The 288,358-nt window shown below is 47.4% G+C and overlaps 8 protein-coding genes across 11 annotated transcripts in view; 5 read left to right on the top strand and 3 right to left on the bottom strand.

Moving 5' to 3' along the window:
• Nucleotides 1-8,371: 8,371 nt before the first annotated feature.
• On the top strand, nt 8,372-11,460 carry LOC142563088 (uncharacterized). The gene has a single exon (XM_075673607.1). It carries the CDS (start codon nt 8,396-8,398, stop codon nt 9,197-9,199), a length of 804 nt encoding a protein of 267 aa, XP_075529722.1. The 5' UTR covers nt 8,372-8,395; the 3' UTR covers nt 9,200-11,460.
• Nucleotides 11,461-43,176: 31,716 nt separating this feature from the next.
• Nucleotides 43,177-60,397, top strand: PpD3 (protein phosphatase D3). The gene is made up of 13 exons (XM_075674976.1): nt 43,177-43,351; nt 43,468-43,637; nt 44,375-44,446; nt 44,518-44,665; nt 47,562-47,683; nt 53,415-53,480; nt 53,545-53,643; nt 53,961-54,066; nt 54,147-54,207; nt 56,572-56,653; nt 57,737-58,044; nt 58,641-58,722; nt 60,075-60,397. Exons 1-13 carry the CDS (start codon nt 43,213-43,215, stop codon nt 60,126-60,128), a joined length of 1,509 nt encoding a protein of 502 aa, XP_075531091.1. The 5' UTR covers nt 43,177-43,212; the 3' UTR covers nt 60,129-60,397.
• On the bottom strand, nt 52,704-75,523 carry LOC142564122 (uncharacterized). Its single transcript, XM_075674978.1, has 4 exons — nt 75,234-75,523; nt 74,208-74,504; nt 70,313-70,366; nt 52,704-52,954 (listed from the first exon to the last, which is right to left on the bottom strand). Exons 2-4 carry the CDS (start codon nt 74,475-74,477, stop codon nt 52,949-52,951), a joined length of 330 nt encoding a protein of 109 aa, XP_075531093.1. The 5' UTR covers nt 74,478-74,504; nt 75,234-75,523; the 3' UTR covers nt 52,704-52,948.
• Nucleotides 75,524-76,317: 794 nt separating this feature from the next.
• On the top strand, nt 76,318-120,432 carry Prosalpha6 (Proteasome alpha6 subunit). Its single transcript, XM_075674085.1, has 7 exons — nt 76,318-76,470; nt 106,215-106,361; nt 106,900-107,239; nt 109,033-109,103; nt 110,694-110,823; nt 112,848-112,999; nt 120,214-120,432. Exons 1-7 carry the CDS (start codon nt 76,333-76,335, stop codon nt 120,358-120,360), a joined length of 1,125 nt encoding a protein of 374 aa, XP_075530200.1. The 5' UTR covers nt 76,318-76,332; the 3' UTR covers nt 120,361-120,432.
• On the bottom strand, nt 86,311-101,033 carry LOC142563535 (mitogen-activated protein kinase kinase kinase 9-like). Its single transcript, XM_075674083.1, has 5 exons — nt 99,786-101,033; nt 94,605-94,762; nt 92,008-92,272; nt 89,539-89,661; nt 86,311-88,013 (listed from the first exon to the last, which is right to left on the bottom strand). Exons 1-5 carry the CDS (start codon nt 100,729-100,731, stop codon nt 87,244-87,246), a joined length of 2,262 nt encoding a protein of 753 aa, XP_075530198.1. The 5' UTR covers nt 100,732-101,033; the 3' UTR covers nt 86,311-87,243.
• A 3,975-nt stretch (nt 120,433-124,407) lies between the features above and the next one.
• Nucleotides 124,408-227,340, top strand: LOC142564065 (protein kinase C-binding protein NELL2-like). Of its 4 annotated transcripts, none has more exons than XM_075674888.1 (9): nt 124,408-124,559; nt 198,063-198,335; nt 218,127-218,553; nt 221,147-221,435; nt 223,552-223,774; nt 223,840-223,916; nt 224,224-225,534; nt 226,185-226,228; nt 226,321-227,340. In XM_075674888.1, the coding sequence occupies exons 2-9, from the start codon at nt 198,236-198,238 to the stop codon at nt 226,388-226,390; spliced, it is 2,541 nt and encodes an 846-aa protein (XP_075531003.1). In that variant the 5' UTR covers nt 124,408-124,559; nt 198,063-198,235; the 3' UTR covers nt 226,391-227,340. The 4 variants fall into 4 exon arrangements, with proteins under 4 accessions (XP_075531003.1, XP_075531004.1, XP_075531005.1 ...); XM_075674889.1 differs by lacking the exon at nt 124,408-124,559 and adding an exon at nt 132,531-132,549; XM_075674887.1 differs by lacking the exon at nt 124,408-124,559 and adding an exon at nt 156,049-156,567.
• Nucleotides 227,341-240,987: 13,647 nt separating this feature from the next.
• On the top strand, nt 240,988-248,864 carry LOC142564847 (uncharacterized). Its single transcript, XM_075676028.1, has 3 exons — nt 240,988-241,359; nt 244,338-244,479; nt 248,401-248,864. The coding sequence occupies exons 1-3, from the start codon at nt 241,212-241,214 to the stop codon at nt 248,735-248,737; spliced, it is 627 nt and encodes a 208-aa protein (XP_075532143.1). The 5' UTR covers nt 240,988-241,211; the 3' UTR covers nt 248,738-248,864.
• Nucleotides 248,865-283,711: 34,847 nt separating this feature from the next.
• Nucleotides 283,712-288,358, bottom strand: part of LOC142564206 (uncharacterized) — a 6,760-nt gene continuing 2,113 nt past the window's right edge. The window contains exon 2 of the mRNA XM_075675114.1: nt 283,712-284,888. Coding sequence (XP_075531229.1) covers nt 284,785-284,888 — 104 coding nt within the window. The 3' untranslated portion in view covers nt 283,712-284,784. The remainder of the gene's footprint in view (nt 284,889-288,358) is intronic.

Genomic DNA, 288,358 nt, shown 5'->3' on the forward strand with positions numbered 1-288,358 from the left:
TGGCATTCTCACTGCTTGTTCGAAATGAAAGTTTCGCGATCCAGCAGAACCCGCACAGCACGACGCGATAACGAAACTACTGAAACTCCAAAGCGTGCGCGGCGCAGAGTCGAGCGCGCAGCTAGAGTCGAGCGAAAACGAAACCTTTCGACCACCCATACTACAGAAGGGTAACGCCAAATGTTATTTTTTCTTAGAATCGAATAGACGTAGACAAGTATCATTTTCTTCCGTCTTATAATCGAATGAAATGATATTTTCAATACGAGTAGTTGAGTATTAGTAACACAAATTATGAGGAGTGCTTTCGTCATCGGGCTAGTACCGGAATGTCGCTGGGGGGTCTCAAATCGTGTCATGCATTTACTTCAATTTCTCGCTTACTAAAGCTCTGTTCGCGATTATATTGACGCCTTAGACGTTCTAGAACATTGCTCTACCACTTTAACTTGACTTTCTGGTAACCTTTAGTGTCCCTTTAATGTACTAATTCATCATCAACCTAGCTATATTTTCTTTATCTAGTGTTCCTTTTAAAATATATGCAGCAAGTCAATTCTACATTAGCAAATGTAGTCTACACTGTAAAATTCGCCTTTAATGACTGATGGAGTGTTTGACTCGAAACCACACTTTGGCAGGGAGGTTACCGAGATTTCTTTGGTAAGTAACAGAGAGCCCTTTAGCAAGTATCCCAACTATCTAGGCGCATCTGGAGCCACAAGCGCGAATATTAGGCAATTAAATTGATGTACTACACCTTACTTATACAAGCGTATTAGCTGACTGACCTTTTCTTTCTTGTTACCGTTCTTTTGTTCTGCACCTGCTTGTTATATTTAGTGTATACAGGGTGTTTCAGCTAACTTTAGCCAGAGTTTTAAAATATTCCGATGCACTCTAAGATGACGCGACCAAAAGTCTGTTGCTTACTTTTGTATGTAGTGTGTCACTAAATTTTTTTGCTTAATTAGATAATTAGCCTTAATTAATCTACTTCTGAAGCAACGAAGCTAGGGAAGAAATTCCAATTGGAAAGTTGCAGAGCGGTTTGCAAAACGTCTGAATAAAGAGTTTGTATACGTGTTTTTCAGCTTACTGTGGATGCCCGCGAACTACAAAAAGCGCCACGTGACATGGCCGCTTGCGCGCCGCGATTGCACTGCTCCCAAGCGCCAGCTTGTCGCTATCGTGAACCGCCGCAAGGGAAGCACATCGCTGGCGTAAATCGCACAACAGACACCTTCGTCACTGCCCGGTCGCCTTTTAAGTGGCAGGTATTTATTTATATTTATGTCTCCCACTAAACATAATTCTTCCACTAAATTCCATGAGATCAACATTTTTCGAGTTCCAGAAGAAGACGCGTAACACTGTGCAAGGTGGCCGATAGAGAGCTAGCAACCTCAAACATCGAGTGCCGCAAGATACCATCAGCGCTACGCATTCCACATGAACAAAGTTCACGTCGATGGATGCAACGTCAAACGTATCTCTAATAACGATAGCGATCCCGCCCCATCGTCGGTGAGGCCGCGTCATAAAACGGCATTGATGGCCTGGCACTGAAAACGCATGCATGCAAGCAGGTGAAACATTGATTTCTGTCAGGACGAATACGTCAACAAATCCAATTCCCGATGTGGCAACTAGGTTAAATTATTCCCGGTGTTTTCGAAGGCTTATTGGTGTTTACGACAGTAAATTCATTCTCTGAGCTGTGACCAAAAGTGTCCTCTTAAAAGACTTCAAGTTTGGGATCTGGCGGCAGGTGTTGGCCATAATAGTTACATAATTTGATCCAAGTCTGCGGTCTCGTTATTCAAAGAAGGGTCGAGTTCTCGGTTTTTTTTTTTCACGTGAATCTTGCCGCGCCTAATCCAAGGACACCTGTACTCATTCTGTTTTGCCCTAGTCCTTGCACGCGAGAATAAGTCTCGATTCAATCTTGTCAAGTTGTCGTTGAAAGATATCGTTTGGCGCTTTCCAGGTTCGCAAAGATTTTGAAGCTTCCTGCGACTTTCAAACAATTTTTCTCTGGATGCAATGGAAGTGAACCCCACAAGAACAACAACAACAACAATCGACCAATCAATCAAAGGTGTTTATTAAAGTGCCCAGGAACAAGCTCGAGGGTCTTGGTGCTGGCGGAGTCGTCAAACAATGCAAGTGCATTATTATTATTATTATTATTATTATTATTATTATTATTATTATTATTATTATTATTATTATTATTATTATTATTATTATTATTATTATTATTATTATTATTATTATTATTATTATTATTATTATTATTATTATTATTATTATTATTATTATTATTATTAAACAATCATATTTGATCATTTTTGGGGGGAACTGCTGGGTTAATAGGCCGCGCACCTCCCAACGCCCTATCCAGCGGTCTCTACACGACTTCCCCGCACAGCCTAAACCTTCCCTCGAACCACACAGGCGAGCCCACGGCGAATTCCCTGTCGATACGCACCCGTCCATCGCGCGTCGACGAGGTATACCATCATCATCCGCGAGGCAGACCCACGGCTTTACTTTTTAGTTGTTGCTACGACCAACCACACACGCATGCCTTCCAGCTTTTGCACCTGTACAACTGGTTTACGCACACACGTCACGCCATGTGTTTCCGCCTGTTGCCCGCACAGCGTGCCCGCGGCCAGCATGCGCAGACAAATGCTTCCGGTGATCGTATTACACGGAAACTTACTGCTTACCTAGCTCTCTTAATGTTGGTAATGTATTTATTTCGCCTTTTCTTTTTGTTTTTTGCCCAACCCCCTTTTTCTTATTCTTCTTCCTGTTCTCTTTCTTCTTCATTTTTTAAGTGCGGGCCAGTTGGCGCAACCCGTTCTTGCAGTCTGTTCGTGCGTCTGCTTTGAACAAGGATTTCGTTTATTTCAAAACCGCTTCCTTGTCAGCTCCTTTCCAAGCCTTTCTTCTGGCTTCGGGAACGAAGCCCGTCATACGTGGAAACGAACAAACAAGGATATAGCCCACCGCGGCGGCGTCAATTGGGGCCGGCTTAATGGTCATCACACTTCATCAGACCTATTTCTTCCTTTAATGAAGATATATGCTTACGTTGTGTGAATACGGTGGGAAGATGAACCTATAGTAACACGATTCTTCACTATCTCTAGTGCATTTATAACAGAAATTTGATTAGGGTTCCAAACTGCTGACGCGGATTCCAGTTTAGTGCGAAATGGAGACTTGTATGCAATGAGTTTAACATGGGGAGGGAAGTTTCGTAAATGACGTCTGAGGAAACTATATATAGGGCTTTGTTACTCAATGAGACGATGTTGGACACATGCGGAAGCCAATTAAGATCTTGTTAATTAGTGGCACCTAGATATTTAAGGGAATTAACTGTCTCAATGCGAGCGTTAGAAATGAAATTGTGTACGGAAAAAGGAGAGTGTTACTAGAACGAGTGAAAGACATTGCTTTACATTTAGTGGGATTTAGAACGATTAGTCAACGATCGCACCAGTTTAGGATATTATTTACGTTGCACTGCAGTGTGACGTTGTCGTTAGTGTTAGTTATTGATTGATAAATAACAATCGTCTGCAAACATGCAAATTATGCAAGGAACTTCCAATGGAAGATTGTTAATATATGTGAGAAACAATAGGGGTCTTAGTACGAAGCCCTGGGGGACGCCAGAGGATACGGGAACAGGGTTAGAGGCAGTGTTATTGATGCATACATACTGGGAACGGTTAGTAAGTAATTCTTTAATCCATCGTAGGACAGCTGGATACAAGCTCAAATTAGAAAGTTTTAATAGTAAGCGTTGGTGGGGTACTTTGTCGAACGCTTTAGCGAAGTCAAGGAAAATAGCGTCAGTTTGTATAGTATCTAAAGTCTATAGGTCATGAAATAAAAGAGCTAACTGAGTTTCACAAGATATTCCCTTGCGAAAACCATGCTGTGATGGATGAAGAGAGCTATTGGAATCAAGGAAGTTCATTATATGAGTGCAAATGATATGCTCCATGTTTTTACATGGTATACTTGCTATGGAGATACGCCGGGAGCTTAACGATGGAACTTATAATTACCTAACTTGTAGACCGGAACGACCTTGCCCACTATCTATTCGTTTGGTGGAGAGCCCGAAGACAAAGACTGTGAGAACAACGCAGTAAGGAATGCTGAATAAATATGCTTAGCATTTTTTCAATAGTTTAGATGTGATTTCATCAGCACCCGCGGACAAAGACACTTTCAGTTTTTCAATTAGTGATGCGACGCCGTTGGCCGAAACATTTACGGCCGGCATTGTAGACATGGTAGGTGAAGAAAACACGGGCAGGGGAACTTCAGGTTCAGTCGGGAAAACTGATGAAAAGGCGACATTGAAAGTATTAGCGCACTCAAAGTCTGAAAGAGTATCACTCTGATCATTATAAATATGGATAGTGCGAGTAGGCTGAAGGTTGACTTTTTGGCAGAATTTACGAGGATTATCAATTATCATTCGGGGGAGGTCTGAGTGAAAAAAAGAATGCTTACATTGGTGAACTGCTGCTGTTAGATATGCGTGCTCTTCTTGATAGTAACTGTCCCACGAGTCGGCATTTGGTTTTAACTTCGCAGAACGAAAGCGCCGTTTCTTTTTGTTCTCAAGTGTTCTCAAAGTTTTGGTGAACCATCGTTTGTGAGGGTTAGTATATAGGAATAGAGATAAGTGGAATATGCTTATCGGCTAATGAATTCATCTTGTTCTGAAATAATAACCAGTTGTCTTGCACAGACCGTTTTCCAAAAGCGGATATGTCTGTTTGCTAAAATTTCTGCATTTCGTCGTTTATAGCAGAGTAGTCACCTTTTTCGCAAAGGCGAATTATTTTTTCTTGTGCAACTGATGCAAAGACGGTTCGAAGGAAAATTTAGCCTTAATTACTTTGCGGTCACTCAGTTCGTGAAGGTAAGTAATGGATGATAACTATTCGGGAGACGTGGTTAGTATAAGATCAGTGGCATTTGCACTGTCTAGCATGACACGAGTTGGTTTATTTATCAGTTGTGTCAAATTATCGTTAAGATAGAAGTCAAGAAAGTCGGTAGTCTCCGAGTTACCTGTAGCTAACTGTGTAGTAGTCCACTGAATACTGGGGTAATTAAAGTCATCGAAAATCAAGATGCACGCATTAGGATACCTCTTGGTTAATTTACTCCGGATATTGTTAAATTTGCTAAGGAAATCACGACTATGGTTAGGGGGTCTGCATGCACCAAGAATAATGAGTTGGGGATGGAGACGGCATATTAGCCGTAGAATTTCGAGGTCACATGATATACTGACAGGGCAGCAGAACAGCTCGTTGTGAACGGCGATTAGAACGCCAGGCGCATTTTTTTAACCTGTGGAAAGTGGTATGAAAACAGACTCTGTACATCTTGTTTTCAGTCTTGAGAAAGTTCGGTCTCCGGTTGAAACGTCGACACAATAAACAGTTGTTTTTGAAGAAGTGCATCAACTTTTCAATTATAATCTTGCGGCAGCCATATATAAGTTTATACCTCTGCGAAAAGCAAGTATACCAGTAAACTGATTTGTGTTCCCTCTGTACGCTGACCAACAGAGTGGTGCCAGTATAAGCGCATCCATATCTGTTCCGCGTAATTAAAAAAAAATGCACGTTAAACCTGAACGTATACTGTCGACTGAAATATATGTTTCTCTAAAGCTTGACCTCTTAATGGAGTAGCATGTCAGACCAACAGCCAGGCTAACATCTCCAGCATATCATTAAAGCTTGTTTCTCTTTCTATCTCTATAAATGGAATAGCGCATTGTATTGAACCGATTGTGTGAGTTACATTACTCCCTTTGATTTAGCCATTCGATACGCCACCGGTTGTGTGCCCATTCTTGGCCAATTTTCCAGATTGGGCATACGTGTGTCACTGTAACACACGAGGTGTAGAATTCTTAAGCGTATACCATAAATGTCGCACTTCTCTGTGCGTAAACACGTACGCCTGTCATAGATATATATTATTCCACCGACAAGCACTGTACACGTCGCCTCACCCTCGGGACGTCGCCGCGTGGGCGTCTCACACGTGCATCCGCCTGATTTGGTGTTTTCATTTCAGCATACACGTATAGTGCATAAACATGAAAATTTGTGGACGTTAAAGTTGAGACCTTTGTGCTGGATAAACATCAACTTTGCATGATTACACAAACATTACATGACGCTGCATAGAGAGGGATCTTATTTACAGGAAAAGTCGACCTGTGCTGGTGCGCCCTATAGTCTGCTACTCTGCACTATAGGGAAGGGGGAAAGCGCCTGAATGTATTGGGAGGGACGAGGAGAAGAGAACGAGTGAATGCTTATGCACGAACATTAGACGGCGGCCCTACTAGAGCCGCTCGGCAGTCCCATGTCATGCGGGAACTTCAACGACGCTCCGAAAGTAAACACAATTGTACGCATCGACGTTATAGTTGTATACAGGATTTAATAACACGCTTCGCGTCACTTATATTCCAACATATGCGTTGGATCTGCATAATTTTTATGCACAGTATTAAGCCATCAGATTATGTGTTTTCCAGTGTCACTTTGTCCCGTTATATAGTGGTCCCGCAGCAATTGTGTCAATTTGACCTTGATTTAAAATTAAACGTTCTTTCATTTACATATTGATACAAGCTTACCGAACGAAACAGAAAAGGATGGTGTCGTTCTCTGCGCACCACTTTGTGGTGGAGAGCCTCGCATGTGCAGTGGCGAAGCCGGGGAGGGGAGGGGCACATCGGAAACGCGCCCAACCCCTTCCTCCCCCTCGTTAAAAAAAATATTCTGGCTAACGCCACTGTGCATCTCAGCATAAGTGCATCGCTGTGTACACCTTGTGTTTTCTTTTCATAAAAACATGTATATAGAAGCTGGGCGTTTTATAAAACACGCTTTACACTCTCTCAGACATTGAGCCACAGTTTTTGTCACGACACGGTTCGACTTTGTCCAAGTCGGCATGAATGTTTCGGTTCTTCATGAGTGCGGAGTCCAGGCAGTGCCGAAAATTAACGATTTATATGGTTGACGGCACAGTTGTGGCAGTTTTTAAGTTATAGCTCGATCAACTGAAGGCAATTTATCTGCTAAAGAAGTTAAACAAGATACTGTAGAATGTGTGTCAAATATAGATGGTTGTGATTATGCTAATTTTCTCATTGCAAGCAGCGTTAACCTTTCAGTGTTCCTTCCGGCATTTCGTGCGCTCTAGTTATATGTGGCAGCGACAGCACCACGACAAAAAAAAAAAAAAAAACGGAACGAACAACCAAACACAATGTGATCGCGCTTCAGGAGATATAGTAAGACGCTTCACGTCTCTCATGTTTGCAACGAACGATCAAAATTTCCCAGAACACGAAGGATAGTGCGTACTGCAGGGTGCTCACGTTTCTCTTGCTGCTGCAGTGGGCCGTGGCATCTCTGCCAGTGACATCGGACCGTACAGCGCAGTTGTGGACGTTTTCTTCCAGGAAAGCCTTGTTCCGTGCATTTCGACTATCCGTCTTCGCTGCTGAAAGCGCCGCCGGACGAAAGAAAGCAAAAAATTAGATCGTCATCCTGCTCACAATCTCAGCTCACAGCGCATACATGCTCGTTTTGTACAAAAGGCTGCAGCTCGGAACCCGTATTCGCAGAACGACGTTGTTACGGAAGGAACCAACTCATCCCTTCATTCTGAATTTTATTTACGGTCCTCGCGCTTCATCGAACACGCAGTTTCGTCGCACACCTCTCGAGACATATCCATCTCGGCCACCCTCTCCCGCCAACCCCTTTCTTTCTGGTAGAAAGAGAGGTGGGGGGGGGGGACGAAATGATATCTTCCGACGTGTCCGCTCTCGACCAGTAAGCGTACATATCTCACGCTTCGGGGCGCGCTGTCGGGAGGCGGTTCTGTATGTGTGTACGTCGCGTTGTTTCCCGAGACCGGTTGCCGCAGTGCGCCGAGAGAAGACGACGCCCTCCCCTCCCCTTCCTTAGTACCGGAAAGGGGGCAAGCAAGACTGGCCCACGTCGCCCAACGACGCTGAAACACAGGGGCCAAACGTGCGGCCGAGAAACGGGTAGAACCAAACACCCGAATCACAGCTTTGCCTCCCCCCCTTCCTCGCCATCCGCTACGCAACGGAAGCAACCGACACGATCGCCGAAAACAACATCGCGCCAAGCGGGAAGGCGTGCCGAGGGCGCTGCGATCGATGAAGGAGGAAGGGAAGGGGGCGTGGACATGGGAGGGGAGGTGCTTGCGTAGGATCCGCCCTCCGCGGTTATATAGGGCAGTCGCGTGTCGAGCGGACGCTTGTACGCCGCCGTTACGAAGCATGGCTGAAGATCACGGCGGCCCGTTCAGCATCCGGCGGCTCATTAGTGACGACTCGAAGCCCACGAGCGGGGCGGGAGCCCCTCCAACGACGGCAGCAAGCGCTTCGAGCCGCGAGAAGCCGCCGTTCAGCTACAACGCGCTCATCATGATGGCCATTCGCCAGAGCCCCGAGCGTCGGCTCACTCTCAACGGCATCTACGAGTTCATCATGGACCGGTTCCCTTACTACCGGGACAACAAGCAGGGCTGGCAGAACTCCATCCGCCACAACCTGAGCCTCAACAAGTGCTTCGTCAAGGTACCTCGCCACTACGATGATCCGGGCAAGGGCAACTACTGGATGCTGGACCCCAGCAGCGACGACGTCTTCATCGGCGGCAGCACGGGCAAGCTCCGCAGGCGGTCGGCTGCGCGGGGAAGCCGACTTCAGTTGCACGCCGCAGCGGCGGCCGCCCTGAAGCAGCACCAGCACAGGGCGTCCCTGCACGCCGCGGCCGCCGCCGCCGCTTCCATTCAGCCGCATCACCTGGCCGCAGCCTCGTGGCCTTCCTCTTGGCTTCTGCGCTGCCAGCTGGCCGCCGCGGCCGCCGGTCTTCTGCTGTGGCCACCGCCTCCAGCGGCGGCCGGATGCTGCGGATTGCCTGTAGCCGCCGCGGCTGCTGCTGCCCATCATCACCCACCGTCGCTCTCGGCGCCCATTCCCGTGTCTTCGTCGTCGCCGCCGCAGAACCCGCAGCCCTCGTCGGCAACAGCTCTGACACCGTTGTACAGGCCCGTGGCAGTGCTGAGCAGGCATAGCTAGTGCGTTTGGGACCCCCAGTGACAGTGAGAGAGAAACGACGTGTTTGTAGGTTGTGATAACAAGCGCGAAGCCTTAGACCCAGCCACCATCCCTGCTGCACTCAGGGCCGACGGAAAGGGAGTCCCCCTCCGCGTTGCTTGTGCAGCGAGATCAAAGGCACCGACCGACCCCGTCGGCTAGAGAAAAAAGGCGCCGCTTTCGCGGGGCGACAATGGCCGTCGCCCAGGTGACGACTCCATCGCGAACGCCTTTTCTTCGAGCGCGTGGACGCATGCGAACGCGCGGCGTGTCGAGAGGTGGCGGCGCCGGCAGGGAAGAAAGAAGGCGCGAAGAGGCGGAGACCGCCCTGTCACCGCAGCATCGGCCGCAAACAGTGTGTGTACACGGTGGGGACAACACACAACGGGGGAACAACGCACGGCCAACAAGCCGACATGAGCGCTCCCTTTTAACAGCCTGCCCCACGGGGAGAGCGAAGCTGATCGGCCCCCACCCGACGCTGCTGCCACAGATCCCCGATGCACGTGCGTCTGTTGCTGCTCGATGTGGCGCTTGACTGCTCCTGTTGCGTGTCAAAACACGTGTTACTCTTTTCATTTCTGTTTGTACGTGTGGCTGACTTGACTCCGCCGCGGTGTGGTTCTGTGTCGGCTTCCTTTTTGTTTCGTTTGTGGTTTGTACGTCGCGCAGCTCCGCGCTTTGTGAATGTAGATACCCACCTCCGTCCCCCCTCGCGATATCGCTCGTATGCGACAAAAGGTTTTACACGCCACTGACGCTTTCCGGAGAGGTGACGTCGAAAATCTTGCGCGTCTGTTACTACAGCCGACGCGAAGTCGGTGAACAAGAAGCTGCACTGTGCATATAATGGCTGTCGCCGTATGCGCGAATCGTTACATGTCTGCGGCTGGACCAGACGGAGACGCTAGTTCACTATAGCGGTACGGTTTTCAATAAGGTGCGCCGTGTTCGTAGTGAGGGATCGTTCCGTGAGTTGCGTGTGCACGGGCAAAAGAAAAGAAAGCCGTCGCTGTGGGTGTGCTTTTCGAGAGCTGTAAAGCCGCCATCGGGAGGAGCACCGTCTTTTCGTTATGTGAGGGCGATTAGTAGCAGCCTGCATGCTGTTCGTTTGTACAACGTCCCTGCGTTAGATTAGTCCCATTTCACGCGCACTTCACGCCAATCAACGTTTCACACGCCCTAAATTTTCGCAATTAAGTTCATGGAACCAAGTCGTTACTGTGCGCGGCGTGTGAGCAACGTCTATCTGCGAGGACCTACACGTGTGCCTGTCGCCAAACTATGGGTGATCGCCTTGCGCAGACAACACGTGGAGTTTCTGTTGGAATACTTGTGCAATACGCTCATTTGAAAGATGATGACCGTGGATAGGAAGATAAAATCCTCTTCCGGTGTAATCGGACTCCTCCCCATCTTCTTGCCCTTGGAAAACCTTAGTAATTCCTTCAGGTCGAGTCAACATACATGGAATGCGAATGCGCGTCGCCGTTTATCTCCCTGGAAATTGCAAAAACCTCACTTCCACTTCAAATCCAAATTTCTGTGATGCGTCGGGCACGACCTAGTCTTGCACAGCCCGGTTATGTTAACCACAGAGTTCGCCGCGAGAACTATGCTATGGAGAAGAATGGTGGCTCATTCAGCGAGCACGGGAATGGCGGATGCCGCATGAATTTGTCTATATACGCTTTGTGCTTCTGGCTTCTGACGGCTTTGCGAATTTTTGAATAGATCATGTTCGACAAAGTATAACGTTACCAATGCAACAGTTGATAATAACATATGCACGTACGCAGAAAATTATTACCTCCGTGTGTTTAGAAATATGGGGAATCAAATTCACAGAGCTTCTCGTTCTTAAGTGGTATTTGCCATTGGCCAGTCACCTTCGCGGACAACTTGTTCAACATTGTGATTGGTGTGAAGCTGCTCTTCCGAACAGTTCTAGCGCATTTTTTGAGGATACGGGCCGTAATGGAATGGCAGTGCAGGAACGTCTGAAGCCAATATTAGACAAATCCACGTACTATACACGATTCCCGTGTTTGCCGAACGCTATAGTAGCGCCAGAGTTCCCTGTGATGGTTTTTGTAGGAAGCTCTGTGATGTTATATAAGCACGCACTTCACTCCACCCACAAGTTCTACGAAGCACAAAAGAAGAGACAAAGTGCATCTTCTCGTGTATACGCAGACTAGATCTCTACACCGGCCATTAAAGACCAGTTTTGATCTACTTGACTCCCGTGTGCCCTCGATTTCTGCAGACGCTCCCGTTTGAGCTCTGCTCGTATATAACGTACCGTCAAGTGACACGAACTCGAGCGTTATGCCCTGCAGTCTGTAGCGTGTACGAAAGGTCCCTCTTGTAAAACGGGAACCTCAGATCGGACGTTGTTGCTATATACCCTCCCAAGGCGCCTTTTACGCACGCTGCTTTCAATCCTTTCCGGGGTTAACTCGGAGGCGGGTACGTAAAATGTTTATCCCCTATTTCAAGTCAGATACATGCGTAACTCTATGGAGGTTGTTTATCATGATCTTGACGTCAGATTTCGAGAGCAGCGACACTAAATTGTTGCTGCCACACGAAGTGCGCTTCGAATACCCTGAGATGGACATGACAATCCAGGGTGCAACGTCAACACGCCAACCTGTACACGGTATCACATTCTACAGCATCTCTGTGTTTAGGCAAAAACAAGCAGTTTTTGCCGTAACAAGCTTGAGACGGTTACTTTGAACGGAAGGGGTGCATGTTTTGGCACCTAGACTAAATTTTTTTTTTCTCATTCGCCATATATGTACCAGTCGAACATAAAAAACGAGAAGAAAGGGGGTTAACCGAGGGGCCCTATTTTTATTAGTCATATCATATGAAGCCAACAAACACTGACACCAAGGACAACGTAGGGGAAATTACTTGTGCTTAATAAATGAAATAAATAAATGATAACTTAATGGAAATCAAAGTGGATGAAAAAACAACTTGGCGCATGTGGGAACTTGCCGCAGGTTTCCACCCGAGGCAAGTTGTTTTTTCATCCACTTTGATTTCCATTAATTTATCGTTTCTTTATCTCATTTATTAAGCACAAGTAATTTCCTCTATGTTGTCCTTGGTGTCAGTGTTTGTTGGCTTCATATGATCGAACATAAGCGACTCAAAAAGCGATTATGCCATAATACTGTACCGTCTTCGGCTCTCATGTGAATACATTTTCACAGGAATCTTTTGTATATGACGTTATAGATATATATGCAGTAGAGCGGGCTTCGTGTGCTTTTGTAGGAGCGCGTTAAAAAGTTTGCATGTGTGCTGCGTCGCCGTGGACAGCAGTTCTGTTTTCGAGATGTCTATCAGAGTGAGCTTGTTTGTACGAAACCATCCATCGCTATACTGACCGTCGTGTGTAAGTACACTCGCTCTGGCCTCATCACTGACGAGAAGCCGCGCACGAGATGCAGTGAGCCGCCTTGGTGGAGGTTGCCACACCCGACTAATCTTCGGATCACGATCGGTTCTACAAGGCATGGAGCCGTCTGAGTTAACTGCGTCCGCCCAAAATAAAAATGAAGCATGATGCACAATAAATCTAATACGCGAATAAATCTAAAACAGCAAGAAAGAAGACGAAAAAAAAAGCACGGCATGATGGTGATTTGTAAAAAAGAAGAGGTGAGAGGCGAGGATGTTAACCAAGCGTACATACGTCCAGTTGGTCATATACTGTGTATACGTAGTACACGAGGTGACCAGATTTAAGCTTTCTCCAATTATTAAAAGTCGGCAGTCGCAGATAACATAAGTCTAGTCCTTGAGCTAGATCATTCAGAGAGGTGGACATTACTTGCGCGAGAAATCAAAACACACATTCAACTAATTAACGAAAATTACCTAATTTACTTCTTAACTATAATTACTTTACGGCACATATTGCAATTTACGAATAGTAGCCGGTGAGTTTGCAAAGCGTACCTATTTGAAATTAATTTCCAGAATGACATCAGTCTGGAGATATGCACCATAAAACTCACCTCAAATATGCACGGTTGTTCCACTTACCTATTTAACAAAACACTCTTTTATGCATAGAAGCACAAAAGTAATTGGAACGCCCATGTATTTCTTCTCAAACCTTGGGCATAACCTCGAAACTGGTCTAATCCTGGAAATTCATTTCAGGTGTATGCGCTTTGCAAGCTCACCGGCTACAATTCGTAAATTACAATATGTGCCGTGAAGTAATTAAGTTAACTAATTAGTTGAATATTTGTTTCGGTTTCTTGCGCTATGTCCGCCTCTTCGAATAATCCAATCAACGGCAAGAATGATGTTGTCTGCCACAGGTGATTTTTAAAAGTTCCGCAGAACTTGAAAAGGATCGCCCTTTATACGCGTACGCTGTACTGCCAGCCACCAGCATACTTTAACGTTGCTTGGCACCTTTGTCCACCCCCCCCCCTTTTTTTTTTTTGACGCAACCGATTTAGTCGTTCGCGAAAACGACACGCACAACGCCGAGCTTCCTGCTCTGCGTCGTTTGGGGCACACGCAGGGGGATCGAACAGGAGCGCGGTTCGAGAACGTTCCCAGCCGTGTTCGACACGCTTTCGAAGGGGACGTGTTCGAAGACGGCTCATTCAACTGGCACCCGCGGCGACGTGCCGGCGGGGCCCGAGTTTGGTGTCGTGCGTGTCACAGCCTTCTGTCCCCCGTCTGGCCCGTGTGCTCTTCGCGCGCTGAGTATGCGTGCACACACAGACGGGACAGCGGGTGGGCGTGTCCCCGGACGCCTCTGCCCGCGTTGTGCACAGCGCGCGAGAAGGAAGCGCGCCACAAAGGCTCGCCGCCCTTGCAAGGAGCCGCCGCCGCGGTTAAGCGCCGTATCGAACCGCGACCGCGAGGGGAGCGGGGGCTCCAGCTCCCTGTGTGTGCCTCCTCGGCGGCCTCACGAGTGCGGTGCCGCAACTCTCCCTATAGCGGCGTGGGCACCAGGTTTCTGCAGCAGGAACGTATATATGTGATGGCATGTTTAATTTTATAATCGAAAAAAAAGAAAGAAGACTGCCGTGCTACTTTTCTCTGTTTTCCTTTTCGTCATAAGGGAATAATAATATTAATACCGTCTCTTCTTTAATGTATTCGTTAAAACTGATAATTACATAGTTAAGAAAAAACTGAGCTTCTTCGCTATGATTATTCATTATTGCATACCACCCGTTTAATATACTCTTTAATATCTTCTTAAAGCTACAGTATGCCTTTCCTATGCGAATACGATCCACACGTACAGCTCCCAAGCTCTTATTGATGCTATCGTACGAGTCAACAGTCTGTCAGAACCTCGTATGGCGAGCATATGGGTGCTTTGCGATGAAATTAAAACAAACACCTACCGATTCCCCATAAGGGCGAAGCAATGAATGCGATAGCAACATGTTTGCGATAGCAACGTTGCGATAGGAACAGCGCGAAGTGCGAGACTCGTAGCAGTAGTGGCGGTATGATGTAAACGTAAGCTGACCAACCAAAAACGAGCTGTTGTGCTATAGGGGCCCTCTGTTTGAAACCTGCCATTGGAAAATTTCTCTTACGCTTAATTATTAAAACCAACGTCTTTCTTAGCGACTTTACCACCACATTACTGTATCGGATATGTTTCAAACCCCTTTCGTGGACCGTTCCCGGAGGGTAGTCCACAGGCACGAAAGTAAGATTACATCATTTTCAGGTTTCTGTTATTGTTCCGCACTTTTAATATTTAAGTCTAAGATTTCAGATGATAAAAGACGTGCGCTGTGTATGTTTCTTGCATGACATTGGTTTGTGGGCTGTCATTCTCAAAGTTCTGAGGAATAATTTTGTCGAGAACGTAGGACATGGTATGAGCAACTTTAGTGATAGAATGGTGTGGCAATATAACCCGCATATAGCGCATGCCACATAGCATGGCATGGCATATATCATACCCAAACACAGTGGCGTAGCTAGGTCGTCTGGCCCCCGGGGCCCTTAGCTCTTCTGTCACCCCCTCCCCCGCCCGCCCCCCCCCGGGTGTAGTCGATACCCTCGCCTTCCTCGCCAATTTTCAGGTGTCTTCAGACGTATATGACACCCCCCCCCCCTACTGGCCCCGTGCACCCGGGGCCCACGGCCCCCCGGCCCCCCTCGTTGCTACGCCACTGCCCAAACATGTACGGAACCTCACGGCAACGACGACAGCAAAAATTCGCTCGGAGTGTCGATATAATTGCTATCGCAAGGAAGAAAGAACCATAAAGAAGAACGGCAGAACGGTTTTTGTTTGTGAGCTGTATGAAGAGACGATGCCTTGTATCTGCTGCCTAAAAGAAAGCTCGTGCTTTGCGCCTGCTCTTGTGAACGAGGGACCCCCGTATGGGCCCCGAAACGTTGCTTTGTCTTTCTTTATTTTGTTTGCTTCTCCAAATGGATGCCAAGAAAGGAAAAAGAGAGGCAGGCATGCAACTATAGGGAAGTCGATGGACATATAGGATGAGATCGGGTGACAAAGCCTGGATGTAATTGCATACGTCTTTATACCGGGTGTGCTTTTTTTTTCTTTTTTAGAAGGACCAAAAAATTGAAAAATGACCTGTGGCAGATAGCACACTTTTAATCTTTGATCCAAATTACTCGATGAGGTGGCCATTAGTTCTACGAGAAATCAAAATGATTCAATAAATAATTACCATAACTACACTAATTAACAGTTCAATTAATTGCATTACGGCACATATTTAAATGTACGAATCATAGCTGGTGATTTCGCAAAGCGTATTCATGTGGAATGAATTCCTATGCATCAGTTTCGATATTAATTTTCAAAGTGTCCGACGAAATGCATTGGCGTTCCAGTTATTGAAATACAAAATTATTGAATTATTGAAACACAAAAGTAACCGGTACAACAATGCATTTCGTCGGACGCTCTGAAGATTAACATCTCGAAACTGGTGCAGTCCAGAGAATTCGTTCCAAGTGGACACGTCCCCGTGCGAACTCACCGGCTATAATCGGTATAGATTTAAATATGTACCGTGAAATAATTAAATCAAACGTTAATTAGGGTACCTAAGTTAATTATTTAATTAGGAATTTCGATTTCTCGTACTAGCAACGGCCGCCTCATCGAGTAATATAGATCAAGGGTTAGAATTGTGCTACCTGCCACAGGAATTTTCTTTTTTTAAATTTTGGACCTTCTAGAAATAAAGCACCCGTTATACGACGTGTCTTTATCCTCCGATGGTCTTAACGATTGGGATAATATTTTGTGGAGTGCTAGGCGGGGGGGGGGGGGTAATTTTCTCGCGATAACGCCGGCGTAAAGTCCGCTTGCTAGTCCGGTTTCCGAAAAGGGAAATCCACCTAGCAAAGAATAGTTGCTCCGCCGAAGTTTATGCGATAAATAAGCGCTATCGAAAACACAAACGGCATTTCCATTGCTCCGCAAGCAAGCATCGTCAGCATACGCCCGAAGCTTCGCACGCCACTGCACGGTTTGAATTCCACACACCGATCACTTTCTTCGTGTTCTTTCGCTGTCGCGGGACATGCCTGAGGAGCGCGCAAGCATACTCTGCCCCTCGTTGCCATGGCAGCCGCTCGCTTATTGGCCAGAACTTCGAAGCTGCGCGCGACGATGTCGCGACGGTGACCTCGGCCCCGCCTTGCGAAGCGGTGCATTCGTGCACGCACTGAGGCGGCTGGGGGCCGCATTCTTGCCAGTCGCTGATCTGGCGCCAACATCGACGATGTGGTTGCACGGGAGGAAGCGGTTAAAATGAAGGGCCCTCGTTTTCTCCTCTATGAAATGTCGTGGTCGAAAGTGAATACTCAGCTGTCTCGAGGTTTAAAACACGTCTCTCCTTTTCAGTTTCTGTCTTATATATACTTACTTTTTCCTAAGCTGCGTGCCTTATTATACCTCAGTACTGTGTATGCAGTTGTGTAATTCGCAAGTTTTGACACTCATTTCTTTTATGAAAACTGTATCGATGCCACCTTGTATGACTGGCAGACTTGCAGCCCTAACAAATGTTTCATAGCACGTTTACCTGCAATCACCGCCATATTTAACCCAAACACAAGCGCCTCATGGCTCCTGCGAAGGGTGCTGGGGTTGCTTGCGCGAACGTTTAATAACGAAAATAGTAAGGAATTTAAGAACGCGTTACCCATAGGAGTTGTGTACAGAACACTTAAAAACGCAGCTCTTAAATTCGTTATTATTTTCGTTATTAAATGTTCATGCGAGACGCCCCTGGAGATTTCTGGTTCGGGTGCCTCGATAACGCGCGGCGAAAGCACGTCCCCGTTTTATCTTCCTCTAAATCGCAAAAATGTCGCCTCCCTTTAACCTCCAAATTTAAGTTATGCGTCGGGCACAATCCATCCTTGCGCAGCCCGCTTATATGTTGCCCTAAGATGCTCTAAATGTGCTCTGTAAGTTATGACATAATAGAGCATCTTTCTTTCAGAGCGTTCGATGTTTGCTCTTTAATGTCCGTGCCGTGGTAAACATAAGCCGCTATGTGCGTGCGTCTATTCATCGTTCCGGTTAAGTCTGACGGCGGCTGCACATCTTCAGTAAACAGAAAACATGTAGAATGGCAGCATTCGCTTGCAAACCGTGCGTGTGCAGGGGGGGTATATATTTCGCTGCTATAAGAAGCTATCATGCTTGGCGCTCTATATATACGTACACTGCAAGCTGCAATTGCGGTATTCGAGGCGGGCAGTGGTGAAGTCATTTCAAGTAAGATATATTGTGCAAGGTTTGGGCTTCGTACCATGCCTATAAGAGAGTGTTATAAAATAGGCTATATTATTTCTATAAACAAATAGTTGCAAACAAGCTCGAGATGAATTTTCTAGGTTTATTGTTTAAAGGAAAAAATATAAAGTGTCGACTATAGTTATTTCACTTCGCCGAACTTGCTGCAACATATGCAATAAGGCCTGTATACTTGCATTCTAAAGATCCTTGTGCATGTGCATGAAAACTTTGGCTGAGACTGAGTCAGATTAAGTACAAGAATGTTTGTGCACGAATAGTAAAGAGAAAGACGAAGTTCAACGTTTCTGAACACGCTCATTACTAATTCAGATGGTCAATTTTCATGAAAGCTAGCTAGAATGCAGAGTAGTCTATATAGAAGAAATTTAAAGCTTTAAGATTTTCCTGCTTCGTAGGCGGTATACTCTCGGAACACTTTGAGCTTCCTCCTATAGCCGGGCTTTCTTTGCTATACGGTGCAATGACAGGCTTAGCTTCAGCTGTCTTTGTTCCAGAGATTCATTCGATTCTTCTCTGATCACTCCGGTTGCTTGAAGTTTGAAAAGCGTCCAGCTCCTGCATGCCTCTCTCCAAGGCCTTTGAGGCGCTTGTGGAGTTAAAGTATATACGGCTACAGAAGTGGCCTGCGGCTTGTTGCGGGGAATCTTATTTTCGAGCGCAGCCACTAAATGTTGCTTTTGAAAGACTCAGCTGCATTTTGAGGTTTGCCCTGATAACAGTGAAACAAGAACCTTTCAGTAGAGTAGTTTGCTGGGTCAGTTGGGGCATGGTAATGGTTTCCAGCAGGTACGGACAGGACAACGCTGGACTTACAACTGAAGTTTATTGTGAGAACATTCCACAAATCTCCGCCACGCATGCGTATACACCCAAGAACAATAACAAGGTTCGCAGTCAATTATAAACAAAGGTTATACACGTCCACAAAAGCGAAGTCACACCCCCTCCCCTTGTAAGTCCAGCATTGTCCTGTCCGTTTCTACTTGTGCTCGCGTCCGTATACCTGCTGGAAACCATTATACGTTCAAGAACCTTTCACTTGTTATCCTCCCACACGTAAGGAGCACTGCCTTCGCCCGACCGGTGGTGGAAAGTAGAGAATGAGCTGCGTTCCAAATCAGCCAGCACATGCTCGCTTGCTGTTGCACCAGAGAAGCTCATCATCTGGCCAAAAGTTGCCATTGTCAGCCTCATCAGCAGAGCATGAATGGAAAAATCATGCCTCGATTAGAATCATTTTTGCCAGTCATCTGGTTAAAGAAACGCCTTGATTTTCTTTACACATGAACATTGAATGTTGAAGGGTAATTTTGCAAGCAAAATGATTTTTTTTTAATTAATGCGATTTTTCGACCCGCATCGCCCATTAATCTGGAGTCCCCACTACGACGTGTCATATAATCGAATCGTGTTTTAGATATGATCCGATTATGCATTTCGTGGACTCAGTATGTCCCACGAAATTCATCGGAATTTTATTTAACATTCTCCGGAAAAGGGGGTGGGGGGACTTTAATTCCACCCCGTACGCTGCAAAAAAATAACAAGAAGAAGAAGAAGCAGAAGAAGAAAGAGAGCAACAGATAGACGGTGTAACCACCCTACTCTGTAATGTCTTTTTACTTCGGGGTATATTAAATCAATCTATATGACTATTGTGCGCGAAAAATCGGGTGCATCGCGAAATGCGTTGGAAATTCTTTAAAAATAAGAAATACGATGATTCCTCTCGATTGTTTTTACCACGGAGGCACATGCATCTGAAAATTAGTCCAGCTACTAATCAGGCAAATAATTATGAAAATTAGACGAACCTTTTAGCCAAAAGAGCCAGACGGTTGACCTCATTACGGAATAACTAAAGCCCGTCATCAGACATGCCCATATGCGTTTCCAGACGGGCAAAAAGTAGATGTTGCTCATTTTTACATCGTAATGGATTCTGGCCAATTTCACACAGGAAAGCGAAACAGAACAGATGAACTGAGCGCAGCTGTCATGACCTTAGTAGAAGTCCATGGGTGCTACTTCCCCATATTATCAAATTCTCTAACGGCGGCATTTCGATCGAATTAGATAAAGCGTAGTAGCGCTCTGGGGCAATGAGAGCTAGGTGGCAAGACGGCGAATTTGACAATATGGCGGAATGGCACCCCATCAGTGAAGCGACTGCTTGCGCATCCACCGTCGGGCTAGCATGCATGAAGCATGTGTCCTTATTAATCCACTATCTCACTCACTTCCCACTCATCCGACGGCGAGGCATAAAATGCCACGTCATATTCGTCGGCGGTACGGGCGTGACCGCTGAGGGCTTCAATAGATTCGGCAGTTTCGGTTTTTCGACAGGAACAAATAAGTCGGCAAAGCGGTCGGAAAAAAATAAACATGGCCCGACGACATGTGTGTTATGTGTAAGCACGGAGTTGACGTACGAGATCCACGCGTGACTTACGGCAAGTCTATGCTTTTGGACATGCCGGCCCTTGACCCCTACAGGCCGCAATCAATTCCGTTCACCTAAAATTTAGTTCCACTACGTTTTTTGCACCTTCGGAATCATGAAAAATGTTCGAGCGTATTCCAAACTTTTAATTCTTCATTACGTTTTGTCAAGTCCACCGAATGTGGACTCCGCGCGAGAGCTCTGTATACAGAAAATTCAAATGCGAGAACGTCAGATATTTTATGTCTATAGCACACTTGGGAAGCGCATATATCCAAGCAGCTGGAAAATATGCCTCATGTTTTAACACTGCGAAAAACAATGACAGAAATGAAGCCGCTACATGACGACATGCTGCACACCTCGAGCAAACATGGAGCTCTGTCAACTCATTTTACTAAAGCAGTTTGCCCATGCATGTTATTCAAACTTCCAGCATATGTAAAATCAGAATCGTTTCAAGATACACCATACGTTTTCAATACGATTATTTTCATCAGCGCTCTTGCTTTTGATGCACTATCTTGGCGTGTTGAACTGCGTATCCGGTACCCGAAGGGGTCAGTGAACGATCCATGGAACACGATGTAAACTTAAAGAAATATGGGATGCGTCACGGGCCTGTCTGCGGACTGCAAGTGTGAACCCCGTGATCTGAAGATCATTGGCGTGAGCGAGAATCTGAAGGCGCCTATATATACAGGGAAGCCTACATAGTTGTACTTAAAAAAAAAAAAAAAACATAGGCAGCGCCTCTGTAAGTGATACGTATACCCTCCGAGATTACGAATTCTCCCAATGCTGGTTATCCCATTAAGTGTGATTGATGATTTTCTGCGCGTGCGACCGTGTACAGATTCATTCTCGGGTCTGTATGCCCGAATTAAATCAGGTGGAAGCGCCATCAGGGCGTGTCGTGATTTCTTTCTTTCTTTCGTGTCTGTATCCCGTGTGCGTCGTTTCAGCTGTGAGTGTATCGCATCAAGTATACCAACCAGGCCAATGACAAGTTATTCGGCGGTTAAACCTCGCTTTCCTGTGTGCAACTGGGCGGAGTTCATGCTGCAAAAGTTATCAGCTCTAATTTTATGAAGTTTTGGAAACGATTATGAGCTTCTCGAATGGCACGCTTCAAGTCTTCAATTGGGATCAATCGCATTGCTCTTCTGACCAAAAAGTTAATTAGTCTGATTTGCACAATTACTTGTCTAAGTTCTGCATCGACTCATATTAAAATGTACGCCTTCGTGATAAAAGCAATTCCGAGAAAAATGACGTAATTATTGCATCTTCGCTATTTCCGAGGAAATTCGGACGCACCTAATGAAACACCCGGTATAACCGAATGCCTTTGGAAGTGGTCATGTTAAAAGATCATTTCAAAAATATGACCGCAGCCGCGAGAAACTTAGCCCGGAAGAAGTGACAAGAATAAGAAAAAAATAAATGACTCTATTTTTTATGAAGCAAATAGGCGTTGAAACGGCAGAAGTCACAAAAGTAATTAGTTTTTCATTTTAACTGAAACGCGGAAATGACCAGAACTGCACGAAATTGATACGGAAACCATCGTGTCACGGCTATACTGCAAGTGGAACGCGGTTCAGCTGCGGCATGTTCAGTATAGGGTATGTATGGATTTGCCTAAGCGTCGTCCTTTTGGCTTCCAACGACCTTGCTTATTTATTATTTATTTATTTAAGAATACTGTTGGGACCCGAGGGTCGTTACAGGGCGGGTAAAATAAACACAAATACATAATACAATACATCAATAAGAGTCAGTGCTTTAGCCGAACATAATGTGTTAGCAACCATAAGCAGATCTAAATGTGCAAATAGGAACATGGCGCCATAATATGCTACAGAGCAAATCACATGTGGCACCCACGAGGCAAAAGAGAGAAAAAGAAAACGAAGAAAATATAGCAACTCATTCACGTGCATAGTGATCAGGAAATAATCGAAAACAAGCGAAACAGTGCCGCAACTCGTTGTAAATCATCAGTACGAGGCATGCCAAAAAATTTTAATTGCCGCATCGGGTACAGCGAAACAATCGCGCACCTTCCTTGTGAGTGCCCTCGTTTCAACCCGCAAAGAACAGCCCTCTCAGACTCCCTAGACCAATTGGACAAGCGCCCAATAACGGAAAACAACATCCTTTGAAACTATGCGTATGCGAACATTAGCGCGAGCCGCTATGAAGGCACTGCTGCGTTATTTAAAAGACACTGTACTTTGTGCGTGTGTGTTCTTTTCTCTTCGTATTCCTTTTCGCTTACCTATCGCATTCCTCTGCCCCTCCCCCGAAACATGGCAGCCAACCGGAGATAATCTCTGGTTAACCTCCCTGTATTTCCTTTGCCTTTCTCTCTCTCTCTAGCTGCCGCAGCGGAAATGAGATGAAATCGACTCTTCAAGTTGTTCTAATGAGGCTGATCGAGGGACTGTGGAGAGTATGGAGCTCCATTCTCCTATTGTTTTAGGGAATAATTAATATTTAAAGCACTTTTTTTTCAGCTGTGACTGGTTCGAATTGTTCTTTATGGGAACTTTTTTGTGTGTGACTTTGCGAATTCGTCATAACAAAAATATGGGGTTGCAAAGTGGTGGCGTCTTCTCGATTAAAAATGCGTATCTTAACGGCTATGCGGCGGAAGGGATTGCGAGATCCGGAAACCCGCCACGATACATGGACGTCGAGTTTTGGACACCACCTATGCAACAATTCGCATTGTTTATGCATGTGCGCAGAAACTCATTACCTTCCGGCGTCTAGGGAAAAAAAGCCTGATTTATTGTCTAACTCCACCGAAACGTCTGAAGCAACAAACATGAAGATTACAGACAACTCCTTGATGTACTACACTCATCACTACAGAGCCAGAGTTCCCTGTGGTAATTTATTGCGGGAAACTCCGTGCGCGAAACGTGGCTCCGAACTGTGGAGCAATCTCGGAGGCCACGCTTTCCGCCGAACGGAGCTGTCGGACGGGAGCCGCTGCAACCGTCGGACGCAACGACATTGGGGCCTCGCCGCTTTTGCGGGTCCGCGGCTGACGCATATACTACGGGGCCCCGCTCGGGCTCGTGTAGCGTGCCTGGCTGATATAGCCTCAATTAGCGGCGACGCCGTCCGTGACGCGTCCCCTCGGTGGTCAATTGGCTGACCCGCTCCCAGCCGAAGCGCCGTGCACACATCGAGCGGGTGGCGGTGGGGCAGCCAATTGGTTGCGCCAGATAGGCTGGCAAAGTGGACTTCCGTTCGGTCGGTTTCGGTACACGATTCGTTTGTCGGCTCTAACGCGTTTGCACCGCCAGTGTTCCTACCGACGGACGTGCTCCCCTGAGCAAAAGTATACGGACCGGGAATTTCGCTATCTAGAACGCTATATAAAAATCGAAAGATAAAACGAAATCTATAAACAAGAAGGAACCTCAACAGTGGTGCATGGAGCTGATTGTCCACGCACTATTTATTTTTATTTATTTGGCATACCTTCGATGTCAAAAGACATTTAGAGGAGAGTCGTTGCACAAAGCAAGAACAAAAAAGAATTACAAATACGAAAAAAAATATATGTCAAGTTATGCACACTCCTGTGTTCGTAACACGCGGCTGTAGCGTCTCGTCTGCAAAAGTCCGTGGTGATAACTTGAGCTCGTTGACGTGTACCTTCGCTTATTTACGGAACTGCGTTTGCCTCGTTCTCTCAGTCTGCGAATTATCTGCGCACGAGTTGGTGCCCTTATAGACTCTATTCGTTGTTTTTTTTTCGGTGCCCTTATTTGTATGCCGTTTTCTCGGTGACGAGGAGTATCCGGCTGCCACTGGAAGTACCAACCTCTCCTTTGAATTCACTTCAATAAAAGAAAAGATTACAGCGGCGCGAATAGAACAAACGAAATTGAATAAACAAACCACCATTCTCGTTCAGCGCACGCGGACCGTATGTGGGTCACGTATCGCGCCTTTAATGCGCGGCCTTCCTTCCAACGGTAAATAAACAGGCGGCACGTCGAGCCATCTAAAAGGTTATGCGCTTCACACAGACAAATGAAAACAAAGTAAGCGAGTAAAGTAGCCCGTGCCAATAACTTTGCTGACACCGATGGCTCGGCGGCTAAGCTGCTTCGGAGGAATCACTCGGGCAAGGGTGTGCGAATATCCGAAACTTTCGAATAACGAATCCAATAGTCGCTTTTCGTAAACAGGAATATCTTTAGTACTCTTTGGATACTTCATACCGCCAACTCCGCGTTATTAAATTCCATCCAGGTGTCCATAGTAGATACTTAGGACACGGGTATACTTGTATACGTACACAGGGGTGGAGCACGCGACATGACGGCGCACAGCGAGCCAGGATGTATTCCGGCCAAACCACCATCATTCGCAGTCACCGTACAATGACTCCCGGGTATGCGAACAAACTGACAGAAACTTTCTAACGTTTGTTCATACGATGCGGAAATCGATGGGGAGAACGTTCACTACTCTAAAATTGTTCTAAAAGTATATTCGATTCGATTCTCGCACTATTCGATTCATATATTCGATTCTGTCTTCGAAAATTACTATGAACGCATATGCATGCAGCTGCAGCTGTCAGCGCGCCCTGCTTTCTCAGCCGAACGAAGTCATTTTCTTTAATCACACCGGCTGAGAAATTCCCCACAGGTTTGAACGCATCGCTTGTTTACGCCATGAAACGTGTATTTCAAATGAAATCCACTTTTACTAACAAACTTTGAGTCTGGTTAAGCACTTGTAACGATATCTAAAGCATTATACTTAATTTACCATATTACTGCATATTTGGCAACATGCACACGCTGACAGTTGACTACATATATGTTGAAAACAGAAATAACTACGTTTCTCGAAAAGAAGTACTATACTGTGGTCTCATCGCCATATTTTTTTTTATTTTTTCAGAGTGCCGCGCGTGACGACTCGTATTACTATAGTCACTACAGAGGTAATTAGCGTTATGCGGTCAGTGCGAATGCCGGCGGGGCGAGACCAAGATAGGGCTGTCGTCCTCGCCGACGTGTTCGTTCTGTCACGCTCCCGAAGGTGTAAAACGTTGCTCGTTAGAATGCCCAGAACTCGTGGAAAGAATGTCTGTTCACGTTTCGAACGGGATACCACATGGACATTTGCAGGAAAACTCGACTTCACTGGGCAGCCTAGTCTCACGGTCTCTTTCTGCCTGCGAAACTGAATAAAAAGCGAGAAAAAAAACACACACACGAAGTTCTAAAGCACAGCATAAGGCATCCGCATAAACAATTTTTTTTCGTTAGTAGGATAGCTCCCGCAAAATGAAGTGTATGTTTATTTCATCGCACTCTTCACGGTGAGATCCAAGAAAGATCAACACTGAAGGGATCAACAGTGGCTGAGCGAGGCACGTCTCAAGCCGGGGCCAATGTTTCTTCGATAAGGGAATTTTCGAAAACGAGTCGCCTGCTCCCATCGCTGCCACCTTCATTTTTCCAGATCATGAGATCACGTATTCACGTGCTCATTATCACGTACTCGTGACTCCTGCGGCAGAAAAAAAATGTTTCACATCCTCCACCAAGGTTTGTGAGTGGTGGCGCTGGCTAGCACTCTCAGGATTCTAGTATAGGAAACATATGTGTATACGCAAGAAAGTGGATGGGGGAAACGGTGCCGCGGTAGCTCAATTGGTAGAGCATCGCACGCGTAATGCGAAGACTTGGGATCGTTCCCCACCTGCAGCAAACAGTTCTTTCATCCATTTGACTTTCAATTATCATTTCGTTAATTCATTTATTAAGTGCAAGTAATTTCCCCTATGTTGCTCTTGGTGTCAGTGTTTGTTGGCCTCTTATGTATGTATGTATGTATGTATGTATGTATGTATGTATGTATGTATGTATGTATGTATGTATGTATGTATGTATGTATGTATGTATGTATGTATGTATGTATGTATGTATGTATGTATGTATGTATGTATGTATGTATGTATGTATGTATGTATGTATGTATGTATGTATGTATGTATGTATGTATGTATGTATGTATGTATGTATGTATGTATGTATGTATGTATGTATGTATGTATGTATGTATGTATGTATGTATGTATGTATGTATGTATGTATGTATGTATGTATGTATGTATGTATGTATGTATGTATGTATGTATGTATGTATGTATGTATGTATGTATGTATGTATGTATGTTCTTTTCCGTTCTGAAGCAGAACCGAAGCGTACCGTTTTACAGCTTAACGAAACTAAAACCAGAACGAAAACATTTTTGTTTCGACACCCTGGTTCCAACCTCACTACGCAGTTGGGCAGCCTCTTCTCGAAAGACAGACCTTGTCGAGCGAGGTAGTTCGGTACGTCTGCCGATCATGCGACTTCTCCATAATGAATAGAGTCCTAACAGCATAAGCAAATCTTATGGTGTATTACTGATTGTCTTTTTGAAAGGAAGGAACCTGATACCGTAACCTATGAAAGGAAGTTCGTTTTTGATAGTTCTTTGTAGAATGTCCCAAAAACGATATGCGTCACGAAAAAGAATAAAGTCATGTTCTATCGTCTGGGGTTGATTGCAAAGTCTGCAATTTGCATTCCAGGGTACATATAAGCTTAATCATTTTTCATGAAGCCATGTTTTAACTGGCAGGGTGGGATTGTGCAGTTTAAAAAAAATGTTTTCGCTGCTGGCGTTATACGCATTCTATACTGACACGACAAAGAACACCAAACAGAGACAGACACGCCTTTGATACGTATATGTAGGTAGGCTCAGGGAAAAGGATATGTGCAAGTTCTATATTTAGCGACGTTCGATCAACGCTAAACGCATATTGTAGAACGAATCTGGTTTTTAAAAGTGAAATAATGTCGACGAGTCCTTTTCGGAAATGCCATAACGGCAATTCTTGAGCAAAGTTTGTCGCGATCAAAAGAAAAGGGAGGTGTGAAACACGACGTGTTCGATTAACCGCAACAAGGAATGGATGACGGACGCTTTTAAAGTAAAATAATCGCATCACCAATTGTTGCACAAACAAATGCAGAAGACTGAGGCTTCCGTTTTCAAGTGCAAGAAAAATATTGTCCCTTCTCATGACTTCCCATGATGAACGTCAAATAAAACATGTAAATATTATATTAAATGACTGAACATCGATGCGAGAGCAGTGCAAGACCTGCAGAACATAAAGAAGGTTAGAAGCAAGACATATATTGTATGCCTTAGCTCTCGCATAAATGAAGAGATCACGCCCCTGCCTGCAGTATGTCACCTTTCGACGGATAGTGGTTATCCCGGACGTCCAATGAAGTCCACTATTACGGAATTTAACGAGACGCACGCCAAGATATCGCCGCGGAGACTGATTCTAATGAATATTCGAGAACACAGAGAGGGTTAGAGCCCATATGCCTAGCCAAAGCCCGCTACTTTTATCAAAATTTACGTTAGCTCCTGCAGTTTCACAGAAACGTTGGGTAGTGTTTGTTGCCTCAGTAATTGAGGGCGTATCGACGCAAAAGAAGGAAATGTCATCCGCATAAGCTAGAACTTTAATTTCCTCGTCTGCGTACCTGTAAACTTTAATGCTTGAGCTACAAAGCACGAAGCGGTTCCAAGCATATAGCGAAAATTAAAGGCGAGAACGGACTACCCTGACGGACGGATGACGTACCTGTACCTGCAGTAAGTCTGAAAGGGTACGGTTCACAATTAACTTTGCAGTGCACTGTGTATAACGAAGCGTTATAGCATTGTATAAACATCCACGCTTGCAGAAGGTGAATATATCTCAACCTATGAAGGTGTTGTACCGGCAGCACGAAACAAATGTCAAAGAAGAACGGTTTCTACCAAGGCTTTGTTGAAAGATTTGGTGATAGTGGAATAAAATCAATCTCTAGGACCACGTGTAGAGCCGACTTGGAGCAGTGTGGATATCAGGGAGATCCCTATTTTGCGAAAACGTATCCCCGATGCGTTTCGGTGATCGCGGGATGCCCTTTCCGCTGGGGCATTCCTTCACCGACCGAAATGCCACCGACCTCTAAAGGCTCATGCGCTTCACGTCGCGCAACACAGATAGGTACTCAACGAGTTGATAAGGATGATAAGGAGTGGTGAGAGGTTATTGGGTCTCATCGCGGTTGAAAATGATTAGACGCGGATAGATAAGGCGCTAAAGAGCGATGACGGCTTATAATAGTGGGATCAATTCTGATAAAGTTAATAAGCACCGATAAGGGTTGATAAGGGTTGGATCAAACCCGATAAGATTGATAAGGACCGATAAGAGTTTATAAGGGTCGGATCATGTCCAATAAGGTTTATAAGGACGTATAATGGTTGATAAGGATCAAATTGATTGCGACAATGTTGATTCCGATAGATAAGAGTTTATAAGGCTCGGATAGAGTCAGATAAGGTCGATAACGACCGATAAGGGTTGATAAGTGTTTATACTGGTTTATATCTCCAGAGGCGTTCCTGCGTGAATTTTCTTTTATCAATTTCAATTTCATTTTCAAGCATAATTACATTCATAGGGAAGCGGCCTCTTTGGCAAGAAAGGTGCCACTGGCAGACGACAGAGCACAAAGAATAACAAAATGCTGTGGTGACCAAATATCGTGATATAAAACACTATTGAGACAGCGAAATGGAATTTGTTTTCGGAATAGCATTTCTATGAAACAATGAGTGACAACCAAGTTGATGGAATACTTCTATTATATTCTACTTCTGCTTTTTTACAATCGCCTTGTTCTGTCTCGGTAGCCTGCAGACCTGCTGCCTGTGCGATCAACTTTGTGGCATATTTGTTCCCGCAACCTAATAGCAGACGCTCGAGCGGAGCGATTGCTACACGACCTTCGAAAGGCCCGTAGCTAACGTCGTCTTCCTACTCCCACGAGCCCGCGTAACAATGCTGATAACCCCGTAATGGGTGTCGCACAGGTTCTGTGAACATGGCGTGACCGGGTGCGGGTGTGTAGGCTGCGGGAGAGCGTCCCACGGCGGGAACCGCGTTCGCCGCCGCCCCATCGCGGGAAACGCGCGTCGTGCGCAGCGGCCGTGATTGACCGCGTCAAGTGAACTGGCAGAGCAGAGGACGGGGGAGACCGGGTGGCAGGACGAGCGAATTCGCTCCCACGATGCGCGAAAATAATAAGCGGAGAGCGCGCGCTGCACTCCGCTTCTGCGCTGACGGACGCTTCCGGAGGGGGGCGCTCTCGAGTATATAGAGCTTATGACGTCACACTAACAGCGCGACAGCCAACCATAAAATGTGCATTTCGCAGCTTTGGAAGGGCGGCTGCTGTCGAAACACGAACGACATCCTTCACCAATCATTACGCACCCGCTGAAGAAGAAAAACAAAAAAGCGATGTGCCCTATAACTACCGTCTCCATACCTGTTATGTTGTAGACAGTTTTCCCCCAGCGTCGTCTTCCGCACAAACTCTGAAAGTTTCAAAGACGCCGTTGAATGGTATATTTTTGGGTTTTTTAGTCTCCACACTATCTTGCCTTTCTTGCTGCTTGTTAATTATTACTGGTGCGATTATATTCTCAGTATAATATCTTTTTTTGCATCCCTGCAGGTTGGACCATATATACTCACGAATCCCTTGTTAGTCATCCTTGCCTTCGTGTTTGTGATGCATATGTCCGATTAACTTGTGTAATAATGGGCCCTATAACGTAAAACTATTCCAATATGTTTTTATTCCAATCTCCTGACGTCAAATTTGCGTAAGCGCCGACGCAAGCATCGGGCGGTCACCCGCAGTGTTGTCTCAGCAGACTAATCAAACGCTCTCCTCGTTCATAGGAGGTCACTTTTGTTTGCTTGAAAAACGAATAACATTGCCTACACTGAGCGGCTTGTCTTAAGTAATTGGCTCACAAGAGGCGAGGAGCACGCTCAAATGGAGAGGTATTCGATGGGGCCGAGCCACTGCACTGAAAATCGGTAACCGGATGAAGAGGGTGGTGCCGGCGTCTGCGAATGGTCCGCTTTGCGTTACATAGCTTGCGGTGGCTCGGCGACAATCGCGGCGGCATGCAACGGAAGCTTAAGAATGATGCTAAAACGGATCCTCAGCAATGAAGAGTTGACAGAAACAGGTCGTAAACGTGCCGAAAGTGCTCGAAAACGTTACATGGCCACGCAAAAAGTTCTATTACACGCAATAAACCCATGCTCTCCGGCAGGTGCGAGTAGCCAGTGCCTGAGCGATCGGCGGCCGCCATCTTTTATTCCTTCGGGTACGGGGCAACCTGCGACTATTAAGAAAAAAAAACTGTTTTGTTCGGCATTTTAGTGCATCTTTAAAGCGTACACGTCACTATGACGCGGTGAGTTATTGCAGTTTTGTGACATCGCGTGACAGGCAGGTGAAGTGGGTGCAGCCCGAAAACTCTTGAGCAATAGCCGAGGGCTAATGGCGAAAAGGCGTCGAATCAGAAATAAGTATTTTTCTTTCGTTTGGTCAAATCATGCATAATCATTGTGTGCACGTATATCAGATGTTGAGCTATCGCAGTTTTCGTGACGTCACGTGACAGACAGATGAGTGGGGGTGGTCCAAAAAAGTTTTTGACCAATCGCGGAGGGCTGATTGCAGAATTGGAACGGAAAAGTTTGGACTGGTAGCTTTACGTTACAGCGCCCCAGATGCACGAACTTGTTTGCCTAAAGCAAGAAATTATGTGTGTTACGACAGAAGCGAGACGAGACGATGCCGACGACGGCATGACGACATTTTTGTTTTCATTCCGGGGAAGAAACGTTACAACCTGTTTTATTACATGGGCCGATGCCGAAGGCAACACAGTCTGCACGCTCGTGACGAAAGGGAACGGTGGGAACTGCAGGCCCGCACGTTCTCTCGTTCGTGTCATATGAGGTGACGTTGCTTGACGTGCTGGGAACCAGAGGTACCTTTGTTCCCTCCGCCTCACTGATCTTTCTCTCACTACTTCATCCGAACTCTCTGCTGGCCGATGTCCAAGCATCAGACATCATCTACGCAGTTCCACTATACGGTTGGAATTTTTTTTTCTTTCCTTTCACTCGTCTCACAACTACAAATAATAAATTTTATTCTCACGTGAACATATTTGATCACTTGAGAGAAGGATGATATTAATGAGTTGAAAGGAGGGAAGGCCGACTGGAAAAGCGCTTCTCCGGCCTGCTATTCTTCACTGGGGGAAAATGAAGAGGAAGATAGCAAATGCCGACGCAATAATTCAGTGAGCTGTCCATTGTTCATTGATAAAGAAAAGTCGTAAAAAAATACGGGCAGGAGAGAGACGAGAAGTTTCCGTAAACTCTTCTCCGAGCAATATTAAGGGACTGCATGCCTGGCGAAAGAAAAAATATATCCGAACCGTCTGAACACGTGTGCCGCGGATGTTTTACTATTATTTAAGGTAATTAGCACTGGTTACATTTAAGTTGCGTACCTGTGCACATTTTTAAAGTTACCGTGTTATTGCGTTCTCGATGCAACCTGGTTCAATATACGAGCCCACCGTGAAGTATATAGAGCGTTAATTATATATAAGCTGCCTAACAGGAGCGTTCTTGTCTATCAAATGATTAATCACTACGGTAGAGTTGCAAGTTGTGCATGCAGTTGCCTCAACTGCATGATATATTCTACTCAGAGGAAATAAAAAGTAATAAAAAATAAACAACCAACATAAAAAAGGGAGAGCAGTTGATGACCGAGGGCAAAAATACGCAGTGCATCTTGTCTAGCGCTCTAATTTACTGTCCATCCTCTTTCCTTTTCTTTTCCGTTCGCAATTCGCGCTGTGTTAGCAGTGGGTGTACGTACACAGGGTGTCCCAATTGTCATGCACCAAGGTCTATAAATATGCAAATGCCACGTAGCTGGACAGAACCAAGGTAACGTTGCTTGCCGTCGCTTGGAGATATTGAGATTATCTTTTTTACATTTCACCTAATTACATAATTAGTCTTAATTAATCAATCAACTTCTCAAATATTATAATCACATGGAAAGTGTCAATGAGAAAATTGTAGAGCAACATGAAAAACTCCCGATACAGCTTTCTGTTGCTCAATACGTGCTACATAGGAGTGTTTTTCCGAGCGTGAAAGAAGTCCGCGAGTACACGCAATACGCGCAAAGTGCCTCGAGCGGCCACTCGCGCAGCAATTTTCCGTGTATTCTATCACTAGTTGTCAATAAAACAACTGCACGAATAGCCTATCATAGAGCCTGATGGCAAACAAGCTTTTCAAGAAGGAACGGCTGCTGTGTGACTAGCTTTCCAAAATAATGCAGAATTGATAGTTGTTGAAAGAAATATGAAATTATGGAAAAAGAGAATGAAAAGCTACTGAAGGATTGTGTGCCGTAAACAATTGTAAAATGGTTTGTTGGGGAAACGTTCGTTATAGCTTAAAAAACGAACTGCTACTTGATTACATGACAAAATACACCAAAATACAGACTAGAAGAAAAAATCAGTCATGTAGGCTGCCGCCTCAGAACCGAAAACAAAGCTTGAATTACCTGTTTTCTTTCTGCATTGCTCTGAAAGTTTCTGTCGTTGTTTTACTTCCGATAAGTTGCGATACTTTCTTTAATAGAAAGGAGAACAATAAGCCGACTTTAACAGTCAGGAGCAGCGAAACACTTGGTTAGTTTCGATTTTCGAAAAAATCTAATATATAATTTTCGAATACGTATAGTTAGTGTCTAGTATTCTAAACTTCGAATGTTCGCCCTACTCTATATTAACATTATTGTATTCACCAAGTTATGTTTTTTTCTGAGATCTAACCTACTCATCCGCAAGTGTAGAATTTGGACTTGTTGGCTATCCATGATTATGGATATATACAGCGCGAAGTCAGGAGAGACCGAAGCAGACATACACAGCGCTGACTCTCAACAACGTTTTCACACCCGCTTACTCTCCCTTCCATAATTACCCTATATACTTGTAACTATAAGACGTCCTTTGGTCTGCTTTTTTCTCTGGCTCTTCCTAACGTAACATGTTTCTTCCTGTGCTTTATCCTTAAAAACGTAAAACGAAGAGAAAAGAAAGAAAAAAGAACGTTTTGCGCTTACTGCTGCTCTGTTCGTGCTGAAATTTTGCAGAATTGCATTCTATGGTCCGGATCCTTCAATATAACACTAGGCAGTGTTACTTGCCTGGTTCGTCAAGGAAAAGCTACTACTAAAACTGTGAACAGATAAAAACAGCGGAACAGGATTCGCACTGCTATTTCGCCTTGTCGTGTTCTCAAGACCAGCGTCTTGCGCATTTACTGTGCTGTCAGTTCAAGGGCCTTGGAAACGCCAACCGGGACCCATCAAAAAATCTGCGGCGGCAAATCTAAGACATGTTCGTCACAAAGAGAACACACGCATAACGAAAGAGACATATTACGACGACGCTGCCGGATGTGTGTTAATTGACTTTTTTGTGTCTGACCGCTTTGCGACAAATATGTCTTACCGCAAATACCTTTTGGGCCAAGAAGCAGTTCTCTCGAGACAAACGTAACTTGCGGTAGCGAGAATTCCACCGTTTAAATCCCTGTCGCACTCGGCGTGATAGCCTGATCAAGCGATCATGCATGCACGCTAGAAGCCACTACATAACTATAGGCTTCAGGGTGAGATCACGAAAAAAAAATAATGCATGCGTCTGCTGAAGTGTATTAATCGCGCTTTGTGGTCTACTGATTGCCTGTACAGCGTTTTATCATAACGCTAACAAACACATTAAAATTAGCCTCGCCTTTAAGAGTGTAACGCAATAGCATTCAAATGTCTCTGGCTGCTTCTCGTATTTCCCGGCAGCCGCCGCGTATGTAACCGTAATATGTTTGCCGGGAAACGCTCGCGACGAACGCTATGCACGAAGGCGGGCTTTGTGGTAGAAACGAGGCCTCTTGCGTGGGCCGCGATGCGGCGAAGGCGAGCGCCATCTGGAAGTCTTTCAATGAAGCGGACACGCTGCTCCGCTGACTTTGAGTTATTTACGCGCCGGCGTGCGCAAATGGCAGACGCCGTCTTCGGTCGGTGCATTGTAGAAACGCTGGTTTGTTTGAGTTTTCGCCTCACATAATTATGTTTTGTCGTATACTCAAAGTACAGCCCGAGAGCTATCATGTCTGTAGGTGTGTGTAAGCCGTAGTTTACGATTTTCCCGCGTATTTTAGCTTGATGAATTCAATAATTTCAGTTAATTCCTTGCGTCACATGAACGGCCTGGGTATGTGTGGTTCGAAAAATATCATTGTCGATGGGACGTCTGACGCCGGACGCGGGTCGCCGCCGCGAGACTGCGACGCCGGATTTTCTGCGACACGGGCTCCTTAACGCTGTCGTGTTAATACACATATGATAACGGCAGTCTGATGGTGTATACGGTCGGCTACCGTTTATTGATCCTAAGAGGAGCCACGGCATGCCACTCTAGAAATGACTAGAGTGGCCTAGCATATTGCAGCATTTCTAGTGCACTCTGGTCATTACGGGTGTGCCATATGTCTGGGCTGATAACTCGTTCTCATTCGCTAATAATGCCTTCTCAACGTGCTCGTTCACTGCTCGCAAAGCATGCTCTCTCTCTCTCTCTCTCTCTCTCTCTCTTAGTTATTTCTTATTTCGGCGCTCCACACCATAGCGCCATCACAAATGCATTCTTACCGGTGTTGTATTTCTAAATGTGAAAAGCATGTAATCATTTACAAGAACAGGGAACCAGGATAATCTAGCTACTCAGACGTTCTGAATTACTATAAGGGGGTCCGAATCAAATACCCTCCACCCCAGAACAGCCTAAATCAGCATGAAGCAACCTCTAGGAGGAGGCTGCAAACAAGAACATACCCAAACCTAAACACACTAAGCAAGATGTTTCCCACCCAGTATAGAGACATTTGCCCCTGGTGCGGCGCCAAGCACACCTTATATCACATTACATGGGGATGCGCTCAGAATCAACAATTCCTTCAAATAAAAGACCCGAGTGCGGAGCAGTGGAAGAGGGTGCTCTCCAGCAGCGATCCGAAAGTCCAGCATGGACTAGTAAGGCACGCTCACCGAGTAGCCACCCTCAGTGGTGTCCTGGAATAGGGGCGTCGACCCTGCGCAGATGGGGAAGAAGACCGTGAAGATGGCCAACCACATCTGCCACAGCTAATTTCTAACCAGTTAGAGCAAATAAAGTTTTTCCTCCTCCTCCCCTACCAAAGATCTCTAATAGGTCGATTTGAATGTCCCGGGCGTTACGTTTCCATGACGACACGTTCCACGCTACTCTCAAAGCCTACCTGCAGTCTACAAACTGCACTGATTACTATGCTCACTCTCTGTAGCTCAGTGAGGTGAACGGAAGCAAAAGCCTGCTGCACCATTTATTTGTTGTGATTGCAACACTCAGCGCGGGAACGATGGCAAATGATGGGAATGCATGGTGAAGAGCATGGAGGAAGGAAAATATAGGAAGGAGCATGACGTCACGCAGCCAACCTTGGCAAGTGAACGCTCCGTGAAGCCACAGTGGTGTCCCAAAAAGTGACCTCTTGCGTCGAGATCACGGAGCAAGAATCGAGATTTGCTGAGACGTTTGGTTCCCAGTAGCATTGCCTCCTTTACTATGCCTGCGGAATGGCTCGAAGGCGGGCTGCCGCAGGCATGGCTTTACTTTGACATGCCTGCAGAACGGATCGAGCTCCCAGACCAACGGGCCTGCCCTCAGTTGTGAACAAGCGTCACGAGGTGGCGTTCGCGACCGACACTATCTTGAGAGATCTTGAGATTTTGTGGCCAATGGGCGTGCTTTTCGGAGCTCCGTGGCGGCGACGAAATCATAAGTTCTTGTGCATGCTTTGAGCTTGCTTCTGTTTTGATTTGCAGATTTTTTTGCCTTTAAATAGAATTGGGTGGTCTTTTTCTTTTTAGGTGTCTCGTATTTCGCATGCGCGGGTGTGTTGCGTGTACATTTGGTTTTGCAGGATGGTTAGAGCGTCCTTTCGCGACACGTGCTTCAACACGTGCAGCCAGGTGTTTGTAGCTTTTAAATGGTAGCTTGGAGCTGGCAAGACTAATAGCTATTAGTGGTTTTACTGTGAGTGTTGTGGTATGAAAGTGAGAGCGTGGCCGCGTGGTTGAGCGCGTTCGAGAGCGTATCATACCTTGGGTCTCCGCGGCATTGATTGCTTTTTAAATAGTGGTGAGAGTTGATTTGAGACATCTTGAGGATTTGGATCCTGTGCGTATCGGTTTTTGCTAAAATTCACATGTTCTGCATTATTATAGTATTATAGTATTTGCATAAGAAAAAAGCCGTGCAATACATGGCAAAAAAAAGCCGGGAAAGCAGGCAGTGCGCGGGGGGTCCCTCAAGGCAGAGAAGAGGACGGATGAGAATGGAGAGGGAACCGAGTCAATCGGCACACACTGTGATGTCGATGCTAGGCTCACGAAAACGGAGGATTTCCAGGAAGAGCTTGTCATGCAGGTGGAAGAGCTCAAAAATAAGCTAAATAGGGAGCATGATGCACGGAAGGTAGTTGAAAAAAGACTTGAAGCAGACGAGGAAAAGCTGAACAGGTCGCCATTGTGAACGAGAATGTGCGTGAGAGTGGAACGCAGTCCGACGTAACAGGAGAGGGATCGCTAGCAAAGTACGTAGAATGCATGCAACGTGGTGAAGGGTTAGCTGGAAAGAGCGGTACCTATATTGAGGCTACCACACGCGGAAAAAGCAGGAGCACGGGGGACAATGCCCATTGTCGAGTCCGAATCACGCGGAAAAGGACAAAGGGAAGTAGGGAGAGGTAGGAGAGAGTGAAAGGGTGATTATCGCCGGTGACTCAAACCTGGCTAGGTGCCCAGAAGCAATTGTGGAGAGGGTGAAAGGCAATAGAAGAGTGGCGTTAGGGACATTTCCAGGGCGGACACTGGGTTCTGTCATGGAGGGAGCAAAAGAAAAGCTCGCGGAAAATGTCCACGTGCGCAACCTTGTCATAGTAGCAGGGGGACTAAATGACGGCATAAACAAGAAAGGGACAGGACTAGCCCAGCGCTTGGCGAAGGGGGTAGACGACTTGCGCGAGCTATCCCCTCAGATGCAGATCGTGATGTACACGGTGCCGGAGGTGACTGTACGTGACAGTCACGTACAAAGAGTTGTAGTGGCTGCTAATGAGGCGATATGGAAAATGAGCCGCGAGAAACGTTTCGAGGTTGTCGAAGTAAACAGGGAAGTGAGAAGGTGTGGTGGTTTTAAACGAGACGGGATCCACTTCAATTACAGGCTGGCACGAGAAGTGGGCTGGCGACTTGGTGGTCGCGTTGTTGCTTTTTTAGGGGGCCCACGGGCGCTCAGGAGGCCAGAGTCGGTAGTAATGAAGAAGGTCCCCTAGGGGAACCTTAGAAGAGCATCGCTGTCGATAACGGAAAAAGGAGGAAAGCAAGAAAGGGAGCTCACCATGCAATAGGCTACATAAACATGCAGGGCGGCAGAAGAAAGGAAAAGTGGGCAGAGATTGAGGAGCAGTTAAATAGAGAACAAGTAGGGCTGTATGCGGTTGCAGAAACGCACCTTAGAGACTCGAAAGAGCCGCCAGTGATTCATAATTGTGTTTGGGAAAGGTGCAACAGAACTAAGTCGGAAAGAAAGGGAGGAGGAGTTGGAATGCTCATCCATCTGGGAGCCAAATGGAAAAGAGTAAATTCAAAATGTGAAGAGCATCTTTGGTTATCAGGTACAATGAGTAGGAAAAAGACTTGGCTGGGCAGTACGTGTCTGTGGACCGGAAATAATTGCACAGAAAAGAATAAAGAGTTAGTGGAATGCATTAGCGCTGATATTAAGAGTTTCGGGAATGGTGCTGAAATTATCATATTAGATGACATGAATGCCCACATACAGGATTTAGATGGCTATACCGACAACAACAGGAAGTCAATGCTAGACCTTTGTGAGCAACATAACCTCGTTATCGCGAATACAGGGCTTAAGTGTGAAGGGCAGATCACGTGGGAAGTGAGAAACCGGCAATCAACCATTGATTACTGTCTGATGACAGAAGGAATTCATGATAAGTTGAGAGAAATGGTCATTGATGAGGAAGGGTCTAAGCAGCATAGGGAGTGACCATAAACGCATCATTTTAAAAATGGGATATGTAGTTGGGAAAGAGAGCAAGGAGTGCAAAATGGCGAGTCCAAATTCGAACGTTGAACAAACAACAAATATATTCACTAGAGTCGTGGAAGAACTTGGCAAATGGCCAAAGAAAGAGTGGGAATATAGTGAGCTTCTCAGTGTAATAACGACGGGAATACGGAAAGAGAAACAACATATTCGTTGGAAAGGAAATAGAAACCGAAAAGGTGGTGGAACATGGGGACACGAGAAGCGATCGCCGAACGACAGAAAGCATCCCGAGAGCACAGGCAGGCAAAGAAGGCGCAGTTGCCGCAGGATGAAGTAAACAGTAAATGGGAAACATACCGGGAGAAAAAGTCTATGGTTCAAATACTGGTGCAAGCAAAATTAAAAGGTGAAAGTGAACGTTGGTTGTCAGAAATACGTGAGAAAGAGAAGGCCGCACGTAGAATATTTTGGAACCACATTAAATTATTAGGCAGGAAGTCAACAATACAACATATCCTAGACGAAGATGAAAACAGACTGGAAAGAGAAGCGGCAATAAATTACATCCGAAAAATAACAGCCGAATCTTTCCAAGGCAATGACGAGGTTGTATTTGAAGAAAAAAAAGAGCATGAAAGAGACCCAGGTGGATAAGGAGCTGGGGCTGACAAATTTCAACTGGAAGGAAGCCGAAGAGAAAATTCCTATGCGCACAGTCACAGCGCTAGACGAGGTTCCCGTTAGGCTGATTAATGAACTAGGACCAAAAAGTAAGGAAGCTCTGGTGAAAGCAGTGGAAGAAACTTTAAAAGATAGACAAATACCAAACAGTTGGCGACAAAGTAGAATGAATTTAATTTATAAAGGCAAAGGGGAAAAAGATAGAATTCACTCGTATAGACCATTGACCATTACATCGGTAATATACAGGCTAGCAATGCAGGCAATCAAATTAAAGCTGCAAGCGTGGGCAGACAATAAAGGCATTTTGGGAGAACTTCAGATTGGCTTCAGAATAGGTAGGCGTTTGGATGATAACTTATTTGTTCTTACTCAGTGTATTGAAATATTAAGAGTAGAAAGCAGACCGTTATATGTCGCCTTTTTAGACATTACAGGAGCGTATTACAACGTAGACCGCAACATTGTGTGGGATATTCTGGAAGGGGAAGGCTTAGGAGACGATTGTCTACAGCTTTAGAGAGATTTACCAAGAAAATACCGTTGGCGTTGAATGGGAAGGGATGAGGAGCGAGGAGAAAGTTTATATCAAAAAGGGACTGAGGCAGGGGTGCCCGTTATCCCCACTGCTGTTTGTGATGTACATGGTAAGGATGGAAAGGGCGATCGAAGCAAGTAATATCGGATTTAATCTCTCATACAGAGAGGCAGGTACAGTAGTAGGGCAGCAGCTTCCAGGTTTATTTTATGCGGACGAAATTGTGTTGCTAGCTAACAAGCAAAGTGATTTGCAACGTCTGGCTAATATCTGTGGACAGGAAGGCAAGAATTTAGGTTTTAAATTTAGTGTTAGAAAATCGGGGGTTATGGTATTCAAAGAAAACAGTGAACAGACAGTGGCAATACAGGGCCAGGAAATACCTCGGGTAAGAGAATATAACTACCTTGGCATATGGATAAACGAAGGCAATAGATATATGGAAACACAGGAAAAACCATAACAGTCAAGGGGAAGAGAAATGCAGCCATAATGAAGCACAGAGCGCTATGGGGATACAATAGGTACGAGGTGCTACGGGGTATGTGGAAAGGTGTAATGGTTCCAGGACTTACTTTTGGAAATACGGTTGTTTGCTTGGAATCAGGGGTACAATCAGAACTCGATGGAAACCAAAGGTCAGTGGAACGCCTCGCATTGGGCGCTCACGAGAAGACTATAAATGAAGCTGTGCAAGGGGATATGGGCTGGACTAGTTTTGAAGCGAGGGAAGCTCGCAGTAAAATTGAGTATGAAGAATGACTGAAGAATAAGGAAGAAAGTAAATGGGCTGGGAGAGTGCTGAGGTATCTGTACAGGAAAAACATTGATTCACAGTGGAGGAAAAGAACTAGGAAGCTTACCAACAAGTATGCGGCCTGTAGGGTGGGCAACACAGCAACAAAGAACGTCAAGCGGAAAGTCAGAGAGGCTGAAATTATATCATGGGTGGCGGCAATGGAAAAGAAACTTGCCATGAGTAACTACTTAAGAGGAAAAAACGAATCAGGAAGGAAATAATTTATGATAACTCAAAGGGAAGCTCATTATTTTTCGAAGCGAGATCGTGATGCCTTAGAACACGCACCTATAAAGCGAGATATAAGAAGGAAGAAGAAGCGTCTGCTTGGCTCCGGTAAAGCTAGGGCAACGATGGAGCATGCTTTATTAGAATGTGAAGACGTCTGCCCAGCGGTCGATTTAGGCACCACTGGCCTCCTTGAAGCCCTTGGGTTCAGCGAGAGCAGGGGAAAAGTAAACATGTCCGCAATAGAGATTAGTAAGAGGCGATTGGAAGGTGGAAGAAAAGTAGGGAGACGACAAAAAACGGAGACGTGCAAAAGCAAAGTTCGCTATAGTGGGTCAGAAAATTTGTTTGTGGGAATTCATAGTGTTTTTTTCTTTTTTAACCTAGGTAGGATATTAAGCAGTATAATAGCAAGAGCTTTGTGGCGCAACCCACCACCCCATTCTAAAGGGGACGCTTTTAACATTTATACATCCATCTAGTGTCCCTGTATGTGCTCGGGAGCATATGCAGGAACACTAACACTATTATAATGAAATGCGGCCATAGTGAAACAGAGCGCTATGAGGATACGATAGGTACGAGGTGCTCCGGAGTATGTGGAAATGTGTAATGGTTCCAAGACTGAAAGTGCGGTTGTTTGCTTGAAATCAGGGGTGCAATCAGGACTCGATGGCAAGCAAAGGTCAGTGGGACGCCTCGCATTGGGCACTCACGGGAAGACTACAAATGAAGCTGAGTAGGATGATATGGACTGGACAAGTTTTGAAGGCAGGGAAGCGCAGAGTAAGATTGATTAAGAAGAACGACTGAGGAGTATGGAAGAACGTAAACGGGCTGAAGTGAAACTTGCTTGGGCTAGTTGGTTTATGCTTGAATGCGCAAAGAGCAGGGCGCCCTGCTCTTTGCGCCCTGCTGATCTTTGCGTCCTGCTCTTTAATGGGCTGGAAGAGTGTTGAGGTATCTGTACAGAAAAGCATTGATTCACAGTGGAGGAAAAGAACTATGACGCTTACCATCAAATATACGACCTGTATGGTAAGCAACATGGCTACAAAAAACGTCAAGCGGAAAGGCAGAGAGGCTGAAATAACCTCATGACTGGCGGCAATGGAAGAAAGAAAACCTGCTATGTGTAACTACTTTAGAGGTAAAAACGAAATCAGGAAAGAAACGATTTATGATAACTCAAAGGGAAGCTCATTACTTTTCGGCGCGAGATCGGGATGCCTTAGAACAAGCACCTATAAAGCCAGATATAAGAAGGAAGAAGAAGCATGTGCCTGCTGCGACAAAGCTAGGGAAACGATGTAGCATGTTTTATTAGAATGTGGAGACGCCTGCCCAGTGGTCAATTTAGGCACCACTGGCCTCCTTGAAGCCCTTGAGTCGTCCGTAATAGAGATTAGTAAGAGGCGATTGGAAGATTGTTGGATGAAAAGTGGGAAAACAACAAAAAACGGAGACGTAAAAAAGCACAGTTCGCAATAGGGGGTCAGAAAATGTGATTGTAAGAGTTCATAGCTTTTTTTTGTCCTTTTTGTTCTTCTTTAACTTGGGTAGGACATTAGGCATTATAATAGCAAGAGCTTGGTGGCGCAACCCACCGCCCCCTTTCAAAGGGGACGCTCATAACATCCATCCACTTATCTATCCATCCATAATTCCCACTGGTCATAACATAGCCGCAGTTTCGTACTAAAACATTGATGCAAAACGATCTATGCAATTAGTGTTCCTATCAACGCATGCACGCACGTCATGGGCGTAGAATCATGCAAACGACTAGGTTATGGTACAGTGGTTATGGTTCTATGCTCTTAAATATCGAAATCGCTTGCCCCAAAATAAAGAACACAGAAACTGGGTTCTGTGTTTGAACACAGCGGCCATGACGTTTTGTAGACCTTCAAAGGTTTGTAAATGTTCACGATGAGGGCAGCTTATGGTGGAAGACTCTGTTCATAATTTTTGGTTCTTCCAAAGGCGCAATAGCCGCAAAGTGCAAATGGGTCATCCTGGGAAATTATTCCCGAGTGTGCCACAGCCAACGCTGCTAGATTCATTTTTGCAGAATCATGCAGTAACACAAAGCATGTACATTTTCTTTTCTTCTCTGATGTTTTCTCTCAAGCTTGTTCTTATAAATAAAACGTTCGCACAAACAAAAGTAAAAGGTCGCGGGCATGCATCAGCTTTATTGAGCACCTCGAGATAAATTATTGATCTGAGAATGCGAATGTGCGCCGCGGCCGATGTCAGATTGCGTCGAACATGGCGGCGATATTGGAGGGTTCAGGCGGCTCCGAAACAGAATGTTTACTCCGGAATGAATCGTACGCGCACAAATCTCCACCCGAGAAGGAAGAGCTCGCCGCTAAGTACAAGGAGCAAGCAAACGAGCACTTCAAAAGTAAGTGTTACTCCCGTCGAAGGCATCTCGGACGAGCACATGGACGTGCCGGCACCTGCGGCGTGCGCTGCCGGCGATCCTGCTCGTCCTCCAACACTTGTGGTTTGCATTCGCAGAGCAGGAGTTCAACGCCGCCATCGAGCTCTACTCCAAAGCGATCGAGGCGGACCCCTACAAGGCGGTCTACTATGGGAACCGCAGCTTCGCATACCTCAAGACGGAGTGCTTCGGATACGCGCTCAAGGATGCTTCCAAGGCGATCGAGCTCGACAGGACTTACGTGAAGGTGCGGCTGTGTTCCCGAACCTTGTGCAGCTAGCAACACCGTGCGAGAGTGAAATTATGTATCTGCTCACCGGTGGTACAACCGAGCCTAACCGGGGTGCAATCAGAGTGCTTGCGAAACTGTTGGTTCGCATGATTTGAATTTGCAATGCGCTTGCCACGATGCCTCCATGGTAGCTTTGCGTTTGCCAACCGCTTGTCGCATGGCTGTGCGCGGCGTCAGTGGTTTTTGTCGCCGGTGCACGCAGTGTTAACAAAACAGTAGCGCTCGTTGACAGTGGTCGGGCCAACATGCTTGCTGTATGCGCACTTTCGCGAGTTTTGTCTTATTCGTGCGGCAATCAAATTATTGCGTAGCTCGCAACCTCGTGGCTAGCTTGTACTGCCGGCAAGTAGATTCTGCCTTTGCTGAAAGCCCTAGTCACAAAGACAAATTTAAGACTCCTCAGTTTTGTTGCCTTCTGTCATTCAGCACTGTTTTGAATGCCGAATGCTGTCCATCCTCCGGCCCACTGTTTCTGGTAGAACAGTACAAACAGCAGTATGGTAGTTACCGTGAACATGATAGCGCAAAGTCAGTGCATGTTTCGTGTCTGCATGCTAGTGTGCCCCTGTGTGCCGCCTGAGCAGCGCAACTTGCACCATCAAGATAGTTCTGAAATAATGTGTGTAGGTTACATGGTAATCTATTGCTCATCAGCCGTACTAACAACGGTGACTACATCTTGGGGCCTGCAGGGTTACTACAGGCGAGCAGCTGCATACATGTCACTAGGGAAGTTCAAGCAAGCGCTCAAGGACTTCGAGGCGGTGAGTGGTGCCTGGAACGATCTGGCTGGCCAAATAAGTCCAACAGTGCACATAGAATCTGTTTGCTGCAGGTAACAAAAGCACGGCCGAGCGACCGCGATGCAAGTGCAAAGTACAGTGAGTGCCTCAAGGTGGTTCGGCGCATGGCTTTCGAGCGGGCCATCGCCGTGGACGACTCCAAGAAATCAGTCGCAGACAGCATTGACATTGAAGCTATGTGTAAGGCAAGAGTGATCAGTTGGGAGGTAGTGTGAGCTGCCGAGATTCGGTAGTTCTGTGCACTGGCTTTTTGATTGCACTAGACTCACCTGCATAATGGCGCTTTATACTGATATTCACTGAAGCTTCTTTTTTTTTTTTTCTCGCTTTCTAAGTTCTGGGGTACAGTAGTCTTGTTCTCACCAACTGCTCTACTTGAGAGTTTTCTGTTAAACTAGTTGGCACATGATTCTAAAAAACAAACAAAAGGAAACAGTGCAAGGAGTGAGACAAGTGCACAGGCAGCAGAGCTCATGAACATTATCCCATAGTCTTGTTCACATTTGTTTAAGCTAGGAAACAAAACATAAACATTTTGGTGAATTGTAGCGCAGATATACACAACAGCAGCAACGACGAGACACCAGACGAGCGCTAACTTCCAACAAAAGGCTTTATTTTTGGTGATCTATGTTTATAGCTGTCACTTATCCCATCACACATGCGCATTTCACACTATTAGGAAGGTTAATGCCTTATCTCACAAGTGCACAGATGGTGTGCTGACACGTCCATAGCCAAGTCGCGAAATCATTTCAGCCTCAATTATTTCACCTGTTAGTTGATCACCGCTTCTGCTGACAACAGTACGTTGAGCAAACAACAGTTCACAGCCACACAAACTGCAGTGACATGTAAGCCAACTGTCACATACTTGAGTGTTCCCTTAGCCAGTCATTGATGCAGCGTCCCGTTTGACCTATGTACTGTTTACCACATAAAACAGGAATACAATAAGCCACATTTCTAGCACAGGTGATTAACGAATTTTTGTGCTTTTTATTTTATTATGAGACAGCTTATGAATGTAGGTTATGACAGCCACTTTTTTATGTCTCTCAGATGAAGTGACCACTTGACAAACACACGGCGTGCTTACCTTTCTGAGCGGAGATAAGAATGTGACAAAAATGAAAAAGCCTTGCGAGCATGAGAGAAAGGTGTTAACAATGCTTGAAAATGCAGAACAAACTCCTAGTGATGTAAATAATCCTGGTGACAGCTTGTCAAGGGCAGTGGATGATTTATGATAAGATGCACTGTCATCTCGTCAGCAAAGAAAATGCAGTTTGCACTACTCTTGACATTGTTTGCAGCAGTGAAAGAAAAAATTTGTCATACATCTTGGGGAAGCCACAAACAAAACTCATACAAGTTTCTCAGAAATAAAGCTTTGAAATTGAAGAGCAATTAGTCCTGGTCCTATCAAACTCAAGGCCATCGCCTTCGTGGGAGCAGTCTCTCTGCTATCTAAGCCATCCAGGAGGCTAGCAGACCACAGAGTGAGGCCAAATTAATCAACTATGTGAAGCACATGGACGCTGAATCTAACAAATGAGTTTTGCATAACTCTGTAAGGTGGACGAAGTTTTCTATAAGGGAAAAATTGTCATCCACCTGAAGAGTAGCATGAAACCTCTTTCTGAGAAACTTGTATGGGTTTCCTTTGTATATTTGCAGGGTTATGATACCTCCTCTGTGCATTTCTTGCTGCACTGCATCTAAACATACTGTATACTGTTTGTGATGCTTGTATACTGCTTGTAATGCTGTTTTACTGGTGATATAGTTGCAGACATACAACCTTTGTGTAATGACTGAATGTCCTGCCCCCTTATATTTTTTATCCCTTTCGTCTTGCTTATGTTGTGCTGCCCATGTAAGCTATGTATATACCACTATTTCTTACTTCAAACAATTTTTCATACAATTCAATTTAGTCTGTTTGGCCAAATTATTCGAAAAGGCTAACATTATTGGTCTGACAAATTGCATTGTGCAGGTGGCTAACTGAATAGATCCACTGGTAGCCATTGAAGCAAAACTTCCTTCGCAAACCTTCGACTTCCCTGACCGTAGCTGCTGGGTGCTGCTGCAGTCTTGCCGAATAGGCCATACTTTAAAAAAAAATTTGAATTGCATACCCGATGTTGGGATCGAACCTTGGTCTCTCAGCACGGCATGCTGATGCTCTAACCATTAGGCCACAATCGCTCGTATTCTTGTATCGTGCCTGCGGCAACTCACTCTTTCAGATTATCACTTGTTCATCGTATTGTGTAGAACGGATGCACGAGAGAACCTGTACGCACACAGGTGCTCTTGCAGATTTTTTTTTTTTTTTTTCAGTGATGCAGGAATGAAATGGGCAAATTTATAGCACTTAATTTACTTTACATAAATTCCAAAATGTGTTTAGGATCTGCATAACTTTTTCCATTATTCAGCACGTTTCAATTGTGAAATTGAAGCTGAGCAGTAGTGAAGTAATGTTTGCTTAGCAGTACTCTGTATGCTAGCACCATTTTCCAGATATCCGTCCCCAACATCTACTAAATAAAGCATTGGCAATCCAGTTAACGTTATCCTGAACTGCTTTGCACATGCTTTTGGAACACCAATGTACTGTGTAGCACACTTTAAGGCAGAATAGCTCTAAAGCAGTGTTACTCTTAACACCATTCTTGCTATGCAAACTTCACTACAGCTTGACCTCAATTTCACAGTTGAATCTTATGATGTGACCTAAAGGGAATAAAGAGAAAAGCATTTATTGAATCATTTTAATTATCTACCTGAACATTGCATTTTCTTATACAGAAGTTCCCAACTATTCCAGAGTGCACCTTCAAAGATTGAACAGCACTTGTCTTGGCCAGCCTTCGAAAAAAATTTTTTCGAACTTTAAAAGAAGTATGTATATATATATATATACTTGGTTGTATTCTGATTGACTGGCACAGCACTGAGAAGGCTCTTTGTCCCAGGCTTAGTGTGTAGCTGCACTCTCCCACACTCTATGGTTTTGCATGATGCTTACTTGCCTACAGAGTGACTATAATTGACGTACATGCAGGCATTGAGGATGACTACAAGGGACCCCAGCTGCAGGATGGCCGGGTGACACTGGAGTTCATGAAAGAGCTCATGGAAACCTTCAAGGCGGGACGCAAGCTGCATCGGAAATATGCCTACAAGGCAAGTGTGTCTCACTTGTAATTGGATAGACTGGCCAGTCGATGCATATGGTGGGAGCACTACTGTGACAGCATGGCACAAAAGCACGAGCACAACAAAAACAGTCTCATTACAGAATGTGCTGTGTGTTGCATAAATAGGAGCACCAGTTGTACCTGACACTTCCAGCTAAACTGCTTGCTAAATTTTGCTCAAATTTGGGTTAGCCGTAGCATCTTGCTGTGGGTTAAGCTTAATACCATGTCTGTGACCATTACTTGTTGTTTCATTTACAGAAAGCCATGGGGCACAACATAGAAAAAAATTTATTTCGTCGTCAAATTTAAAATTTGCTACTGCTGCAGCGAAAAACGCATTCCACTGTAGCAGTGACAGGTGCACCTCATTTTGTTGCAACTAAATCAAATTTTGAGTGCCGTCACTGCAGAGTTGAGCTTGCTTGTGAATGAAATGCGCAAACAGTGCTTTGCTGCGCAAACAGTGTGGCAGAGTTTTCCCTGCCACATCTGGTGGGCATTGGAAATGCCACACATTCTTATTTACCCTCCACCGCTCTGGTTTATCATCCACTGCTCCAGGTTTTCTGCCAAGCGCTCCGTTTGATCAGTCAAAATGTTCAATTCTTTCTTTTTCACAATCCTTAGATGTTGACAAAAATCGGGTAGAAAATCAGGTAAAAAATTGGGCATTGAGAGGTGCCATCACACTGGAAAAGTGCATGACTAGCAAGACCTTCCGTTGGTGTATTGCCTCCATTTTGGTACCATCATAAAGAGGAGAGACTTGAGCTTCAGATAGCCATAGCAGTGTATTTGCTATGCAGAAATAACAGCAAAACAAGCAAAAAGAAAATAACAAATCTAAATTTGTTATGCTGCCTTGCAGACAAAGGAAGCACATAGATTTATATCGCCAGCAGGCGTTCTGCACACATTCTTGCAGTGGCGAGCTGTACAGTGGTGAGTGGTGAAGTTTGGCAATTGCTGTGAGATGTGTTGCTGGCTCATGTTAGTTTCATTATTGTGTCCAAATTGCCAGCATAGTCGTATCAGAAAAATACAGAGAGAAAGAGGCTCAGTTGCATGCCTAACCCCTACCCACCATCTATCGCAAGATGTACACCCCTCAAAAATTTCTGGGCAGAACCCTGCAGATATGGTATTAAAGTGCAACAGCCACAAAATGGCACCTCTGTATGAAATTTAAGTGGAAATCAGCAAGTTGCTTAGCTGGAAAAGTCAGTACACCTGGTGTTCCTATTTCTGCAAGGCTCACTGAGTAGAAGGATAGCATAATGAGGCTGTCTTAATAATGCAATTAACATTCATAAGATACATCAAACACTTTCTGGAGTCTGTCTGTCTGTCTGACTGTGAACCTAATCGTTTTCCTGCTAACTTGGGTCACTGGGTAGTCCATGGTCGGATGTGTAGAGCAACAGGCTGCTGTGCTGAGGGAAGTTGGTTTGAAACCAGTTGCCTGGGGGGGGGGACCAAATGTGCCACTCTTCGGTGATCCTCTTTGACGCCAACTTCGGTCACTGGGTGAGTGCCACTGATGTGCTGCTCTTCACTGACGAAATTCTCTAAATTTCTCCAGTGCTTCTGCAATTTTCTCCAATATGTTCGGACAATCTTATCGAGTATATGTTCACACATGCACCACAAGTGGACATTGCGGTGGCACTGCCAGATGGCAGAGCGTGTGCAGAGTAAAGCTGATTACACACCTTATACATGACGCGTTTTGGCAGTGGAAATATGGTGTGTCGCTTCAGTGCTAATTGCATTAACGGCGACGCTCATTGCGAGATGGGTTCTGGCAGCATTTTGTTCTACCGGTACTGTCCACATTGTTGGTCAGCTTATGCTGTCATTCACCTCTGCGTGACAAGGAGTATTGTGCTTCTTTTTTATTGTTCTCCCTTTTTTCCTGCCTTCACAAGTTCTTGTCAACACTCCTCTTGACTTGTAATGTGCATAAAGCTTGTGACATCTACCACTTCTCACCATATATAAAATACATTCTTGGCCACAGATAAAACAGTTGTAGTAAAGTCGACTCTTGTTACAATGGACCCTGATAATCCGACAAAAAATGTCCGTTTTATCCTAAGTCCATAATATCCGAAACGCCTAACTTACGAAACTTTCGTTGCAATGTCTAACAGCTTTATTGCAAAGAGTGATTGGCTAAACATAGCAAAAGAAGTCGCAGTTTCTCCCGGAAGGAGAAGCATCGAATGCGATAGAAAATTAAACAAGATAAGCCCAGCAGCAGCAGTGAGCGAACTGACCTTCGTGCTGTGTCTCGCTTCAACGCGAACTAAACGTCGAAAGCACGGCACATACGTAGCAACCGGCTCTGGGCGCACTTTTGTCCACATCGCAGATCAATTTCAAGATGCAGCGCCCGCGCGGGCGAGCACTTTATTCACATCGCAGATCGCATTCATTCAAGATACGGCGGCCGCGCTGAAAGCAGCACCTGCTGGAGAGCACCTGCCTCTCTCGCCCCCCCCCCCCCCCCCCCCTCCCGCCTTGTCCCTCGAAAGAAGACGGCACGTTTCCACCCCGCCTTGCTCCCTCGCGCGCGCGATATTGAGCCGCGATCGTCGGCCGACTCTCGCAAGTCAGATGCCAGCCCATGTAGATACAGCATAAGTACATTTTATTCGCTCGATTTTGAAAAAAATTGCCGCTAATTTCACCTGCTGTAACCTATAGTCCTTTGTAGCGTGGTCAGTTAAAAGTAAACTTGGTTGCATTAATAAGATAGGTAGAACAAACTAAGGCTGAAATATGGTCTGTTGTATCCGAAAGTCTGTTGTAACGAGCGTAGACTAGTGCAATTTCATACCTTCACTTGTGTCATCCCCTTTATTTTTCATGCAGTGCAACAAAAACAGCCATGAAATTACCCTTTTGTCATCCCTGGCAGTGATATGACTGCATTGTGACTGCAATGTGCAAGTTGTGACTGCACTGGCTAGAGTGATGTGGTGCCCAATATCATGTCTTGATGCTGCATTTACCCTCGTTTTAATATCTGCCATGCAACTTGGTGGCCTTGCTTCATTATCGTACTGCACTACTCTGCTGTCTGGGGTTTTTATGTTGTCTCTGTTACATTGCTGTTCATATGTTAGTCTATGTACTGTAGTGTTGCAAAAGCTCACAGCAGTGAAAGAAGGTTTGCACACATGTACAGTATACGTGCACACCCATGACCCTGCTCTCTGCTCCAAAGTGAAGTGAGCAGATGAACTGCTGAACGAGGCAAGTAATAATGCCTTGTGAATTTCCATCTTCTAACATTGTCTCCTAACTTTGTCAGCCCAATTGAGCTATTACAAGAGCGATGGCCAAACATAAGTAAATTACAGCTATCGACATTTGTGCACCACTAAAAGGACAGACATTGCTCATACGCAACTTGTGCAGTGCTTGGTTAAATTCAAGAGAACAAACAGAAACTCAGTTAAAGCCAAAAAAATACTAACAGGGACAAACAGTACGGGTGATTCCAAGTTTTGTTCATTGACTGCCACGAAGCTTGTAACATTTTCCATAGATACCATGATAACATTTGAATCTCCTAGAGTGTAGAATACTTCGAATTTCATTCACGTATAGGTCCTCTCATTTGAATTGACGACAGCTTATATTGCCTGTCACTGTATTTGCCACTAAACTGTTACTACCACCTCACTCAATAAATGGTTTTGGTTCCATCAAGTTCGCATTTTCTTGTTTGCTTTTGTGTTTTCAACGCCATGTGACTGTGGCAAACCAGGGAGACACAAGTAGAAAAATAATATTTTACTAAAATAATGTTTCATATTTTGCTTGCAAAATTACCCTTCAACATTTGATTTTTCATATGTAAAGAAAATTGGGCCGTTTCTTCATCTGGGAGACTGAAAAAGGGTTCTAATCAACACATGGTAGGGACATAATTTTTTCCGTGCGTGCTCAACTGATGAAGCTCACAATGACAAGTTTTGCCCAGATGGTGAGCTTTCCTGGTGCAACAGCAAGAGAGCATTGGCGCTGGCTGAGTCGGCACCAGCTCATTCTCCACTTTCCACCAGTGATAGGGCGAAGGCTGTGCTCCTTGTGCGTGAGACGATGACCATCGAAGCACTGTTGTTTCGCTATATTCAGAGCCAACCCCAAAACGCAGCCGAGTCTCTCAACAGCAACATGTAGCTGCTGCGTGCCAAAACAGGATTTGCACTGTTGTGGAAATGGCCACTTCTGTAGCCATACCATACATGGTTCAACAAAGGCCACAAAGGCTTTGGGGAGATCTTACAGGAACTGTGTATTTTTCCAACTTGGGAGTTACAGTCGCTTTGAGCAACGAGAGAATCTGTGAAACACAGACAACTAAAGCTAGAACGTGCCATTGCAGTGTAGCTAAGAAAGCCCGGCTGGAGGCGGAAGCTTGCAAGCGTTCTGAGGATACCACTTGTGCAGCAGGAGAATTTCGAACTTTTACGCTTCTTGAAAATCTAGTCTCAATTCTTGCAAAATGCATGCAAATTGATTATCTGCAATAACTAATAATCGTGTTTATAAATTTCAACTTCTTTCTCTTTTTTCCCTTTTATGCTGGTTTTATTACTAGTGCACAAAAAATCTTGTGCTTAATGTGACTTGATCTCAGCTGAATTTTGCATTTACAGGGACATCCAAAATAAAAGTATGTACATGTTACTGCATGTTGCAGCAATATTGGTCATGTGCATTTTAGGAAACCAATCATCAATGTTTTTGACAACTGTAGCAAAGATATAAAAATAAAAAAGAAACTTTTAGTACTACAATAATTTCTGAGCTTATTTGCAATCATTTGTGTATTAGGAGCAATACCTGCTATTTTATAACACATACTCCTAGGCGTGGTATCAAGCTTAAACCTTGCAATTAGTCCTTACTTTTCCAACTTCCAGAGGCACAGAAAAATAACCAGATAAGATATTCGGAAACTAAAAACATGTTCGAACATAGGAGAATAAGCTCTTTATTTTGCATAAGTTTGATCCGATAGCCTTTAATATAGTTGAAAATGGATCTCTGAGGCACATCTCCTTTGCATCCTTCTGACAGTCGTGAGTCGCACTTTGCTGGTGTGCACTGCACTGCCAGTATAGTATGTCATCACGTTGGCCTTGGCACACCTTGTAGCTTTCAAGCCATTGCACAGCTTCCCTGGTGTGCACTTGCTTCGTTCTTGCTTCCTCCCCTGCTCCTGGTGCAGTCAGAACTGAATGTAAGGAACACAAATATAATCAATTATCGGGTCTAATGGAGTAAGTCTAAAATGATTTTTTGCTGATATAAGCACTCAACGAGTTTAGTATTTTTGTAATGGATATCAGATATCAATATTAGATATAGTGGATGTATTTTTATGTCAAATACAGCTTCCTTAATTTGGATTGGCTGTACCTTTGGACTAATGTATTTAATGGCTAGGTATTTCTACTGATTTATGCCAACACATACATAAGTATAGATAGGATTGAAAAACAAAAAGCCACTGAAAAAGTAAGGTAGCAAATTCTAAGTTCCCTGCAGTGCATAGAGATGTAGTACTTGGATGAGCTGTACATGACAACATGATTTAGCAACTGGGAAGGTTTAATTACCACATTCAAAAACCACCACAAGGCCCTAAGGGTGTGCATAATGAGTGTGCTGTTCTTGACCTTTTGTCATTGCAGATCCTGGTAGATGCCAAGGCACTGTTCCAGCCCCTTCCCAGCCTCGTAGACATCAATGTGCCACCGGTAATGTGGCTTTATTTATTTGGATCTGTGCACCAGCTTATTGCAACAACTTTAATTGCTGCAGGAGTGCAAGTTTACAGTATGTGGGGACATTCACGGCCAGTTCTTTGACCTCATGAACATCTTTGAGCTGAATGGGCTGCCATCTGAGACTAACCCATATGTATCCTTTGGCTGGTGGTGTAATGAGAGTTTTCTCTACCTTTAGGCACACACACAGTGTGTGTGTGTGTGTGTGTGTGTGTGTGTGTGTGTGTGTGTGTGTGTGTGTGTGTGTGTGTGTGTGTGTGTGTGTGTGTGTGTGTGTGTGTGTGTGTGTGTGTGTGTTTGTGTGTGTGTGTGTGTGTTTGTGTGTGTGTCTTTTTTCTTTTGGATGTGGGATTTGCTTAATCGTTGACCTGTTCTTTGACCTGTTCTTTGACCTGTTCTTAATCCTTGACCTGTTCTTAATCCTTGACCTGTTCTTCTTGACCTGACCAGCTGTTCAATGGAGACTTTGTTGACCGGGGTTCATTCTCAGTCGAGTGCATCTTCACATTGCTTGGCTTCAAGTTGCTCTATCCAAATCACATGTACATGTCACGAGGTAAGGAGACTGTTAAATGCTTGCGGCTTTAACAACATTTGTATTGTTGTAAAGCCAGACTGAACTGTTTTCCTCGGCAGGAAACCATGAGAGCCAGACCATGAACCAAATGTATGGTTTTGAAGGGGAGGTCAAGGCCAAGTATCCTTTACAAATCAACACCGTAGTCAAACTGTGGTATATATTGAGATAATTATTGCATTGTCTTCCAGAGAAATTTGTCGAAGTCCATTAAATCAACATTCATCTGCATATGAAAATGTAACTTTATTATACAATTTCATGTTGATGTGAAATGGGAATGCTAGTGAGCATCACTGTCCTGCCATTTTGCATATGTCAGATATGTATAAATATGCACAAATTGCTGTTGGTTCTGCCATCTTGAAAGCTCTGTTACCATTGATTTTGACTCTACAGCTGTGCCATTGTGGTAACTCAGCTGTGCCGACTCATTTATGATGCAGTGATCACACACACTAGTCACGTTTATGCAACTTGTGAAAAGCAGACATCTTGTGCATGATCAAAGTTCGATGCCATAATGAACATGGATATAATGAAATATCTGATATAACAAAGTAAATTAGAAATGCTTTTTGCCGATATCAGCACATAACAAAAATACACTTGTAACAAATCCAGATATACTGAAGGTATTTTCGTGTCAGGTGCAACTTTGTTATAATGAGGTTTTACTGTGTAATTAATCTTATTAGTGTTTGTTTACAACTTTCAGTATAGTTTATTGAGAAGGCAAGATCACTTGTTTTGTATTTATGACACCTGGAATGTTAATTTGGCAGGTTCTCACTGTTTGTGATTATAGTCCTATAGCTACAACTTGGGCTACAAAAGGTGCTCTGAGTCACACTAGTTCACCTGTTGTTCTATAACTTGGGCTTTGCAACATTTACTGAAATTGGAATCTGGAAGCATCCCTGCATTGTTTTGTCTTTGAAATGTGTTGCAGCTGGATGTTGAACCTGTGATCTTGTGCAAAGTGACAGAATGCCGTGGCACTGGAGGCATTCTGCTGCAGAGCATTAAGTTATGCAGAGCATAAATGAATGCAGAGCATTCATTTGAAGTTGAAACTACAGTAGAATAAGAATGAAACAATTATGTTCATATGAATTTCAGTGTGCCAGGGTCAGTAGCAGAAGCCAATGTGTGTAAAAGGCAGTTGTAATTCTATGGCTGACCAGTGCTAGTTTCACTTTGTTTTTATCTAAATTAATCTGATAAATATGGCTTGAAACAGGCAGTTCGTGAGAGCAGATGATTGGGAAAATTTGTTCAGCTTTGCAAACTTTAACCTGCAGGTAGACAGACAGATGGAAGGAGCACAGATGAGACACACAGGTCATTTGTATGCATGCCAAATGTCTCACTCTTGCAACAGATGATGCTGTTCAAGGGCTCATTTTCATACTTTGTTTCACAATATGTTGGCAGTGAAAGCTGGCGTCATCCAATGAAAAGTGTGCGAACGCATTATGTCCCATCGTGGTGCAGCATCATCTGCTCTAAAAAAACATGTATAATAGCATGAAAATGAAGCTGCTCTGCCAACAGTAAACTTTACCTTCATCCCAGCCAAAAGTCATATATATTTGCATCCAAACAACACTTTCTAGCAAAATTCTGAGCCATCAGTTATGTCAGTGCTATGTAAATCTATGGGGCATCAGCTGGCTATGTAGGTGCATTTTTCTGCTTAAGCTAGCAAAAATTTAGGAAGTATCATCGTTGTTTTCTCCCCTTGTCTTGCAGCATGAGGCATGTGAGTAGGGAGCCTTGTGGAGAGCACAGCGGACTTATCGTGGTCATCTTCATGTTAAGCGGTGGTGTTCATGAAGCGCTGTGAATATCAATCAAAAGTGCTTCCTCGTTTTGTGTTGGGTGTTTACAGTACCCAATAAAGCTTTGAGTTGAACCAGCAAACGCTATCAGATGTCGAAACTGCATGTCTGCAAAGTGGGTAGCAGACAACAAAACTAGCACGACACGGAATTCCTCTGTTGCTATAAATGAGTGCATTCATTAAACTGTTGTGTAGTCAACTTCTAATAGTAGATAACCTTTTCTTTAATAGTATAAGGACATTTGTCTATACTGTAGCACAAGTTATGCTACTCATATTGCTGAAAATGGCACTGGACATAGAGTCTATATTCTTGCACTAGAAAATGAAAAGTCTGAATAGCTGGTACAAAAAAAAAGAGATTTCATAAAGAATTTGATTGTTTAAGATGACGTCGTAAGACTATATCTAGTGGATAAATAGCCACACAATGAAAATGTATAGTACCATGGAGGTTCAGTTGCAACTACATCCTAGTGCACATAGTATTCCCAAATGCCATGCAGAGTCTCGTAGCCTTGGCCACGCTACCAAGAAATTATGAGTCAGAGTATTGAGTATCCCTTGTGGACACTTCTTCTCAGGACTCTGGCCAGTTATAGAAGTATTGCTTTATGGTCCTTAGCCTTGCCTCTCAGATACACACCCAACATGGCTGAGCTATTCACAGAAGTGTTCAACTGGCTTCCCTTGGCTCATCTCATCAATGGACGTGTTCTGGTGTGTGCTGCTTTATGACGTAATAGCTTTGTCTCGCCATGTTTACTGCATACTTTGCCACATGGCTTGCTTCCTCTGCTGGCATGATTGAACTACATGTGGTGCTTAATGCATTGTAGGGAACTGCTTTGTAGTGTTAAAACATTTCTTTTGTGTGTGGTTCTTAGAGAAGTCTACATCCCTAGTAGGCAATGAAAGCTACACATCAAGTGCACAAAATTTATTAATTCATTAGTAATATGAAGCAGTTGATCTTTTCAGGAATAAATTAATTTTATTTTGTCACATGCTGTGCTGTATATAAAGTGCCACTTTTTGTAAACCCCGATGAAGACAGTTCCACAGGTCCAAACTGTTGAAATTAAATACTAGTTCTGTTTACCTTGTAGCGCTTCTCAAGATTTTTGCCTTTGAAGGTAGCCTGAAAAATTTCTCTCTATACTTATATAGATATATCATAAGATGCCAACTATATAGTATATTGTGATGCATGTAACAATATATATATATATATATATATATATATATATATATATATATTCGAATTCTCTGATAGTATATGTATTTTCCACCACATGACTTTTAAAATAATCTTGGGAAGATATTAAGGAGCTAGGCAGAGCACCTCAACAATATGCATATCATTCCTGGTTTCACTGTTCACCGTGGATGCATGCTTTCCAGTTGCAAGTGCCAAGTTCATGTTTTATTATTTTGTTCTTGTGCTACAGTCACCTAAAGTATCTTATATTGACACATTTTTGCCTAGCTAAGATGCTTATTCCTTGAACATTTTACATGATCTCCATCCTGAGTCTCAAGTAACAACTTAGTGAACCAATACGGGCCTAGCTTCTCCAAAGTGGTCTGTGGATAGCCCAGCACAGACAGGCTGGTGTTGTCTAAGATTAAAAAGCTTCTTATATGTAGGATTCATTATATTGCATTTCTGAACAAAAGAAGCCTACCTTGGCACACCCGGCAGTTCACTATGGCATCCGATTACAAGTGGCGACGCTCAACCACTCCTTTGTTGCGATTGCTCAGAGCTGCTCCAGTAGTAGTCGCTGTCATGCTATGCAGGTGATGCATGGAGGCCTGTTCTCCGATGACAATGTGACGCTAGACGATATCCGCAAGACATCCCGTAACAGGCAACCACCAGAGGAAGGCATCATGTGTGAACTTCTGTGGTCGGACCCCCAGCCCCAAGAGGGTCGCTCCCCCAGCAAGCGTGGTGTGGGCATTCACTTTGGACCCGATGTGACGCGGCACTTCCTGCAGCGCAACAACCTAGACTACATTGTGCGTAGCCATGAAGTCAAGGCCGACGGCTACGAGGTTGCCCACCAAGGCAAATGCATCACTGTCTTCTCTGCGCCAAACTACTGGTTAGTACTGAATCCTGAGTTCTCCAATTTGTTCAGATTTTGTTTGGCTATTAAACTTTACATTTAACAAGAAAAGTAGCTAATGTCAGATGCTGTCCATGTTCAACCCTTCTTAGTTTTCTGCTTGAATAGAAGCATGTGCAGTTGTTTGCTCTTATGTAGCTTGTGCATTTGACACTGTTTGCTGTTGCTGTGTAGACCTATCCTGTAAATGATGATTGTTTGTACACATGCCTTGTTTACTTACGAAATAGTCGTGGGCATTGTTGTTACGTTGTTATTAGCTGTGGCATATCATTTACAAAGTGTTATTTCATCCAAGCTATTTGTACATGACCACCATTTTGTTATATCCGTTGCCATCATGTCATGGGTGCAGCGACCTCATCAAGCTTTATATGTTGTAGTTTTTTGTAGCTCTTTCCTTTCATGTAAAGGAAAAATTGAAAATTAAAAAGGGGTCATGTGTTAGGATCAGTACATTTTAGCAAAATCGTGGCATGTGGAAGCAATACTCAGATTATTATGTCCATTTTCCTGCCATAACTGCAGTTGACTTCCACTGAAGTATTTTCTTTTTGTGTGTTTCTGTGCAGTGACACTATGGGGAACAAGGGAGCTTTCATCACCATGAACGGCCGCGACCTGAAGCCTAAGTTCACCACATATGAGGCTGTGGTAAGTTCATAGTATCAGTCTGGAGTTCAGAGACCCTTTATCTAAGTGAAAGCTGTTGTCATGGTGCCATTACAAGCACATTGTGACCCTTATAAGTGTGTTATTGCTAGCTGAGAGCTATTATGTTTTTAGTGCATATCTGATGGCAGTCAACAATTTTAGCAGGCTCTGCCTTACGTACGTTTAGCTGTGATTGCTGCATGTGGCAAGTTTCTTATGTTGAATTCCAATGGCGGAGTCGGAGCAGCCGACAAACTCCGCGAGCGAGCACTCGACTCTGGCATAGAGCAACACCTCCAAATCCGCGAGTGGAACACAACCTGCGCCGCCGGAGCAAGGCGGAAGCGTAACTTCTATCTCCGAGTTACCCAGGATGCATTGCATGTTGTCATTTCCTTCCGCTGTTTGCTCCCAGCACTGCCGTACCGGTCACTTGTCTCTTCAGCGCCATTCACCTGTTGTTTTTTTAAAAGTGTGGAATGGATATCTCGCCAAGCGTGCAGCGGCTTTTGCTTCCTCGCGAGTCGTGACTGGTGGCGCCTCCCAGCAGACAAACGTGGTAAAGGAAATATGTCACGCAGAGTTCCGGTCCACTCCGCCGATTTTGGCAAAGCATCTTTTTCTGCTCCACGGAATGACTCCCGCTCTGAATCCCCTCTGACTCTCTAATTGGAACACCTTACTCCCGCCCTCACTCTGTCATTGTAACAAACTTGCTCCGACTCCGCCATTGGAATTCAACATTAGTGCATCTTATCGCACCTTTGCACATGTTCAAAGGGTCATTTGCTTTCACTCATCACTGGCTACACCAGTAGCACAATATAACAAAATCAGATATCTTTTTAGTTAGTTTTGCCAATGCCAGCATGAAACTTGTAACATAAGTAAACTGGAGTTACGGGTTTGTTTACTTACACAGTTTAATCCTGTTACAACAAATTGCTTAGGACATGCTAGAAGATTTGTTGTACCAAATGTAATAGTATAGTACCTTATTTCCAGAAATAGGTTTATTTCAGCCATTCATTTATTCTGGACAGCAGCACTGAACGGCGCTTGTCTTTTCTTTCCTTGCAATTGAATGTTAGCAATGGAAAGGCATGGAATAGTTACATAATTGAGCTGTATGCTACTGCATTCTTACAGTGTCACAGTGTTGAATGAATCAACAAAATCTGGCATAGGTGGCAGAGTTGGTACATAGCATGCTTTCTCTTTGCTGTTGTCTTGTCATTGCTGCAGGCACACATTTTAATTGTTGGCAAGCCATGTCACTTCTGGCTTTTTTTTATTATATTTGCTACAAACATTGAATTTGGTGCATATTGCACTGATGCACTTACTTGCAGCCTCATCCAAACATCAAGCCCATGGCGTATGCAAGCAGCTTGCTCGCCCTCTGAGGCCTGCAGGCGGTTTACTGTCTTTCTGCTGCTGCCACGGCTGACCAAGATGGTGGCGAGGGTTGGGACCCACTGCACACAAATTCACCCTGCCGATGCTTGGCGCCAGCTGCCAGCAAGTGGCTCCACAGAGCTGGAGGCTGCTGGCAGGCCTTACAGCCACACAAATGGGATGGTCGTACCTGCTCCAAGTCATGTCGCAGACGGCCTCCAGCTATGAGTTTGTACTAAAGAACTGCTGTTGAGAATACAGTATGTGCAACAGTTGGGATGCCTGTGCTCATTTTGTGAGGAGTGATGTGGGGCTGCTGTTGTGGCTGCGTGCAGTCCTTTATTTTCCTTGGGCCTGCATTCTCGATTGATGCCGTTCACTAGTACACCTATTTTTGCCTGACTTGGCACCCAGTGTGATATCTCATTATAGTGACTAGCACTTGCTGATATCATGAGGCCTCTGTTGTCTGCAAGAGAGTTGAATCTCAATAACGAACGTGGGTATAACTAATTATTGCATCTAATGAGTTATCATATGTAATTAACACAGGTATAACAAATTATTGGGCTTAATGAACACAGATATAGCAGATGATCAGATGCAGCGAAGTAGATCTAGAATGTTTCTTGTCGATCGCAACATATAATGAGTACCGAGTATAACGCAAGTATTTTTGTGCCGATTGCAACTGTTACTAGTGTGGTTCGACAGAATCATTGCATTTGATCGTCACATGGCATGAATATGCAGCTCACAGGACATGCATCCATCCGTAAGTTTCATGTCCACTTGTGCATATCCCAGCAACACGCACTAAGTGTGATTGATCAAGACTACTGCCTTGTCTGCTATGCATAGGTAGCGCCATAGGGTGTGTTCCAGTTCTGGCCAGCATCAGAGACAGTCTACATAGACAGCTAAGACGGCTTCAAGCCCAAGTGAGGGAAAGCATCTGGAACTGCCTGGAAGACAATAGGAAGGCACCTCTTCAATGTCCCACCATCTAGTGGCAGAAAAAAAGCTAAGAAAGGTACACATTATTTCTATATTTTAACTCTTTGCATCTGTGAACCTATGAAAAACACAGTGTAGCATCCATTAAGCACACAGGAAAGCATGGCGTTTCCTTATGCACAGACAACCTTCCCATCGAGTTTCCAAGCTTCCTGCTCAGCTGCCACTAGCCGCCGTCTTGTTTGGACAGGAAAGTAGCCTACATCGTTTCTGACTTCAATGTCGTCTTTGCAAAGCTGTCTTCTTTGACGTCTTCGTCAGGACTGGAATGAGACTTAAGACGGCTGCTGTCCGCTAAGCCGAATACTTTGTCATCTACGGCGAGTATTGGAACACAGTCATAGTTTAGTAGTGATCACTCAGTGTTCAGTGGCAAATTTTCTTCATAATGTGTTGTTGCGTGGCACTTATTATGTGAACCCTGTATGGGTTTCTTGGAAAGTGGCTGTCCAACTTTTATTGAGCCGGACTTCCCTATGGAATTGCTTTTGGCATCCCTTTAGACACTGCTGCTGGTACCAGACAATGTCAAAGAAATAAAAGGAGCAATATAAGCAGGGCACATGCATCATATAGGATCTGATGGTGATAATTGAATTAGTGCTTCCAAGCATATCTTATACATTGTCTTGTATTAGTAGAAGCAAAAGCATTCCTAACTATGAGTCGTATAACAATAAATGTGCCAAAGTAATGCTATTGGAAAATGCTTTAAATAATAAGCAATACATAGAAGCTAAGTATAACAAAGTTTTTTACCTGAATGGCTTTTGTGTTTTAATCAGTTGTCTTTTTTTTTTCCCTTGTGGTAACGCAACATCATAAAAAATTGTTTGTTCTAGGTATTCAACAAACAGTACAACTGTGGCTTCAAAAACATTGTGGCACATTGCTTATACAATGCACCAACATGATGGAACAAATCTGCATCTGCCATGCCAAGTGGTGCATCATGCAACTGCACCTCATGGATTGCTGTTGGCAGTGCTAAATCTGCAACGCACACAGAAAATGTCGAGCTATTTCTTATATCCGGATTCTTATGTTCTAACACCACATATTTAGCATAGAATGCTTTGCAAGTCTGGCAACAAATACTGTCCAAAGATATGCTTGTCCTTGTCCAGTTCAGAAAACATCACCCATGGTGGCCAACTGTTCTTTCTTCGCAACTTTTGTCTGGGAGATATTTGCAAGCCAGTCTTCTGCTAACATTCGTGAAGTGTGTAAGTTAGTAATATTTTTCCAGCTCTGTTCACCTGCGTCATTTGGAGCCAACAATCTGCAGAATTATTGTCTGCAAAGCGGTCATCCACGGAGCCATCCGTCATGTGGCCACATCGTTAGCAGTTTGTGTGGCTGAGAAAGTTGATGATCCCTTAAGAAACCTCAAAACATGTCAAGAGCACAGGGACAGGGCAGGAGTAGTAAGAACACTTCACTGTGCCTCCATTTCCTTAATGCACTGCAAGAGTTCTCTACCATTGTGAATCATTATAATGTGACATGTTGTTTAATGCAATAGCGTTGAACATCAAACATCAAACTTTGTTTTCATGGCAGCTAGTTGGCAATCACTTTGGCAGCCTTGAAAGGTACCAAGTATCCTGTACAATTTAGTCCAGCATCATCTCATTTCTTCAAGAGTATAATACTCTTATTAGTGCCTGAAAGATCTGCCATTGCACACTGTAGGCAGCACATTGCCCTATCTCTGAGCCATGTTCACATGCATGGCCTCTGAGATTGCATGTACTGGTTTTAACCTGCGTGCACGATGCAATCTTGGAGACCATGTTCACATGCGCAGAGTTTCATACTCTAGAGGAAATTCTTGTGTCACTGTCAGCATATGTTTCCATTATTGCTGTTTAGCTGGGATGGGAATGATGGGCAGAAGATTGTATTCGGCAGCACAGCATTTGCTTAGCTTCATTCTTCTGGTTTCTGATGACCTTGGTTATATTGGGGAACTTTCTTGAAGGTAACTACTAACTTCACATTCATTGTACAGTATTAGTTAGTCTTATTTAGCCTCTACTTTCTACCATCCCACTGTTTGCAGAACAATATTAGAAGAAAAGTTGTTTCGAATATAAAGAGTGCACATGGCAAATGTTGCTAGATTTAGTGACACACAATTTATACTTGTAACGCAAGCACGGTACTAAAAATGGGGACAAGATTACAGCAAATCTTGTTGGTAGTCGGTACCATCTGTGTCCTTCTATTTTGTCTCGTTCTCTTGTGTTGTGCCTGTGCTACAATGAATTACCAACACGACCAAGCCTCTACCCTTTTCAGTCATTTATGCTCTGGACATCGCACAATTAAATAAAATAATTGTCACGTAAAACACTTAACTGCTTCAAAGAAACCACAAGGAACAATAAAAGAAACTTGATTGGAAAGAAAATTGCACTGAAATTGGTAAACGAAGGAAGAAAACATGACAGGACGAAGCTGTGACTAGTAGCTAAGAACCTATAGCTGAACAAAGCATATATAGCTGTAAGTTATCCATAATTTGTCGTATCTAAATATCAGGTATGATGAATTGGGAATTATGATGTAAAAATGATTATCTGATGCTTTCGTAATGTCATCATAATAAATTTTAAGAAATAGTTCCAACTTTGCCCCATCACATTCTTTTTATTTGCGTACCATGTTCACTTTTCTCTTATCAACCATGCACAAACTTGCCCAGCTTTCTGTGTTGTTAATAAAAGAAGCCGTAATGCTTTTCTCGATGAATCCACACTGAATCCGAAAATTTCATGTACTACCCATGATTCTCATGGTGGCTGAATGATTGAAGGCTGGATTGATTGGATGGTTTTTATGAGCATCCCTTTAATTAAGGACTGGCGCCAGTAAAGCTCTAGATTTACCAGTCTGCTGCATTTATTCCCATCACTTGAGGTGTGTGGTTTGAACCGTTAAACCTTTGAACCTTTAAAATAGTTTATTGCACTAAACTGTTGCATCTTCTCAGTCTGTGTGTTCCCTACCATTATGCCACAAATACTCTGACCGTCTTTTATGATTCTCCACAGATACCTTAACCTTTTCTTTGTTATCTTTGAAGCTTAAGGCTCAGGAAGGGCAACTATGTTGTCATTTTTATGTGGATGTGTAATGCAGCATGCTGACTAAACATGCTCAATGGTTTCTGCACTATTTCATAAAGCTGTGCACAAAGAGTCATTATTGGCAAATTTTCTTAACGCTGCATTCTCAGCCATCATGACTTGGCTTCAAATGGTAGTGCACTGCCCTTTGAATTATTATAAAATTTTTCTCTTTTGATTTCATTTTTTACTGTTCTATATGTTTCCATAGCTGGTTCTGTCTCCATTGCATCTATGCAGTATGCTGTTTCTGTTACTGTAGCTTTACGTTTAACACCCTTTTTTCTTTTTTTTTTTGCCACCATCCATGTTGTTAATGTAGTATTTACTAGTGAGTTTCCTCATTCTTTTTCCCCACTGTGAGGTGGAATTCTTTTTATATAGGTACCTAAAAACCTTAGCCCTCCATCTGTTCTCGATCATATTCCTCTAATCATTTTTTGAAGCAGATTTTGCTCTGTGGCTCCCACTCTTCAATGTACACCCAGCCCTGTTTGTAGTACTTCATAGCACTAATTTTTCAACAGCGCTTTGATTTCAAGTCCTGATTGCACTACATATTTTAATTGCCACTCAAGGTTCCCTCTCATGATGGTGGTACAAAACTGTATGCTCACGTGCTGTTAGATAATTGATGCCTGCTGCAATGTCTTGAGGGTATAATTGGCATGTGTGGTGACCGTGAGCACTATTTTGTGCTGCTGCATGCTTTTAATCTTGTGGCCATATTAGCGTGTATTCTGTAGTTCCAGCATAGCGTTTGCGAGGGAGGGGGCCTGGTAGGTGGGTGTCTCCTTTTCTAGCGTCGCTGAGCACATACACAACCCGCACGCCCTGTTTATCTGTCGTGTGTGTAAACAGTGGGCATGCCAAGATGGCGTGGCATCATATGGGCTGTCTTCCCATGCGTTTAGTACTGGATGTTGCGCAATCCCGAGTTTCGATGAGGGGTTGAAGCGAGAGGCACTTTCAGCACTTTTCATGGTAACGGTGTCCCATTGCGAGCTTCAGCCTCTAGAGTGCAGTGGAAGTGGAAGCATGGCTGGCTTAGCTTCGTACCGCCTATACGAATATGTCTGCACGGCATGAAACCGTCTCTTTTGTCACCGATTCTGAATATCAACAATTGAAAATTGCTTTTCCTGGTTGCCTGCTAAATAAAAAAATTTTACGGCCCATTCTGTGTAAGAACAATCCATTGGCAACTGTACTTATTTGCATAAAAGGTCGAATTTAATTTACCGAAATTTTGATATAACGAAACAAATTGCTGATTTCACCAACTTTGTTATATCGAGGTTTAACTGTACTCGACACTTGTTCTCCTCAGGCTAACTTAGAGCGGCAGCATGTTATGGTATGAATAATTCTTTCAATGAATATTGAGGCATATAGGCTCATTAATGCGTATCGTGGCTACGATTTTATTTCGATCAAAATGTTCAGGACAGTGCACCAATGTAATATGATAATGGCAATTATGATTGAAACAAGGATGGTTAATTGAACTGACATGTTTCAAAGCGTAAGTGCCACTTAATATTTTGCAAATTTTTGCTGAAGTCATGAGTAAAAGTGAACTGCTTAGGAATGAGCTGATAGCAGCAATGTTTGTTTCCTGCCATGACTGTTGCCTGCATTGCTATCGCCTCAAAGAATTGATGCGCTGTCAGGGAAGATGGCTTCATCATATACACTCACACTAGTGTCTTGGATCTGAATCCAAAAAGCAGCAATAAATGCCTTTACAAAAGTTTCACAGCCTTTGTAATGTGGCCAATAGTGTTCTGTGCCCACTCTCATATGGGATGTCTTACACAAGGTTCGAGATGTATGGTTTCGATGGCGTTTGATGTCACTGTGGCAATAAATGTAAGGGATACATGGTTTCAAGAGTGAGCATCACATTATCCTGAGACTTCCTTTAAAGCATTAATTGCTTTATATATTGTTTCCTTCTACATGCTTCAGTGGCATCTGTAGTGGTGGCTGCCAGCCAACGCTATATATACCAGCAATGTCCAAGCACCTTTTTTTGTGTGTGCTTTGCAGTTCGCTGTTAGTCATGTGCAACACTGTTACAGTGCAGCAATAACTGATTCATGAACTAATGCCCTGGCTTCAAGTTCATGGAATGCTGTCCCTCCCATTAAAATAAGCAAATGGGGCTAACTGTCGTGTTGGCTGCTGGCTGTGAACCACCTATACTAGATCCATCTGCATTTACATGCACATTGCAATCCGGTTGGGCTGGGTCAACCAATGCCATTTAATTGGGCCAACTCGATGTTTACAGAACCTCACCAGACAGCATTTACATGTGTGTGACAGCAAATCTCGGGCCAACAAGCCAACTCAACCCACTTTTGTTGGGTTTGTGTAAGCACACTGTACATCACACTGACATGCACATAGGCCATCGACGACATGAAATTATCGAGTGTACAGCATCAAGCAAACGAAATGCTTGTAGGATAGATTATCATTATCATGCCACAAAGGGTACAATAATTAAGCATTAGCTTTTTTGCAGCAATGCAATCCTTCAATTCGTAGAGTGTGAGGGGAAATAGGCTGAGTAGACTGAAAGAATTAAGAGGATGGAGTGAGGAAGCTGTGAAGAAGTGAGAGGGGCCATGTGATGTGGTGAGGGCAGTTGAGCATATATAAAATGAATTGCACATGTATACAGGGTGTTTTGTGTTACTTGAACCAAGGATTTTAAAAAAGTGGTTAACCGCGACTGAATGAAACCAACGACATATGGTTTGCCGTCATGTGGCGCTTCTTAAGGTATTTTTTAAATTTTGCTTAACTAGCTAATTAACTAAGATCAATCATGCAAATTTAGCACAATTGAAAAAAAATATCCTAAGGAGTGCCACATGACGGCGAACCATATGTCGTTGCATGTGTATTTGGTTTCACTCAGTTGCAGTTAGCCACTTTAACAGCGAAGCTGTGAAGGGCTAGTTTCCCTTGTGCACACATATAGAAAAAAAAACTATCATCATTAGGATTCGCTCCAGCATCGTCGTCTTCCACAGCTAGCTCGTTGGCGCCCTTTGGCGCTACTACGCGAATGTGCTCGTGCCACTGCTCCCGTGTTTGTCATCATTAATTCATTCATTCATTCATTAAGAAGCACAGACATAACCAATAATTGAGAAATACTTTAATGAACCATTTGGATTTACCTAGTGGTAAACACCGGGGCCACACGTTTCAGCTTCGCTGGTTTACCATCTGTACGGAGTGCTTGGACTGATAATTTTTTTAAAATTTGATTCAAGTTATGTGAAACACCCTGTATATAATGAATTGGCTTATACAGTAATTTATGCTAGCCCTAAAGATGTACCAGTGGCTTGCTCTGTTCTTCACAGAATTATGTGATGAAAACAATTCAAATGGTACCGAAATATTCCGCTGCAACAATTGTATATGTGGCATCAAGAGGATAATTGTTTAACGAAAGGAAAGCTTTCCTTACTTTCCAGGTTTCGGTGCACCTATTCATCCTTTTTCAGATGGGTTAAAAAGTATGCCGATCCCAGAGACAGTGTAATAATAGTAAACTCTGGCGGTCCTGCAGATCTGTAGATCTAGTTATATAGGGGATGTGGTCAGGTGGTTGTGACGGAGTGAGCGGAGGGGTGTGGTGAGGTGTAGGGGGGTTCATAATGAACAGATCTTAAAGCGCCCCATGCACGCCAGTGGCATAGCCAGGAATTTTTAAAAGCAAAGCTTTTCATTGCAAACCTCACCAGCTGGTTTCGTGACCGTGTGTGTTGTGTCCATAGGCCAACCAATCACAGCGGAGTACGCACGCCGCTGGGTTCCTTGCACGCACAACCACGAGATTGCTCTCACCTCCATGCATCTTAGCACATTAACAATACTCACCGACTCTCAAGCCATGTGTCGGAATTACATGAACGGCAGAATAGGACGCAGAGCGCTTCACATCCTCCGCTCCTGCAGGGCTAACAACAAAGTCAGGCATACGATTTTCTGGGTACCAGGACACGCTGGAATAGGAGGGAACCTAAGGGCGCACAAGGCAGCTCAAGAGCACACAAACAGAGCGGCCACAAACACCGACCCTGACGAACCCATACCAGTCGACCCAAGCTACTCTGACATTCTGAATTACTATAAGGGGGTCCGAATCAAATACCCTCCACCCCAGAACAGCCTAAATCAGCATGAAGCAACCTCTTGGAGGAGGCTGCAAACAGGAACATACCCAAATCTAAACACACTAAGCAAGATGTTTCCCACCCAGTATAGAGACATTTGCCCCTGGTGCGGCGCCAAGCCCACCTTATATCACATTACATGGGGATGCGTTCAGAATCAACAGTTCCTTCAAATAAAAGTCAGCACCCTCTCCCACTGCGGAGCAGTGGGAGAGGGTGCTCTCCAGCAGCGACCCAAAAGTTTAGCATGACTTTTGGGTCCGCTAACTGAGTAGCCACCCTCAGTGGTGCCCTGGAATAGGGGTGTCGACCGTGCGCAGATGGGGAAGACCGTGAAGATGGCCGACCACATCTGCCACCGCTAATTTCTAACCAATTAGAGCAAATAAAATTTTTCCTCCTCCTAGCACGTCTGGGGCAGCAGCGGCCGTGTGGGGGAAAGAAAAAGAAAAAATCAGAAAGCTCGCCTTCGCACATCTGCGGCGGCGGCAGCAGCATTGCATTAGCCTCATCACATCACTTCATTTTTCTTACAGACCTCTTTTGGGGTGTTACATAAGGGGTGGGCTTTACAAGATGAAGGCGTTTACAGAAGTTTAAAACGTGGATGGACAGGTTATGGCAGCGATATGGTTGGGAAGGCTGTTCCAGTCAGTTGCTGTTCGTGAAAAAAATGAGTTCATGAAGGTAGTAGTACAAGCTCGTGGACGCAAAACTTGAAGAGGGTGACAGATGCGATGGGATCTGCGCGGTGGGGGTGCACAGATGTGTGGTCCTTGTCTTAGGGGCGAATAAAAGAACTTGTGATACAAAACAAGACTGGCAATGTGACGGCGAGCAGAAAGATCACACAAACCTGATTGCAATTTTAGAGATATGCTAACGCTGTATGAGTATGAAGAGTGAATAAATCTGGTAGCCTGGTTTTGTACAGCTTCGATGGCATTTGTTAAATATGTTTGATGAGAGTTTAATTCTGATAAGGGAGATGTATGCTTGTAGTCTGAAGTGTTGAGGGGCTTCCCTTAGGTGACGTTTTAAGAAACCTAATGTTTTATTAGCTGATGATATTAGATTAGTCACGTGCAGACACCAAGATAAGTCATCAGAAATGGTGATACCTAAATATTTGTAAGACTGGACGAGGTCAACAGGGGAGTTAGAAATGGTATATTCAAAAACAAAAGGATTGCGACGGCGGTGAAAAGACGTAGTTACATTTGTTGGGGTTGAGTGTCATCATACACTGCGAACACCAGTTTAGCACGTGGTTTAGGTTTGCCTGAAGGGATTCTTGGTCAGAAGGGTTAGTTACCGAACGATAAATAAAGCAATCATGAGCGAACAAGCGGATATGACTAGATACGTGCTGGGGTAAGTCATTAATGTAAATGAGGAATAACAAGGGACCGAGGATGGAACCCTGCGGGACGCCGGAGGTGACTGGGAGCGGATTGGAGGATTGGTTAATAATGAAGACCGACTGAGAGCGATGCGTGAGGAATTCATTAATCCATGCGACGATGTTTGGATGTAGGTTCAACTGGGAAAGTTTAAGTAGCAAGCGTTGGTGAGGTACTTTATCGAACGCCTTAGCGAAGGCTAGGAAGATGGCGTCGGTTTGTAGATTAATATCAAGGTTGGCGTGAATGTCATGAAGAAACATGGCTATTTGAGTCTCGCACGAAAGACCCTTACGAAAACCATGCTGTGACGGATGGAAGAAGTTATTGGAATCTAAGAATTGCATGATTTGGGAGTAAATGACATGTTCCATGATTTTGCAGGGTATACTTGTTAATGAAATAGGCCGATAATTAAGAGGTGAATCAGTATTACCTGTTTTGTGCACGGGAGCAGCCTTCCCCACTTTCCAGTCGTCTGGAATGGCTCCTTCGAAGAGTGATTGTGAAAACAATAAACAGAAAATACTGGAACAGGCTAGGTTAGCGTTTTTCAAAATTTTTGGATTAATGTCATCTATGCCGATGGCAGATGAATTTTTTATTATATCTATTATGCACGAAATTCCACTATTGTTGAATGTTATGACGTCCATGGCTGTAGTAATAACAAGTAGTAATGTAAAACATGGTGCTTCGGATTTGTCGGTAAAAAGAGATGAAAATGCAGTGTTAAAGGGCCCCTGAAACGGTTCGGACAAATTTTGTAGACGCGTAGGGTCCAGCTTAAGTAGAACATTCGCACCACAATTTGAGTGAAGCGTTACGTATTAATGGAGCTACAAGTGATTAGAAGTTACCCTCCTCCCCATCCACGCTTTTCCTCCTCAACTCGTTCGCCGAGCGAGCGGGGCTACGCTCCGCCTTCGCTGGTCCTCCGTCACGATGCGACGTCACATCGTCCACTTCCGGTTGTTTTGGAGCCCCCCCCCCCCCCCCCCCGCCCGCGCGAGACCTTGCCGCTAGCCGCTTGGCTGTCGACCCCAAGCGAGAGCTATCGAAGCAGCATACGTTGCGAGCATTCTGTCGTAGCGCCGAACGTGTCTGGTATTCCGTTAACCACAGGCAAGCTGGCCATTTCGGCAAATCACTGGAGGCATAAACTCAAGCTGATGAAGGAACTTTGGCGTAGACGTACGTGAGCGGCCTGATCGGTCTACACAGTCCAGACACTTGTTGGCGCAGCGCTTAACCAGCCAAACAAAGCGCTAATATTGCTCTAACCAAGTGTAAAACATTTTAAACATTTATAAAAACAACGTGTCGATGATTACACTCCTGCGAAAAATACGCACCAGCAGCAAAGAAGAATACGCTTCGTTGCTGCTACTGTGTATGGTTGCGCTCTATGCCACCAGGTGGCTGCACCGTGCAGACCATTCACATTTGCCCTTCTGCTCATCTCGGCTCATTCCGTTACGGCACAGTCAAGCGGCCAGACCCTGTCCCCTTGCGCTTACGTTTGCCCTAATACGGGACTCGCGAAACGCTGTTGCGTTAGTAATCTTCCGGTGTAAAGTGACGGCCACAAACGCGCAAATCCTGCCGCCGATCGGATAGCGGTAGTCCGATGCGCAGCAGCCAGTTCGCTCGTACGCTGCCTTGCAGAGGGACACGATGTCGCAGCTTGACATATTACCAGTCGCTACGTTTGCAGTCCACAAGGCAACAAAGTCGAATCATAGTGCTCGCGAAAAGACTGAGACCAACTGTGACCGCAGAGCTCTCGTCAATATGGAGTACGTTGTAACACAAGCAGACGACACTTGCTGTGTGCCGGAAGTGCTTAATGTACTGAAAAATTGTTCTTGTGCATTCTCTTTATGCTACTTTCTTATCATAAAAACAAATTAACTAACATTCCAACTATTACGAAGATCATTTGTTTACCATAAAGTTGGAAAAATTATCGATCACGCGCCCTGGTCAGCCAATCGGATAGCTCGCCCCACTGAGGTCGTATGGGTGATTTCGGTCATATGGGTATGGGCGGCTTAAAATTCCGCCGAGCAGTGTGCTGCGATCGGCAGCGATGTGCATCGTTAAAACCTTATAATTAATTACACGCTTTACGCAGAGCACTTAGATGTGTCAATTAATGATCAGAAGGGCCTGCTTTAACGACTCAGTACGTTTGTAGAAAATCGTCAAAAGCGTTTCAGGGTCCCTTTAAAGGTGTCTGCTCAGTCGGTATCAGCCATGATTTCACCAGCATTGTTAGTGAGGGTGATAGCGTGCACTTCCTTTGGGTTTATGACCTTCCAGAATTTCTTGGGGTTATCGACTATCATTTTTGGTAGCACTACTTGGAAAAATGAGCGCTTAGCACTTCCAGTCGCGGCCAAGTATGTGTTCTCAGCTTCATAATACTTTTCCCATGCGTGGGGGTTTGCGTGGCATTTAGCTGCACGAAATGCACATTTTTTCTTGTTTTCAAGCCTTTTTAGTGTCTTTGTGAACCAGGGTTCCTGATTATTCTTTCGTAATCTGCATGATGGAATGTATTTATTTGTTAGTTCAATAATTTTATGTTTGAAAAGAATCCAGTTCTCATTTACACTTCTGGAAACATAGGTCGTTTCAAAGACCGACAGAAAGTTCGTTATTTCAGTGTTGATTGCTTCGTAGTTTCCCTTATCGTAGAGCCTAATAGTTGTCTGGGAAGTTTGTTTTAATTCAGTTGAGAAGTTAAAATTGGCATGGATTACTATATGGTCGCTGATTTCTCGGAGGCCTATAATGAAATTAAGGCTGTCTGGATGAGTGGTCAGTATGAGATGCAGAGTGTTAGCTGCTTCCCCTGCGACACGTGTCGGTTCGGATAAAACTTGGGTGAAGTTAAAATTAAGGCAAACGTCAATGAAGTCATTCGGCTCTTCTTGACCAACTATGGGCTGAGGTTGGTTACTCCAGTCGATATTGGGGTAATTGAAGTCCCCAAATAGTAGGATGTCTGCTTTAGAGTGCTTTGAAACTAGCTTAATTAGAGCATTTTGGAGCATGCAGGGAAAGTCGGGATTTTTGCGAGGTGGCTTATAACACACACCAATTAATAATGTCAGTGGTGAAGCGCGGCACACAATCCACAACATTTCCAAGTCTGACACGACATTAATGGCAGAACAAGACAATTGTTCGCTGACTGCAATTAGAACTCCTCCCCCGCGAGAACACTTGCGATCAGTGCGAAAAAGATTCCAATTGGGCAGGTCAAACAGAATTTCTGAGTCAGTGATATCGTTGTTCAACCACATTTCGGTTAATATAAGTAGATTGCTGCCTGACAAAGTTACAAGGTTTGATACGATATCGCGTTTCAGCAGGAAGCTGCGAATGTTAGTAAAGATTACTGATAGTGAAATGTTGGCATATGGCGTAGGTGGGGCATAGCACGATGACCGGCAAGAATGAGTTGATTCTTAAGATATTTCTTTTACAGATTCTGAAAGTCCATCAAAAACGTAACGTTTTGGGCCAATATGCAAAGTTTTAAATCTCAGGGAAAAAGGCACAGACTTCGCCCTGGCACAAGCGACAAGATGTTTCTGGCAGTTTCAAACGCGGCGTGAAAAGTCTTCACCTACGCTGTAGTCGGAAACTTTGAATTTTGAACCTTTAGAAAGAATTGATTCTTTAGTTTTAAAGGATGTGAACTTAACGATAATTGGTCGTTTCCTGTCCTTAGAGTGTCGTCCGAGGCGATGGGCGCATTCCATGTCGTTAGGACTCAACAGGGTGTCCAGGTGGTCAGAGCAGTGGCGAATGATTAAGTCTTCTGTGAGCGAATATGTTTCAGTGGGGTTGGTATCGGATAAACCATAGAAAAGTAGGTTGTTTCACCGGGAGCGATTTTCTGCGTCATCTAGACAAGCTTATAGCACATTAACTAAACGAGTCGTTGCAGCTGAAGTGGCTTGAATCTTCTCTAGATCACTGTGGAGTGTAGGTAGACTTTCGCAGTGAGTTTCTAAGGCACTGAGGCGCATAGTCAGATTAGTCATTTTCTGGTCCATTGACAGCAGTTGGCCCTTAAGCTCTTGCACTTCATTAACCAATTCAGTCTGGCCAGCAGACATCTTTTTTAGTTTGTCAAGGATTACGTCTAGCTTGTCAGGGCCAGGGTGGCTCTCAATGTCACCGCACATCAGTAACAGGGACCAAACAACATGAAAGCACTCGATACAGATAGCAAGGCAACACTGGGGGCTCGGAAGCTGTACCAAAAAGTAGTTGCTGGTTTTTTTTGTGAATAGAGTCCTATGGTTACCAACCTGCATGGCGAAGACGAGTGGATTAGACAACTGTGTTGTGGCACAGCCACCAAGCTCACAGGGTGCGGTGGACGGTCGCTGCTCATTTATAGTTGGTACGTTGATTGTGGCTGCTGACGATAGGGCCTTCCACTCTGCGCTGAGGGTCAAGTTGACTTGAGTCGGCAGAGCGGGGGTTGCTGTGCAGAATGTCCCTCTGTCAACTGCGCCGCGCAAGGGTGCACGCTCTATCATGGTCGCCCAGGGAGCGCAAAAGACAGCAGGGAGCATGACGCAGATGATCAAGGGCGAGTACACCTGCATGGCGAAAACGAGTGGATTAGACAACTGTGTTGTGGCACAGCCACCGAGCCCACCTACAATGCCTCTCTACAATGCCCGAATGAAGTCTTCCATGTCACTTTGTGCGGACATTCAATAAACACAAACTCGTGTTTCGACTCATTATGCACTCACACAAAGCTTATAGATTCTGACTCATTGGATCTGCTGCAATTTCTTTTTATTTTCTTGGGAAAGTGGAATGCACTTCACTGGGGAGAGTGAGTAGGTCTGGGCAGGCCACATGCTAACAGAAACTTCGGGATATGGGCACATGCTCCTAGTCACAGAGAAAGAAATTCAAGTATGCCCAATGTGCCATGTCCTGGCTACACCAGCGCACAAAAAAGTGAGAGGTCAGGAAAAGTGTGAACCTGCAACAGGGGTTCATCAGATTTCGAAGACGCTGACACTATGTATGATAATGACTGTTGATGTTTTCTTCTTCAATTTTTTTAGAGTGTGGAGCACCAGTCGTGAAGAAAGAGCAGGAAAGGCTTGGAGATCAACCAAGGGGTGTACTTTGTTTGCTACCCGAAGCAGAGGTCGCGGGAAGAAAAGGAAAATTATAAGTGACGCGTGTGCACAAACAGCGTTCACCGGGCTCAGAAAAGTAGTTTGTCTACGCATAACTATGCTCCTAGTATGGTCTAAGCCATAGCCTCCTCGATGTCTAAAGCCATCTAAAGCTCCAGCAGTGCCTACTTTACTAGATGCCTGCCGCCATAGCCTGCCGCGTCGCTAGTTTTCCCCATTTGAGTGGAGGTTCCTGTAGTTCAGGGTAGTCGCGGAGAGACGGCGCTCGCTGCCTACCCTACTTCCTGTTGCAGAGGAAGTGACGATTAGTAGGCTGGCGCGGGCTAGACTTATGGCTTGACGAGCATGGAACTGACGAGAGACCGCGGGTCCTACCTCCGGGCATAGAGTTTCCTACAAAATTACTAGAGGGAACTCTGGCGCTAGTGTCTACATGAGCTACAATGGGAGCGATTGTACCAGCATGGGAATTATGGGAAGTACATGGATTTGCTTAAACTTCGTCCTTTTGGCTTCAAACAGCTTTGTGACTTTGTAAACTCATTTGCAACAGTGTATTGCGTAATAAATAATTAAATAAAAATCATTAAAATTGCCCGACGGCAAGATATGAACACAGGGACTCTAGCACAGAAGCCTAATATTGAAACCATTAAGCTACGGATGCATGTATCGACAAGCGAATGAAACGCACTTATGAATTTATCGCGGGCATGCCAGTGCCTTGAGACGCTTGGCGCGTTTCGATTTGGGAACATAGACAAGCTCAATCGTTGCAATTAATAGCAATTGTACGCGTTCCCGGCGTTTTCTGCACTTCGAAGAATATAGATTGCGCTGAAATATACGACAATAAGATTTATATAGCGTAATATACAACGCTAGGCCACAAGAACGCTTGAATCCTCAAGCCCGAAGATCAGACAAATCCATGTACTTCCCATCATTCCCACGGTAGGACAACGACTGCAGCGCCAGAGTTCCCTCTAGTAATTTTTGTAGGAAACTCTGTGCCTCCGGGATTGCAACAGACGCCGCTAAAATCTCGGAGGTAGGGAAACGTGATTCACGTTTGTAGCAGCCGCCGCAACTAGCGCTGAAGCCGACCCTAGTGGAGAGGAGAAAAAAAAAAGAAGAGGAGCCGGAATCGCGGCCAGACCACAGAACACCCACGCGGCAGGCATTGGCTCCAGTCAGGGCAGCAGCTTGCCACCGCCATCGTCAAATCCGATGCAATCCAAGCCGGAGCCGATTCAATGCACCAAACATGGCCGACCGTGCCGAGACCGCGAAACTACAGAAACTCTCCCCGCCACGTAAGGTGCTGCACTTCAGCGACGGCGTGCTCCAGGAAAACAGCTCGGAAGAGGATGAGCCACCTGTGCCCATGACCGTGGTAGACCCGGTAAGAGACAGCGCCACTGTCTAGCAGAGGTTTATTTGAGGCGGTGGTCTAGGGAAGCTGTTCCTTGAATGCCAGGCCACTTTCGTCCCCATTTCAAGCGGTAGGCACGCTTGAGACACTTCGGAAGCATACGCGGTGAGGCGTCTGTTTCTAGCAATCGTACGGGATGCCAGGATGCCTTTCGGTTGTAATTCTAGCACTGGCATCGTGCACCGCGCACCGAATATGCGCCCGAAGTGAGTTACACGTAACTGCCGCACAACTTCGGTGACAGCGCAACACGAACACAAGAGAATAGGACGGACAGCGGCACTACTCGCAACACTTCTCCGTCCTCTTCCCCTGTGTTCTGCGTGGCGCATAAGGTGGATCTATATCAACCAGCCCGAATTTCAGTTCTTTTCCAATTGGCGCGCTGCGAGACCATAGTGGCGTGCGGCGGCGGCTTGCAGAGGACGCTGCCGTGGGCGCCGTTCCTGCTGCACTGGGCGCTGCAGCTGGGAAGCCAGGCTCTGGCCGTGTGCGACTACCTGGGAGAGCATCTGGCCAACTGGTTCGGCGTCACGGCGCCCAAGTACCGGTACGAGATCGAGCATGGACAGTCGGACGACGATGACAACGAGCAGAAGCAGGAGCCCGGCTGGCAGCGACCAGCGGAGCTGCTGCAGGTCACGGCCCAGCAGCCCGCCCAGCAACAGGGTCCGCGCTACTGAGTGTGAACACATTCGTTTACACTGAGCACACGGCGAACCGCAACTATTGCGTGTCAAGCTCGTCCCACCCGCACGCGAAAGCGCACCGACGCACACTTGAAGGCGCACACCGCGATTTATTATTGTTCGTTTTAGCGGCTGGTCGAGCCTGCGCGGAGCACAGACGGCACGTTGCATGGTCGCGTACCCCATACTCATTCCAAAATGCCAAAGGATCAAAAAGCATACGTGGTATGTGAAGTGGAGAGAGTAGACTATATTTATTCATATTCATATTACGCACGCTTTAGTGGACCACGAACACTTGTCACATATATGAACGTCCATGCGGCATAAAATGTAAAGAGCAGGAACTTCATATACCTGTGGCTTGTTTGCGTAGAGAATTCATGTAGACAGTGTACTTGGTAGTCTATTGTGTTTGATAGTGCCCAGAACTCGTGTACATACAAATGCTTGGTCTGCCTGGAAAAATTGTGAAGCAGTTTTCTTGCTTGAAATAGGATGTAATGGGCCGCGAAAAAGTTAGCCCTTCAGACTTCCATAGTTTGGTGTTGCTTTCAACGAGCCAAAACATAGACAAGCTTTTGATTAACTTCAAGGTTCTTCCAGTACATATAAGGGTTTCGGTCCAGTAACCTGACCCCAAGAATTATGATATGTATCCAAACTGTATGTCTTAAGTGTGGTGAAGGTTGCTAGAACCATCTGCTCTTCCCCACTCACTAATTCAAGGGGGCATTAAATGACTGCCAGGAGAAAGACTGGACTCGAAGTTCCTGGTTAGAGAACATTGAAAACTCAAATATTTATTGTGAATGCCCACGTCTATTTCAATAGCACAGGACATCTTAATCGTACAATGGTGGAAATTCATTTGTGAAGTTAGTGAACCTGTAACAGCACCAGTGCTAGTCGGTAAATGCCTGTGCGGAGGAGATGAAGGTTGTGTACACACCCTGGTGTTTTTAGACAGCAGTGTACATGAGAGTTGCCTAAAAAAGGATCAGTAAATGTTTAAAATAATTTAGCCTGCATAGCACACAGAGACACGCCTCTTAGGTCTGTGCAACGTGCAGCCAGTTTAAATGTTTGGTTAGTATGTAAAAGAAACACTTGCTAACTTCTTGGGCAGGCCTTTCATTTTGGAAATTTTTTGTTATGTGGGATTTTATGGCGCAAAAGCAAGTTAGGCTCAAACGAATCTTTTTTAACCCCACGAAGCCCAATGTATCATTTTTGCTATGCTGAATTAGACACCTCAAAATTCTTATTAAAGTGCAGGAAGCTTATTGCGAAGCCCATCATAGTGTCTTTGATACACTGGGGGCGAATTATTAGTTGTGGCTAGTTAAGTAAGCAGTTGCAGTCCATTCCCAACAATTCGAGCTAATTTGATTAGGCTTTTCACTTCATTCGAACGCACTGGAAAGTCCCGGTGGGAAGCCATATATTGGAGCTATAAAAAACTCATTTAGTTTGAATGCTAAAGCGTGTTGCTTAGGCTACCTGGTGATGATGACGATCTATTGGTATCCCCTTTGAAACAAGGCAGCAACCAGTAGTCACCTAGCCTGCTTGAGTTACTCAGGTATGTTATATATGCTTTTCATTCTAGCATTTTTGTGTATATTTCTTTTTTCTATTCCCCAAAACTTCTCTGTCTACCTTGTACCGCTACCTATGCCTGTAATGGGTCCGGTCGTATCAATCTCTTCCCTACTTTTTTTCCACCAGTACTCTAAAAGTCTCTTGCTTATCTTGACTACTGACAGGTTGATGCTTCCGTCCACTTTAAATCCAAGTGCTTCTGGAAGGTGTACGTTACCTATGGGCCTCACTGGGTGAATCTCTTCGCATTCCATTAGGATGTGCTGAGTGCTCTCCGGGTTATTACTCCGGTATGTACTTTTCCTTAGGCGACCTGCGCAAGCCTCAAGTAGCAAGGCGCTTCCCTTGGTGTTATCGTACAAATATTCCCTTCCAATTTCATTCTTCTCATTCTTGTATATCTTCATGGTCTTTTTTGTTTCCATTCTTTGCATCCAGCTCACAGTCTGTTTCTCCCACTTTCTTTCCCATGACTCCTGGTTTTCTGTTTACACTTTCAATTACCCTGTACTTTGTTGCCAACTTTCTTGACCTCTTCTGCCATACTGTGTCCACATTATTCAGGTACAGATACTTGTGCACTTTGTGCGAGCCTACACAGACTTCCCACCGGCAGCCTATCATGTGTGCAGCAGTTACTATAAGCTTGAAAACAAGAAATTCAGCAGACGACTTCACTAGATTCCGGTGTGATGACAGTAACAGCAATAACTTGTCCTGCAGTGATTATAACAACTCGTGCTGCGCTCTGGGCGAGGTTTCGACAGTTTTGTCAGTGACTACGATAGTGTTAGGTTTCGGGACCACTGACTGATGACATGCATAGTTATTGTAATACTGTATTGGAAGTAGTCTGTCAATGATGACAGACTACTTCAAGCAATTAACAAAAAATTAAATCACTTTAGTTTTCCCCCATTTTGTAATTTGACCTTTTGGATAATTTGCCCACAACCATAAGTCCCACAAGGCTCAAAATAACTGGAGTGGACTGTACTAATTAATCATTATACTAATACATTTTGTTACTCAAGTAATATTGGATTTTTAGAAGGTGTATGTATTTCTCCATGTCCAGAAATAGAGATCACTGAGTTTTAGTTTTTCTTGGTGTTGAATGGTGTTTAGGATTTGTGGGGTTAGAGTTTCCTCATTTTGTTAAAAGCTGATCGCATTCAGCTGATAGTAATTAATATAGTTCCAGTAATCAACTAACAACTTATGTGGTGCTGTTGGTGACCAAAACATTGCCAGCCTTTGCTAAATCACTTGAGCTTCCTATAAACCGCAGCGTCCTTTCTGCCTGTGTGCGTGCCTGATTCAAGCTATACTATGCACCTCTTGGCCAGGGACTGTGGCACGTATTTATTCTTGCAGCCTTTTTGCTGCCATTACTGCTCACGCTTTGTTAATGCTGCGTATTGTACTGCGAAGCATTCTGCTGGAGAAATTCAGCAGAGCTGAATACATTGTGCATGAAGGTAAATAGGTGTGCTGTTTTCGTACGCTAATTGCTGGTTGTTTGTGCCCATATTTTGACTTGTTCTGAATAAACAGATGCTGAAATGAGGCTTACTATTGCCATTTGTACACCCGCCACTCTGTGGCTATGGTGCTGTGCTGCTGAGCACAAGGTCATGGGTTTGATTCCCAGCTACTGCATTTTGGTGGAGGTAGAATGCAAAAAATGCTCGCATGCTGTGCTTTGTGTTGGTGTTAAAGTTGGATCAGAGAGCATACGAGTATAGATGATATTCTAATAGACATTAAGAGGAAAAAATGGTGCTGGGCAGGTCATGTAGTGTGCAGATTAGATAACCGTTGAATCATTAGGGTGACAGAATTGGTACCAAGAGAAGGGAAGCGCAGTAGAGGACGACAGAAAATTAATCCAGAGCCCTTGACTACTGCATATATCTAATCTATTATACAGTCTTGATATGTTAGACCCCATAGTTTTACTACCAGTTGCATTAGACACAGAAGCACTCTAACAAATTCAAATTGATTAAAACCTACTCGGAACCAAACATACTGGGCCGAGTGTTGAGTGAGTTTGCAGAGCGCAGGGTCGTGTCAAGCCAAATTCTTTTGGAGAGAAAAAGCAAAGAAAATGGCTTCTTGCGGAGTGGGGTTGGGAAGAATGGGGGGGGGGACCTAATTTTTGCTCCCAGCTTCTTTCCTTCATGGCTTCTCTTGTATTCTGTCCCATATTTGTGAAGTCTGTATGTGGCCTTGAAAGCTGCCAATCTTGAGATTCCAAATGTGCAGTTCCCATTTTGCGTCTTTCACTGTTACTGGCAGTAGCTGAAAGCTTTAGATCGAGTGGTTTGCTTTACTGCTTAGAAGGGCCCAATCTCGTGATGATCTTCACTGGCGGTGCTTCAACAGATGCTGGTGGTGATAGTTCTTAATGGATCTAAGGGCAACCATAATTAAAACACACAGCCTTTCCTTTTATTCTTTACCATGACAAACTGGCCTAATCCTCAAAATGAAAATGCTGAAAGGTGAGGGTAACAAATTTTAATAGGAACAAGGTTCAGGGGATGCACGTCATCCCTAACCTCCCTCAAACTATATTTTTTTACTTGAAGAAAAACATTTGAATTGTACTAACAAATACATTTATGGGTTTTTCGCATGATTAGCTACCTCTGGGCAAAATATGTGGATACGAAAAACTGAAATGGATCTCTTGCGTGAAAGTATGCCTTTATATCCGCACATTTCTGCACTGTACAAACTATTACAGAAACAACTCAAATCTTTGCACCTGAATGGATGACACCACAAAAGCTTCTTGGAGTGGAATGCTCCCTTTGTTGGAAACTCCGTTTGCAGAACATTATTCCCCTAGTCAAAAATGGTGACGCGCCAACATGTTTTTGTCAGATGACTACACTTGACATCTATATCAGACTTTCTCTCATTTAAGCATCCTGCTAGGATTTAGGAGCTGAGACGCGGGATGTCACAAAATTTCAAAGACAGGCTAGAAAGGGTGTTGAGGAAATGTTTAAAAGACCAAATAGCAAATTTTGGTTATACGCTGGAAGTTGTTACGTGCCTTCTAGGGAGCATTCAGCCGCAAGAATTTTAAAAATTGGTTCATTAATAGCTGAGTTCGAAATATTTCAGTGCCGCGAACCCATCAGTTCAGAAGGCAAGTGCTACTGCCAAGAGAGACACCCTCCCCACTTGCCCCGTCTAGCCTCCACAAGCAAAATTCCTTCTATGCATTCTGCCATACTGGAGCTCGAGGAGCATGTGATGCATACATCATGGGCCCCGCCTTCTTTGTTTTTCCCCCTCGATTTATTGCTGCGCGGCTCACTTGCCCTGACAGTGTCACACGCAAGCTGTTGTATTTCTCTCATTTCGCGCAGCCCACAATTTTGTGCGCTGTGCACGAGAACACCTGACTAGCGGTATAAGTTGGTGTTACACTAGGGCAGGCACAAGCACATCATAAAGCTTGATCACGCACTGGAACACGGTACGAAGTGGCATAGTTTAGGTGTCTGCACCTACGACTGCACGACATGGGAACAAGCAGGCGAAACAGAAATAGAAACATGCAGACATTCGGTTTGTGTGTTCTGTTATTTTTCTAAACTTTAATTCGTCTGTTGAAGCAACATATTACACAAATAAAAGATGTCTTGAATAATTCTCATAGTCACGTGTCACTATGAGTGACGTCACAATACTGCCATGTACATAGGCGCACTTGCGTGATTGACGTTGACTCTCCGGCTGGAAATGCGGCACCCGCGAGGAGAAGGGCAAACAGCGTTCAGTTAGAAATTGCGTCTCTTTCCGCAGCGCGTAGCGATGTAATACTTAGCAGACACGATCGTTCGCACGCCTTCTATGCTCGGCGCTTGTCAGCTCAAAATGGCCAGACCTGGTGAGGGGCCCTTTAATGGCATTTTCCTGGCGTTCCTTTGAGTTTTATTTCATTCCCGATAGAGCAGTGCTGGAAAGAATGCGTGGTACAAGGGCTGACTTCTTACACTCAAGGTTGTCTTGCTTGCACCGAAGTACATAGAAAAAGCAGCGATCATCATTGTGCTGACAGGGCAGATGTGCTCAAAATATTGTGAGGTCATTCTAATACCTAGCTTTACCCAAGGGACTTCTGATATGCAAAAGGCAAGTTGCCTCATCCATATTTCTTGTGTTCCTCGTAGTTCATTTTAAACGTTCATCATACACCATCTTAAACTAAGTGAATCAAAGTACCAAGGGGTCACTCCTGGAAAGCCTGGATCTAGTGCAAGGTGCAGCACAGATTGTGATCATTTGCGTTCCCTTATTTCTTGTTGGTAATTTAAAGGTACACTAAAGAGGAAGAATATATCATCTAGATTGATGAAGTATTCTTTGAAAACTGTATTTTTTAAATAATTTCGTCCCAGGAGAATGATTACTGGGAGAGAAAGTGGTGAGGGCCAAACTTCAGTTTTTCGAATTTTGCACTGAAATCTTGGTGCCGGAACACAAGTGCGACATTGCAGATTTTGATGTATTTTCTCGTATTTGGATTGTTGTGGTCCTGTAAAATTACTTGAAACTTGCTAAGTCTCTTCCTTGATGCCTTTTCTTCATTGTGGCTTGATTTTGGTTGGGCTGCCCAGGGTAAGGCAGCCTGAAGCTAATTAGAAAAGGTAAAGATTGTTGGTGTGCACGGTAAGCAAGTGAGACGGCAGCACAAAAGTTTGCAGTCTAGACAATGTTGGCTTCAAAATGTCCGTGTCATACTACAAGGTGGTGAAGAACAGAGAAACACTACTTTAGAGGCTGTGCATGTATGGCGTAGTCAAGAGCGAAAGTCTAGCGACCACGGTATCAGCAAAAATGTTAAGTTTTTTTACTTCAGCCATACACTGTGAAATTGTCTTAATTCATTACATTGGTCAAACAAGCACCTATGGGCTTTACCGCTGGTTTCATCCTTGACGCCTAGGCTGCGAAGAAGAAATGCACATCCAACGCACATTTCAGAATCCATGTGAAGTGGTTAACGAAATGCTATAAATTTGCCCATTTAGCTCCTGCATCTCTAGTGTAAGTGAAGCTAGCATGTGTACTTATGCTATGCAATGTGACGACTCTTATATTGCTTTGTATTTCTTCATTTCTTGTTATTTGTTTTAAATGTATTGCCCGCTTTGCCAGTTTCTTGCTGCGGGTATGTGCCGTAGTATGGAAACTATAACCATTATCAACGCACTGCGATCATTTCAGAGTTAGTTGGCGTTGACGCAATAGAAATATAGTACATGCGATTGTGGCCTAATGGTTAGGAAAGCAGGTGTAGAAAGATTAGAAAGGTTTGCTTTATTAAACAAACCATGCTTTTGATGACCAATTCTATATTTGCTACAATGAGGATATCTTGGCGTTTTTTTTTTTTTTTTTTATCACCAAGGAATTCTGTAGAAAACAAGGCCAGCACCCTGGGCACTATTAAGGGTAGTAAAGATGACAGTGCTGTCGTGCGTGCAAGCTTTTCTGTGCGACAGCAGTATTAGCGGCCACCTAGCCAGCAGCCACGGTCAGAAAAGCCTGGGAAAGTTTACAAAGAAAGCTTCACTTTAAAAAAACCTATTTCATGGCACCTGTGGTCCTCAGATGTTTGCTCGCAACGAAGCAATTGCAGCCTGTATCACAGGTAACTTCTTTTGATGACTATCACCTCGATAAAACAAGAGGCAAGAACCTGATATAACCAACTGAGCGTAACATGGGCAAGCTAAATTTAAGATTGCCAGGAAACATTTTCAACAAAGCTGAGTGCACTGCAGCACTGGAAGAGACTCCACTGGCACCTGCCAAGAAACATGCACAGAATGTCTCTAGATGGCCAGTATGCTTTTTCTTTCTTTTTGTCCCATGGTCTTGGTGCTTTTCCATAAGAAATCTACAAGCATAGCCTTAAGAACAATTTTGGCTATAACAAGTATCAGTGCCATGCATAAAGAGCTTGTTGTGCACGCAATATCTCTAGCATTCTTATGTGCATGCACCTTGCCTGCTGTCAGTGCTTAAGTCTCATTGTGCTTCACCTGGAAGGGGCTGCCATGCTTACATGCTACTTGTTGTATGTAGATGTCTGCATGTTGTAAAAGGGACAAACAAGTAAGCTATTTCACAAAATTTGCCAACTCATTGCAGTACAGGCCATCATTCCAGATTTCACACCTTACAAGCACCTAATGATTGCAGGTGAGCGCCCCTCCCCCATTTTTTTCTTTCTTTGAGCCTTAGCTGCTGTGTGTAATGAAGTGCACAGCTTTGCCCTTTACCTCCTTGAAGTATGTTACGAAACTTGCGGATTAGCACTCTGCAAGAAGCCAGCTAGCCCTGGCATGAGGTGAACAACTACTAAGCCTCCTCAGCGTAGACTATCTTCTTGCATATGAAATAAAATGGCCTTTTGCAGCAGGCCAACTATAGTCATAGCCAGTGTCCACACAAGCACCATGAATGTCTTGCACGGGGCATTGATGGTGTACTGTGTAGTCATTTGTTGCAGTGTGTCGATGCTTATTAGTATTCTGGCTATTAGTATGCTTGTCCACTTCGGCTTTCTTCAAAGCACTGTTCGACTGCTAACTTGTTTGCCTATAACTTGGTCTATTGGTTAAGCATACCTCCAGCCCAACAGTTCGCTTCAGTGGAACTAAGAAATGTTCAGTGTTTTCCAGACAATTTTTGCCCCATTTAACCGAAGCTAGAATTATTTCCATAAATGGCCCCATGCTTTTTAGAGAGTCTAAGAAAGCGGTGTGGATCAGAGAGCAAATGTGGACCAGTGGACCATTAGTTACAGAATGGGTGCCAGGAGTAGGGAAGCACAGTCAAGGAGTGCAGAAAACTAGGTGGAGTGATGAAATTGGGAAATTCGCAGCAGGCACAAGTTGGAATCAGTTGGCACAGGACAGGGGTAATTGGAGATCACAGGGAGAGGCCTTCGTCCTGCAGTGGCCAGGCTGATGATGGTGCTCCATGCTAGACGGCTACTTCAGCGCAAGCTGCATAAATAGAGTACTCATAGAAGTCTTGATCTGTGATGCTTTCTATGGAATAACTACATGTCACACATTTGTGCATCGCAGTTCCTGCATGTTCTAGTCTTACCAGAACCTACCATGTTCTAGTCGAGCACCAGCACTGTGCTGTGGTTGCTGGTTTGCAGAAATGTCACTCCACTTGTTAGGTGGTAAATAGGTTCAGATCTGCAACACTTTCAATCTAATAGTTTTATAATATATTGCAACAAAGGTGTGACACAATGTTTCATCAAATTACATGATTAAGAGTACTTATCTTTCTTCCATATGTGATGCAATATTTTTTGGTCACGAATGCGAGCAACGATAGAAGTCTTCCTAGCCTTTATAACATTGCCTGCTGTGAATTAAATGCAGTATAGCCTCTCGTACATTGTATAACAAAGCTGAGATTCCAGTTTATGCAATGTCAGATGAAGAAGGCATAATAGTGCACCAAGTGTGACATCTGGCTTTAGTTTAATAATTAGCAAAAGGAACAACTACAGTGGCATTTGTGCTCACTGTTGCCATTGAACAAAACAAAGCCAAAATTGAGTGCAGTACGATTCCTTTTTTTCTTTCTTTCACAAGCAGCCACAGAAGACAAAACTGCGTTTTTTGAGACACGTGACTGACTGTTCACTGGAATAAACTGACAAAAGCAGAGGTTCACGAACTTGCAGCTCAAGCCCCAGCCTTGCTGACACTGGTATAGAAGTCTGTCACGCTGTTGACTCGCTGCACACACAAGATGACGAATGGTGGTCACAGGTTTCTTTTCTCCATCACGGGGAAGTGCTTGAGGGCGCAGCACGACAAAGGAAAGGACTCTCTGTTACGAGAAAGGATTGTGGAATGTGTGAGGTTCTTTTGTTCGTCATGCCTGGCAGTGTCCTGGAATGTTTGCAGCAGCAGACTAGCTCACAGGGAGGTTGCTTGCTGGGCGAGTCGGTACATCGCACATACAAAAATAGGCCAGCACAGAACAAGGCATATGCTCCAGGACAAGTGTTGGACATGCATGAATGCAGCTTCTGTGGAACTTGCTCTGGATTCAGCAGCACTACCATCACCCACAGCTCATAAATAAGTGCTCTAACTCTTAGTGTTAAGGATGCCAATCCTCCACTTTCCCATCAATTGTATATACAAAGGTTAAGCAGACAAAGACACAAGCAGAGGACAGTTAGTCTGAATTGAATGAGCCCGAGCTGGAGCCTTGTGCACAAAAAAAAAAAAAAAAGAAAAAAGAAAAACTGCAGTGCTGCTGAATTCCAACTGGACCTTCATTATGGAAAGATTAAGCCTGAGCTGGAAGTCCAGCATTTGTCCTCCCCCCAGAGTGCTTGCATCACGTTCTGCACTGTCCTATTTCTGTGCGTAGCTCACAGGGAAAGCGGCTCGGCTGGGTCGCTAGTGCCGGCTGCGCGACTGCATGTTGCCGGCTCTGTCCCGACGCCAATCGTGAAGCGCACGCGTGACTCGCTGCTTGGGGTGGGCAGCGGGCGAGGCCTCTGCCGCGGTGACCACACCTCAAGGCGGCCACCGTCCGGCGGCGACAGAGGGGCGCCCGAGCTGCTCGCCGAGCTCGCATATGCCTGGTCACTCGAGCTGTCGTTAGATGCCGTCGAGGATTTCCGCCGCCCAAACGGCGACAGCGGGCACCGCGTTGCGTCCAAACTGAGCTGTTGCCTGTGGCCATGCAGGCTGGTGTTGAGTGATGAGACGCTGGCTGCTGCCTGCTCATTGGCGGCGGCGCAGACGGGGTACAGCGGGACGTCCTCGGGGGCTCCTCCCGCGGTGCCCAGTCGCGGATGCGTGCGAGGCGCCATGCGCACATCGAAACCGGCGCCGGGTGCCGCAAGCAGTGCAGCCGCATTGAAGAGCAGTAGCTCGGTGCCACGCCGCAGGCATGGTGGCCTCCGCGGAGCGGATGAAGAAGACGACACGTTGGTGGCCGATGTACCAGCTAGGAGAGGCGTCATCATTGATGCCTGGTCGTCCTCGTCCCCACGGGGCAAGTTTGGTGCCGAGCGAGACCAGCGCTTGTTGGCGTCAACCAGCAGGTGCTTCCGGGCACGAGGGCTCTGCCGCTCCCTCTGGTGCACAGAACTGGGCCCCCATGTCTTGCCCTTGAGGCCCCCGTCTGGAGGCACTGCACAAACAGCCACTCGATCATGCAACACAACACTGTTTGCAGCACGAAATGCCCTAGCTTAAGAAATCTTTATGATGGCACATCTGAAATAGCTCCATAAAAAAGTGCCACGTAGTTCCGCTATGAAACGTTCATTTTTATTAATTTAGATAATACAGCACAAAAATGAGGTGGTTCCGTGGCTAAAGGCAACACTATTACTGGGTCGCCTGGCAGCCCACGGAGCCACCACACATGCAGCACAACAGATTCGGTTTCTGGCTATAGTGATACAGTCAACTTTCGTTAACTCGCTGCAATACAGTCTTTGTTATGCAGCAAAGCATACAAACGCGCATTTCAGTTGATTTTTTGTGGCAGAAGGTGCTCGTTAGAATCGCGTAAAAGTGGATTCAGACATTGCGAGCTACCGTTATTGCTTGGAAATCTTATGGCAGGTTGAAAATAGGCAATTTCGACCAGGAGATGACGTGTGAGTGCATTCACTGTCCCCAGAGCTCCGCCAAGACACACGCTGCCACTAACGGGGTCGTTACTAGGGTGACTATAAAGGTCAAGTGCATGTAATGGTAAAATTGGAATTATCTGGTGAAAGCCAATTTTAGGATCAAAATACTGAAAGTTTGAGCCGATAGAAATGTCTGGGCCACGGCCAAGACCTTCAGTACGGATCAAATTAACGGAAGACTACTGTATAACGAAGCTCATGGGTCTGCCGAAAATCCTTTGTTATATTTAAATGTATCAAAAACACACAACTTGCTATTAAAAATTAAGTTCAACAAAAGGAATCTGCATTTGCAGCTAGTACATACACAAATGCATTTATGTTGATGAAAAAAAAAAATAAAAATCTCCACATGATAGCTGTCAGAACACACATTTATGTTAAAAACCATCTCCACCTGCTGCACGCATGCTGCAATTTTTGTGCACCGTACTGACAGTCACTTTGCTACCAGCAAGATTATGTGTCACTGATGGCAATTGGGCTGGCATGGATTTGGTATCGTAGCCACTCTGGAAGATCTGATGATGGTACATACTAGTGGCCTACTTAACTTTTTCCAGCCTGGGAAGTCTCAAATGTGCACAAGATTTCAGAATACAATTTAGCTACCCCGAGTTGCTTCTAACACAGATAAAAAATAAAATATCACTCGTGATATTGAAATTTGTAGTACTGAAATATTTTAAATCAAACAATTAGCTATTGACTGAGTATTTTTCAAACTTTTGTTTATACAAATGAAGTTCATTGCTGACCAATTTCGAATGCAATAGACTTTCATGCATTCAGGTGGCTGCAAGACTATTTCATATAATACACAAGCTTTTGTCTTCTTTAAGCAACCATGCCAAGATTAACACACTGCCAATAACAAAGCTGATGCAGCCAGCAAAGGAAAGGCTTACCCGACAATAACAAGTTCCCTATGCTCCAGAAGGGCATAGGTGCAGACCTGGCTAGTTAAGTGCATGGCACACAGGTAATTGACATGACATGAAGCCAGACACTTACGAGCATAGGCCCTCAACCTTGGCAAGCTTGGTGAAGCAGGGGGGCTCTCGGGGCTGGCCGGCATCCGTAGAGACCGGAAATCGTGTGTTGGTGTGTGCTGCACTGTGATGTTGTGCCGGAAGTCTGCAGCCATAAAGAGCTCAAAGTTAGCACAAAGTTCCCTGAACCTGGCTCTGACAGCAGCCCTGGAAAGGTATTCCTAGCAGCTGTGCGCCAGTTGAAAACAGAGCTATGACTCCTTCAATTAGAGCGACAAGAAAGCTTTTATGTGTAGACATTTAACCATTGCTTTATTTAAAAGGGCCAGCATGCAGCACATGCAGCTCTCGTTAGAGATAACTGCACTGGTTTCACTAGTTATCCGTCCAGCTCGCTGTCAACCTCTGAAGCAATCTGCCTGTGCATGGCACAATGATGCATGCTTGTGCTGAAGAAAAATAAGTGTTTTCTTCGACATGAATATCAATAGCCTTTCTTGATGGTGTTCTGTTGCACAACACACTTTTCCGTGGGCAACAACATACGTAGTGGCTTGCATGTGCACTTCGCCTGCTTTTGCCAATTTGCTGAAACTCTGTGCTCTGTCCCCTGTTCCTTGGCTGTACAAGCCCACCGACTGTATATCACTCAGCCCAGCTGTAAGCCAAAATATGCGGCTAAGCCAGCCATCGTGCACAACCCAGGCATAGGAAGTGGTTGCAGTGAATTGAAGTGCACTTTCCAGCCACAAGAAACCTTGTTCAGGGCCCATCAAATATAACTACCAAGTTTGAAAACATAATCGCTAATGGGAGATCAATACAGGCAACTAAAGATAGCTAGGTTAACTATAACCAGGCTCAATTATAAAACAGTAGTCATCATTATCGAAAGAGCCTGCCTGCCGCATTCACCTGTATTCACGCCGTCGTCTGCTAGGCTCCTAGAGCAGTGCAAATTGTGCACTATGTTCACGACCGTGATCTAAAGTAAAAAAAGAAAGTATGCTTTCTTCTATAATATAATAGACAGCTTATATTTATGTAACTACCAACATTCTGTGCAGTCGCATATCTAGTCAAAAGTAATGTTACGCAGACTAACCCATACCTGCCAACTATCCTGAATTTTTGATAAAGTTTATGAATTTGGGCCCATTCTATGATTTTACAAATCTTGCACATCTTGCAGAAAATAAATTCTGTTCATGACAATGTTCCATTTGTTGCTCTCATATCATGCATACCCTTGAAAATCTATGAATACCTGTTAAAGGGGTACTTGCTTTGAGCAAGTTTATTCAGACAAGTTGCTGAAGCAGGCGAAACTGGCAACAACCTAGTCAGTGAAAAGGTCACTGTGACCTAAAAGCAATGTGTTCTTCTATCTCTGCTGTTTAAAGTCTGCTATGTCTAAAGTATGAATGTATCCCACAAAAGGTGTGTGCTGAGGGTGAACTTGTGTGCCACCCCTTTTCTTCATTTGTCATGTCTGAGGGATATTTATGAATTTTAAAGCTCACAGGTTGGCAGGTATGGTCTGTCATGGTGGAACCTCTTCAAAACTGAAGCAACTACCAACTACACAATTCAAAGGGTGTGAAAACTGAGGCTACAATGCCTTGTTTTCATGAAATTCCATCTGCAAATTTCTTTTAGCATTCATTCATTACTACAGAATATGGGAGTGAGCCATGCTGGATTAGACTGATGCTGTCTGTCAAGCGACAATTATCGTATTTTTAAACCCTTACACTATCGCAATGTTAACAATAACTTAGGATGCAAACAGATGATGAAAGAGCATCCAATTCACAGCTGTTTGAATTGTTAGTCAGCACCAGCACCAAGGTTTCTACTCTTGTCAGTGTTAAAGAGTTTGAAGCTGGGCTAGTCCATTTTCATTCAACATGGCAAAAAGCACAGGTGACAGGATGAGTGCGACAGAAGCGGGACAGATGTACTACCATACCATTTGGTTGTATCTTTGTTTATTGTCACCCGCCGTGGTTGCTCAGTGGCTATGGTGTTGGGCTGCTGAGCACGAGGTCGCAGGATCGAATCCCGGCCACGGCGGCCGCGTTTCGATGGGGGCGAAATGCGAAAACACCCGTGTGCTTAGATTTAGGTGCACGTTAAAGAACCCCAGGTGGTCGAAATTTCCGGAGTCCTTCACTACTGCGTGCCTCATAATCAGAAAGTGGTTCTGGCACATAAAACCCCATAAGTTTTTGTTTCTTGTCTGTATGTGTACCAGTCTAGACAAAACAGGAGTCGACAGGGATGGAGGTTTCAGGTGACCGACAGTGGCTCAACAAGGAATGTCACCACAGCCAGTAACGTTCCTTGTTCGAACACTGTTATCTGTTGTCATATCACTCTGCATCTGTCTTTTCCTGTCGTCTGTGCTGTTTGCCATCTGGCCTGCATTCTTTTGTCCTACACTGTTGCCGCAAGTTTCGCTGACTGAAGTTCTGGCCGTGGGTCATACCAGAAGGCATGCTGATCTGGGCGCCCGCTTTGAGCAGCCGCAGCCGCGACTTGCGAAAGTGGCCGCCCCGTTTACGAGGTGTTGGGGGTGCGTGCTCCTGCTGGGCCAGGATCATGACATTGAGCTCGCGTTCAAGCAGGCTGATCTCGCGCTCGGCAAGTTCCTGCTCCCGTTGGAGCAGCAGGGCTTCCTGCAGCTTCTGCTGCACAAAGGCACGATGCAGTTCTTCTTCACGGCACCGCAGCTCCTTCTCCCGGCACCGCACCTGCTCCGAAGAATTTTCCACAATCGTACACTCATAATGATGAGTTTTATGCAACAAACTACAATGAATTCTGGCACTGTCATTAACAAAGTGCTATTAGCGGTCGACTCTGCTCACATTTTATGTATTGAGGCACTGTGGAAAACTGTGCCAATTTCACATTACTGATAAACATGTCATAGAGCATCTCCTAGAGATGTTAGTGGTACGTTGTCAGCATGGCCACAAAACGACAGAGGAACCAAATGGGCGCACCATCATGCTCTGCTCCATCAGCTCTGGCTTCCACTGCAGTTGTGGGAATTGTGCACAAATGCACCAGTGTTCCCACTAGGTGGCTGCATGAAGACTGTTATGATACACTACGAGTGTGAAAAGAGAGTGCAAACATTTGGCTAAAGCCCTCTATTGTTCAATCATTACGGGAAGTGAGACTGGCATTCTGTTTCTGTACCTGACACAAAAGTGCCAGATATAGCAAAGTGTGTGCCAAATGGTAAAAATCGGTGAAATCAGATTTGATAAATTTCAGATATAAATGCCTACTACGTGACAAAAAAACTGAGCACTAATGTTGGAACCCCCATTGTTTCTAAACATAGACATCCAGTGCTCAAGCTGATATTGTAGCAAAGGTGCTTCAGTAAAGGCAGCATCAAAAACGGGCAATTTGCTACGAGTTATGAAAAGAGCGGCACAAATGGCTGAATATACACAAATGTGGTACTAGCAAAATGTAATCTCTAGTCCACCGCAATGTATCCCACTTTTTAAATGGCTCATAACAGTATAATTTTAAGAGTGCGAAAAAATGTTTATTTCTCGAAAGTGAGTCGAACACTTTTCACTATTTTATTTGCATTCGATTTGAGAAATAACGGTTATTCAAGTCTGCAGGGACAAAGATAGATGGGATTTCGCTGTTGGAGAGCCACGGTTGTTGTGTAAAGGCACCAGTTCTTGAGCGAAGGTATGAAGCAAATAATTTCTGTTTATTAATTTCCAGTCATATAAAAGGGCACCCCCAACTTAGCCTACAAATTTGTTGTCCCGATTTAGGTAAACCAGTTTATCACTTAGACATCCTTAAACTGTTCGCAGCACTTTAAAATGATGCAAGGTGTCACATTTAGCACCTTCATTAAACACAACATTCTACATACATCTTGTGCAATTTGTTTCATTGCTGTCATTATTATGGTGCACAAGGTACAATCACGCTTCAGGCATAAGATGATAATTTCTATTAATAATAATAATAATAATAATTTCTGATAATTCAAACTCCTCAGTGGACCTGGCGTCCAGTTGTGAACAGCATAATGTGTATCAAATAATGCAAATTAGCACATTATTTTTTATGAACAGGTTCCACAGGACCATTATTTGGTAATGACTTTGTTAGAAATGAAGTACTTGATATTCGACTCGGTATATGAAGATCATCCTTATCTAATATTCATGTTTGATTCAGTTTAAAGATATCACTATTCAAAATTCAAACGTCCCTACTTTTGAGTTTATCAGAAAGCTAAATTTCACGTAATGACCCTGTATGCCATTTTATATGGTCCGATCCTCCTCCACTTTCATAATCACAGACGTGTAAAAAGAACAGAAGCAAACAAAGTAAATCTACACTTAGTTGCAGATTACATTGACAACAGTTCACCTGTATTTCATCTCCACAGTAAATATTTTTCCACGGTACTACTAGAGAATATATAAAGTCCTGGCCTGTCTTTCTTTAATATCAGTCTCTGTGGAGGCCTGCAAATGAACACTACAACGCTACTTGTTCATGTCCTGCGTCGTTATTTGAGAACTGAACACTTACACCTAATATCTAATCGATGATTTATGTAAAAATTACATGTTTAAAATATATGATGGTTTATTTTGCATCATGCCTCATTTAATAAATTATGAAATGTGTCCAACTACAGTGCTACATACGAGCCCAAATATGAAGTAAAGCTGGTAATCATGCACATTTTAGATAGCTCAATGCTGATTTCTGCACTTTATGGGCACAAATTTCTATGTTTCACCACACAGGCACATTACAAAAAAGCATTTGCATGGTCTAAACCGGCAGTGTACCGTAAACTGCTATAGTTTATGGACCGTGGGATCCGAGAAAAAGCAGCATCTCCACAGCAATACAGATTTCCAGCTTGTACTATAGTATGCAAACAGCATAGTTTATGCAGTTTTACTGGCTAAAGTCGCCAACTGCTCGGAAATCCAATGCTTCTCGGGTCCTGCGGTCTGTAAATTTTTGCAGCTGAATGTGCACATAGCAAGAATGGTGAAGCAGATGAGCTCGCACCTCGTCAAAGAGATGCGCAATCTCATGCCGCCAGTCCTCCTGCAGTGTGTGGAACGATTCATGTGGTGTGCTCATGAAAGGTGACCGCGTTATCTTGTCCAGTTCAGTCAGGATGGCCGAGAACGACGGACGCTGATGAGAGTCCGAGTTCCAGCAGGCTGCAGGCAGAAAAAGAAAGAGCACGCACTCACTACACGGGCATCCATGTCTGTGTGCCAAGACTCGGACTGTGCGCCTCGAGGCAGAGGGAAGCTTCCAAGTACATTCAAATACCTCTAAGCAACTATGGCAGATACTTTTTGTTCTTTATTCAATCAAATCCCGCTGTGGGGCGGGGGGGGGGGGGGCAGCAGGCAACATTCCGCGAGGGGGGGGGGGATGTCATTAAAGCAGCACAGAACATGTCCGCATAATTTCGGCTCATGATTTCTACCGATAATTTTTGCTCTGCAAGAGTACTCTGCAAGAAAATTTTTTTAGAGATACGCCCTAGAGAAGTACTCCTGAATTTTAAAGCATGAGCTCTGCAAGCAGATATGTAATGAGGTGGGCATAAATAAAGCCAGGATTGCAGTTTGATCATTATAAATCATATGACAGCTTTGAGCGAAAGCTTTTGCAGTGTTTATTGGGAGAGGAGCCACACTAGTTCTTTTTTAATATTTGTTGCGCTATCAAGTTGATTGTGCGTTTCAGTTGTAGCACCTTTGTACACCAGTGCTGCAAAGTAAGCTAGCGTAGCACTTCCACTTTGTTGTGTATAAGTGAACTACTTTCCCAGCTTTGTTAGCATTCAAATTTCACACATATTCTGGTTGGGTTTTAATGTGTTTAAATGCGACCCTTGCACATTTTGTCAAGATGGTATGAAAAGCAGTAGTTGAGGCAGGCATCCTCTTTCTGAACTTGCGACCAGACTGCCACACTAATGACATGATTATGTGAAACATATGGCAGTGTTATTTTTCTCGTGAGTTCATACTTTTTCAGCAGCACATAAGCTGAATTTTCTTGCACCTTAATGTTCTCAACAGGGGATATGCATAGATGGTACCACATGAAAAATGTCACGTTAGCCTAACCAGCTGATGTTCAGTTAAGCTCGAAGAACACCATGGAAGGACTACTGGGGTGCATCCATGGCATGTCATGCAACATTCCTACACCTGCAAAAAATGTGTGATCTCTTTCTCTAAAGCGCTCCGAGCAGGTAGCCTCATTTTATGAAGAGAAACACATAAAATTTTGTAACAAGATCTTTAGTTAAACAAGAATGAGATCGTCACTTTTCTGCATGTATTAGTAATAATGCCCCATGTTTTTGAACAAAAAGCTTCTCTTAAGGAAGAAAGTGTGGCTGTCATATGAGTCTACACAACAAATTGTACATGTATATGTGAACATATATGCACACTTGAAGCCATGTAAGGGCATTTTCTTTTCATTGAAAACACAGTGTAGTTTGACACATTATATTCCTTGATCCAGTGTTATTTGCATTATCATGTCAGCTATCAAGAGAATGTTACTCAGCTTTTGCGGAGCTTTAACAAATTAAGGGTGTGGTGTCTGCTGTTGAAAATTAACCTGGAAGCACCTGAACCGACCCAATATAGCAGACAGCAAGTCAGGTACTTAATACAATAAAAAATTGCAAGTCACCACACTTATTATCACATTTCTGAATCACTGCTCCACTGGGAACCAGTGTCCAAACTTATGCTGCAGGCTTAGGAAACCAATTCAATTATTAAATTGCGGTCAAACCAATGCAGTCAGTTATTACCAAGAAATAAATGTGCAGGCACAATGACCACTTCAGCTATCACAGTGCAGAAATTTGTCTGACCAGTTAAGTATTCTAAAACGAGTTTCACTGATGAAAGGCTACAATTTATGTGGCCCCCAATTCACAACTTTTAAAGTAAGCCGAATTTACATTAATGGATTTAACAAACACACACATACACACAGAAATTAAGAGGAAGGCAGAAAGATAAATATGTTAAGACGGAAGAGCAACAGGGGACAAGTACACTGCTTTACAATGGTGAATGAGGCTTTCATAAACGTAGGTTCCAGGAATTTAGCAGATGTAACGTGCAGCATATCTGTGCCAGTGGCGGATACAAAAGAGGGGGTGGTTGGGTGCCCCCCCCCCCCAAAGCCACTAACTAATCCTCCCCCTTCCACCTCCTTCGACAGTGATTTTTCGGCATGTGTAATTTTTTATTTTAAGCCACTGCAGCGACCATAGCTGTCTGCGGCGAGCAAAGCACCCGTCACTTCTACCTTTTGTTAGCCGCGAAACTGGCTAACGCAACTGCCACCTTTGTAGAAGCAAGCTAATTGCTTCCTCCCCACCTCTAATTTTGCCCCTTCAGAGAATAGAAGGTCATTTAAATAAGCGGGGCTATCAGCGCGGAAGCAAGGAGGGAGCCTTCCCTTCGCCTGACTTTCAGACATGTGCTCCCTTACTCCACACTGCTATGTTAGGAGTCCGTACTGGTACAAATCACCTTTCAGTATCAATAGATCTGGAAACCATTCAGTGTCACTCAAACTCGTGCCTTCCATTGCACAGAGTGTGCTTTATTCATGCTCCAAAAGAGGGCAGCACAAGTCACCTTCAATGGCTAATATAGAACAAACAAATTGGTGGAGACCAACTCGCGCAGCGCACGGCGACCAACATGCAAGCTTTTCCAATTTTCGCAGTTAATATTTCTTATATATGGAATACAGCAGGTAATATTTATGGCACTGCCCTTTCTGAATCACTTCAGAAAGTTCCAAATTAACTAATAGCCAAATTTGCATTTACCAGACATGTTCAAAGCGCATCCACATTTGTGGACATAAGTTGCGAACGTAGAGCACTCGGTGCCCCATTTGTGGACACAAGTTGTGGATGTGTGGATTTGGTGTGTACTTTTCCGTAATTCTTGGCACATTATCTCACAGATATTGTTTCAACCTCTCCAGATGGGTTAGTGCTTGATATTTCTTTATAAACACCGGGAAAGGCACAGTCCTCGCTGATGACATGAAAGCCAGTGGCCTAGGCAAAGTGTTGATACAGCTTGTGGAGACAACTGAGCAACAGTCGCATATTTTCACGTATCAATATTTTACTGCATTTAAGATTATTAATTGCTTCAAGAGAAAATGTTCATGCCTGGTAGGGTAAATCCAAACCGCACTGAGGGCACTGCTCTAAACCTTCCCCATGAACAGCAAAATAAGCCATGGAGAATCGATCTCCCTCATGTCAGAGAACAGAAATGTGTGTCTGGTCAAATGGAAAGATAACAAAGGCGTAAATTCCTTTTCCAGTGCTGTCAGAATAGACCCTATGTGTTCATGCAAGTGCTGGTCGAAGGATGAAACGAAAAAAAAGAAAATTGTTTCGCACCTGCAAAGTGTATTGGAATATAACCAATTGATGAGGAGGGTGGACCTCATCGACACGTATATTTCACATACTATAACAAAGCTCAACTCTAGGAAATGGGCCGTTAGGATGCTCACACATTTTCTTGACCCTGCTGTCTGTTATGCGTGGGTTGAATACTATCGCGATGCAACAGTTTTGCACCTACAAAAGGAGGTGTGGACTCTCCTGTCTTTCAAACAAGATGTAGCCAAAACATTAACCAGATCTAACCGAAATCGAAATGGTATCACAGAATAAAGGTACGAAAGTAGACCAGTAGCTCCTGAGACCAGACCAGCCAAACTGCCCGACGGTTACACGAGAAAATGGTTTTTACCAGTACCCAGAATTTCGTAAAATTCAATATGCAATGCGATGCAGGAACAAAGATTGCAAAGCAAAGTTGAGAGTTTTGCGCATGAATTTCAATGTTTTGTTGTGCCTGCAAGGGTAAAATTGTTTCTTTTATTCTTACCATGCTCCCAACTAATGTCAATGAATTTCCCACGATTTCTTTTTCTGCACTTCTGAAACCATTTAGTATAAACCCCATGCAAGCGATCTTACACGCGACAGCGACAGGCGACGCGATGGAGATGGCTGTCGCGTTCGCTCGTCGCCTACAAGTTGCACCCCATGCGAGCAATGACTTCGAGTGACGTCTCCCCAGTGTTGCTGGTATGAGGGCAGCAATATAGGCGTCGAAACTAGCGTGACGCATGCTTTATTAACTTAAGTTGATGTATTTTACTGTAAAAAGCAGCATAAAATATTTCTGAAAGTCTTGCAGTAGGTTCTTATCCTTGCACCTATAAAAATTCAATCGTTTGCTCGTTCCTTGCGACAATCGGAAGTACCGGAGTTATGTACATCCAGTTCCGGCTTTGCGCTATTGGCTAGTCGCTCATAGCACTTCCGGGCGACGAGCGACGAATTCTAGATTTGCAAAACCGAGCGATCTGTTCAAGCGACGGCCTGATCCGTCGCTCGTCGCTGTCGCGCACAAAATCGCGCTAATGGGTTTTAGCCTTTTCAAATAAAATGTTGAACATGTTTGTTTTCTTGTCTACATATTTTTCGGTAGTGAAGAGGCTAGGTGCGATTTGTACCTCATTTTTCTGCCTCCTTACAGTTTTAGTGCTATTACAAAGTTTGACCATGCCCACAAGTGTCTATAAATTGTTTTCAAACTGGTCACATGTTTGTCTGCAAGGTGTTGATGAAAAAGGCACTAAGGGATGCTATTGAGAACAACTCATGACCATTTGGTTACAGACATGTGGTTAGTTGCACAACTCCCTCCCCCACCCCCCACAAAGTAGGCACCTGGATTTGCCCCTGATCTGTTCATGTGATGACTCCCATTAGAGCTTGTCAGCTAAAGGAGCCCTTGGAGCTCCTGTTCTAAGAACTGGACATAGCCATACACAAGTCACTTCCAAGAACCCAATCCACCCAGATCACTCATGCAATGAATACGAGCCATCTATAAACCAAATGCATGAACAAAGAAACTGCCAAGTCGCTGCAGCCAATGATATCTGTAGGGTACAGCTGCTTTTCTGCAGGACAGCAACAACAGGCAAGGATGGTGCGCTGTCTGTCCGTATTTCTATGCCCACGGTCCCAGTACGAATATCCGACCAAACCTGTACTCCTGCGCAGCTCTCGCTGCATGCGGTGGGAGGCTATTCGAAATGCCTGCAAGCTAGGCTCGCAATGACAGCGCAGGAAAGACGTCGCACCTTGCATGAGCTGCGAGAAGGGCGCCGGGCAGGTGGATGGGATGGGAAGCGTGAGCTTGTTGACGGCCACGCCGTAGGCGACGGCCAGGGCGTCGATGCCCTTGTAGGGCGTCTCGCCCGTCAGCAGCTCCCAGAGAAGCACACCGTAGCTCCAGACGTCGCTGGCGCGCGAAAATGTGGACGACTTGATGACCTCGGGTGCCATCCAGGCGTAAGTGCCGGCCGTCGACATGCGCGTCGTGCCGGTCACCTGGCGAGCGAGGCCGAAATCGGTGATCTTGAGGGTCTTCCTGCTGCGCTCGGCGTACGGCTCGCTGAGCAGCACGTTGCTGGACTTGAGGTCGCGGTGGATGAGCGACGCCTCGACGTGCAAGTAGTGCATGCCGCGCGCGATCTGCACGGCCCAGTCGACGAGCACTTCGGGCGGCACTCGGCGGCCCGCCAGCACGCGGTTTAGCGGTCCGCCCCGGGCGTACTCCATGACGAGGCACAAGTTGGGCGGCTCGAGGCACACGCCCAGCAGGCTGACCACGTTCGGGTGCGCCAGGCGCCAGAAGAGCTGCGCCTCCTGGCGCACGCTCTGCGCCGCGGCGCCCACGTCCTCGTCGGGGTCCTGGCGGGCCGCCTTGACGGCCACCTCCTGGCCCCGCCACAGGCCGCGGTACACCTTGCCGAAGCCGCCCACGCCGATCACCTCCTCGAGCTCGAGTTCGCTGAACGCGATCTCGCGCGGACGCAGCTCGAGGGCCTGCACGAAGTTGCAGGGAAAGATGCCCACCCGATCGCCGATCTTGCCCGTCCACCAGCCGTCGTCGCCTGAGATGCGCGCATCCTTGGACAGCACCTCGACCGTCTGGCCCCGGCGCAGCGACAGCTCGTCGTCGCCTGACGCATCGTAGTCGTACGCGGCCGTCCACAGCTCGGGGCCATTGCGCTTCGAGGCCATCGGCGCCGCCACTACACCGATGGCATCGCCCAGGGGTCCCAGCCCGGGGCACAGTTATTTACATAGCATTAGGGTTACTGTCACGAACACGCGAGCACAAACGGCACACCGACGCTGCCCCGCTGCCGCCGTTCCCTTTGCAGGCCGCATCCGTTGCGCATACTGGAGCACTGCAGGCACGAGAAGTCGTCAACGACGCCGAGCCTCCGCTGACAGGATCCGAGCACTGGCGTCAGCCTGATGCGCCGCCATTCTTCCCAAGCTTCGAGAGCAGCCCAGCTGTGCCTCACCGTGGCGCCAGCGGCGCTTGTCACTGTCGTAGGTTAAAAATCAAGCCTAGTGGAACACGTGAGTGCGTCGCGACGAAATCGAAAGCTCGTGATGTTGACGTTGATGCAGCTTACACCGTTTGGTCACACTTGGGACGGGGAGGGGGGGGGGGGGGTCGTTGCTGGAGAAATAGAGAGCACAAAAAAGAAATAGGGACAGTTATCGGAATTTCTGATTGACTCTATGGTACGGGAAACAACAATGGCTCTATGGCCCTAGCTACAGTTGTCCAGGGCGCGCACCGGGACAATAAGAACGCGAAGAATAAACACAATCTTTGCATGCTGCTCTATACTTCAAAACGAAATTACACCCTTTTGGTCGTATCCTGCCAAACAATACACTCTTAAAAAGGTTGCACCCTTTGGGGTGTTCCACAACAATAATCGTCATCTGCCTAGCTTGCGTTTCCTTTCTTGAAAACTCGGCGCTCGCTACTTTCCTGTCGAGAATGCTACGTCACACTGATAAGGTGCATGCCGTTCTTGACTTGAAAGTACCGGGCTCGCGGCGTTAAAGAAAGGAAACGCGGGCAGCACGGATGAAGATTATTGTTGTGGGACAAGATACGCCCCAAAGCGTGTAAGTTTTTCTAAGAGTGTAGAGTGTATACACTCTAAACATGTTGCACCCTTTGGGGTGTATATTTGTCCCACAACGATAATCGTCATCTGCCTTGCTTGCGTTTCCTTTCCTGAAAACTCTGCGCTCGCTACTTTCCTGTCGAGAATGCTGCGACACACTGATAACGCGCATGCCGTTCGTGACTGGGAAGTACCGGGCTCGCAGCGTTAAAGAAAGGAAACGCGGGTAAGACAGATGACGATTATTGTTGTGGGACAAGATACGCCCCAAAGAGTGTAAAATTTTCTAAGAGTGTATACTAAAGTACACCGTTTGGGGTGTATATCTACTACACAACGATAATCATCATCTGTCTCGCCCGCATTTCCTTTCTTGAAAACGCTGCGTTCGTTACTTTCCTGTCGAGAATGCTCTGCCATGCTGATAACGCGCATGCCGTTCGTGACTTGGAAGTACCGGACTCGCAGCGTTAAAGAAAGGAAATGCGAGCAAGACAGATGACGATTATCGTTGTGTGACGATTATCGTTGTGTTGTTTATCGTTACACTCTAAAACAATTGCACCCTTTGGGGTGTAGATTTGTCCCACAACGATAATCGTCATCTGTCTTGCCCGCGTTTCCTTTCTTTAACGCTGCGAGCCCGGTACTTCACAGTCATGAACGGCATGCGCGTTATCAGTGTGACGCAGCATTCTCGACAGGAAAGTAGCGAGCGCCGAGTTTTCAAGAAAGGAAACGCAAGCAAGGCAGATGACGATTATCGTTGTGGGACAAATATACACCCCAAAGGGTGCAACCTGTTTTTTAGAGTGTAGAGTGATACACCTGGGCTATAAGCTTCAAAGGGTTAACTTCTTCAAGAGTGTATCGTGGGACAAGATACGACCTAAAGGGTGTAAACTTCTTTGGCGCTTATCTTGTTCCACAACACTCTTAGACAAAGGTACACCCTTTGGAGTGTATAACTGCCACACAACAATAATCATCTGCCTTGCTTGCGTTTCCTTTCTTGAAAAGGCCGCGCCGCTGCTTTCCTGTCGGGAATGCTATGTCACGCTGATAACGCGCATGTCGTTCGCTACTGGGAAGTACCGGGCTCACAGCGTTAAAGAAAGGAAATGCCGACAAGACAGATGACGTTTATCGTTGTGTCACAAGATACAACCGGAAGAGTGTTATTTTGTTTTAGAGTGTATCTTGTCCCACAACGATAATCGTCATCTGTCTTGTCCGCTCTTCCTTTCTTTAAAGGGCCCCTCACCAGGTCCGGGCATTTTCAGGCGACAAACGCCGTGCATACAATGGGCGCTAACGATTGTGTCTGCTAAGTATTACATCACTACGCGTCGCGCAAAGAGCTGAAAAACACCGTTTGCCCTTCTCGCGGGCGCCGCGCTCCAAGCTGTAGGGATGACGTGTACGTGCCAGTGCGCCTACGTACATGGGTCCTTGATGTGAAGTCGCTCTTGACTCGTGACTTCGAGAATTATTCAAGGCAACATCTGTTATTTCTGTAATCTGTTGCATTGATAGACGGGTTAAGGTTCAGAGCAATAATAAAACACACAGACCGAATGTCTGTGTGTATTTGTTTTCCTTCGCACCACACCAAGAGAGATGTACTTCCGTTTCGTCTGCTTGTTCCCACGTTGTGCAGTCGCGCGCGCTGACACTGAAACTATGCCACTTCCTACCGCGTTCCAGCGTGCGATCATGTTCTGTGAGCCGCTTGTGCTTGCCTCAGTATTCGCGTACCACTGACTTATACCGCTAGTGAGGTGTTCTCGTGCACAACGCGCACAATCGTGCACTGCGCGAAACGAGACAAACACAAAAGCTCGCGCGCGACGCCGTCAGCGGAAGTGCGCCGCGCAGCAAAAAAGCGAGGAAGAAAATGAGGGCAGGTCCCGTGACGTATGCGTCCCGCGATCCTCGAGGTCCGGTTTGGGAAAACGCAGGAAGGAATTTCGCTTGCGGAGGCTAGGCAGGGCAAACGGAGAGAATGTCTCTCTTGGCAGTGGCGCTCGCCTCCGCAAATCATGGGTTCGCGGCAATGAAACATTTCTATCTCGGCTATTAATGAACCAATTTGAAACATTCTTTCGGCTGAACGTTCCTTAGAGAGCACGTAACAACTTCCAGCGTATAACCAAAATTTGCTGTGGGGCCTGGTGAGGGGCCCTTTAAGTTCAAGGTACAGTACACTACGTTGCTGCTATTTCTGAAAAATAAACGCCATGCAATATGTCAAGCGGGCAAGTTACGCAAGCCGTGCAGAAGCAGAGCCGCATTAATTTTAATCTATTGTAGAGTATCCCTTCCTGGAAGCCAGCCTGTTCCCTTGGTTGATTGAAGCCCAGCGTTGCTCTTATTCTATTGGAGAATATATCTTGATGACTATGTTATATAATACTGGAAGTGAGCTAATGGGCCTATAATATTTCAATTCTTTAACATCTCCATTCTTGTGGATTAGTATAATGTTGGCATTCTTCCCGTTTGAAGTCGATAGACTGTACGTATAAAGGGTCGCCAGTTTTTCAAGCATTATGTATCCTCCACCTTTGATTAAAACGACTGTTATTCCATCTTCTCCTGCCGCTTTCCCCGGTTTCATGTCTTCCAAGGCCCTTCTAAGTTCATCGCTAGTTATAGAAGGAGCCTCTGTAACTTGTTCATTTTTACTACTTCGAATGGAGGTATCATGGCTGTTCTGGGTACTGCACAGGTCAGTATAGAGTTCTTGCACTGCTTTTACTATATCTTCGAGACTGCTGATGCTATTACCATGCTTATCTTTGAGTGCATACATCTTGATTGCTTTGCCCTATGCCAAGTTCCCTTCTCACCGATTTCGTGCTGCGTCCATTTTTTTTACTGCTTTCTCAGTCTTTCTCACCTTATAATATCGGCTATACCTTATTTTGTTCTTGTTGATAAGTTTTGACAGTTCCGCGAATTTTATCTGTTCTCTTGAGTTGGACACTTTCATTCTTTGTCGTTTCTTTACTAGGTCCTTTGTTACTTGGGAGAGCTTACCTGTACTGAGCACCTTACCTCCCACTTCCTTGCTGCTTCTGAAGCCAGCCTAGTTACTGTTTCATTCATTACATCTATGTCATCTTCATCTCTCTGTTCTGAGGCTACATATTTGTTTGCAAGTACCAGCCTGAATTGGTCTTCTTTTACACTTACTGCGTCTATGTTGGCCTGTTTCTTCTTGATCAATTTTACTCTCTTTAAATCGAGGTGAATCCTAGACCTCACTAACCTATGATCACTGCACTTAGTTATCCCATCTAACACTTCTACGTCGTGCACTATGCTGGAATCGGCAGAAAGTATGAAGTCAATTTCATTTCTTGTTTCACCATTAGGGCTTTTACAGGTCCACTTTTTTGTTCCTACGTTTCCTGAGGACGGTGTTCATTATTCGCAGCTTATTTTTTTCCGCGAATTCTACCAGCACCTCTCGTCGAGTGTTCCTAGAATCGACGCCGTATAGTTGCCGATTGCTTTTTCACCAGCCTGTTTCTTCCCCACTTTTGCATTGAAGTTGTCCATTATTTTTGCACTTTTCTCGTCACTAATTCAACATCTTCATAAAACTGATCCATTTCATCATCATCCTGACTGGAGGATGCATGGAGCGTAGGCTACCTTCAATCTATACCTCCTATTAAGTTTTATTACGACTAATGTTACCCTCTCATTAATGCTGTAGAATTCGTCAGTGTTGCGCGCTATGTCCTTATGGATTAGAATCCTACTCCGTACTGCTTCCTATCTGGAAGTCCTCTATAGCAGAGAAAGTGGCCATTTGTCAGCACTGTATAAGCCTCACCAGTTCTTCTAATCTCACTAAGGCCAATGATATACCAAGCAATGTCTGATCCTCGATGAGTCCAGCTAAGCTAGCTTCACTTGAGAGAGTTCGGGCGTTAAATATTGCCAGAGTCAGTTTCCAGGGTCACACATACGGGCTCTTAATTCGTGCAACAGAACAGCCAGCTCACAAAATTGGGGAATAAGAGACAAACTTTGGCTCCATGAAAAATATAAGATACCGTGCTTTGATTTGCGCGCACTGAGGTTGTGTCCAAAACATGACGGCCACTACGTTTCTTTTGGCGCCTGCAGTACGCCTGCCCTGGAACTGCTCACGGTCATCAAACCTCCTTGGTCTCCACAGCCCCTTCATGACGCATTTGCGGGTCTCGCGGCGCACGACGCGTCGCATCCTAATGTCGCCAGTGTTTAGTTAGTGAGCGAATATTTATATATGCAACCCGTAATACTACGAGCCTTAATTACTCCATGTAATAGTTTAATACTTCTCCATCGCGGTCAATGCTTCGCCTTTTGGGCGAAAGTGCGATATTTTTAACAATAAGTAATGACCGAGATATTGTGCCCACGATTGTGCCCATGACACGTTTTATCGTAAGAACAAACGAGAGAGTTATTTTCGTATAATTTCTGGCTACTTATTCGTAAAGAAACACTGAATGACAATGCACCGAATCACGGTGCCCTCATTGAAACAGAATGCCTTCGCGCTGGTAGCGCTGTTTACAGATGGCCTCATTGTCATCGCCGTTAGTGACCTGTAGCAAGTCGTCACAAGCCAGTCCACAATCGAGCCGTGTTTTCGAGCTTGCTTCTGGGCTATCCGATCCGGCGAGTCACGATCGCTGGCCTGACTTCGCCATGGTAAGTGTGTGTTTGCAGTGTTCTGGCACATTTGTATTTGCACCTACTCTGCTTGTCGTTCTGCACGTCATGTCTGGCCATGCATGGCTGCTTAGCGTAGCGCTTCGGGAATGTGGAACACAAACTCGACGTGTGCGCTTCGTGACAGCGAGTGTAACGAAGAGCCGGAAAGTGCCTTGGAAGAGACAGAACATTGTAGTTTAGGCGCTTGGTGTTCCGTTCTTACAGCCGTTGGTCGCTGCCAGCGATTTATTAAGTGAAACGAGCTATCACCATAAAAAGTGTCGGCAGCTCGTCCCTTGTACAGACGCTGGAGGCGCTCGCGTTGGGCGCACTTTTGCCTAAGCGCATGTGCTGGCATTGGCGCTTCATCGGCATCGGTTTTTTTTTTTAATTTTTGGAAATGGGACGTTGCCGGGCATGCAACCTTAGCGCTTGGCCCCCCGTTTTTCGGCGTACAGTGCCATATAATCGTGCTAAGCAGAGTAGTCAAGCGTGGTTCATCACTTTTCGTCCCCCTGCGCCTTCTTCCTCGCAGTACCGGAACCAGTACGACAATGATGTTACCGTGTGGAGCCCCCAGGGCCGGCTGCACCAAGTGGAGTACGCTATGGAGGCTGTGAAACAGGGCTCGGCCACCATCGGCCTCAAGAGCGATACCCACGCCGTGCTGCTGGCCCTGAAGAGAGCCTCTTCCGAGCTGTCGGCGCACCAGAAGAAGATCATCCCTATCGACAACCACGTCGGTGTCTCCATCGCGGGTCTGACGGCAGACGCGCGCCTGCTGAGCAAGTTCATGCGCTCCGAGTGCCTTAGCAACCGCTATGCGCATGACACACCTTTGCCCATCAGCCGACTCGTCACACTGCTCGGAAACAGTATCCTTTTGTCACAAGCGTGTCATTGGGAAACTAGTGTTGCGACGACAGAACAGGCATGCGAGCGCTACCTAACAACTGAATTTTTGCTGCACACAAGGAAAAAATATATATAGTTCGTAGGAAAAGATACTGAGCAAAACAGATGAAGGCAAGAAGGAGTGAACATGGACGAGCACAACATTTAAACTGTGTCATCAGTCCGTGTTTCTCCCTTCTCGTCTTGCGCAGTCTCTTTTTCTAAGTATAATGAGCCGACAAGCTTTATCAAGTTATACATGGACATGTGGCACGTGCCATGTGAGCTAAGAACAAACAACAAAGGAACATGTAAGATAATGAACTTTTGTGCTTATCATGGGCCTACAGAACTTTTAGGCACACTGGAGCTTGACGTTGAAATTGTCCAACTGATGTAGCTGATGGTTGGGCAGGCTGTTTTGCATCCATCTGTATCAAGCTACATAGACTCCTGACACTTTTATGAAAATGTATAGCACCAAAAAATACACAACCACATGTTGCCAACCAGCATTGTAGTCTACCAAGATAGTTTTCTGTTGGGCTTGTTGCTACATGGTACTTGCAACAAAAATAGCATAAACTAACGATGACTGAATAATTACAAACGACGCTGCATAAAAACTCATATGCCAACTCCGAGAAAGTTTGAGCTTACCAAGACGCAAGGTCTCTCTCACCTTTTTTATCTAAGTGGCGGCCTCCAGTGCGAAGCTCATGGCTTCAGCATTCTTAGTTCGGTGAACGGAACATTTGGTCAAATACACATTCACAAGCGCTAAAGGCCGTCATTATTGTGTGGACACATTTCTCCACCACTTGAATTTGAGAAGCTGCTTTCAGAGTAGCGATTTTCATAAGAAAACTTACGACAGTAGTACGTGGTTTATCTATCACAGCGGCCATACAACAAATCGTTTGCATACTGTCTCGCATCATTTACAACATTTGCTGTCTACTGTATGTTATTTGCTACATGGACGATCCACTCAATGGTTGCTGGAGGAACTATGTCATGCAGACATCAGGTCAAATCTACCAATTTTGGGGAAGTGGTCTTGACTGCTCTGCATAGAAATCTCGCCTCTCAATCTGCCGTTGGAGCTGACATGCGCCCAAAGGAGCAGAAAAATTTGCTCCAGAAGTGCTCCGAATCTGCCATTGGAATTCAGAATTGGACTATGATTTAAGAGTGGGGCCCTGTAGCCACTATTAAAGGAGCAAAAAGTGTGTTCACAGTACCATCTCTGCAGCATCTGTGTTGCAGCAAAACATTTGACTGCATAGGAGGCCTACTTTTGTGTCGAGTGTTTATAGAGCAGTCTCTGTGCAAAATGTTGCATTTGAAATATGAGTGGGTGCATCCTAAAAAGCTTGTTTATTCTATCTTGTGAAATTAAGACATTTTTTGTATTAAAACTGGAAAAAAAGCGTCGCCAATACTGCTCACCAGAAATTATGCATAACCTTGATGTTGAGAGCCAGTCATGATTCTTCGGCATGATCTCCGAGCTTGGATGGCACCCCTGGTGCACTGAAAATTTTAGAGGCAACATGCTAGGACTTGCATCCTATCTGCTAACCACCAAGTGCAGGTGCCATCTGCACAGGTGTGATTTAAAGTCTGTTTGTACAATCGCTAGCCCTGAGGCCTTACCAAGATTGTTTTGGTAGTATATAAGGCTCACTTATAACCAATTTAGAAGTGAAATTTTATTGCAGTTGGCTTGTAATCATTTTATTCGTTCTGCACCTTGACTTACTGTCAACAGAAATGCAGGTGTGCACTCAGCGTTACGACCGTCGTCCTTATGGAGTAGGCCTCCTGGTAGCTGGATATGATGTAAGTTAGCACATTGGTGCAAACTTTGCTGTCATTGCGATTGAAATGTGTTTGGAGCACAAATTAACTTTCGGTTGTCGCCATTACTAACAAACTGTTTTGAGGCTGTTATAAAATGTATACTGGATAGTGGTGTGCATCCTTCTTCGGCTCAGCCATGACGGCACATGGCTGTCTGTGCGGCTTAGCACAGACGCAGTCCACATCGTGTATCCTAGAGGTAATCTTGGGTGGGAGCAAATGTAAGGCGAGCCGAGATGGTTAGTGACTTCATGCACATTGTGTTCCCGTGCACCTGGTGTTGGACATCACCTAATATCAGGTCTCAAAGATGCAGCGAGGCGAAAGGCAGCATGGAGTGTTTACTTTCCGATAACCCTTGAATCTGGAAAAAGAGATTCAAGGGCCCTCCGTAAAAATAAATGTGCTTCTTGAATTCCTTGAGAACTAGATTTGGGGGCAACTTTTGAAGATTCAGTGTAACAAAATCTACATAAGGGCCACATCATAGACACTATTTATTGTGGGAAATAATTCCAGATTATTTTCTTTTGGGAGTGTCCCTACATGATTGTAGTGAGGTGTGTCCATAGGCATCAACCACAAGCTTGTTTAAATCATTGCTATCATGGAGCAAGACAAAGCCAGATCAAGTGACTAAACTGTGCCACCGTTTTGTTCAAGAGGGGGAGCTTTGAGCTAGTTGGTCCGACATGTCCGTCCCGTGCACTACTTCTCTCGCATCCTGCCCGAAGTCGCTGTTCTTTTCCTCTTTAAACACCATTTTGTTGTTTTGCTAGTTTGTTCACACCACAGCCATCATGGCTCTAATTTCATGCCATAGTCTGTAGAAATGCCTGGCGGAAAGCAATTTTCGGCCATTTAGCATTAGCATTACGAGCATCTTTGGCTTTAGTTGGAGACTACTAACCATAATGCCGGATGGCAATTGACATCTTCACAATGGAAAAGCCAACTTATAAAAGTGACCTGAAGAGCTTGAAGTATGTGTACAGCTCAGCAGCTGCTTAGCTACGAGAAATTGCAGTTAGGAAGAAGGAGATATCACTATTTTTGCAGTGTATGTGTAAGAGTAAGGTATCTTTCCCTCTTCTTGAATTCTGGCCTTTGGCATTCTTAAAATTCTTGATTGTCCTTGCATTTTGGGTCAGATGTTCCGTACAAACCCTGTACAAACCTTATTCTGTGTAGTTGTCTAATATTTTGCTATCGCTAGCAATGTTTCGCCTTTCTGGTCAAATTGCAACTTTTTTATTATATTATTATTATTATTGATACTGCTTAAGCTCGGTACTATGTACTTCAGCAGAATGGGAAGGTAAGCGATTGTGCTGAACATGAATTGTATGACAAAGAAATTTTATATCTCTGGGATTGACATTCATAGGCGACAGTTGCTCCCTGTTTTTGTTCTTGTTATGTGAGTTCATTTTGTCCGTTTGAGTGCTTTCTCCTTGTGTATTTATTCCTGTCAATGCAGTAAACCTGATGGTTAGTCGACGGCACTGGGTCCTTGTGTGTGATTGTGCTATTCTGTGCGTCATGTTGCTTTTTTTTTTTTTTTTCCAGGACATGGGTGCACACATCTATCAGACGTGCCCCTCGGCCAACTTCTTTGACTGCAAGGCCATGGCCATTGGTGCCCGCTCTCAATCGGCCCGCACGTACCTAGAGAAGCACTTAGACGAGTTCAAGTCATGTATGTATGACTTCTTGGTCACAACAGGCTGGCTGTATGGAAATGTTACAGAACTTATTTACCAGTGCTGAGGGGCAAGACTTTCAGAAATAGGGAGCAGAGTGGACAAGGCAGTCCACAGTGGTTCTGTTTGCTTCATCTTTCTGGTCCTGCTTTCATGATTCCTAGAACGAACTTGCAGAGTATTCGTCAGGCCTAAAAACAAGAAACTTAACTGGCTTGAATTTCAGCCTCAACTACAGTTCTTAGTACCATTGGCCCGATTATATTCCATCTTTTCTATTGTCTGGTCTGCTTCCATCTAGCAAAGCCTTGTCCTCTAGCACTGGAAAATGTTTTTCATTATGCGATCTCTAGCACAAATGGGGCCTGCAAGATGACAAGGGAGGTGAAGACATGGCGCCGTGTCTTTGTGTTCCCTGTCGTCTTGAGTGAACCATTTGCACTAGACACCATATAATGCACTGCCAATTAACCCATTAGCCTCCATTTGATGTTTTGTGTGTTGCAGAACCTACTACAGTGAAACGTTGTTATGTCATATATTTGGTATCAGCATATGTTCGTTACATGCTGATGTAAGTGAACAAAATTTTACATTTACTTTGTTATATCCAATAATTCATTATATCCATGTTCATTACATTGAGGCTCAGCTGCATTCATTACTACAAATTGCAGCGGATGCCCAATCAAAGATTAGAATAGACAAAGACAAGTGCTGGCCATGAACTTTGGTCCCGACACAAGAGTTCTTTTAATGAAGTCAGGTAAAGACACATTGTTATCAGTGTGGACCCCTCTGAACTTGCCCTTTCTTATGGTTGCTGTGTTCTGCTGAAGCTGTGGAAATGCCATTTGCCACAAGAGCTCCACCGTGTGGTCGATAAGCATGGAGAATTGTCACCATCTTTTTTTCTTGCTGCTAAAACTTTATGGTTCGCCGTGTACTTGGGCGAGCAGGGACTCATGGTACAGGCTGTATAGGCTGTCTTATAGCTAAACTACATGTTTAACTATGCTGGCTGCTTGTAGTGACTTCTCCAAAAGTGGATGGGTGCACTTTTTCTGGACCAATATGGATAACATGTATCCTCTTCATAAAAACTGCTCCTTGAATCCAAGCTGCAACCTAAAGCAGTTTTCCTATCCTTACTGACACAAGAAATGAAAAGAAAAATGCACTCATTATACAGTCACTGTGCTGGCTTATGCACGTTGACCGACAAAAATTGGGTTTTGATGCATGGTCTCAATTCTTAATGAAGATAGTACTAGAGATTGCTTAAACTGCTGTGGTTACAATGTCTAGAACACCCAAAATTGACATGATTGGTTACACTGCATATGACATTGTCCTATTGTTTACATGATTTGTGAAAAAGTCTTGTTTTTAAAGCTATGGTGGAGCATATGATCAAATCTATGCAGTCAGCTTTTTGTCTCTCTTGCATGTTGTGTGACCAGCTGCTGGTGGAATTGCAGTCCCTGTTCTGGTTACAGAGTAGCAGAGTTAAGGAATTCATGTTTCAAAACTGTTAGTTTTTGTATGATTTACTTGCAATCAAAATTCTGTAAACTGTCAAGGTTGCTTTTCTAGCTTGCTGATACTAGTTTTGTACAGCTGTAACAGCTGTTCATTGAGAACAGTTTTCCTGTTCACTAAAATTGCTAAATATACATGGTTCAATAACGACATTACATCTATTAAAAAAGTCTAAGTAAACCTGTCTTTTTCACCAAATAGACTCCTTAAACCATTTATATTTGAATTTGTTTAGAAATTGGAAAAAAGAATATTTAGTATTAGATTTGATTTGCAGATTTTGTTGTTCAAATATGTAGTGTTTTGAGATCTTCAGTTTCGGACTAGATGACCAAGTTCTGCTTTTATTGCCATTACTGTTGTAACCTCCTCCTTCGTAGTGCCTTTCTCATTGCATATAGTTTGCTTCTATGTTGTGCATGCCCAGCTTTGAACTGGCTGAGCATAGAGCCTCGAGGAGAAAGTGTTGTATGTGCAGGCAATCTGGAGGAGCTCGTGAAACACGGCCTGCGGGCGCTGCGCGACTGCCTGCCCAACGAGGTGGAACTGTCCACCAAGAATGTCTCGATTGCCATCGTGGGCAAAGACCAGGACTTCACCATCTATGACGACGACCGTGTTGCCCCTTACGTATCCTTTTGCTGTCCAGAACAAGAAGCACATGAGATGTTTGCATGAGCAAGCAACAACCAGATGCCCACACAAAGGAAAACAGAGGCAACACATCGGTGTTACTATTGAGCCTCATAACAAAGTCACCTCCTACACGAACGTACCTTCTTTATTGTAGCTGGTATTGTTACACTGATACCAGCGCCAAACATTCTGCATTTGCTTAGTTTTATTTGATAATTTCTTATATCCATGTTCTTTATAGTATTGTGCCTGGGCACTATCTGGTAGGGTGGAATGCAGTCTGACTCTGCTGTTCTGTTATGGTACCACGTGATGATAGAGCAGCAGTGACATCAGCAGCCAAATGATACCAGCAGTTGAAGAACATAGTCTGTTGGAGTGCTTGTGCTGTTATCTTGTGCCATATAACAGATTCCATGCCTTTGCGTTGTCACTGGCCATTTGTTGTACAGGAAGCACCAGAATAGTAGGCTAGTGCCTGAGAAGGCGTCATTGTGACTGCCCTCGGTTTCTGAAGCACGTGCAGGGGTCATATTTCGTTCATTGTGTTTTTAGTACACCGCTGTAGTAGCGCAGTGTCCGTGGTGCTCTGGTTTTGTGCACAATGTCGTGGTTTCATTAGAGGTGGAATGCAAAAATGCTCCTATGGTTAGATTTAGGTGCATGTTAAAGAACCCCAGGTGGTCAGAAACAATCTGAAACCCCCTGCTACAGCTTCCATCATGGCCCCAGTGTTGCTTTGGCACGTTTAAGCCTATGAATAAATCAATCTCTCTATAGTCAGGTCAGGTTAGAGGCCCCTTTGTTTCACACGAAGTCATACCTTGGCGTAGTCTGCACTTTTGCTTATTGTTCATTACAAAATATGTGCCGAAAAATTGCCAGACATAGTCAGCTCACAATAATTCAAGCATGGGCAATTGCAGTCAGTTCAAGCATAGCTTGGAAACTTGACTTACCTGCTGCATTTGCAATGCACTCAAACTTCCCTGTTGAAAATATGGAAATAGGTAAATTCAGGCTTTCTTTCCCAGAATAAAGCAGTGCTAAGATAGTGTGGCTTTTGTGTCCAAAGGGCATGTATTTTTTTGAAGAACTGTATAATTAAAATCTGGCTTTTCATGGTGATAAATAAGTCAATAAAAACAGCCATTTCATGAGCGATGTCCTTTGCAAGAACATTTTAAAAAATAATGCAGACATTACGTAGTGCGATTTTGGACTATCTTAAGAAGCATGACATATGCTGAAGGGCAGGCACTGTTGAGCCTCCATATATTGAGCATGAATATAATAAAGTTTTGTATATACTATAGTAAATCAAATTTATTTCTTGCCAATGTCAGAACATGACAAATACATTTTTATGATGAACATTGCATTTGACGAAGGTACTTTTGTGTCAGCTGTAACTTCACTATAACAAGGTTCGACTATAATGTGTTCCACGAAGTTTTTGCTAGCTTTATACGCATATACCTGGCGATGCCCCATGCAGGGAATATTCCTATTTGTGGCAAATTTATGCTCAATATTTTAGTATTAGGAAGGAGGAAATTATTACAAGATTGAACGAAATTATAAGAATTATGGGCAGATTGAGAAAAGACTTTTGTAGCAAAAGAACTTCTAGCTCGGCTAGCTGGTAACTTTTCTCAGTAATTTACTTTGGAGCATAACAGAACACACGCACATGTCATGTATGCACACGCACTCACATGCTTCCCAAGAAACGACCCCCCCACACACACACACACACTGAGTGAAAAAGTGTGTGCGGGAGCAAGCACCTCAAGAAATGACCCAGAAAGTGTGTGTGGAGGCATCCTTTCTTGGGGTGTTTGTGTGTGTGAGTGCTGAAGCAACTTATTAACATCTTGTAACAGAGAAAGCACAGAGGTCATAGTAGGTCTTACTTATTCACATTCCAGATGTAAATGGAAGCATGAAAAAATGTTGTTGCATTCGTGATGTCATGTTAAGGACATTTGTAACCGTCTGCTGGGAGATTGTATAAACAGACATTGCATGGCTGCAGACATTACATGATACTCAAAGTATCTTAACTACTAGGCAAAAAATTTTCTCTGTAACAGACATTGCATAGCGGCAGACATTACATGATACTCAAAGTATCTTAACTACTAGGCAAAAAATTTACTCTGTGGAGTGGTACTAAATACCCTACTTACTGCTTCAGGTCGTGGGATCAAATCCCGGCCACGACGGCCGCATTTCAATGGGGCGAAATGCAAAAACACCCATGTACTTAGATTTGGGTGCACGTTAAAGAACCCCAGGTGGCCCAAATTATTATGGAATCCCCCCTTTCTTACCCTAATTCTTAAAGTGCCTGAATAAGGCACGAAACACTGAGAAAGAAATATTGTGCATTGCACAAACATAACGAAGTTCTGTATCCTTGAAGCTTTTTATTTTGTCAAACAAGGTACTGAATTACAAGATCTTGTTCAAACTTGGAAATATGGCTCCTTTTCAGAATTTGTATTAGCAATCTGTCTGTCTTTTAAGATATCTGAAAGATTTATGTCGCATTTTATGTCGCAAACTCGGTGCATGATGATGTTGTGGTGATTATTTGTAGTAAAATGCCAGTGCGCATCGTGAGTTGTGTACTACTTAAAATGAGGCAGTGCATTTCTGCATCTGTAACCAGTCAACTCGAGTGGAAGTATCTTGGAAAAGTGTCCGACGAAAAGTTTGAAAAGCCACCGAAGCATTACTAAATAAATATTGCTTTGTGAAAGTACACGTCAAATACCGAAATAGTTACAAAACTCTAAGATACAGTACTTTGAGTACAGCATTTCAAGTACATACAACTATGCTTGAGAGCTGCGACATAATCTATGCCAGCAGACCATCTTAATGGCAGGCAATGCTACAAAGGCTAGAGGAACTTTGCTCACTGCTTGCACTCATGACCAAAAAATATTGTGCCCCATATGAAAGAAAGATATATAGTTATGTGTCATGTGATTCAATCCAACATTTAAAGGGACACTAAAGGGAAATATTAAGTCAAGCTCAAGTGATAGATTGGCACTCGAGAACATACAAGGCATCAACATTATCGCGAACAGAGATTTGGTAATAGGGAAATTGAGGTAAATACAAGACATGATTTGTGACTTCCCTGCGACATTCAGGTACTAGCCCAATAATGGGAGCAGTCCTCATCATATTTCTGTCACTAGTAGTCAACCACACATAATAAAAATATAATTGCATTGCATAATAAGGTGGACGAAAATGCTACTTGTCCAGTTTGATTTGATTTGTAGAAAAAAGTCCTTGACCTTACCCTCCACAATGATGTGGGTGGTCAAAAGGCTTCGTTTTCGCTCGACACCAGTGCCACCCGTGATTTCGTGTTTTAGTAGTTTTGGTATCACATAGTGCTGCGCTAGTTTTGCCGGCTTGCGGAACTCTTACAAACTGCAAGTAGCAGAGAATGCCACGTCCACGTGATGTCACAGGATACCTGAACGATCCACACTGCTTAAACAGCTGCAGAGGAAAATACAATGCTCTGTCCTGGCTCGATTTTTTTCATGGCAGTGCGTTTGTTTCGCAAAAAAAACCAAAACAGTAGTGCACTTTCTGTCGGGTGCTGATTTACTCGCCGATGGCAGTAAAGGGCAGTGATGGTGCATGCAACGTCACCACTCACCTACATGTGGGCAGTTCATTTAATTGTGCTAAAGGTTTGCGGACCCATGAGATGAAATTTCCTCCTTAAAGGGACTGACAACCAATTTTTAAGGGCCTAGTTCTTTATGGCGCTACGTAAAGCTCACCCTCAGTAGTGTTTACATGTGCAATGAATACTTCCAAAAGTGCATATATATTCTTTAAGCACTCTCTCGACCTGAGCAATCCCTAAATATTAAGAGTTCCTCCTCCAGCAACGCTGAGAAGTAAGAGCGATGTCGATAGCCTGCCTTGCAAATTCTGAAAGCCTCCCATCGTTCTTCTTTCACAGGAGCGAGTGTAACTGTGGTTAACCACCCACATTTTGATCTTTTCAGCCACTTTTGAAATTAAAAAGCTGGTACAATAAGTTTGCGTTGTTGTAGAAACCTTTCTTATATTTGTATGGCATTTCTCCACCAAGTACATGCCTGAGTCATGGCTCGCTGGCCCCCGTCGTCGTTATTCTGTCTATAAACAAGCCAAGCCAACTCACAGAAGACGAAGGCAGTGCTACTTTTCTACTCACTACAAACAAAAGTCTATCTGCACATTGTAAGTTAAAAAAAGAACTAATAACAGAAAGAAGTGTACTGCATTGCAATACTAATAGAAAGACCAGAAACTGTGTACACTAATAGAAGGTCACATGACAGGCCTCTTATCCATTTTCATGTGGTTGTTGTGTGGGGCACCAAAGGTCATTTATCGCAACTGTTAGTGAAGAATTAAAAATATAAATCTACGTTTAATGAGAAAAAAACATGGCTCGTTTTAGCTATGTATTTAGCCACAGGCAATCTTTCCATTGGTGGGGCTATCTCAATTCATGTTCTGAGTGGTCGTCTGTCCCTTTAACTAAATCTTTTCTTGGCACGAAAGAAGCACTGCGAGGTTTCTGGAATGGTATTTTAACAAGCCACATTGACTTATTATTTGCCTTTAGTGTCCTTTTAGTGTACAATGAAACCCACTTATAACAATATGCAAGTGCCACATTAATTCTATTGTTATAACCTATAATTGTTATAATTGAGTTAGATGAAGAAAGAGCAAAATATGGGAATGCCAGAGCTGTTGTGAGCAAGGAGGAAGAGGAAATAAAGAGAGGAAGCAAGGATGTTAACCAGAGATTTCTGGTTGGTTACCTTACTCTAGGTGATGGGAAAGACGAAATAGAAAGATGAGATGTTGTGAGAAAACTATAATGGCAGGGAGGCCAGTGCCCCTCTCCACCACCTTCCTCTATCTGGCTGCTGATTGAGTTGACTCATTTAACTGTTTAACTCTGCTTTCTGTGTGCTCTGATCGCGCGTAACAAGCCGCTGCTGTTGGCATTCAAGAATAGCACTGCTAGAGGGGTCAAGAATGGGAAGTGACATGCGAGCTCCAGCAAGGCATCACTTTAGTGGCCCCAAAAGAGGCCTTTTAAAAAATGTGAAGAGGTTGCCACGGCAGCCTCTCAGCTTTCAGCCTCTCAGGGATTTGCCGTAGTGCCACTTCGTGGGGCAGCAAGGAGGCTCCGTTCAAAACAAGAATGGCGTTCAGCAAGTCAAACCGTGCACTGGTCAGAGTCGGTGCGTGGTGCTCTCAATCGAGTTGGCTCAAGGAGTGTCCGAAAAATCCGACGGAAGGTTGCAAGGTGTCCGAACTTTCGGTAGTTGTTATACATTATGGTCTATGGGGAGAATGGCGGTGCCGCGAAGCAGACTGAATAATCAAGCATGTCGGAATTTTTGGAGTTCAAAAAATCAGTTGGCGACTGTACTTATCACTGGCTTGCACAAGAAAATTCCATGCTCATCAGCCTTACCTGCTTTATGCGAAGCTTGCCGACATTCTGCTCCAAGGCATCCAGGTGCTCCATGTAATGCAGTGAAAGATCCTTCGTGAAAACGAAGCCCTGGAGGTACTGAATCATCTGCAGGGCCTCCTGCAAGGACAAGGTTGAGGCAGCCTGCCCTACCACGTCATTGCTGCCATCATCACTGTCGTTGTCGCTATCCGATGCAAGCATGTTGGCAACGTTCGCTTCATCGGTTAGAAGTTCTGATGTTTCTATTGTGTAGTCTGCATATGGAAACTCTGAGTCCTGAAGCATCCTCATCCACTGTGCACCAAAGTTCAGGTATCACTTTGTCGGTGGTAGCTTTGCAGGCTTCGTACAAGTCACTGCTGCCTCGGATAAAGCACGCTTTCGTAAAGCAGTTCAACACCATAGAAGCACTTCATACCATGCACCAAAGGTGAACTTCATGGCCATCAGTAGATTGATCTTCAGATCTGGTTGCTCCCTGCATGTCCGTGTGGCCATGTCCATCAACAAGACTAACTTGTTCAGGACGTGGCAATTATACGTGACCTTAAAACTTCTTTGCCAAGCGGATGATTTTCGACATTAATGGTTGCGGTAGTCTGTACTTCACTAAGTCACACACTTTTTTACCGTCTTTGTAGTCCTTCACAATACTGCACTTCACTTCCAGATCTATAGCAGTGCGCTTTCTTTTCACCGGCGAGTTTGTGCATTCTCAATCATCAGTGGGCGGATCAGCCATCTTCTGTTTTGGCGGCAAGTCAAACGAGGCGAAGAAACCACGTGGCCAGGAACAACTTCGACGCAGGAGCAGTGCAGTTGGTGCAGTTTATTCGTGTTCAGAGAAGTGGAACAACAATGGGAAAGAGGTGTGCGAGGCTGGCAATGCGGAGAAGGGTGGAAAAAGGTTCTATTATATGAGCACTTGGCAGGCGAGGGTGTAGTGGCTTGAATTTCTCTTTTCCTTTTCAGGGATTTCGCATTCCATTACCTTTTGGCACAGTCACCCAGCAGCCAGACTTCATTGTTCTAACCGATAATGTGGCATGGGGGCATTGTAGTAAGCGGGTTATTTCACCGTAGAAAACATTCAAAAGTTGACAGTGGAGCAGCTCCTCATTGTTATAACCGATATGTTGGTAAAACTGGCACGTTTGTAAGCAGGTCTGACTGTAAATTTATGTTGCAAAATGTGGTGCATTTATCACATGAAAGGCCTCCCAGACATGCACCTAGTTACCACTGAAAGGCGTGGTGCGACATGTTTCTGCGACCATAGCACAGTATATAGTGCACTGGAATGACAAAGCTGCACAAATAGTATGTGATTTTATATAACTGTACATCCACAGGTTGTTGTAGTATATCTAGTGGTCGTGTCATAATATATGTCACAGATCAAAAACAACTGCAATGTAAAATGCGTGAAGTAAGGCTTCCAAGGCTACACCACTGGCATAGTTTCCACAGTGCTGCCTGCTAAGTATGGAATGAAGTTTAGAAGTATAAATATGTTTTGTTGTCAACAACATTGCATTTATGTTCAGTTTAGGTCAATATACTGTGGTCTGAGGAGGGAGTTAACATTAATGCAACTTGATGCTATTTGCCTTGTAGCAGTTGTATGAAAGGCGTTCAAAAACTGAAAATGTTGTTAGGCTCCCTGACAATCCTGCAGCTGGCATCGATCGAGGGTGAAGAAGACCGCCGGCCACCGCCTGGTGATGATGATGCTCCTCCTGCTGCTCCATCAGATGACAAAGACAAAAAGAGCCCAGCTGACCCAACAGTCGCTGTAGCCACTGAGGAACGCATGGAGCACTGACATTGCGCTTTAGCACTTCGGTACACACTTGGCTTTGTCTTCTTTTGGCTAATAAATGCTCTTACACAAATACCTTATTATACTTCATTGCTTATGCTATACTCATGACAGCTTTCTATGGCAATGAAGTGAACATCACGAAAGCAAAACACCCACAAGTAAGAGTACTCCTGGAGAAAGTCCCAGATTGTCATCTGCATTAGTTTAAGCTGGAGAAAAGAAAATAAACATGTTATTTACAACAGCAAAATGAGAATGCACACCAGTGAGTGTGAAGTCTGACTTAATTTTCAGCTTTTTATTTTATGTGTTTCAGAAATATGCCTTTATTTCCACAAACGTACAATTTATGGGGGGTTTAAGGAAAAAGTTGCTCGCAGCAACTTGACGGGCCTTAAACCCGGTCTGAGGGCAGCAGCAGAAGGCACAGGCCCTGATTTAGAACCGACAAAACAATACATAAGCAGAAAAAACAATGACAAGATGGCTTAGACAGTATGCCAGCAAACAGAAATGCAATGAAGAAAAAAAAAAAAAACATTACAAACCATAAAAAACTACGCGAATCCACAGTGTACACTAGAACAACAGAAGCAGCGATAGAATCATTAACAAAGTAATCATTGTAGGAAAGAATCAGACATGATTTGACAAAGGTAATATCAAACGGAGATGTGTGACGACAGTCTACTTCGGAAAACAGTCACAAACAACCCATTAATTCGTCTTCAAATATCACTGAAATGCTCATATAAATGCGATACAGGACAAGAAGTGACATCTATGTTATTACATTTAAGTGTGTTTAATAGGGGTGGTAAGCGATGGTACAACATTTGAAGAGCATAGTTAGTGCGAGGGTGCGGCACATACCAGTGTTCAGGTGAACCGTGTACTGTATTCTGTTCTGTTTCTAATTAATTGTGCTAACGGCGGTGATATATGACTGGCTTTGTTTTGCTTCTTTACGATAGGCTAGTAACAGCCTCCACTCCAACAGAGAATGCAGTGTGAGTAAATTCAACTGTTTGAATAGAGGTGCAGTATGAGCGTCTACTGGAGCATTACAGATGCTACGTATTGCCTTTTTTTGAAGCAAGAATAACCAATTTATGTTTGTAGCAGACGTCGTACTCCACATGAGGCAGCAGTAGTGTACGTGACTCAGGAAGAGAGCGTTATACAAAAGAAGTTTGACCTTGCGTGGCAGCGGTCTTAAACTGAAAAGCGCCCCAGCTACTTGCGCAAGTTTGGAAGCTATCCATTTGGAAGCTATCCCGACTCTGCACCTGTTCTGAGAAGCCAAAAGCGCTGTCAAAGGCTGCCAGACAACTGTGCAGAGTAACACATATGCAGACACACCGCCGCCACAGCTTTCCCTTCATTGCCACAAACTGCCTGCCGCATTGCCTGTGCATGTATTGGCAACATTGCTGAGGCACTGAAAAGACTTGTAGAGGCAAACCAGAAAAGTTTATGGACTGTGGGATCTTGGAAAAAGCTGAATACAGCCATACCTCGAAATAATGAACATAGATATAACAAAGTAAATCTGTCTTGCCAATAGTGGCATGTAGCAAACACAGATATGATGTAAGTATTTTCATGTCGGATCTGACTTCATTATAATAAAATTTGACTAGCTTGGCAGCCTCGATAATAGCCTGGTGTTAGTTTACTAGATCTAGGAGCAGTGAAGTGTAAACAGACTTGCACGATTCTTCTTGCTTTCAACTCATTTGCTATAATATTGCCTGCTGTGGCCTTTGAAATACATGGACAAACACCACCACTCTCATTAGTCTGTTTGGCATGCAAAATCCCCCAGAAATGACAGTGTGAATGTTGTGCAGTAATTGAGTGGTTTAGAGCATCTGGCTTTCAGAGCCATGAAACAAAGAAGGGATGAAAACCAGATGGATGTCCAGTTGCGTACCCTGCAATGAGATAGAGGGGATTTAAAGAAGGAAATAACAGAAGGAGAGACAGTTTACATGCACAGTACCAGACTAAAGACAGGGTTACCTATAAGCTTCTCCTTGGCTCTGTTGATTTTAGGAAAGTCTGAGCACGTGCAGCTTTCTGGGTTGATGTATGAGGCCATGCACCCAGTGTCTTGGTCTCTGTAATGGTTTGGCCATCCAAATGGCTGAGTGCATTTTGAAGAGACTGACTTTGGACATGGAAGCGGGTGCAGTGGCAGAGGAGGTGCTTGATGGTGTCCTCACGATTGCAGTGGTCTTGTACAGAAAATTCAACGATTCCGGTGAGTAAGGCTAGGGAATACAAACATGAGAAGGTCCTCTCATAGGCGGTGCAGCAGTGCATAATGTTGTACTGGGAGCGGCTGATCGTAATTGCAGCTGCAGTGATAGATCATGCATGAACAATTGTTCATGATCCAAGCATCCTTTAAATGATGCTTGGATTTCTCGATCCAGAGTCTTCCAAGGAGCCAGAGTGATGTCTTGAGAAAGTCGGCACAGTTGGCCTACATCCGTTATCTATTTCCAAACTGCACACATAGCCACAGGTTCACATTGCCGCAGAGTATGGACAGTTTAGTTGTCCTTTGCCATACTACGAGATGAGGCTGAGTAGGAGGTGGCCTGACAAATGCACAAAGCAAATTGAGTTTCGAGCTTGCAACTGCTGAACTGTTGTTGCATTAAAAACTGTACCATGTGTTGGAACATGTTCGTTAAAGCAGCAGCATGTGAGAAAATTCATATACCTTAGCTCCCGTGTACTACATTGTATTTCATTAGTTCCTTTTCCCTCTCTTAAAAAATAATCTTATGTATGCTGGTTTTGCTCTGGCTAACCTCTTCGCTTTTCCATCTTCCTTCTCCTTGACTCGTGTCCTGCAAGTTCAGTAGAAGATGGCACATTAATTTTACTAGGGCTTGAGCTTCCAGTGTACTAAACCAAGCAGCTGCAGTTTAAAGTTTTACAAACTTGTGAAGTCCAGAAAAGCTGTCTTTGTGGTCGGATATGTTCAGCAAAAGCCGTATCATTAACAATGATGATGATGGAATGTGGTTGGTTCTTTGTAGTGGCGAGCTTAGTTATGTCAGAGCCGTGAGTAAAATTAACTTCGAAAAGAAAAACGAAGGTGGAGAAAGGGTGGCAAGAAGATGGGAGGGCACGAGGCACCAAGAGTGCATTGTATCTATTCTTTTTAACTTGCGTGTTTGTTAAAAACGACAAAAGATGTGCGAGTCTTTGCCCTCCGTCATACGTATCCCGCTGTTGCTACGTCCTCTCGACGTTTCATGACTACTGCTGCCGCTGTGGGCCTGCGGCTGCTATACAGTTGCAAGATGATGTACTGGCGTTTGACACGCCCGATTACTACGAGCACGCCTAGTCTACGACACGCTGCGTGGGTGCGGCGCCGTAGAGGACACTTCGTGCTCAGAATTTGCTTAGCTGGCGGTCATCGACAAATGTGATGGGCAGTCTCCACTGGTCGATTTCCTACGACGCAAGCAGGAGCAAGTTGGTACAGCGCGCTTCCGCTACCACTCAAATTACCCGCTTCGTAGAGCATTCGCGCGTCGACAGGGTGCGCCACACGCACAAGGAGCCTGAAGCAATCGTAGGCTCATAGTGCGCAAATTTATTAGTAGTACAAACTTTGCTCACCTTTGTACGAAACAAACTACTTCAGCAGTGCTCCAGAAAGTATACCTGTTGCTACAGCTTGCGATGCTTAACTCGGGTTAAATCACTCTTGATTGTAATACTTGCGCACTTCTCGCACTGGCAGTAGGGCTTTTATTGCTTGCTCGAAGTATTAGGAACTTTTGGGTACCAATGGTACAAACGTCGGATTTCTCAGACCCTGAAGTTAACAAGCTAACAAGTTAAGAAATAAGCCAATTTTTTTCTTATCATATATAGTTAAATGATAGTCGCAACAAACGTAACCGATATTTTTGATAGCGTTGAGCCGGTAGAGAGATGCACATCTGAAGCCAGAAACCAATAAAAGGCGATAAGCTGTGCGCGAGGAGTTGTACTACTAGAGCTCTGCAAACTGTGGGAGGAGGCGGCAACCATCTTGGCGGCTGCCGCGGCGCGCGCGCTATGGAAAGGAGTGGAGCCCGCCGCGGCCCGTCTGCAGCCCGATGAGGACATGCGTCTGCGGCTGTTCACGCTACTGTCCGTCGACTTGCTGCTGCTTAACGTGACCGGTAAGCCCCTTTATTGCAGCTGAGGAGGAACACTCGATCGGTAACTGGTTGTAAGCTGCGTGTTTTGTTTCTCCTTCGCGGCAAGGCCTGTGGGGCTTGCGGCACGATCGACGCCGGAGCGGCACAAGGTTCGACCCGTTTTACTTCTGCACTTGTTGTGACGCGAAAACTGGCGCATCCAAGAAGTCGCGAACGCCTACATTTAATGACTGACGAAGAGCGACGTTCAGGTCGTCTAGGCAGAAACGAAAACAAGAAAACCGATCGAGAGCTTCGTCTTTGCAACGGTGGCTTCACTGCACCACACCTACCGCGTGGGTCGTGACGTCATGCTCGCACTGAAACCGATGTGCAGAGCTTTGAAGGCGCATATCCCGAAACGGCACGATGTTGTGCGTTCCTGTACCGAAAATGCCTTTCTTTCCTCCCTTTGCATTTGTGTAAATTTGTAAAAGGAAAGTTCGGTAGTACCGTTAAAACACAGCTTTAGTGCGTGCTTCGCAACTGTCCACGTATGTTTTTAGGCCGTCTCCAATACTAACTTCGCCGCTGTAGATAGACCACCGTTTCCATTATCCTTGTCCTCTTTGTCACATTCACCGGGTAATATGCTTACACCGTGTTCACATCCCAGTAAAAAGAAAAAAAAAAGAACGAAGTATTAGGCTGACGAAAGTGTTGCCAGCGAAACAATCGGACGCAGCGCGACAGTCGCTTCCTTGTGTTCACATATAAGAACAGTCCGTATATGTTTCGTGCTTCGAGCAGTGGGGGAGGTAGACGTACTACATCATTACGGGCACGTGTTGTGACATTTGTTCTTCTACCTTTTATAGCATGACAGCGAGTGGAAACAAACCTTTTGGGGGAACGACCGCGCCATTCTTGAAGACCCCGCGCTGCCTTTCTTTGTTTTTTTCCCTCTCTGAAGTGGCGCGCGAACAATGCGGCTTTCTCTTGCCACCGCAAACAAAGCACAATCGATATGCGGAGGCAAAAAAGCCGGCGCTGCCGAGAATCGTGCGTAGAGCACTCTTGCTAGATGAGCACACAAATGCTGCACACCACCGCGAGAGCCGCAAGGAAGGAACGGGCGAGGGCGGCCAGAGCTCGGCGTGCAAATATGTTGTCTGCCGCCGAGAGAACGCAGCGTAGCCTCCGAGCTCGTGGCCCATGCTCCGCGTCCAACGCTAGTCGACGCAGCTGATCCGTGGTGCCCGGCAGAATTGCGCTGGTGATTTTAATACATTTGCTGAGTATCAGGCTAGATAAGTCATTGCCGACGTCTCTGCCATTTTATAAATAAACTTATCTCTCTCTCTCTCTTTAACAGGTACGTTTGCAATTATAAGAGACATCGATGCCATGGAGATCAAAAGAAAAAAAAAAGCGCATACGTACATGCATATGCCTCCGGGCCTTGAAAGAGAAAATAAATGAACGAAATATACATTTTCCCAGACCCGAAGGCAGCTCAGAGAGACAACCGCTTTTCAAGTCTTCTTTTTTTCTTTCTTTTAATTTTAATTTGCGCTTAAATAAGAAAAGTCTCAACTCGGTGTGCACGCTGTTGACATAAATTCGAACGCGAGCAAGATGAAAACGGCTATGGAGTGTGTTGTTGCGTTTACAAATTCGCCGTCATTTGTGGCCGTCCGTGGCTTAATTTAGGCTCAAAAACGTGCGTCTGGGAGCTTATTTTACATGGCACTACCATGTAATTACGCGTAAAAGGTGTATTGATCGTTCTTTTCTTTCATCGCGTTTCCATTTATGCTGATAGTATTAGGAGAAAGCAACCGTTTCCTCACATTTCTTGTCGTAGGAACCGCTTTTCTTTATCTAAACAAAGAAATGAAGGCTTTATGGTATGTATAAGTTCTCACGTTGATGCCGCATCCTGGATTTATTCGAAACTTACTTCACGTGGGTTTTTCGTCGTCTGTGATGATACAACGGTCTGAATAAAGTTGGTCTCAATTTTCACAAAAGACTGGAGGGGGGGGGAGCTAACGGCGAGGATATATTTCATACAATGGCGCTTGAATGAAACTTTGTCCTCAATAAGTGTTTTACGTCATCGATCCCGAGTTAACACGGAGGAAGGGAAAATATAGGAGTGAGCATTACGTCACGCAGCCAGCCTTGGCAAGCGAGCGCTCCGTGAAGCCACAGTGGTGGCCCAACACGTGACCTCTTACGTCTAGATCATGGGGCAAGAATCGAGATTTGCTGAGGCGTTTGGTACCCGGTAGGTATGCCAGTAGTTTTTATTCGGCGCGCGTTTGTTCGGCTGCCCTGCCGCGGCTCTGCCTGCAGAGCGGGAACACTAAAACCAACCGCGCACTTTGACGTGCGATCACATGTTGGTCCACTACTGGCCCACCAGGTTTGGCTTCAATCGCATTCTAGCCGATTCGTCCGTCTGTCGCCTGTACGCAAAAACCTCCTCCGGCGCAAGCCCATGCGCATGCGTAAAAAAAAAGGAAAAAGAGAGGCGCGCGATTGGCTGCGCCAGTAGAGACGTCGTTGCTCACCGTCGCAGCCGAGCGCGCGTGCTGCATTTTCACTCCGGCTCCGAAATGAGTGGGCCACGCGTACAAACGTACTGCTGAGGAGCAGCAGCTTTCGATCAGCAACGCCGCGATCAGTACCACGAACGAGCTCGTCTATGCGCCGTGACGATGCTGCAGCCCGGGCAGAAGAACAGGCTCTTGCAACCGAGCGCAAGCAGCAACGACGTACCGAGGATCCAGGAGTCTACAAAGCCGTCGTTTAATGAACTGGGATTAACCCAGTGATAAACACCGGGCCCGTACGTTTCAGATTCGCTGGTTAATCAGCTCTACGAAGTGCTTGGGCGGTGATTTTTTTCCTTCCTCCATGCGAGTTAAGTTTAAAAAAAGATTATAAGCAAGTTGCATCATAATATACAAGAGGCCGCACGGGTGTGTACGCTTCGTGTCATGAATCCAACCTTTCGACGAACGGCATCCACCCAAGACTGATTTGATAAGATTAACGCGAGAACGTCAATTTTTATTTGCTTATTCAGTGCGTATGTGTCTGTGTGTGTCGGGGGAGGGAGGAGGTGGAGGCATGCACCTTAAGATTTCATCTGGTTTCACGTCCCTAAACTACAGATTGGGTTTACAAGGGACGCCCTAATGTAAGGCTCCGGAATAATTTTGACCGCCTGTCGTTCTTTAACGTGCACCCAATGCACGGTATACGCGAGCGTCTTTCTTTTCATTATGCAAAAAAAGGTGAGGTGTGCAGACAGTTCAGCTTTCTCTCGTTCTTTCTTTTTCTTTTCTGCATTCCGCCCCCATCGGAATGCGACCTTGCCGCGGCCGGGGATCGTACCCGCGTCCTCGTGCTTAGCGACACACCATGGATGGATGGATTGATGGATGGATGTTATGCGCGTCCCCTTTGGAACGGGGCGGTGGGTTGCGCCACCAAGCCCTTGCTATCATACGGCCTAATGTCCTATCTAGGTTAAACAAGAAAAAAAAAAAGAAAACGCCACAGCCGCCACAACAGAGCCACACCGCGGCCGGTTCGTGCGACTCGCACGCCGCCTGCTTAGCGCGGCGCTTGCGCGATCTTCGAAACGAGGCTTCCGGATGATCCATCGCAAATCATGTCGCGTGTTCTGGGACCGCTTCTTCGCGATGGAAACCTTCGGGGAGGAAAGAAACAAACCAAGAAAGAGCGAGAGAAAAGCGTGCGCGCGTCGCCGCTCTCTCGGGGCATTCCTCGTCATCGGCGGAGCGCGACAGAACGCATGCGCGACCGCGACGACGAGCCGTTTATACGAGAGCCGGGCCCGACAGCTTCTGTGCTTCTCGGTATTCCTTCGTCTGGTGCCTCCTGGAGGTGCGGGAACGCCACGTGCGCTGCAGCGCGTCGCGCGCGCCATTTCTGTGCACGCGAGCGGCGGGCCTCCTTTTTTATTTTTGCATTCTTTTTCCAGCGAAGCGTCGGCGTTACCGTGCGAGATCTGCATCGAGTGCATAAATAAATAGATTGATAAATAGATCAATAAATCCTTCGGCGCTATTACGTGCTTGCGCTGTGGGGGCTCAGCAGCGCTCGTGAACGCTCTGCCATCGGAACGTGCAGACGCGCGAGTTCGATTTATCCCTCGCACTGTCCTGTCAGCAAACTTGTACCGCGATATGTCCGAGTCTGACCAACGCCCTGTTTTGACGGCCGCCAGCCGAGAGGAGGGTCCGAAACTATTTAACAGCAGAAGGTTTGCGTTGGGCCCCCGATGACCCCTCCCCCGTGTTTAGGCTCTCGTCTGAGGAGTCCCGAAGAGTCGTATCAAAAGGGTGCGTCGCGTGCGGTATGGTCGTTCCGAGCGCTCAATTCCGACCCAAAGAGCAGGCCCACGTGACTGCTACGGTCTCTCCGATTAGCCCAAATTGCCGCGATTACCAAATTTAACAGAATGGCGGAATCTAGCGATGCCTAGAACAGCACCCCGGGTTTGGGTATCCCGATGAGGTAGACTTAGCGGGGTGTCTCCCGCACAACCGAAGAGCGAAGCGGGAAAGCACGAGCAGCAGCTGCGACGTCAACGTTTAGGGAGGAGGAACTTGGCGTATAGGGCCGCTGGCTTATGCGCCCCAAATTACGTATACGCCCTAAAGGAGATTTACCAATGTTTGGGAGGTCGTTGAAACGGATGTAGACGCGTTGCACGTCAAGACGTCGAGAATCTTCGCGTCTACCATTGCCCACAGTGCGTGGAAAGCTCAAGAAATATGTATATTTTTTTGTTGATATGGCGACTTCCGGAGAAGCATTTAATCTGCAGATGGCCTCATGACGAAATCATACAGACATAAGTTTGATGTCTGACTTTCGCGAGGGAAAACTAGCTCAGGAATTCGACGAGTGCGGAAACTGCGGTGCGAACACGACACTCGCGCAGAACTGTGTTGTCAAGCGCTGAGAAAAAAAAGAAAAAAAAAGCCTGGGAGTCACAATGGCTCAGCTTTCGACTTTGCTGCCACAAAGAAAGTCTAATTACGAGAGTTGCTATATATGTATTGCAGGAAGCTAGACAAAGCTCTGCAATAAAAGGGCTCACAGTAACGAGGGAAATCCATTATCTGTTTGTCCCCGCGTGCTGTGTCTTCTTATGGCGCGCACTTTCTGGACTGCATGGTGCTGGGTGTCGAGAAGGACTGGTTTCGGAGGACGGGCCAGTCAACTCATCTGTCTCGCCGTGAATGGGAGTTTTAGGCTGATGTTTAAATAGGTGCACGGACGCGTGCCACATAGTGTCGTGTTGCAGTATAGACTGACATCACGTTTAGGGGCGCTCGAGTTGCAGCCCGACGATGCATGTGTCGGGCGACGTTCCCGCTCGTGCTGCTGGCCATCGCCTGCAGTACACGTCAGTTTCTCGTGCGCCGCAAGGGGGGCCGTGGAAGTTTCGTCACACCGATGGACCTCATCGTCCCCGCCGTCGTCTTCTGCGTGTCGGGATGCCGCGCGGCTCACTTGGCCCAGACCGGCGCGGCGTGCGAGCCCCCTTTTCCCAAACATCGGCAGCGGGGGAGTCTAATTTTGGCCGCCTCCGAGGAGTTCGAGTCGACGGCAACTCGGGCGCGGGGAAAACTTTCTCTGCGGAATGCCGCGACGGTGGCGAGCACCAGCCGCCGCCGCCGCCGCGTTCACCCTTGGGCCCAGAGATCCGCGCCGCGTGCGAGAAGAAGGGCGCGGGTGCGAGCGCGTCTCGCCGCTCTCATCCAAATTGACTGCCGCCGGCGGCCGACGCGCCGCCAGCTTCATCAACCCCGGCCAGGGGCGGGGTTCTGCCTTCTTTCGCGTCCCCCATTTTTACCTCTTTCGGCCTCTTCTTTTCATCTTCTGTCTGCGTTTCCTTGCATTCGTTATCTTTATTTATTCTTTTTCGCTTCGCCTCTTTGACTTGGGAAGGGAGGCGTGCGTCTGGAGTCTGGAGCTTCAGTTGATCTGCGAGTTGTCCTTTTCAGGCTTCCCTCGGGAGCTGCTGCTGCCATGTAGCGCTCATGCTTAGAGGGAGGAAAACAGAGAAACGGGGAGCGAAGGCAGGGCGCTTATTTCTCGTGATGCTTGAGAGGCTGTTCCGACGCGTGTCTCCGTTTATTATTATTTTTCCCTTTTCGCGCGCTCTTGAAGCGGCAGTGGAAGCATCGATTTTTTCGCGCACGATGTGACGGCCAGCGGATGCTGTAGACCGACCCCCCGGTTGTTTTAAGACCGACTTTGCAGAACCGACAACAGGTGGACGCCAGTGAGTGGACGAGAGGGAGAGCGAGGCTCTTGAATGAATCCCGACTGAGTCTACTTTGCCACGTTGGCACGCATAGCACGAGCAGTGTGCTACTCTGGGGAAGTGCTCCGGATGGCAGTGACGCGCTACTCCAGCGTCTGTTCAGTGAGCGGGTGTACGCAGAGCGCGCATGCGCGTCTGTAGTCTGCCGCTTCTGTGCCGTTCCTGCGTTTCTAAACGCCTCCACAGTTTTGGAAGCCAGGACAGCGAGAAAACGAACACGAACGAGATGGCCGGGCCTACCAACAATTCGCTTCTATCCGATGTTCTATCCTCCCTAACTATGCGACGCTGTTTTCCAGCAATGTTGCAATTACCATATATATATATATATATATATATATATATATATATATATATATATATATATATATATATATATATATATATATATATATATATATATATATATATATATATCAACATTTCGGTTACATGCATCTTGTTTGAAACACTAACTTCCTTCCGTTTCCATACTGTGGCAGCGTTACCCACCGCATTAAAGGTTGTTCAGCGTCAATGGTTTCTCCTCGTCACACGGTATACATACCGGTGGCATTTCATTTTCCGTTTTTTTTTTCTTTTTCCAATTGTTCCACCCCAACTGGATTCTGTTCGCCGCCTTTCCTTCGACGCCGCTGTCGACCGTTGAACCGAGATGCTTGAACCGTGGACCCCCCTCGTCTTCGATTGTGCTGTCTTCTCAATTCTCACAGCTGATTTTCCGTGTTCGGAGCATGCGCATTCTTCTTTGCTTCTCGTAGACCTCAGACTTCATTACTTTGTCAATTTTCTGCCCTCTGCGCTCCGCGACTTGGCTCCACCACTTGCACGGCTTCGTCGTCGCTGCAGGGATCAATGTCACCGGCGTGATTCCCAAGGCTCGCTCGTTGCTGCCGCGGAACCTTGATGGCGTCTGTTCGAAGATTCCGTCGTCCTCGTTTCCATCCTTGATCAGCCGGACGTGCACAACCTCCGCCACACTTAACGCGGACAACCCTTAGCACATTTTTCTCCGGTGGTTGGTGTCGGAGATTTGCGGCCGGGTTGCCTCGAAACTGCTACCTTTAATGCTTCTTCCTTCCAGTTAAGGCTTTGCGTGTTTGCTGCTTAGAGTTTGCGTTCGTTATAACGAAGCTGTTTGACTGAAATAAAATGAAGATTATAATTAAAACCTCTTTATTGTTTTTGTTAGATCTTGCTGCGGCTGTATTCTGGGGCTGCATTTCCGCGTAAGGCTCCTTAAGAACTTCGTGACCATGGTCTGTGCTTACTGAATGACTTATAATTACCGCTGAAGAGCCTATAGGTCTGGAACACACGAAACAATGAAGCAGCCTGTGCGTCGTCTTTCTCTCTCTTTCCACCCCCCCCCCCCCTCCCCCGGTAATGTCATTCATGCGGCTTCGTGACTCCCCTCTCTTTCATGTGTCTTCACTAAGATAGCGTTTTAGTTCACTGTTGGTCGACGTTCGATCACGATTTCGATCGTATCGCCGTTACTCCGCGCTATTTGGATATCGTGGCAAAAATTTTAACTGCAGCCGACGGATGCGATAACGCTCAGCACCCGAACTGTATACGCGCGCAAGCAATACGGCGACGTGGCGCCTGCTTACGCACTTGCCTCGGACGTCGTGCGCGCGGATTCAGTTGGTAAGTTTGCGGTAATTCAGTTTACAGTTTTGCGTGATAGGCGGCGCCGAGTGAATGGATATGTTTTCCCTGGCGACGGAACTCGCCGTAGCGCAAAGCCAAGTCCGACGTGCATACCGGTTTATATATAGTTGCAAGCAAACGCGATTGACCTTGGCGCGCTATTATATATACGGGCAGGAAGGCGCCCTCCTCCCCCCCCCCCCCCTCGCAGCGCGGGGCTGACGTCCAAGCTCTTGGCTTTCGCTAATGCACGCACCGTGACACGCGACGGCGTTTTCCTCTGCGGAGTCGTCCTCGTCCCACTCGCCATCGTTGGCTGAAGCTTCCGCTTTTCGCGCTCACTCGAACCCTGCCGTGCAGTGTGTGTGTGTGCTGGCTTGCACTGACAAACTCGCGCAGTATGTTTTATAGTTTGCTTAAATGGACGCTAAATAGAAATATACGCGGAGCTGTATAAGCAGATCACCCTTCTACAATTTATATTTTTAAGAAAAGAGGAAATTTGGCTCTTATTTTATTCCAGTAAGCAGGGGGATTGTTAAGGCGAGTTTTGAGGCTCCCCGAAATTATCGCTGTGGTGATCTGTATATACTGGTTAGAGCACAAATTTCGTGTATGTCAATATATGTATACGCCAAAGTGTATATATAACATGTTCGTACTATTATATGTAAGCGATGTGATTGATTCACGCGCAGAGTCAAGTGAACATTGCATGATTGCCGCCGCTGTTCCCCATCAAAACCCCTCGAGACAATAATTCCTAACTGCGGCTCTGCCAGTGATCAACCTCTACACTATATGACGCTCCCACTGTCTGACCCCATACGTGTACATAAATAGCCAAAAATTTAGACGCGGACAAAGCCGTCGCCGTAGCTAAATTGATGGTAGAGCATCGCACGCGTACGGAGGATGTTGGTTCTGCTCCCACCGGCGGCAAGTTGTCTTTTCGTCCACTTTCTCACCCTAAGATTTCGACATTTCGGTTAAATGCGTTCCCTGGTTTCGTTATCGGTCGGCTTCACAAAGCTGTAGCGCTTGCACTGCATCGTTTTCCGCTGTTCTGAACAGCGGGGCAACCGCAGGCGACACACACACACACACGCCTGTTTCCTGGGGGTAGATGGTGTGAGTGCGCGTTTAGTTTCGTAAGGGACGACTATGCACTGTTTTCTTCGGCGATCGAACGCGACGCCTTGTGGCCGGCTGCCTGAGTTTGCGAGCGACCCCGCTGCATAGTTCTGCAGTGCCTCCGCGGGGAGTTCGCGGCACAATGCTGCGGCCACGAGAGCTGCCTGACAGATGACGGCCCGCCGCTGCATGCAGTGCGGGGCGATCGTGCGTACGCGGTCGTGCAGCGGCGCAGAAAAAGAGAGTGGCCTCCTTGTCATTCAGGGCGGCGGCAAAGTGGGTCGCACTCACGTACTGATGGGATTGGGCGGTGGCGGAGACGTTCGTCGCTGGGGATCAATACGTGCTCGCTGGCAACCAAAAAAGGCCCAAAGCCACTCGGTGGGGCCGAGCAGGCGCGTTGGAGTTGTTTTGTTTTCTTCATTCGTCCTACGCGTTCGTCCTTTCCCAGCTCTGGTGTCCAACGGGTTGACGAAACACTGTTTCGTCTCGAGCACCCCTAGTCGATGGAGTGTGTAGTTAGCCATCGACCGTCGTCCTAGATACCGGTTGTTGCACGGTACTCTTCGCTGAAGCGGTTTGCCCTTATGCCTTAATACGGAGCGAAGGGGCATCATTTTATCGGACTTCCTTGTGGTGCCTCGTAACGTAAGATGGGAAAGGAAAAAAAAAGAAAAGAAAGGTGCGTGTGTGAGGGAGGGAGGGGGCGTCTTCTACAAACACAGTGCATGCGTTGCCTCCTAAGTCTTTGTGTTATAATTGAAATGAAAATTCATTAAGCATGGCGAGCTGTCGTCAAACTAAGAAATAGTTTCTCGAGTACACACCTGATGTGAGCCACTTAAGTTTCATTACCGTCATTATTTCTCGCTTACATTTCGTTTACTTGGCGTTCCCAGTGAACAGTAGTGTTCTATCCTTATAATCGATATACCTTTCGACCATACTGCTCCTAATTGTATACGCAGTAGTAATTTTGTATTAGTAGCCCGATGCTTGTGGTCGATGACTCGGTATACGCGTAACTCGACAACAGCAACGGTCCTTATGCCCTGAAGCCACGAGGCATCACACGACGGCTTATCGGTTAGCTGCGCGCTCCTTAAAATAATGTGCCACATCCGCCGCCGTGACCGCATCTGGCGCTGGCTAACACTCCTGCAGGGCTAGATGTAGTAGTAGTACGTAGGCGCAAATGCGTGAGAAGTTGCACGGGAGAAGTTGTTGCTGCTGTGGGTTAATGGCGGAGCATCGCAAGCGTGCAATCACGAAGATGCGGGTTCGACTCCCACCGCCGGCAAGTTGTCTTTCATCCACTTTCATTCCTGTTTTCCTTATTCATATATTTCAAGTAAAATGGGCAGTTAATTCTTGCTGCGCTTTCCTCGGTTTCCTTCTCTGTTGGCTTCATGAGGCGGTGCGGGAAGTTCACGAACGAAATTAGGACCGTAAGTAGCAGTGTGAAGAAGTGTAGACTATTTCTCTGCGGTTAGAAAACAAGCAAAACAAAAATGACTCCTTTTTTGCAGCCCTGAGTGATTTACTGGGATAAGCAGTTAACTTGAAGAAGGTGTTATTGCTGGCTTCGCTTGTCTCACTGCTCTTTCAGGGGGGCTCGTTTTCACTCCGGTGTTTGCATGCGCGCTCGGACTCGGTGCATCGCCGATTCTCGCGCGGCAGTTCTGGACAAGATTTTGCTGCCGCCGGCCTTCGACTGCTCCATCTCTGGTACTTAATTACGCCAATTAAGACCATCTCGGATTCGTAATTTGCAAACTGTGTCGTCAGATGTTCGATTCCGAATCTTATTTCCGTATCTCTTCCCGTTTGCCCAGAACTACTGCCCAAATTTGGCGAAATGAGCGTGATGATACGTTACGTTATTACAGACCAATCCAGTTAATTCCAGTTAATCCAGCTTAACTACAGACCAATCCAGATTTGTAGAAATTTTTTACCGCAGTAATTTGCGAAGCTTCACTTGTAGTTCAGATAGCATTTGAGGCACGGTGGTTAGATAAAGCCATATTTCTTCCGTGTAATGATGACCAAAAATCTTATTTTATATGAAAGTACGGCGCGTTTTTAATTTCTCTTACTTTTTTATAGTGAATAATATTTGTTTTTTTTTTGTTGTTGTTGTTGGTAGAATCATTGTTACGGCCATAGAAAGTTTACAACTTATAAAATGTGTCGCAGCTGCCGCTCCGTCATAAAAGGCGCTGGTACATTATGGTTGCATATCTATTTATAGATCACTGACGTTTCGTTATACCTCTGGCTGGTCTCATTGTGTGCACCTGTTAAATTTTGCATTGTCGGTGTAAATGAAAATTTAATATATTCTGGGCTTTCGCTTACCAGATCCATGCCTTGATTATAAGGCACGCCGTATAGTGGGGGACCACATGGGCTTCTTCAAGGCGCGCACAATGCACGTTGAATGGCGTATGGAGTGAAATATCAAACCACACGTAGATACTTTTGGCTTGTCCGCACACGCGTAAAAAAACGACAGTGAAAAAGACAAACAAGAACAAAATAAATAGAATAAATAGAAAATTTATTTGAACGGGAATTGCGGGTATTATTTTATTGATATTCTTTTTCCCCGTGTGCACTGAAATACAGCTTTTTCTTGATTTTAACGAAATCGGTCCTTATACGATTGAGTGAAAATATTGTCATGAATACTGTGAGCGAAATTAATTTTGGCAGCTTACTTACTGCCCTCAATTAGCATTTCTGTGAAGCTTCACTACTTATACGTAAGTGTAGCTTATATGCGCGAGCCAATGTAGTCTTAATTTCTGCAAAAGATTGAGCTGCTCGCAGGGTGAGTCACGCTACTCCGAGCGTGGCTGTATACACTGGTAGAGTCGATGCTCGGACGTGTCGCCTAGGCGAGGTGTCTCGCCGCTTCTCCTAGATGCTCTGTGCAGCGCGATTATCTGTGCTCGTTAAAGAACCCCAGGTGGTCAAAATTTCCGGAGTCCTGAACTACGGCGTGCCTCATAATCAGAAAGTGGTTTTGGCACGTAAAACCCCAATTATTATTATTATTATTATTATTATTATTATTATTATTATTATTATTATTATTATTATTATTATTATTATTATTATTATTATTATTATTATTATTATTATTATTATTATCTGTGCTTGTTATGATCTGTTACAACCTCACGGCAGCATTGAATTCTTTCGTACCCGCCGAAAGCTGCAGACGCGGGAGGATCACAAGTGGCCTCCACCGTAGGGAGTGGACTGCGTTTACCTCGGCAGAGTGACGGGGGAGGGAGGCCATCGACAGAAAATGTTAGCGAAACTACAAAAAAGAGGGAGAAGCGGAAGGCCATAGAAAAGATAAACGGCATGCCACTAAAAGAGTCGTGCCTTCGTTTTTTTTCTTTCTTTCGTTTACAGTGCATACGTAATAGCCGTCAGGGAACAGAATCTTACCAGAGACGTGCATGACAGTACACACACTGGAGAGTACGTGGAGAATAGAGGCAATCACAAACAGCGCTGGCGAAGAAAGCTTCGCTTTACATAAGAATGTACGTATTCTCAAGAGTTACTTGTCTAAATTCAAGCTAGGTAGATACGACTGCAATGGACATATATTTAGACTTTTCCGCTGAGTGTATGAGAATTAGGTTCGCGAAGAAATTATTATTCCATTATTATTTGCGTTTCATTACTAGTGAGCGCGATGCACCCCCCTGTCCTTCTCGTATTATACCCAGTGTAAACCGTATTTCGAAAGAAACTGTAATAGAAGGAGAGATACAGTGCTTAAGAGAGAGGCAGACTGAAGGACACGTAGGCAGGTTAACCAGGTTGCACCTGATTTGCTACCCTGCACCAGGGGAGGGAGGGAATACGAAGATAAAGAGAAGGGAATAGTAGAGGGGATGCGCCCGCAAAAGCTTTCACTGCACGTTCGAACGTGGCTGTAGTGGCTTTCAACTGCAGGATGGCGTTGCATTCACATTATCTTGGTGTCTGTGATCTCTCTGTCGTCCAATCAATCCGCTTAGGGTAGCTCGCAGAAGCTGTCGTGTAAGTTCTTCCCCAAAAGAAGGGCAGTGGCAGACGTTGTGTTCTCTGGTCACGCCACAAGTACAGAATTTGCACGAGAAACCGTCAGTCTTCCTAGTACTATAACTTGACGTTCGTGAACACGTCTTACCGTAAGGTTAGCTCGCAACGAGATAAACCGGGCGGCAGTCGAAAGCGCGACGATGGGCCAAGGCATAGCGATGACGGGGCGCTTGCTTTGAAGGTATCTTTTTGCACGTGTATAAAGGCAGGTGCATACGGCGAATTTCACGGCAAGAATTTAGGGAGGCGCGAAATGGCACGCGTCCTGTGATGTCTTTGTAAGATGGCGTCCCTGATCCAGCATATCATTTTTAATAACCTCCTTGCGAGAACGAGGCTAAGTATACCGCGCACTTGCATGGTACCTCGAGGTCCGTGCATGCCGGTGGCGAAGCTATTTACTTGTTATACTGCGATGCATTATGGCAAACGCTGTAGTGTCTTTAACATCTTCGCGCCACTTCGCTCATTTCATACATATACGCACATGAATAGCTAACCGCCGGCAATGCATATTGCATTGCCCCCCCCCCCCCAACACTTTACGAAAAGAGGACCGAAATGTATTTTATTTGCACACGTGCAGGGTACCGTGCACATGCCGTTATTGGCCGCTTTTGAAGCGCCCGAGGCGGCGTGTTTGCGCACATGCCGCCGTATTGGCAGCGCGATATGTGGCAACGGTGACGCTGACGTCATCGGCGCGTCGAAAACGCTGCGCTATAGCGTAAAAGGCGTGTACGGCTCCTATGCCGAACTTCCGTGTTATTTAGGTGCACGTTAAAGAACCCCAGGTGGTCAAAATTTCCGGAGTCCTCCACTACGGCGTGCCTCATAATCAGCAAGTGGTTTTGGCACGTAAAACCCCAAATATTAAAAAAAAAATTATTAACTTCCGTGTTGCTGGCGTCGTTATCGCGGTGTTTCAAGCAGGCAGCCCGCTCTTCCCTTCGCCCTCTCATTCCGGCGTCCACAGCTGCCTCTGCGCGCGGCAAGTCGACATGCACGAGGCGCAGAGTTATTTATCCGGAGAGAGCCCGACGTCAGATAGAATTTATCGTAGCTGCAGTCGATCTGTCACGTAATCGGTCTCCTCCGCCCCCCTCCCCCTTCCGCGTTTTTTTTTTCTCTCAATATTGTTCAATTTTGTTCAATTTTATTTGTGCGCGCTCTTCTCGAAGAAGTCGATGTGCTTCACAGATATCGTCGAACGCCTGAACTTCCACGTGTGTTTCAGTTAAGGCGTCCGAACATCTGTTTCGCGCGTGTTTCTTCGTACAACTCTTGGTTCTTATGGCGCACAAAGTGAACACGTTGTAAACCCTGTAGCCCGCAACAGAGTTCTTTGAATGACCCTCGTAATCGGCGGTTCGATGGCACGCGGGACAACACATTAAGAAAAATGTCACAACGGAGCACGACAGCACTGCCGGCATGGGGCACGTAATCTCTCGTAGTCGGTGTCCGAGTTCCCTCTTGAATTCCGGAAACAGCGTTCGTTTTTATTATCAACGACTGGGGTCGGGGGGGGGGGGGGGGGGGGAAGGTTCGCCCTGTCGTATACAGTACAGTTGCGTTCGGTGGCGTCGGCACGTATGTGCTCAGCAGCGAAGTTTGAGTGCACTTGGTCGTGCCTCACCTCGGCGCTGCGCCACTATTGGTGTATACGCGTGTACAGAATCGCACTCGGCATGTGAAATCTAGATGTATCGCAGCGACGGTCCTTCGACCATAGAGAAATGAAAGAGGCGTTAATAAGGGCGGTTCGAAGTTTGCTATAGTGTGTGCGTGGCGACTCGCCGTGGTTGCTTTAGCGGCTTTGTCGTTGCGCCGCTAAGCACGAGGTCGCGGGATCGCAGCCCGACCGCGGCGGCCGCGGCATTCCGGTTGAAGCGAAACGCAAAAAGGCTTCGGTTTCGCCGGTGCAGTGTATATACCGGGTGTTTCAGCGAGGACTTTCAAAAATTTTTAACGGTTACCTGTGCCAGATAGCGCAATTGCAGTTCACGAGTTGATCCACTCCAAGAGGCGGACATTGCTTGTACGAAAAATTGAAATGCGTAATCGACAAATCGGCAATTCGTTAATTATGTTTTTAGCTAATTACCTGAAGACCCATATTCCAATTTACGAGTTCTAGCCGCGGAGTTCGCAAGGCAGATCCACTCGGAACGAATGGTGAGAACGACACCAGTTTCGAGATGTTAATTCCCGAGCTTTGCGGTGAAATGCATCGGCGTTCCAGTTACGTTTGTGCTTCAATGCATAAAATGATATTATTATCTCGAAACTGTTAACGTCCTTAGAATTCCTTGCGAGTGGATCCGCCTTGCGAACTCCACAGCTATAACTCGCAAATTGCAATATGGGCCATCAGGTAATTAGCTAAAACATAATTAATCAATTTTATTAATTAATCGATTATGCATTTCAGTATTTTGGACAAGTAATGTCCGTCTCTTGGAGTGGACCAGCTCATGAACTACAATTGCGCTACCGGCAACCTTTAAACATTTTTTGAATGTGTTCGCTGGAACACCAGTGTTGCGTTTCGCCTGCGACACGTGGTTTTGCCGGCGCGACTGCGGAGGGGCGGCAGACATTTTGGCCCGATCGTCGTCACCGCAACGCTCATCGGCAGGTGTTTCCAGGCGCGACTGCGGCGATGCGACCGCAACGGATCACCCTCGCATTCCAGTCATTGTGCCCGAAACAGGCGATGCCAAAGCAGGGATCATCCTCTCATTCCAGTCATTGTGCCCGAAACAGGCGATGCCAAAGCAGGGATCATCCTCTCATTCCAGTCATTGTGCCCGAAACAGGCGATGCCAAAGCAGGGATCATCCTCTCATTCCAGTCATTGTGCCCGAAACAGGCGATGCCAAAGCAGGGATCATCCTCTCATTACAGTCATTGTGCTCGACCGGCAGCGCTACAACAGGGTGCTACGAGATCGTGCTCGACAGGGTGCTACGAGATCGTGCTCGACATGGTGCTACGGCATCGCTACGACAGTGTGCGTCACCATTAGCCCATTGTACATTCACGTGCTCGTCTTTTGAGGGGTTCCTTCTTGCCCTCAACTGCGAGAGTATAAAAACAGCTGCCCCCGGACGCCAAAAAAAGAGGGCTCCGATTTCTTCTGTTGAGTGAAGTGCTCTCCCGTCTCTCTACTTCGGTCAAACCTGACCGCCAACTCTTTGCGATGTTAAAATAAACAAGTTGTTTCGTTGTTACCAGTCGACTCTTGCTTTGCCGGGACCTTCGGATGCTTCCAGTTGTACCCCAGGCCGCCAGGCCAACGCTACCCTTGGGGCTTGCGACCCAGGTACAACCACGGGCGTCAGCGCCGAGTTCCCAACAGATCGTACCAGCGGTGCGATTCCAAACATCTGGTTGGCAGCGGTGAGATCGCCTCCGACTTCAAACATCTGGTTGGCAGCGGTGAGATCGCCTACGACTTCAAACAACTGTCTGCCAGCGGTGAGATCGCGACAACGGAGGCCAGCAGCGAAGAGATGCAGTTGACGGTATGCTGAGCAGCTCAACGACGATCCGGGAGCAGTGCAACGAGCCCTGTGTGACGACTGGTTGCCTGCAGCGGAACGACTGCGCGGAATTCCTGCCTGCGAGGTTTGGTGAGTGCGGGACTTTCTTCTTCTGAGCTTTGCCAGGCTTTTGTTAGTGTCAGAAACAGAGCTGGTAATTGTGGTTGTCGTTGCTGCCGGGTTAGTTTGCGGCAAGACAATAGTAAGCAGTAGAGAAAGCAGCATTCAGAGCAGCCATGGATTTGAAGTCGTTGCGCAAACCGAAATTGTTGGAGCTTGCAAGAGAGTTGGGTCTGGATGTCTCAGACAAACTAAGAAAACCTGAACTGCTAAAGGCTATTCTTGAGTTAGAGGCTGAGGATGACGAGCTGTCGGAATGCCTTGAGACTATTGAGGAGAGGTCAAAAAGACAGGAGCGCGAACTTAAAGAGCAAAAAGAAAAAGAAGAGCGTGAACTTAAAGAACAGAAAGAGCGAGAGCAACAAGAGAAAAAAGAAGAGCGCGAACACGCTTTGGAAATGAAGCGTCTCGAGGTAGAGATGGAATGCGCTCGTAATGGAAGTCAGGCACACGGTGCAGGAGAACGCGTATTGTTCAAAATGACTGACCTGATGCGGCCGTTTAAGCTTGGAGAGGACATTGGTTTGTTCCTGGTTAACTTTGAGCGAACGTGCGAGAAGCAGGGGTTCTCTCGGGAAACGTGGCCACAGCGCTTGCTCACTTTGTTACCCGGCGAGGCGGCCGACGTAGTCGCTCGCTTGGATAGAGAGGAGGCAGAGGATTTCGACAAAGTGAAATCGAGTCTTCTAAAAAAGTACCGGCTGTCTGCGGAGGCGTTCCGTCGGAAGTTTCGGGAAAATGAGAAAGGCAAAAGTGAGTCATATACAGAGTTTGCGTATAGGCTTATGTCGAACATGCAGGAGTGGCTCAAAGAAGAGAAAGCGTTTGGTGACCACGATAAAGTTCTGCAGTGTTTCGGGCTAGAACAGTTTTATAGTCGGTTACCGGAGAACGTGCGATACTGGGTCTTGGATAGGCCAGACGTTTGTACGGTGGCTAAAGCCGCTGAGCTAGCCGAGGAGTTTGTGACGCGTCGGGCTCGCGGAGCTAAGGACGGTCAAAAGGGTGAATTTGGCTCGAAGTTTGAGAGGCCGAGGTTCACGCCCATGAGATTAAAGGGGGACACGCGTAGTGCGGATGCGAGCGAAAGCAGTCCGACCAAACGTAAAGAGACGGCGGCAGCCAAACGCAGAAAGCGGTTCGAGATGAGGCGAGCGCGCTTGTGTTATACGTGCCAGAAGCCGGGTCACTTTTCGGCGCAGTGTCCGGAAACAACACCAAAAGTTGTGTTTTTTTCAATAGGCAGCACTGACGAGAACATGAAGCTTCTCGAGCCTTACATGCGAGACCTCCTCGTGAACGGGAAAGAGTGCCGAGTGCTTCGCGATTCCGCAGCTACGATGGATGTAGTTCACCCGTCTTACGTAGAACCCCATATGTTCACGGGCGAGTGCGCGTGGATCAAGCAAGCCGTGGAAGCTCATAGCGTGTGTCTGCCAGTAGCAAAGGTGCTTATTGAAGGACCTTTCGGAGCGCTTGAGACAGAGGCGGCAGTGTCATCTATGCTGCCACCCCAGTACCCGTACCTATTTTCAAACAGGTCCGATCACCTCCTGCGCGAGAAGGGGCTTTTGTTTGGTGAAGCTAGTGTTCAGGCCTTAACCAGATCGAAGGTTCGGGAGCTCGCTGCAAAGGCGGTAGTTGCGGGGCCGACGTTATCAAACAACGAAAAAGGGTCAGAGGCGCAGCAAGCTGATATTCCGAGCACGCCCGAACTGAATAAACTTGAGTCTGTAACGTTAAAGGCGCCAGATACTAGAGAGGAAACGCCCGACACGGGAAAGTTAGAAGAGCTATCTACTGATTTGCTCATCGCGCCTACGTCAGACGGACTTAATAGGTTGCTAAAAGTCAGCCGGTCGGCTTTGATAGCCGAGCAAAAAAAGGATGGTAGCCTAGAAAACATACGCTGCAATGTCAAAGAAGGTATCGCCAGGAAAACTGCGCGTTTTGTGGAAAGAGGTGGAGTCCTGTACCGGAAGTATCTAGACCGCAGAGGAGTGGAGTTCGATCAGCTGGTCGTGCCTCAATGCTATCGTCAGGATCTGTTGCGCTTGTCACACGGGGGTTCGTGGTCCGGACACCTAGGAGTTAAGAAAACTAAGGACCGTCTCTTGCAAGAGTACTATTGGCCAGGGTGTTTTCGGGACGCAGACCATTTCGTGAGGACATGTGACACTTGTCAGCGGGTGGGCAAACCAGGGGACAAATCGAGGGCGCCGTTGAAATTGGTACCTATCATTACGGAGCCTTTTAGACGGCTCGTTATTGATACTGTGGGACCTCTGCCGGTAACAGCCACGGGGTACAGACACATTTTGACTGTGATCTGCCCAGCGACAAAGTTCCCTGAAGCAGTGCCGCTTAAAGAACTCAGCTCAGTTGAGATAGTTAATGCACTACTGTCCATATTTGCGCGAGTTGGTTTCCCTGCGGAAATCCAATCAGATCAGGGCACAGTGTTTACTAGCGCTTTGACGACAACTTTTCTCGAAAGGTGTGGGGTAAAGCTGTTACACAGCTCAGTGTACCACCCACAGTCGAATTCCGTTGAGAAGCTCCACTCCGTCATGAAGCGCGTGTTGAGAGCGTTGTGTTTTGAACATCGAACTGACTGGGAGCTGTGTCTGCCTGGGGTGATGTTTGCTTTAAGGACCGCGCCGCATGCAGCCACGGGGTTTTCGCCAGCTGAACTGGTGTACGGTCGCTCGCTTCGATCTCCGCTTCGCATGCTTCGAGAATCATGGGAAGGTAGGGGCGACGACCCAGTCGTGGTGGAGTACGTGCTTAAGCTCCTCGAACGCTTAAGAAGGGCACAGGAGTTGTCAGGTGAAGCAATGACAAAGGCCCAGCAGAGGGCCAAGGTTTATTATGATCGGACAGCCAGGGCCCGTCGTTTTGAGGTTGGCGATGAGGTCATGATATTGCGCACATCGCTAAACAACAAACTAGACGTGCAGTGGGAGGGCCCAGCACGAATTGTTCAGAAACTGTCGGACGTTAACTACGTGGTAAGTCTGCCAGGAAAGCGGAAAGCACAGCAAGTTTACCACTGTAATCTGCTCAAACCTTATAGACAAAGGGAAGCAGTGGTGTGCATGATGGTAAACGTTCCTGAAGAGCTTCCGGTCGAGCTTCCGGGACTAGGCTCAGTGACGAACAGGGAAGACACCGGTCAAGTCATTAGTGACCTTATCAGTAAAGCACCGCTGTCGCCCGAGCAGAAAACCGAACTACACCGGCTATTACAAGAGTTTCAAGGTCTGTTCTCTGAGAGGCCTGGTAGGACTTCTGTACTTACTCATGATATAGAACTTACCTCCCCAGAGCCAGTACGATCCAAGGCGTATCGGGTGTCACCCCGCCAGAGCGATATTATGGAGGCTGAGGTAAAGAAAATGCTACAGCTCGGTGTTATTGAGGCAGGTGAGAGTGATTATACCTCCCCTTTGATTTTAGTTGAGGTACCGGGCAAGGAACCTCGTCCTTGCGTCGACTACCGCAGGCTTAATTCCATCACTAAGGATCAAATTTATCCGATCCCTAACATCGAGGAGCGCCTTGAGAAAGTAAGTAGCGCTCAGTTTATTTCCACCCTAGATCTTGTCAGGGGTTATTGGCAGGTTCCACTTACAGAAGAGGCTAGTAGGTATGCGGCGTTCATTTCACCAATGGGAACATTCCGTCCTAAAGTGTTGAGTTTTGGTTTGAAGAACGCGCCATACTGTTTTTCAAGTCTCATGGATAAAGTGTTGCGGGGACAGCAAGAATTCGCTTTACCGTATCTAGACGACGTAGCGATATTCTCCGCATCCTGGTCTGAGCATATGGCACACTTGCGGGCAGTGCTAACCCGCCTGCGCGAAGCGGGCTTGACAGTCAAGGCTCCTAAGTGCCAGTTAGCACAGGCCGAGGTTGTCTACCTCGGTCACGTGATTGGTCAGGGTCGTCGCCGCCCCTCTGAAATAAAAGTGGCCGCTGTGCGAGACTTTCCGCAACCGCGCACCAAGACCGATATTCGGTCGTTCTTGGGTGTCGCCGGCTACTATCAGAGGTACATCCCTAGGTACTCTGATATCGCGGCTCCCCTGACGGATGCTCTAAGAAAGACAGAGCCTCAAACAGTCGTCTGGGACGAGACAAAGGAAAGAGCTTTTAGCGCCCTAAAGAGTGCCCTAACAAACCAGCCTGTGCTACGATCGCCAGACTATACAAAAGGGTTCATTGTTCAGTGCGATGCTAGTGAGCGAGGCATGGGCGTTGTACTGTGCCAACGGGAAAAGGGAGAAGTAGAACACCCCGTCCTGTATGCTAGTCGTAAGCTGACCAGTCGTGAGCAGGCGTATAGCGCCACCGAGAAAGAGTGTGCATGTCTCGTGTGGGCCGTTCAGAAATTGTCATGCTATCTAGCCGGCTCGAGGTTTATCATTGAGACGGATCACTGCCCTCTCCAATGGCTGCAGACCATCTCTCCCAAAAATGGCCGCCTCCTGCGCTGGAGCCTCGCTTTACAACAATATTCCTTTGAGGTGCGTTACAAAAAGGGGAGTCTCAACGGTAACGCCGATGGCTTAAGTCGAAGCCCCTAACGTAGGAATCAGCCTCAAAATTGTTTGTTACTGATGTTTTTCTTCCTGAGGCAGGATTTTTTTTAACATATTGCTTTTGTTTAGTGTTTCAAAGTGATGATATGCTTTCTAGTGCAATTTTTCAATTTGTGGACGCGTTCTGAGTGATGCTAGACTACTGTAAGGAACTAGGCAGTGGTATAAAAAGGGGAAAGAGCCTGGCAGGGCTTAGTGAGGGTTGTGCCGTGCTTGCTGACTGAGCGGTTGAGTTTCAGCGTAGTTCTAACGCTTGCCGGGAACGAGAACAAAAATGTGAACTCTCCCGAAGTCACTTTGCAGTGTCCCGTGCGAACCTGAACGAGAGAACGAGGCCTTCTCTGTGCGCTGCGCTCAAGAAACGTCGAGGGACGCCCGACTTCGGTTATGAGCATCATCGAGCGACATCCCTCCGGACAGCGGATGCAGTCCCCTGTCCATCGGGATCTCCTTCCCCCGGCGGGGCGGTCTGTTGCGTTTCGCCTGCGACACGTGGTTTTGCCGGCGCGACTGCGGAGGGGCGGCAGACATTTTGGCCCGATCGTCGTCACCGCAACGCTCATCGGCAGGTGTTTCCAGGCGCGACTGCGGCGATGCGACCGCAACGGATCACCCTCGCATTCCAGTCATTGTGCCCGAAACAGGCGATGCCAAAGCAGGGATCATCCTCTCATTCCAGTCATTGTGCCCGAAACAGGCGATGCCAAAGCAGGGATCATCCTCTCATTCCAGTCATTGTGCCCGAAACAGGCGATGCCAAAGCAGGGATCATCCTCTCATTACAGTCATTGTGCCCGACCGGCAGCGCTACAACAGGGTGCTACGAGATCGTGCTCGACAGGGTGCTACGAGATCGTGCTCGACATGGTGCTACGGCATCGCTACGACAGTGTGCGTCACCATTAGCCCATTGTACATTCACGTGCTCGTCTTTTGAGGGGTTCCTTCTTGCCCTCAACTGCGAGAGTATAAAAACAGCTGCCCCCGGACGCCAAAAAAAGAGGGCTCCGATTTCTTCTGTTGAGTGAAGTGCTCTCCCGTCTCTCTACTTCGGTCAAACCTGACCGCCAACTCTTTGCGATGTTAAAATAAACAAGTTGTTTCGTTGTTACCAGTCGACTCTTGCTTTGCCGGGACCTTCGGATGCTTCCAGTTGTACCCCAGGCCGCCAGGCCAACGCTACCCTTGGGGCTTGCGACCCAGGTACAACCACGGGCGTCAGCGCCGAGTTCCCAACAGATCGTACCAGCGGTGCGATTCCAAACACCAGGTATACATGCAGAAGCCCGCATATGTTTCCAACTATATCAACTGCAGAGTGCAACTGCAACAACTTTCTAAATAAATATATCGGTAATTAAAACGCACGAGGTAGATAAAATACAGGCAACTACATTGCATTGTGTAAAGTGATTAACTAGTTGATTGCCATTTTTGTACAATTTGTGTATTACGCATTTCGATTTCTTGCTCAAGTAATGTCTGCCTCTTCTAGTAATGCAGCTGTAGAACTTGAATTGTGCTATTTGCCACAGGCGATTTTTAAAATCCTGTACAGTCGCAAAAGAAAGTAATAATAAAGAAAACGGTATAACTTGCTGGCAAAGCTTCCGGGGGGCTCCTATTTCGTTGCTGTAGTCTGCCCACCTAGCTTCTTTTTTTTTTTCATTTCTTCCCATGCACCCCTGCGGCAAACTAGTGCAGATGATGATGATAAATAAAGAAGCCATCGGTCATATATCGACCGCTCTAAGCGGCCGCCACTCGATAATCCCCGCCGCCGGCCTTACACGAAATCGCGCAACCGCCACGTGGCGGGCCCCTCGTCCGCCTGTCATGCCCGACTCGCGCTGGCGTGCGACGTTATCGCGCACCGGCTTCGCACGCAGCGTTGTCGTAGTTGCGCGTCCGTTCTATCACAACCAAGTGTCACCGAAAATTACGACCGAAATACCGCCTGTCTGTCGTTGTGTTCCCGTATTGTCGTGAATCGTTTGCGCATTATGCTCCAAATGATTGTGATGAAAATTACCTTGCCCGTGACTGAAATCTCGGTGATCGTTTGCGTCAGTTAGAAAGAGCGTGTTGTCAAATGCAGAGAGTCGTGGGCAATGCTTGGGGACGCTTAAGTGGCGCGTTTCTGACGGACCTACTTTTTTGCAGCTCAGTGTATTTTGCCGGTGAAGTGAGCTAGGTATGCTGTTGAGAGAGTCTGTTGTCCTTCTTGAATTTTGTTTAACGGACAATTAATAAAGAAAAAAAAAATAACTCAGTGCCCTTCCGCTCTGCGAAGAAGGATGACCAGCGAAGGATGACCTTAACGGCGAACTGCACCTCCGCCGCGGGTCGAGCCCGTGTTGCACTATCTTCGGGATCGGCCCACGTGTGAGGAATGCTTAACGCCTGCTTCACCTCCGCCGCGGGTCGGCCCGGCATTGCGCTATATTCGGGATTTTTTTCGACAGGTGGACACGATAGTGGGGAAAGTGGCCCTTAACACCTTCGCTGTAAAAGAAAAGTACCACGCGCGGCTAAGCTATACCGTTTCGAAGTTTCGTTATAATGGCATTCAAGTTTTCTATATCGAATTTATAGTCATTATTTCTTTAATTCGCTAAAGTTCAGTCACGAAAGACCTGGACATAACGCATGCATGAACAATTGCGTTATAATTCGGGAGGTACTAGAAAGGAACATCTAAAACTAAGTTTTCTTTTTATGATGTGGCACATGGTTGTGTGAAGAATAACCGTTTGTTCACTGCATTTCGCCAACAGAGTGGTTGAAGAACTAATATACATGCAGGAGGAGTTCCGTGGACCGTTTTCTTGTACTAAATAGACGCATGCTGTAAGTTAGTGTCGCCATTATTTTGTAACAGTCTACCGCAGGAACATTTAACATACTCTGAACCTGCCAGATATGGTTGCGAATTCGCTCGGAATCCACTAAGAATAATTTGAACCGGCACACCGAGTATAGAAAAAGCTGCTTGCTACAAACGCACTTTTTGTTCTAGGCTATAGTCTGGAGTGCTTTGCACTTCATAGTATATATATAGTCACACCGAATAGGCCATGTTTGGGGTAACAAGGTGCCATTTTCTTTTTCGATGGTCAAAGAGCCTTTCCTCGTAATTTATGTTTATCTGAACACTGCCCCCTGTGGCCTTCCTAATTTTCTTTCTAGCGCCGAAGATGTGAGGAATGAAGGATAATGTTCGTGCGCCAATATTCAGCTCCTTTTACTCCTCAAGTGGCACGACGATAACGCCGCGTAGTGTAACAGCATCCGCAAACTATGGAGTAACGCGATGACAGAAAAAAAGAAAAGGAAGAACAATATCGATGATGAAGATTTCCATTGGTATCCCCTTCGAAAGGGGACGGCGACAAATAGTCACCTAGCCAACTTGATCTGATCAGGATTTACTATATACATCTGTCGCAGTCTAGCCTATCCCTCCTTGATCTTGCCTCTGACCATTAGAACACCCATCGCCGTTCTGTGGTTACCTGCACATACCGCTAATGACTCTAAATGAGCCCTCGCTACTCTCGACCGCTGACCAGTCGACGCCTGTCCGTCCTCCTCGAACGCCAGCGCTCGTTGTGGAAGGCGGACGTTCCCCACCCGAGTCTCGCCGGGTACGTCTCGCATACGGGCACTCCGCTGTGCCAGGTGCCGTGTCCGGGCTTTCGCTGCACGCGCGCCTCATCCTGTTGAGAGAGCGCGCCTGTGCGGCCCCCATGCCGAGTCTGCGGTCGTCACTCTGCTCTTTTTTTTTTTCTTTTTCGCCCCCCCCAGGAATGTGCTGTCATTGCTGTGCATCCAAATGAGATGACAGGATCGTGCAGGCGGTGGTGATATATCGGCTGTGGGCGACCTTTGGGCGACCGCGCGGCCTGCGCATGCGCATTCGCGAATAAAGAAGATTGATTGCGCGCAGCGTGCCTCTCGTCTGGCGCCCCGACCACGTGATCTTTCGTTCTCGTCCGCGTGTTTGTTTTTTTGCTTTCTTTTCCCGTGCTCGTATCGTCACCGTAGGCTATACGTACGACGTGTCAGGTCGCGGCATTCGAACAAATCCTTCGCGAGGCTAGCGGCACGCGCAGGGATTCCTCCTTGCGCATGCGCTGTTCCCTGGAACGGCTTAAGGTGCACCGCCGGCCGTGGGCATACGTATGGATTACCTGCGCCGATCCGCTCAACTTGGCGCGTTACAAGGTCGTTAACAGCACACAAGGCAGAGGAGCGGTTTGCGAAGAGCTCGCACGAGCGCATCGCTCCAACTCTTTCTCGGCAGCGCTTTGTATGCCGCTCACGCTATTTTTGTTGTTGTTGAGTGTTTTTGGTTATTTTCTGTGAATCACACTTCGAAGCACGCGAAGCCGGCGCCTCCAAGAGGCGCAGACGTCCCCTTACGTGCATCTAATAATAAAGAAGAAAAGTTGATGAAAATATGCGCCGCGAAAAATAATACAAAGACAAAACGGCTAGCTGGCAAAAGCGCATAGTTAAATCAATTCAAATGGAGACATCCTTTTGTTCTTATCATTTGTCTTCTGTAGAACTGCAGTGGGTGCATTGACTTTATTGGCGCCCACTGCATTTGAGCGTCTCGGCGTATACTGGCTGTGGAGGGAGGAAACGGGAGCGTTTTATTTTCCCGAACCGTGGGCCGTGTCGAGGTATTCGCACGCTGGCCCTCGCTGCCATCCCGGGTTCCCGAGCAGCGTGCTGCGCCGACCGCGTCGCCATTAACAAATTTTTTTGCCACAACTGAGCAGTATTTAATCAGTAAGCTCTGAAAATAAGATGCAGTCGGAACAACGTTCGGTCCGGAAGGCAATCTTTGAAACTTTTCTTTTTAACTACAAGAAATGTTTGTGATCATTGAACAACGGAATCTTTTGATTTTAAAAATGATTTTTTTTTTCTATCTACGCTGAAAGGCAGCGTTATCCGCCGTGGTTGTCCAGCGTCCATGACGTTACGCTCCTGAGCTCGAGGTTGCGGGTTCGATCCCAGCCGAGGCAGCCACACTTCGATCGGGGCGAAATGACATATATATATATATATATATATATATATATATATATATATATATATATATATATACATAATGTGGTTGTGTAAAAGAGCTCTAAGCAGTCAAAATGTGATTCCGGAATCCTACACTACGGCGTAATCCCGTGGTTATGGCACGTAAAACTTTCTGTTTTGTTTCGTTTTTTTTTTTTGAAAGACGACGGTCTTTTTGATTTTAACAGAATTAGTCCTTATATAAGGTACATGGAAAATTTAGTCATGAATACTGGAAACCAAGTGAAATGTTTTGTTTATTTCAATTAACATTTGCGTGTGGCTTCACCATCTAAGTAAGTGTAGGCAGACAGTTATAATATGGGCGAGGGAATGAGTCTTAATTTCTGAAAAAGAAAGATTCGGCTGCTTATCGAGCCAGTCATATGTTCATTTTAGCATGGTTATCTATACTCTGTTACAAACGCATCGCAGCATTTGACTCTTTCGTACTACCCGAAAACTGCAGTCAGTAAAAAAAAAAAAAAGTAAATGTTACTCCCTTAAAGGAGTCAACTGTGTATGTACCCTCTAAAACAGTCGCACCCTTTGGGATTTATATCTGCCACACAACGATAATCGTCATCTGTCTTGCTTGCGTTTCCTTTCTTGAAAACAACACTGCGCTCGTTACTTTCCTGTCGAGAGTGCTCTGTCGTGCCGATAACGCGCATGCCGTTCGTGACTTTGAAGTACCGGGCTCGCAGATGCAGACAAGACAGACGATGATTATTGTTCCGAGGCAAATATACACCCCGAAGGGTGCGACTTCTTTTAGAGTGTAAGAAAGTTGTTCCGTAATATCGCTATAAAGGCCATTCGCAGAATATTTCAATCAATTCGCGAAGAAGTGGTGAACAGTAGACTAAAAAGCGATGAGTCGCCGCACTCTCTCCCTCTCTCCCAGTGTGCGTGTATGCGTGCCTGTGTTGTGACAACAGAAAATGTTTGCAGTTTCTCACCTGGGCGCGGCACACGCGGTTGCCTGCGCACATTTTACGCATTCACTTCTGCCCCCGCTGCTGCAATTTATTTGTTTGTTTGTTTGTTTGTTTGTTTGTTTACACACACACGGCAGCCCTATTGGGGGCATAGCCGGAGTGGAACGCTTGTGTACAAGGAAATGAAAAATGAATTGTCGCCATTGTACAGGCGTGTAATCAACACATCAGATAACACGGATACAAATCCCTGGAAAGATTGGCGAACAAATAGTGTTAATCATGTCTGCGAACTGATCCCGGGTAGTTACATGGTGACGCGGTTCAGCTGATACTGAATTGGAAAGGTTTCTGGTTGTCGAAAATAATCTGCACCCAAACGTATCGCTACGCGAAGAGAGAGGCATGCACGAGGTTAAGCTTATGAAAATTGCTCGTCCTAACGGGCCAGCACGTGTTGAATATTTTATGTTGGACTGTGCGAACAAGAAGCACTGTTAATGGAGCGCAGAAATGTTAATGACTCAACAGCATGACGTGAGGAGTCGGACATGAGGCGTCGCAAAGAGAAAGTTGAGAAAGGTGAACGTGGCGCGATGTGAGCCCTTCGATGCGCTCCCGTCATGATGTATGAAAAGACCGGCTGCTGTCGTATAGTCGCGTCACAACCACGCGGTGGAAGCCGTCGCCGCTTGCACTGCCCGTGCATACGCTGGCGGGCCACCGTTGATCCCGACGAAATTCGTTCCTTACGCGAAGCAGAAGTGGCAAGAACATTCTCTATCTTCGTGCTCTTTTCAGGCGCCAATTAATTCCGTTCATTACAAATTTCATCTCCACATTTCTTGTATCTGCGGAATCGCGAAAAGCGTACAGCTGCCGAATTTATTAAAGAATTTGCATTTATTCGGTGAGTGTGGTCAAGTTTACAGAAAGCGCGAGAAGCGCAGGAATATGACGTCAACTATTCCATGTTTACAGCGCACTCGTAAGGCACCCCTGCATAGCCACTTCTAAAACATTCCTGATGCGAAGCGATGTGTAAGATGACGAGAGGAGTGAACTCGCCACATGACGGCGTACTGACGCCGAGAGCATATACACCCAGCTCGTTTCACGGGACGCACTTCGCACAGATTAAATGAATTTGCAGGCGCGTGTCCGCTCGGAAGTGTTTCAAGGTGTGACACGTCGTAAACGTCGCTATTTTCATCAGTGTTTTTGCTTCTGACGGGCTTTGTTGGCGAGCGTCCGAAGGGCATATACCGGGTTTATGTCCGCCCCGCCCCCCCTTTTTTTTTATGAGACTGATGTTTGGGCTCTGCGTTTTTATTTCCGTTTTTTCTTTCTTGCAAATACGCTGCTACGTCGCCAGGCGGACATTAGGAGCAAGAAAAGTTCAACGATTATTTCGCTAATCACCTAGCATGTGCTAACTAACTTTCTTATTGTTGGCTTTAGGGCATACATATGTTGTAATTGCGAAACTGAAGCCGTGGAGCAGTGAAGTCGTGTCTGCTTATCAGAAAACCTACGACTGGCGCCACTTTCTCGATATCCGTCCCCAAAATCGTTCAAAAATGCCTCGCCGTTCCAATGAAGAATCGCCCCGGACTGTGAGAGGGACGCTTTTAGGAAACTGTTAACTGGAACGCCCATGTATTTCGTAGCACGCCTTAAGGTCCCATATCTCGAAAGTGGGGCTAGTCATAGGTTTTCTGCTTAGCAGATATGACTTCTCATCGGCTTCAATTTCTCACTTACAATATGAACACTAAAGTTAGTAATTAGCGGGGTAATCAGTATGTCTTATTTGATTAACGAAGTTGTCAAATGTTTTCTTGGTGCTAATTTCCGCCTATATAGCCATGTAGCCATTCTGCAGAAACTGCAGGGATCTAGACATGGTGGTTTCATTAAAAAAGAAAAAAAGGTTCCGCATAAAATAGGAAACACTTGGTGTATGCGTCTCCATGACACATTGCCTTTTATTCTCATCTGGAAATGGGAGAACAGGAGGGAACGATCCACGAGGACGTAAAACCCTTTTGACCTTTACACATACCAGTCCCAAAAGACTTTACCCTCTAGAACAGCCTGCTAAATTTAGCCGGCGAGTGAGATCATGAGTTGCAAAGAGCCTGGATATATGCAGTACCCTTCAGGGGCGCCAATTTTCTTCAGCGGTTACAACGCTGTTATAAAATTTACTCTGAAACGAACTAAAATGCTACGTATATGCTCCAATGAATGTGGCGTGTTTCTTTCATTTGAAAGCGTATAAAATCGTGTACGTGAAGTTGAGTACGAGACAAAATACTCTGGTGTTTGTATGTGCGTGTGCGTGTGTATGTAAGAGAGAGAGAGAGAGAGGAGATCTGGGTGCCAAAAACGCGCGACCGGAAGTTTTGTTAGATCGCAAGTACATATGGGCGGCCACCGTGCGGATAAAAGTGGGCACAGGAATGTCGCCGACGCGTTCGCACGGGGTTACTTCCCGCAGTCCGTGCGCGCCAGCGCGGAACCGTCGAGTTCCGTCTCCGCGTTTACGGAACTCGGCTCTTTAAAAGGCGCTCGCGTCTCCTCTCGATCGCGGAGCCTAAACGCGCCGGATGCCGGCAGGTGTGCGCGACGCACTGCACCGCTGGAGGACGACAAGTTGCGCGCGTCGTGCGAGCGCATCGAGCTTGGATTTCCAGTGAGGGGAGGGCGGGTGAAAAACAGTCGGCAGAGGGGAGGCTGCAGGGTTTGCTACATCCCCGCACCACTCTGCAAACAAGGCGGGGAGTTCCGGCCTAGTGGGAATATCCGACCCCTGGCTCTGTGAGTGTGTGTGCCGATTTTGCTAGGGGTGGAAGCGCTCGACTGCGCTGCGGATTGCACGAAGCGAAGCACAGGGGGTACGAGCGAGGGGACTGTTGCGACCCTTTGGGCGGGGATCCTGCAGAGACTGACCAGACTGCCGTCATCGGGGAGGGGGGGTCGCCCTTAAGCAGACCCACCGCAAATGCAGTCACGCGAGTCGAGCGGTGCGCCAAAAGCTAGGCGCAGGTATAAAGGCATTCTGTCTTCCGCCAGGGCCGCCATTGACGTTGGGAAAGCGGAGGTTAGACAAGAAGGCGCACTCTGAAGCATCCAGGAGACCAGACGCAGCGGTGTGGGTGCGAGCGAGGTATTTAGGCTATGGACGGGGCCGGCTAGAGCGAAATCCGAGTTAATTCGCACATTTTTCTTCCTTTTCGAAGTCTGCGAGAAACCCGTTTATTCTCACGCGCCCCGTGCTTTCTTTCTTTCGTCTTTTTTTTTCTTTTCCGAGATCTTAAGCAACTTCCGAAAAGGATGCCGATAAAGAAATGCCGCACTTATTATTATTATTTTTTTTTAGAATGCAGGGGGAGCGGGGTGCGTTGCTGCTGCATCACGAAGCTCCTTTCGCCGGAGTCCTTCAAAATTATTTGGCCCTGGCTACACGAAGTACGCAGCATATTCCCGGAGAAAAAGGTTAGAAGTCACGCAAACTGCTGCTCGTAACCCGCCATTTGCACGCCGACGTAGTCTTTTCTAAACCGCGTGAGGGTGGCTTTCAAAAGCCTTGTCTGTGGGTGGCGCCCGAGGTCTGTGACTACTGAGCGGTTGCTCGGCTGTCTTTGCCTTATTTTCCTTTCCTAACTTGCCGCTTGCCTTCTGTTCCTCTATGACTGGTTAGCTGGGCAGCGTGCGCAAGTCAGGCCAATAACCCCTTCGAAGGCTTTCATCGCTTTGTCACCTCGTGGAAGAAAGAAGGAGAGAATAGAGACAAACAAATGTGATGAAGCGAGTAAGGTGACGGCGTCACGAGACCTCGGAGAGAGTCTAGCACAGAGTGGGCGCAGACCGCCTCCCACCGGCGTGAAAGGCGGCAGCAGCCGGCGGCGGAGCGAGCGGCGTCCCACCCCCCCACCCCACCTCCCCAACCGGGGCCGGCGTCGTCTATCGATTCCGTCCAGGTCGCGGTCTTGATCGATACTTCGGGGAAAGGAAGCGTCGGCCACCGCCGCCAGCGCAACAGCGACCACACGCAGCAAAGCTTCCCGTCGTCTGCTACCGCTCTTAGCGCGGCGTCCAGGCCGCGGCTCGGACCGGCTCGGCCGCGGGATAAATAGCCGCTCCTGCGCGCCGGGCACTGTCTGCGGGGCGGAAAGAAAGGCGTAGAGTTGAAGCCCCCGGTGGCGCCACTTGTTATTGGCCGGCGGCCTCCGCCGCCCGCGGAGCTCGGCTGCACGGCGGCGCTGCGCGCGCTTGGTCGTGCCGCTGCGTCTGCTGCCACCACTACTGTTGATTTAACCCGCCGGTGCCGGCGGCGGTGGTTGGTGGTGGTGGTGGGGTGGCAGTGATGGTAAGGGTGGTGGTGCTGGTCAGCTCTGGGTGAACTGGGGCGTCGCCTGGCGAGCCGCTCCAATTTTGTCGGCACAGCGGCGCGCGACCTATAGCAACGTGAGTTTTGTCTCTTGCATGCGATGTGTTTTATAACCCGTTGCTTCACTTTAGCTTTCCTGCCCAACCGTTTGTTTTTCACGAGAAGAAACGCATCGTAGACGCCTCACTCTTAAAGAGCACAGGCTCACAATAATTAAGTTTCTGAACCGCCGGTTACAATGCAGACTACAGTGCATGCAGGCTACAATGCGCTACAGTGCAGACTTCGCAACTGTAGCATCAGGAAAGTAACGTGTGAAAATTAGGTCCTGTCGGTCTGAGCTGCATACTTGTCTTTATTTGGCTGCGGAGCAACGTAGAAGCATATGTTCCTTTTTTTTTTTTGCCTGCCGCATGCATTACACCGCGGAGGAGAGAGAAGAAAAAAACAAAAAACAAAGAAATGGTCACGGTACCAAAATGGGCGGCACGGAAGTCGATCTGGTGACCTTGAGCCCAGAACGGAGTGCTGTACGAGGAAAAAGGAAACCGGAAAGGTCGCTTGGAGGCTCTGCCGGTGAGGAAAAGCTTTTCCCGCAGCACCGAGTTCTTTCCACGCTCAATGCTTTCCCCATTGCGCGGATGTAAATGCCGTATTTGTGAAGCACGCTCATTTATCTACATCATTAACTTTCGAAACCTGGCACTCGTCCAATTCAGTGCCGCTAGGATATGGAAGAAGAAAGTACTAAAAAAAAATAAAAAAATAATGAGACCGACGATGCGAGTTAGCCTCGAGTGGACACGGTACTGTTTGCAACGGTCCGGAAGCCAACATGCTAAAGGAATGAGGAAGAGCGTTTGATTTCAAAACTAGCGATCGGTTTCCGTTTGTAGCTGTGTCAGTTAATATTTTCGTTGTATCGTGGAAGCGATCCGAGGCGCGCAAAAATAACATAGAACGAAACTAGTCTCGCTGAAGCAGTGCTGAGAATTGATCGCAAAACGACAGTCACGTGCAGGCGACAAGTTTCCGCGATTCCAACGGACGTGACACACCTAACTTGTCGCTTCTCTAACTCACTCTCTGCGCCGGAGCGTTCGTCCGCGGCCCGTCTGTGTTGAATTGTATGTCGAATGCTTGCCTAGTGTTTAGTTCTTGATGCCATCACATCAAGACACTCGGCAAACGCTCCCCATATAATTTACTTGAGTTGACTGCTCCAGTAGTTCAGTTCCATATACAATTTCGTTGAGTTGAAACTCTTCGTACATTATTCAGTTCGGTGCCTTTGGACTGTAGCATTAGGACCATAGGAATTCGCTAAACGCGATATGTACATTTCCACCCACAGACTGGCAGCACGGAAAACACTCCGGAGCGTATAGTGGTACCGCGCGGCGTAACACAAGTGCTGTTCTTGTCGTACTTTTCGTTTGTATCTGCATTCTATATTTTTTTTAGCTGCGTTCTGTTATTATTTTTGCCCTTTCTTTTACTGCAGTAGGCAGCTTGTATTTTTTATCTGGATAACAATTATACGGACATTCAAGGCGCATTTCTGCCGTCGGCGTCGCCGTGAGGTTCCGTATGAGTGAACGCGTGTGAGGGTGAGCCGGCGAACGCGGTTCAATCGTAGAGAAAGAAAACGCGGCCCAGATACGTGCCCCCCTCTCCTCGCACGCGCGAGGCAGTGTCAGTCGATGGAGGAAGGGCGTTCTCCGGCGGCTACTAGAGTGCCTCGATGTCCTCTTCGTCCGCTGCTCCGTACAGACAACCGCGGCGTCTGCTACGGCGTTGGCCACGCGAATCGCGGACGCCGGAGTAGACGCCTTTGGTGGACGCCGCAGGGACGCGTTGCCGGCGCTCGTGTGTCTCGAAAGCGATCTTCGACGTGGTCAAAGTGCTCGCCCGCGCGGGCCTCATCTGCAAAGTGATCTGCGATGTTTGCAGAGTGCGCGTGTAGTGCCGTTAGCTTCGTATGCGCTGTGCTTTCGACCTTTCGTTCGCGTTGAAGCGAGAGTTCAATTCGCTTGCTGCGGCCGTGATTCCTCACTCCAGAATTTCGACAGCGAGTTGTATTCATGTTTACCTCTGCGCGCGTGACAGCGTGCTGGTTAATTTAGTTAAAACACGTTTACGGGCTAGTTGGTTTAAATACATGATAGAATGTGTAAGCACGACTGAACGAGGACGTTAGAAAGAAGCAGACACACAAAGACAGCGCTGTCTCTGTGTGTCTGTTTCTTTCTATACGTCATCGTTGAGTCACGCTTACACATTCTATCATTGTAAATTTAGTTAATAAGCGAATGTTTACAAGTTTATATGGCTGATAAAACTACTATCCTTACTTCGTACAGCTATCTACCAATTTGCTATCGCAATCGCTGCTTCGCCTTTCGGGCGGCACTGCGATTTTTTTTCTTTGTTTCCTTTTGGGTTTGAATGCCAGGCAATGACATAACGACGACGGTTGTAATTATAGCAATGCAACGAACGCTGCCGCTGTTCTTCGATCTGTATGCGCCAACGTGTCACAAAGAAGTCGAGTGGATCGGAGAACATAACTTCCGTCTGCGGGAAAATGGAGAGGGGGATGTAATACATGGCCCGCTATGCCTGTGTATGATGTACGTTGCTCGTTGTGCGGTAAAGAATCAGCGAGGAGAGGTACACCTGGGACTGCCGCCTTGGTGCTCGTGACATAAGCTTTTTTAATCATAGGCTTGGCAGGAAATTACGCAAGGAACAGTGTGTGTGGTTGTGCAGAACGTAGGATTAAATTCCTACCTGCAGCGGTAGCTCAGTATCTGTGGTGTTTTGCCGACGTGCGATAGGTCGCGGTTTCGGCTCACTGTTTCTTTTTTCGCATTTGGATGGGAGCGAAATGAAGAGCGAAGGAAAAAAAAAAAGCCCTGCTTGTTTACTTAGATTTAGATCCGCTTTAAACAACCCACGGTGGCCGAAATTAATACCTCCCCCCCCCCCACACACACACACTATACAGCGTCTCACAGCGTGTGTGTTTCTTCTGGATGTCAAAGCCCCCGATTAATTTCTTTCTTTAATATTTATCGAAGCGTTTTTAATTTAGCTAAGACACCGGTGTGTCTAGAACGTTATAATCAGTATTCGTTTTAAACAGATAGTGAGCTAAAGATCGGTAGAGTAGCTCGTGAAATGAGGAAAATACAAAGATGAAAATATTTTGCGGGTTCGGCATTGCAAGCAGTGCTTTTCTGAAAAGAAAGTGTGGCATCCGTCTAAGCTTATAGGACGTACGTAGCTGCAAGAAGGAAATCCATACTTTCACGGTACGAAAAGTTCTTGCTGGTCCGGGGATCGATTCCGGCAGCTCTGCATGCACTGGCGCCTTCACGGAAACGAAACAAGCTCGGGAGGAGCAGGCGCTGGTTGGCGTTCAGGACACAATGCCAGCGCAACGACGCAGCCACGATGAAAGACAACGAAGGCACGCCACGAGCGCCTGTGACGCGTGTCTCTGTGCCTTTCATTCTGGTAAGCGAAACCAGCTCGTAGATTTCGCTCCTTTAATCAGCACTCTCGCACTTTTAGTCGTCGACAGATCCATACCCGAGCTGGCAACTGCTCGCCTCTTGCTCATCTCACTCGGTATGGTGCTAATTCTACATTGGCCTAACCAACCGTTCTCAATAAACGTGTATCGCTCATTATTTGAAACGTTTCGTTGCACATTACGAGTTGACTTCGCGCCAATGGCAGCCGTGCGTTCCGGGAAGCTATCAATCATCTCCGAGCGCCTCTCTTCATCAATGTCACACGAGTCTACGTATAGTCGGCATCCGCGGCCAGCGCTCGCTTGTGCTGCTTTTGTGTGACTGTATAGCGGTTCTTGCGATACGCGTCGGCCACTGCGTAATGGATAGCCTCAGTTTGTGTGACCGTTTACGACACATTCTTTCGTGTTTTTTGTGCACTCTTTCGTTTGGCGAATCGGGTGATGCGAACAGTGTGCTTTTAGCACATACGCCGTTTCGCCTTTACAGGCTTCTTGTTTGCTCAGATTACTGGACTTCTGAAATAACAACAATACACGTGCCTGTGGTCGAGAGGCTGCATATAAGCCACGCACGATGACGTGCGGTCGTCATAAAGCTTGATGGGCCCGCAGACAGGCGACAATTGGCTGTTATTGTAATTAAGAATAATAAATTCTTCAAAACATTAAGAAGAGGTAGAGCGCAGCGTTGACTCGCAGATACGCCCTACTCGTGAATTGAAATGCCCACTTACGTACATGTCGTTATACAGAGCACATAATTTTTGGAAAGATCGAATATATTGCGCGTAAATGCACATACAAGGTCGCTACCGCGGGAAGTAACCACAGTTCAATTGAAAACACTGATACGCCGAAGAACAAAGCACTAGGGGTTACACATGCACTGCGCATACCGTCGTCGTCAAGGGATTACGGACTGCGGGATTCGAGAAAACGTCGAATTTCAGAATATGTAGTTTGTGACCGTGGCGAATGTAACCGTACGCAACACCACGTTGTTTGTTACACCGCCGGTTGCGGAAGTAATAAACGTTTTCTCCGATCTGGCAGTGCATAACCTTTTTTGACGCCGGCTGCATACACGTGGAACGCGTATACCTCTCTGTGACTACCATTAAATATGCGTGCGTGGCCTGCGAGAGCGGCGATGAAATGTGTGCCACATGCGCTTGATGCCATTACGTATGCCCTTGTGACACGGATATCGCGTACACGTTACGCGGAAAAGCAGGGAAAGCTGTTTTCGCCACCAGATGGGCGATTTCCTCCGGTGACGTCCTTGGCTTCGGTGCGAACAGGCGTGGGAGGGACGCCTGTCCGTGCGCCGAGTCGCGCTGCTGCTGCTGCTCGGGCCGGTCCCGTGTTTTCTCTTCCCGTCGCGCAAATGTTTAAAAAAAAGGGGGAACGGGGGCGGCGGGGTCGCCGCGCTGCTTATCCCGTGCACCGAATGACGCAACTTGCAGGGCGCCGCGTGGCCTTGGACTCGCGTGTTCGAAATTCGTCAACTGATATGCCACTCTCGAAGCTGTCGCATCGGCGACCTGTAGGATACCCTTCCATAGCCACCATACCTAAGCCATTCCCCGTAATCAGCCTTGAGAACGCTGCCGCCATCGTCGTTCTCATCATCATCATCGTCGTCGTAGTTGCCTCTGTCGTCATCTGAACCTATCTTGGCGGTGGTAGTGCTAGGGTAAAGCTGTGTGCCCATAAATGCACTCTTTCTTCTTTTTTTTAAAAGCATGGCTGCGCCGGTTATTGTGTACACGCGGGCGATTCTCTGGCTGTCGTGTGCAAACCGCTGTCGCGCATATGCTAACATGCGCCTGCTAAAGAAATTTAAAGCGTGCTGCTTTGAAGGTTGAACAGGACGAATTCACTGAAAACACCGGTACCGAGCTTTCTTCTCTACTGAAGTGAAATGAAGAGGTTTAGCTCGTTTCGCACGATCACGAGGGATAAACAGAACTTTAATGATATAACGCTGAAATACGTCACAAGTTCAGAAATTTAAGCGCGTATAGAAAAGCAAAGGAGGGTATAAACGAAGTCCCTATATCGTAGTCTGATTTACACACAATCTGCACTAATATATGCTGACCGAGTCCCGAAGAGTTCAAGAGAATGTTTCGGTGTGGGCCGAGATGTATAATGTATACATACGGGATGTCGCACTATTAATAACGCACACGGATGAGGATGACACGCAATAGGTGACACGTGCGCATGTATAAATGCAAATGGTGAGGCCCGGACTGCGCCGCTGGTGTTCCTTTTTTGAATAGCAAATAATAGCGCACGTCACTGCACGAAAAGTTTCAAACTTGCCTGCAGCTTATAGCACAATACGAATACTTATAAACTGGATTGCTCGAAGAAGCGAGTTTGCGAGGCTTATCCACTAGCACATATTCCGAAGAATGCACCGGCTTCGACATATACGCGCCGTCAAGCTCGCTATCAAAAATGCTCCCTTCCGCGTACTTTTTTTGACAAAACTCTATTTTGCGCATTGTGTGTTTTGCCGCATATACTTTGGCAATGAACGTCTCGAAACTAATGTCGTCCTGAGAATTCGTTACCGTGTAGCAATGAGCTAAAACCTTATTATCGAAACTTTTCTTTAGACGATTATGCATTTCGATTTCTCATATAAGTAATGTCCGCTCCTTCGAGTAATCCAGCTCAATGACTAGGCCATTGTCCTATCGGCCACAGACAATATTTTGAAGCTTCTGTGTAGTATCTAAAAAAAAAAAACATCCGATACACACAACGTTATACCTAGTACTGCGCGCATTGTCACAGAGCACATTAACAAGATGCACACGCTAGACTTAGCTATACATGAAAGTGACGCTATGCGGTTTCGCTGTGTCGCCTAGAGCTGAGCAGTGTTCAAGCACAAGTATTAGCCCCGGAATAGGAATCGTGAAAACGCCGGCAGTACGGGGAAACTCGCAAGCGTTATTAATGTTAGCTTTTAGGAAGCGTTGTGCTTGGAAGCTGTTCACGTGTCCTACCGCGAGAGGCGTTTCAGTCGCGCTCGTTATCCGTGTTTGAAGGCATGCATCCTGACTTTTAGTTCCCTTGCGCGTGCGGATATGTTTAAATATCGCCTCTCGCCCCCAGAATAGCTCGCGTGAACTTTAGAAACCTGACTATAACGAGCCGCGTCTTTTTGTGGCGTTTCGCTGAAGAGCTCAGCAAACAGCGCGACGTTGCGGTGTACGTTTTCGTGAGCTCTTACAAGCACATGGCTTGATTTTATTTTATTTAGTTCGTGACGAACGCTAGCTCGCTTTCATTTCAGAGCGTTATCAGGGCAAGACATTTGGAGTGCCGACCTCATAATTAAGCAGTCGCCGCAGAGGGCGACGAAAGCGATACCTGCGCACGACTTTAATTCGCCTGAACGGCTGTTCATTGTGGGGCACGTGATCCTGTGCGGTGATCAGGACCGACTCTGATTGTATGCCTCTGCTCTCTCTCCCCACTTGCTATTTTTCTCCCCCCCCCCCCGTTGCCTACTGTAGGGTAGCGAACCGGATTTTCCATTTTTGTTAAACCTCCCTGCTTTCTCTATTTCGTTTGTCTCTCTCGAAGTATTGTCTCATATTTGGGCCGTTCTGGCCCAAGAAAATTTGTCAAAGCTACCTAGGTCAAGTCATTGGCTTCTTAAAGGAACGTATTCCTTCTTTATACGGATAAACCATTAACTAGACCTGAAGAGGCGCCGTCATGACGTCACGGCGCTCCATTGAGGGAACTTCGAGCCTCTCGCGATAAGAGCTGCTCCGTATTTTGTATCGCAGGGCGGTAATTTAGTATACCATAGCCCAACTTATCTCTTTCTCTTTAATTATCCCTCATTTTAATGACCCCTTTACAAGCCGCCTTCGACTACCTTCCGGGTCCCCGTTTTGCGGTTCGTGAACGGAGCTCGTATACTTCGGCGCATCGTCGAATGCCTCGTTCCCAGAAGTGGCGCGCGAGCGACCCGACTTGACCTCCCGCTGCGTTGGCGCGTGTTTCGCCGAACGCGTATGCGAGATCGAGCACGCATGCACGTCGAGGAGACGACGCGTCTCCGAAACTGGCGTCGCGTGCGCGCCAAGGGCAGCCGTGCGGTGGCGCTTAATACGGAAGAGCGTGAAATAGCAAGAAAAAGCCAAAAAAAATATTTACGATAACTCTAAGGGAAGCTCATTGTTGTTTGAGGCCAGGACAGGTGTACTGCGGACTAAAACGTACCGAGCCAGGTACCAGGAGATAGACTTGTGTGTAGAGGATGAAACGGCTGAACACCTATACTTGCTTGTAAACAACTTCACCCTGCAGTTAAATGGAACGAGGAACTACTCAAAGCTTTGGGTTTTAAAGACAGTGAAAGTAAAATAGACTTTGAACAGGTAGAAATAACTAAACGGAGGCTATCTGATTGGTGGATAATATCAACGCAAAAGTAAAGGAGTAAATACATAGGTATGCATGCATATAGTACCATTCAAGGCTAGGTGGCGCGCGCCGCCGCCGCCCGATTCAAAGGGTTGAGCCTCATTCATCCATCCATCCATCGTGTCACGTATATTGGGCAGCGCGTCTGCCGTGCGAAATTTTGCTCGGGCCGTGGTTATCTGCGGCTACGAGCGAGCGCATTCCCACAGACTTTTCAGTCGACGCAAGGGTCAGATCAGCGTTTTTGATAAGCAGTCCTTCACATTTATGTATGAAGTAACGCACTTATGACATGCGCCGTGGACGCAAATCGAACGGAGCTGTACGTGTGTTTATACCTTGAAGGACTCTCGCTCCAATCGATCAGAAATGCAGGCGATATATATATATATATATATATATATATATATATATATATATATATATATGCTGTCTTTATATGACCGTGATTAACAAAAATCAAGCCCCTCTGTTTCTCTGCTCTGCATTTGTCTATATGTATACATATAGGATGTGCCAGCTAACGTTAACCAGACTGTTCAAACAAACAAACAAACAGTACAAAATACTAATGCAGAGACCCGTGGTCTGGTACATCGTTCTAGGATGCTGGAAGGCGATTGTACACACGAAACGCTGACTTCCAAACTTCTTTTACTTACCTATACGCTCGCGAATACACACTGTGGCATTGCTGCATTAAATATACACTGTGGAACTGTGGGCAACTGTGCATTATTTCCCTCTTCTCGCCCCGTTATCCTATCTTCCCACTGCAGGGTGGCTAACCGGACCTGGTTAACGTTCCTCTTATGTCTATCTGGGCATAAACGTAACACCGTGTTCGCCTTTATTGCCCCTTTACGTGTTCTTTTCCCCAAAACTATTAGCACGCGATATACGCGCACGTATGCACACATCCGTCGAAGACATCGCTTATGCGGCAGAGAACGGCCGTTGGTCACACTCCGTCAGGCGTTGGCGCGATCGCCGTGAACTCGCCGAACACACACCGCGCGCGCACACTTGGTCGTCCTCAGATGTTCCCGAACATGTGCGTGGCCCGGTAGTGTGCATATTTTTTTTCTTTCTTTCCCGTCACCAGCGACTCCCGTGCTGTCGCGCCAGCAGTGCGTAACGGCAGCGCGCGCAGCTGTTTCGCCCACGGCCGCAGCAGCCCGTACGACTGAGTGTTGCTGCTGCTGGGCCACGGTTTGTTTGTGCACGAACCTCCTCGGTGGGTGCGTTGCATTGGGGGGAAGGGGGGGATGTCACAAAACACACGCACGCACACGTACACTCGCGCACAACTGATTACGAACCCTGAACTTTCGAACGTTTGTGAATGATCATTATATGCTCGCGACACTAAGGATAAAAAGAAATTAAAAAAAAAGCGAAGCGTGAAAGAACGAAAAGCCCGAATGTGGCGAAGCACTGACATTGACAGCCTTGCGTAATTGCTGAGTCCGTGAAAGTTTATATTCCTTTCTGTGCCTCTTCTGATGGGCATGATCATTTTTGACGCCGTGTCAGACGGCCTAAAGGTATGCACTGTTCCAACACAGCGCTCGGTTCTCCAGTTAGCACTGCGTGTAGCATATCGGTGCGACTCTGTGTGTTGTGAACCCGGTTATCGTATGACACTGAGCTACGATTGCGGTCAAATGCGAGTGAGACAAGAGCCCGCAACGGCGATCGCTGCACAAAGACAAGCACGCGCTCAATGCGTGCGTGACTTGTGTTAACACTGCGAGAGAGGCACGAAAGTTATCGAGTTTTTAGTCGCCTTAACGACAACCTCGCCTTTCCGGAGTTCAAATAGCGCGTGGAACGAGACAGTGCAAGGACAGGGACGACAAAACGCTTACCTGCAACTAACTTTTATTGCGTACTGCGCGCCGAATATAAACATTTGAGAAAGAGAGAGAGAAAGAAAACAATAAACAAGAGAAGCTACATCGAGCTGATTACTATTACTGTAGTCTTAGCGACTTGTTCAGTGACAGTCAGTTCAACAAGGACCATTGGCTAAGTTGAGTGCTTCGGCCCCATTTTATCACAAGTGGAAGATGAAGTTCAGTGTTTGACGGAAGCCCGTCTGGTCGGGATGAAACATGGTTAAAAGGTTAACAAAAACCCGGGGCACTTCGCCGACCAAATAAAGATTTAAAAGAAAAGAAGACGTTTCGGCTCCCACACGGGAGCCTTGTTCACAGGTAAAATAAACAAAAGTGCTCGAGCAGATCGCTTAAATAGTCTAGAACACGTGACGCAGGCAGCGCGCATACACTGACGGCAGATTGCCATCGCTCCTGTTCAGAGTGTGTGGCGTAGTCTGGATCATGAGGGACTCAAGATAAAGGCGTCGAGATAGCCCCTTTTCCCTGGCAAGGACACGTGCCTTCCCCCAGTCGATTGCGTGGCCGCTTGAAGTGGCATGCTCAGCCAAGGCACTGGATTTCACATTTTCTTTTTTGACGTCATAATTGTGCTGTTTAAGACGCCTTTCAAAGTCACCAGTTTCGCCAATATACACGTAGTCGCAATCCGCGCATGGGACAACGTACACAACACCTGGGAATTTCTCTTTTGGTAATTTGTCCTTAACATTGACTTAACATTGGTTTTTGTTAACCTTTTAACCACAAGTGGAAGATATTCGCCTGCACTTGCTGTTACTTCTAAAGACAAAAACAAGGAGTTTATCAGTGCATCATCCGAGTGCATCGACGCTACCTTTCTAGGAAAAATGAAAATTTTGAAATCCTATACTTTCTTCTTAATCTGGGGTTGCTTTTCTTGTTCTCATTTGACCGTTGACTCGCCACTGAAGGAGGTACTTCAAATATACAGCTTCAATAACTATAATAAGATGTCTACGGACAATTAAGGGACAACAAAAAAGACAGAATTCCGAGCAAGTCACCATATTATGGTTTAGTCATTTTTCGCTAGAATGCGGAGCTTGTAGCGCCGACTATTTTGTCGAATAAGCGGAAATAAAATTTCCCAACGCCGTTGTGTACCTCTCCTCAGTGGCACGTGAAGTATACGCGCTTGTATATGAGAGCAGTGCGGAGCGGGTGGCGGCAGTGGTGACCTGCCTCGCAGTGTTGAGTTGTGTTGGAGTGCCTCGCATAAGGGAAAGGGCAGCTTGAATCCCGCACGCGGAGTTTTCGGGGTGAACGCGCTCGTACATTACAACGAACGCCGCTGATAGCGTCCGTTTGTGGCCGCTCCGCCGTAGCGCAGTCAGAGATAACGCGCTCCGTAAGTGGCGGATGGCACAAACATGGCGCGGGATCGGCGCCGACAGCGGCGCCCCCTAGACGGTTTTCCGGGAAAGAGTCCACAGGTGGGATGCCTCCTGTAAGTGTTCGCGGTCTTTCCACTTCACCAAAAGCTCTACGTTGTGAAGTCGCCAAACGCGGGAACTTGTGTATAAGCACATTGTGTATGTCCTATACATTCTTGTACTTGGTCACTGAGCTATATCTACTGCATAATTACGGACGCCAAGACGTGCTTCCGGCATGTGGTATGTAGAGCCGCGAGTTCAGTAATATCGCGCGTGCGCCTTATCGTTCCCTACTTCGTATTGGAATCGCCGCAGATCCTCTCTGAAATGCGAATCGAACCTCGAGGGAACGCACACAAGCTGAACGCGCAAGTGAAGCCCAAAGCAGTCACGTGACAAAGCTACTGCACGAGTACCTTCCGGCTCGCATCATTCGCCTACTTTTGTCCATGTCTTGTATCTCTCTCTTTCTGGCTCTCTCGCTCTTTGAAAGCCCCTGAGTAACGCGATATGGGATCAGTTGCTGGTGCTGAGCATTTCTTGCCCCCTAGCCTCCGAACGTAGCTATCTAGTTCGGGCTTGGGAATAATAGTCTTTGAGACCGAATCGAATGGAGATCGAGTAGCGCCATACGCGAATCGAATCAAATATCGAATATATATATTTTTTTCAATTGTTGGCGAATAGTGTATACAGCATTCTCACCATTAATGTCAAACAACTTTTACATCCTGGTATTCACAACATTATAAAGTTTCCATCATTAGACTGCACATTATAACATATACGTTATTAAACACACGAAGGGAGGATTAAAGATAACGGCGGTTTGGTCGCAAATTCAGGGCTCTCCAGACTATACGCGGTCATTAATTATCGTATAAGGTTTATAAGAGGGCCTTATGGGCCAATTAGCATTGTGTGTACTCATTTCGCGTCCAAACCAGAAATGCGTGACGTCTGCGGCGACTACAAAGCGGAAGAAAGGCACTTCTTTTACCATTCAGAAGGCTGTGACAGGTGGTGCCACTATTGTATGTTGCATAGAAACGTATTCAGATTCAGTCCCATGAGAGGATATGGGTGCTACGTCTATGAATAGTAGAAAACAAGACCCACTTCCGAAGGACATATATACTTATACTGTATTTCATTTCGATTTTTCGTCGTTTAGCCAGATAAGTCTGGCTCCCTGAGCGGCGCAGCTTGCTTTACTACCTCATAAATGTTGATGTGAAAAAAAAAAAAACAAAGTATCGCGTTCTGCTTAATTTTCACGTTTAGCCGTGTGCAGTCGGCGATGTGAAGTATTCGAAAACTATTCGAGAATTGAGGCACGTTTTCACCGTGCTCACAGGTGCATATTATACAGCATATTTACGATAAAGAACCCGCACAGTCATTCCAAGTTGCGATGCTGTGAATCGGCATAAGATGCCCGTTTCAACGCCTAATCAAAACGCATGCGTGCAGCATTCTTTCTAGTTAATCAAGGACTATATAAAGACTTGCGACACCGTTAGTGGGGTAAGCATAACTGATAGCATCGGAAATACACACGTTTCCCAGTTCTTTCGCAACCGCAGCCGGGTGTTTTCCTTTCCACAATCTCCAGTCCGAGTAGAGAGGTAAAGCTATTTAAATGCAGATGATTCTGCCGGCTTGTGTACTATGTGTACAGCCGCCTGTACATGCCACACTCTGCATAGAGAAGTGGATCGCGTTGAGAAAGGTACGTATCAGGAGAACAGTGGGAGAAAGGAAAGAAATAGCAAGTAAATATATATAATCATGGTGCAGGTAAGACAAAGCTGATTGCGTCGATGTAAACAGGCTAAAATCAGTGTCTTGAAGGAATGGGAAAATAAATTTTGAAGCCTGGCGTTGCTTTGAAGCAGAAGTGTTCTTCCTAAAGTGTTCTTCCTAAATTTGTAGTGTTTGCTGTAAGCATGCTTTCACTAGAAAGGACTCTGCAGAGCCCATTTTACTGAAACAAGTTATCTCGTCTCGGTAATCTCTACATTTCAACAAAATGTGTTCCGCGGTTTCTAGTGCGCTACAGTTATCACAGTGTGTGTTGGTGGTCAGTCCATTCAAGGTGGCACATGTAGCTGCTGGCGATTGCGGTGTTCAGACGAAGTCGACTACACGTTTTTGTCTCAAAGTGACTGGGAAGCTGATCCGGAAGTCCCGATGTATTGACGGGGTAGTTTGAGTGGAGCGAGTGATATTGAAGCGACACTGACTCCGCAGGCGATTTCTTTCCGCGTGGGCGTATTTCTTTGCCATTGCTGATCCGTCGAAATTTGTAAAGCTATACTCGCCAGGGATTTCTTAAATTTAGGCCTGTGTCTGCAGCTTGATCTGCTTTTTCATTTTCGCATATGCCGCATGTGTCCGGGAATCCGCCGGAATACATTAGTGCGACCAGCGACAGTCGCCAGGATAAATTTAACCACTATTGGAGGTTGGTTAAGAGCCCTTTCACATTGTGTACATGCTCTGTATGGCCACTTCTGGGTCAATCCCCTTCACTAACGAATTATGATGGACTGTCGATACATGTGTGAAACACAGATAATTTTATGCCAGGGGGCTTTGTGTTCTTTATGATGGGTCATCATAACTACAGAGTAACTAAATATTTGAATATCTTAAGGTCAGTCATGCTACGTTTCTTCATGGAAAGGGTTGAATCAGCCGCTGTAATTACATGCACGAGTTATTTATTGGCGGCAAGCATTTCAAAAGTAAGGAACAAATATTTCGAGCTCGCTATACCGACGTGAACCGTGTCAAACGTCACGCAAAGCATGGTAGTGCCTTCACCAAAGCGGTGCTCTACCGGTACATACCACTCAGAAGTAACATGGCAGTAACTTGGGTTGGGGGAAAGTTCAATTTACCCTAAGCTTAATGATTGTACTCTATTTCTTGTTACCGTTGCACATAAATGGCAAGAATAGGTCGCGTCCGCAAATGCGGACACCGTGACCGAAGGGGCTATGAAGACCACAAATCGTCCTGGTGGTTGCCGAAGACCGGTCGTGAAATGTGCACAGTATCTGGTTCTCCTACCATTATCGAATATATTTACTAGTTTCCTTCTTATAACATTTCTTTCGAGGGCAGTTCTCTACTTGTGAAAAGTCGAATGCCTACATGCTTGAAGTGGCTGGTGGTTTATTGATCGTGCACATTTCTTTGTGCCTGTGTTGGTACTTGTGTTGGCGTACTTTATGTTCGTTTAAAGCAGCTCGTCGGCTACTTTAAAGTCAGCCGACTGCGCGAAGGATAAACTAGGGATTGCATATTTAATAGGGTTTGCCTCAAACTGCAGGGTAGAAGCTTAGGGACACGCTCAACGCTGCGTCATCACGTTGATGGATTCAATGCGAAGAATTGAAGCCAGGGCTGCAACCGTGTAAACAGAGCCCGTTACTATCGACAGCCGCCGTTTACTTCGTGCAAACAGCCTTCAGGGTTCGCTGCCGTGTTTGCCTATCCTCAGGACGAGGGTATCACCCGGATGTGGGATATATGTACTCTTTATCCCCGCGGGTTAAAGGGGAACTTGGACGAGGGCTTTGTCTGCTAACTCGACCACTCTCCTGTAATGTAGCGGCATATACTTTGGCCTACCTCGTGCTATATATATATATATATATATATATATATATATATATATATATATATATATATATAACGGTTATAACGAAGGGATTTGAATTTCCCATTCCCATGTTCTCATTCTTTTTCTTAGTCCACATATTGCGAAATAGCGGATATAGCGAAGTGATTTCCCATTCCCGCCGACTTCGTTATAACCGGGCTAGACTGTATGTGTGTATATATATATATATATATATATATATATATATATATATATATATATATATATATATATATATATATATATATATATAATATGCCCTTTTTTCAGTCTGTTCGGAAAAAGATAAGATGTTCTAAACGTAGTAGAATTTCTCTATCAGTGGCTGTCATTGTTGAGAGCATTCATTGAAGACTGCCCTGAGGACTGATAATCTTCATAGAAATTGTCACCGTCATGGGTATCGCAGCATTATCATCGTAGACGTCGTCACCACGTTCATTTAGCATCGTCGCGTCACCACCACCGGCATCATATGCGGGAACCCAGATCAGCAAAGCGGGGGCGGGCAAGGAGATGCTCTCGCAATTAAAAAGGTGCAGCTGAGCGATGCCTTTCCAGTTGCTACAAAGCAACGAGGGCAGCGCATCGTGTGGGGCCGATGAAAGTTTGCCACTCAGTTTTCCAAGATGCAGCAAAGGAAAATATGTATGCGAAAAAAGAAAAACAGGCTAGGCAGAAGATTTAATGCCAGCAAGTCGGCCAATGCTACAGGGCGTGTGTGATAGGGTTGGTGCAGTGCGCCGAAAGAATGAATGAAAATAATAATCTAGTTCCGTGTCTGAATTGATGTGATTGTAGCCACCAAGGTACTGCAGAGGGGGCGTGGCTGCTGCGCTAGGCGACTCTTGTGTGCATCCCGGCATCGCCCCAGCTGAAACGAGCACGTCGCGAATGCTGATCAACAACCAACGGCCCGTGAACCCCACACTATGCGCAACGCGCTCATTCTAATGCTCAGTGAAACATCGCAACAGCTCTGTCCGATCCAGGACGGGAGAGAAAAATGCGCACGAAACGGTTTTGCTTCTTTTTACGGCCCGCCTTGCTTCTTCTTCTCTTTCTTTTTTACGAGTGCCTTCGATGCCGTCCACATGTGCTTGCCGTAACAGATGCACTTTCGTGCGCTTGGCAGACGGGCACTGACTCTGCAAGTGAGTAACTTCGTTTAGCTTGTTTGCTGTTGCTTTGGCTTTGCAGTGCACACGAGTGAGACAGCTACTAAACGCACGCACACACAAAGTAAAATTGTTGCGCGTTCACTGAGGTGGAAGGGGTCAGGCGACATCTGTCTGATCGCTGTCGTAAAGAAGGGAGAGGAATGGATTCTTCAGCCCGATGTGCCGATCGTGATGGCAGAATTCGCTGGTCGCCAACGTCGTAAAAGAAGCGAGGAAGGAAGGGATTACTCGCCGCCAGCGGAGATCCAGTCGACGGCACGTAGATGTCCCTGATCGCTTCCGCGTATAGTTGTAACAGGCGCATTTCCTTTATGTATGCTTGGGCGGCACGAAAGAGGCAATCCCCTCTAAGCTTTGCCGTATAGCCACTGTTATACATGTCTGTAACATTGTCGTGTGCTTCGCTTTTAAGTGCAGACGACACCAGCCTCGTATGCGCACAGATACCATGTATAGACATATTGCGGATTGTTCGGCGGCGCCACCTATGCTCACGATTTATTGGCGTCCCCTTTGAAACCGTCGGTCACAGAGTTTCTCACCATGTTACCTAGAGGGAAATCTGGCGCTGCTGCGCTGTGCTATGCATGGGAATGCGGGTATATTGTGACTTCGGATTGGCATCGTTCTCGGAGAGGCAGGCAAGCACCGTTCCGTCTGTCACAGTGATTAATCTTCTACTAAAACAGCACGTAAAAGGCTGTTTTAGCTTTATTGTTACACAAAAACATGTTTTGTTTAACTATGAGAACTTCTTATTGCATGTACAAATATATGATCCGTAAAAAGTATCAGCGGGCCGCTAAAGTTGGAGAACAGACGACAAGATTCGCTCTCGCTTTGAAACAGTTTGTCGTCTGTTATTGCTTCTCTTCGCTTGGTCACGCTTTGTAGGTGAGCAAAGATGTAATATGCGTGAATAGAAACAGTTTATGAAGATATTACTTTATTAACACGTTATTTGTGTAACCATATCCACGTTCTAGACGAAGCCTCTTACACCACCAGCCAACACGAGCCTCGCAGACACATATACCGTCATTCCCATGAGGGCACGGCGCCCCTTAAGAAACTCCCATAGACGGTGGCGCCAAATTTCCCTCTAGGTGTTATAGTGAGAAACTCTATGCCGTCGGCTATTGAAAAGCGCCACCAAACGGCCATTTTGATGTCTGTTGGTGCGCTACCTCTGAGATCGGGCGGTGCTCTTTATGACAGCAAACGGCGTGATCGTGTTCATAACGACATTATTCCTCGAACTGCAAGACTGAGGTGCGTTCATTCGCAGCGCTAACCTCAAGGGAAAGCTCATGTTTATAGCAACCACGTCTACGAAGTCTAGAAGGTGGATATTGCATGCGGCTTGAAAATCATCGGAAGATTCTCAAACTATAATCAGCGCAGCGGCAAGGCAGAAGCTTATTATAAAAATTACCTGCAGCAGGCATGCGCATCGGGTTGTTGTTTTCAGGTTAACAGCCGAAGAATTGTGTTGTTTTTGTGTTCTCTTCGCTGTCCCCGTCCTTATTTGCGGTCAATATGATATGCAGTAAACACCAACTAGGCCAAACTAAAGTTCTTCTGAAGCCGAAGAATTCAAGCGACTGTCCCGCTGTTGTTGCGGGAAAGTGTGAACAGACTGCGGTTGTTGCTCTGCACGTTCACGAAATGTCGAACTCGTGCACAAGTGAGTGACGTGCCAGAAGTGCTCTTTCATCGTGGAAGGCATGTCAGACTTTCGAAGATTCACGAGCCGAAAACAGAATCCAGTAAAGCTAGAAAGGCTTAATTGGTGGCTAGCCACGTTGTTTAAGATGACTAGGGTTCACTGTGGTGTGGTGGGGCCAAGTGCTTTAGGTTTTGGGGGACACCGAATGCCCGTTGGACATATATGCTCCTTGTAGAGACGAACGACCTTTCAAAATGTCATTAACTGATTTTTGGTGCGGCTAAAAAAAAGTAAAACCTGGTACGTTGCAGAGAGAGACAGGAGATAGGGGAAAGGAAGGAAGCAGGAATAGACGGAAACACAGGGAGGCTAGCCATTTCTCAGACCGGCTGGCTACCCTGTGCTGGGGAAAGGGAGCAAGGTGAATAAAAGGGGAAAGGAAGAGAGGTTACCTCAAGGGGAAGATCCGGTTTGTTACCCTACGCCCGGGGAGAGGCCATGGGGATTGAAAGTTATAGGAAAGTACGGAGAGGGAGAGAGGGAAAAGGAAGCACAGATACACGCTCACAGTCTGGTACGTTGCAGATTTTGTATGCAGAATAGAGGACCGAAAGACGGAGAGTGCTCTCGAACTATATGACGTCTCTACTTTCGTTCGAGCCTCATTTTCGCGCAACAATATCTGCAAGGTCACAAGAAGTATAGCCCATGCGTGCGGCCACCGAACGGTCATAGTGGCTTGCCCTAACTTCGGACGTTTTCTGAGATCGTGTGGTCCGTAAACTTTTGCGGTTGACTGTGCTTCCTGTTTCCGAGCAGCCTGTAACAGTAGTAAGCAAAACCGAACATCACAGTGTCGTTCACTGTACTGGTAGAGGCTCTAAATACGAATAGCAGGCTGCATTGTGAGGCTGCAGGGCAGGTATGCAGCTTTTTTTCTTCTTTTTTTTGAGATTTAGTGTTCAGTAAAATTTCGTGTTTGACTCTACCTTCTGATATCTGTGCATATTTTGCTGCTTTGGCGAAGCTTGTTACATTAAAGGTTCCAAGTAGCTGTAGAGCTGTAAGTCGTACGAAGGAGCTGCTTGATGCGACGCATTATATAAACGTACAATTATTGTCGAGGCCTTCCCTTCAAAAGTGAGCTAAAGAATCAGCCCCGAAACACTAATTTGTCCCCTTTAAACAGTAGGCTGTACTGTACAGTGTTCTTTATTTTTTACTAAGTTATTGATTGCTGTTTGTTTTCACAGCGCTTTTGTTTGTTAGAGAGAGAGAGAGAGAGAGAGAATTGTTCTCTATCTCACTCACTGTATTTATCCTTATTGTAGGTAGTTACGAAACTCGTGGCCTTTGCACAACAATAAGTGTGCACGACCTGTATGTTCTGCTCAGCTGCAAAGATCTGTCTGTCTGTCTGTCTGTCTGTCTGTCTGTCTGTCTGTCTGTCTGTCTGTCTGTCTGTGTCTAACTAACTAGCTAACTAACTAACTAACTAACTAACTAACTAACTAACTAACTAACTAACCTGCTGACGAACGAGCAGCGCACAAGTCAGCGCTTTCGTGTCTCCGCATCAGTCCCTGTTTCCGCATGTGCGCCAGATCCGTACGTTCGCATGTCCCGTATGTTCGTGCGAGATCATCTTCGCGTTACAAAGCTACGTAATCCTGCGAATAAGAACTGCTAGCCATCGCCGTGCGCATAGCGCCACGCGATGGGAGTCGCTGTCTAGACGCTATTCTTCTACAGCGAAGCTGTTATCCTCTAGTTGGTCTGGATTTTCGTGTCCGCGCGCGCGGTGCTCACACGAAAGAAACGACAGCTGGAAGGCTTTGCGTTTCAGTTTTCACGTAACAGAGTTATGTTTTTCTCGTATATACGAATTACAATCCGATGCTATCATATGTGCAGGTTGTGTGTAAGTCGTACTTTACGAGTTTTTCTGACGCATTTTACTTTCAGAAATTCATTTAGTTCAATAACGCATTTGCGCTAGAGGGAGGGTCTACAAGAATGAGGTTGTATGCTGCGCTTACGGTACCGTTACCTAGCGGCCGCGGCCACTCAGGTGGACCTGAAACGGCAGCTGTAAAAGGGCTTTGTGTTTCAGTTTCCGCGTAACAGATTTATTTTTTTATCTCTTTATTCGAATAACAATCCGAAGCTCTCACGTCGTTAGCTTGTAAGTTGTGCTTTACGTGTTTTTCTGGCGCATTTTACTTTTAAACATTCGTTTAGTTCAGCAGTGCGCTCGGCGGGGGGCCTAGAAGGATGGGGATGTGCTGCACTTCTCCACACACGTGCGCGCGCGCGTTACGTACGCCGTTTGTGATGCTTGTGTAACGTCACCCAACGTCGGTCGTGCTTGCCTAACATCGGTAACAGCCTCACTGTATGTCCACTTTCACAGGGTCACATAGAGGCGTTTTCTTTTTTGTTTATGGGGCCTGTCATCCCTCTTAAGTCTAGTAACGCATATTTTCACAGTTGTAGAAACTCTGCCGCCCGCTTCTGGCACGTCAGAGAAGCACGCTTTGTAGGTATACTGTATGCCAGGGGCTCCGACGCAAAACACAGTGCTTTCGACACGGAAGCGTTTATGGACTGAAAAAACGCCAGCGGGATGGATTTCTCTGCAGATGGCGGCAGGAGGAGAACTGTTTTCGGCCGGATCAGTCCGCATATGGCACACGTGGCATATGCTCTGGATTAAGGTAAAAGGAGGGTAGAGAATGGAGGGAGTAGGGGGAGGGTCTGGTACTACGCAGATGCCGTTGCATACTGCTGCAGAGAAGATCCTGTCCCGTAAAAAAAAAAAAAAAAAAAACGCACCGATTGAGGGCCGCACCAGGTGCAGAACGTATCGGCAGAAAGGTAAGCGAGTCCCCCCTCCCTCCCCCCCTTTCTACCGAGGGGCGCTGTTTTCTCCCCGCATTGGCGCGCGCCTGCTGGAAGGAAGAACCGCCGACGCCGTTGCATGGCTTTCACCTATCAATTAGCGGCGCCTGTTCTTTCAGCGACTGTTGCTTGTTTCCAGAATTTTCTTTTTTTCGCCGTTCGTTGCCTTGTTCTCTGTTAAATTTGCGCCGTGTAGTTGCAACCGAGCTGGCCTCCCCAAGCGAACTGGGAGGTCGCGGACGTCAGCGGCAGTTTTTTCTTAAACACCGCACTCGCGTAGTGCCTCAGTGGCAGCTGCTTTTTAGATTCTTTTTGTGCTTTTGTCCAGTGCCTGAACGGAAAAAAGTCGAGTAACTAAATAAATACAATGATACACAACGAAATCCATGGAAACGCTGTAAGAGAGGAAAACGAAATAACTGGTTGACGGGCCCCTAATTGCTGTTGGCGACAGCGGGCAATGGTTAATAAAGGAGCGAATTATATACTTGAATGATGGCTCGATCGAGGCCTATTTGGGGAAGCGAGTGAGGGGAAAGGAGATCGGGTTTGGATGGAGAACGCGCAATACAGTTAAAGGACGTCATTGACTTCTGGAGGCATTGTGGGATTGACGGGGACAGAAGGTCGAAGCCAGACAGTTTCTACTACAAAGAGCAAGAAAAAACATTGCTGGGCTGGGTGACGGCGGTGAGGCAGCCTCATGTCCTCACTCCGTCTAATGCTGCAGCGCGGCAGATAGTATGCACACAAACGAATAGAAAAGTAATTTCAAGTACGAAGACGCTATCAATCAATCAAATCAATTAATCAAAGGTGTTTATTAAGATGCGCATTAATAACTTCGAGGGTCTTGGCGCTGGCGAAGTCGGCAAAACAATGCACAGGAAAAACAGTGCACACACAACAATCATACTAATAACAATAATAATAATAATAATAATAATTGTCGGGGCTTTATCCGAACAATAAACACACACCATCTTTTAACAAACACGGACTGTAAGAAGCAAACACCGAATCCTTTGGAAACATTAAGCTGGCACATATATTCAAGACACCTCAAGCAGAAACCTGCAGAACCTTCCGCAATCAAAGCAAAAAGCGGATTAATGCGCGTTTGGGTTATGACGGTGCTGTACATAACCAGTAGGTGAAAAATAGAAAAAAAAAGAATTGGCAATTATTTACAGAAATTACGACACATCTTAACCAGAGGAGTGTTGTTAATGGCTATTTATGTTCGGCACTACTCGCGTAAGTTTAATAGCTAAGGATCTGTACCAACCTTTAACGTTATAACATGCGCACCAAATACGGAAACCGCGCGAAAAAAAGCAGGGAGAAAGTTTTCGCGTGCCCCCCCCCCCCCCCCCCCCCCCCTCCGTCCAGTGGCGCGTTCGCATTGTGCCACCCTCTGGAGACGCGTGTGGCGGCGGCGGCGGCTCTGCCGTCATCTGCATCATTCACGTCGTCGGCATCTCTCCTCGCTTTTATTCGCGCCACGGCAACTCCTCCTCCTCCTCCTCCTCGCCCACCTGGCTGGTGCCGGAGAATCGGCGCCGAACCACATCGCACTCGCTCTCTTCTTTTCCTCCCGGCTGTGTGTGTCCTTCCGTTAGGATCTTTTCTGGAAGGTTGCGAGGATCAAGGGCTCTTTCTCGAATTCGCGACTCCGGGGGCAAGAAGCGGCGGGGGAAATACCGAAAAGAAAGTCGGGGGAAGGTCCTTGTTGTCGATGGTGGAGGGGGGGGGGGGGGAGTCGATTCTTGAAAGGAGTCGTCGTCCCCCATGCAGTGTGGCGGCACGCGCCTGTCGGACGGACGCGTGCTGCTGGCGGCATCGCGCGCGTGCGTTGCGTGTGGCTGGAGGCGGCAGCAGCAGCCTGTTGGCGGCGTCGCAGCGCGTGGCGTTGCCAGCTGGTCTTTCCGGCGTCTGCCGCAGCTGGCGCGAGCGACGCTTGAGCGCGCCTCGCTCGCACAAGACACGGCGAGCACCACACGGTCTCGCACCAGCGCCGGCCTCCCCCCTCTACACCGCGGCGCTTTCTGCTGGCGGCTGCTTCGCCGGCAGCGGCTTTGCTGCCTCGGAGACCAGGAGGGGGCTCGCTCTGGCGCGTGGCTCCTCCGCGCCGCTCGGTGCTAACAATCCGCGGGGGCGGTTGGGGCGAGGGAAAGGGCTCTTGGCGGGGCTTGGTGTTTAGTGCTCGCAAGACGCGGGCGCGTGCCTGCGCGCGCGTTCGTGTCAGTCAACCGGTGGTAGAGAACAGACGCGTCGTGGGGGAGAGGGTGGGACTTGTGGGTCGTGGCCTAGTGGTGGTCCCGCGTTATAACGGAGAGAGGGGCACCGGTTAGTCGACCGAACTGCGCTGTCTACCACGTGCCGCCGGGCCTGGTGAAAGTGGACGCGTGCGCCGAGTCCCAGAATGCCAAGCGGAAAAGGGAGAAAAGGAACAGGAATGGACGGCACCGTGGCCATAGCGGCGAGGTCCTGCTCTCCCGGGAGTTGCAGGCACGGCTCGGGACGGAGTTGCGCAAGGCGAACAACCTACGAGGAAGGAAAGAAGAAAAAGCCGCGCCAAGCCACGAAAAGAGAGTCACTGCTGCGTCGGCAGAGAAGGAATGGGGGGCGCCCCTTCCGCGCGAGGCGTTACAACGCGAGAGTCGGCGAACACACGAGGGCAGCGGACGAGAGCGCGTCGAACGCGGCCAGTGTACACGAGGCGGCATGGCGGCGGGCTCTCTAATGTGTAGTGAATAAAAATGAATGGCGGCGGCACGGGAGGGGTCGGGCCGGCCGCTAAATCGGTTTAGCCGTAAATGACTTGTCCGTGATGCTCGCGGGTATACCCTCGAGCGTTCGCCCGCGCCGGAGGTCCGCGGCAGAGGCCCGTCTGCGCACCACCGTGTGTGCATTGCCCGCTGGGTTAGAGCCACCCCCCCTCCCGACTTCCTCGTCTTTTCCCCTCTGGCCGTCATTAGCCAGAGCACACAGCTCGTCGTGCAAGATACACGCGCCCGGCCGAGTGAGCGAGTGCAGCGACGGGACGGCGTGCTTTTCGCCTTGCTTGTGTGTACGCTTGTGTTCGCGTCTGCGTGGAGAGACGCTGATCAGGTTAGCGTTAAATTTAGGCTGCAGTCGTGCAGAGGTCGCTCCGAGCGCCATGCCCCCCCCCCCCCTCAAGAAAAAAAAATATTGTGCAGTATTGTGCAAAACAGATAGCGCCAGGATAGTGCATAGGTTTTCCTGCAAGAATTCCTACCGCGAACTTGGGCGCTAGTGTATAGAGGAGCTGCAAGTACGATAGGTGAAAAACTCTGGCTTCAAATGGCTTTGCGACTTCTTTAAATTGATAGTTTACGACTGCTTTAAATGCAACAGCTCACAAGTGATTGCATATGCGCCCGGAGACTTGTTAGGGGGTCGTAGAATATAGGTCACGGAAAATTAAGGGACGCTATGTGCCTGGCGTACAAAAGAACGCCAAGAAATTGCAGAGCGCATACAACGAAGTTCAGGTTTTCGGGGACGCAACACCGTTTGGTGACCGTATCTCTAAAACTTCGATATGCCTTGTTTTGTTTAGAAAACTGTGATTGCTAGGAAGTTTATCAATATAAAGCGTAATAAATAACGCCACAAGAACACCTGAATTGCCACAATTACGATTAGACAACTTCCTGTATATACCGCTTATCATTCCCATGGTAGCTGCAGATGTCAGCGCCAGGTTTCCCTAGTGGCTTTTGTATGTATGGAATTACGTGGGTTAGGCGCAAGTGTACAGGCCGAGTGTTTTATTTGTGGTTTACAGCTTGTAGCAAGTGCGCCGACAAACCCATCGACAAGTACTCTTAACAACGGTCGTGCCTGGGTTTTTATGTCGCTTATTCGGCGGCATGTAGCGTTAATATAGTGACCGCGTTTACTTGCGATGGTTGGCCACTTCGCAAACAGCAGCGGAGTCGCACGTTACTCACGTGGCTGTTAATTACTGCGTTGCTTAGGGCAACAGAAGAGAGGAAATGCTGAGAGGTTAGCCAAACGCACGTCCGGTTTGCTACCCTGCACTGGGGGAGAGATAGTATGGGGATGAAGAGAGAGAGAGAGCAGCAGCAGTTTCGCGCACATTTGTGGGTGCGCACAGGGCCTATAAACGGTCGCCAAGACCTGCCGACTTGAGGTATACGGCAATAACGCTCTGGCGGTTTTCAATATACATGTTCATCACCTCCTGTGTTAAAGATGGATGTGAGCTCACAAATTTACCCACTCATTTCGTGCCAGTGTGACTTCAGCTCTTTCTTATTCATTTTTCATAGTTTGTGCTATACGAACGAGATTTGCCGTTATCCAATCAATTAGATGCTTGCTGCGTTCACTGGGGTACTCGACTTTACTGCACTTTTACCGGGGCATGGTATTTATAGGTCACGTTAGTTTGCCAATATGACATTTTTCTTGGAGAGGGGGCAGCATTTTTATTCTTGTTCACTCTCCAGCCGAACATGAAAGCACATGTTCAAAGTGACCAGTTCCGTCACCAGGTAATTGACGATTCGTATGTTATACGGCAGAAAATTAGGTGGGATGGTGAAATTGTTAAGTTTGCAGGCGCAAGTTGGAATCGGCTTGCGCAAGACAGGGGTAATCGGAGATCGCTGGAAGAGGCCTTCGTTCTGCAGTAGACAAAAAAAAAGAAAAAAAGACTGATCATGATCCTATACCTTTGGTACTCGTAGTTCTTTTCTTAAGCCATGCATGGGACGCAGCTGGGAGAATGCGCCGAAATTCTTTTCTGGAAATCTTGTTTTGACCGGAGAATCTGAGAATTCTAAGAAGGAAAAAATGCTTTTGTGGGCATTCATCTGCGGTAAATATATTATTGAATAATATTTAACACGAAAGCCGTGAGGGGTTGGCATTGAACTTCATTATATCAGTGAATGAAACATTAAGGGCAGATTTTCGTTTATGAATATCATAAAGTAGTTATCGCAATGACAGTAAGTGCAATGTCGCTATCCATTAAACGTTTCTCGTGGTCAGGCGCCATCCACGGCCCGTCGCAGTCTGTGTAACTCGACTACTTGCGGTTACTTCACAGCGCTCGGCGGTGAATATCTTGCCAGGTTATCTCGCTGCATGATCGCCACATGTCGTGGTCGAGTCACGAGGCCTTGGCATCGCTGCATGCAAGTATGATGCTTGCAAGTATGTGGAGTGGCCCAGTGTTAAGTGCAATCATGGTGAAATATTACAGATATGCGAGTTTGAGCCGCCCTCGTTGATACTGTCATAAAGTATCGAAGAAAATGTATACGCTCCGTAGTGCTTCGTTCTATTTCAGAGCAAGGACAGCAGACGAGATTAAATACAAGTCACGTGTTCCCTTTCATATTCGTCAAGCGTGTGCGGGGATTTCCCGCTCATGAAAATATGGGAACAGGACGCGGACCCGTGAGCTGAGACGCTGACGGAAACGCCGAAGGCGCTACGTAAACTGCGGGCTAACTGTTGTGCGATCACGGAGGACAAAAAAAGAAAAGCCTGCTTTCGATTAAAAGCTGGAAATGTGCTTCGAAGGTTTAACTCTACTAGTTAAGTACCTTAACAAGTAGAGCATTTAACGTTGCGAGAGTTACTCTTCCTAAAGTGGTGCCTGAATACGATAATAACTTCAATGTACTTCATTCGTGCACTTTGTAGCTTAGAGTTTCTATACGAAAAAAATACCAGAGGAAACTGTGGCGATAGTGCCAACAGGAGCTGCGAGCACAGCGGCTGAACCTGCGTGGAACGATGGACATAGTTCATGAATTTGCCTAAACTAATCTGTCTGGCTTCAAACGGCTTCCTGAGTTTTTCTTTAAATTAATAATTTTCAATAGAGTAGTGCATTTGAATGCAACCGTTCGCAACGATTATGCACGCGCACGGAGACTCGTTGCCTCGCTGTGTTTAGAAAACTGATTGCTCGGAAATTTAGGAAGACGAAGCTTAATAGACAGCGCCACAAGAACGTCTGAAGCTATAAGTACGGAGATTAGACAAATCTGTGTAGTGTATGAATTCTGCGATTCCTGTGGTATATAGTTGAGCGATCTCAGCGCCACACTCCAGCCTAGTAATCTTTTTGTAGCAGACCCTATACCCTGGGTGCAGGTACATACAGTACACGCGCGCCCCATATCGCACTGTCATCTTTCACAGCCGGGCATCGTTCCGAAGTGGCGCGCAGCGCGACGCAGTCGGGGCCGCTCGGCCGATGAGAGTCAAGAGGCGCCGTCTCGAACCGTGCACGCGATGCGCGAGGGAAGTTGCGGGCTTGGCCTGGGGTCTCGCTGCTCCTAATTGAGGGTGCGGTCTCGGGGGCGATTCCGCGTACGAGAATAGGCCCTGCGGGGAGGGGTGGGCAATAAATCGCGCGAAGGAGCCGCTTGCGTCGGCAAATGTTGTAGTCGGTGCCCGCTTTTCACTGAAATGAATGGTCGCGATCGGGCGGCCCGTTTGTTGTTCCTCCGGAACAGGGGGTCCTTGCTGTCTCGCCGAAAACGAGGTGAGCTCGGAGTTGTCGCTCTCGCTTTTAGGCGGAAGCGAGCGTAACGTGTCTAATAGTGCGCTCGTGGCAGCGGTATTGATATTGAGACGGACGGACGGACCTAGGTTTGAAAGAAAGCGGACAGACCGCGCACATTAAAAGCGCGAGAACATATTGTTCTACAAGCAACAACTTCGTAACTACTTATAGCAAGGATAAATAGAGTGAGTGCAAAAGAACATAAACGCTGCGAAAACCCGCAGCGAGCGCTAACTTATTAAAAAGAGCATTCTACAATGCGACCCATTGTTACAGGGAACCTTAAGTTAGTATTCTGGGACTGATTATAGGCGATTAGGGTAGAAGCTTGTGCGAGTTGGTCGTGTAGTTCGTAGCGGCGATATTGCGTCCCGATATACATTCGCGCGTCACCTAATATACCGGCGTTATACGATTGTAGGGCTCAGCTACTATTGGAAGCGAAGGCCCTCACGGTAGTAATTACAAGGTTGCCGAACGCGTCGCATCAATCATTTCTTTTGTATGAGTCGATACCTTCAAGTTATGTTGGTTTGCTTAACGATGAGCTGTGTGGATCGCACAGTATACCCGTGCTGTGCGTCCATAACTAATTCTCGATTTCCAAACACGACGCACCGAATTTAGAAAACCTGCGTCTATGTGCTCGTGAGAGTCACAAATGATGGAACGGTCACGGCGATGCATTGGACGGCGACGTTCTGCTGCTAATACACGGGCAGGCGTTGTGTGTACAGGCGGCACACGAACGTATACTAGTCGTCCCCAAACGTGTACGAAGCACGGTTTCCCCGACAAACGCGAATCCCTGCTCCGTTAAGTATAGGCCAGCTGGCAGTGTGCGTCGTAAGTTCGTGGATCACGATGCAGGTCGTAAAGGCAATGATTGCACTTATAGTATTCGAGGCTGTGTATACCTATATGGACACGGGCTTCTCTGGAATTCAGCTTTTACGCGAATGCCACGCCCCGTAGACTTTTGTGGCCGGCTGTACGCGTGGTGAAATAGTATATATATATGCACGACACGCGCGTTGCCATGACGGCTCGGCTTTGTGCGAGACAACGGAAATCCGCCGCCGCCTCCTGTTGGACTACGCACGCACACGCGGAAGCAGATGCGACCGTCACATTTATGGCGCGATTTTAGGAGGCCATTATACATCTGGCCTTGTATGAATGGGCAGCTCGAAATGCAGTGGCTGCAGTTCGCACTGTACGCTTCGCCGCAAGGCTTGCTGGTAAGGAACTCGTAAGTAAGACAACACGCTCTGTCCCGTAAAAGGAGACACTCTGTTTGCCTGAAGCCCATAGAACGTGCTTCTCCAGGTTTTATATACGCGCGGGTGGCACGGGAAGTGACTCGTTCGTACCCGCACCCACAGCACACGCGATCACGCGCATTGCGAGACAAAGGCTAAAAGCGCGTCTTCGTTGCACGACTCAACCACCAGCAGCGGTTCTCCGAAGTGCGCGGTGGGAGGGGCCACGGGAACTTTAAAGCAACTTTACAAAGCAGCGCTCCAGGCCGCAAATGGCGGGCAGACGCTGACCACGTGATTCGAGTCATCGCGCACGCTGTACTCGTTGCACTGCGGCGAAATCGTCGATTGCAGTTTGTGCGAAGAGTGGTTCGTAACCGATTACGGCGTATTAAAACCGCACTGGTGGTATCAGTGCATCCCCCGTATGTGGTTTCAGAACGCTTTCGGAATTCGAGTTGCTCCAAACTGAGACGCACTTAAGATGCACTACTTAGAGTGGTATGCAGCCTCCTCTATACAGAAAAGTGTCGTCATTGAAACGTTTATTGAAATAATAATAGAAGGTATCGGCCCTTGGGGAGCGGATCCATCGAGGCGGGGGAATAGGGCAGAGGAGGCGGGTTCAAATATTGCTGACCATTTTTGAGTCCACTATAAAAAAGAAGTATATAACGACTGTAATATACGAGTGATCGGGCCGAAAACTGCCTACAGGGACAGTGGAAGATCACGAGAGCAAAGGGCTGACTCGCAGCTATAGTTTATATCGAAATAACAGTGGCCTCTAAATAACGGAGCGAAATCACGCGCACGCAATTTTTTTTCTAGTAAAGATGTACCTATACACTTGCATGTAAACCGTTTTCTAAGCTATATACCGCAATGCGTCCGTATGGCCCGAACATATATGGTATACCCCGACGCCAATTTCTGTGTGGATACAAGTCCACATAAAGAAACGTGCAGATCCAACGCACACGTTAGAATCTTTGTAGAGCGGCGCTTTCGTGTGTAGCGCGGTTAACCGAATTTGCCCGTTTCATGGCCGCACTATCGGAGCAAAGAAAAGCTGGCGCGGCGTGCGTGCGCTCTCGCTCACACGCGTGCTCTCACAGTGTGACGGTCATCATCATCATCATCATCATCATCATCATCATCATCATCATCATCATATCGACAGTTGGCACGGCGACGAGTGTACACGCGTGCGCATGTGGCCCGCAGTGGTTACACGTACATATAGGCAGTGCGCTGTGCTGACCGAGGTTCGACCCAGCCATCGGACACGTGACTGTTCGCATATTATGAGCTACTTGGCAAGGTAGCGGAGCCGATCGGGAAGGTCCGGAAGCATTCGAGAAAAAAATAATAAAAGAAGAGCAGAAAAGGTTCGCCTTGAGACACTCTTCTTCGCTATGCGCACCAAGTTGACGAGGCTGTAGAGAGAGCGAAGGGTGTTGGCATTTACGCAGTGCGGAGAACCCGCTGTGTCCGAAAACAGGATGCATATTTCACAGGCTGCACGCACGAAAGCGCCGTCGCCGTTATATCGTACAGTTATATGCTCTCAAACTTCCTGCAATCAAGTTGGGCCGAGGCAGCTGCACGTTTTGTGAAAGGCTGCGCTTTTGCTGCTCTTGGCACCGACCGCATCCGCACATGGTGCCGGGTGCGAGGAATTTCTCTCGAGCCTTATCGGAAGAAGAAAAAAAAAAAAATTTCGTCCGTCAGACTACCTGCCCATTATCGCGATAACTACTAAAGTGAATGGGACACTAGAGGGAAAAATAATTTGAGCTGCGTAGCAGATTACCTTCCCGCAATAAAAATAAAAATAATCTAATTTAAAAAATAGTCACTTACCGTAAGAGGAGGCGCTATAATGTAGAAAGGACGCAAATGCTACACGAAAATAATGAAAATAGAGTCTTGAATAACAATTTATTGCTATAAACTGATTCAGTGCGCATAATTTCCTTTATTTAAGTGTCCCTTTGAGGCTACATTGATGCCTTCAGGTAGCATATGTGGGTTAATTGACCAGTTGCCTTCACCCAAAAAAAGATCACGTTCTCGTGACGCCTGCGGCAAAAAGGACGTTCCACGTCCGCCGCCAAGGTCTGTGTGTGGTGGCGCTGGCTAACACTCCCAGGGTTCTACTAGGACGCATATATACCCAAGAAAGTGGATGGGGAAACAGCGCCGTGGTAGCTCAATTGGTAGAGCATCGCACGCGAAATGCGAAGTTTGTGGGTTCGGTTCCCACCTGCGGCAAGTTGTTTTTTCATGCACTTTAATTTCCATTAGTTCATAGTTCCTTTATTTGATTTATTAATCACAAGTAATTTCTCCTATGTTGTCTTTGGTGTCAGTGTTTGTTGGCTTCTTATGATATACCTTCGAGGTGCAGGTATATATAATGTATGTTCATCGTGGAAGAATTTTTCATGCAAGTTGCAAAGCGATTGGACTGGTTTGATTGTTCGGACGGCAGGAAATAGTACGTTTTTATAGTACTTCATGCTTACTCCCGAATCCGTAGCCTGGGCAGCTGGCAATGTTCGTTTTCTTTCTTTCTTTCTTCTCTCTCTAGCTCTCTCTCCGTGTGTGCGTGCGCGTGTGTGTGTTCTCTCATATGTATAGAAGCCGTAACGAAATGCAGGAGGTATTTCTAACCAAGCGAGTCTAAATATCCGGCCAAGAGAGAGAGAAGAATAAATAAAAGGCATGCAGGTTCACGACGACTCATTCCGGTTGGCTACTCGGCGCTGCTGGATAGCTCAAAGCGAAGGGCAATATTAAGGCGAGGCGAGAAAGTCCAGCGCTGATACCGCCGATGTATAATGAAAATTCATTGTTGCAGTGTGTCACAAGCGGTCGGCAAATCGGGGGGAAACGCGGCAGTTTTTGTAGTGGCAGTGAAGTTACTTTAAACGTGCGTGTTCTCAACGTGTTCCCGAATTGCGCTCAATCGTTCATTGTTCTATTTATTTATTTATTTATTTATTTATTTGTTTAGAAAAGCTTGAGCGCTGCCTTGAAACCGACACGAAGCTCACATGGCTGTAGAAGAATAGCTTCTCAACTGTACGGGACTATATACGGGCGTACACACTGGTGCAGTGTGTGACGTGCCTCCCTCCCTCTTCCCATTTGTTTTCGTCCTACTTCGAAGCGGGTGGGCGTGGTGCACGTCCTTTTCAGCAGACTAGTTGTGTGGCCTCCTCCTCTTTCGGCCTGCGTGCGTGTATACCGTTTATGTGCGTTTACAGGATTAATGCTAATAGTGATCGTCATCGCGAATTTTCTGTCCGCGCAGCACTGAAGACCGGCACTGAAACGAGGGAAGCGGACAGCCTCCGTCTCTGCGTGACGCACTCCTTCCTGCGCGTCTACGCACGCACGCGAGCCAATAAAGAGCGCGAACTTACGGCTGTACTTTACGGCGCTCTGGCGCGAACAGATATCGCGGGGGTTATCGGCGAGAACTTTGCTTTAGGCCCAGCGCGAACGGTTATCGCAGCCTCGTAGATAAAGAGCGGTGCCTTGTTTGTTGCCGCTAACCGGTCAGAGGATATTGTCGTAAGTGGGTGATGATGCGTTTCCTATGCGAGGGTAAAGCAACGCGATTACCGTATTTACTCGTGCAAGGCCCGCGCAATTTTTCATTTCTTTTTTAGTCTTTTCAGGGTGCGGCCTTTTACGTTACAGTCGGCAACATGACTGCGCGCGACGCAGCCCGTGATCTACAGAATAATGGAAACACTGGCTGCACGCTACACACGCGTATATTCACGATTCAGCACCGCCGATCAAGTTCCGCTTCATCTTTCGTATCAGTATAGAGTAAGATCTCTATGTCACTCCTGCCGTTTCACGGGACTTGCCGCACATACGTCATCGACACACTCCCAAAGATGGTCCTCCTCCTTGTATTTCTTTCTTCCTTTATTTCCTTAAAGACCCCACGCGTGGGTATTACATAAGCGGTGGGATTACAACAATAGTTGAAACAATATTAGTCAGGGTGAGAGAATCGCTGACACTTCTTCCGTGGATGAACTGGTGATGGCAGCGATGCCGTAAGGAAGGCCGTTCCAGTCTACAACTACACGATGGAAAAACGAGGACGAAGCTGTGCGCGTTTTGGGGCGAGCGACGCTTAATGAATGACCGGTACGACGTGATGTTCCTGTCCTCCTTGCTGTTGGGAATTCTAGCAGCTTTAAAACGTTTATCGATGGTATAAATTTAACGCCAGGTGTTCAAAATCCAATTGGTGAAAAATCTTTCTTTCTTTCAATTTATGACCTGGAAAGGGCTGGAGGATGGAAGTGCTGCAGGTCTGAGACGAGTAAACACGGTACAGTGCGTGGAATCTGCCTCTTTGCGTTATCTCCGATTGGGTCGTCGGCAAACGAAAATCCGTTGCAACTGGATGACGGCAACACGGTTTAGAACGGCGTAGCCCCGCCGCCGCGCACCTCCACATGTGCCGGCCAGAACATGCATGTCGAAGAACAACTGCGTCCCTCAGATGCCGGCTCGTCTCGGCGTGATTCATACCTTTGACCATACAATTTTTGTAACTGTAACAAGTCCAAGATTTTCGGCTCGGTCCGCTGTGCTTTCATTTAAAGATCACTTTCGGTTAACTGGAACTTTTTGTTTTGTGGAACAAAGCACTGCCAGAATAATGTTTCTGCGTCCGAAAGCAGCTGAGACAAACCAACGGTGCCGGTACTATAGAGTACCGGTTCATCAATATATGGCTTAGTTGTGCAGATAATTTTCTATTGAGAATAGTCATCTGTATGGACGACTTTTGGGGAAAAGGCGACAACAGATTAATGGTACATCTGCTTCGCAAATGTGTCTTTAGAGATGCGTGCCTGTATTCGTGCGCGTTCTGATTTGGTGCTTTGTAATATTAGTCATAATTCAGTTTCGGTATCCTTGCGCGTGTGCGTGCTTCCCTTATTAAATTGCTGTGATTCACTTTTGGATATCCCGTAAGAAGGCAGTAATTCGGATCAGGCTTAAATAACTGTAGTTAGCTTTTGCACCATGCAAGCTTTCTTTTATAAAACCGTGCTCTATTATGGAGGATGTCGTCGCTCATCTGTATACCGTTAATTAGCCGGTATTACTGAGGAAGAACTCCGGATAGTTGACATAGTTATGCGGCGGTGGGTGACGAGAAGTTGTGCCATATACTGCACTACTTTGTTTTTTCTTATCCTCCACCGCGTACACATTCGTGCTCGCATCGTCGTCTGTTATCGTCGTCTGCTAACGGGAGTCTTCGTGAGTGGCGCTCATCTTGGTTGACGTGCGCCTAGAAACTACACTTGCTCCTGCTACCGTCTCAGCGAGAGATCGCACTAAGCTATATGCGGTTATTAACGCGATAGCGTTAAGGGCCCCGTGTTGCAAAAATCCTATGTCGGTTGTCGGACGTCGCTTGACAAAAAAATCATTCCGGACCACAACCACGCAGGCCCTCCGCGCGGCGCAGAGGCGTTACTGAACTGATTGAACTCCTCAAAGTAAAAAGCGTCAGAAAAAGCTTAAAGTACGACTAAAACACAACCTACACACATAGCGTCGGAGCTTAATTTTAATATACCAGAAAACGTAAATCTGCCACGCCGTAACTCAAACTCGAGCGGTGCGGCCCGCTCGCTTCCTTGCAGCATCGCCATCGCGCTCGCCACCGTGCAACCGCAAGAAAGCTGCAGTTGCCGGGAAGCGTGACAGGCAGTCAAGGATCTGTGAAATCTGTCGCATTCCACTCTTAAAGACGAAGCTTAAGCGTCCTCCAATTTTTCTTTCTTTTTATAAATTGTTCGTATATATGTATAAGCTGCCTTCCTTTACTTGACGAGAAAAGAAGGAATTCGAAACTATGTAGGTGATCGGGTGGTCTCACTTTTACATTTGATTGCACTATCGCAAGAAAAGCGTCTAATTATTTGCTTAGGCCTGAATTCAAGTGAGAGAAGTTGACCTGAGGGCGTGACACGTGGCGCATTCGACGCGCATAGTAACCGTTGGTGGTCTACGTGATATAGCCATAGAAAGTGCAGCCAACTGCGAGCCACAGGATCGCGGGAAACTGGGGACGACATGAGCAAAATCGATGTCGGACAGGAGTGATTGGTGTGGATGTGTCTTTCTCCGGGTGGCAGACTTAATACACACGATGGTGACAACAGAGGGACTGTTTCCTCACGTGTTCCTGCTACAGACCTATACATCGCGACGTGACGTGTGTATATATATATATATATATATATATATATATATATATATTCGTGACGTACCTACCGTACCTATACGTACCTACCGCTCCCTATGCCCGACCGTCGTGTCGCCAGTAAGCTCCGGAAGATGTCCACCGGGACCCGTATTTGCAGAAAGTTTCTTACCCTAAAACTGTTCGTAAGAGTAGGTGCCTGGCACTAGTTGTCGTCGAACGCGTAGCGGCCGCCTAGTGGGAAATATCACTTACGAACTGAAAGCCACATGAATTCGGCGTCTGACTGTCTCGCCTTCGTATAGGCGCCTTATCGAAGTAGAAAGAAACTGGCCCGCCCCGCAAATTATCGCGACCAACGTTTGAAGCGACGTTGAGAGAACGAACGGCACGGCGCGGCCTTTCTCCGATGTGCGGCCTGCGCGCTAGTGACGCCGCAGCGCTCGCGTTCACATACATGAAGCACACCTGTCTGCAGCGTATGAACGCGGTGTATGCCGCGCTTTCCCCTCGCGCGCCGACGATTTACGTCCGCAAATGACGTCCGCGCTGCTGACAAGAATCTTCGGCTGGGCGAGAATCAGTCTACATATCTCTCTATTCAAATAAGTGCGGGCCTCTCTTTCGGCGCATCTGGATCAGCCGTGCGCAAAGAACGGCAAGCGCTCTCGCCGGAGGGATGCCGCTAAAGAGGTAGTGAAGAAGGGCGGGGACGGGCCAGCGGACGATTACACGCAAAGCGGCTCCCTACGTTTCGGGACACGCTGATTAAGGGGTTGCGCGCCCATTAATGTTGCCGCTGCGGCGGAGAGAGAGAGGCCAGGAGAATGGCCGGGGCGGTTTTGCACCTCTCATCGAGGATGCCGTGCCGACGGAGCGCTCGCCTATATAGTCGTCGAACCCCGCGGACTCTTCGGCGGGATCAATGGCTCGCCGCCCCGCCGCGGCGGGTGGCCTCTTGAGCGCGGTGATTAACGAGGCCCAAGATCGCCCGCTCTTCTGTTTCGTTAAAGGCGCGCGCAACCGTACGCGGCGTGCTGAAGCGAGTGACTTAAGTCCGCGGAAGAAAATAGTGCCGGACACACACCGGCCGTGCCCTGTGCCGTATGGTTGCGACGAATGAACTCGCAGCGTGGCTTACCGTCTCAAAAGTGCAACGGCGCGCGACTCTGGACGAGGACAAACTGAAGAACAGACGGGGACGGCAAGCACTCGCTTTCAGCTGGAAATCTTTATCGTAAACGACGAACGTGTTGCAGAATTAAAACAAATGAATAAGCGCGAGAGCATGCAGCGCAGATCAAGTACCAACGAATACGTGAAGAAAGCAAGAAACGAACGGGACATGGACGGCCATTTTTTTTTTTCCTTTAAGGACTTGTCAACGTCTGCTGTTGTTCAAAACAAGTGTTTGCAGAAATTTCCTTAGTGACGTGCTTGCTATGTAGTGTCGTCTCTCCTGTTCTTTTTTTCTTTTTTTCGTCCGTACCAGACGATAAAGGTGCGAATGTGTGCATGCGGCACATGTTCACTGTCGTAAACGGCTGAAATGAACTCGGGCCCTTTTCAGTATAGCTATTTATAAAAAAAACAAAATAAATGTTACTAGAGTGAACTCGGGCTTTGCGACCGTAAGCTGCCACCATGGGAACGATAAGTCGTACCCTTGGCGGCTGTATAAACATAGGTAGCCAACATTGATTTTTCTCATCTTTCCTTCTTTTATTGAAATGAAAATAAAGGAATATCCGTCATTGTTGCTTGAGACGTTCTAGTGACGCTATTTATTACGCCTACATTTCCAAGCGATCACACTTCTCTAAACGCAGCAAGGCAACAAGTTTCTGTGCACGTGCGAGTCGCTGCGAATCGCTGCATTCAAACGTAAGTGTTGTCGAAAACGATCAGTTTGCAAAGACACGAAGTTGTTTTGAAGCCAGAAGGACGGAAATTTAGGCAAACTGACGCACTCTCCGCAATTCCCAACGCTGGCTTAACCGCAATTCCTTCGGCTTCAGCGCAGGCATTTCCTACTTCGAGCGCTACGCCGTTGGCCAGTGAAAGGTCGCGCAAGTGCGCCCTCTGGTGCGTCCCACTTGCTTGTTCGTCTCGGAGCAAGAGGAGACGTGAGCGGCTCTTTTTCTGCCGAACGATCGGTTCCTTTTCTGTTTCACGCTGCGTTCCCCGAAGTGCCGGGTCACAGCACGGATCGGTGTGCCCACGAGAGCGGAACGGGGCGTCCGTGCCTCGGTGTCCGTGGTGGAGTCCGTCCGTCCGTCCGCTGGTCAAACGCAGCTGGACAGCTGCTGGCCATTGACGCGGCGGCGCCAGTCACTCACCCGTGCAGCTCGCACGAGTGAATGTGTTGCGCAAGGACTCGCCGCAGTGGCTCTGCGCCGGTGTTGTACAGCGATTTTCTGCCAAGCTCGCGGGCTCGATTCTTGGTACAGCGGTGGTCGTAGTCCGATGGGGTCGCAACTAAATAAAAATAAAAATAAGGAAAGTGTGTGGGGGAGGATAGGTGGAATCAAATTGGCAGTACCGCCTAAAGCGCGAGGTGTTAATAGCAAATAGTTGGAAATTTTGGAGACCCGCGGCTTGGACCTTGTTCGTTGTATGCGGAGCGCGCGAACAGACGAGGGAGAGAACGGCCATCAGTAGCGTGCACATAGAAATCCAATAAATTTCGTCGACGATTCCCGCTTGTGTGGAATGCGAGAGACTGCGAAGCCCTTGCGGCGCCCGTGTAGCCTGAGAACAGCCGACCTTGCCTGTTTCCGAGTCGCGTCTCCTGAACTCCTCCGCGTCGCCGTTCGCCAACTGGCAACGTTAGCACAGGAACGTGCTAACGTTGTGTGCACGTTCGGAGAGTCTCGGAGTGGAATATAGGTACGCGTGAGTAAACGATGAGCAAATCGTGTACACTGAGCTTGCGGTCCGCCCGTCACGTGTGTTAGGGGCGTCGCCTCTGGCAGCTGGTACGTGTGGTCCGCATGCGCGGCGTTTTTCGGTGTCCCCGCGGTCGCGTTTCGTCGGAACGGACTCGAATCGGTGATGCGGTGCGCCGTGTTATAATTCAACTCTAAGGGTCCCCAGTGGGCAAAATTAATCGGGAAATCTTCAATGTCGCGTTTCTTGTAGCTCCGGCAATAATTTCGGACGTTAAAACAAATAAATAAATAAATAAATAGTAACTTTATTACACGACGTTTCCACAATAAAGTGCGCACAAAAATAGCTGGGCTGGTGGCCAACATGGCTAGTACCAGTACAGTACGTGGACAATGACTTGTATAGGTCATCTGGCTGCAAGGAGACAGATTTCTAAACATATGCATAAGGAATACAAATACCTATTTACGCAGACGAACAACTGATATTCGGAACCTGATTTGGTTACAAGCGAATCGCTTACATAATTATGTTAAAGTTAGTTCGATATTTGTTTCAGTGTTTGTTTCATCATTCCTATTGGTCATGCACCGAAACGGTTCCTCTGAAGTGGGAACCGCGCACGCCGCAGCAAATGGGAAGGTTCATATCGTCATTGCACTCGTGCTTACTGCTGGCAGTGACAAAAAAATAAAAGAGGAAGCTAGACAACGGACAAGATGAAATCATATAAAAACGGATATAAAAACTTCAAGCCAGAAAATGATTCGATATATAGAAAAAGAAAGCTTGCAAGTTGCGCATGCATGAAAAAATTTGGACACATTCCATGTATGCAAGTTTGCATATATGAAAAAAAAAAAAGGGGGGGGGGGGGTGTCAGCGCTCTAATCAAATATGTTTGAAAAAGTTCCGGCAGGTAGATCCGCTGGAATTCTGTTGAGCATCATTTTAGAATCACCACCTCAAGGACGAAGCAACGACGAGCGCGACAGGCATCCGGGATGAGTACAGGCAGAGAAGTGGAAGCTCACAGCCGAATTATTTATACGTTACTTATACGCGGCTGAATTATTCGTCTTCGCGGTGGAGGCCTGCTATATACTCCAGCTTACGTTGACACGACCTTCAAGCGTAGCACAATGACTCGAACGATGGCGCAATTTTGCTCCGAAGCGCAAGAAAATGACCGGGTCCAAGCCCAGTGCCCGCCGGAATAGTCTTTTATAGTCCCGAATAGTATGTTTGCAGGGTACAAGATACTGTCAGTCACCGCCGCGCTCAAGAATCCAAGATCATGTTACCGTACCAACTCGCCCAGCTTTCTATCCTTTTGCGCTCTACAAGTTGTATACGACCGGCCTTTATCGGACCCACGACATACAAATGTGACTGATGATCAGATCATAGTGCCGTGAAAACATTATTGCTCCTTTTTTGCGATCCGCCGGACTCTGGGATAACCCGATGTTTTTTTCTATTTCCTCTCTCTCTCTCTCTCTCTCTCTCTCTCTCTCTCTCTCTCTCTCTCTCTCTCTCTCTCTCTGTCCTACTTCTTTCTCTCTCACCCGTGTGCAGATTAGCTAACCGGTTAGCTTAATCTGCCTGTCCCTTTCTGCTCCCTCTCTCGACTACCAAGTGAATTTATTGATTCCTGCATATTTATGCTCGCCTCGAGATATAGTATATGGTCACGGGAACGCCATACTGCTTGGAGACTAATACCACATTGTTCACCATCTTCAACGTCTCTGGCTTGGTCCTCTTCATCTTCTTTGCCTCCCTGTTCAGTCTGGCAATATATATATATATATATATATATATATATATATATATATATATATATATATATATATATATATATATATAAACGCTGCTTTGGCCTAAACCTTGCGGGAGTCAAGTACGATACACACGATATACTACATCATGCAAGCGCCACGATCTGCCAAGTGTTGTGTAACAGGCAGGAAGGGAGGTGGGCGAAACGCAGGCTGTATATAGCGCCAGAAGGTTTACGGGTGCAATTTATCGCGCCACTGGCTTGACTCAGTTGAGTGCGCAGCATTTCTTTATATACATTTTTTTTTTAAATTTTTACGCGAGAACACCCCATCCGCGCCGTGAAAGTCTTCACGGGAGATTCTACGTGGGAAAGGCCGCTTTGCAGGGGTGGTCGTCGCGACTTCGGGTGCGTTCTGTATGTATATATGGATGAAACTTGCGGGACATTCCTTGGATGCTCTGCATTTGAGGGTGCGCATTAAAGCGCAGTCGGCCGCAAACGTGTGCACGGCACACGAGTTCTACGACAAATGTCAGTGTCTGCTGTATTCGAGGCACTGTGCTTCTAACTTGTGTCGTATCTCTGCGTAGGTGACAAATGCTGCGACTGTTTGAACCCGGGGATACGTGCCTAGGCTTCCGGCGTCCTGCATTTGGGCCGGCTGTACAGTGTTTTGACGCTCGTAAAGCTAGCTGTTCGTTTCTTTTCTTTTTTTTTCTTGCTCGGGGTTTTGATAATTGCCGCGCACCGCGCAACCGGCTTCAGTCCTTGTTCAGCCGCATGTAGTGCATTCGCACGGCAGAATTGTGCGCGGCTTGGTTTATGCGATCGAGCCTTCTTTATTCTCCGTTTGTGTTTTGGACCGGCCTTCTTTATTTCCTCCTGTATCATCCTGACTGTTGATCAATCAGATACGATTTGTTCCTTACTCTCGACTACGCCATTCTCTGTTTGTGTTCAATTATTTCCTAGTGGGCCTTTAGCTGCGCCGGTATTTGCGTGACGTGTGTGAGCGCCAATAAATGTTTCAGTGCGGGTGAGCCCACCTTTTCTGCTCTCTGAACGCCGAAGATAACCGACACCCGCCGCGGTAGCCAAGTGACTATGGCATCGTGCTGCTGAGGTCGCGGGTTCAATCCTTGCCGCGGCGGCCGCATTTCGATGGGGACGGAACACAACAATTATCGTTTGCTTGCGTTTAGGCGCACGTTAAAGAACCCCATGTGGCCAAAACACAACCAGATTTCACTACGGTGTGCCTCATAATCAAGCCGTGGTTTTGGCGCGTAAAACCCGGGAACTTAATTTTTAAATATAACTTATACTGTCCATATACTGCACATTTTCAATCTCTTTACTTGGCCCTATCGCTCGCCTACAACCGCGTTTTCTTTTTTTTTTGAACCATTTCTTAAAGAAAATTTACCCTGCCCGTAGATTGCGAATCGATTCTGTGTCCCGTATAGTCGCCGCGGTCTCGATTCCTTCTTTTGCTAGCACGCGGCCGGGTCTCGAACCTGCGACCAATTGTTCAACAGCAAAATGCCGCAGCCGCTTGAGCCACCGTGGCGGGCATTCAAATTACGCGTGTCCCGTCGCAATCTAGGGTGCTACGTCGAAATGCGACCGGCGTATGGGAGAAGCCGCGGCTCCTGCGTTCTTCCTTCCTTTCGATGCTTTCGCCAAAGCTAAAGATGGCAGCTAAGCGGGGGTACAAGCTCACCTGTCTCTGTTTAACGTCGCTGGCCGAAATTGACGACGTGCCGCGTGCGTTGGCCGCCCGACACGTGTGTAGCCGACGCGGAATCGTCGTGCCCCCACCGCTCTATACCTGACGACGATCGATTGGTGCCAATCGAAGAGTGCTCGTCGCGGAGTCGCGGGCAGCTGCCGGAACCGGCGCTTTGTTGTCGCTCCGCAGCTGTCCGGACTTCCGGCGGCGGTGCGCTGCCGCGGCCCGTTCAAAAAACGCGTGTGCGTGCGTGCGTGTGAACGCCGGCGGGAGGAGGCATACCAGGCCGCCGCTGCGGCGGCGCCTAAAATACGACCATGTGCTGCAGGCGGCGTCCCCTGGCGGCGGCGGTGCTGCTGGTGCACTTTTCCCCCGCGCCAGACGAGAGCCGGCATGCGGCCGGGTCGGTCCTGGCAGATGTGGCTCGCCCGCTGTGCCCGAGGAATGTCGCCGCAACGAAGGCCGCCGGACGCCGACCTGAGCAAGAGCAGCTAGGAGGATATGCGACGACGCGGCCCCTGGCTGCTGCTGCCAACCCTGCTGCTCCTGCTCTTCCCGCAACTGCTGCTGCTGCTGCACGCGCCGCCGCCCTGCGTCGACGGTGAGCGCGGATCTCTTTCACATATCAACCCTACTGCTGCGGTAGGCGTGCACGCCGGTGTGTGTGTGTGCGCGCGCGCTATGCCCCGTGTGTGTGTGTTCGCGCGTGTGTGCCGCACACTCGATGAATCTTCTCGGGACGGCACTGAGCAGCTGCAGCGACGGCGGCGTGCGCGACGGGGGTGCGGTCCCGGCGAGGCTCCTGACCCGGCGACATTTATGGGAAAGGCGCGCTGTTGTGCGCGCTGTGCTTGCTGCCTGCTCGCAGCCTCGGTATCCGACCAGGCACCAGTTGCAACCCTGTCAACCCGTCGTCGTCGACGTCTGCGTTTGTGTGCCGACGACGACAGGCGCCCCAGCGCGTCCGCCCACGGCTTGCGTCTATGCGCCGGTGTCGTACGAATTCGCTTCCCAAAGTTCGCGGGCGTGCGAACGGGCGCACGTGCTGCGTCGCTTTCTGGGCGCCGGTCGCCCCCGTCGAACTGCCCACCGCCGGCATCAGAGCAGAGGCGACACGTCGTCTGCTGCTGCTTTCGGGACGACGTCGAAGGAAAAGCGAAAAAAAAAAAAAAAAAACGTGTGACGTACGGCCGCGATCAGGGGCGGAGTGGAAGGGGGGGGGGGATGTGCGTGGCATTTAGCGCTATCGGAGCTACCTGCCTACGCCAGTCGCGCATGCTCAGTGGGTTCCCGTGCGAGGTTTTATCTCTTCTCGTTCCGTGCTTAGCGAGTCCGAGCACGTATCCTAGCTACGCGTCGTCTTCTATGCGAAGCGCGTCTGTGTAGCTTTTTTGCCGGCCCGCCCCCGGCGGCTCCGTCGAGTCTGCACGTCGCTCACCGCAGGATGGCTATCCTCAATGCCCGAGTTCTTTTTGAGCTGTATTTTCTTATTTCCTCTTACACGCGATGGACGAGCGGGAGAAACTTTCCGTTCGGGCCCTCTTCTTCGCATGTCCTACGAGAATCGCGTCCGATTCGTACTCGAAGCTCTTTTGCGATGTATATACTTTCTTGGGGCGGCCGCATTTCGCCTCTGCCCGGATTGTTTTCGGCGACACACCGACGCCGATGCGTGTGGAACCGCTGTTGCGTTCGCCGTTAATGTCAGAATCTATTGGTCTTTCTCGCCAATCTGAATTCTTGTCACGTTTAAATGTACACATCGCATCTTTTGGAGATTACTTACCATCCAACGCTGAAGAAGCACGGCTAGAATACATTTAAACTGCCTTTGGTGTCGCCGTGAGAGTCAGATGTCGGGTCTTACGCACATCACTTCAGCGCGCTTAGTCGTTTTGCTATCCGGAGAGATATCGGACATCGGCCGAGCCCGTGGCTGAGCTTAAGTCGTCGATATTCGGACCATTCCGCTGCAGTTCGATTTTTATTAAACAAGCGCTTGGTTTAGGTCGCACTTACGTTGCAGACGATTTGCTCGCGGAATGCGTCTGCGTTTCGCCGCGTGTTTCAGAGAAGAGGTTTGTTTGTCGTCTGTTTAATCGAATCTCGGTGCGCTTCGTGAAAGAATGTTCCGTTTCTCGTTCGCATTCCGTTTCGACCGCTTCCACCCACGTACATCCGTGATGGGATCCCGCCTGCCAGCTGTTAGAATCGAACCAGCAGACATGGCGTGCAGTCAGTATGAGTTGGCTTGCTGACTCACCCGACGCGAAAAGCCGCTTCCTCTTCGCTTTTTTCTCTCTTCTTTCTGCACTTCAGCGAATAGAGGTCCCCTTGCTAGCAGATTTTTCCTTTAAGTTTTCTTATATTCCACTGAGATTAGAGCAGGTTGTTTCTTCTTGATCTCCCCCCCCCCCCCCTTCCTGTTTTTTTAGGTGGTATTGCTGCAGATTTTCTCTGAATCGATAGAAGTTTTGAAAGCTGCTAAAATAGCGTCAATGCCCTCCCTGAAGTGCTAATGTGCGTCTGAGGGTATTGTCTCTGTTGTCGGTGCTTCCGCTCTGCAGTTCCCCACCAAAGAAAAAAATCTGAGGGAGCTCTGGTGCAAATGTTTACGGGAATTACATGTATGGCTGTTCAGCCAGCATGCAGATGTTTGGTAGTTAAATTCATTTTTAAGTTCGACCTGACTTGAAGCGGCTTGCTGACCTTGGAAATTGGTCATTCTCAGCGGGCACTGCGTTATAAAGCACCAATTCGCGACGATTATTCATGTGTGAATGCTCATTTCCCTGCTGTGATTAGAAAGCTGTTTCCTTGGAAATTTTGATAAAGCGTAAAAGTTAATGCCACAAGAATGTCTGGAGCCGCAAGCACGAGTACTGGACAAAATTTATATGTACTACCCATAATTCCCGTGTGAGCGATCGCAGCGCCAGTTTCATCCGACAATTTTTGTACGAAACTGTTCTGCGGCCTCCCAGCATCGTATGCTGTCAGTAAACTGAGCAGACGACGCTGCGGGGCATACGGCACGGGGTCAAAGCTATTCATCTTGTTGAAGGCAAGGAGTTTGTTCGAACTTCGCGCAACAACGTCGCCTTTCTTGTGTGGTGTGTGCGAGCTGTTAGATGCGTCCGGCATGCACCCGACGGTATCGCTGATAACTTCACTCATCGCCGGACGTTGCGTTTGGGTAACGCGATCGTGCGCTTCTAAACACGTCGCAACCCTTGCGCTGCTTGCAGATTGGCGTTCACATTACGCGTTTACCGAGAGGCTTCCCCAAGATTGCATAAACGAAATCGTTTTCAACGTTAATAGTTTCCTAAAATATCGCCGGAGCGAACTTTGGCGCTGCGATTGTTTAGCTGCCATGCGAACGATAAGCAATCCAAGGATTTGTCCAAAATGTCCGTGCTCGTAGACTCGGACGTTCTTGTGGTATTCATGTTCTTTCAAACTTTCCAAGCATTCATTTTTTTTTCTAAACTCACGAAAGAAGCCTGTGCGCATACTAATGATCATTGGGGATTGCGGCGTTTTTAACGGCTTATTTTGTTTAAAATTGTCATTTTACAAAATCGCAAGGTCGTCCGAAGCCAGGAGGACGGAGTTCAGGCTAATCCACGTACTACCTGCCATTCCCAAGCCGGCTCAAACGCGGTGCTTGCACTTACCGCAGACACTAGCGCCACATTTCCCCCTAGTCAATTTTTGCAGGAAACTCCTCACAACTGCGGCACTATTTTCTGCGGCGCAGTCGGCGGATAGCCGCCGGAGAACGCGCGCATTGCATCTCTCCCAACGCCGTGTGGTTTTATTGTGACAGAGTGGATGCTGTTAACCACGGCTTCGCGGACGAGCTTGTTTCGTTTTTCCGTTCCACACTGCGAAGAGGGGGTCCGAGGCGCTAAGCGATCATTCTGGAGCCATTCCAACTCGCATGTGGCAGCTTGCTTGTCGTCGGCGAGGCCCTTTTGCGTCCGCGGCTGCGCTCTGAAACATCTATGTATTTCTGCCCCTGCTGTGTGAAAAACGACCTTCCCAACAGGCGCCGACTGTTGTGCTGCACGAGTAACGCATGCCTGGCGCAGAACGACGCCGGCGGTCGTGGTCGCTGACGCCGTGGTTTCCGCGCGCAAATAAATGCTCCCAAGTGACGCAATAACACATTCCCATGAATAATTCACTGGCGAAGAAAATGTGACTTTCCGCTTGACTGGCTGGCTGTGAACAAAGTATGTCGCTGTAAGCCATCGGTTTAATGATCTTGGCTATGGGTTCTTACTCTGTAATCGTTCGGCAACATAACTAGTAGTACAGTGGAGCCGCCACATGTATATAGAAGACATTGAAAAATAGACCAGAAAGGAAACGCGCTGGATTGCCGGAATGTTTCGGTGTAATTCAATTTCGTCGTTCTTTGATCATTGAACAGTTTGCTGTTTGTGGAGAAGTCGGCGATACAGTACTTGCCAACATTACGGATTTCATTCGAATAAGTATAATTCGAAGCACGCTTTAAAAAATATCGCATTGGAAGTACAGCGACGATCCAACGGTGAACCAAAATCACTTACTGACGCGCTTTAGTATGAGTTGGGCGAAGTTAGTTGCAAAAGAACGTTTAACGGTTGATGACTGAGTAAGGAAATTGCGCCGTTGCGAAATCGTAGTTATCAGGATTTATGCAAATGTGACGGTATCTGAGTACATGTACTTTGTTGCACATAGTTGGCCTTTTTAGTATAGTTGTGGCTTTTTTATAGTAGCGTTTTTTTACCGCATTGGGTGCTACTTTTTTGTTATATTCGATGAACATAATTGAGCTATACGTACTAATCAGCAGACCGAGTAAAACTAAGCACTTTGTGCTTTAATTTAGTGGTTAAGGCATTGCTTTAATAGGAGTTGCAATTGCGTGGTATTCCAGTGATTTCTGTTCCCTCACTGAGAGACCTCGGAATGTACAGTGGTAACTCCCGAGATATGCGTCACCACAATGTGCCGTCAGATGCGCCGACTTTCCGTCACTGCATTGCCGTCTCTCTCCCCAACGTGCACTGGATGACAAACGCCACATTTGCCAGTGGATAACATGACGTCAGATTTCAGCAGCGAGTCTACGTGCTTTGAAAGTTGGCCTGCTTCATGTTTGCACCATGCGTTTGGCATCCGCCAAATAGTTGTGTTTTAGTTGCACCAATTGACTTATGAATAATTTGTCTCGTAAATAATTTAGCTTCACTATAACATGACGAGTGATTCTGGCAGTCTGCAGTGAATTAAGCGTTACATTGCTGTACATACGTTGTCGACTGTTCTGGTTACATTGTTTCAGCATCTTCTTTGCTAGGCGTTATCACAACAGTTTAAATATGTTCAAATGCGATCAGAGTGCACTTGGTTAACATTAACATTCGTTTCTAGATCACGTTGGCAGATTTAAAATTAATTTGCGCAGCGCTTCCTTACCCTGCCGTAATTGTGGGCCAGAATGAACCGAGTATTCAAAGCGACTATTTCCTGCGTTGTAGGACTGTACAATGAGGCCGTGAATGCCTGCATGCGAGCTGTGTCAAAATAACTGTCAGGACTTTTCTATTCTCGTACAAAGTATGTAGCTGTCAACCTTCTCGGTTCTGTTTCGTGCCCCGAAAGCACGCCATTATATTTTGTCGTTGTCAGGGATTGACCTAACTGCCAAAATAAACTGTCTCATACCTTGTGCCGCCCTGAAACGAAGCTAGTGGCAGCGTAACTTCCATTTTGCATCTTTGGTGTCTTGTGCATGTGTAATAATTGTGTAAGCAGTTCGTTGTCACTGAATTCGTAGTATTGGGGAAAGGAACTTCGGATCAGTGTGGAAAGATTTTTCTGCGGTCAGACAATATATACATCCTCTCTCTCTCTCTATACTGTTTCACCGCACGGACAGTAGTAGCAGGGAGATGCACCGCAGGTAGTTCTGGTCGGCTACTCTCCACGGGGTGATGGGGTAACGGGACAGCAAAACCCGCGAGTACGACGTAAAGCCCGGGGTACGCAATCCAGCGGAATATATATATATATATATATATATATATATATATATATATAGCATAGGCGTGCAGTGTTACCAGTCTGTCAAAAAAGAGGCTGGACCTCGGGAAGCTGCACAGCGCGCATGTATACTTATCCCTCTGCGCATAGTTACTTTGACTGCACTGGCCTGAAGAACTTCTCCTCTAATATAGTGGACAATGGGATCAAACAGTAAAAGTTCTAACCCGAACCACGATGTCCACTAAAAATCTGAAATGTATGATGTAATATAGCAGAATAAATTTAAACGCCAACAACTCGGCTGGAATGCGTCCTTACGTTTCCAAGTTTGCTTGCATTGGCAATAGAGACCGAATTCCGGTTTCTGAAGTACACATTCGGGACTGCACCATGTCTGGAAATCGGCTACGTGATGCTTTCATGCCGCACTCCGATATAACTAAGCGTAACAGGTGTTCTGATCGGTGTATTTGTGTGTCTTCGCGTTTTATTTTGTTTATACTGGTGGTACATACACCGTGTGATCCTTTTCTAGAAAGTATTCGTTCATAATAGTATTTCATTTTACTGTAATACTGCTCTTTGTATGTTAAGTGGCAGCGTTTTGTTGGCCCCGTGGGTTTTCACATTCTTTGTAGATGTGGGTGAACGCCATGAGATCAAAATTAATCCGTAGCCCCCCTCCCTCTACAGTGTGCCGCGTAATCAGATCGTGGTTTTGACGCACAAAACCCCCTACCTTAATTGGTTCCTTCGTAGTTGAAGGCTCAGGCTCGAAATGATCAACCGTTGTCGAACAAGGAATGTTCCTGCATGTCCAGCGTTTCGACACAGTGACTTGTCCTTGTCTCCTTGCCGAAACGTGGGCTCTTGCGACATTCCTTGCTCGACGTCGGTTGACCGCTTCGTAACCTTCTGCTCCCACCGTAACCCGGTCGCTCATTCGGCAGCCGTCGTGACATGCATGCGTGAAGCGGGAGGATCTATACGGTGTTCGCATTTCGGCGCGGGTGACAAACAGCGAGCTCCAGCGTATACAGCCGATCGTGAAAACATCGTCGCGCAAAGAACAAAAGGACCGAAAGACATCGACACAACAGAGGCCTGTGCTGTCCGTCGGTGACACTAAGCCTTATGCTGGCGTGTCACGCAGCAGGAAGCGTTTTGCCGACCTCGTGCGCGCGTGGGACGGAGGGGACTGTGCGCGGCGGCTCTTCGGAGCGGCAGCTGCGAGTCGACCCGGGCGTCAGTGCCGAACGGTGTGTGTACCGACCTTGAAAGCTGTGTACTGTGCTTTCCATTCGAGGGAAAGGATCCTGTTCGAGCCTAATCGATCTCTTGTGCTGTTGCCGGCGGTGCTCACATAACCGCCACGTGTTGTCCCTTTCTTCAAGTCTCGTGCTTTGCTTGCAAACTTCCCAACTTTTGGGTCACTTCCCGAAATCAAGCTCTCATTGAACCCACCATTTGGTGACTGACGAAGGCTGGCCCACCAGCCGAAACGCTTGATAGTAAAAAAAAGTGTTTCCACGTACGTCGTGTTCGTTCTTTTGCGCTATATCAATACAGCTCCCAATGTGCTTTTTCGCCGACACAACTATATGTAAATCACCTGTGCCATGCAGCACAATTCTACTTGTTAAGTATATTATTCGCAGAGGCGGACATTATTTGTACGAGAAATTAATATGAATGACTAATTCGCAGAGAATCGCCAATTAACATTTAAACTAATTACTGCACATATTGTAACTTACGAGTTGTAGCCGCTGGCCTCGAAAGTTATATCCAGTTAGAACGAATTCCGAGGATGACACTATAGTTTCGAGATACGTGTTCTCAAAGTTAGCGACAAAACGCATTGGTGTTCCAGTAATTTTTGAGCTTCAGTCTATAAAAAGAAAAGAAAAAAAGAACAGTGCACGTTTACCGCTATGTACAGTTTGACGGCGCTTATCTCAAAACTGGTGCTAGTTTCAAAATTCGTTCGAAATAGATGTGCCTTGTGAAACCACTGGCCATGGTGTCGGAACGAAATGTTTTTTCGTCCAGGTGTTAATTTCGTTCCACTGAAAAACGTTCCGTTTCGGTTCTGCTCCGGAACGAAAAAAAAGAAAGATCCGTAATGGTTCGCAACGGTTTTGGTTCGCATGCAAACATTTTCGAAGCCAAGTAACGATAAAGACATAGTATTTATTTTTCTCAATAAGTGAATTATCAATTCTGAGATACTCATGCTCAGTACCATGAGCCAAGGCACAGAGCATGATCTCAGAAGTTGCACGTCATCGAGTATGATCGTCGATATGCGAAACCACTGTTCCGATAAAAACGAACTTAAACGACCGACAAAACGTCTGTAACAAAGCGTTGTACCCGTAGAAAACGAAACCATAAATTCTTCGGCGCGCAGGCCCCGAATTTTGCTACGATGCCGATCTGCTGGCGCACGGAGCGGCGTACGCTTACAGATTGGTGGACCGCTCGAACGGCACTGTCCGTGCCCGAGATACGCGCTCATTCTGACGTTGCCTGGCGTTGCGTGTTTCGGATTGCCGACTTTCCCCTTGAACCGAAAAGCGATCAAAAATATTCACTCCGTAACAAAATAATGTACGTTTCTGTTACGTCTCCGTACCGGTCAAAAATTTTTCGTTATTTTTCGATTTTGTTTTCGTTCCTTTCCGACACACTGCCACTGGCTTCAATTCTTGTACTGCGTTATGTGCGCTAGCGTAAAGATTTAAACAGTAGATGAATGAACTTCGTCATATGCTCAATGGTGCATTGTGATCTCTAGTGCATAATGTTCGCCTCATCGTGTAATCCTGGTGAATGAATAGATGTGCGCTATATGCCACAGGGGATTTTTAAAAATTCTTATATGATAAAAAAAATACCTCTTACACAAACGCACGAACAGTGTCGTCATAATGATCCTTACTACTGCTGCACGTTAGATTTTTGCGGTGTAATGAGGTTGCAATAACGTCGGCGACGCCAGCTCGCATTTCGGGACCAATTTGAGCATCAAAAATTCAACTATCTTGTGTTTTCCACCCTTCATACATGCTCCGTGCCATTCTTTAGAGCACGAGGAGCGTGTGGCGAGAGTGTTTATACCAATCCGAAAATGCGTTTCCTTTTACCCTTACTCCATTAAGCAAATTTAGTGTCAGGGGATCTAACGACAGCTTAACAGGACACTGCATGGCGCCACCATAGCTGGGTGAAATGCCCTTCTCGAAACTCATTTGCATTTATTTGACTGAGAAAGTGAGCAGGCTTTGGCTATATCTCGTAAAGTCACGATAGAGTAGCACATGAATTTCGAGCCCGTCTACAGCGTTCTATAGCATCTCCTGCGACTCACCAAGGCTCCGTTCTGTCGGGACTGGTGTTCCTTGTATACTTCTAAATCAGCTGTCTTAAATGTGCCCTAAAGAGAGAAATAAGCGGGCATTGTACAATAACTACCCACTTAAAATACCTCTCGTACCGCGAGAGAAAGCTTGGTAAGCCAGAGAAGACTGCACTGTCCAGGGGCTCCTGGAAAGCCACTCCCTGAGCAAAAGTATACGCCGCAGAGATTCCCCGTTGAAGCCGACTTTCCCCTGTGAGTGTAACTTGAAATATCGGACTGCAGTCCAAACTTTGTATTGCGAACTTTCCGGCGCATTCGTCAGTTTCAGATTATGCATGGTGATTACGATTTTTTTTTTTTATCTACAGTCCCGTGGTCCGTGTACTTTCGCTCACGGGCGTACCTCAGTTCCTCCAGTTCGCACCTGGTTGCGGAAAGCACGTAGTTAGGCAAGATGAAGATGCCTCATACGTTCAGGCTCAGTCGCAGAGTCGATTTAAAAAATACATAGTTGATCAGGGGCCAAACGGTGTCAACGTTGCCTTCACTATGCACGGCTGGCAATGCGTAAGGAAAAACATGCAGAGAAAAAAAAAGCGATTGATGTAGTAACGCGGTGTATGATATTGGCACTGCATTTTTCGTGGCTAGTTCGCTCATATCGACAGGCGTACACGACGATGGGAGCGCTTGCTGGCGCGCTCTTCTCGTTTCCCCTTCGTGCAGCGCGTAACGTGATGCCGGCCGAAACGCAGAGCTGACAGGTGTTATGTAAAGCATGCTAACAAGTGTGCGGAACGTTGTACGTCGCATCTATCGCAGGCTAATCACGAACGATCGGTCTAACCTTTCGATGCGCTGTCGTCACTGCACAGTGAAGTTCTGACACCAGGATGAGGATGCGTCTTATATATGGTCGAGCCCTGGAGTATCATTAGTAGCGGGTTGGGTTCGCAAGTCAGCCCTGGATTATCTCGCACAAAAGAGGGATCGTCATGCCTGAACCGCTATCATACGCGAGTGCCCGCATGTGTGCGCTATCGGCCGGTTGGCGCAGCCTTCCCTCGAGCACGCGTGTGCAGATAAGTTTTGTGCCTTCCTTGCTATTGGTGGACGGCGTCTGTGTCGTCCGTCGTCGTTCCTTTGTGTGTCCGCGTTTCGTAAAACCTGCATTTCCGTCACCTGAAGCCCTACCAATTCGCCCAGCTTTCGGTCGTTCTGTTATGACGATGATCATTTATAGTTTCCTCGATTTCGAAAGTTTTATGATTTTTAATGGCATCCCCTTCAAACTGGGAGGACCACATGAGCTGAACAGGCTTTACTGTGTCCGTTGCAGTCTAGCGTTCTGCCTATATACCTCAACTTTATATTTTAGTATTACGTACCCTACACATGGGAGCGGGATGGGGGGGATGACAGATGGCGAAGGGAAAGAGAGAGAGAGAGCACATAGCACAGCACACACATCGTCCGTTAGAGTCCCATGTGTAGGGCAGCAAACCGGTTAAGCTAAACTGGTTAACCTCCCTGCCTTTCCTTCTCCAGTTTTCCTTCCTTCCTTCCTTCCTTCCTTCCTTCCTTCCTTCCTTCCTTCCTTCCTTAGTATTACGTACGACTCCGATATTCAGCCTCATCTTTCTTGTTTATTATATTTTTTTTTATTCCACCGATACGTTCAACGTCTCTTCCTTATCTCGACCAGTTAACGCTCCCACCAGCTCTGAATTCCAGCACCTCTGGCTGACGGACGTTGCCGACGGTTCTGGCTGATACGTTGATATCCTGGCCATCCCCGAGGCTTCGTCGAGACTGAGCACGCTTGTATCCACTCTTGAATGTATATTCCCACATCCGAACAATATGTGTGTAGTAGTCTCCGTTATATGATACGAAGGCCAGTTATACGAAATGCGACCGGCGATACCCTGCGGTCCCCGGATTTGGTAGAATAACGTCTCGGAGGCTCGTGAGCAATGCGCCGCTTTGAATCACGCTTTTCGTTCAATTTTTCTTTAAAATGAAGTAAATGATACGAAATGTGTGGGCACGAAATCTTCGTGTGCGCTATCGCGTACGCGCGCGGCCGTCTTCTTGCGCAGCGCACTGGTCGCGCGAGGCCGCGCCCTGCGGTTCTCTCCGTGTTCGATGCACACGCCGTCTGAAGCGGCCATGTGCTTCGTCGGGGCGGTATTTTCGGGAACGGGCGTTCTTCCCCTCCGAAGAGGCTCCAAGTGTTTGTGTACCGCCGCCGCGGAGGGGGAGGAGGTCATCATCGGCCGCCTGTTTCCTCAACCCGTGCCCTGACCGGCGTTCCGCTCTTTACGGCCGCCTCTTAAATTAGCCGTTTGCTGCACGATGATCGCCGCGCTTTCTTTGTGCCCCTCCGAAACATGCCTCGCTGACGACGGATCGTTCAAACATGCGCGCGCTTGTGTACGCAGCGGCGGCTCGACTCGCTCGAAAAGGGTCGAGAATGCGCCCGTGCCGGGCGGTTGCTTATTGTGCGAATGAATCAGCGGTCGGGGGGGAGAGAGAGAACAGAATGCGCGCGGCGGTCAGTTTAGCTGTGTTCAACCGACGGGGAAGCCGTATCCTCTGCCAATCTCGTTTCACGCGCTCGTCGAAGCTAGCTGAATCACTCGCGAAACCTTGGCTTTTTCTTGCGCCGTCGGCGACGTCATGGCGTCCGTACGCTGCTCCTCCTGTCCCGTCAATGAACCCCAAAATTGCGCATCCGAGACCTTGGAGGACATGCACTGGCGCCTGTTCACTATTAAAATATATATACTAGAGGAAAATGTTGCACCAGTGTATACGGGAGCTAGTTTTTAGTAGTCTCTTTCGTAGAAACACTATTGTAGTAAATTATTTAGGGCAGCCTGAATCCTATACCGGTATAGTTTTTCTAGGGTGCCGTGGCCTAGGAATGAAATTCAACACATGTAAAGCCGAAAATGTCTTGCCAGTGCATCTTCAAGCCTGCAAATTTCTTGGGAGGCATTGCGTCCGCGGTGTTCATGGCAAGTCGTCGAGCATCGGAACTTAATCGTACTCGGCGACGGTCTGGAAGCTCACTGGCTCGTTACGTTAAAGCAAGGACTGACCGTCGTCCTCTCCTATGTTTTCGCCATCGGCACGGCACGTAAGCGCTTGTGATTGTAGCGAACAGGTGTCACTGACAGCGTGCAGCTTACTTTGGACGACGAGTGCCTCCTCACTTGTGTGTAGGTGCTCGAAAACTGAACTGGCGACGCGTGTTCAGCTGGAAGCGCTGTAGACGTCTCTCCATTACATGCCACATATAAAACAAAGTGATAGGCTTCAAAGTCTCGGGACAGCCGTACACCACTTTACTCTGGTCTTTACTCTTGAACTATGCCACACGTAAGGACACGACCTATAGACGAAAACCCTAAAAGATTAGCTTCTTTCCGAAAGAGCGCATTTGCGCCTCAGCTTGGCATGCCGCTACGTAGTCAACCACGGAGAACGGGCGAATTAACGCGGCCAGCCACCACGTGACCGCGCGGTGCAGCGTATGCGTTCTGGAAGCGGTCTGTTCACTAGGTTCAGGTGCAGCGCTGCTGATTGAGAATGCGCACGCACGCACACCCACACGCACAAACCTAAGCTGTCTGGTGTACGCGCGAGCAAGCCTAACGTGCAACCATGGTCCGCCCATGCACGAGGTACGCGTCCCTGCATGCGCGCGCGCGTGTGTTTACGTGCGCGAGCTGCCACGACAAGCGGACGTGCGTTTTCGCTCGGCGACACATGTGAATCGAACGACGCACGAACAACGTCTGGCGAACAAGATTGACGCGCACAGTCGGTTGGTTGCGAAAGAGACAAAAAAAAGGAGATAATAAACAAGATGCGGCGGCGCGTATGGTTATTGAATGAAACGGCCCCGCTGCCGACTTGGGCAGGCCACGTTCTGCATCCTCCCTCCCCCCCCCCTTTCCTCGTGGGCCCAGACGGCGAGGTGTGCCGGAGGGAAAGGGTGTGCTCGATGACCCCTCCGGGGCGCCATCGGTTATATGGCGCGTGTGGCGGCAACCAACCGGTCGCTTTCATTCCGACGACAGCTGCGGTGCACGGCGTCTGTACTCTCTCCGGGATTCGAGGCGTTCGTCGGCGCCGAAAAGGAAATGGCCTCCGTCGTCGTGGTCGTCTGTTGCGGCGGCGGCACGGCAGACGACCAGCGGCCGTGCGTCGGTCGTTTGGCAAAGGAGAGGGGGGGGGGGGTGATCGTCTCAGTCTCGGATCCTCCTTCCAAGGTCTCCATAAAGCTCGATCGACACGGATGACTCTGCCGGCCGGGCGCTGCGCAGCACATGGTGCGGGAGGCCAGTCTTCTTCTGCAGAGGCACCGACAAACAGAACGGAAGGCTGTTACAGCCACCACTCTGGAAACATCGCGCTAGTCGCGTTTGAATGGGAGGACGGCTACAGTTTTAGCGCTCTTCTACAGTCTGCATGCGCGCGGTGCTTCCGGAGCTGCTACCCATAGTTTCCTACAAAAAGTTTGGACGAAGCTTGAACTTTGCCTTTAAGAGTGACGCGATAGCATTCAGATCCCTTACTGCTTCTCACCCTTCCCGGCCACTGCAGTTTATGTAACCGTAATGTTTACCGGTTAACGCTGTCGGCAAACGCTGTGCACGAAGGTGACCTTTCTGGTAGAAACGCGGCCTCTTACGTGAGCCGCGATGCGGTGGTGAGCGCCATCTGGAGGTGTTGCAAGGAACCAGGCGCGCCGCTTTGTGGCCTTGAAATTTGCATGCGCCGGCGCGCGCAAATCTCGGAGTCCATGGCCGCTCTATGAATGGTCGAAACGCTTGGAAAAGGGCTTTGTGTTTTGAGTTTCCGCGTAACAGAATTGTTTTCTCGTATATTCAAATTAGAATCACTTGATATCACGTCTGTAGGTTGTGTGTAAGTCGTACTTTACGACCTTTTTGACGTATTTTACCTTGAGAAATTCATTTAGTTCAGTAACTTCCTTGCGCTACATGGATGGCCTGCGTGGTTGTGTGTGCGTGGTTCAAAATTATTTTTGCCGAAACGACGGTCGATGCGGGACGCCGGATTTTCTGCGACACGGGGTTCTTGGCGCGATCGCGTTAGAACCACTACAGGGAACTCTGCAGTCGCCGGTCTGCCTGCTCCCTAGTTCACGTGCCACGTGATGCCTGTGGTCGACCCGATGTCGCCATGACCATGAGTGGCGCTGGCTCGGACTCCGCGGGTCCACTTTTGTACGCACGGGTAAACAGACTGGATGGCGGCCGTTGTCGTAGCTCAATTTTTAGAGCATCGCACCCGTTATGCGGAAGATGTGGGTTCTCCTCCCATATGGGACAACTCTCGCCCCCCTTTTACCTATCATTTCTGCATTTCAAATAAAATAACTCCTAATTTCCCTTATACTTTGCTTGGCTTCTTTGTCAGTTAGCTTCGTATGCTTGTGCCCAACAAAAAAATCCAGCCCCTCGGTTCCTCTTCTCGTTCAGCGTAGGATAACCTCCTTCGCCTTCTCCTCGCAGCCCCTTTCCCTTTAAGATGGGATAAATAAAGTATCTCTCTCTCGCTGAGGCGCTATAGCGTCTGCAATAGTTGCAAGTTGAGCCAGCATAGGAATGCATGTTGGGATGCATGACGACTGACTTGGATTCTGTGTTGTAGGATACGGAGACTGAGCCGAAAGCCAGACCACTACTACCGGGTCAGCTAGCCCGGTTTTGAAGCACGAGCAGAGTCGCAAATATCGTGCCCGCCGATCGCGTGTGAGTGAGCTTTTCCGTGATACCGAGTGTGGCGTCTGCTGCGTCGCCGATGACCACCTTCCTGCATGCCTCCCTGTTATGCCGGACACATCAAGTTTCAAGACTGTCATATATTTACCGCGCCAACTGTTAAATATCTCGTTTTATTGTTGTGTATTTTTCTCGTTCTGTTCTACCATTCCCTTTCTTTTCTGTAGTGCCTCTAGTTCTTGAACGTATGAACCATAATGTCGCTAACGGAAACTTTCTATTGCTGTGCTAATACGGTTTGTTTTATCTCATGTTGATGTCACCACGCGAAAGAGGCCGGACAAGGATAACGTTACGAGCGAAGAGCGGCATGATTCAGGCCTGCCGGCGCAAGTACGAGAGGAATGCGAATTATTTTCTTAGGATAAGTACCAATGCTATTATAATTACATTTGCTACACGTCGACCGGAGTAAATACCGATACCTGCTGAAGTTATCCGTGAAGCTTGTCAAATATCGTTACTGCCGCATATGTGCAGGTGGCGTGATTGTCGCAGGCGTGGTCGTTATAACTATTCGGGCGTTTAAGAAAGCAAGTCGCCTTGCATTTCACTTTAGCGCGTATACTTATTGTCACTGACTCTTGCGCAACAAGTATAATTGAAGCAACTGTGTTGCGTGAGACTTGTCTGTTTAAAACAGTTTCGGTGTTCTAACGCGAATGCGTTAAGGGCCCCGTGTCGCAGAAAATCCGGCATCTGCGTCCAGCGTCGGACGTCGTTTCGGCAAAGATTTTCGAATCACCCGTACCCAGGCCCTCCATGTGGCTCGAGCAAGTTACTGAATTGAAATGACTCAAGCCCAAATACGTAGAAAAATCGTAAAGTATGACTTATACACTACCTGCAGACATGATAGCGTCGGATTGTAATTTGAATATGCGAGAAAACATTCTGTCACGCGAAAGGTCTGTCGCGCTTCAATCGTGCATCACTAACTGATATCGCTGGCGATATGCCTTAGCACGCTTTTCGTTTCAAGCTGCGCGAGCTATTTCGGTGGACCTTGCCTGCCCCTTCGTGCGCCCAAGTATCCCCACCGTCTGGTGGCGTTATCAAGCGGATCACGCGCCATCTCTCGTGCAATTGCGCAACCGCCGACGCCGCACGCGTGCCACGCGCGGAAGACGGATTCCGGGAGACGCGAGAGCCACGCGGGGAAAGCAGCATTCAGGGGACGCGAGAGAGTCGGGGTCCCCTCACGCGTCCCGCCGTCGTTGTCGTCGTGCCGCAACCGTCGGCGTCCTCACGCTGTCGTGCCGTCTACCAAAACATATTGACGATAGTTTGGGCCGCCGTCATCAAACACCGTTACCGATGCCAGCGATGTACTTCTAAAATAGTTCTAGCATTTATTTGCGTTGTCTAGATAAGTTATTCGCTTACTCTGACAGTCATGTTCGATGGGTTCTGCAACAATTTCCTTTATTTTTTTTATGTTCATCCTCACTTAAAGACGTCGCCTTGGCGCGGAAGTTTCTCCGATTTGACACTTATGCACGTCTCCGCTTTGACAGCACGGATGATCGATGCCGGTTTAAAGGCTAGACCGTTACAATGGCCGCTGTCAGACGTATCTGCGGTGCTTGATGTATCGTTCGCCTAAATAATGAGCTTCACTGACGACACGCTTGCGTTTTGAAGAGTGACCTATTTACGGACGGCGGCTGTGACATCTGCTATCAATATTTGCCATTTGCTGAACTTACGATTGCTATACACTCTTACGCAAACGAAAAAGAAAAGGAAGAGCGATGCACATCTGTTCAGCTATTAACTTGCAGGCGTGATGGGGGAACGCGGTGTTACGTACCCCCTTTTTTTTTAACGCGACAGCGTTCAGCGCCCCGTGTCCTCGAAAATACGGCGTCGGCGTCCACTGTCGTTTCGGCAAAAGTCGTTCCGGACCACTCGTACCCAACCATGCACGCTGGCAAAGGTGTAATGCAAAGAAGTTACTGAACTAATTGAATTTCTCAAAGTAAAATATGCGTCATAAAAATTGTGACGTACGACTTGCGCACAACCTACAGACGTGATAGCGTCGGATTGAAATTTGAATATACGAGAAAACATAATTCCGTTACGCGGAAACTCAAACACAAACCCCTTGTAACGCGATAGCGTTTTCCAGCTGCCGTTTGTCATCTTAGTACGAGCGGCGCTGGCCCCTCGGTTCCGTGCACACCATCAAAAAAAAAAAAAAACCACAAACTCGCCTCCGTGCATAGCGTTGGCCGCCAGCGTTTCCCGGTAAACATTGCGGTTACATAAGCTGGAGTTGCCGGGAAGCGTGAGAAGCACTCAAGGATCTTTGAATGCTATCGCGTTCCACTCTTAAAGGTGAAGCTTAAGCGTGCTCTAAATTTGTTTGTTACCAAACAGAGTTCCCAGAGTACTTCCGGTTAAGCACTCTGCAACAAAGCAAGTTACATTAGTCTGTAACTGTACAGAACTCTCCAGATGGCACCAGCTTTGCTGCATAGTTAGAGAATCCTTGAAAAGTGAATTTTACTGCTAAGTACAGCAACAAAGAAGCATGCAGTAGCTGGACACTTGGGACACATTCCTTGTACCTGACACATCAAGAACATGTGCCATAGTATACTATAGGACAAAATACTTAGTTTTGCTTGGCTAACTTAAGTGTCACAAATGCGTGACCGGAAGTTTTCTGGGGTCATGAACGCACTGCAGCCTCAGCGCGTAGAGTAAGGTCTATTCGGTTGGCTCATAAGTTCTGGCGTTTTTTAAGTTTGTTTCCACAAAAATAAACAAGAAATTAACTAAAATCAATAATGTATTCACCGTCGTTGTTTACAACTTCTTCCCAACGCTGAACAAGCTGGTCAATCTCGACGGTCGAAATAACCTGGCTTCGACTCGAAGAAATCGTCCACGTCAAATTCCACGTCATTAAGGAACGGAACGCCTTGCCGTGCATTCGAGAGGGATCGGAACAGATGGAAATTCGAACGCGCTGAGTCGGGAGAATACGAAGGGTGCGGCAGCACTTCCCAGCCAACCGTTTTAATGGCGCAATCGCAGTGGAGCATGCCTTCCCCGTCCCACCATACGCACAACATTGTTTTGCTCGCGGTGTCGTCCATTTGTCCGGGCTCCTTTGCGCTGCTTCAGCTTGACGTGCAGGCACCATTTTTTGTCGCCGGTAACAATTCGGTCGAGGAATCGCTGCTTGTGTCCGTGAGTTGACCGATGACGCGCAAGCAAACCGGCGGAGCTCGTGGCTCAGTGGTTTTTGGTGTTGTCGTTCACAAAGCGCGCGGACCCCATGCGGCCAACTTTTGAACCTTACCCGTCGAGTGAACGTGTACTATGGCCCTGTGGTAGTGTGGGGGCATTCCATGGTCGCTGCCAGTTCCTTCGTTATTTGGCGTGGACCTTCGTGAATGAACTGATTCAGTCGCTCCTCGTCGAACTGAACGGGGCGTACGGTGCGACGCATGTCATCGAGGCCAAAATTGCCTTCTTTGAAGCGCTTAAGCCAAATTGGGCCGTCCTGAGAGGCGTCGCATCTCTCGAGCAGCGTCTGCGGCTCTGGCACCTTGATTAAATACAAAAAAAAAAAAGGAAGGCAGAAGGTGTCAAATTCTTTTTTGACGCTCCATTTTGATGACCGAAAAGAATGAAAAGGATGGCAACATTAAAAACTAAACGCACTATATTGTAGAGCACATAATTCTCTACCGAATGACATAAAACGCATTGGCAACACATTTCCTTTTGCACACAAAATTTTCGCTTGATGCGATGTGCTACTTGAGTTGTGTGAACTCTCATTGTAAAGAAGGACCAGATGTTTGCGCACAATATGGTCGGTCGGCTCGTTGGTGTACCTTTAGATGTACCTTTAAATGGAACTTGCACCCCTCATATAATACCTCAAATGTCCCGGCCAGGGACCTTTGAGGTATAATGAATGAATGAATGAATGAATGAATTTCGTAATGAAACTTTTTTGCACCGGATAGTTATATGCTTCACAGAAACATAATAGTTTGCGGTAAAATCTCGCAGTGCTGAAACCAGTGAGCACCACCCTTGTTTCGTGCGTTTGTATGCGACACACAGACACTGGGTTGTCGGTTTTAATAGAAATACAGGCTTAACTGAACGTTTCTTGTAGCAGATATGACAGACGGATTATATGAAGAGGCGGACACTGCTTTCAATGCAAGCACGGGTTGCTTGCAAGACAAATTGCGGAGTGGTATTAAATAAACACAATGTCACCAATTACGTGTGTAATTAATCGCATTGTAGCAAGTGTCCCAATTGCGGGATTGCAGCCGAGTAGTATGAAGTCAGATTCATTCATAAATCTTGCGCTTAACGCTACTTTCGATAACTATATACGCTCTCCAAATCGGTGCATCGGTGATTCAGATAACACTTATCAGCACTCCATTTCCTACATTTCTACTATTGGCTGACAAGTCAGAGGAATCTTCAGCTTCAATTGACGTTGTGTCCGATTCGCGTCGTACGCCGAGACTGGTGACAGGAGTCCTAAATGCGAGAACAGAGTGGAGAAAAATGTATACGTTAAACGCCAACTCTAATGAAACCTCAATTTGTTCAAAAGACATATACTAGGCGTCATGAAATTGCGGCAAATTCGTAAGCAAGCGGTACCTATACATCCTCATCGCAAGAAATGTCCGCGCGGCAGTGTCTATTACCACCGCACTTAACCCGATCCGTGCATGCCGCATGTATTCGGTGCACGTTAAAGATCCCCAGGTGGTCGAAATTATTCCAGGGTCCCTCACTACGGCGTGCCTCGTAATCGTATCGTGACTTTGGCTCGTAAAGCGCCAGATTGATTAATTTTATACTTAACCCGAACACGTATTCAGCGCGTTTCCCGTCTCCCGCAGAAGTTGCTGGGGATTTGTGGCTGGGGTGCCTTGAATATGCTTGCTAGAATGCGCCTTAATTCCTTCCAAAGCTGTCCACGCTCGCAGCCCGTGTTCGTTAAACCGCCATAGGTGTGCCTTCATTCTGACGGCGGCTGTGCATGTCGTCTGTGGTTTAGCGTTATTGGGCAACGCTTGCACGTCCGGCAGAGAGGCGTGTTCCTTGTGGGCGCGATTCTTGACGCAAGTGGAACGCGGGCGCCTCTTCGTGCGCGCAGCGGCGGCGGCGGCGGCGGCGGCACTTGGCCCCGAGTTGGACCTGATCGAGGCGCTGGGCAACGGCAGCTACGCGGGCCTGGAGCCAGCCAGGGGCGTGCACCGCTGGAGCCCCGCCGTGCGCCTCTCCGCGTCCAGGACGAGGCAGGTGGCCCTGCCCGCCGAGGCGGCCCGCCACGCGGCGCACCTGCTGCTCTCCGCGGACGTCACCCTGATGGCCGCCGTGCGCCAGGAGCCGCGCAACGTGGGCACCGTGCTGTCGCTGTGCCGCGACGGCGGCGGCTTCGTCGAGCTGCAGAGCAGCGGTCGCCGAGACGAGCTGCGCCTCCACTACGTGGCCGGCGGGGGCCGCCAGATGGTCGAGACGTTCCCCTACCGGCTGGCCGACGGGGCCTGGCACCAGGTCGCCGTCGCCATCAGCGGGCCCAGGTATGCTGTGCTATGCTCCCGTCGTGCGGGCGTCACCTCTTAGGCGCCCAGATAATACCCAAATGATTCTGTTGGGCGTCCAGGCGTCTCTTAGGTATTCAGCTGGGTGCTTCCGTTGTGTATCCACGTGCTTCCATTAGGTACTTCCGTTATGTTTGTAACTGTTAGGTACTTCTGTTAGGTACTTCCGTTATGCTGACTGCTGTAGATACTCTTAATACCCTTAAATTTTAGGTGTCCAGGCACTTCAGCTAGGCACCCAGGTACTAATGTTCTCTGCCCATGTGCCTCCTTTAGGTATCCAGGTATTTCTGTCAGATACTCATGTGCTTGCGTTATATCGCATTTTCCGCAGTGAGCGTGAACTGACCACACCTGAACTGTACGGGCGGAAGGGGCTTTAACTGCGGAATTTCTCCTCATACCACCCCCCCCCCCACCCCCCCACGCCGTAGTTGAGGTGCCCTATATCGCTCGTGTCAGTAATTTCGCTTTTTTACCGTTCCGATAACTTCGTCCTTTGTTGCTTTTGGTCGTTAAGACCATGATTAACTAATTGCTAAACTACTTTTGGAGGAACATTTAGTATTGCATGTGAGGACCCTGAAGGCCAAATAGTACACGCAATTCTCAAGATGTCCACAAGACAATGCTGTCATAGCAGGCAAAGCACAGAACGCATGTAACACACTCTGGTGCGCAATGCGGTTGTCTAAAGATAAAGGTAATCAAGACCAAGACTTATTTCAGTAATGTAATTTATTGTCGGAATGTGTGTAGGGAGTTCAGGTTGGCAATCGTTGTCGGGCCCTTATACCTTGCATGTCAGCCTCAAATGCAAGGGGATTCGTTCCTTTATTTCCATCGTCCGCATAAAACTTGATTTCTCAATAGCACATTATATTGCCCAGCATGCGTGTGTTGCGCACGTGTGCTGTGTGTGAACTGATCCGTTGCCTCCTTTGAATTAGACAGGCTTGTAGTGGCGCTTGTTCTTTTGTGTATGTCTGCTTAGCGCCGTTCGAAAGATTTTACAGCACAACTGTACGTATAAGAACTAGCCTGCACTTCGTCTCGTCAGCTCTGCGCAGTGCACGTGTCGTCCAATTAGAAACGAGAGCCAGCCGCGCGCGTTGAGAATACAGGAGGGCTAGCTCGCCTGTAGCATTCCACCACTGATTCTTCCTTGACGCTTCCATTCAGTCAGCATCGTGTGAAGGGTGATGATGTCTGGACAACGACGGAGCCCTTCTGCATCTGTATTCTGATTCGCTGACGCTATGTGTAGCCATCGCTGCACTGCTTTCTTTTTTAATTTGGGGAATTCGCTGCATGCTGCATATGCATGTAGCAAAACATTTGGGAGCCATTCCACTCTGTGAAAGTGGATGACCAGCGAAGCTGAAGCACATCACACAGGGTTAAGCAAGGGTACAGTATTTACTTCCATCATTTGGTAATGATAGCGACGATGGCTTTGTGATTACTGTGATATACACTGATTGGTTCTGTTACAACCTTAGAGAGAATCTTGGCCAATGTTAAATCTATACACGACCGTTGTTGAGTGACTTGGATTGCTTTGGCACTTAAAACCAAACTCTCCTAGCACAAACTGAGTGAACGAGATCTTGTCTGGTTTTGAAAGGTCCACATTCAAGTCTCCGATGATCACCGGTAGTTTCACCACGGCTAACCATGCAGAGTGCGTGGTCACGAACTTCTCGATATCACACTTGTGTGTGCCTGGATATATATTTATACACACTGGATATTCACACGTGTACTTATCTTTATCGGGCGACCACGTTTCGCCGCCTAACACATGTAATCGCACAGCGCGGGACGCGCCTGCATGTATCCGAAGTTTCTGGAAAGTTATCGATGCTTCTACCCGGCTGTCTGTTGTCGCCGGACCTTGTGTTATCTGATTTCATCGCGTGACGCGAATGGTGTAGAACTTTGTGGAAGGCACGCGGGTCAGAACGATTGGTCTGGAACATTCGACGACTGCTGTATAAAAAAAAAAGCCGACGCGCTTGACCCGCTGATCAGATTTGCGACGATCGCCGACTGTGTTCGCCGCTCTCGTTGTGCTTTAAGTGTAGCCTGTTTTGTGGGCACAGGTTTGCCCAATAAAAGCTAGTTTTGCCTTTCACAGTATTGCTACTGTGTTCTTTGACGTCACGACCACGTGACAATATCTAAAGGTAGAGGTATACAGTTTCGCCGTAAAAAAGGGGCATCAAGTAGCTGCATGCAGACCTGCGTGATGCAGGTGCTGTGGCGATGAGTTCGCGAATTGGTTGTCGGTTATCTAACGAGTTCTCCGGAACTTGATGCCTTGGTTTCTTCTGCCTGAACATCGCGTGTTCCTATCATGCTGAGCGCCAGGGCACAGCCCCAAATGTGATGAATGCCCGACGTAGACACGGTGGCCGGACACTTGGCACACGTTCCAGGGTGGTCAGTCGCAGATTCCTGCGCAGAACGGACTGTTAGTTCTTTCGAGCCGAGGTGATCACCGCGCTCGCCGGCGGGGCGGCAGGTCGAGGCGCGCGCTACAAGCGCTCTCCCCCGCCTCCGAACGCAGCGTGCAGCTGTTCGTGGACTGCAGCCGCGTCTACTCGCGCCTGCTGCGGCAGCCGCCCAAGACGGTCGCGGACGAGGGCAAGCCGTGGCAGCTGTGGCTGGGACAGCGCAACGCGCACCACTTCCACTTCCGCGGTGAGCTGCAGGACGTGCGCATCGTGGCGCAGCCGCAGGCCGTGCTGCTGCAGTGCCCGCAGCTCGAGGCCCAGTGCCCCACCTGCGGCCAGTTCCAGGAGCTCCGCGAGGCCGTCGTGCGCCTCGAGGGATACGTCAGCAAGCTCACGCAGCGGGTGAGTGGGGCACGCCTCGAGTGTGTGGCGTGTGTGTGTACGTCTGCTCCCCAGACTTTCTCCCCTCTTCCGATCCTTTTCTTCCCTCTCGTTCGTGTTGCGGCTCCCTCACTTCAAGGCAGGCGGGTCTATGCACCTTCCGGGCGCAGTTGCCAGCCTGCCCTGAAATGTTTTCTTCGAGTTTACGCATAATGCAGCCGAACGTCGTTACGAGGAATGTTTTTATTACGAAATGACGTGTACAACGAAGGGTGCAACGAGACCTGGCCACATATTTTTACGTTATACCTGTACACGTATTGTGCGCGCCACTATAATGTTATGCTAGAAAGTCCCGCGCGGAATCTGTTGTAACTGTGCTGGCAACGTGCAAGTCACCCACCGCGGTAGCCTGGATGCTGTGGCGTCGTGCTTCTGATCTCGAGGTCGCGGGTTCGGTCTCGGCCGCGGCGGCCGCATTTCGACGGGGGCGGAATGCAAAAAAATAATAAAACAAAAGAAACTCGTGTACGTAGATTTACCTGCACGTTAGAGAATCGGGCAAGAAATAGATCTGCAGTATCCCACTATACCGCGTGCTTCATAATCAGATCGGGATTTTGGCACATGAAACCCATAATTTAATTTTAATTTACCGTGAAAGTCCAGTTGGACGGCGCATTTCGTCCAGGACTGGTTCGAAAACGTGGAAAAAAGCGATGCGAGCCCAGAAGCGCAAGAATGCCCTCGTAAGACTGCTCTGACACACAGCAAGACCACCGTATTTATATGCACGTTGGGGTAATTCTTCTGCCAGAGACGGTGTTGCAACCATTAGACCAAGGCATTATAACACAGCCTGCTAAAGCTGATTATCGTTTCAGAATGCTTTATCGGATTCCAAACTTCTCAGCATGGTCAGCATATAAAGTTTGATTTGTTTCGGCGTTCTTATTTTGCGATGTAATGTACCGTAAAAGAGGCGACCTTCATAGCGAAATGAACCATATAGCGAAGGATATTTCGGGTCCTGCTCGTTTGACTGCAGCAACAACAATAATAGTAAACTCTGAGCGAAGCGTAAAGTGCACGTCGTACCTTATTCCCAGGCATGCTCCCTGCCCTTCTTGCGCCAGCTGTACTGAACCGTTACATTTCGCGGTGGCATCGACAGTTTTCAAAAGTGCTGGGCCGCCTCGCAGTCTTCACACAGGCTCCGCTCACTTTCTGTGAAATGTGCCGTCCCTATAGTGTTCCCTGCGCGAGATCCACGCGTGGGTGACTGTTCACAGACGTGGAACCGCATCTGGCCGCGCAGCTGTCGTGCTTCTTTGGTCGTCTGTTGCGAGCGCTCGCGGAGAGAGAGAAAAAAAAAAGAACTTGCGACCTCTTCCATGTACATTGCCGTTGCTGCTGCCGCCGGACGAGAGAAAGGTGACACGTGCCGTCCACGCTTAACTGCGGATCCGTCGCTTAACAAGCCGGACTGCTGTAATTACTTCTGTTGACAGATGGCGCTCTGCTCTAGCGCAACTCCAGGTTTGGAGTTTAGAACATTTCGATCGAGGAACGTTTAGGGTACCGGTGAAAAAAAAAAAAGCTGGAAAGAGACGGGATCGGAATCATCACAAGCACAGGTACCGAGATAAACAGACATGGAGGGGTTGACTAGAAAACATATCTCCTGTCGGCCACCCTGTATTTGGGAAGGGGACCGCTCTGTGCACATGTTCTCTCGATATGCGCGTGCAACCGGGGTCGTTTGTTGCAACGTACACATGTATCGTCTTCGTTGCAGCGTGCGACCGCTGCATGCTATGCTGTCGTAAGAAAGACAGCGCGCCAGCAGACTGACAGAAGGAGCGAACAGAAGCTCCGATGCCCGTCCGTCTGCTGCTGCGCCGTCTGTCGCAGCGGACTGCCTGGTCTGGTCGCGCACCTCGCTCGTTGTACTGTCGCGCCCGTTGTCCTTTCCGAAGAGCGTGCGCTGAGCGCGACGGTGGAAAAACACAAACGTTACCGCGACATGATCACGTGTTGGGCCGACCGTTACTGGCTTCACTTCCGTGGCGCTCCCTTCTTCCACGCTCCCCGTGAAGAGGGCTCGTTTTCTTCTCCCTCGCATGTGTGGCGCCAGCTAGCCGAGGCCGAGCAGAGGATCGCCTCGGTGGAGGAGTGCGAGTGTCAGCGCAACTGCCGCGTCAACGACACCGTGCGGCCCGACGGCGCGGTGTGGAAGCAGGACTGTGATATTTGCACGTGCACGCGGGGCAAGGTCGAGTGCCACCCGATCGAGTGCCCCGCGCCGCTCTGCAAGCACCCCGTGCTCCAGCCCGGCGGGTGCTGCCCCATTTGCCTCAGTGAGTGGCGGACATGGCGTCGTGTAAGGCGGAGGTCGCTGACTGCCGATTTCCTTCTCTTGCAGAGAAATGTTTGCTGAAGCAGGTCATCTACGAGCACGGGGAACAAGTTACGTTACAGTGTGCCCAGTGCAACTGCAGTGTGAGTACATACCGTCTTCTACTCTAGGCATGCCCCAACAGTGCATGGAATCTGCGCAAATCTCAAAATACAGAAAAGGCATGGGCGATTTGTTGCGTCAGTTCTGCGCATTTTCCCGACAAGCGAGATTTCCTGCTACTCTGAGTATGCCTTGTAAAGAAAGAGTATCCGTTGTTCGGGTAACGAGGCCGACCGAGTATAGGATTTTAAACGTACGCATATAAGCCAAGCGCATGTAGACGATTTGCACTAGGCGGATTGTGCCTTGTGCCGCCGTTGCGCCGCCTAACGGTATTCCACTGCGCAGGACGGCCAGATGACGTGCCGTCGCATCGACCAGAAGACGTGCCCGGCGCTCACGTGCCCCGAGTCGCAGCGTTTCAGCGTGCCCGGCGAGTGTTGCAAGTTCTGCCCGGGCGTCGACTACTGCGCCCGGGGCCACGACTGCGACCGGCACGCTTCGTGCGTCAGCCTGCAGACCAAGTACGTCTGCCAGTGCCGATCGGGCTACGCCGGCAGCGGCCGCGTCTGCGAGGACGTCGACGAGTGCCTGAAGGAAGGCGGCTTCGACGGTCACCACTGCCAGGCGTCCAGCACGCGCTGCGCCAACACCCCGGGCAGCTACCGCTGCGACTGCCTGCCGGGCTTCTCGCGCGTCGACGCCTTCAGCTGCGCCGAGGTGGACGAGTGCGCGTCGGGACAGCACGGCTGCCACCGGCTGGCGCGGTGCCTCAACACGCCGGGCAGCTACGAGTGCCGGTGCCCCGCGGGCTACCGGGGCGACGGCCGGCGTCAGTGCGCGCCCGTGTGCTCGCGCGGCTGCCTCAACGGCGGCCGCTGCGCCGCCCCGGAGACGTGCGCGTGCCGGCGCGGCTTCGCGGGCGCCCGCTGCGAGCGGGACCTGGACGAGTGCGCCGAGGGCGTCCACGGGTGCGACGAGGAGCGCTCGCGGTGCGTGAACATGCCCGGCTGGTTCTACTGCGAGTGTCGCGAGGGCTACGCGCCCACCGCCGCCGACGGGTCGTGCGAGGACGTGGACGAGTGCGCCCTGGCCACGCACACGTGCCACAGCACGGCCACGTGCGTCAACGAGCGCGGCTCCTTCGCGTGCGTGTGCGCCGACAACTCGAGCTGCTCGCTCAAGTGCGACCACCGCGGCGTCGAGCGCACCGACGGCGAGCGCTGGCCGGGGCCGGACCCCTGCACGCGCTGCGTCTGCCGCGCGGGCGTGGCGCGCTGCGACCGCGTGCCGTGCCGCTGCGACTCGCCCCGGGTGGACCTGCGCTGCTGCCCCGAGTGCGACCGGGCCGGCTCGTGCGAGCACCCGGACGAGCCCGGCGTGCGGCTGGCCAGCGGCCAGCGGTGGCTGCACAACTGCCAGCAGTGCGAGTGCCTGCGCGGGGAGCTGGACTGCTGGCCCGTCGAGTGCCCGCCCCTGCGCTGCGCCGCCCACTCGCTGCGGCCGGGCGAGTGCTGCCCGCGCTGCGACCACGAGGACCACGAGGAGTGCGCCGGCGCCGCCAACTCCAGCGGCCACCGCGGGTGCACCCACATGGGCCGCACGTACCGCGCCGGCGAGCTGGTTCCGCTCGACCCCTGCGCCAGCTGCAAGTGCGCGGTGAGCCTCGCGCTGCGCCGGGGCCCTCCGGGGCGCGGAGGAGGACTCTGCCCGCATGGCGCTTCCCTGGCGGCTTTAACCGTTTTGCCAACAGCCGCTTCCTGCGTCTTGCGTGCGAGCGAGCCTATATACGCATGTGCAGCACGCTGCTGATATGACGTACTACAGTGCTTGCGCGACATTGCGGTTAAGCCATGCGACCCCGTCGTGGGAACGGCTGTTTGCCTTCACAAAAAAAAATAATTATGCTTGTTCGTGCTGGAAACAACGCCTGAGCCATAGGTGGCGCTTGCGCTAACCCTTTAATCGCACGCCGTTGTACATCGTGGAGCTGGGAACGGCAGAACTCGAGTGTGTCCTCCTCGCCCTGGTGTGGTTCGCCGCATAGGGCTTGCGTGACTCCTAGGTACCCGAGTCTTGGAAGCACGGGGTCGTTTCTCAGTCCAGCGGTCTGCTTGGGCAGTACAGGCTAACACGATAACCGTCGCGGCTCTCTCGGAGAGATTGCCCTGGTCTGACGTCACGGCCCCGAGCTTGCAGGCCTTCCGCCTAGGGCGCGATGCTGCTGCGTGACCGCCGTGTCTCGCTAACCTTGCATGCCGCTGGTGCAAGTTTGCCGCCTCACTCTAACCCCTTCTCCCCCCTTGCAGGTCCCCGAGCTCTTGGTGAGCAATGCGGGCTTTAGTTCGCTCCGGTAATAACCCCGCTCTCTGTCGCATGCTCTACTAACCGCTGCGTGGGCCCGCGGCGGCGTTTACAGCGCCACCTTCCGTTCTCCTAACGCAGGACGGCCACCTCTGCTGCCTGTACTCTGCTGACTGCCTTGGTCGCGATGGCCCCAGCGTTTCCCAGCTGAGGGTTTCCGGCCCACCGACGCACCACCTTCCCTGATGCGAGGGGAGCACCTTGTACAGCGTTAATTTATTAACTCCCTGAACGTGTAACTTATTGATCCCTTCAAGAGAACTCACACAACCACAAACACTCTTATGCCCGGGAGGCGCACACATTCCACCGGATCTCAGCGACATTCCTCGCGCGCGCCTGGCATTGTTAGCAACGAAGCCAAAGAACTGTTGAAACCACGCGCAAGAGATAGGTCTATTATATTATACATATTATATATAAAAATATATATATTATAAATATATATATATATATATATATATATATATACTATTATGAAAGGTATACACACACACTCGCGTGTGTGCTTGAGAGAGAGATAACTAGAGCGCATATGTTAATGCGCGATGCAATGTACATTCTACTCCTCCGGGTTTTCCGCGCCCGCGAGAGTTAAGCGAGGCCTTAGCGTGACCGCAGGCACGTTGCGTGTGTTTTGTGTTTCGTGTGCGTGTGTGCGTGTATGCGTGTGTGTAAATAGGTTTTCTAGTCTCGTCGACAGCGAAACCCCCTCGGACGAGAGACCTGCCAGCGAATACCTCAGAGCCGCCTCCGCTGCCGCCTCCGATGTGGGAGAACCCCCCCCTTCTAGGTGCTTTTTGTACACACAAGCTTCGTTTTTATAATATACATACTATACATGTATAGGCGCCTGACCCTTCTGTAGGATTTTTTTTTTATTAGGCGGCACCCGATACGACGGGGACCTGCAATAGCGCCTGCAAACTGGCACCCACCCACCCCTGCCCAGCCCAACCTGGGTACGCAGAGCCCGGCACAGGCTTTGACACACACACAAACCGACCCCAGTTTCGTTCTTTTTTTTTTTTTCCTAGTCGTTTTTTTCGCCTCACCCCGTCCCTCCCTTTTTATTTAAATAAAACCCTGGTTGAACGCCTCCTTCGTGGTTTGTCTGCTGCTCACTCGGTGGAACCCATGGCGCCGGCGTTCTGCTGTGCTGAGCGCGAGGTCGATCGTGATTCCTGGCCACAACGGCCGTTGTGTACCGACGGGGGAGGACAGAAACATTGCTGATTGCACGCGGTCTGGCACGCCCAGGAATTTTGGACATTCTGCCGTTCGTCTGTCGAACGCTTTTTTTTTTTTGTAAATGCTGCCCATTGAGTTACGCTGTTGCAGAGGGGTGAAGTTCGACTGATGGCTTCAGGACCAATGTCCAAAATTCCTTAGCATGGAACTGATGGCATAAGACAAGCATTTAGCGGGTTGCTGGCTATCTATATCATGGTTTGGAGTTGTGCAAAGCGATGCCAAATGTGTGTGTCGCGTGTGTGTAGCGACAACAGTAACGAGGCAATGGCATGACTGATGTACTCCGGCAAGCAAACGTACACCGGTTCCGTTACGGCCTGGGCCGACCGCGAAGGCGTTGGCGTGTCGTCTGGGAGCGACGATGGTGGGATGGGTAGATCATCGGGTTCTTGTGCGTAGGGACCCTGGTTCAACCTCGCTGTCAAGCACGTAACTATTGAAAGGAGACTCGAAAGCATGCCCGACAGGAGCCTACGGACCTATCTACTTTGCATATTGTGCATACTACAGCCGTATAAAGCAAAATATGCTCCGTTGTAGGCGCCTGCGAAAGGTGTACACGACGTCGCGACATACCTTTAAGCCCAGCGCATTCGTTGACGTCACGAAATGGCCTCTACAGTCGTGAGAAGCTTCACTCGCGAGAGTGCTTAACCCTTGTCCGAATTTGATTAAAGTTAGAAATGTACATTTTGCGGAGCTGAATGAGAAAATCGCAGTTTTTCGCAACGCATCAGACTTTTCCCCATGAACTGCCAACAAACCAAGGCGCTGGAGACATCTTAAGGTTGTTCGAACTTATTACGCCGAAAGCCTTGCGTCTCATTCGTCAGTCGGTCGACCTTCAGCGAAAGCGCGTCGACGACACGAAAGGTACAAAAGCTACGAAACGCCAACCTTTGGTAGGAGTCGAACCCATGGCCTTTGGTGTTAATGGAGGCGACGTTAATTCAGGCACAGTTAAGACTGTTACGGCACTCCGGCCCTAGACCTTTGCTGTGAGTCGGACCCACCACTATATATAAATAAGGCGAAGTTGGGACGTAATTAAGCTAATTAAGGCACTCAAACCCACGACATCGGGTGGAAATCTAACCCTCGACCTTTGGAATTGATGGATTAGTAAACTAACTAAAAGGGATGACTAACGAAGTAGACTAAGCAAATTAAGGGGTTGTGTACGTCGTGTGTCCGTTTTTAATGCATCCTAGAGGGTCTCTTATGCATTCACAGGGTCTCTTATGTTAACCTGAAGGCGCCTTGACGTCGCCTTCAGGTTAACATAAGAGACCCTGTGAATTTCTAATTCATTATTCATAATGATAACGGTGCGAAGTATGGCCAAAGAAAAAAAAATAGTGTATCTGAGAATAGTCTTGGTGTTTTTTTTCCTACGTGTCTCGATATTTGTTGTAAAGCGTCGATTCCTCCGGGAGTTATCGGCCCAGAAATGGCGAAAGAAAATTTTGATGTTCTGTTCAAAGTTTATCGCAACAGCGAATAGCGAACTGTGAGCCACTGCTTGCGTTTCCTGTTATTTTATATTCTTCGAAGGACGTCGATTCGTGCTCATTGCTGATCGCAAGCCATTAACGTGTCGTCCAGAAGCACCCATTCTTCCCGAGAAACGCGTCATTTGGCATTTCGCGCTGTATGTGGCGCAGACATTCGACACGTCAGAGGCGCAGACAACATCCGTGCCGACACTGTGTGTCGGGTGGCCTCTGCAGTGGGAGGACTTCCCGTACCCGCGCGCAACTTGCCGGCCCTCGGCAACACGACGGTGAACTTGGCACCGTCCGCTCGCCGCAGTCTCTGAACCTACGAGAGGTTCACTTTTCTGACCACGACGTCCAGGGCGTAAAGTATCGCTTCGGTGAAAGGGGGCTCTCCTAGGGCGGCGACTACTATAGCGTGCGCACGCTCACAGTCGCGCTTATACATTACAGGGTGTCCCAGCTAACACTTTATAGAGTTTGAAGAGATGCCGATGCACTCTAAGGGCACATTCACACCGGTGACTTGAGGAGGTCGCGCGACTATTTGCGACTCGCAATCAAAAAGCGACCGAAGGCGACTGATGTTCACACCGGCAAGCCCGGCTGAGCGCGACCCGCAAGTCGCAATCCCGGAGATTATCGTTCTCAGCGAGAACTCTTGTAATCTACGCGGAATTTGAACGCGACGCCAAAGGAGGCCGGATGTAGACACACGAAAGATCACTTCCGGTGCACCGCTGATTGGTTTATCAGTTTTGCGACCACGGTCGCGCGACTGAAAAATCGCGCAGAGAGCGACTGGCCCAAAATGGTCGCTTTTCAAGAAAGGCGACCGTTTGCGACCATTTGCGACTGGTCGCTTTGCGACCAACTTGGTCGCGCGACCACTGTCAGTCGCCGGTGTGAATGTGCCCTAAGACGACGCGACCGAATGCATGTTGCTCACCTTTGTATGTAGTGTGTCGCGCTATCTTTTGTATTTCCCCTAATTAGGTAATTAGTCAAGATTAATGAACCAACTTCTGAAGCAACGAAGTTAGGCATGAAATTCCAGTGAGAAAGTGGTATAGAGCGCTTTGCAAAACGTCCGATTAAAAAGTTTCCTGCTTTCTATCTATTACCCATTAGCGTTTTTCGCTTACTGCAGGCGCCCGTGAAATACAATATAAATATATATATATATATATATATATATATATATATATATATATATATATATATATATATATATATATATACACACACACATCACAGCCCTCTTCTGGCTGACCAACATTGGGCTGACCAGCAAGGCCACGATGCGGCAGAGAAGCTCGGCCTCGCGGTTCCCACGTGGGAGCGGCCCGCTTCGTGAAGACTCACGATCTGCAGGGCTTCAATAAAGTTTTGCCATACCACACCACACGTGACATGTCCGCCTGCGCGCCGTGGTCGCACTGCTCCCAAGCGTTCCGCGCACAAACAAACATAGCAACTATAGCCGGGTGTTCAGCAGCTGCGTCTGCTTATCGCTATCGCGAACCGCCGCGGGGGAAGCACATCGGTGGCGTAAATCTCGCAGCCAACGCCTGCGCGTCACGGCCCTGTCGCCTTTTAAATGGCAGCACACACCCTGCTAGGTGCTCTGTTCGTTTGTACGAGAAATGTTTAGGAGCGCTGCGATCGCGACGCGCTAGAGGGCATGTCACGTGGGTGTCCGGCGTGCCCGCGACCGGGCCGGTGGGCTAGACCTGCCGGTCCCGACGTGGAACTAGCCGGGTGCGCGACGAGTTCGCGTCCTCGCCGGACCTACAATAAAGTTTATTCACTCACTCACTCATGTCACGTGGGTTTCTTTTTTTTTCTTTTTTTGCATTTCGCGGGCGTCCGCAGTAAGCGTAAAAACACCAATACCGTATAGATAAAGTTAGAAAGTGTTTAATCGGACGTCGTTTTGTAGAGCGCTCTACCACTTTGCAATTAGAATATTTTGCTTAACTTCGTTGCTTTCGAAGTTGGTTAATTAATCTTGACTAATTGTGATATTAAGCAGAATAAAAACATAGTGTTACTTACTCTATACAATAGTCAGCAACATGCATTTGGTTGCGTTTTGTATAGAGTGCGTCGGCATATTTTAAACTCGGGCTAAAATTAGCTGAGACATCCTGTGTATCAGACGATTAATCGCGATTAAATCATTATTGAAGAAATTGGAGAATTGGAATTGCCCCCCAAAAGGCACTACTGGTAACAAAATAAGCTCCAGCGCTTGTTGGGTGGGTGACGCAGTGCTACATTTCACCGGCCCACGAGGGGACCGAGCCCTTCCTTAAAAGATCGCCCGAGTGCCGGCGAGGACGATGTTCAGAGGGCGCGCGGCGAGAAAAATAAGGATAGTCTCCGTTTTACACGCCTTGTGCATCGCGTCGTCTTCATTACAATTTTTAACTAGTGGCGCTCTAAAAAAAATTTACAGTATATTTAGAGCACCGCGGAAGGGCACGCGAAGACGTCGAGCTTTAAAGCTCGATGTCATCGTGGGCGTTTCCGGTGCCCGCTTGCATACGTTGCCGGAAGCGCCAGCGAGTGTGTCTGCCTATACAGCCACAACTATGGCGCCGAAATGTTTATGCACTCGAGCGAACTCTGCTTTTGCGAGCCATTCAGCTCCTGAACAAAATGCCCCGCTTGATCACGACCGCAGTAAGATCGAATCGTGTCGGTCTGCTACGCAGACAATAGCGCGCAGCAATCTCGGAGGCTATGCAAACCCGTTGTTCTGGAATTGCTGCGAAGTAGGAAAGCGGTCGATAAAATAAAAAAAAAAATATCTGGGCATCGGTTTCTGGCAGGTACGCAAGCCATGGCGCAAAGCTGATTCTAGAACAATGCTCTAAAGACAGCACACGCTCTGGGGCGGGCATCTTTGTCCCACACGATAATCATGTAACTCGCGCGCCTTTCTTTAACACGACTATCCCTGTACTTGCAAGTCACGAATCGCATTTGCATTATCGGTGTGACATAGCATGTCTCGACAGGAAAGTAAAATGTGTGCAAAGTTTGAAAGAAAGGAAACGCATGCAGCACTGCAAACAAAGCTTACACCTTTTGCGGCGTATCTCGTACCCAAACAATAATCGTCATCTGTCTTGTTTGCATTTTCCTTCTTGAAAACTCTGCTCTCACTATTTTCCCATCACGAATGCCATGTCACACTGATAACGCGCGTGCCGTTCGTGAACCGTGACGGCGCGCGATGATGAAGACAGAAAATACGTGTACGGTAGATTGCTATTATTGTTTGGGGATAAAACAAACAATTAATTTTGACTAATTGTGCAATTAAGCAGAATAAAAACATATAGTGTTACTTACTCCATACAATAGTCAGCAACATGCACTTGGTTGCGTTTTGTTAGAGTGCGTCGGCATATTTTTAAACTCGGGCTAAAATTAGCTGAGACATCCTGTGTATCAGCCGATTAATTAATGGCTGCAATCGTTTTTTTTTTTTTGCGCTTATGACGAATGTTGTTTGGAGGCAAGATACGTTCCAAAAAGCGTACACTTTTTTTTTTTTTTTTTGAGTGTGTGACAATGGGGTGAGTATCGCTACTTAGCGATAAACAGCAAAGCCTCGTTCTGTCAGAGTAAAGTGAACGCAGCTGCTTTGGTCAATCTGCCCGTGCGCTTAAGAAACGGGAATGCGTGCGCGGCTAACAGAAAACTGTAGCACAACCCGCACACACAGGTTTGCGAAATCCGGGCCACACATTCTAAAAAAAAAAAAGAAGTTTACACCCTTTGGGTTGTATTTTGTGGCCAAACATTTCCGTTCTTTAACGCTGCGAGCCCGGTACTTCCTTGTCACGAACGGCTTGCACGTTATCAGCTTGACACGGCGTTCTCGACAGGAAGGTAGCGAGCGAGCACTGAGTTTTCAAGAGGATACGCAAGCAAGGAAGGTGACGATTATTGTTTGGAACCAAGATAAACCCCAAAGGGTGTGAACTTTTTTTAGAGTGCACAATAACCCTATTATTGACGTGAGCGACCGCACTGTCGTTAACAGCGGTACTGATAAGCTCTTTAAAAAGTGGTCATGGATGCGTGTCGCCACCCAGCGACCGTTGGCTGAAGCTGACGGAGCTGCAAAACATCTTGATCAACGCGCTTTCGGCAGCTGGACTCTGGATTTCCCTCCATTCCCTCCCGCTTTAAAATGTCAAAACACTAAATACCTCTAACTCCGCCCCCCTCCCTCCCCCCGCTCTCTGCCACAAACCGAGCGCGTCATTATATGGCTCTCGATGAGCTGAGGGCTGCTGCTTTTAGAACCAACACTAAAGGGCAACATCAGATCTGTTTAGACTGACACAGCATTATTTGAAAACATTGTTTTCATTGATGATTGGTTGACTGTTAGAAGGGAAGATAATGGTGAAAGTTGTGTTTTTTTTTTTTTTCGCGCCGAATCCTGACTGCTTGTACGCCAGTGTGACGTCTCGGATTTCAAAGTGCAATGGACAGATATTTTGCATTGCTGATAATTGGGAAGTAAGGTATCGGTAACAGTTGCGCAAAAACTTGCAAATCACAAAAACTGCCTTCAGCGAGCGATTCAATCGAGAGAGAGAGAGAGAGAGAGAGAGCGGTATTTTCGATTCATCGACGCCGCCATCTTAGGTCCCTACACGAACAATTTTTCGATTAGTGCACTGTTTCGTCAAATTAACAAGCTCATGAAACACCAAATGCATCCGTATACAAACATTCCCATGCCTACACCTGTTTGCAGTGCAACTGTGAACCAGTGAATTATGCGCAATCGGTGAAATATCATGGCCCGACCTTTGACTGCGTGGAACTCGCACCTTTCTGTTGCATGCCAAAGACTTCGTGTACCATCTTGTGTGCTATATAACATTAGACAGTTTATGCCTTTTTCCGTCCGCAAATGTGTTATAGATGCTCTAGCGTATAGTGTGCTTAGATATGGTATTACTGTTCATGGTCACTGTACGGTTCATTGGCAACAAAGGGCGAATTCCCTGCTGCGTTCCATTCTAAAAAATATTGCCTACTACCTGCCCATTGCCAGTGACATTGATATTTTTAGTAGACTAAAGCTTCCAAATTTCAACGATCTGTTAATAGAAACTGTTGTATTAAAACATTTTTTGGCACAGTACGATTCCATGCGTTCGTGCACGTGATTTAAGGCCAATATATCGCTATATAGCATTCCTCGCTCCCCAACCTTGCATGGAAAACGCACACGTCATTACTATGTACCTCTTTGTTTCCATAGCCTACCACCTAGTGTGTTCCACATTAAATCTAAATACGGTCTGAAAAAAGTCTTTGCGATCCATCTCCACGTCGCTTCCTCCCCATAACTGTTTTCATCTGCTGTTATTGAGTTCATTCCAAAATGTTGTCATTCCTTTTGATTGTGTAGCTGTTTTGTATCTGTACACACACACAGGTTCTCTGCTAGGTTCTCTACAACGTCTGTAATTTCTTCTTTTTTGTATATTTCTGTCATTGTTCGCTGTCTGCCAGGTGCTACCACTCAAGCACTTCGAGGCTTTGGTAGGCGTGATTATTATTGTATTCACACTGACATGAATAAGCGTGCTATCTATCTATCTATCTATCTATCTATCTATCTATCTATCTATCTATCTATCTATCTATCTATCTATCTATCTATCTATCTATCTATCTATCTATCTATCTATCTATCTATCTATCTATCTATCTATCTATCTATCTATCTATCTATCTATCTATCTAATCTGAAGTATATCCTCGGGGCCGTATCAGCTGATAAAAATTTGCCTCGAAATCTGGACGAACTTCTGCTATCCAATAAAATCGAATTTTCTAATGATAGGGGGAAGGTAACTAAGAGGTGAACACTTATTTATTAAGCGCTCCGGGAGGGCTCAGTGATTCGGTGGTGAGGCGGGCGAGGGGCTGCGAGGGCAATCCCCCCTCGCTTCTTTTTAATATCAGTTAAAAGTTTGTAGTGCAGCATGAAGCGGGCTATGCATCTTATACCGTGAGCAAAAGTACATGAACCACCGATCCTGTAATAAAAGCTATTCGCTGTCTATGTCTGTAGCTTGAAATCCAGGACTGCAGTTCAAACTTGCCCTTGCAGACGTGCCAGTGCACTCGCCAATTTCAATTTTGCGCATCTCATCAGTTACTGATAAATTCAGCTTCCTCTTATATATATATATATATATATATATATATATATATATATATATATATATATATATATATATATATATATATATATATATATAGACATAGTTGGCTCTAGCGAGGGGTGTTAGTTGCCTGCCACTGATTGACGGCATATCAGATTTGCTGAAGTTATTAATAAAGAAATGTGTCTTATTTGCTAAGTATATTGCGAAACCGCGAAACTGAGTTGGATTACCAAGAGTAGTTTACTATACTGCGGTCCAATTACTCGAAAAAGTCACTCGTTGTTTGGAAATTTTTTCCAAACTACGACGTACCTTAATGTATAAAAAAGGCCGTGTGCTACCATAAAGCGTTCATGACTCGCAAGAACGGTTATTTTTTTAGGTGAGCATCTGACGGCCAGCATATCCTCAGCAAAAAAAAAAGGTGTGTTACAGCATCCAGAAATGACTACAAAATATTTCAAAACAGATTTCGAGACACAAAGTTACTCCGAAAAGTATACATCTGAAGGGCCAACAGGTCTACTCTATGCCTGCAGTGTCTATCATGCCCGAGTTTGGAGCTACAGTCGCCCAGACTTGGCAGCGCTAAAGGTCTGTCTCACTTCCTCGTTGGGATCGATATAGGCTGACTAAAACACATCCTGAACATACGACGCTGACCACAAGAAAGGATGGTTATGCAGACCAAAGGTATATTAGATCAATTCGCCACAAACTTCGAAAGCTTGTGAGGCAAAGCCGGTGCTTGAGCGTGTGGTCAGAGGCGACAGACAAAGCTTCACGGAGACTAAAACGCAGCTGTCGAAGGCGATTTTGCTTGCATCGCTGTTAAGAACGGCCCGCTGAGGTGCACATTTTGCCAGCCAGTTGCGACAGCAGCGTAAACTTTTCCTGGAACGCCACCGCGACCCTCTAGCCACACAGTGTCACTAAGTCTACTGTGTCCGAAGGACAATGCTAGACGTCCGCTACTCTGCGTTGCGGGATTGCCGAGATGAGTTCAACGAACCAGGCTTTGTGACGGAACCTGCCACCGCCGATCCGATCTGCTATGAGCGGGGGAGTTGCCGAGAGAACGTCTTCGGAGGCCCCTTCCCACGCGCCTTTCAATACGCAAGACAATGGACAACCGGCGGCCGCGCTGCGGGGGTCAGCTCGGGGAATAAAATGCGCCTTTCCTGACGTAAGCCCCGAGTTCTGCGAAGACCGTCTGACGTCGGTTGGGGACCGTGAACCTCGCGCAAAGAGGAGTGTGTGTAAGCCCTCGTCTACGGTGCCTGGTCGAACGTTTTCCCTCACCTTGGAATCGAGGGAGGACCGAGTGTTTATAAACCGCTATTGTGCGGCTGCTCAGTATACTTTCTCTCCCAGTCATGCTGATGAACTGCAACGTCCTTTGTAGATACTGTAAATAAACCCATATTCCTCGTTCTCGATGAGAAGCAGTCTTTCCCTTCAACAACGTCCTAAGCGTTGATAAGTTGGACGACGGCATGGGCAAGCTACCATCTAATTCATGCCCGACTCCAACCTTGACAACTGGTTACGAACGGTGGGATTGACCTCACAATCCTTACAATACCCAACACCCAAGGCCCCCACTGCCCTCACGGTGGATGCTTCCGGCATCGCCGTCGGCGCAGTGCTTCAGCAATATACATGGCTGGCGTTTGGCATCTGCTCGCTTTCTTCTAAAAAAAAAGAAAATGCAGAGACAAGGTGCAGCGCTCTCGGCCGGGAGCTTTTTGGCAGCTTACATGTCCATCAAGCACATCCGCTACTTCCTCGAAGGCCGCCGTTTCACACTGTTTACGGACCACAAGCCCCTCATTCATGCTTTCGGCTCTGCAAGAATGACGTATCTCCTCGGGCTTCGTGAAATAAGACAACTGGCTTACCTCTCCGAGTTCTCGGTGTAATTTTAACACGTCAAACACTCCAGAACACGCGCTCAGCCGAGCCGAAGCCATTGTAACGACGGGTGTTTCGCGAGAAGAACTGGCCAAGGTCGATGCGCTACTCACGTGTGACTAGGGTGACCACATTCCTACTAGCGAAAAGCACGACACCGTGAACGGGAATGGGGGGAATCGACACAGCCCCATGAAAAATTGACTACAATAACTTCTTTGTTCAGTTTTGGCGAGAAATTTTCTCGCAATATTTTGTAGTCTCTGAAACATGGAAATAGAGTAACTGATAAAAGTTAAAGTTCGAATACATATCTGTGTGAACAAAACTTTCTTATACATCACCGTGATATGCTCCGACCTGAAAGTTATTCATACGAACATAAAAATGTGGCAACTAAAAATATAGGCAGTCACAAAACAGCCGTGGCTTAGTTTCCACACGTTACTGATTAAGGGCTTGGAAAGTATACTTGATGCCGCTTGTTTGACTTTCTTGAAGTCATATTTCTTGTCCGATCAAACCGCCCCTAAAATGGCTCGGCCTGATCGAACGAACTGGTAGAATTCCTGGCAGGTTTGCTCATAGTTTGCCTTTACCAATATCTTGACCTTGATCAGGTCCACGCTGCATCGGCTTCGTTCACTGCTGCAAGCTCCCGTCATGAGTGAAAAAGTCGCTGGGCGAAAGCATTGGTCACTGGAATGCTCAGCACAACTGACAGCACTGCAATCAGATTTGGAAAAGCATTGCTGTTGAGCAAACTGCTCCTCTTGTTACCCAAACATTCTTTTGATTTCGCTGCGTCTAGCTGTCTGATTGCTGACTGCAGACAGCACAATTCATAATGCAGCTCGACCGAATGTTGATGGCCGATGTGAACTGAACGCTGCAACACACTTTCGCAAGGTCACTGAACGTTCGGTGACCTTGCTTCTCTGTTAAAGACGCGATGATGCGCGCGTGTTCAGCCGCGGCCCCACGTCGGGGGGAACGCGTCTGGACGTCGCGCGCAGCTGACGCCAGAAGCATTCGTCGCCGCCGTGAACGGCGCGGCTTGCTGTCTTCTTCGGAAGCTTGAAGCGCTTGCAGGTAGCACATCGTCAGACAGGGTGACCAGATGCAGCTGAACTCAAGGTGCTGCACAACAATAATAAAAAAGTGTGAAATGCGGGACATATTGAAGATTTTCGTATCTCTTGTGGGACGCGGGACAACAGCCCTCAATGCGGGACAGTCCCGCGAGTCGTGGGACGGGCGATCACCCTACTTGTGGCGTGTCGACCGGTCGCTATCGCCCCTTCGTTGCGCATCATCTCCGATGCCCCACTGAACATTTACATTCTCTCGCTCACCCTGCAATCGGGGCTTCCCAAAGGCTCGCCGCTGAGTGCTACGTCTGGCCAGGCAGGACTGTCGCCGTGCGGGCATGGGCACGCTTTTGTCTGGCTTGCCAACGAGCTAGGATACGTCGCCACATCCGAAGTCCCCTACAGTCATTACTACCGCCCACTAAACGTTTCCAGAAGGTTCGCATTAGCGGACCTCTTCCTCCATCAAAACAAAACCGCCACCCCTTAACCATGGTCGACCGCTTTACTCGATGGCCTGAAGTCACGCCACTTCCAGACATCAACGGCATAAACTGTCGCAGATGCTCTTATAAGCACATTGATATCACGATTCGGCGTCCCATCCGAGATTATAACTGATAGAAGCCGACAGTTCGAGAGCGAGCTCTTCCGACAACTTACTAACCGCCTCGGCAAACAGACTCCGTCTCTCCAGGCGTGGGCCCCTGCGGCGAAGTCTGGCCACGGAGCGCGCAGTGCCGGCGAAAGAAGAACAGGCAGGAGACGCGCAAGCTGGGCGCCCGAATGAAAATAAACATCAGTCTGAAGGGTTATCCTTGCAAGAAGGTCACGTCTTAAGTCTTTCCTGTTCTCTCGACAAGTCAACTTGTGTGCTGTTAGTCGCTAGTATCATCATCATGTCTCCTTCGCAGAACACGCTGCCATAGAAGTGTCTGCCACAATTAGATCGGGGCTCCGCGACATGTGGAACATTATGTAACAGAAAAAAAAATGAGATCAAAAAGGCAGAATTCTATGATAATTCAAAGGACAGTGCCCTACTGTTTCAAACCAGATTAGGGTGTCTAAAATGCAGACTGCCCGTGCATAGTGTCTGAAAATGGTGCAGACACCATTGAGCATGTTCTCTTAGGATGTAAGAGTATCCATTCAGCGATAAATGTAGAAGCAGTGACTAACCGTGACCCAGGTTGTTGGGAAAACGGCTAGACACAAACAAACATACATAGATACCTCCCAAACATAGATACGAACATAGCTACAGAAAGTGCGTGAGGCACGCTAAGAATGCAAGCGCATTCAAATGAACTTGGTGACTTGGGTCACCACCCTGTTTCAAGAGGGATACTCATATCATCCTCATCAACAAGGATTTGTTGGTTCTTTATATCGCGTAAGTTAATGACCATCATTATGATGATAGCGATATAAGTTTGTAGGGAACCCACGCGATCCCGCGGCGACTGATTATTCCTCACAGCGAAGCCTCACGTCAGGCTAGCGGTCCCGCGCATGCAGGGTTTAAGTGAGAGAAAAAAAAAAGCCTTCCCCATGCGGGCTGCGCGAGGGAAGCGCAAAGCCCAAGCGTTGCCAGCGCCATCGAGCGAGTCACATGTAAAACCCGTTGACCTAGACGACCTTTCTTTGCACCCAAGCTAGCGCTGCGTGTGAGGTCCTTATAGAAAAAATTATAGGGATGTTAGGTACGCGTAGAAGGCTTGTGCCGCCGCTTGCTCCCCTTTTTTTCCCGCACAGCAGACGCTGGCGGGAAAAACAACCGACTGGTGCCCGCACTTCAGTCGGTTGTTCGGAATACCCGCTTTACCCAGTGCATGTTCTTTGAGGAATCGATTGATCCCTCAGTGATCTTTGCATAGCTAGATGACCTTCTTGAAGTGTTGCAATAATTGAACGTCTACTCTGTATTTAAGACGTAAGAGAAAGGGGGCAGGACAGGAGGAGCGCTGGCTCCTACTGCTTTCGTCGTGTTGCATTGATTTTTTTTTTCTTGTATGCACTGGAAGTAACCGATAATGGCAAGTTTCCAAATAGCGCAAACACCTGAATAATAGTTAGTTCCAGAGGTAATAAATGCTTTCCCAATGTAAACGTTGTTATATCTTGCTTCTTTAGCTTGTCGCACAGCTGTTTTCACTGCACTCCCACGTCCCATAGGGACTAAAGATATACTATTTCATTCAGTGACATAAACTTCTGTCGTAAGCCTTTCGTATTTTTGTAACGACTAGACGAGACCATTCTCAAAGACGAACTTGGTCTTTGCTAAAAGGCGTCGAACTTACGGCTAATATTTTCGTCGTACTGTTGTGCATTGTCTGATCGCTCATTTCAATTGGAAATCGGTTTACGAGTACGTGTGAAACGCAGCGGGTATATTTAGAATAGCACCGTCAACCGTAAAACCAGCCGTCGGCACAGGAAAGCCACGTTTTAGATCGTCCCGTTGTAGCAGCTCTGGCTAAATGTGGACCAGTCGGCCGGAATCCCGATTGTGTAGCCGGAAGCACCTGAGGGTTCAGACGTAATGTGAAACACTATGCGGTCTGCAATCCGGGGTTTGGAGACTCTTGGTGCACGCGGTCACCGGACCAATAATCTCCGAGGCTATAGTTCGAGTATATTATACTCTTCACAGTTCCCGTTCAAAGACGCTGCTGTCAGTGGCACGTCTTTGCTGTGCCGACTTGCGCTTCCGGTGCATTTTCTGACGGATCGAAACGCTGTGGCCGACGCCGTTTAAACAGAGACGCTCAGGCGGCGCGCCTTGCGTGCCCGGAGAAAGGTCCTCAAGCAACTCCAGCGCAAACAAGCCGTACGGCAGTGACAGCTGCGGCCCGGCGTGTGCCGCCATGGCCTCCGTGGCGGTATGGTGAAGGAAGACGAAGAACCCTGGCGCGTGCCACGGGCTCAGCGCACGGGCTGAGGAGAGGGAAGCGAAGGCGACGACGACGACGTCGATCAGTCCGCTCCGCCGTTCGATGCTGCGCATGGCGTCTTTCAACGAGCGGCTCGTCCACGAGGTCAAGAAGCACAAGCAGCTGTGGGACCAGCACTCCAAGCTTCACAAGGAGGCCGGCTTCCGTGAGGCCGCCTGGCTGGACATCGCCACAGCTCTGGCAGTCAGCGGTGAGTGTCATTGACCCGCACATGCGGGCCTCCGGGCAGGCTGCGCGTGGCGCTGCCTCCGTTTTCGAACGCGGACGAGTACGCGTCGACTGGACCGGCAAGGCCAAGGGTCTCCGAGTCCCTTGGCGTGCAGAATTTTGTTCGCCAGCGTCGGCGATGACGGCCGGTAGCAATAGTGCGTTCCTCATTCGAGGCTACGCGGTATTTACGGGCCAGGAATCGGTGATTATCTGGCGGAAATTGGTCAAAGCAGCGATACGCGTGTGTGCGCGATTCGGTTATTTTTGGTCGAACTCGAGTCGCTCGAGTGTCCGATTCGGCTGTTCGAACCGCGACTGCGTGCCCTGCGGCGGGGCGGCGTTGCACTTCGCCGGCAAGTCGCGTGCGTTAACACAGCACAAAAAAGAAAAAAAGAAATAAAAAAAAGTAGTACGGCGTTTCAAAAGAATACACACTTTCCACATAAAGATCCGTCTTAGTAGCTATAAACGTCTGCACAGTGGTAGACGCTGGAGAATTGGTTACCTTAAGTATTTGTTCGTCTGAGCTTATTATCCTTCGGGTCCGTCTTTTTGAGGAGCAACCATATGCGGTCATGTATAGATCTCCGTGAGTGCTCTATTTGGCTGCACACATTGAAAGAGTGGTCCGTTACGGGTTTCTTAAAGGCTCTCCGTTTTCGTCTGCAAACGGGCTTGGCCCGTTCGCCCATTGCGTCCCAGCTCAAGGCGGTTGTGAGCGTGCCAGCGATGCAAAATTAAGCTCGAATAAAGTCGAAAACGTGAAGTACTCACTAACTGTTCGAACTTCCCGCGCAATAAGTTTGTTTCTTTTGTTTCCATTAGATGACGCCACGCACGGCTTTACTACATAAGCGTATGCACATTTAAACGCGTTCGTGCATTTCTAACTCTCAATCGTCTCAGACGTTCTTGTTGCAACTGTATAGAAGGTGGCACTTGCAATATTACATAAGGGGCTTTTATTGACGTCATGCTTGCCGTCATATTGGATGACCAGCATGGTGAGAACGGTGAGAACCTGCGCCTATTGGCGGCGTCTCAAGGGGTAATTGTTTCCGTTCTTCCGACGCGTTCTGGCGCAGACGCCAGCATAGTTCCTACCCACTCTCTATGACATTAATGGTGTCTTCGACTGGTCGCCTCCATCCCTCGACGCAGAGTCGGACAGATCCGGCGTTCCCCGAGCTCAGAGGTAGAGGACAAGCGTGCGAGCCGAACGTGCTACTCGCTCATGGAGGAGGAAATAAGAGATGCGAAACCACGTGACCACTTCGAATGTCTGATGTTTCGCCTATCCAAAGCTCCCGGAACCGGCGGACGCGGCGGTGGGACGAGCCTTCGTCGAGACGCCATCATCCAGTGGCCTAGGTTGCTTAGGTTACAGTGGGCCGTCGCCAACAGCAGCGACGCGGCGCTGCGATGACGTTTCAATCTCGACGACTGCTCCGACGACAGGGCTCGGAGCGCCTCAGAGCGCTGGAAGCTGGAGAAGAGCAATCGAGAAGAACCAGCCAAACGTAGGGCGCGCACCGTCTTTCAACCAGCCGAAGGCAACGCCGCTCGCGAGAGCACTCAGAAACGACCAGCCGAAGATGGCATAAGGCACGTTGCCCGTGTTCGAGTGTACACCCGTGGTGGTGGATATGAAGCTCTGACATTTTTCTAGCCGTGGTCACGCTGGAGGTGACCCGTACAGTGAGTATAGCTGCGTCCGCGACGTCACGTGCAAGCTACCCATTCAAGAACAGTTCTTGCTTGATAAATCCCCGACTCCAGAGGATTCGTTCGTAAAATAGTTCTATGACATCACAACGGTTCTGGGAGGCGCCTGACCGCTAGCGCTTTCAGAAGAACAAAGGCGCGCTCCACCGAGCCAAGGCAGCGATCGCACTACCTCGACGTGCCCACTGCGCCATGGAGCGCCTGCAGGCCAAGAACACTCGGAGGCGAACAGAATTGGAGGCTGTTTACGTTGTGTCGCGTGTACAAATATCCCTCAAAGCACACCGCTTAAAAGAAACAGCTAAAGAATTTGTTCATTCGTTGAGGCGCGTTGAGATTTCGCCAATTCGACAGGCTGGGCCGATGCGATTAGCAGCGATTGTGCGTGTTCGAGGAATCTTCTACACATATAAACGCATAAATTGCCCTGAAATTTAGTACAATAAACGCAGATACGGCGTAATAAACAAAGTTGCAAGAACGTCTGAGTCCATAAGCACGGAGATAAGACAAAGACGTGTATACCCACGCGGAGGAAGGAAAAAGCTCGAAGAAAGCATTACGTCACGCAGTCAGCCTTGACAAGCGAACGCTCCGTGAAGCCAATACATTTGCTCGTCCTTCCTTTCTTTAGATTGCTATCAGATCACTATCAATACATTTGCTCAGTGGTGGCCCTACACGTGACCTCTTGCGTCGAGATCACGGAGAAAGAATCAAGATTTGCTGAGACGTTTGGTTCCCTGTAACTATGCCAGTAGTTTTTATGCGGTGCGCGCTTGTTCTGCAGCTACCCTACCGTGGCTCTGCCTGGAGAGCGGGAACACCAAAACTAACCGCGTGCTTTGACGTGCGATCACCTGTTGGGCCAGCAGATTCGACTTCAATCACGTTGCGCGATGCTCCCTCCTAACGTTTTCCTTAAGACATGATTACCCATAATTCCCATGGTGGCTGAATGATTGAAGCGCCAGAGTTTCCTCTAGTAATTTTCGTATGAAACTATATGGTCGAACCGACGCCGTGTTGATCGTCAATTCGACCTCTAAACAACCATGTCACGATATACCCTTTGTTGACGATACCCGATACCCGATAGCGATACCCTTTTGTTGACCGAACTACTTGCACATGTTCCACAGCGTTGAAATGCATGAGTATGAAATGGAGCACGTGTATGCATGCAGTATACGTGATTATGTGCGTGCTCTGCTTGTTGGGCTCTACGTGCAGTGGAGGAATGCCAGACCCGCTGGCGCACCATCCGGGACACTTACCTGAAGCGTAAGAAGCGGCGCCGCTCAGACGCCAAGGGCCAGTGGAACGTGCTTGACAGGGAGCTTTCCTTCCTCGACGAGTTCCTCCGCCCGCGCACGTGAGTACACTCGCTCGTTGTTCTACGTTCTCTCGTTGCGGAGCTTTAATCGTTACACAGCTTGCGCACAGCCGCTTAGTGGGATCGCGCGCGTACGAAGTTCACGCCGGCAGCGGAACTGCCGACCCAATGTCACCTTGGCGTCTTTGTCGTTTTAAAGCTAAGCTGACTGCGGTGTCGCTTGCGTCGCTTGGGAGACGAGCGTACCGGAAATGATTATCGCAACGCGTGCAACAAGAGGCAGGGCGGGCTGTTCACAGACGCTCTGCTCAAACTCTAATACATATGATTGGAAACGTGGTACATGTTAGCGCGTCCCTAACGGGCGCCGTCCCCGTTGCCGTTCTTCGCCGTTGATCCTCACTCTAAAGCCTTCCCAGTTTAATAACTTGAATGCTTCTGCCAAGCATGCAGTGAATAGCATTGGAGAGATTGTGTGCCCTTGGCTGACCTCTTTCTTTATAGGTATCTTGCTACCTTTCTTGTGGAGAATTAAGGTAGCTGTGGAATCTCTGTAGATATTTTTCGAGATATTTACGTAAGCGTCCTGTACTCATTGATTACTCAATGCATCTATGACTGCGTTCCTACTGAATCAAATGCCTTTTCGTAATCTATGAAAGCCACATAGAGAGGCTTATTTTACTCCACAGGTTTGTCAATTACCTGAATGATGACATGGATGTGATCCATTGTAAAGTATCCCTTCCTGAAGCCGGCCTGTTCTCTTGGTTTACTAAAGTCCAGTGTTACCCTTATTCTGTTGAAAATAACCTAGGTGAATATTTTATACAATACTATAAGCAAGCCAAGGGGCCTATAATCATTAAATTCTTTAACCTCTCCCTTCGTATGGATTATTATAACACTGGCATTATTCCAACTGTCTGGTACATTTGAAGTCGAGAGACATTGCCTATGAAGGACCGCAAGCTTTTCAAGCATGATATCTCCTCCATGTTTGATTAAATCTACTGTTATTCCATTTTCTCCTGCCGCTTTTCCCTGTTTCGTGTCTTGCAAGGCCCTTCTAACTTCATCGCAAGTTATAGGAGCCTCTTTAACCTGTTCATTACTAGTTCCAATGGAGGTATCGTATCTGTTCCGGGTACTGTACAGGTCAGTATAGAATTATTCCGCTGTGTTTACTATATCATCGAAATTACTGATGACATTATCATGCTTATCTTTCAGTGCATACATCTTGCCTTCTCCTAAGCCAAGTTTTCATCTCACTGATTCATGCAGCGGCCGTGTTTTACTGCTTCCTCAGCTATTGCAATGTTATAATTTTGAATATCCCTTACTTTCTTCTTGATGATCAGTCTGGATAGTTCTTGTGTTTCAAAAGCAGTGCTGCATAGTTGAACCACAGAGACGAGAACAGCACACACAAAGCGCATCTGTCAATTGTTCATTAAAACCCGCCGTGGTTGCTCAGTGGCTATGGTGTTAGGCTGCTGAGCACGAGGCCGCGGGATCGAATCCCGGCCACGGCGGCCGCATTTCGATGGGGGCGAAATGCGAAAACACCCGTGTACTTATATTTAGGTGCACGTTAAAGAACCCCAGGTGGTCGAAATTTCCGGAGTCCTCCACTACGGCGTGCCTCATAATCAGAAAGTGGTTTTGGCACGTAAAGCCCCATAATAAAAAAAATTGTTCATTAAAACTAATAGGGGGTGCACATTGTGGGCAACAACGCCATGCGCAAAGAGTGGTGCGCAAACAGTTCCGCGAATTTTATCTTATCTCTTGAGTTCGACACTTTCATTCTTTGTCGTTTCTTTATCAGATCATTTGTTACTCGGAAGAGCTTACCTACTAGTTGCCTTAGTGCTTTATTGGCTCTCACTTCAACTGCTGCTTTTGAAATCAGCTAGTTACTGTTTCATTCATTACCTCTATGTCACCATCATCATCTCTCTGTTCTAAGGCTGCATATTTGTTTGCAAACATCAGTCTGAATTGGTGCGCTTTTGCCCTTATTGCGTCTAGGTTGGTCTGCTTCTTCTTGATTAATTTTACTGTTGCTCTCTTCATACTGAGGTAAATCTTAGACCTCACTAACCTATGATCCCCGCACTTTACCTTATCTAACACTTCTACATCCTGCACTACGCTGGGATCGGCAGAAAGTATGAAATCTATTTCATTTCATGTTTCTCCATTGGGGCTTTTCCAAGTCCACTTTCTGTTGCTACGCTTCCTGAAAAAGGTATTCATTATTCGGAACTTATTCCTTCCCGCAAATTCTACCAGCATCTCTCTTCTAGTGTTCCTAGAATCGATGTCGTAGTTGTCAACTGCTTGTTCACCAGCCTGTTTTTCCCCACTTTTGCATTAACTCGCCCATGACTACATTATACTGAGTTTGCACTTTTCGCATCACTAATTCAATATTGTTACGTGTAGCTGGAGCCCAATGCTATATACAATTTATTTACAGGGAAGCTAACGGAAGGCCAAAATGGCGACGCTATATCAAGCGGGCCCACGTCGTCTTCTTCCTCCTCAGTGCAGCCACACTGTGGCGGCTGTTCCGTAGCAATATCTTTATAAATATAATCTATTTCATCATCATCACGACTGGAGGTTGGAGCGCAGGCTTGTACTATCTTTATTCTATACCTCCTATTTAGCTTTATTACGACTACTGCTACCCTCTTATTAATGCTCTAGAATTCGTCAATGTTACTCGCTATGTCCTTATGGATTAGGAATCCTACCCCGTATTCTCTTTCATCTGGAAGAGCTCTGTAGCAGAGGACGTGGCAGTTAGCACTGCAGAAGCCTCAGCAGTTCTTCTAACCTCACTAAGGTAAACAATATCCCAGGCAATGCCTGATAATTGCTCAAAGCGTCCTCCTAAGCTATCCTCACTCGAGAGTGTTTGCGTGTTAAGCGTTATCAGGTTTAGTTTCCACTGACGGTCTGTCCGGGTCCAGAAATCCTTAGCATCCTCTGCCGCGTCGCAGGTCTGACCGCCACCTTCGTCAGGTGATCCGCAGCCGCTGGGGACTGAGGTCCGCGGTTTAATTGTAGGGGTCATGAGGGAGGTAGTGGCCGAATAGTGCACCAGAGAGGCCAATTCGTGTTCTGGTGAGGGAGCCCTCTGGAACATTGGAACATATAAGGGTTCAGTTTGGCCTCCCTGAGCGTCCCGTATCTATAATATTTTGAGTACCAGGGCACAGCCACTGAATGTGATCAGTGTCCGCCGTAGACGCAGATGCTGGGAACTTTGTGCACGCGGGGTTCCAAGCCTAAGTGCAGATGTTAGGGCCACCCCAGCCCGAAGCCTTCGAAGACACACTTCCTCCTCCCGGAAAAGATTCACATAGGGGTGCGTTTGTGTCCCATCGAGGAATCAACTCCTGTTTGTAGTAGAGCTTTGGAGTAAGCGAACCTGGTAGGGTGTCAGGCAATAATGGTGTGTGAGCCATTTGGCCGACCAGGTTGTTAAACAGACTCCGACCGTATACGTGAATCAATGCACTTTAATGCTGAAGTGCGACAGCTTGTTTAGCATGTGTATTTCTTGGCAAATGTGGAATTTCTTGGTAACTTCCTTCAGTTTCACTTAGTGAAACAGTGCAGCTGTTATGCCGTTTGGTAACGCACTGACAGACTCGTTGGCATCAAGTGTGGGTTGTGGTTGCAGTAACAGGGAATCCGTAGTTTCGATGGTGTAGGTGCATGTATGCTTGTGTGATGATTAGGACTTACGTATAGGAGACCCGTCCTCCTCGCGCAGTCGCGTGCACGCGAGGTGATAAGAGAGGGCAGGCGGAGTCGTCGTTGCGAGGTGGAGACGGATGCAACGGTCGTTGCCCAAGGATCACTATACTGCTACTTACTGTACTGCTGATTACTGCACTCACTCAGCACAAAACTCAACTGCCCCTTCGCGCTCTCCAGGAGGCGCTGTTCACTGCGTGCCCTACCGATGCCTCCCGTCAAGAGCGAGGTGCCCGACGGCGACCCCCGCGAGGCCTCGGGGCCCGAGGAAGCCGCCAACAATTGGGCGCCGCACCCGCAGCAGCCGGTGGCCATCCTGCCGCACCACCAGGACGGCGGCGGCGCCGCTCTGCAGGAGCGCGCCGGAGACCCCGACGAGCTGTTCTGCCTGAGCCTGTCGGCGCAGCTCAAGCGGCTCCTGCCCAGGGAGCGCAACTTGGCCAAAATGAAGATGCTGCGGGTTCTGCACAACCTCGAGTTTGGCCAGGTGGAGGACGAAGCGGACATTGGCCCGTGAGAACCAAGCGACGGACTCTTTCACCATGCATACCTTTGTTCGTGTTTCTTTCATCCCCCATTCTTCCCTTTCTTTATCTCTTTCTTGTTCTACAGTAAAGCCCTGGAGTGTATCTGTTGAAAGCGAACGTCTTTGAATGCTTGTTCTGAGAGCATACTGCTCGCCGCGCTGGCTCAGTGGCTGTGGAATTCTGCTGCTGAGCACGAGGTCGCGGGTTCGATTGCCGGCCGCAGTGGCCGCATTGCGATTGGTGCAGAGGAGGAAAAAAATATTACGATAGTAAAATAAAATTAAAACGCTCGTGCAGCGTGCTAATTGGGTGTGCGTTCAATAACCTCAGGTGTGACATGACGAAAGTAATGCAAAACATTTGGAAGTAATAAAAGGGAGGTGACACTAGAGAGTGCTACAGTCCCAACTAACGTCTTTATTCCCTCTGCTTTATTGTATGGCAGGCAGAACAATGGACACACAGAAATGCACATTAAACAAAACACAGTGGCAATTCCGGCAATAGGTTTATTTACATTTCTACAGCCGTAATTTTATTCCTCAAAACGTCATGGGACACGTGTACATTGCAAGACAAACGTAATCAAAACCGGAGAAATCGCGAGCAGACACTTTTGAAGCAACACTGGTTACAGAAGGTATATGCTTTCAAGGTTGCTGTCTCCCCGAGCGGGCAACATGGGTCACTGAATACGTGCCCGGACAAACAACTTCGGCATTGTGAGACGTGCGCTTGTAAAATCGGACGAATTCCACTTATGTTTTTTTCGCTGCGTCGGATCTCGAAAGAGAGATGGCAACACAGCTGACGCAGTCGTGGGCAGATCGGACAGCTGCGTTCGCATGATCATTTCCGTGAATGCCGCAGTGACTAGGCAACCACTAATAGTATCTCGTGTCCTTTGTCAAGTGCTTAACGGTGGACTTATCTGATATCTGTGTCGAGCTGGTCACGTGATCCGTGACGTATTGCGAGGAGGGTGGTCTTGGAATCACAGAAGATTGACCATGGTTTGGGTGGCTCCTAATTAATATGAAGAACCGCATGGAGGGCTACGAGTTCAGTTGAAAGTTGAACTGAAACTGAGACTGAAAGTTGTGTGCTGCCTTACCGTAGGCAAAGAGACAGAATGGCGAGAAGGTACATCCGGGAAACATGCGCCCGTAGAGCGTCGGTGGCTACGTGCGTTGACGTAGGGCGATCTCGCGCTAAGACGGCCCTTGCCGCTGTAGGCGCAGACTTCGGGAGACCGAGGCAGGGCTTGAGCTCGTACTCCCTGGAGTGCAAGCAGGTTTATTTTGCGGCACAGGTAGGCATACCCCTTTTGCGAAGGTGACACAAGTTATATGTAGCCTTTAATATATATCACAGTGACAGCGCCCCATCCGCAACGGACACCTCCGCGTCGAGCGCGGTCGCATGCTGGCTAGCCATCGCAATTAAGTTGCAGCCGTGACGCCAAAGATTCAACTGGGGTGCAGTAGTTAGAAGGACTCGTGTACAAGTGCGCATACTGTGTCATTCGGCGGCATTGTTGCCGGCAGCGAGATGGCCACTTCGTGTGCCGGCTGGCGTGAACGTAAGGTTTCGCGATTCACGGATGGCACGGGGATAGGCAGTAGGTAGCTTAACAAACCTGTCGCTGACAGTGATAATCGTCTTGAATTATTTCTGCCACCATTTTTATCGTCGTATAGGAAAACTGCCTAAGCAATAGTGTGTTAAACAGGGCGAGCCTGGTTGATCTTCGTAGTAGAAACAGCGCAAAAATAACGGCAACGCAAGACAGAGAAATACGCATGACAGGCACTGCCTAACAACTGACTGGTTTGTTGCGCACGCGGGAGGGAGTGTAAACACAAAAGAGCCCTTCTGCGTGAGCACCCTCACGCTATGCTCGTATTTTTGCCACGTCTTTGAGAAGGCTGATTTCGCAATCGTGCAGATTGACAGACGGGACAGAAATGCAATGCCCATTTTTTTTTTCTTTGTGGGGAGAGCGTAAATGATTTCACGCGCTTTTTGATACACGTACCTGAAAATGACATGCGTTCTTTCAAAAAAACAGTTTCCAGCCACATGAACGACAATGTGCTGACAGTTGTGACGAAGGTGTGCGCACACCTCCACCGCAATTTAAAGGGCGCCCTTTAAATTGCTGTTGTGCTGGCGTAACCTTTCGTTAAGTCAGGCGCCAGTCTGTACAACGCACATTCTTCCACACGATAGTGGGATGTTATAAACGACGCCACAAGCAGGTAACAAATCGATTACGATGGTCAACAGAGCACAGGTTCCTCCGTGACGGGCTGGTCTTTTTTTTTTCTTTTTTCTTTCTACTGCGGCACAGGCTCTTCCGACTATGTCCCCGACTTGAAAAAAACAACATACCCTTGGCAATCTTAAGCCAACGTCAACGTGTGGAATTACTGCTGATTTCTTCGGCCTAATGGTGGGGCTTGTGCGTAGGCCAAGACGAGATGCGGACAGCGTCATCAGCGCCTGTCCTGTCCCCTGTCTTGTGTTGCCGTTATTTTTTGCGCTGCTTTTACCATGCCTAAGTATATTATTGTGGGCACGAATCGAAGTGGCTCGACCAGAAATAACGCGCGGAGAGGTGGAGGTGAAACGGTTTTGAAGGCGGCGCCTGCGCGGTGTTCGGTTGTTGATAAACTTAGTGCCTCCCACCCGAATTACCTTTGTAAGGGTGATGCGCATTACATCATAGATGTGCGCGGTCTTTTTTGTACCTGAGCTATACACAAACCACATGAGCATTCCATGTGGTGTCGGCGCATCTCGTTAAGACGCACCTCGGCCGCCCACCTGAGGGTTCCGCAGGCATCGTAGCATCCACAACGTGCATAGCGACAGCCTGCAACCGAGCGCTGTCCTTGCGTATTTTGCAGGTGAGAATAATTGTCAAAGTTACTTGGTCCTGGCGTGTACAACTACCGAGCAGAGCCAACGCTGTGTCGCTGCTGCTCGTGCGAAAGACGCACTGCAGTGGCTGTGGTAAAAAGCCGCTGAATTGGCAAAATTGCTAGAAGCACTTTTGGTGCTGCGATTGCTCAAACACCATGGGAATGGTTATCGTATGGACGTGTCTAATCCTCGTGCCTGTGGCTTGAAACGTTCTTGCTACGTTGGTTATTACGCATTGTCCTTCTAGATGTCCCAGCACTAAATGTCCATATTGGATTCGACTGGTACGTGTCCTCAGTGAACTAAACAAGGCAGCTTCTTTATGTTTGGTGACAGTAAGGAGAGGTAATGGGCGATGTGTTGTGGGTGGGTAATTGGAGCTGTGGCAATTAATTACGCATGCCAGCGCTATAGAGCGTTATAAGTGTGTCCAAGAACGAAAATAATTTAGCCCGTTGCCTTGGCAGAACTACAACTGTCACCGAGATGAAATTTAGCAAAAGTTGGTGGAACGGTACGAAAAATCTATGCGCGGAGTTAAGTGAGTTGGATCAAACGCAGCCTTTGAAAAAAAAAAGAAAATATGTCCTAATCAAGTTTGAGAACGTGTAGTACGGCCGCTGTCAGCTACGCTACCCATTCTCCCGACATAGCTGTAGGCTGCAGAATGTTTATATTTCGTACAAATGGGAGGGGTGGTCATAGTAAGTGACATGGCAGACAAAAGCTTTACGTTCCTGGTCCAGTTAGAAGCGTTGGATATAATTACTGAACCCTCAATCCCTCTTTCCCCCCCCCCCCCTATATTCATGCGTCATAAGACGTACGTAGTTGGTTTCTCCGAGGTCCTCGGTGAAATAATCAAGGTACCTTATATAGTTACATTTGGCTAACGTAAGGAGCGCGTCATGGGCAATGTACAAGTAAGTTCAAAATGAGGCGACAAATTACGACATTTGCAGTGAATTACGCATGCAAGCGATCCGGAGCTTAATCAATGTGTCTTACGAACAAAATAGAGTTTTTCCCGCTACACCGGGAGAACTGGACACGAAACCATGATCAGATCTAGCAAAAGATACCAAGAAAGGCTATGGTTAGTGTTCTGGCGAAGTAAAATGTGCGTTGATCAATTACTGGCTTTTAAAAATTGCTAATAATAAGTGTTCGAAAGCGTTACACGCGGGCAAAGTTTCGAACGGAACCGTCATATCCGGGCGACTTCTTAAAGTGCAATTACACGAAACTGAATCTTAGTTCAACTGCTCGAAAGAAACAGTTTATCTGGAAATTGGTTTAAACATCTGCTGACGTTTTCTTCTTTCCTTTCTTGTGAATATTACGAGTCCATTATATTGACTGCACTTCGTTAACTAGCGGTAATTTTTTGCTGTAGACTTATACATCAAGTAGTATTATTTATTGAATTATGCAAATTGTAGCAAATGTCTATATTTATATGCGCTGTAGTATTGCGCCTGTGCGGGATCAAGGACTTCTGTCAAGCACTCGTTGCCTTTTGTCACTGTATCACCTTCAGATTTTGCACAGTGTGAAAATTCAAATAAATTTTGGTCCACCGTGGTTCGCCATCTGTGACTGACACGGTTTGCCCCCCCCCGCCTCCCTGCCTGCTCCACTGGTGTCCCTAATGGCGACGTCTGGCGAAGAGGCCAAAGTACGCCGATATTTGCAACGTACCCATTGCAATGCTCTAAATGTAGCGGCCACGACGGACATAAATAAACTGGCCTACATACTTGTTATGTTTCCTGTATCGTGGAACAAGCAGAGCAAGAGCCTCTGCAATGAGGTAGCTATAACAGTCTATTCTATTGGCTAGACCCTTTGAATGAGGGGATCGGTGTCTTCCTGTAACACAAACCAAAATATGAATGCCAGATGTCTTAGTGTAAGGAATAAATACAAACGAAATCCGTGCAAAATTCGAGTGCTATAGAGAGTCAGTCAGTAAATTCGGCAGTGCGATTACAATATAATCTGTCACATGCAAAGCTCGAAGCTCTATCGAAGATGTCGGCGCATGCGTTGCAGTAGCCTTGAAAGCTGACTTCTCCACAATAATGGTCATATTGAGGTAAAGCCTGATTTTGTAGTGTTTATTTTTCTTTTCATTTGATAGCAAGTGTAGGTGGAGTAAATGGGTACGTGTAAGCGTGAATGTCTCGTACGCTAGGAAGTAAAGCCGATTATGGCTGCGTGATCCGGTAGTGGTGCAATCCTGCAATTAACCCCAAGAAGCTCAGTCCCCATTGCATGTCAAAGGAAATTAGAATTTGGCCACTTCTATTTCTTGCTATAGAACAGGAGACTACCGTACCAAAATATGGTGAAATGTTATTAAAATTAAAACGCATTTAGTGTTGTAATCATTTGATTGGTGATTGGTTTTCTAAACTGCCCACATAGCTTAACCTTCGCTCCAGTGTATCAAAACTGCTGCTATGGGCGTTGCGGTAACTTTCCAGAGCCTAAGTTAAAATTTCGAGACATTTAACACAGACTATCGAAAGTTATACGTTGGGATTTGTAAGATTAAATGGGCATATAACAGGCATCACAGGTGGAGCCCACACGCGTCAGGTTGTCCGGAGGCTTTGTGCGAACATGAGACATAGCTATGACAGCGAATTACGGCACAGGACAGTACAGAGAATAACTTCCTTATTAAATTTGTCGAATACATGAAGGTTACATTTCATTGTTGCGCGAGGGAGCCGCATGTCTTTTAAGAAGTCGCGATAGCTAACGTCATTGCAGAATGTGTTCGCTTTTCGTCAGTATAGAGCAGGTGCTGTCCTTTGTGGTTGTGCTGTTTACGTCTGTCAGACGACGCGTATCTGGTTATATGACTTCAAATACATACCAAGGAAAACACTAACTGCGTGTAGTTTACACTTTGAAGTGCTCCATTGTGCACCTCATTAGTGCAGGAATATTGCTAATCAGTTGATAAAGCGATAGCCGGTGGCACGGTCTCGTAAGGGTTCGGAAAGCCAACCGCTCGCTTGCCTCTGCGTGGTTGGTAGAATCGCGCTTTCGTCAGCGGCCGTCCGAGACAGCCGGGCGGTGCCGCGCATTCTGAAGCACGCGACGCTTCTGCCATTCACTTCCAAAGCGACCCCGTCGTCGGCTCAGAGCGGAACCACCGGCGGAGGGGTGTTCCACTTTGGGTTCGGCGGCTGCTGCTCGGCTGTTCGCTTGCGACCGTGGCCGTGCGGTCGGAGCACGTGCGTGCGTTGCTCGCAGGACATGACTTGCCTTCGCTATCCGTTTCGCGCTGTTCTCCCGGTGTTGCCGACCGCTGTAGGTGCGTTCGAAGAGACGACAAAAAATTAATCGCGCCGTGGCTCCAAGCACGCCTTCCGCTTGCTGCGCAGCGAACTGAAGGAGGCTCGGGTACCAGCGTTCCAGTGGCCATTGCACGCAGAGAAAATGACATTTATTATATCATACGCCTGGTCCGGTGTTGTGTGTCCAGGACTACCCTGGCGTACGTTGCCAGAGCTTCCTGGTGACGTTTGTGGGGACGCCCGACTCTCACGCGTTCCCCCAATGTTGTTTTTCACCGCATGGCTCTCGCATCTCTTGTAATCCGGCTTGCCCGCGTAGCTAGGCGCCGCCGGCAGTCAGCGTAGTTTCATATCAGTTCAAGAGATGGCGCGATCGTTGCGCTGCTAACGCCACCTGACGGCGGTGTTTGTCGGGCGCGACAGTAGTGCGCCTCTTCTCTGGCTTGCGACCGGCGAGCTGCAGCGACGCGTGCGACGACATGCGTCGCGGGTTGTACAAAGTTTGTGCAACGCAATAAAAATGGAGGCAGGAAAGGAATACAAAAACGACATGGACTGGCGCTGACTTGCAACTGTTTTACTTTAAAAAAAAGGAAACATAAAAAACAACTATCATAAATGCGAGCACGGCATCAGAAACCGAAAGTATCATAAGTATAACCAAACGTAAACTGCATTTCTTTCATTATAATATTCAAACTAGGAGCACTTGTACAGCTAGATATGTGTGTAGTCTGCGTACGCCTCGCTAAGGCCACTTCAAATGCGTTGAGGAGTCCGCTCGAGTCAAAGGTGTAATATTCGTGGCATTATGGCCGGTTTACTTAAGTGAGCTTCGCCTTTGTGCAGCAGTTTTCCGCAGTGACGCATACTAAGAGTTCAAAGGGGCCACTGCGACGGAACAGCGCCCAACGTATTTTTGACACGCTGAATTTGATGTCTAAAAACTGATTTAAACGTTGGAAACCCACTGTAAAGCCAATACTAGCGTTCTTGCAATGCTCGAGGGAGTCTTTAGTTGTGGATAATTCAGCAAATTTACTAATTGTCAAATTATCCCACTAATTATTTCTTACTCAATTATAATATCACTGTTATCCTCGTGCTAATAATCTCCATGGCCAGGAATAGGTGTGAAAGTAGTTTAATTTTTGTTGATGTGAAATGGTGTTCGGGCTTTGTGCGAGCACCGAGACGTATTAGTAACTGTACTGGCAGCCTTTCAGAGCTGATGTGTCAGACTTTGTTGTGGCGCGCGCTCTACGGTAAATTTATCACTAAAAGGGGCAACCGAATCAGAGATATATACACTCTCCCCATATTGACCCTGCACTCTTATCGGCGGGTCAAAGTAAGTGCTGGAACTTGCCTGGATTGAACTCCCTTGGCTGCTGAATGACGGTCAGCGTGTTATGCAGGGTGGCGAGAGCGCCCGAAATTTGGCCGCGCCTTGAAAACGTCCCCTTGGCGCTGGCTTTGGCAACGGGAGTTACAGGAAAGCTGACCCAAACCTTCTACTGACCAATGACAGTAATTGCGCGAGCAACTTTGTCTAAAGTGTCGTCACAGAGAACTAAGCCATTCAGACGAATGGTTCGCTCCCGAGAGACCTCTGGAAGCTGCCTGTGGCAAATAAGCACAGCGCGCAAAGGACAGTCCTCGTCGCACTGGGGGTCCCACGATTCCCACCGGTCTCCTTAGCACGTTAGAGCAAGGGTGTGACATGCAGAGAGAGGCACAGATTCACCGTCTTCAAGCGTCTGCCCATAGAAAAAAAAATGATGATCTAGGATAGCAAATACAACACCTCCTGTTATTGCTGCTATAAAAGTGTTCCCCATACCTCGAAACGTGTGCCCCGCACGCCACCATGCCAGAAGAGCACACAGGTCGAAACGTCTGGCGTCACAGACACTTTGCGCAGATCAAACCACTACCTACTACACAGATGCTGCACTACAAAATGAGTCATTGTGTCTGTGTCATTCGAAATCACCATCTTAATGTTCTAAAACAACTGAAGGCGGAGTTATTGGCCATCTCAGAAACGATTACTCCACCCTGCAAGCCTACATAATAAGAACTCACAGCCAGGCTGCCTGCATTCGCTTTCACGATTCAATCCTTCCTCATCACACCTTCTAAAACCTGAAGTCTAACACCAAGTCTCATCGTCAACTACGAGTGGCAATTAAATTGACACCGGGACACTCATCTGTAAACGGGAACGAACTACCTTGTGTCCCCTAGTTGAAGTCCTACATTATTTGACTCGTGTGTGTGTGTTTTTTTCTTTTTTAAGGCTAAGCTTTCTTTGCCTCTTCCTCCGACTTTTCCGGTGCTACTGCTGCCGCCGACGCCTGGCACACCGCGTCGGGGGCTGGTTCAGGGCGTGTGTATACATGCTTTTTGCAAAGGGGAGCGCAGAAGCGGTGCGGAAAAGGGAGCCCGACAGGAAGGATGCCTACTTGCAACTAAGTATATTTTCAGAGACAAACCTCGCCCTTGGTTGAAGTTCCTACGCCCCCTGCTCTGTCCCCCTCCCCCCGAAGATTTTTTTTTTTTTGGAGGAGAATGATTTCTGTCAGGCCACTTGCACGTGCCGTTGTTGGTATCCCCTACACTATAGCGGTCATTATTTATGTAGTGATGCATGCCCCGTTGTTAGGCAATTTTTATTTTTTTAAAATTGTAAACTTTTGTTCACAATCCTCGATGGCAGCGCATGCGCAATAAGGTTCCTGGTGGTTCGTTTCTTAGATTGTACTTAGTTGCAGGTGAGCGTCCTTGCTCTCCGTCTCCCTTTTTCGCACCGCTTCTGCGCTCCCCTTTGCAGAAATCATGTCAAACCAACTAGCCCAACAGCTTACTGAAAAGTTTTAGGTTAGGGGACGCAAGCGTCTTGCGTACGCAAGAGCTAGGTGCGACGATACTGCGCGATGCCCATACCCAGACGTAGAGGTCTGCGCATGCGCAGTACCGTGACCCCTGGTTGTTGCGTAAGCAAGCCGCTTCCGTCCTCTAACCTAAAATTCTCTACTATCCTAATGTGTACGCATGACAGGAGCGAGTCAGAGAGGAAAGGCAACGCTAGAAACTTGTTTGGACCCCACCGCGTCGAATGTGCATCATACCCTCTGGAGCTCCCTCGGCGCCGCCACAATAGCATCTTTACAGCTGTAATTATCCGTGACTCCCCTTAGAAGCATTGTAGAAACTGCAGCGCTTTCCTTTCTACTAACGTGCGAGTCCAGAGGGGACATAGAACTGTAGAGAGGAGGGAGGAGAAAAGGCAGCTCCCATACAAGGGGGGGGGGGAGGCAAGGTGATGTGAGATGGCAAGGAAACCCTACTTCTATACGACAGTGGTTGAGGAGAAACTGGATAAGCTTAAAGATCAACTCCGGCGTTTTATTACCATATTAGGATACTGCGCTTTAGTAATAGTAATAGTAATAGTAAAGGGTGGCCAGTAGAAAGCCACGAGTTGGGAACACAACCAATATTTAAAATTCATTCTCAGGAAAACTAAATGACTTGCAGCCATATTGTTTACACAGATAATCAGAGCGCAAAAGAGAACGTATATTCAATATTCTATTAAGACCAGTGGACATCGAGAAATCGCCGGTGTTGCCCTTTAAATTCAAGGTACAGTACAGTGCGTTGCTGCTATTTCTGTAAAATAAACAACATGCAAATATGTCAAGCGTACAAATTACTCAGGGCGTGCAGAACCGCATTAATTAAAGCGCGGGTGCAGGCGACATTATGGAAGCGTCAAATCAACACTTCTATTCCCGCCGCGGTAGCTTTGCGGCTGTGGCATTGCTATGGAGGTCGCGCGTTTGAACCCGACCGCGGCAGCCGCATTCCGACGGGCGCAAAATAGAAAACGCACGTGCACTTAGATTTTGGGACACGTTAAAGAACATCACGGTGTCAAAATTAATCCGGAGTCCGCCACTACGACGCGCCTCATAATCCGATTGCGGTTTTGGCACGTACAGCTTCATAATCCAAGTTTAATACTTCTGCCACGATGCGATGTGCCATGTGAGGCAATGACAATGCTCAAACCTCTCAGAGGTCATGAAATATGGCGCACAACAACGCCTCAAGTCGAGTTGAGTTGAGTGGTTGTAGGCTACTGGTGGGATTAGCCTTGCAGTTGCTGCCGGCAATTGCTCCACCGTAGCGACACTTAAAATACATAAATCATATAAATCAGACACAGACCTCACAACTACACATGGTCACTCCTAAGGTCACCATGTGGAGGCCAAATCCGTGTCCTGCAGGTAATTTAAACGAAGGCGAGAAACCTCCTTCCTATCTAACTGGTTCCCGCGCGGGAAAACAATGTCCTGAAGAGAACTGTGAGGGATTCCTGTCTTGAGGGACCCGAATAACACACTCCTTTCCGCGTTATACAGAGTACAGCACATAAAGTAATGTTCTATGTCACCGCACACACCACACGTTGAACATAATGAAGACAACGCCAGGCCAGTCTTATACATCCACGCAGGGGTACGAGCAGAGCCCGTGCGAATGCGGAGCAGTAAAGTGGCTTGGTTTCTTTTGAGACCCTTGGTCACACATGGCTTGTGAGGTGAGCTCCACAAAGAATTGAAGTGGCACGACACCGCTTCTCTGAAGAGTCTCTTGTCCTCTTGAGCCACTTTTCTCAATGGATTCTCAGACAGCGCCCTATGGGCGAGGCTGTCCGCCATCTCGTTGCCTATGATAACTATGTGCGAGGGCGCCCATTGGAATCGTATGGAGAAGCCTTTGACACGGAGATTTTGCACCGAACTTAGGGAGCTTAGAGATAAGGCATCAGTAGGGAACCCGTGCTCTAACCTTTGAAGGGCGGATTTCGAATCTGTAAGAATGACAACAGATTGAGGCATACAAAACCGTAGCTTCTTTAGAGCTGCCTCAATGGCAGCGCTTTCGGCCATTGTGGAGGACACGACTGCAGTGAAGCGAACCGACCAATCATACTTCAAAGAGGGAATGTGAAAAGCAGCCGCACTAGATCCTCTGACCTTGTCCACAGAGCCATCAGTAAAAATTTGAAGATGACGTGCATATTCAGTTTCAAGATATTCCAGTACGAGCGAACGCGTTGCCGCCAAAGGAGAACTCCGGTTAGCACGAACGTGAGGAACGTGAGGCGTCGTGTGGCTGCCATGAAATTTCTTTTTATGCTATGTAATGACAAAATTAATATAGATAAGCGAGATTACGTGCAGCCACCACACCGACACTCCAATAGAACCTGTCATAAAAAACACATCAGGCAATATCCGACACAGTGCGACACGTTCAGCTATTCATATTTCCCATGGGCAATTGAAATCTGGAATTCGTTACCAAAGGAAATTGTAGACTCAGATTCTGTGGATGGCTTTGTCGCAAAATTGGAGTCATATTTTGGCTGTTCATGAAAGTAGTTGAGCGCATAGTTTAAAGGTAATGCGTTGGTTGATTGACTGGACACTAGTGCACGTGTGATTGCATTTCAAATGTAAATATTGCAATGTGCTGAGTAGTGGTGTTATATAGATCCACAATAACTACAAGAATATTATACGACAAATATTGCAATTGTTTTGAGTACCTTTTCCCTGATTCATGTGAAACAAAAAAAGGGTGTCTTGCGTTGTATACCAGTGCTGTTGTATGGCATTTTTTTTTGCTTTATATATTTTTTGTTTTTCTTTTTTCCTGTTTTTCCCATGCTCGTGTGTGTATATTGTACAATCCACTTCCTGTTTGGGCCTGTGCAAAGGCCTACAGTATTGTTAAATAAATAAATAAATAAATAATTGTCAACGAACAATCGAGGCTCGCGAAAGACCAAGGTGGTTTCAAGCTCTTAGTTCGACCTCTAGCGTCAAGACCCAGGTAACCAAAAGTATTAAGGGCCAAGTACGCTCGGCACTCAGATCTCTTTCGAAGGCTCTGTAGAAGGGCTCGCCCGGCTATCGTCTGTTTGAGGCAGCCAATTTGCATTAATAACCTTTGTGAAGCGACTAAGCTAAGAGGTCTCTATAGACTCATAAAGTACTGCATTGTTAAGAGCAGTCTGCGGAACGCCAAGAGGCCTCCTTAGGCCCTTTCTGTGCAAAACCTCAAGTCGTTGCAGCTGCGATAGTAAGGGCGAAATTAAAGGGAGCTGGTACATTATTCGACTCGTCACTAGTGCATCGTGCAGCCTGACCATTGAAGAAGGGTGATTTCTCCATTGCTCACTTGCAACTCTACGGATTACATTAAGACGCGGAGATAGTGATGTCACAATAGAGTCCACAGATCGTCGCCACTGTAGACGGTAGTCAATAATGACGCCCAAAAAGCGCTTGTTCTCCAATTGACGAAGGCAAGATTGATCAAGGTTTGTCTTCAGCCGCGCATACCGTCTTCCTCTACCTGGAAACATGATGAAGCCAGATTTTTCCACCGAGAGAGTCAACCCAACACCTTGAAGGTAATTTTGAACTGAAAGTAATGCCTGTCGAGCTATCAGAGCTAAACGCTCGTGTTAATATCCGCTTAACCAAATACAAATGTTGTCCGCATATATCGACATATGGATATGCCTGCAATGTTTTTGCACTTCAGCGGGAAGACCAGCCATTACAACATTAAACAGCGTCGGGGAAAGAACACTTCCCTGAGGTACACCTCGCGATACCGCCCTTTCGGTGCTTATGGTACTTCCTAACCGCACTTAATTTTACGATCACTGGTAAGTGAGTGAATGAATCGCAGAAGATAGCCCTGTACGCCTAAGGCCTGCAAGCTATTTAGTATTGAGCTCTGAAGGACGCTATCATAAGCCTTTGATACGTCTAAGAAAATAGCTAGTGTTGAGAAACCGAAAGCTCTTTGATGTTCACTGTGGCTTATCAAGTACAAGACCCTATCTTGCGCGTTTAAACCTGTGCGGAATCCAGTCATGCATGTTGGCAGAGCCCTTCTATCTTCGAGCCACCATGATAAACGCTTACTTGCCAGCTTCTCCATGCGCTTAGCCACACACGACGTCAGTGATACAGGACGATACGAGTCCAAGTCTGTCATTTCTTTGCCGGGCTTCAGCACTGGGACAACACAAGCCACCTTCCATGAAGGAGGAACGTCGCCAGTCTCCCATACTCGATTGAGATAGCTTAGGAGCATCTTCCGGTGTTCTAGAGATAGGTTCTGCATCATCTGGTTGGTAATGCCGTCAGGACCTGATGCACATCGACGCCGCAGGCTGCTGAGTGATGTCTGTAGCTCTCGATGTGTGAACGGGGCGTCCATAACAGACGTAGATGTTGCAGGCAGAGCACATGGATGAATTCCTGAACTTGCACGTACAAATGCATCTGCGAATTCCTCTGCCAAGCACGCGAGAGGTTTCTGCTTGCGCAGTGCAAGCGTTTCGAAAGGCTTACTAGGACGAGAATCACCAGCAAGGCTACTAATGACTCGCCAAATTTTCGTCATCGGGGAAAAAGAGTCAAGCTAGCGCAGAAAGACGCCCACTGCGACCTACAGAGCTTATTCGTATGGCGTCAAATGACAGAGTTAAGCCTGTTGAAGGTCGTCTTCAAGGATCTGTCGTCCTTCTTCCGCATCACTTGTCGCTCCGCCCTCCTTCGCGCTGCGTAAAGGTTCCTGAGTTTTAGATCCGGAGTCGGAAAATGATTAGGTAACTTGACCGCCGTGGTAGCAGCCATCTTACCATAAATCAACATCACCAGAAACACTTGCAAGTTGCTCCCTGTATTTGTCCCAATTAACAACATGGCTCATTTTAGCGCCGCGCATATGGAAGTCGGCAGTAAACACTAAAATTGGATAGTGATCACTTGCCATGCGGTCAGGTGCCGTTGACCACTTCACACGGACGTCAGGTGAATGAAAGGTTAGGTCTACAGATGTGGCTGAGGCTGGAGGCCGGAAGAAAGTGGGACTTCCGTCATTGGCCACGCACAGGTCCAAACTGTCGATAACTTCTACAAGTTTGCGTCCACTGAAGTCTGTGTTCCTGTTACCTCAGACAGAGTGATGGGCGTTGAAGTCACCGCAGATAATTCGGGGCGCCGGGCAACGGTCACAAAGCTGCTGGAGAAACAAATCCATTGCTACCTTCTTCGGCGGAGACACGTACACGGATGCAACAGAAAGAGTTCGGAAGCCGAGGCGTATCCTCACAGCCGCTACCTCAATACTATCGGTGCAAAGATCGGTGACGTTCAAAGCCACATGAGGAACCTCTCTTCGTATGTAAAGGGCGTCACTTGCTGCGGGAAATGACTTTATGCTGCAATTCTTGTGTGCGACATATCCAGTCAAAGATCTCCCCTTTGGTAGGCCAGCCTCCGAAAGAGCCAATACTGGAACACAAGTTTCTTTCAAAAATAATTTCAGTTCTGTTAATCGACTTATAATCCCAGCGCAGTTCCATTGCATAATAAACGGCACTTTTCGGTGATTTTTAGTTGCACGAGGTTGAAGAAAACTAGCTACATTATAAGGTAACGTTCGCTGCGAAGGCAGTAATCATGGACTCAAAGGAAAGAACGAGCTGTAGAAAGTTCTTCAGGGTGCCAGTCTACATCGTTTGAACATATGAACGGAGGACTTCAAACAAAACTCGCAGAAGGTCGGACAGATCCCGATTCCTTGAGGCGTTGTAAAAACAACGCCTCAAGGAAACACCTCTCCCTGTGTGTTCTGTGTACTACGCAGACAAACAGCACTGGTGCACGCAAGGTAACGTTTAACGTCAACTCACCACTCTCATGTTGGAGAAAACGTTGAAGAAGTCAAGCATTCGCCGTCAACATCACCGCTAATTATCGTCAGTCAAACCAAACTACACAGAAATCTTCGCTTACATCGATTCCCACGCAGTGCATGGGATCTGCATAATTTTCTTTCCTCGTTTCACCGAATACTTCACCGAAAGCCTTCAGCGATTTTTGTGACAGCAATTATATGGACACTTCATGCGATTTTTGTCGTCGCCGTGATGTTCCGCATAAAGTCCTGGTGCGATAAGAATGCCCGTGCGCCCCGTGCGAGGGCTGCCAGGGCAACTGTGGGAGGAGGAGGAAAAACTTTATTTCCTCTAATTGGTCATAAATTAGTAGCGGTGACAGATGTGGTCGGCCGTCTTCACGGTCTTCTTCCCCATCTGCGCAGGGTCGACGCCCCTATTCCAGGACACCACTGAGGGTGGCTAATCGGTGAGCGAGCCTTACTATTCCATGCTGGACTTTCGGGTCGCTGCTGGAGAGCACCCTTTCCCACTGCTCTGCACTCGGGTCTTTTATTTCAAGGAATTGTTGATTGTGAACGAATCCCCATGTAATAGGATATAAGGTGGGCTTGGCGCTGCACCAGGGGCAAATGTCTCTATACTGGGTGGGAAACATCTTGCTTAGTGCGTTTAGATTTTGGTATGCTCCTGTTTGCAGCTTCCTACAAGAGGTTGCTTCATGCTGATTTAGGCTGTTGTGGGGTGGAGGGTATTTGATTCGGACCCCCTTATAGTAATTCAGAATGTCACAGTAGGTTGGGTTGACTGGTATGGGTTCCTCAGGGTCGGTGCTTGTGGCCGCTCGGTTTGTGTGCTCTCGAGCTGCCTTGTCCGCCCTTAGGTTCCCTTCTATTCCAGCGTGTCCCGGTACCCAGAAAACCGTGTGCCTGACTTTGTTGTTAGCCCTGCCGGAGCGGAGGATGTGAAGAGCTCTGCGTCCTATTCTGCCGTTCATGTAATTCCGACACGTAGCTTGCGAGTCGGTGAGTATTGTTAAGGACCTTTCGGATCGGTAGCCCTCCACTGCCGCTAGAGTTACGGCTATTTCCTCAGCTTCCGTTACCGAGCTGCCCTTCATTGACGCGCTGCTGATGTCTTTGTAGTCCGGGCTTATTACTATCGCAGCTGTCTTTACTATGTTTGTTCCTCTTTGCTTGGCGTATACTGCATCATCTGTGTATACTGTTGTGTTTTTTGTGGCCAGGTACTTTTCGACGTATTTTGCTCTTGCGTCCCTTCGCGCCGTGTGGAGGTCTGGGTCCATGTTTTTAGGTAGGGGGCTAACAGTGTATGTTTTCCGATATTCATCAGGAATCTCCTCCGTTCTTTGGGTTTCTTTGATTTATTCCGCGAAGCCTTGCCTTATTAGCAGTTCCCTTCTCGTTTTGGTCTGCTGGAGTTTCATGAGCTGTGCGATACTTTGGGCTTCTTTCAGTTCTTCGAAGGTGTTTAAGCAACTGTGGGATGGTGCGCACAGGACGGTGGTCCATGGCTCTGTATGAATCGGTGCGGTAGCTTATAGCAGCTATGGAGTTGCGCTGCTGAGCACGAGGTCGCTTGATCAAATCCCGGCTGCGGCGGCCGCATTTGGACGGGGGCGAAATATGCAAAAACGCCCGTGTCCCGCGCATTGGGGCCAAGTTAGGGATCGCTTCGTAGTGAAAATTAATCCGGACTCCCCCCACTACGCCGTGGATCATAATCAACTCATGGTTTTGGCACGTAATACCTCAGAATTAAATTCAATGGCTTTGTGTGCGCCATCTTCCTGCATGCACTTGCGACGTTGTACGCCACGTGATCGAGCTCGCACAATGAGAAGAGAAAGCGCGTCTCGTATACTAGCCCGGCCACGGCTAAGCATGGCTGTCCACGTGACCGAGCGCGTGCGCGCGGCCCGCGCGCTGCATGCAGGGCCGGTATTTTGTAGCGATGCCTTTTCCGATTCTATGCTTTTTCAGGCTTTTCGCGCTTGGCCAGTGGTCAGAGCGACAGTCTACCCACATTATCAACGGGATCAGGCGGCCGTGTGTGGTGGATGATAAGAAATACCATAGAATAAGGCATAAGGCATCCCTACAAAATAGCGGCCCAGGAGGCCGCCTGCGGCGCGTGTCAGCGCTGCAGGGCGAGCCGAGATGGCTTCGTGCGCGCTGTCGCCCCGCACGCCTGCGCTCCGTTTCGTATATCGCGCGCAACACTGTGGACGCAAACAAGACTTTGCGCGGTCTCTTTGTGTTTGCATCAACATGTAATTTGCTGTTTTTCGGGCTGAGTAATAGTTGGAAAATATATGATTTATCGTTTAAAATGAATACATTGCGTTCTGTGGCCTGCCAATGGATTTATAAACGTCATTTTGCTTTTCATTGTTTATTTTGTTGCTTTGTCGCGAGCTACGCATGCTCGCGCTGAAGCGAACGGCAGAGCGAAGCCTTGCGACAGCTGGGGCTCGCGGTCGTCGAGCGAGATCTGTTCGTGTTTACCTGTGCACCCGTAGGCACCGTATACTTGTTTGAATAATAATAATAATAATAATAATAATAATAATAATAATAATAATAATAATAATAATAATAATAATAATAATAATAATAATAATAATAATAATAATAATAACAATAATTGTTGCCATATTAGAATAATCGTACTTCAGAAGGCAGGCCCGTCAAAGCCAAGGAAGTGGCTTGCGTGACTTGGCCCGGCATGTCGGCAAACAAAGTCAAAATGGCAACATGTACAGAAATGCAAAGCTCGTGAAGTTTATCACACAAAAATGAAACGGAAACTCAGCTGAAATCAGTGACAAAAGAAATACAAGAAACAAGAAAAGAGAAATGTATTATTATACATATCTTACAGTGCCTTCAACATTTTTTTTCAAGTTTCGTTTCGAAGTTGCACTAAATATATGATCAGGTAGGTCATTGAACATTCTTGGGACATAAGCATACCTACTAGCTTTACCAAATCTTGTGTTGCAGTGCGGTACTATAAAACGCAATGTTTTCGGCAGTGCACGGGGAGCAACATATTCCTGTTTGAAATTAGGGTTCCAAAAATGTCTTATCACAACCGTTTGAGTGAACAAAGTTTTAGATGACGGAAAACCCAGATGTATAAACAAGTTTACACTGTCGGCCGAGGAAGAGTTATAAGCAATGGACTTCAACATATTTCTTAGAATTCTGTCAATTCGACAGAGCCATCGAGATGAGCAAAACCCGAACAATAGAATGCCATAACGTAACACACTGTATGCTAAGGCGTGCATGATAGTGATTTTTACAGGCATCGGAACAATGGATTTAATGTTAAAAAGCAGCGAGGAAACACTTCTGAGCCTGCCGCAAAGATATGTCATGTGATCATTCCATGAAAGGTCACTGTCAAAGAAAACACCAAGGTATTTAATGGAGTTTACATATTCTACAGGGACACACTGACACGATTGGCAAGTACGACAGTGTAGAAACAAGGGTAAATTTGTAACCGTTGCTTTAAGTGGATTTCTAAAACATAACATTTTTGTTTTTTCTTTGTTTATTGACAAACAGTTGTTAGCAAACCAGGTCACTGCATCGTACACACTCTCTTGAAGTAACGCAATTGCTATTGAGTAACAGATATGTTTAGTTAAAAGGACAGTGTCATCTGCATACTGAAATATCATACACTTCGATACAGCTGAAGAAAAATCATTTATAAATATGTTAAAAAGAAGAGGAGACAATATAGAGCCCTGAGGCACTCCAGCTTTCAAAGGTAGCTTGTTATTGAGGAATAACTCGTTGTCTAAAGATATCACCTGCGAGCGGCCGGACAAATAGTTCTTTAGGAACTGGTAAAATGGCCCCCTGAAACCGAGCAGGTATATTTTTTCAAGCAGGAGTTATAATAATAATAATAATAATAATAATAATAATAATAATAATAATAATAATAATAATAATGATGATGATGATGATGATGATGATGATGATGATGATGATGATGATGATGATGATGATGATGATGATGATGATGATGATGATGATGATGATAATAATAATAATAATAATAATAATAATAATAATAATAACAACAATAATAATAATAATAATGTTTATTTCCCATCAAGAAAGATGGAGGAGGCTGCAGGTAAAAGCTGCACGAACAAACAGCCGCTTGACAGGGGCCCGCAGCCCCCTCTGCAAGGCGGCAGTGAAAAGGTTACAGGAAAGAACATCGACAACATACATAGGCACCGAAATAGACACTAGGAATGAACACAAAAATCATCCAATGAGAAAGACTAGATACCTTATACATAGTGTTGCCGTATTGTAGCATTAGTTATTTTTAAAATGTCAGTGGTACTTTTGTTGTAATTGTTCAGGAGAGTGGGCAGGGTGAAGAACAGTTTTTCTGTAGAGTAGTTAGCCCGAGGAGTTATAACATTCTAGTTTTCTTTGTGACGGGCAATATGTACGGAAATGTTCTCTTTTAGTGATGATAAGTCGCGTAAAAACGTTCTATTTTCACATACTTCGCGTTTGAAGGCTAGTGTTAGCTTATAGTCGTAAAGATTTTTTACTGGTATAATGTTTGTTTTTCGAAAAAAACTGTGTGTATGGCTGTTATATGGTAAGTCATAAAGCAGTCTGACAAATTTTTTCTGGAGAACAAAAAGTTTCTGCAAGTTGGTTTGAGTAGTTGTGCCCCAAACCAATAAACAGTAATTTAGATGAGAGTAAAAAAGCAAATTATAAAGAAGTTTGACCTTGAATGGCAGATATGTTCTTAGGCGAGATAAGACGCCAACTACACGAGTTAACTTTGTCAAAACCGTCTCAATGTGGTTATCCCAAAGCATGTTATTAGAAAAAGCTACGCCAAGGACTTTGATGTGATCAGCTACTTCTAGTGGTTCGCCCCCATACGTTAAGTTTACTGGAGCGTTGAACTGCTTCGATTTCTGCCTAAACATAACAGCTTTTGTTTTATTAACATTTATTTTCAGCTGGTTTGTTATTGACCATTTTTTCAGGTTTATATAGAGGCAGTTTGCTGCACTTACCAGTTGATTACAATTGGGAGCTGTTATAAAGATACTGGCGTCATCAGCATATAAAATATACTTTGGTTTTGTACAAATATTCGTAAGGTCGTTGATGGAAATATTAAAGAGCAGTGGATCCAGAATGCTCCCTTGGGGAACAGCTCTAATAGTAGACTTTAAGTCAGATTGATATGATTCAATTTTTACAAACTATTGCCGGTGACTAAGGTATGACTGAATTAGTTGCAGGAAATGTCCGCGGATTCCATATATTTCAAGTTTTTTAAGTAGTGTACAGTGATGAATACAGTCAAAGGCTTTAGAGAAATTCACATAAATACCCAGTACTAACATCTGTTTTTCAAGATGTGATAAAATAAGTTTTCTGTTCAAGTAACGCCATTTCTGTAGATTTGTTTTTGCTGAATCCAAACTGTGCAGGTGAGATTAAATGGTGTTTATCAAGGAAGCTGGACATTCGAATATGGATAACTTTTTCTAATACCTTAGTGAATATGAGTGGTACAGAAATAAGTGAATTCTTAATGCAAGTTGCACGGCTAATAAAACCACGAACCTTACTTCGTGTAGTTGTCTAGTACCTTGCTATCGCTATCAACGCTTGGCCTTTTGGGCGAAAGTGCGAATCTTTTTTTTATTGAACGATGGCATTTGTTAAGATAGATAGAACAACTTTATTGAAGAATAAAACGCTCAACGGTTGGAGCCCCTAGACAAGGGCCCCACTGGCTTCCGTACGCCGTCTCGCTTGTCGGATGATGGCCCTTTGGACCTCTTCCTGTGAGCTGGACAGCGCCTCCTCCCATTGTGTGTGATCCGTAATTTCTGTGTTTGTCTTTTGTGTATATGCCGTACATGCCCATAAGATGTGGTCTAAGGTTGGCGTGGCTCCACACCATGGGCATGTGTCCGCATATCTTTCAGGGTGAATTTTATGGAGAATGTGCAGGTTGTTATATGTATACGTTTGCAGCTTTCTCCATATAACCTGTTCTTCCTTACTGAGGTTCTTATCTGGGGCGTTTGCAGCTTTCTCCATATAACCTGTTCTTCCTTACTGAGGTTCTTATCTGGGGCTGGTAGTTTCATTCTATTTCCTCTGTGGTAGTTTAAAATTGCAGAGTAGTTCTGGTCAATCGGGATCAGGTCTTCAGAGGCGTCCTGTGAGCACCCGTGGTGTGTAGCATGCGCACGAGCTACTCTGTCAGCCTCTTCGTTTCATTGATTACCTCATGACTGGGTACCCATATAAGGTGAAATCTGGCTCGGGGTTTTATATCTCGTATAATCCTATAGGCTGCGGTGCATACTCGCCCCCTGAGGTAGCTTCTGCATGCCGCTTGAGAGTCTGATGGGATGGTTATTTGTTGTTGGTTTGGTTCCATCGCTTTGATAGCGAGGGCTATTGCTATTTCTTCTGCTTCTACGGTAGTGGTGTTGCGAGCGGAGGCGCTAATGATTTCTCTGCCCAAATAGTCAGTGACAGCAGCTACCGTTCTTTTCTGCCTGCCTCGGTATCTTGCCGCGTCCACGAAGCGGGAGTTTGGTTTGTCGCCGTGCGTTTTCTCAGTGTATGCAGCTCTGGCTTCTCTTCTGCCTGCATGTAGAGTTGGGTCCATATTTCTGGGTATTGGCGCCACTTTGATGCTATTTCTGATTATTGTGGGGATGGGTTTAGCTCGGTTGTGTTTTTCTAGGAACTCGTGATACCCGAGTCTGCCAAGGAGTTTCCTACCCGTGGTCGTTTGTGCAAGTTTGTTTCTTTGAGTTATCAGTTGAGCTTCTGCCAGTTCTTCGAATGTATTATGAATACCGAGAGACATGAGAGTAAAGTTTCGTTCGTTCTCTGTCCTCGCTTCACCGTTGGAACTTGAAGCTTCTCGGACGATGATCGGCAGTTGTTGATCAAACGCAGACAGGAAGCGATGGAGATCAGATGTACAAGAAATACTTATAGTTGAACTTTTCTATATACATGGCAGGTAAAACAAATACATTACAAACTTGAACAATTGAGAAACAAAGTCTCACTCTTCGACTGTCTCAATGACTGTTAGAGCCCAGACTCGTTTTAACGTACATAGTATGGAGGCTCACTGATCTATCAGCAATTCTGATCTCAGGCAAGTCTAACGTACATGGTACGGAGCCTCACTGATCTATCAGTAATCCTGATTTCAGCCAAGTCTGAGGGGCAGCATGTCGTCCCGATTTTTATAGCCCAAATATACAAAGAAAAAGGCAGTAGGGCCGTTGGCCCGTCCCGCAGGTTCAGTTGCCAATCAGAGTCAACCGTTTGTTAAGCCACAACCCACAGGGATGGGCTTACTCTTAAAAATAAACAAATTGGAAAACAAAGCTCTTTTCCTTCTTCCCCAAAACTCCGTTGCCCTCTCATTTCTCCGTAGTTAGTGACGGGCTCAGCAAAACACGCCAGGCCCGAACAAGTTATCGCTAGGCCGCCTCAACTCCCAAGGGCGTCTCTAGGCCGCAAATGTCTCGGAAGCAGGGGCATCGACATCACGTAGTGCAGCTGTACTCAAAGTTTGTCCGCGTGGGAGACTGATGGCCCTCCTTGTCCTTCAAACTTATTGTCAACAAGACAAAGTTCTCCGAGTGCGTGTTTACAAGACGCCGCCGTCCGAATGCATTCTTCACGTGTGCACTGCATCCCTACAGCGTGCACTGTAAGCTGGCCTTCGACACCACACAGGCAGTCGCACCCAACAACAAGGCTGGCGATTGCGTTCCGGACGCGTAGAAGAATAGATCCCTGCTCCGTATATGCGGCACGGGGTCAAGGTTGCTAAGCCCTTCTTAACCTCGGCGGCGCCTCCAATTAGTCAGGTACTCGGGAGCCAGGCCCACAATACCGTGTACAGCGGTCCCTTTCAAGGCTGGTCTGTGTGGACTCGTGTGACCGTCGGCGGCCTGCCAACACCGTGCGCACAATACCGACTTCCCGGAATCGGCACTCGCCCTCATGGCGCCTGCCGCGACGCGTCACCCAACACCGCGCGGTCCCTGTGACCCCACATAACACAGAAACGGTTGCGTCGCTGACATGGGGGGGGGGAGTGAACCCCCTCTCTATACACAAAGCACATGGCCGATTCGTGACACTTAAGAACCCGAACAATCAGAGCGACCTTACAATGAGTTTTTCGGTTGAGGCGCATTGCGGAATTTGTAGGGCGATCTTGTATGCTTTCCGTAAACACGACTTGATCGCATCCCTCTCTGTTTTCGTTAGCTCGTAATACGGCAAGCTGTAAATGAAGCGGCTAACCACCAGACCTGATTAGGTGAAGGGTGTCTGATTCCTTCATCCCCGTCCTTTTAGTGGCTACCCGCTTTATCATTCTTGAGACTTGTTGTGTTGCCGTCTTGATGAAGTTAAGCCCGTGTTGGCAGTGTTGATTTGATTGTAGCCACATGCATAGTACCCGGATTGTGGTCTTCTCGTGTATTGCATCATTGCCAAGTCTGATTTTCAGTTTAAGGGCAGGGTCCGTCGGGACGTTACGATTCCCTTTCCCTCTCCAGACTCGTATAATCTCAGATTTCTCTGACGCGCATTGCAGCCATCTGGCTCGCACGTATGTCTCGATTTCACAGGCAGCTGCTTGTAATCGTTCTTCTTTTTCACGTAGCGACCAGGTGACACACCAGACTGTAATATCATACGCATATAGAGTGTGCTGGATACCCGGGATGGCTTGTAGTTTCCTTGCAAGGCCTATCATCGCCACGTTAAATAGCATTGGCGAGATCACTGCGCCCTGGGGAGTGCCCTTGTTGGGTGCCTTGAAGGTCTTGATTTCTACTGCGCCAAGTTTAATCTCAGCGGTTCGTTGGTTTAAAAAGCTGCGAACATAGTTGTATATCCGCTCTCCGCAGTTTGTTTCAGCCAGGCCATCGAGTATTCCTTGGTGGCTGACGTAATCAAAAGCGCCCTTTATGTCGATGGCCATGACAACGTGTTTGCTTGATCTTGGTATATTTGTTAGGACTTCTTCCTTCAACTGTAGGAGGATGTCTTGAGTTGAGAGCTTGGGTCTGAATCCAAACATAGTGTCTGGAATGATTTCATTGTCTTCTAAGTAGTTTTGTAATCTAGAGTTCACAATTCTTTCAAATAGTTTCCCCAGACAGGAAGTTAGGGAGATTGGTCTAAGGTTACTAATTGCTAATTTCTTGCCAGGCTTGGGAATTAAAACCATTTGAGCGTGCTTCCACTCCCTTGGAATAGTACTCTGTTGCCAATGTTCATTTATAAAGGTAGTATATGCCTCTAAAGACTCATCGCTTAGGTTTCTAATCATGGAGTTAGTTATCCGGTCTTTGCCTGCCGCTGTGTTTCGGGTCATTTTAGCTATGGCAGCTCTAACTTCTTCGATGGAGATGGGTTCATCGAGTTCAGGGTGAGGCGCCCCCCGTATTTCGTCTCACAGGGTGCGGGAGATGGGTCTGTTCCGAAGCACTTGTTATATAATTCTTTGAGTTCTTGTTCCGTCCCTGGGTACGTGTGGATTAGCCGTTCCAACGCTTTACAGCCCTCGTTCTTGGTTTTGGTTGGTTCCATAATTGCTCTTAGTATGCGCCAAGTTTTTGCGGTACTCAGTGTGTCATTAAGGGAGTCACAGAAGCGTTCCCAATTGGACGTAGCTAGTTGCGTTGCATACTCTTCCGCTTTGCGGGTGATTTCTGCAATGCGTACTTTTAGCTTCCGGTTCTGTGACTGTCGCTTCAATCATTTTGTTAGTCCTCTGCGTGCCTCCCAGAGATGCAGTAAGTGAGGGTCTATCTCAGGTGTCTCACATGTGCGGGCTAGTTCTTTTGTGACTTTATCCTTTTGTGTTCTTAAACTTTCACACCATTTATTTAAATGATCGATTGCGGTGCTTCGTTGGCTTTGCATCCGGCGGTATTTCACCCAGTCGGTAATTTTGGCTATTCCTATGTGTCGTTTGATTTTCCCAGTCCGAATTGTGGTGCTGATGATGTAATGGTCGCTGCCTAAATCGTTTAGGGTGTTTATCCATTGCGCATCTTCACCATTCTGCACTATCGTGAGGTCAGGGCTGGTGTCCATGCTCACACTGTTGCCCTGTCTAGTGGGCACTGCAGGATCCGTTATAATTGTCATGTCGAGTTGTTCCGTTTGTTCTAGAATGTTTCTGCCCTTAGCGTCCTGTTTTGGGTATCCCCAACTAGGATCTTTGGCGCTGAAATCACCTACTATTACGAGTGGTCTTACCTTTACAGGCGGGCAGTTTCCTGGAGGAGGCTGTCAAACTTTGTCTTTCTCTGGCTTGGTGGGCTGTAAATGTTTAGTATAAAGGCACTCTTTTTGTTCAAGCCTTTATATATGATTTCTATTAATAAATGCTTAATATCCGTGTCAGTAAAAGGATCATATTTGATTGCGGTGATCGATTTCGCTACCAAAGTAGCTATTGCTTTCTCCGAATCCGGGTGTGTGTACACCTCGTATCCCTGAAGGTTTGGAGGGGATCCGACTTCCTGAAGGGCTATGACAGCTGGTGGCTCACTCTGTGAGCTCACCAGCTGTGTCAAAAGTCCCCTTTTCCGTCGGTATCCACGACAGTTCCACTGCCAGATTTCGCAACTTTCTGTTATAGTTGGTTGATGTTTAGGCATGGTTGCTTTCCTGTGCAATGGCTACTAGCCCTGGTCTGGCGTATGGCTTCTCGGTTCTCTCTCTAATGTTAGCTCCGGTAATTTGCTTACGCACCGTTTTCATGATTTCAATTTGCAGAGCCTGGAGTTTTTTGTCGGACTTCACTTCAAACTCAGTCATTTGTTGCGTTAGTTGTTGTGTTATTTGGGCTGACACCTGTTGGGTTATCTGTTCTGCTAATGATGGTAACAGTTGTTGGAAAGTCTCTTGGATTTGTGTCTGGAGTGTTTCGACCGACTGTAATCTAGGGCGCTTTTGGGGTGCTGGTACAGCTTGCCCCGAAGCTTGCTCTGACTGGTCCGGTTTAGCCTGTGTGTTCTGTTGCTGCGACTGCATTTGCTTTAGTATCGCATTCTCACGCTCTAGGTCGCCTAAGCGTACTCTCATGAGTCCTAGCTCTCGTTCTAGGCGCGTTATCTGTGCAGTTGTTTGAGGTGTGGTTTGGGAAGCTATTGCTGACCAGCTCACCTTGTTTTTGTCGCCTTCATTGTTCGGACATTGTTTCTTGTTCTTCTGATGGTTGGTGCTTTGCTTCTCCTCTTGTTTTCTGCCCTGAGAGTTGGATCGGCCTCGGGAGGTCGACCTGGTATGCGAACGGGATCTCTCCCGCGAGTCAGAGTTCTCTCGATCCGAACTGAGCCACCTCTTCTTGGGGGTCCCTGTGACGTGGTTATGTTGTCTCATGCGCTGTCTTCCCCTTTGCGGGACGCGCTTCAGTTTTTTGGTGCACTCTTGTGCCGCTGTAGGATGATGTCCCCCGCACAGGGCACACTTGGGCTCACACAGAGTCACACTCATGGTCCGCTGGTGGGTCGCGGAGGCCACATTTCGCACAAGCCTTGACAGTTGGTGTTGGACAGACATCCGTCTTATGTCCTTGATTTTGGCATATCTTGCCGTATTGTCGAGTGGTTTGGTAGGGTATACATGGCGTCTTGCCACCGTAGTAATATACGCAGAGTGGAACGATGGGGCCATCGAATGTCAGCACTGCCGTCTTCGATTTGCCAAGCATACGGGCGTAGAGTAATCGTACCCCTTGCGTCCGCACTCTTAGGTTGTTGATGAGTTCGTCTTCTGTAGTTCCAGGCTCCAGTCCATGTATGACTCCCTTAAGGAAGTTGTCGGGAGTGGAGATGTATGTGTTCACAAAATGTCGGTTGCCTCGCAGCTCCAGCTCCTTGATCCTTAGGATCCGTTCCGCTGTTCGTTCTTCGGGCGCGCTTGCTATGACGATGTTAGAGCCCGGCCGTATCCGCAGCAAGAAATCGTCTCCTGTGATGTTTGCAGGTCCGCCACACGCCTGGACTATGGCTCTGGATGCCTCATGCATCCGCAATTCCCGAATCGCCAATCCTGGCTTCGGTCTAATAATCATTTTCATGTCATTCTTGGGTAGAGGGGGTGCTTTTCGGCGTGGGTGGCCCCTTTCCGCCATGCGTCGCCTCATAGCTCGTTCTCCTGCAGGTAGTATTGCGTCACGGGCCCCGTCGCTTGCTCCTCCGGAGCTAGGGCGCCCCCGTTGTCCTTGTGCAAGCGCGACGCGCCGAGCGTCTCCGGCGCGTTGCTCCACCCCTGCTTCGTGGTTGGGGTGGTTGACCCCGCCATTCGACTCGGCGGTCCGCGCTCCTTTTCTGATTTTCTTGCGCGTTCGTAGTGATAATGCAATTTGCCACTGACCTTGCTTGCTGATGTCCTCGGCGTTCCCAGCGTCGGTGGTGGACTCCTCGTAATTCACCACGTCAGGCGAGAGAAAGTCGTCCTCAACACTCGTGACTGCCTCCATTTGACGTTCGGAGTCCTGGTCCGTGTGCATTGGGGTCTTTGGTTGGTCCGCGTCCATATCGGGTGGAGTGCTGCTCGCCACGTAGCGGACCGCGTACGGGCTCCTGGAGCCGCGTTCTCCGCACCAGTTGTTAGGGTTAGCGTGGCGAGTCGACGTGCACGCGATGATCTTCGATTTCGGAAGAACCGGAATTCGCATCACCAAAAACTTGGTACCGGCAACATCCTTACGCCTTCCGGAATATCTGGTCCAATTTCGGGAGTTGTCCGTTGAGTTTGGCCGCAACAGGATATAATCGTAAAAGGAGCCGTTGAGAGCGCGTCCGCACTGCTCGGCGCCACCTGGCGTTCCTTGCATTTGTTAAACATCCCGCTAAGCCTATTCGGCAATACGGACGGCGACGACGACACGCCGTTCCCAGAGAAAGGCCAGGAAAGCTTTGCTGTGAAAGAAAGTCTGTTGTTCGGAACTTCGTCACTTCAAAAAAGAAAAATATGTAGTTTAATTTACTACCTAGTCGCGATAGCATTTTCTACTTTCAGTGACACAGCCAGAATGTTTTTCGGGAAAAGGAATGGACAGGCGAGTGTTGTAGCACGTCGTTTCATGCTACGGCTTTTCTAGCAAAAAGCCTTCGGCCAATGACAAGCAGCAGGCGTCATTTGTTGGATCAGAGGAGGAACAGAGGACGTGAAAGAAGTATCGCACGCGACTCGCTTTCCTTTGAAAAAATGGCTGTGGCTTAGCTAAGGTTAAGCCCAGGATGCGAAGCATACTAGCCTTTATTTTAGTTGTTGAACCACTGTTTAGCCTGGTGAACTGCTGTTGCTTGGCTATATTTGGTTCGGCTAGACGAAGAAACAACTCATGCGTTACTCTGCTTCGCCTTCAAGAGTGGAACGCGACAGCGTTCCCGTCGACCCGCCAAGGGGTGTAAGACAATGGGCTAAGGCGCAGCGACTACGCGCCCCGCATTGGACGCGGTGAGCGTCGAGCAACGCAGCGTTCGGCGCGGCAACGAAATGTGCGCCTGAGCAAGCGACGCACGCCTGAGCCTTAGAAACAGCTCGTTTCTAAGGCAACACCGCATTCACTAGAGGCGCTTTTGTACCGCTTTGAAGCATCGTACTCGTGGCTCAGTGTGGGAGCGTCTACTTCCGGCCACCGAGCGTGACGGACGTGCGATGACGGGCTCCGTCGGAGCGGCTACAGCGGCCATGCCTGGTCGCGGAAACAGGGCTATTGCATCGGACAACGAATACCAGGTCGTACTGCCTACTTTGCCTACAGGTCGTCTTGTCTTAAACACCGTTTTCCTGCATGGGGACATCAGTGCCCGCCCATACCGGGTGGAAGATTTTCGTGACGCGCTCGCTCCACTTTCGCTCCTGCCGGAAGTTATCGCAGGCGCGTACCGCATGAGTCATGTGTGGGCGGTTACATTCAAGGATGCCGACGCCGCGAAGAAGATTGTCAACATCGGCGAGTTGAAAGTGAAAAATGCGAGATGTCTCGTGATCGACCCTGCAAACCGGGATGTTCGAATGAAGCTGCACTGGCTCCTTCACAGCGTACCAGACGAAGACGTGCGTCTTGCCTTCTCGCCATTTGGGAAGGTGACGGACATCTCAAGAGAGCTGTGGCGCGCTCACGGCGTGTCTGATAAGGGGTCAACTACGAGGATGGTGACCTTGAAGTTGAACGCTGGCGTGAAGCTCGACGACTTGCCGCACCAGGTGAACGTTGCTGGAGAGCTGGCGCTTGTTGTCGTATCGGGCCGGCCACCCCTGTGCCTTCGCTGCCGTGGCACAGGTCATATTCGGCGTGACTGTCAAATTCCACGGTGTGGTTCGTGCCGTCGCTTTGGACACGAAGAGGGCCAATGCGCACGGACGTACGCCAGCGTCGCCGGGCCAGTGAGCAGTGATGAGACGTCAGCACTTCTCATGGATGAGGCTGATGCGGAGGAGGCATCGAAAGAAGCTAGCGGATCAGCGGTACAGGAGACCACGTCGGCTGCTCCTAGCGCGCATCAGTTGGACGCGCAACCCAAGACTCGCGCATCTCCTGGACAGACGCATCTGTCTCCGGCACAGCACGCCGTGGCGGCGTCAAAGAACGCAGCGGAAACGCCTGACGCGTCTTCGGAGAACGCCACCCAACCGGTGGCGGAGCCCATGGACTCTTCCCCTGAAGGGTCCAGCCACATGGCCGGAAAGCGGTCGCACGATGAGGCCGTGAGCAAGGCGTCGCAACAAGATGAAATAGGCGGTGATGAGCCTCCTTTTAAAGCAGCAGGTATGAGGCGAGCGTCCTGGAAACTGCGGCCGAACATTCCGGCCGATTCACGGCAGGCGGGGAAACCGCCTCCGTAGTTTCGTGCTGTAGATCCCGAAATGGGGTTTGGGGGCGTGCGATGTTGTCGTGAGGGTAGACACCATAAGATAGGGTTTCTTTTCTCTCGATATGGCGATCCACCTTCCTGAAGCACTACGTGTAGCGACTCTGAATGTACGAGGTCTTGGAGCAAGAAGGCGACAGTGTCAACTTAGTCGCCTTCTCTTAGAAAACAATCTACACGTGGTGGCAATCCAAGAAACCAAAATTGATAGCCAGGAAGCTACTGATCGAATGGTGTCCACTTTCCGTCAGCATTATGATGTTTGTGTGTGTCATTCTGTCGGTGCCTCTGGTGGTTGTGCCCTTTTCATCCGCAATAGTGTCGGTATAACTGTGCAAACGCTCTTTTCGTGCCAAAGTGGACGCCTCCTGGTTGTCGATTATTTCCAATATGGTCTGAATTTCCGTGTCATTTGTGCTTACGCTCCAAATGTAGAGGCGGAGAGAAAAGAGTTTTTTGAGCGTTTTCAGATGTATCTCGATTGTGAAAAAGTACTAGTCTTGTTGGGGGACTTCAATTCTGTTTGTCGTTCGGTAGACCGTGTAAAAGGTTTGCCAGTGCGAGATAAGAGTTCGGAGGTCTTGAATGTTGTAGTTCACGACCACAACTTAGAAGATATTGGAAGTGTTGTCACAAATGGTGCGCGTCCGCAATTCACACATTTTCAAGGCGATAGCCATGCACGATTGGACAGGCTGTATGTGTCGCTTGAACTTGTACCACTATGCACATCGTACGAGGTTAAGCCAGTGTCTTTCAGTGACCATTGTCTAGTTATTGCAACCTTTGGTAAAAAAGAAAACAAAAAGTACTTCAAGTGGGAACTTTGGAAACTTAATGCGAAATTGATGGAGGATCAGGTTTTCGTTAAGGATGTAGATTAGAAGCTAAAGAAGCTACTCGCAGTGCAATCTTTAAGTATTGGTGTAAAGTGGGAGGAGTTTAAGCAATTAGTAAAAATGAAAGCCATCGAAAGAAGTAGCACATTACGTTATGAAGACAAACGAAACGAAACACTGCTTCGTGAGCAACTTGTATTTCTTACGGGTATAGAATGCTCCCAACCAGGTACTTACACCAACGAAATAAGAAACATAAAAATTCAGTTAGAGAGAATCGATGCAGAAAAGTACAGGGCGGCGGTTATCCGTGCACGGGCCGAGAAGCTGTGGGCCGGTGAAACGCCCACAAAACGTGCGTTATCGGACGAAAAACAATACGCTTGCAATAAGGAAATACGGCAAATAAGAAACGGTAATGACGTTTCGGAGGACCGCAGTGTAATCAAACACGTCGTCGCTGATCATTTCAAAGAATTGCTCGGTCAACCGCGCACCATTATAGGGGGCTTTAAAGCTGAATTTCTGTCGTTACTGCCAAAGCTGGAAGAAGAAGAAAGAGCGCGTTTGGAACAGCCAATTTCCATGAAAGAAATAGAGGATGCAATAGATGCACTACCTGTCGGCAAGGCACCAGGCCCTGATGGCTTAGGTGTAGCATTTTATAAAACATTCAAAACAATTATAGCCCAGATTCTACTCAAAGTTATCGCCGAATCGTACCAGCAAAAACATATACCACTGTCCTTCACAACTTCGCACATCGTTCTCATCCCAAAAACTGAGGCACCTGAAAAACGTCAGTTAGTGGGGTCTTATCGCCCGATAAGCCTTACCAACGTCGACTACAAGATATTTATGAAGGTATTGGCCAAACGATTGCAGGGTGTGATAACGAGGCTGGTTGGCACGCATCAGACCTGTGGTATAAAGGGTAGAAGCATCGCCACGAACATACACGTAGCTCGAAGTGTGCTAGAATGTTGCGATGTATTTGGCGATCGAGTGGCAATGATGCAACTAGATCTCGCTAAAGCCTTCGACCGTGTTTCCCACGATGTTCTCTTCGCCATATTAGAGCATTGCAACGTGGGAAGCGTAATAACAGATGGTGTCCGGATGGCGTATGCTAACTGCTCAACTCGGGTCACTGTGAACGGGGAGCTGACAGACAGCGTGCAAGTGCTGTCTTCTGTCAGGCAGGGATGTCCGCTGTCGCCCCTGCTATTCGCGGCTTACCTTGAGCCTTTGTGCAAGGCCATCCAAAACAATGAACGGATAACTGGCTTCAGGTTACAGTCCACACAGGTGAAAATATTGGCGTATGCCGATGACATCGCCATATTCTGTTCAAATAGAAATAGTATTTGTGAGGCCGTGGCGGTAGTCGAATCCTACTGCAAGTGCACCGGGGCGCAAATAAACTGGGAGAAGAGTTATGGGTTTTGGCATGGTGAATGGGAAGAAACGCCAGACTGCTTCGCTCGACTTCGGTGGTCAACCACTGCAACAACCTACCTAGGCGTGCCTCTCGACTCTTATCGCGACCCAGAGCCGTACTGGAATGAACAAGTGGCGAGAGTAAAGGAAAAGACTAACGCGTGGCAGGGGCGACAGCTGTCAATGTTCTCGCGCGCCATGGTCTGTAACCTATTTCTTACATCCAAGATATGGTATGTCATGAACGTGCTGTGTGCTTCGCGGATCAACATCCAAAAAATTCACCGTATCTTCGCCGTTTTCATATGGGCATCAACTTGGGAAAGGTCCAGCCGCACAAACTTGTTCTTGCCAGTAAAGAAAGGGGGCCTTGGGTTGGCACATTTATTTGTGCGACAAGTTGTGTCGCGCTTTATGTACCCTCGCGACCAGAATGATGTGTTCCTTCGCACAGTCATGCAAGTGCTTTTATGTCGACACCTTCCAGGATTTGTTGTATGCTCGTGTGAAGCAATGCATGATTCCGTTAAAGGTTACCTGCGAGAAGTCGTGCTTGCGTACAGAATGTTGCATGTGCGGTTTTCTGTGCAGTATCTCGCCAATATTACTAGGAAAAAACTGTATAAGGACCTAATTGACACTATGCTCCCTGTACCGATTTACCGTATGTCTAACCGTGGAGGCCCAGGAGACGTCCTCAAAAGGGTTAAAAGAATGCCAGTACACCCTTCGGTAAAAACCTTTTTCTTTAAACTACACACTAACACATTATCAGTTAAAACATGGATGCATAACAGGGGTATTTTTGTCCCGTGGTCCATAAACTGCTTCTTATGTAAGAAACCTGAAACGATAGAGCATGCGTTTCTAGATTGCTGGGATCCCATCTTTTTCTGGGATGTGCTACAAAGGACTTTAAAAAAAGAGTTACCTTTAGATCCACATGGAATAAGATTCTTACCGGTAGAAACGGAGGCTTTTCCGTATGACGCTATAATGCTCCTGGGCCTCCACAGTTTGTGGAAAGCTAGAACGCAGTTCAACAATGCCGATGTCAATTCGCGACCTACACGTGATCACTTCATTGAATCTGTAGTACGGTTCAGGGATGTCCATCGGGCACTCCCTGAACAACCAACATGGATTGACATGCTAGATAAACTTGCAGCATTGAAAAAATTTTGATATGTCGTGCCAGCGAAATCCTTGTTGACATATTTTTCCTTTTTCTGTATTGTTTGTGTATGTCAAAGCCGGCAATAAAGAAAAAAAAAAAACTCGTGGCTCAGTGGTAGCGTCTCCGTCTCACACTCCGGAGACCCTGGTTCGATTCCCACCCAGCCCATCTTGCAAGAGTTGAGCCAAAGCCACCTAGAAACAAGCGCAGCTGCTTATATACCGCCGCGACGCCGCGAGCGACGGCGCGAGTTGGAGCCCCGTTTCTCCTCTGTCGTGACATCACGGTGTCACGTGGTCAGCCTTGAAGGCGACACCGCCGCGCCTGAGGAGCTGGGTTGAGCTCTAGTAATATGCTTCGCATAAAACACGGTCAAGGGAGAACGACCGGCTATAAGGTCCCGGTTGCAGTGGTATCGCACAAGCATAGGTCGCCACGATAAGCTCACTCACCAGTACATTTTGCAAGCTCCGTACTCACTCGCACTCTTCGGCACTCACTCTCGTCCCTTCTTGCGCCCACTTACACATACTCACCAGCCCTGGCACGCAACAGTTAAGTTCCACTCTCACTCACCGGTCTCAGTCACTCACGTTGGTGCCGACGACGTCCTCCCAAAATCAGCGTCACTCGCGTTCACCGGCGCTCGCTCCCGTTCACAGTCGCGTCCAATTGGGTCACTCGTTTACGCTGGGTACCACGCCTGTGAAATGATTGCGGAGCAAGTGTGCTCGAGAGTGAGTGAGCACGCCGAGCTGCGCGTGGCAGTGCAGAAAAAATGCAGTGCACACCTCCGTTTCACAAGTGACGAGGACGGCATGTTGCACGCGATACGATAGGCGACCTCCACTGAAGCTCACTTTCAGTGTTCCGCGGCTGGCACTTGTTGCTGCAAAGGTCTCGCTTTCTTTTTTTGTATCTCCTTATTCTCGGTGCACTTCGCAAATGTAGAAAACGAAGATTCCCTTCGGATATCCTTGTCCTCCTTGGGGCCCTTCGCTAGGCCGTGTCGAAGTTTGTGGTTTCATAGAGTTCTAAAGTGCCATTCGGGGATCGTTCTCACGCAATTTTTTTTTCAGAAACGGTTAAGCTGTAGTAGGCGTGAGAGCGCAAATGAAATGTCGTTCAGCCGCGTTGAGAAATTACCCTCTCCGCAGCAGAGGCTGTTTCCTGAAAGAGTGCCCAGAATCCTGCCTTCTCGCATAAAGGAGCCGAGGGCGCATTTGCGCGCATTTGCAGAGGTTTTTCTGCGCGCTCCACGTTTCGCGGGGACTCCCGAGTTGTTCCAGTTGCTGCAGTCTCCTAGAGCGCCGTGCAGGCGGCGCACGTGTGACGTCAAAGCACCAGGCCTGTGACGTCACCTCGCTGGCGGCCAGAGTGATGCTTTCGCACCGCGACGGTCTGTACGCAGTGCCCGGACCTGGTGAGGGTTCCTCCAGGAACGGGCAGAAAAAGGCCGGTCACAGACAACAACAACAACCACAAGGCAAGGGCGGCTCTCTCTTTATTTGCGAATAGAGGCTCTCTGTACATTCGACGTGTTTGGGGCGCCTTGGTGCGGCGCCTATTGCACACTGCCGAGGCTGCCACGGCCCGGACACTTATACGTGGGCTGAGGCCGCCGCCATCTCTATAAAAACAACAAAGGCGCGCTGTATCAATAAAATCAAATAAAAACAAAATAAAATGCTAGATATTTTTTGTTGTCGTTTAAAAAAAGGAAAGAAAGGAAGAAATACAGACGGCGCTCCCCTTTTCTGTGTGAGTTTGTGTGGCTGAGATCGTGGAAAAGGGTACGACGACGTGATTGGGTGGGAGGGGGTGGGCTGGAGTTAGGAACTCGGTGGTAGTGTTAATGACGGCGCTCTGATCAGGTACGGGGGGGGATGTGTTCACTCCAGGAGAAGAAGAAGAAAAGGACAACTAAAAAAGGGCGTTACACCGGTTGAGTTACAGAAACAGCCGTGCCATCATTCGCGCCTTTCACCTTTCCTTTATCGGCACTGGGTGCCGGTTGCTTTCACAGCTGTAATGCTCACGAGCGCAAGGATGCGGCCGCTAACCACTCCAGGCTACAGGACGCCGGCAGCCAACACGTAGCGCAGCCGAGCCTCGAAGGCGTTAGTTGGCTAGGTGGTTAGTGGGTGACGGGTCGACATCTTACACAATACCGCGCGCCAATGCTGCGTCGAGCGCGAGTTCCATCTCGAATGGCCCATTTGGAGGGCATTCTGACGCGAACGCGTCGAGTAAAAGATCACGGATGCTGCACGCAGGGCTCCTTTTGTGAAAGGAAAAGCAACCTGCGGCATTCAAACGGAGCTGGCGCGAGGACGACGACTGCAGTGCAACCCAGAAGGTGTAGCGACGCTAGGAGCGTGGAGAAAGACAAAAACAAAAGAACAGGCGGGGAAGGAGGGGGGGCAGCAGCCATTGAGATCATTCATCATCGCCCACGAGCGGGGCACACGCACACACAAAAAGAAGGCACGGGGTTCTTCATCGGGCGGTTTCTTCGCGGCCGCGCTGCGGGTTGCCGCTCGGTGGTCGCCCCCTCGGCTACGGCACCGACTCCGGCGCCACCATGAGCCTCGCCATCTTGGCCGGCGGCTGCTGGGCGCTCTTCTCCGGGAGCGGCGGTCTCTTGCGCACCTGGAAGTAGTCTGCGAGGAGGAGACACGCGGCAACACACACGGTTACAAGGCGGTGCGCGACTCGTCCCCGCACTGAGACAGAGATATAAGTCAGGTTGGTAAGAACTCGTGGTATACGGAAAGGTAAGCGTACAAAGCACGGGGACACAACGACGTTTTTGTTTTCCTTGTACCAGTGTTGTGTAAGCATGAATCCATGTATACCATGAAACTACAAAACGAGAAATCGGGAACCAATAAAACTGCTTCATTTTTCTAAGCATTATTGTGCTTAGAAGCCGGCGGTCGAAAAAGGCATGTCTCTGCAGACAACGTTCTGTCAGCCACTGCGCTTACTGTCGCTGCCCTCACTGTGCGTGTTGGACGGTGCCCGAAGTGACCCGGGCGTCGAACGGAGGCCCCGTTCCGACGGCTGCGTGCCCCCCTCTCACAGCCTTCCTATAGGAGGAACCGTCGGTCGAGTTGGTGGTAATTCATGTTTTCAAGTTCACGTTTCCTATATAGGACACTGATGGTCTGCACGCATTGAGATAACCAGGGTAAAATGACAGCAAGAACTGAAACTGGCGATAAGTGGAGGTGCCATCGAGGATAACGAAAAACAAACGAGAGGCCGAAGTGCGGACAACTTATTTACACCAGCGGGCGAACACAAGCTCGCCTCGGTGGGCGTCTTTTCTTGCCGGTTGGCAGGCCGTACCGTGTCGTAGTGAAACGGTATAAAACTATGGGCGCTCGTTTTTAAACAAATACTAAAAGAGAGACTTGTGAAATGCAATGTCTATTAGCCATAACGTTCCGGTTAAGTTTTAATGCAAACGCCACTAGATGAGAGCCACGTGGAAGCGCGAAGCAACGTAAAACAACATACAAATGCATGCACAATAATAGATCAAGTCTAGTTTTAGCATCGGTGATCTTTCTTTTTTTTTCTGTTCTGCGTTCACCGTAAGCAGTACGCAACGCTTCAAATGACCAGACTCGGGCGACTTCTTTTTACATTTCGAGCTATGCTATGGCATAAGAAGCGTAAGTACAAAAATGGTGGCCTTTTGGTATCAGTCTACTGGGCCGCCTTTGGTATTCGTTTACTTTCCAACGCGACGTTCACGAGGTGATCACGTCAGAACTGCGCTTACTTTTATTCGTCGATAAACACGGAAAGCATCACTCATATGCTAACATGCTGCGTATGTTATAAGCGTAAGCAAACTAATTAGAGCGCGGCATCTCACTGTGGGGGGCTCTTGAGTAAGTGCCGCAAAAGCTCCGTGAAATGGCGATTCCCTGCCGCACAACCATGCTATGTGGAGAAGCATCGCGTCGTTTACGCTAGACTTTCTTTTTTTTTTCTCCTTTTTTCATTTTTAGCCGTAGAATGAGGGGTACGCCACACTCTTGACCTCGTTATGCTTAGTAATGTTCCACTTGCTAATCGTAACATATGCGGAGCTAATGTTCTCGCGCTTTGGCTCTTCCTTCGGTCAAGCTTCTCGCCATGGTTACCGACAAGGGCTTTACCGTAACCTTGACATCTCAACAGTAGAAGTGGACTGCGCGCGTCCTGGCCACTTCTACCTCTGTTTTCTGTGCGTTTATAGCGCAGTAACCGCCTAATGACAAGATGAACTATCATGTCTGTAGGCTGTGTCTCACGATTTTTCTGCGTATTTTAGCTTCAGAAATTCAATTAATTCAGAAGTTTCCTTGCGCCACATGGAGGGCCTGGGTACGGGCGGTTCGAAAATCTTCTTGCCGTAACGAAGTCCGACGCTGAACTCCGGCGGCGGATTTTTTGCGACACGAGGCCCTTAACGCTGTCGCGTTAAAATGTCCCACTTAGTGGACGAGTGCAAAGGCGAGTATAGGTGGTCTGGCGATTGCAACGCCGTCGTAATGAAAAGGATGGAGGAGACACAGAAAAAAGGCAGTTTCAATCTCTTGACTGCTGTCGTGAAGGGACAAAGAGAAAGAGTTATCGCACGGTGATATAACGGGAAGGACGTTTCACAGGTATTTATTCAGCGACCTGGAGGTACCGCTCACGTCGCAAGGACAACTGAAGGACAAGCAGTGCTGCATAGCCGTGCCAGGCCTAAAGTTCTATCGGCGTTCCAAACAGCTGACGTAAGGGCGGTGTCGCCGACAAATGCAGTGGCGAGGAAGCGTAGAGTTCGCAGCATCGTTTTCGGAGGGTACGATGCAGACGGGGTCCAAGAGCCGAGGCGGTGTCCTGGTGGAAGCACAACTTGCAAACGAGACAATGCTACGAGCAAGTACGAGGGCCACCTCAACCGCGGCTAACGCTTTGACGATGTTCGGTTGGGTGGTCGCTCGATGTCGGTGCAGGGCTTGAACTTTCCGCTTACGTGCTTTGCTGCGATTAAAACGTTTCGGCCGGTATTGCAGCGACGTCGTTGCGGGGCGCTTATAAAATGAACGCCGCGACGCCGGGGATGCCCGAGAAAGACGTTGTTCCTTGTGCTAGGCACTCGTACACCGTCGGCTTTCTTTTTATCGTTTTATCTCTCACTCCTATCGCATCCCTTTGCCCCTCCCCAATACAGGGTAGCCAACCGGAGATAATCTCTGGTTAACCTCCCAGTCTCCTTTGCCTTTCCCTCTCTCTCTCTCGGCAAGAAAAGGCACCGATAGGAAGGCGATCGTGATAAGAACACGCGTCAAAAGACAAAAGGAACGAGATCTCGATCAAGAGGTCACGACATCGAGGAAAACCGAGAACAGCGGCTGACAGAATGCACGATTTTAGTGTGCAAAAAAAAAACAAAACAACAACTTAATAAACAAACACACGGAAGCGCAAATAAAGGGCGAAGGGGCCACAGTCTGTTCTTCTTCTCGTGGGCCCTCGTCTTCGCGCCATCGCCGTTCGTAACCTGCGGAAGACGCGTCCGCGCAGCCCGGTCGCCGCAGCGGACAGGGACGTCCCGAGAAGGGCCGTCGCGCGTGGCGTCGCCACTCGAGCGCACCGCGAGGAAAACGACGCGCGCCAAGGCAGCGAGCACTCTCGGAGTCCGAGAAAACACAGACGTGCGTTGTCGATTGCCGCGGCCAGGGCAGCCGGATCAGTTGGGCCGGAAGTACGACACTGACACTCCGGCCGGCGATAAACTGAAGCAGCTGAGCAAGTCGTGGAAATCGCAGCGCCGAGGGAAGCTTAATGGAGCTTACACACACACACACACACACACACACACACACACACACACACACACACACACACACACACACACACACACACACACACACACACACACACACACACACACACACACACACACGCACACACAGGCTTTTGTTCAGACGCTTAGAAATCCTCTCAGAGCATTTTCTTTCTTCTTCTTTTTCCCCCCTTTTTTACGACAGGTGCCAACCATCTTGACTTTCGATAGGGCTCGTGAAGTTTTCGGTAGGAGTAAAGGTCCGGAACTTACGGTTCTGTCCGCGGCTAAACTTAA

The sequence above is a fragment of the Dermacentor variabilis genome, chromosome 11 (assembly GCF_050947875.1).
Source record: "Dermacentor variabilis isolate Ectoservices chromosome 11, ASM5094787v1, whole genome shotgun sequence".
Classification (NCBI taxonomy): domain Eukaryota; kingdom Metazoa; phylum Arthropoda; class Arachnida; order Ixodida; family Ixodidae; genus Dermacentor; species Dermacentor variabilis.

Bases quoted from the DNA above. Each gene is read 5' to 3' on its own strand.
- LOC142563088 (XM_075673607.1), top strand. From the start codon at position 8,396: ATGGCTGAAGATCACGGCGGCCCGTTCAGCATCCGGCGGCTCATTAGT.
- PpD3 (XM_075674976.1), top strand. From the start codon at position 43,213: ATGGCGGCGATATTGGAGGGTTCAGGCGGCTCCGAAACAGAATGTTTA. The intron at 43,638-44,374 runs GTGCGGCTGTGT...TGGGGCCTGCAG, and splicing joins TCGACAGGACTTACGTGAAG to GGTTACTACAGGCGAGCAGC. The intron at 56,654-57,736 runs GTGTGTGCTGCT...CATGCTATGCAG, and splicing joins TCATCAATGGACGTGTTCTG to GTGATGCATGGAGGCCTGTT.
- LOC142564122 (XM_075674978.1), bottom strand. From the start codon at position 74,477: ATGCTCCCTGCTGTCTTTTGCGCTCCCTGGGCGACCATGATAGAGCGT. The intron at 70,367-74,207 runs GTTGGTAACCAT...CACTCTTCGAAG, and splicing joins CACTCGTCTTCGCCATGCAG to GAGCCATTCCAGACGACTGG.
- Prosalpha6 (XM_075674085.1), top strand. From the start codon at position 76,333: ATGGCCGACCGTGCCGAGACCGCGAAACTACAGAAACTCTCCCCGCCA. The intron at 106,362-106,899 runs GTAAGTGTGTGT...TCTTCCTCGCAG, and splicing joins GCTGGCCTGACTTCGCCATG to TACCGGAACCAGTACGACAA. The intron at 113,000-120,213 runs GTATCCTTTTGC...ACAATCCTGCAG, and splicing joins ACGACCGTGTTGCCCCTTAC to CTGGCATCGATCGAGGGTGA.
- LOC142563535 (XM_075674083.1), bottom strand. From the start codon at position 100,731: ATGGCCTCGAAGCGCAATGGCCCCGAGCTGTGGACGGCCGCGTACGAC. The intron at 92,273-94,604 runs GTGCGAGCTCAT...TCTTCGGAGCAG, and splicing joins TTGCGCATCTCTTTGACGAG to GTGCGGTGCCGGGAGAAGGA. The intron at 89,662-92,007 runs GTATGACCCACG...TTATGGCTGCAG, and splicing joins CCAGATCAGCATGCCTTCTG to ACTTCCGGCACAACATCACA.
- LOC142564065 (XM_075674888.1), top strand. From the start codon at position 198,236: ATGCGACGACGCGGCCCCTGGCTGCTGCTGCCAACCCTGCTGCTCCTG. The intron at 198,336-218,126 runs GTGAGCGCGGAT...TCGTGCGCGCAG, and splicing joins GCCGCCGCCCTGCGTCGACG to CGGCGGCGGCGGCGGCGGCG. The intron at 223,917-224,223 runs GTGAGTACATAC...TCCACTGCGCAG, and splicing joins GTGCCCAGTGCAACTGCAGT to GACGGCCAGATGACGTGCCG.
- LOC142564847 (XM_075676028.1), top strand. From the start codon at position 241,212: ATGCTGCGCATGGCGTCTTTCAACGAGCGGCTCGTCCACGAGGTCAAG. The intron at 241,360-244,337 runs GTGAGTGTCATT...CTCTACGTGCAG, and splicing joins CACAGCTCTGGCAGTCAGCG to TGGAGGAATGCCAGACCCGC. The intron at 244,480-248,400 runs GTGAGTACACTC...CGCGCTCTCCAG, and splicing joins GAGTTCCTCCGCCCGCGCAC to GAGGCGCTGTTCACTGCGTG.